At 43.3% G+C, this 288,358-nt stretch overlaps 1 protein-coding gene across 4 annotated transcripts; it reads left to right on the top strand.

Moving 5' to 3' along the window:
• Positions 1–72,259: 72,259 nt before the first annotated feature.
• Positions 72,260–216,364, top strand: LOC126108543 (GA-binding protein subunit beta-1-like). Of its 4 annotated transcripts, none has more exons than XM_049913830.1 (6): positions 72,260–72,302; positions 140,235–140,404; positions 140,522–140,569; positions 169,754–169,829; positions 192,476–192,625; positions 215,846–216,364. In XM_049913830.1, exons 2-6 carry the CDS (start codon positions 140,314–140,316, stop codon positions 216,354–216,356), a joined length of 876 nt encoding a protein of 291 aa, XP_049769787.1. In that variant the 5' UTR covers positions 72,260–72,302; positions 140,235–140,313; the 3' UTR covers positions 216,357–216,364. The 4 variants fall into 4 exon arrangements, with proteins under 4 accessions (XP_049769787.1, XP_049769786.1, XP_049769788.1 ...); XM_049913829.1 differs by lacking the exon at positions 72,260–72,302 and adding an exon at positions 118,161–118,255; XM_049913831.1 differs by lacking the exon at positions 72,260–72,302 and adding an exon at positions 135,817–136,020.
• The last annotated feature ends 71,994 nt before the right edge of the window (positions 216,365–288,358 follow it).

The following is a 288,358-nucleotide window of genomic DNA, read 5'->3' as shown; positions in this document are numbered from 1 at the left end:
AACATCTCCGTAACGCTATCACGGTTACCAAATAACCCTGTGACGAAACGCGCCGCTCTTCTTTGGATCTTCTCTATCTCCTCCGTCAACCCGATCTGGTGCGGATCCCACACTGATGAGCAATACTCAAGTATAGGTCGAACGAGTGTTTTGTAAGCCACCTCCTTTGTTGATGGACTACATTTTCTAAGGACTCTCCCAATGAATCTCAACCTGGTACCCGCCTTACCAACAATTAATTTTATATGATCATTCCACTTCAAATCGTTCCGCACGCATACTCCAAGATATTTTACAGAAGTAACTGCTACCAGTGTTTGTTCCGCTATCATATAATCATACAATAAAGGATCCTTCTTTCTATGTATTCTCAATACATTACATTTGTCTATGTTAAGGGTCAGTTGCCACTCCCTGCACCAAGTGCCTATCCGCTGCAGTTCTTCCTGCATTTCGCTACAATTTTCTAATGCTGCAACTTCTCTGTATACTACAGCATCATCCGCGAAAAGCCGCATGGAACTTCCGACACTATCTACTAGGTCATTTATATATATTGTGAAAAGCAATGGTCCCATAACACTCCCCTGTGGCACGCCAGAGGTTACTTTAACGTCTGTAGACGTCTCTCCGTTGATAACAACATGCTGTGTTCTGTTTGCTAAAAACTCTTCAATCCAGCCACACAGCTGGTCTGATATTCCGTAGGCTCTTACTTTATCAGGCGACAGTGCGGAACTGTATCGAACGCCTTCCGGAAGTCAAGAAAAATAGCATCTACGTGGGAGCCTGTATCTAATATTTTCTGGGTCTCATGAACAAATAGAGCGAGTTGGGTCTCACACGATCGCTGTTTCCGGAATCCATGTTGATTCCTACATAGTAGATTCTGAGTTTCCAAAAACCACATGATACTCGAGCAAAAAACATGTTCTAAAATTCTACAACAGATCGAGGTCAGAGATATAGGTCTATAGTTTTGCGCGTCTGCTCGACGACCCTTCTTGAAGACTGGGACTACCTGTGCTCTTTTCCAATCATTTGGAACCTTCCGTTCCTCTAGAGACTTGCGGTACACGGCTGTTAGAAGGGGGGCAATTTCTTTCGCGTACTCTGTGTAGAATCGAATTGGTATCCCGTCAGGTCCAGTGGACTTTCCTCTGTTGAGTGATTCCAGTTGCTTTTCTATTCCTTGGACACTTATTTCGATGTCAGCCATTTTTTCGTTTGTACGAGGATTTAGAGAAGGAACTGCAGTGTGGTCTCCAAAATGGATATCAACTTCAGCCAAGCTTTGTAGTAACACCATGCCACTTTATTAACTATTCTCTGAGGCAACAAATGTCATGGAATAGCAATTTGCACACACACAGATGGCGGTAGTATCATGTACACGTGGTATCAAACGGCAGTGCATTGCTGGAGCTGTCATTTGTACTCAGGTGATTCCATGACAGGAATCAAGACTTTGAATGTAGAATGGTAGTTAGAACTAGACATACGAAGCACTCCATTTGGAAAATCGATAGGGAATTCAACATTCCGAGTCATGCAGTGTCAAGTGTGTGCCGAGAATACCAAATTTCAGACATTACCGTGTACTACGGATAATGCAGTGGCTGATGACCTTCACATAATGGCCAAGAGCAACGGTGTTTGCGTAGAGTTGCCAATGATAAGAGACAATCAACACTGTACGAAATAACCACAGAAATCAATGTGGGATATACATTCCTGGAAATTGAAATAAGAACACCGTGAATTCATTGTCCCAGGAAGGGAAAACTTTATTGAGACATTCCTGGGGTCAGATACATCACATGATAACACTGACAGAACCACAGGCACATAGACACAGGCAACAGAGCATGCACAATGTCGGCACTAGTACAGTGTATATCCACCTTTCGCAGCAATGCAGGCTGCTATTCTCCCATGGAGACGATCGTAGAGATGCTGGATGTAGTCCTGTGGAACGGCTTGCCATGCCATTTCCACCTGGCGCCTCAGTTGGACCAGCGTTCGTGCTGGACGTGCAGACCACGTGAGATGACGCTTCATCCAGTCCCAAACATGCTCAATGGGGGACAGATCCGGAGATCTCGCTGGCCAGGGTAGTTGACTTACACCTTCTAGAGCACGTTGGGTGGCACGGGATACATGCGGACGTGCATTGTCCTGTTGGAACAGCAAGTTCCCTTGCCGGTCTAGGAATGGTAGAACGATGGGTTCGATGACGGTTTGGATGTACCGTGCACTATTCAGTGTCCCCTCGACGATCACCAGTGGTGTACGGCCAGTGTAGGAGATCGCTCCCCACACCATGATGCCGGGTGTTGGCCCTGTGTGCCTCGGTCGTATGCAGTCTTGATTGTGGCGCTCACCTGCACAGCGCCAAACACGCATACGACCATCATTGGCACCAAGGCAGAAGCGACTCTCATCGCTGAAGACGACACGTCTTCATTCGTCCCTCCATTCACGCCTGTCGCGACACCACTGGAGGCGGGCTGCACGATGTTGGGGCGTGAGCGGAAGACGGCCTAACGGTGTGCGGGACCGCAGCCCAGCTTCATGGAGACGGTTGCGAATGGTCCTCGCCGATACCCCAGGAGCAACAGTGTCCCTAATTTGCTGGGAAGTGGCGGTGCGGTCCCCTACGGCACTGCGTAGGATCCTACGGTCTTGGCGTGCATCCGTGCGTCGCTGCGGTCCGGTCCCAGGTCGACGGGCACGTGCACCTTCCGCCGACCACTGGCGATAACATCGATGTACTGTGGATACCTCACGCCCCACGTGTTGAGCAATTCGGCGGTACGTCCACCCGGCCTCCCGCATGCCCACTATACGCCCTCGCTCAAAGTCCGTCAACTGCACATACGGTTCACGTCCACGCTGTCGCGGCATGCTACCAATGTTAAAGACTGCGATGGAGCTCCGTATGCCACGGCAAACTGGCTGACACTGACGGCGGCGGTGCACAAATGCTGCGCAGCTAGCGCCATTCGACGGCCAACACCGCGGTTCCTGGTGTGTCCGCTGTGCCGTGCGTGTGATCATTGCTTGTACATCCCTCTCGCAGTGTCCGGAGCAAGTATGGTGGGTCTGACACACCGGTGTCAATGTGTTCTTTTTTCCATTTCCAGGAGTGTATGACGAACATATCCATTAGGACAGTGTGGTTAAATGTGGCGTTACGGGCTATGGCAGCAGATGACTGAGGTGAGTGTCTTTGCTAACACCTGCAGCCTTTCTTAGGCTTAGACCATAGTGGTTGTATCCCAGAGGACTGGAAAACCGTGGCCTGGTCAGAGTATACTCGATTTCAGTTCGTAAGAGCTGATGGTAGGGTTCGAGTGTGGTGCAGTCATGGAACAAAGTTCTCAATAAGGCACTGTGCAAGCTGGTGGTGGATCCATAATGGTGTAGGCTGTATTTACGTGGAATGGACTGGGTGCTCTGGTTCAAGTGGACCAATCACTGATTGTAAATTGTTCTGCTCAGCTACTTGGAGACCATTTGCAGCCATTCATGGATTTGATGTTCCCAAACAATGATGACTGACCCTGTATGGATGACAATGCACACACAATTATTTGCAGTTGGTTTGAAGAACATTCTATACAATTTGAGCAAATGATTCTCCCATGCAGACTGGCTAATATGAATCTCATCAAACGTTTATGGGACTTAATTGAGAGGTCATTTCATGCAAAAATTCTGCAATGGCAAGACTCGCAATTACGGATGATTATATAGGCAGCATGCTCAGTATTTCTGCAGAAGACTTACAATGACTTTTTGAGTCCATGCCACATCGAGTCGCTACAATATGCATAGCAAAAGGAGGTCTAGCGAGAGGAAAAGATATCCCAGGACTTTTGTTGCCTTGTGTATCTTGTAGTACAGAACGTTTATGTTCTGCTAATAATGCCAAGCAAGCAAGCATGTGATAGTTGACACAAACGAATAGGTATACAAAATTGAAATAGTATTGACAGTGTAAGTGGCATAACTTGACAGAAGAAGTCAGATACTAGATTAGATTAGATTAGATTAATACTAGTTCCATGGATCATGAATACGATATTTCGTAATGATGTGAAACGAGTCAAATTTTCCAATACATGACATAATTAAGTTATTTTAACAACATACTTAAGTTAATATAACAACTTTTAAATTTTTTGTGTTTTCTTATGTTTAATTTTTTATTTTTTAATATTTTTTTTAAAAATTTATATCTAAAAATTTCTCTATGGAGTAGAAGGAGTTGTCATTCAGAAATTCTTTTAATTTCTTCTTAAATACTTGTTGGTTATCTGTCAGACTTTTGATACTATTTGGTAAGTGCCAGTATAATTCACCCCTTTCTGTGCCAAAGTTAGATTTAATCTTGAATAGTGAAGATCATCCTTTCTCCTAGTATTGTAGTTATGCACACTGCTATTACTTTTGAATTGGGTTTGGTTGTTAATAACAAATTTCATAAGAGAGTATATATACTGAGAAGCTACTGTGAATATTCCTAGATCCTTAAATAAATGTCTGCAGGATGATCTTGGGTGGACTCCAGCTATTATTCTGATTACACGCTTTTGTGCAATAAATACTTTATTCCTCAGTGATGAATTACCCCAAAATATGATGCCATATGAAAGCAACGAGTGAAAATAGGCGTAGTAAGCTAATTTACTAAGATGTTTATCACCAAAATTTGCAATGACCCTTATTGCATAAGTAGCTGAACTCAAACGTTTCAGCAGATCATCAATGTGTTTCTTCCAATGTAATCTCTCATCAATGGACACACCTAAAAATTTGGAATATTCTACCTTAGCTATATGCTTCTGATTAAGGTCTATATTTATTAATGGCGTCATACCATTCACTGTACAGAACTGTATGTACTGTGTCTTATCAAAATTCAGTGAGAGTCCGTTTACAAGGAACCACTTAGTAATTTTCCAAAAGACAGTATTGACAATTTCATCAGTTAATTCTTGTTTGTCAGGTGTGATTACTATACTTGTATCATCAGCAAAGAGAACTAACTTTGCCTCTTCATGAATATAAAATGGCAAGTAATTAATATATATTAAGAACAACAAAGGACCCAAGACTGACCCTTGTGGAACCCCATTCTTGATAGTTCCCCAGTTTGAGGAATGTGCTGATCTTTGCATATTATGAGAATTACTTATTTCAACTTTCTGCACTCTTCCAGTTAGGTACGAATTAAACCATTTGTGCACTGTCCCACTCATGCCACAATACTTGAGCTTGTCTAGCAGAATTTTATGATTTACACAATCAAAAGCCTTTGAGAGATCACAAAAAATCCCAGTGGGTGGTGTTCAGTTATTCAGATCATTCAAAATTTGATTGGTGAAAGCATATATGGCATTTTCTGTTGAAAAACCTTTCTGGAAACCAAACTGACATTTTGTTAGTACTTCATTGTTACAGATATGTGAAGCTACTCTTGAATACATTACTTTCTCAAAAAGTTTGGATACAGCTGTTAGAAGGGAGATTGGACGGTAATTGTTGACATCAGATCTATCCCCCTTTTTATGCAAAGGTATAACAATAGCATATTTCAGTCTATCAGGGAAAATGCCCTGTTCCAGAGAGCTATTACACAGGTGGCTGAGAATCTTACTTATCTGTTGAGAACAAGCTTTTAGTATTTTGCTGGAAATGCCATCAATTCCATGTGAGTTTTTGCTTTTAAGCAAGTTTATTATTTTCCTAATTTCAGAGGGAGAAGTGGGTGAGATTTCAATTGTATCAAATTGCATAGGTTTGGCCTCTTCCATTAACAGCCTAGCATCTTCTAATGAACACCTGGATCCTACTATATCCACAACATTTAGAAAATTATTATTAAAAATATTTTTAACTTCTGACTTTTTGTTCATAAATTTTCATTCAATTTGATGGTAATACTGTCTTCCTGTGCTCTTGGTTGACCCGTTTCTCTTTTAATAATATTCCAAATTGTTTTAATTTTATTATCAGAGTTGCTGATTTCAGACATGATACACATACTTCTGGATTTTTTAATAACTTTTCTTAATATAACACAGTAGTTTTTAAAATGTTTGATAGTTTCTGGGTCACTACTGTTTCTTGCTGTCAGATACATTTCCCTTTTCCGGTTACAAGATATTTTTATACCCTTAGTAAGCCATGGTTTGTTACAAGGTTTCTTACGAGTATATTTAACTATTTTCTTGGGGAAGCAGTTTTCAAATGCATTTACAAAAATGTCATGAAATAAATTATATTTTAAATTGGCATCAGGTTCACAGTACACCTCATCCCAGTCTAAGTGCTGTAGGCTTTCCCTGAAATTTGCAATTGTTAAATTGTTGACTGAACGTACTACTTTGGAGGACTGTTTAGTATTGCTGAATGGAGCTATGTCACATATTGTAACTAGCTGTGCACCATGATCAGAAAGACCATTCTCAACAGGCTGAGCATTTATCTGGTTAAACTTATCTTGGTCTATAAAGAAGTTATCTATCAGTGAGCCGCTATCCTTTACCACCCGAGTAGGAAAATCAATAACGGGTGTCAAATTGAAAGAACTGAGTAATACTTCAAGGTCATTTTTCCTATTATCCTCTTTCAGAGAGTCTGCATTGAAGTCCCCACAAATAATAATTTGCTTCCCCCTGTCTGACAGATAGCACAGCAAGGAGTCCAAATTTTTCAGAAATAGATGAAAATTTCCTGATGGGGACCTATATACAGTTACAATTATAAATGTGCCTTTATTTAATTTAAGCTCACAGGCACATGCTTCTATATGTTTCTCTACACAAAACTTTTTTGTTTCTATACTTTTTGGACAATGATAACTTTTGACATACACTCCTGGAAATTGAAATAAGAACACCGTGAATTCATTGTCCCAGGAAGGGGAAACTTTATTGACACATTCCTGGGGTCAGATACATCACATGATCACACTGACAGAACCACAGGCACATAGACACAGGCAACAGAGCATGCACAATGTCGGCACTAGTACAGTGTATATCCACCTTTTGCAGCAATGCAGGCTGCTATTCTCCCATGGAGACGATCGTAGAGATGCTGGATGTAGTCCTGTGGAACGGCTTGCCATGCCATTTCCACCTGGCGCCTCAGTTGGACCAGCGTTCGTGCTGGACGTGCAGACCGCGTGAGACGACGCTTCATCCAGTCCCAAACATGCTCAATGGGGGACAGATCCGGAGATCTTGCTGGCCAGGGTAGTTGACTTACACCTTCTAGAGCACGTTGGGTGGAACGGGATACATGCGGACGTGCATTGTCCTGTTGGAACAGCAAGTTCCCTTGCCGGTCTAGGAATGGTAGAATGATGGGTTTGATGACGGTTTGGATGTACCGTGCTCTATTCAGTGTCCCCTCGACGATCACCAGTGGTGTACGGCCAGTGTAGGAGATCGCTCCCCACACCATGATGCCGGGTGTTGGCCCTGTGTGCCTCGGTCGTATGCAGTCCTGATTGTGGCGCTCACCTGCACGGCGCCAAACACGCATACGACCATCATTGGCACCAATGCAGAAGCGACTCTCATCGCTGAAGACGACATGTCTCCATTCGTCCCTCCATTCACGCCTGTCGCGACACCACTGGAGGCGGGCTGCACGATGTTGGGGCGTGAGCGGAAGACGGCCTAACGGTGTGCGGGACCGTAGACCAGCTTCATGGAGACGGTTGCGAATGGTCCTCGCCGATACCCCAGGAGCAACAGTGTCCCTAATTTGCTGGGAAGCGGCGGTGCGGTCCCCTACGGCACTGCGTAGGATCCTACGGTCTTGGCGTGCATCCGTACGTCGCTGCGGTCCGGTCCCAGGTCGACGGGCACGTGCACCTTCCGCCGACCACTGGCGACAACATCGATGTACTGTGGATACCTCACGCCCCACGTGTTGAGCAATTCGGCGGTACGTCCACCCGGCCTCCCGCATGCCCACTATACGCCCTCGCTCAAAGTCCGTCAACTGCACATACGGTTCACGTCCACGCTGTCGCGGCATGCTACCAGTGTTAAAGACTGCGATGGAGCTCCGTATGCCACGGCAAACTGGCTGACACTGACGGCGGCGGTGCACAAATGCTGCGCAGCTAGCACCATTCGACGGCCAACACCGCGGTTCCTGGTGTGTCCGCTGTGCCGTGCGTGTGATCATTGCTTGTACAGCCCTCTCGCAGTGTCCGGAGCAAGTATGGTGGGTCTGACACACCGGTGTCAATGTGTTCTTTTTTCCATTTCCAGGAGTGTATATGGCAACTCCTCTTTTCTCCATATTTTCTCTCATTACATGTGCAGAGAGCTTATATCCACTTACATTTACCTTATCCATATCAGTAACAATGTGATGCTCAGACAGGCATAGTATATCTATTTCATCCTCAGCTTCTAAATCTTCTAAACAAACCAGAAGCTCATCTATTTTATTCTTTAAACTCCCAATATTTTGATGAAATATACTTACATTATTTTTAATTATACTTTTATGAGAACCTTTCCTTATTCTAACATTTGCAGTACTCTCCTGTCTGAGTTTCTCATTGTGCTTAGGGGTAGTTGCTCTTAATACTGTTTTTAATCAACAGTAGCTGAGACTGTGTATGGGCACTGGTTGTCAGCTACTGGGGAAATCAGCTTCTGCAGTTTTTCAGCTATTGGGATTGCCTCATCTTTCAACAAATCTGTCACAAAATGCTCTCCATGTTACAGTGATTGTAACAGGTTGTGTGATGTTATGCAGTGTATCCATTTCGCCAGTGTATTTGTTTTACCAGTATATCTTTTTTTCTAGTGTAACCGTTTATTCAATCTAATGGATTTTGCAGTGTAACCATTTTGCCACTGTAATGGTTTTTCAAGTGTGATAGTTTTTCGAGTGTGATAGTTTTTTCGAGTGTGATAGTTTTTCGAGTGTGATAGTTTTTCGAGTGTGATAGTTTTTCGAGTGTGATAGTTTTTCGAGTGTGATAGTTTTTCGAGTGTGATAGTTTTTCGAGTGTGATAGTTTTGCGAGTGTGATAGTTTTTCGAGTGTGATAGTTTTTCGAGTGTGATAGTTTTGCGAGTGTGAAAGTTTAGCGAGTGAGAAAGTTTTTTGAGTGTAACCATTTTAACCGTTTTTCAAGTGTAACAGTTCAGTTGTAACCATTTTCTAGTTTTTCCACATCTACATACACTCTCTGAAAGCTGCAGTACGATGCGTGGCAGAGGGTACCACAGCACCACATACCACTATTAGTCATTCCCTTTCCGGTTCCACATGCAAATAGAATGATAGAATGATGGGAAAACGAGTGTTTATAAACTGTTGTATGAGTCCTATCTTCTGTCACCTTATCTTCATGGACCTTTTGCGAAATTTACATTGAGATCAGTAGAATCTTTGCTAGAATGACACTTCAAACCCGCATCCAGCTATCCTCATTTGGGTTTTCCGCGATTTTCCCACACAGCGTAAGGCAAATGCTAGGATGGTTCCATCAAAAGGGCATAGCTGATTTCCTTATCCATTCTTCCCTAACCTGAGCTTGTGCTCTGTCTCTAATGACCTCATTGTTGATCAGATGTTAAACGCTAATCTCTCCCTAGCAGTAGTGTCTTTCTGCAGTCAGCCTCACATGCTGGTTCTCTAAATTTTCTCAGTGGGCTTGCTAAAAAGGAACATCGCCTTCCCTCCAGGGATTCCTATTTGAGCTCCCAAAGTATCTCTGTAATAGTCGCATGTTGTTCGAACCTAGCAGTAACAAATCTAGCAGCTCAACTCTGAACTCTTCCAAGTCTTTCTTTAATCTGAGCTGGTGTGGATCCCAAACGCCTGAGCAGCAATCAGGTGTGGATCATACTAGTGTTTTATGAGCCCTTTCATTTATTCATGAACTATGCTTTCTCAAAATTCTTCCAGTAAACTGAGGTCTACCACTTACCTTCCTTCTACTTATCTTATGTGGCTGTACTGTGTCACACCGTTTTGCAACGTTAGAGATTGATATTTAATTGACGTAGTTGTGTCAGCAGCATGTTATTGACACTGTACTCCAACTTAACAGGATTGTTTTTTGTACTCATCAGCATTAACTTTCCTCTTTCTTCATTCAGAACAGGCTACACACTAAACATTAATTCTTTCTCAGCCATCCTGTTTCCTCCTAAAGTCTCTCAATGACAACACTTTCTCTTGTTCTTGTTGTTTTGGTCTTCAGTCCTGAGATTGGCTGATGCAGCTCTCCATGCTACTCTATCCTGTGCAAGCTTCTTGATCTCCTACTACTTACTTCAATCTACATCCTTCTGAATCTGCTTAGTGTATTCATCTCTTGGTCTCCCTCTACGATTTTTAAACTCCACACTGCCTCCAATACTAAATTGGTGATCCCATGATGCCTCAGAACATGTCCTACCAACCGGTCCCTTCTTCTTGTCAAATTGTGCCACAAACTCCTCTTCTCCCCAATTCTATTCAATACCTCGTCGTTAGTTATGTGATCCATCCATCCAATCTTCAGCATTCTTCTGTAGCACCGCATTTCGAAAGCTTCTATTCTCTTCTTGTCCAAACTATTTATCGTCCATGTTTCACTTCCGTACATGGCTACACTTCATACAAATACAAACACTTAAATCTATACTCGATGTTATCAAATTTCTCTTCTTCAGAAACTCATTCCTTGCCATTGCCAGTCTACATTTTATATCCTCTCTACTTCGACCATCATCAGTTATTTTGCTCCCCAAATAGCAAAACTCCTTTACTACTTTAAGTGTCTCATTTCCTAATCTAATGCCCTCAGCATCACGCTGTTTAATTCGACTACATTCCATTATCCAAGTTTTGCTTTTGTTGATGTTCATCTTATATCCTCCTTTCAAGACACTGTCCATTCCGTTCAACTGCTCTTCCAAAGCCTTTGCTGTCTGACAGAATTACAAACTGCAAAGCTTTTACTTCTTCTCCATGGATTTTAATACCTACTCCGAATTTTTCTTTTGTTTCCTTTACTGCTTGCTCAATATACAGATCGGGGAGAGGCTACAACCCTGTCTCACTCCCTTCCCAACCACTGCTTCCCTTTCATGCCCCTTGAATCATAACTGCCATCTGGTTTCTGTACAAATTGTAAAGAGTCATTTGCTCCCTGTATTTTATCCCTGCCACCTTAAAAATTTGAAAGACAGTAGTCCAGTCAGCATCGTCAAAAGTTTTCTGTAAGTCTACAAATGCTAGAAACATGGGTTTGCCTTTCTTTAATCTATTTTCTAAGATAAGTCGTAGGGTCAAACTGCCTCACGTGTTCCAACATTTCTACGGAATCCAAACTGATCGTCCGCGAGGTCGGATTCTACCAGTTTTTCCATTCGTCTGTAAAGAATTCACAGTAGTATTTTCTAGTTTGACTTATTAAACTGATAGTTCGATAATTTTCACATCTGTCAACACCTGCTTTCTTTGGGATTCACTATTGCCTCACGTGTTCCAAGGACGTTTTTATGGTCTTTTTTGTTTAGTCTAAGATTGTAGTTTGTGTATGGAAGGGAAATTTCTTTGAAACGAGGTTCTCTGATTTGTGTTTGGTTAGTTTCACTCGAGTTCGCCAGGGGGGGGGGGGGTTGTGGTACCGATGTTTTCTTGGGGGCTATATAGATCCAGTGTAAGTCGCTGTCCCAGTTATTATAGGTTAGTTGGTGGAGGGGAGGGGATTGTCTACATCGCTTCCCTCATTTCAGCTATGTGTATCAGGTGAAATTTCAAATACTGATCATTATGGATTTCCTCCTTTGGTGATGGGCGGAGGGGGGGGGGGTTGGGGCTGAAATCAGTTTCTTCATTTGAACTACATAGGTCTAGAAAAATATTCTATTCCATTTGTGTGGTTCTTGTAGTTTTTGGTTGAGTTTATTCTGGAGGAATTCATGAGAGTTATTTTTCGATTATGTGACTCTCTTGGAATGATGTTGGTCTTATCGTAGTATTTTAAGTTCGCCCCCTATCAGAACTCCCTTATACCCGTGCTTGTCCCACTAGTTTCATTTCATTAAGTGACTGAAATATTTCGCATATTTCTTCTGTTCGTTTGCGGCGGTAATGGTTTTTCTTGTGGTCGTGATCTTCAAGTATGCCATCAGCCTGTTATTAAATCTGAGGTTTTCATAATAAATAGAGTAAAGTACGTTTTATATTCCCGATATAACGTCATAGGTCAAAGTAGACGTGTGGAATCGGAACTTTGGCTACTTCCAAATGTTGTTCTTGTTACCGCGTTCCATCAATTTCGGCGACTTTTGGCCATATGTATTGACATCAATTTTTGGCTTGCTGTATTGGTATCACTTTCTGCTCTTTATCTTAGTCGACTGGTTTTTCAGCTGAGTTATATACGTCGACTGATGTTTCAGGAAAAGTTGAGAAAAGGGCCAGTGGCGTACTTACGTGTTTCGTGCAGGAGTAATACGAGGGCAGTTCAATAAGTAATGCAACACATTTTTTTTCTCGGCCAATTTTGGTTGAAAAAACCTGAAATTTCTTGTGGAATATTTTCAAACATTCCCGCTTCGTCTCGTATAGTTTCATTGACTTCCGACAGGTGGCAGCGCTGTACGGAGCTGTTAAAATGGTGTCTGTAACGGATGTGCGTTGCAAACAACGGGCAGTGATCGAGTTTCTTTTGGCGGAAAACCAGGGCATCTCAGATATTCATAGGCGCTTGCAGAATGTCTACGGTGATCTGGCAGTGGACAAAAGCACGGTGAGTCGTTGGGCAAAGCGTGTGTCATCATCGCCGCAAGGTCAAGCGAGACTGTCTGATCTCCCCCGTGCGGGCCGGCCGTGCACAGCTGTCACTCCTGCAATGGCGGAGCGTGCGAACACACTCGTTCGAGATGATCGACGGATCACCATCAAACAACTCAGTGCTCAACTTGACATCTCTGTTGGTAGTGCTGTCACAATTGTTCACCAGTTGGGATATTCAAAGGTTTGTTCCCGCTGGGTCCCTCGTTGTCTAACCGAACACCATAAAGAGCAAAGGAGAACCATCTGTGCGGAATTGCTTGCTCGTCATGTGGCTGAGGGTGACAATTTATTGTCAAAGATTGTTACAGGCGATGAAACATGGGTTCATCACTTCGAACCTGAAACAAAACGGCAATCAATGGAGTGGCTCCGACATCGACCAGTGGAATGGTACCGTGCAGGCATACAGGCCCTCATTTCAAGGTGGCGTAAGGCCGTAGCATTGAATGGAGATTATGTTGAAAAATAGTGTTGTGTAGCTAAAAGATTGGGGAATAACCTGGTGTATTTCAATGCTGAATAAAACAACCCCTGTTTCAGAAAAAAAAATGTGTTGCATTACTTATTGAACTGCCCTCGTACTTTCGTAAGAAAGGGAGAAACATTGCCGTAAAAGGGGATTATAGATTTATTTGCTCCTTGTTTGAGTCGTAGCTATCTAAACTGTGCTAGTATCTGCAAATCAAGGACAGCGTCCCATCTCATGACGTATAAGAAAATGTACTGAAATATGTCTGTGCTTCGTATTGCTACGCAATCAATATGTGTGAGCACGTTCAGTAAGTGGGTCAATGTTTTTTAATTAAGTCATGGGAGGAACAGTGTGGATAAATGTTTTTGTTTCTTTTCTTTCTTTCTTTTGGGTCATGGAATGAAGTAGGTAGATCAATGTTTTTTTAATTAAAATATCGGAAAAGGTATGTGGGTCAGTGTTAATATATCCAACGTGCAGCACCCTAGTGATTAGCTTTGATCTACTTCTTCACTGAGCTTGCGCAGACCGATTTCGTATTCATTTCCCCACCACATTTGAGACCTGCAGTTTTCCGTGAGACGTGCACCAACTCATTACTTTCTAGGGTAATGGGAAGAAAAAGTAAAAATGAGTCTCCTGCCACAGAAGTTTCTTCTCTGACACTACTACAGCACTCAAAGTGTGAGGTAAAGTATTAGAAATCACAGGGGAAAGGCTATGTAGTAAGAAGCGACGTCCACCCTGTAAGCAGTAATGGTTACACAATCTCTGTAGGTTGTAAGTAGGCTGTTTATATTTTCTTATTGGCAAAGTTACGTAGCGCTCTGTATGAAAATCACTGGCTGTGCTGTGTGCAGCCTGTGGCTAGTTTGCATTGTTGTCTGCCATTGTAGTGTTGGGCAGCGGCAGCTGGATGTGAACAGCGCGTAGCGTTGCGCAGTTGGAGGTGAGCCGCCAGCAGTGGTGGATGTGGGGAGAGAGATGGCGGAAGTTTTGAAATTGAACTGCTATATATATATTATGATTATTAAGGTAAATACAGTGTTTGTTCTCTATTAAAATCTTTCATTTGCTAACTATCCCTATCAGTAGTTAGTGACTTCCGTAGTTTGAATCTTTTATTTAGCTGGCAGTAGTGGCGCTCGCTGTATTGCAGTAGTTCGAGTAATGAAGATTTTTGTGAGGTAAGTTATTTGTGAAAGGTATAGTTTAATGTTACTCAGGGCCATTCTTTTGCAGGGATCTTTGATAGTCAGATTGCGTTGCGCTAAATAATATTGTGTGTCAGGTTAAGCACAGTCGTGTATAAATTCTTCTAAGGCGACGTTTCAAGGTCTTACGGCCGACCCATGCGTTCGTAGCACAAATGCTTCATTTACTTGTTTTTAGTTGCATCACCATGCTAACCAATTATTGTTCGCACGATGGAATACAATGAAATGCAGCATCAGTTAGATTACGCTAAGAGTGCTTTAACTCATGTTTCCAAGTTGAAAATGCTACTTTTATGACTAGTTCCTTAGTGTGTCAACGTACCCTGTATTTCGCACCCATATAGTTTTGCAGGTACGAGTATGGGGTTATTAAGGAAAACAAACTAACTGGGTTCCGGTAACTGTGTTAGAGACGATGTCAAATGTTGATTACGGTTTTGTTTCTGCATAGTTTAGGGTTATATTACATGTGGCGCACTGAATTAATAAGTAACCGTCGGGATGACAGGCACTAAGTTGTTGTCATTAACTACAGTGATCTTTTAGTCACATAACTCTTTTAAGTGTTATCACTAGTTTCAATGAACTTCCAGATGAACTTACTTAGCAAATTTTGAAAGGCAAGTTCTGTGGGTTCTAAATGCGTGTATTGGTGCACCAATATCACAACAGCTTTTTAAATAAAAATATTGCTGAAATGAATTTCTTCCTCAGATTAATAAGAGATGTAGGAATTACTCGAGCACAAAGCCCGTCGAGGGAGCGGTAGTGACAGACGGAGCTCGCATTGGGGAGAAAATAATACGAGTCTTACTACGAAGCAGCCATTCTTGCGGTTGCCTTAATCTACGTAGAGAGACCACTGAATCGCTAGACGTAGATGTACGAGTAGGGGCTTGAAGCACTGTGAATCCAAATGCGAGGCCCGTGTGTTACCGTAATATCCAACATGTGGAGCAATACTGAACATTTGCTATTTCCTGTCATGGCTGCTTTTTACGAAGTGCTACATTTATCAATAATTTTGCTAGTTACATTTATTGACAATATTTATACAGTGATCGATTTTAATATTCAAGAAACATCACTACTCAGTCCATGTCTGACCAACTACTAATACTAAACAAATACTAATGTCCCATCATGTACACGATTTCTGTTTGCGCGATTGGTTACTGACGTACTTCTGGGAGCTAAGCTGAGTTGTTGTTCCCGTTGTTTGCAGAATATTTCAACGACCGAACGATCCGTGTCCTTCAGGTCGTATGACATTCCCTGACTAGATGGAGTCCAGGGATCGAGTGCACGTAACGGTAAAGCTAGCTGCTCTCCAGCCACGGTCATCGAAGCATAGTGCACAAATCCAAACAACTCGGCAAAACATCACAGAGCAGGACAATAACTACTATCACGTTCGTAAGTGAGTGATGATCTGAACAAGAAACGAAACCTACACTTTGAAACCAAACGCAATTATTCCCTATACAGGTGTAATTTACACTCACCCGAGCAGCACGGATTTCTTCTTCTTCTTCTTCTTCTTCTTCCTGCAGCCGTTTCTGCAGCAGCTCGACAGAGAACACGTCAATTGTAAACTGACGCTCCTGTTGGAAAAGAACCTGTTAGTTCTATCATAAAGAACACGTTTATAATTCAGATATAGTGCTACTTCTTAATATGTACAAATGTTACGAAGTGTAACACTTATTAAGAATGTATGGGCCTGTATGTAGATAGCGGTAGTGGGTATACATTGTTTGGCTGTAACAGCTGCCATTATGCTACGGGGAAATGTTAAGCTCGGAACGACAGAGGGCTGCACAGGAATTATTCGCGGTACAGCGTTGCCATGATCTTTCTACTCTCTGTTCCGCTGTGTCCGTTCTCGTGAAAGGAAAGTAAGTGGGACTATGACAATGTTTACTCACAGTTCCAGGTTCTCAATTCTCTGACTCCTCCGAAAAAAACATTAGGCCAGATGGTTTGCAATGTTGCCTTTAGCCAGTCACTTGTCTTGGATGCATATTACGTGAAGCTGTGCTCTTACAAGAATTTTCAGCATACTTTTCTAAAATTTATTAGGGTGTTTTCCATTCTCAAGCACCTCTTTATCAGCACCATAGTCCAGGCACTCCTAACTAATGCCAGACACAACTTCCCGGTTGGTCAGTGTTAATTTCAATGGCCAGTAGAGTTGTTGCAACCATTTAACCGGTTTTCGGCTAGACTGTCAACGTTATTTAATGCCAGAAGTGGGGATATAATGTGCTAGTAAAATGGAGGAGACAAGCAGGAGCCTGTGGGATCTGGGAAAAAGAGCGAGCATATCACGCAGCCAAGGAGGCCTGTGGGCAACCAACCCATCGAGGCAGCGTGTCATTATCCTGCAGCGGAGAAAGACATACGACTGTAGAAAAGGCGTGACTGGCCAATCATCAGGCCAAGTCCGACCTTATATGTATAACTTACACACAATGAAGTTACCCTGACTCCTATCCGAATAGGATACATTTCTACACTCCTGGAAATTGAAATAAGAACACCGTGAATTCATTGTCCCAGGAAGGGGAAACTTTATTGACACATCCCTGGGGTCAGATACATCACATGATCACACTGACAGAACCACAGGCACATAGACACAGGCAACAGAGCATGCACAATGTCGGCACTAGTACAGTGTATATCCACCTTTCGCAGCAATGCAGGCTGCTATTCTCCCATGGAGACGATCGTAGAGATGCAGGAGGTAGTCCTGTGGAACGGCTTGCCATGCCATTTCCACCTGGCGCCTCAGTTGGACCAGCGTTCGTGCTGGACGTGCAGACCGCGTGAGACGACGCTTCATCCAGTCCCAAACATGCTCAATGGGGGACAGATCCGGAGATCTTGCTGGCCAGGGTAGTTGACTTACACCTTCTAGAGCACGTTGGGTGGAACGGGATACATGCGGACGTGCATTGTCCTGTTGGAACAGCAAGTTCCCTTGCCGGTCTAGGAATGGTAGAACGATGGGTTCGATGACGGTTTGGATGTACCGTGCACTATTCAGTGTCCCCTCGACGATCACCAGTGGTGTACGGCCAGTGTAGGAGATCGCTCCCCACACCATGATGCTGGGTGTTGGCCCTGTGTGCCTCGGTCGTATGCAGTCCTGATTGTGGCGCTCACCTGTACGGCGCCAAACACGCATACGACCATCATTGGCACCAAGGCAGAAGCGACTCTCATCGCTGAAGACGACACGTCTCCATTCGTCCCTCCATTCACGCCTGTCGCGACACCACTGGAGGCGGGCTGCACGATGTTGGGGCGTGAGTGGGACCGTAGCCCAGCTTCATGGAGACGGTTGCGAATGGTCCTCGCCGATACCCCAGGAGCAACAGTGTCCCTAATTTGCTGGGAAGTGGCGGTGCGGTCCCCTACAGCACTGCGTAGGATCCTACGGTCTTGGCGTGCATCCGTGCGTCGCTGCGGTCCGGTCCCAGGTCGACGGGCACGTGCACCTTCCGCCGACCACTGGCGACAACATCGATGTACTGTGGAGACCTCACGCCCCACGTGTTGAGCAATTCGGCGGTACGTCCACCCGGCCTCCCGCATGCCCACTATACGCCCTCGCTCAAAGTCCGTCAACTGCACATACGGTTCACGTCCACGCTGTCGCGGCATGCTACCAGTGTTAAAGACTGCGATGGAGCTCCGTATGCCACGGCAAACTGGCTGACACTGACGGCGGCGGTGCACAAATGCTGCGCAGCTAGCGCCATTCGACGGCCAACACCGCGGTTCCTGGTGTGTCCGCTGTGCCGTGCGTGTGATCATTGCTTGTACAGCCCTCTCGCAGTGTCCGGAGCAAGTATGGTGGGTCTGACACACCGGTGTCAATGTGTTCTTTTTTCCATTTCCAGGAGTGTATTTACTGTCTTGATAGTCTGGTGAGAAGACAGTTAAATGTGAAATGGCTGTGGCATAAATATTCTTATACGCCAAATTTTCTGTGCATGTTATCTTTTCACCAGAAGGCAGAAGTGAATTTAAGAGGAGACCAGCCCTTTATTTTACTTGAAATCAAGATATAGTAAGGTTTAAAAATTTTGTGTATGCCTCGCGACGAGGTTGAAGGCTTTAGTGTGCTGGTGAGTGACCAGCAAATTCCTTTTCCCTCCAGTGATCATGAAATCCATCCATTCACCAGTCTCCTTCATCTGCGGCTGTATTTTAGATACTGTCATGAAAACTGACAACGATCCCTCCATATCTGCTGCCGGTGAAGCCTATCTGTTGAGTGTGACGTGGCGGTCGGTCAGTACCGTTGGGCCTTCAGACGCTCGTTATGACGTAATAAGTTTCTTAGTTGGTACTTTAGATGATTCTACTAAACTTGTGAAACACAGTCACTTTTATTTCTATGTATCGAAATGGTATTAAATACAATTTTTGTAATTATGTGTGTGTGTGTGTGTGTGTGTGTGTGTGTGTGTGTGTGTGTGTGTGTGTGCAGTCTCGCGTGCTTGCGTGTGAATGCGTGCGTAAGTATAGTTTTTAGACATTTTTTAAATTTTAATTCTGTGTAGAATTTTTACTGTTTTAGCCAAGTATAATTATTTAAACTTCGCATTTGGACAGACATTACGCCACGATTTTGTTACTACCATCCGTTCGTTCAATATGGAACCGTGAGGCAGGATCGGCAGTTTAATTAGTGTCTATCTAAGGGAACATCTTGTTGGTGATATGAAGTTACTGCCTAATAATCTATGCAGAAGTGTGGTGGTTATATCCCATATCTCTCCGCAGTATGTGACGAGGTTACGAATTTTACAAATACCCGTGGTCTGAGTCAGTGTATTCTCACCGGGCTGCGCCTTTCCTTCTCTGTGACAGAGTAATCAACAACCTAAGTTCAACGATAAACCTAGAATCACTCTTCAGGGCCATGTGAGCTAATCAACAACACTCACGACGTAACAGCCATATTTGCGTTGAAATTTTCACGCCGATATTTGAATGAAGAAAACACAAGTACAGCTCATAAACTCCCAAAGGAATTAACATTTAACGATGCTCCATGGTGTTAATTTCATTATCTTGATTAACAGAAAGAGAACATACTTTTGCTATGGTGCCATGTCATCTCATTATGACTGCACGCAGCTGGAACTATTTTTACGTATTGCCTTCTTCTTCACAGAATAGAATTTAACAGATTTGGTGACAGAGATAGGTGACGCCGTTCTCGTTGTGAAACTAAATAATAAGTTAGAGAATAGACGACTCGAGAAACTAAAATTGTCAAAACCTCAGCAAAGAGATCTGTCCCTATAAGTCATGCTCTCTCGTAACTTTTGTAGCTGCATGACGTATTGAAAGAATGTACTGGAATGTGAATGGAACTTTTTTTTTTCCATTTTACATACCGCGAAATCACATCACACTACGTCGTAGCATTTCAATTTTCCCGTACTTTGCCGCTACACATCCAGTCATTTATAAGCTTATACGATATTAAAACTGCATCTTATTCCATACGGTAAGTAAACAGGAGACGACTAAGCCAGTAGCTCATACCTCTCCCGGATACACTGCACCTCGCTTCTGAAGCTGGGCGTTCGCTTCGTTCAAAGGTTCTAGAAGTCCTCAACAACTTTAAAATGTTTCGTTATTTGAACTCGAAACACAAAGTTTAACAGTACAATAGATGAATCAAATCTGGAGCCTCTGTAATTTCCCGCATCTCGTGGTCGTGCGGTAGCGTTCTCGCTTCCCACGCCAGGGTTCCCGGGTTCGATTCCCGGCGGGGTCAGGGATTTTCTCTGCCTCGTGATGGCTGGGTGTTGTGTGCTGTCCTTAGCTTAGTTCGGTTTAAGTAGTTGTAAGTTCTAGGGGACTGATGACCATAGATGTTAAGTCCCATAGTGCTCAGAGCCATTTGAACCATTTGAACCTCTGTAATTCAGTAAGTCACACGATGCATTCGTATCGTTACTTCAAGTAATCGAGTGAATACCTAAGTAATTGCTAGGCAACGGTCCTCTACGGTTTACGTAACATAGCAGTGGTGTTAGCATACCGTGTGATCAACATTAAACAGCAACGCCAGAAGCTGCTGAGCTCTACAGCGTTTAGCAACGTCGATAGGAATGCGTAAACGAGCAGTGCTGAAAAAGTTTAAATAAATCATTGCATGTACCACAAAATAGTGGTATTTTGCGACTGGCTGGTATCGACCACCATCTAATGAAAAAAACTGAATAGGTAATCACCTCAGAATGGATTTAACAAGTAACTACATTCCAAGATATTAATTCAATTTCCTGAAGCAACAGGAGATGGGTCGACAGAAGCGTCCGATCCCACGCGTCTGCTTTGACCCGTGACTTAAGGGTGTTGTCGTGTGTGACGTCATGACGGCGCGGAGTTTGGTTTGAGTGTGGCTGTCTCCAGTTCTGTTTTATCTTATTTTGTTTACTTTTCTGATCTGTTCGTTCTATCTCGTGAGATTTTTTTTTAAATTTAAAAACGCTTATTACTTATTTTAATTATCTGTTTCCTCCAATTTCTGTTTTAGTTTAGTATATTTATCTTTCTGATCTGTTCGTTCTATCCCGTGAGATTTAAAAAAAAAGACAAAAAACACTAATCAGCTACTGAAGCATCTTTATCTTCTATGGGTTGCAGGGGTTACGACCCCTGGGGAGGTGGGTGGGTATTCATGCATGGCTGTCTTCACTTACACATTGTAGCTACGCAAGGTGTCTAAATTTGTTTATATTTAGTTTGCCCCCCACCTCCCCCCACCCAGAACACCCCATTTCCTGCGCTTGTCCCGTTAGTGTCATTAGGCTTCTTGTGGAAAGTGTGTGTGTTTGTTTTTGTTTCCGCCATATTTGTGACGTCATGGGTCAAAGCAGACGGGCGGGATCGGACGCTTCCGTATTTCCCAGGAGACGAAAACACTTTTCTTACAGGGCCATTTCGACTAAATGTTACTCTACGCAGCTGCCATCAGATTCCAAAGCGCCAAGCATCTTACCTTTTAACCTATATGGAAAATGAATACAAAGTAATCTTTCACAAGTTACACTGTACTAATTACGTGTTCCGAAATCATAAAAAGGTCCGTCGTAAAACTACAACTTGCCAATACTTCTCCACTAAATTCACAGTCATTTAAATGCTTGTACGATATTCTGTCTGCAGATGGCTTTATATGGTAAATAAATAGGTTACAATTACGTGAATGGCTCTCACCTCGTGCGGGTACAATGCACCTCGCCTCTGAGGCTGGGCGTTCGCTTATTTCAAAGTTTCCAAAGCACCGCAAGGACTTTAAAAAGTTTTCTTAGTTGTTCTCTAAACACAAACTTCAACGCTACAATACCTCAATCAAAGCTGAAGATTTTTTTACTGAGTAACTCACAGGACGAATTCGCATACTCACTTCTAGTACTGGAGAGAATACGGAAGCAATTGCTAGGCAACGGTCATCGACGGTTTAGGTGACACAGAATTGTTGTTAGCTTACTCTGTGATCAACATTAAATAGCAACCCCTCTACTATCAATCCAAGAAAATGTAGAGCACATTATTTTGTAGGAATGTCGATTTAAATACGTAAACAAGCACTGCAGTGAAATTTTTTTGTAATTTAAATCTGTGCCAGACGAAATAATCATGCCTTCCTATTGAAAGATATACAGCATCTCTAAAGGATGAAAACGCCCGAATAACTAATAAACTCACAAAGAATTTACTAATTAAAAATAATCCAAGCTCTTAATTCAATTTCTTTAACTAACAACAGAGTTATAATCCTTCTTTACGGTGAAAGGGCAGCTCAGCATGACACCACACAGTTGGCATCAGTATCCAAAATGTGTTCGTTTTCACAGACGGAGGAAGATTCAAGCCGTATGACCCTGTTATGACCACAGACACTGTGTGTGTTTAATCGGAAAGCGAGAAAGATCGCTAACATCGTTGTCGTTGTGAATCTCAGAAATTGAAAGGAGCAGAGCATGCTACAATTCTATCCGCGACAGCAATATAGACCATTACAGTGAAAAACAAACATAAAACATTTTGTGGAGGTGGTGTTGTACAGCTTCAATGAATGTTAAGAACTGCCATATGCAGCACACAGCTGCAACGGCTTATTTTATTACAGACGATCGATTTCGGTCAAGAATCAGAGGAAATGCGAAAGCGTCCTATCGCGGCCGTCTGCTTTGACCCATGACGTCACAAATATGGCGGAAACGACCATAAGCCACGATTCCTATATGGCGCATGTAAAGTCGTTACGTACACATTATGAAGACGATCGAAAAACAAACACACACACGTTCCACAAAAAGCCTAATGACACTAACGGGACAAGCGCGGGAAATGGGGTGTTTTTGGGTGGGGGCAAACTAAATATAAACTAATTTAGACACCCACCCCCATACAAAACCACGCAAAACGACGAAAAAAACCGACATCACTAAACTCCCCAAATACCACTAAACACAATATCATCTGGAATCGGACGCATCCCTTGACCTATATAGCTCAACAGCAGCTCCCGATCCCATAAATTAGGATCAAACACTTCCCTTGACCTATGTAGCTCAAAAACATCTCCTGATACCAATACTAACATTCACAGTCACACGTTTCAATAAAACACTTCTCTCGACCCCAACACACAAACTAGAAACAAAATAATGGAAAATTACCACAAAAAAGTTCTGGCGCTGCAAACTAGGTTGGCCACCACAATCACACACACACACACACACACACACACACACACACACACACACACACACACCAACGAGAAAATACTCAACCAAAAGAAAGACCTGACCCACCCACACCTCAACCTCCCCCCAAACCAACACAATGTCCCCCCTCACCCCAAAATAAAAAACTCATAAGCAAAAACTGAATGCAACATAAAAAAATCTCAATCATACTCTACAACTTAACAAAACAGATCCTCCATAACTAAAACACAAACCAACACACTCCCCCCCTCTCACAAACACTAACTCGAAAGAAACCACCCACCCCACCCTGAGCCACAGCCACCCACCCACCTACCTACCCAAACCACCCTAACCAACCACTTTTGGCCTATGCATTTTACTAACAGCCCTTAAAAAACCCGAAAAACACAATAGCCCTCAGGGACACTCTTCCGCCAACAGAGGTGTAGGCCAACTTCTGCAGGAGGAATTAGGACCAGAATACCAGGTCACAAATTTTTTCAAACCAAGTGCTAGTCTGGATCAGGTGACAGAGGATTTAGGTTCACTCTGTAAAGGATTTACCAGGGAAGACACCGTGGTTATTGTGGGAGGGCCAGGGAACAGCATCGACAGAGATCCTGGGTACAGTATAGAGTGTGAGCTGGTAAAGATTGCGTCGGCATCGAGACACACCAATGTTGAATTTGTATCTGTCCTGAGACGCCATGACCGGCCTCATTTGAACTCTTCTGTTGGGAGAGTTAATTTGGAGTTGGAACGGCTGCTTGGGTCGGATGCGGGGGCTCATATTGGTGTGGTTCCTGTTGATTCTCTCAGTAGGTGGGACTATACCAGGCACGGCCTACATCTCAACAGGAAAGGGAAGGGGAAACTGGCTGGGGTAATAGCAGGAAATTTAAGGGGGGGAGGCACTGCCATGAATGGTAAAATGCCAGTGGTTACAGGTGTTGGAGCAGCACCTTTTTTAGGATAGGTAAGACAGAAAGATGTCAAGTTCTACGAGAGGTCAGGATTGAAACAAATCTTCAGTTTAGGAAAGAAATTAAACAGCACAATTCTAGCACATTGGATCACCAATCACAGCTGTCAATTATAAATTTTCACCAATCACCAGAAATTTTATCTCCACCAAGTTGTATCTCAGTCCTAGGTAATTGCGTTGATGAATTAAAGTCACCCAACCCAGTTGACATAATCTGCCTCTCTGAACACCATGTGACCACTGGTATAGCAACTAGGCCTAAGCACAATGAGAACCTCAGACAGGAGAGTACTGCAAATGTTAGAATAAGGAAAGGTTCTCATAAAAGTATAATTAAAAATAATGTAAGTATATTTCATCAAAATATTGGGAGTTTAAAGAATAAAATAGATGAGCTTCTGGTTTGTTTAGAAGATTTAGAATCTGAGGATGAAATAGATATACTATGCCTGTCTGAGCATCACATTGTTACTGATATGGATAAGGTAAATGTAAGTGGATATAAGCTCTCTGCACATGTAATGAGAGAAAATATGGAGAAAGGAGGAGTTGCCATATATGTCAAAAGTTATCATTGTGCAAAAAGTATAGAAATAAAAAAGTTTTGTGTAGAGAAACATATAGAAGCATGTGCCAGTGAGCTTAAATTAAATAAAGGCACATTTATAATTGTAACTGTATATAGATCCCCATCAGGAAATTTTCATCTATTTCTGAAAAATTTGGACTCCTTGTTGTGCTATCTGTCAGACAGGGGGAAGCAAATTATTATTTGTGGGGACTTCAATGTAGATTCTCTGAAAGAGGGTAATAGGAAAAATGACCTTGAAGTATTACTCGGTTCCTTCAATTTGACACCCGTTATTGATTTTCCTACTCGGGTGGTAAAGGATAGCAGCTCACTGATAGATAACTTCTTTATAGACCAAGATAAATTTAACCAGATAAATGCTCAGCCTGTTGAGAATGGTCTTTCTGATCATGGTGCACAGCTAGTTACAATATATGACATAGCTCCATTCAGCAATACTAAACAGTCCTCCAAAGTAGTACATTCAGTCAATGATTTTACAATTGCAAATTTCAGGGAAAGCCTACAGCAGTTAGACTGGGATGAGGTGTACCGTGAACCTGATGCCAATTTAAAATATAATTTGTTTCATGACATTTTTGTAAATGCATTTGAAAACTGCTTCCCCAAGAAAATAGTTAAATATACTTGTAAGAAACCTTGTAACAAACCATGGCTTACTAAGGGTATAAAAATATCTTGTAACCAGAAAAGAGAAATGTATCTGACAGCAAGAAAGAGTAGTGACCCAGAAACTATCAAACATTATAAAAACTACTGTGTTATATTAAGAAAAGTTATTAAAAAACCCAGAAGTATGTGTATCATGTCTGAAATCAGCAACTCTGATAATAAAATTAAAACAATTTGGAATATTATTAAAAGAGAAACAGGTCAACCAAGAGCACAGGAAGACAGTATTACCATCAAACTGAATGAAAACTTTACGAACAAAAAGTCAGAAGTTGAAAATATTTTTAATAATCATTTTCTAAATGTTGTGGATATAGTAGGATCCAGGTGTTCATTAGAACATGCTAGGCTGTTAATGGAAGAGGCCATACCTATGCAATTTGATACAATTGAAATCTCACCCACTTCTCCCTCTGAAATTAGGAAAATAATAAACTTGCTTAAAAGCAAAAACTCACATGGAATTGATGGCATTTCCAGCAAAATACTAAAAGCTTGTTCTCAACAGATAAGTAAGATTCTCAGCCACCTGTGTAATAGCTCTCTGGAACAGGGCATTTTCCCTGATAGACTGAAATATGCTATTGTTATACCTTTGCATAAAAAGGGGGATAGATCTGATGTCAACAATTACCGTCCAATCTCCCTTCTAACAGCTTTATCCAAACTTTTTGAGAAAGTAATGTATTCAAGAGTAGCTTCACATATCTGTAACAAGGAAGTACTAACAAAATGTCAGTTTGGTTTCCAGAAAGGTTTTTCAACAGAAAATGCCATATATGCTTTCACTAATCAAATTTTGAATGATCTGAATAACCGAACACCACCCATTGTGTTTTTTGTGATCTCTCAAAGGCTTTTGATTGTGTAAATCATGAAATTCTGCTAGACAAGCTCAAGTATTGTGGCATGAGTGGGACAGTGCACAAATGGTTTAATTCGTACCTAACTGGAAGAGTGCAGAAAGTTGAAATAAGTAATTCTCATAATATGCAAAGATCAGCACATTCCTCAAACTGGGGAACTATCAAGAATGGGGTTCCACAAGGATCAGTCTTGGGTCCTTTGTTGTTCTTAATATATATTAATGACTTGCCATTCTATATTCATGAAGAAGCAAAGTTAGTTCTCTTAGCTGATGATACAAGTACAGTAATCACACCTGACAAACAAGAATTAACTGATGAAATTGTCAATACTGTCTTTCAGAAAATTACTAAGTGGTTCCTTGTAAACGGACTCTCACTGAATTTCGATAAGACACAGTACATACAGTTCCGTACAGTGAATGGTATGATGCCATTAATAAATATAGACCGTAATCAGAAGCATATAGCTAAGGTAGAATATTCCAAATTTTTAGGTGTGTCCATTGATGAGAGATTAAATTGGAAGAAACACATTGATGATCTGCTGAAACGTTTGAGTTCAGCTACTTATGCAATAAGGGTCATTGCAAATTTTGGTGATAAACATCTTAGTAAATTAGCTTACTATGCCTATTTTCACTCGTTGCTTTCATATGGCATCGTATTTTGGGGTAATTCATCACTGAGGAATAAAGTATTTATTGCACAAAAGCGTGTAATCAGAATAATAGCTGGAGTCCACCCAAGATCATCCTGCAGACATTTATTTAAGGATCTAGGGATATTCACAGTAGCTTCTCAGTGTATATACTCTCTTATGAAATTTGTTATTAACAACCAAACCCAATTCAAAACTAATAGCAGTGTGCATGACTACAATACTAGGAGAAAGGATGATCTTCACTATTCAAGATTAAATCTAACTTTGGCACAGAAAGGGGTGAATTATACTGGCACTAAAGTCTTCGGTCACTTACCAAATAGTATCAAAAGTCTGACAGATAACCAACAAGTATTTAAGAAGAAATTAAAAGAATTTCTGAATGACAGCTCCTTCTACTCCATAGAGGAATTTTTAGATATAAATTAAAAAAACAAAAAAAATAAAAAAAAAATAAAATAAAAAATAAAAAAACAAAAAATGAAAAAGTTGTTATATTAACCTCAGTATGTTGTTAAATTAACTTAATTATGTCATGTATTGGAAAATTTGACTCATTCCACATCATTACGAAATATCGTATTCATGATCCATGGAACTAGTATTAATCTAATCTAATCTAATCTAAGTACTGAAGGGTGGGAGAGCGCCCCTTCCCCCTCCCAAGAACTGACTTAGCACCCCCCGCCCCCCACACATCCCCTCTATTATATTTGTGCAAGTCCCATCTCATAATTTTTGAACTCTAAACTATGGATAATGACTAAATGATGAAATCCCTTCACACCCAACCCCCTATATGAAGAAAATGCATCTGAAACTACTGTTGACCCCGGTTCTATGCACTTCTCAATTAACCCCACTAATGCCGCCTTAGACCTCCCTTCCACAACCCTAAAAACACATTCAGAACACCCACCCACTGGAACAACAGCACCCCACACCCAGAGACCAACCACAGACTTACCCCTCCCGTAATTCCTTTTCCCAAACTGCGACTCGTCCACCTCCATAATGACCCCATGCCCCCCCCCCATCTTACCCCTGTACTTAATGAACTCGGAACACACTTCATGACAAAAAGAAAACCAATCAAGCACGCTCCTCTCACTCACACCAGTCTCATGCGGGCAAAAACTGTGTGGAGATCTATAACAAAAATAATAAGTCACCAGTACAACCTCGCGCATACCCAACCTAGACTTCTTGAAGCAGGAACCGCACCGTATGTAACGGCAAATGTATTTTCGACAGCGCCACATATAACTGTCCCTGGTCCGAGACTTCGGAACTTCAGCCAACTTCATTTCTTCGCCACAAATAGAGCATTTCACAACCTCGGCAATTAAGCCGAAGAGCTGCAAAAACTCGCGCACTGTTAATTTTATCCGTCATATCCATTCCTGAACAAAAACAACAACCGATTAATTTTACTAAAATTACCACACAATGTACAGCGAACAACACTAAATTAACCTTCACAGAAAACCACAAAATCGTTAACTCACTGAAACGAATTCCACTACAAACACAGCCGACACTCGAACAATTCTGGATAATGAGCAAGAGCAAACAGAGCCCATTACACCACACAAACGAAAACCCTGAACGTACCTCCAGAGGGCACAACAAACCACAACACGGTCACATCTAGAAACACGCCACACGCACAAACCAAACTCAGCGCCGTCATGACGTCACACACCACAACACCCTTACGTCACGGGTCAAGGCCGACGCGTGCGATCGGACGCTTTTGTCGACCCAAGTGGCCAAATATTTGTAAATTAAAAAATTATGAATAACATTAACACTCGTTTCACTCACAACCTTTTGAGCAATGCACTTTGGTTATGACTAACCTCACCCTCGACGAACTTACTGTGGTGTCACCGCCAGACACCACACTTGCTAGGTGGTAGCTTTAAATCGGACACGGTCCGTTAGTATACGTCGGACTCGCGTGTCGCCACTATCAGTGATTGCAGACCGAGCGCCGCCACACGGCAGGTCTAGTCTACACCCTTGCACTCGCCCCAGTTGTACAGCCGACTTTGCTAGCGATGGTTCACTGACTACTTACGCTCTCATTTGCCGAGACGACAATTTAGCATAGCCTTCAGCTACGTCATTTGCTACGACCTAGCAAGGCGCCATATTCAGTTACTATATGTCTTCTGAACAGATAATATTGTGAATCATGTACCGTCAAGAGCGACGTTTATCATAAATGGATTAAAATTAAGTATCAAACTAATTACTTCCGCTTTCTGAATTCTAATTTCTTAACATGTTCCAGACCCCACGTCGGTATAGTTCTTCCCTCCTCATGCCCGCCTGCGTGAGATAAAACGCGTGCATTTCGGCCTCCTCTAGTAACACGGTGTTGGCTCTTCTGCCAACACAACACTTACCACATTAAAAAGACAGCTAAATAACTATAAGAATCAAATGATAATCATTATCAGTAGTCGTTTCATTTAAAAAAATTATCTCGTGCTCTGAAGGTCTCGCCTAGCCTTACCCTGGGAAATCGAATGAAGTCGAGAAAGAAACAGACAAACATTTATCAGGAAACATAATAGAAATGTAACCGTTACTAGTTTCTCCACGGCAGTTTAGTCTGTGGTCTCAAGTTCCACCAATCCCAAACCCTCGCATGTCGCGACGTATTTGGAATAACAGCGTAGTTTACAGGCATCACAGATTACAGTGGTAAGTAACACAACCACAGGCTAACCTTTAATAATAATCCGTTCGCATCCAATTCAACATAAAGTCATAACGTCACATAGGCTGTCACGAGGCAGAGCAAACGGATGGGAAAGGATATTGCGCTTGACACGTTTGCCATTGAGTAACTAAGAAGTTAGTTCGAGAATACAAGATGAAAGCGCATGAACTATGTCAGAAAGAAAGTCTACAAATCGGTCTGAAAAAGCAAGCACTTAAAATTTGAATCTCCATGAAAAATTGAAACAAAATCATGTTTCACGGTATATACTGTTAGGGGCTCCGGAAAGGCTGAAAATCATGAAAAGTTCAATTTTTACTTTTTTGCGTTTTCTGAAACTGCAGACTATTACCTTTTAATAGATATATAATTTATTAAATTCCGAAGACTACAACTATTTTTAATTTTTTTTTGAAATGTGTTCTACATGGGCGTGACCCACTGTGGCGCTGTTAAACTGCTGTCAAATGGTGTTATTATTAACGTCCGTGTTCATCAGGTACATTTTAGTGATGTCAGATAAAGTATGTGTTGTGGCTAAACCTATTTTCAGAGACTTAGCAGCACCTGAACTGTTGAAGAAGTGTATTCACGGAAAAACTCAAAACCCCAATGAAAGTGTAAATAGTGTTATATGGTCGAGAATCCCCAAGACTGTATTTGTTGGAATAGAAACACTTCACTTTGGTGTGTATGATGCTGTTGCGACTTTCAATGATGGCAACATTGTAAGGTGCAAGGTATTTAGAAATATGGGAATGAAGATAGGTTCTAACATGGTACGAGTGATGCTTGCTTTAGACAAGGAACGCCTTCGGGCTGCAGACAGGGCTGTAAGGAGTCTAGAAATACAAGCAAGAGTAAACAGGAGGAGGAACAAGAGGAAGCTGGAGGAGGAGTTTGCAGAGGATGAAGATAATCCATCCTATGGACTTGGAATGCACTAAAAGGTTAATCCAATCTTTGTCGTTCGATTCCCAAAACTTTTATTTTCTCATACTAATTACATGTTTTCTAAGGATCTTCCAAACATATTTGTTTCAAACTTTCAGTAAATGTTACACAGTACCTTCTGCATAATTTAACACAGCCTTTTTCCAAAAAACTGCATATTTTTGAATATATAAATAAAAAATTGCAATAAAATGTTGTGAATTTCCATTACAATTGAAAAAAAAATCATCTTTAATAACTGAACTAAAATTTTGTAAAATCCCTGTGTTAAGTTGTAGCCCATATTCCAATAAATAATCTGTAAAAAGTTCAACTTCCTACCTCAAATACTTTGTGAGGAAAGGTGTAATTTATAAGCGTTATTTTAACATTGCAAGTATAGGGCGTTCTGGAGCCCCTTAATAACTTCAGTTTCTGTAATCACATCACACTCAACCACACGCTTCAATCTGCTAGTATTTCTTCACTAAGTACATAGACCATTAAAAGCTTCTACGATATTCCAACTACAGATGAATCCGCAAGGTAAATAAATAATTTACAGGCACGCGAATGGCTCATACCTCTTGCGGGTACAATGCTCCTCGCTCCTATGAAGCTGGGCGTTTGCTTCGCTGGAAGCTTCTAAAGCTCTCCAAGAACTTCAAAAAGTTTCCTTAGTTGTTCTCCAAACACAAAATTCAACGCTACAACACTTGAATCAAAGCTGAAGCTTCTTCCACTCAATAACTCACACACCCACTTCTACTTCTCGAGAGAATAAGGAAGTAATTGCTAGGTAACGATCTTCGGCGGTTTAGGTGGCATGGCATTGTTGTTAGCATAGCCTGTGACCAATATCAAGCAGCAACCATGGTGACAACAGAGCACAACATTTTATAGGACCGACGACAGCAATGGTTAAATGACCACTGAAAGAAAATTTTAAATAAGTTAAATATATGTTGCAGCTTTTCAGATTATAGCATCGCTTCGAAACAATTTCGCACGCTCGTGTCCTCGATCCGCCATTCACGTAATATGTATAAATTTTTTCACACCCGCAAGAATTGATTCCCTAATTCCATCGAACTTCCACCTTTGTTCTGCGTCCGTTTGTGTAATACTACTAACACATTTTCTGATGTACAATCCTGGAAATAGAAAACAGAACACATTGACACCGGTGTGTCAGACACACCATACTTGCTCCGGACACTGCGAGAGGGCTGTACAAGCAATGATCACACGCACGGCACAGCGGACACACCAGGAACCACGGTGTTGGCCGTCGAATGGCGCTAGCTGCGCAGCATTTGTGCACCGCCGCCGTCAGTGTCAGCCGGTTTGCCGTGGCATACGGAGCTCCATCGCAGTCTTTAACACTGGTAGCATGCCGCGACAGCGTGGACGTGAACGGTATGTGCAGTTGACGGACTTTGAGCGAGGGCGTATAGTGGGCATGCGGGAGGCCGGGTGGACGTACCGCCGAATTGCTCAACACGTGGGGCGTGAGGTCTCCACAGTACATCGATGTTGTCGCCAGTGGTCGGCGGAAGGTGCACGTGCCCGTCGACCTGGGACCGGACCGCAGCGACGCACAGATGCACGCCAAGACCGTAGGATCCTACGCAGTGCCGTAGGGGACCGCACCGCCACTTCCCAGCAAATTAGGGACACTGTTGCTCCTGGGGTATCGGCGAGGACCATTCGCAACCGTCTCCATGAAGCTGGGCTACGGTCCCGCTCACCGTTAGGCCGTCTTCCGCTCACGCCCCAACATCGTGCAGCCCGCCTCCAGTGGTGTCGCGACAGGCGTGAATGGAGGGACGAATGGAGACGTGTCGTCTTCAGCGATGAGAGTCGCTTCTGCCTTGGTGCCAATGATGGTCGTATGCGTGTTTGGCGCCGTGCAGGTGAGCGCCACAATCAGGACTGCATACGACCGAGGCACACAGGGCCAACACCCGGCATCATGGTGTGGGGAGCGATCTCCTACACTGGCCGTACACCACTGGTGATCGTCGAGGGGACACTGAATAGTGCACGGTACATCCAAACCGTCATCGAACCCATCGTTCTACCATTCCTAGACCGGCAAGGGAGCTTGCTGTTCCAACAGGACAATGCACGTCCGCATGTATCCCGTGCCACCCAACGTGCTCTAGAAGGTGTAAGTCAACTACCCTGGCCAGCAGGATCTCCGGATCTGTCCCCATTGAGCATATTTGGGACTGGATGAAGCGTCGTCTCACGCGGTCTGCACGTCCAGCACGAACGCTGGTCCAACTGAGGCGCCAGGTGGAAATGGCATGGCAAGCCGTTCCACAGGACTACATCCAGCATCTCTACGATCGTCTCCATGGGCGAATAGCAGCCTGCATTGCTGCGAAAGGTGGATATACACTGTACTAGTGCCGACATTGTGCATGCTCTGTTGCCTGTGTCTATGTGCCTGTGGTTCTGTCAGTGTGATCATGTGATGTATCTGACCCCATGAATGTGTCAATAAAGTTTCCCCTTCCTGGGACAATGAATTCACGGTGTTCTTATTTCAGTTTCCAGGAGTGTATTAACTTCCTATATCTTTCGCTGAATCTCTCCGTCATGAAAAGGGAAGATTTTTCAATTAGACTGATCACATGGGCAATAAGTTCTTTTATTCCACGTACACTAACGGAAAAACACTCAAACAACCCTGTAGCGCCACAATCAGAATGCAAATACACACTGCAAATTTCGTGAGCGTTAGTTACCTCTGAGACTGAACGAGGAGAGCTGATGCAAGTCAAGAGACATTATCAAATCCACACTGAGTATGAATGAGGCAGTGTAGAAGGGGTACGAGACGCTGGACGTTCCTTCTGCGACACTGCGGTCTGGGGTGCGATTTCGTACGACATCACGAGCGCTCTTGTGGTCATCCCAGGAACCTTGACAGAAAAACTGTTAAGTCAGCCATGAACAGCTTTCCAGGCTGTGTCATCTAACACGATAACGCTCTACCACGCGCCGCTGTTGTACCCCAAAATTCTGTACAGAATGTCGACATGCTGCTTTGTCCTGCTCCCGCCAAGGGGAGAAGAAGACGAGAGAAGTGTCGACACACAGCTAAGGTAATGTTGCCATCCCTTCCAGCTGACGTGACGCAGCACCACTGTCGCAGGAGTCGTAAGCGCTAAACAGGGATGTGTGAAGTAGTGAGGGCATCACGAAAATATCTACGTCGACTGCTGCAGTAAATGCTACACAACTGTTAAATGTAGACAGAATGTACGAGGGCAGTTCAATAAGTAATGCAACACATTTTTTTTTCTGAAACAGGGGTTGTTTTATTCAGCATTGAAATATACCAGGTTATTCCCCAATCTTTTAGCTACACAACACTATTTTTCAACGTAATCTCCATTCAATGCTACGGCCTTACGCCACCTTGAAATGAGGGCCTGTATGCCTGCACGGTACCATTCCACTGGTCGATGTCGGAGCCAACGTCGTACTGCATCAATAACTTCTTCATCATCCACGTAGTGCCTCCCACGGATTGCGTCCTTCATTGGGCCAAACATATGGAAATCCGACGGTGCGAGATCGGGGCTGTAGGGTGCATGAGGAAGAACAGTCTACTGAAGTTTTGTGAGCTCCTCTCGGGTGCGAAGACTTGTGTGAGGTCTTGCGTTGTCATGAAGAAGGAGAAGTTCGTTCAGAATTTTGTGCCTACGAACACGCTGAAGTCGTTTCTTCAATTTCTGAAGAGTAGCACAATACACTTCAGAGTTGTTCGTTTGACCATGGGGAAGGACATCGAACAGAATAACCCCTTCAGCGTCCCAGAAGACTGTAACCGTGACTTTACCGGCTGAGGGTATGGCTTTAAACTTTTTCTCGGTAGGGGAGTGGGTGTGGCGCCACTCCATTGATTGCCGTTTTGTTTCAGGTGATGAACCCATGTTTCATCGCCTGTAACAATCTTTGACAAGAAATTGTCACTCTCAGCCACATGACGAGCAAGCAATTCCGCACAGATGGTTCTCCTTTGCTCTTTATGGTGTTCGGTTAGACAACGAGGGACCCAGCGGGAACAAACCTTTGAATACCCCAACTGGTGAACAATTGTGACAGCACTACCAACAGAGATGTCAAGTTGAGCACTGAGTTGTTTGATGGTGATCCGTCGATCATCTCGAACGAGTGTGTTCGCACGCTCCGCCATTGCAGGAGTCACAGCTGTGCACGGCCGGCCCGCACGCGGGAGATCAGACAGTCTTGCTTGACCTTGCGGCGATGATGACACACGCTTTGCCCAACGACTCACCGTGCTTTTGTCCACTGCCAGATCACCGTAGACATTCTGCAAGCGCCTATGAATATCTGAGATGCCCTGGTTTTCCGCCAAAAGAAACTCGATCACTGCCCGTTGTTTGCAACGCACATCCGTTACAGACGCCATTTTAACAGCTCCGTACAGCGCTGCTACCTGTCGGAAGTCAATGAAACTATACGAGACGAAGCGGGAATGTTTGAAAATATCCCACAAGAAATTTCCGGTTTTTTCAACCAAAATTGGCCGAGAAAAAAAAAGTGTTGCATTACTTATTGAACTGCCCACGTACGTAGACGAGTAGATCTTTTCAGCCGCAATGAGACGCCGTGCAAATACAACGAAACATTCCTGAAAAGTGAACTAAAAAAAAAGGGGACGTGTGTTCATCTGAAACACTCTCTACGGAGATTATTAACTCCAAAGCAAATTCAAGTAAGTAAGGAAAGGTGGAAATAACTTGTTGTAAGACCCCTTTGTAGACAACATCTAAAATGTGAATAAGCGATCATTAGTCGCATTCACCCAATCTCAGTAAAATTATTCCTTCACCATGCAACTACGAATTTCGAACCTTTCCCTAACTCATCCGTGAATGAAGTGGTTTGCAAATCATTATCATTTGCTGTATATCGCTCATCAATATTCGACCATTACCAGTTGGTCGAAAAGAGAAAGAAGATGCAGCGAATAGCGACGCGTTTTGCTGATAAGCGCGTAATTTTACTGAAATACCTAGCAAACTGTAGTGGCAGACATTATGAAAGAGTCGCTGTGTCCCATAGAGAGGTTTGTTGTTGAAATTCTGAGAGCGTACAATCGAAGAAAAGGTGTGCCCCATAATTTTCCGGTAGAAGCGTCACGAAAGGACGAAAAAGTTAGAAGAATTAGGTTTACCAAAATATGTTTAACAGAAATTATATTGGGCGAAAGGTGTTCTTCCCAAGCTCTATTCGGGAATGGAACAAAGAAAGAGAGAAGTGACAGATGTACCACAAGTACCCCCCCCCCCCCCCCCCAACACACGATAACGTGGCTTACAGAGTATAGATGTAGCGGCAGATGGTTCGTTGACGTTACTTTGAATTTCCCGCGATTCACGAAGAGTAGACAAATGGTCAGGTGACTTGGGTTCAGAAGGCCACTGGCACGTAGTTCTGTTTAACGAATATTACGTGGCGATGTCCAAAATTATCTTCCATACTTCAACTGTAGAATAAAATATAAAAAGATACAGTGAATCATCAATGGAACGCGAAATGAAGTAGAGGTTACTAAATAGGATGATGTGGTGCCTCCGAATTTTTAATGTCAAAACTCGTAAAGCTATTTAAACAAAACAAAAGTTATTAACATTCTACGTCTTTATTCTTCATGTATACATATTTGCAACCCTCTGCCATTAGAGGACTCCGTAATGTACGGTAGCTTCTCAAATGGCACTGTGTAACGCGACTACATCAGTGCGTGAGAAACTGCCTGTTGTAATCCAATTTCGAATTCCAAGAATTTGTCCCAACATGAGCAACCTCTCTTTCAGAATGCGATGCCACACCACACGCAAGCGCTGCGATTTCTGCAACAATTTGACGACTTGGTTTCCCTGTCATCGATCACTCCTGCATAGTGTCCCCACTTGGCCCCACCCGATTTTCGTGTTTGCCCAACTTAAAGAAAACTTTCGACATCTCCATTTTCTTACTGACGAAGCGGTGCAAGCAGAGGTGACGTGACTCGGTCAACCAATCAAACACTCTACAGTGACGGTATCAAAGAACTAATATCTCTTTGGGAGAAATGTGTTCGTCAAGAGGGTCACTATGTTGGGTAATAAATGAAGAGACACGAAGAACAAAGATCTGAAATATGAATAAGGTTTTATTTAAAAAGATTTACGAGTATACACATAATAAATCCGCAATCATTGCTTTTCAGCACGATCTCGTAAGAATTAGAAATGTCTTTTATTACTTTTACCTCACTGTAATCTTTCAGTAAATTCTGTCCTATCTCACCACGTTAATTACGAAACTACTGAGCGTCGTACATCGCTGATACACAGGTTGTAGGCATATAACACGTAATTAACGACAGCAGCCCAGAATGGCACGCTTGTCTTTGCAATCCCAGTGGCAGACAGAGTGACACTGAAATCTCGTACATCGACATAGATAAATGAGAAATAAAATTTAAGGAGTGAAATTATATATGGGGGCCTGGTAACTGAAGTGCTTCGAGGATCAATCCCTTGATGCAAATGTATTTACGGGAACAGAAAACAGAGAAATATGATTCACATATTACACACTCCGATGCGGCAAAAATGGGTGTGCGAAGTGAGAAGCCTCTAGAGACGTTTGGAAGTGTTTGCCCGATGACAGGAGCCGGGCCGAGTGGTCGAGCCAGCAGTGATAGCAGCACCAGCAGCATCTGCCTGATACACGGTAATTTAGCTTATTTATGTATTTTTTTGACGTTCTTCTGGAATGTAGTTACACTATACTTGTGCATTTTACTGTTTGGACTAGTGGTTTCTGCCGGCCGATGCGGCCGAGCGGTTCTAGGCGCTTTAGTCCGGAACCGCGCTGCTGCTACGGTCGCGGGTTCGAATCCTGCCTCGGTCATTGATGTGTGTGATGTCCTTAGGTGTTAGTTAGGTTTAAGTAGTTCTAAGTTTCGGGGACTGATGGCCTCAGATGTTAAGTCCCACAGTGCTTAGAGCCAACTAGTGGTTTCCAAATTAATCCAAGTTTTGGTTTTTGCGTAAATCTTGGTGCATATGCCTGTGTAAGGTGGCAAACTGGTGTAAATGGGAAAAAAAATCAAAGGCATCCTGCAATATGCCCTAGACAAGTATGTTTCGAGTAAGGTCTGAACGGATGGGACGGACCGGCCATGATTTAACAGCCATGTTACAAAACAAAGACAGATTCACCTCATCATATTCAAGGGAAGTAAAAACCTAGCTGAAAAAGTTAAGCTGAGTGAAGCGAAAATGAGCGTAAGGAGAGCGAGAAGAGAGGCGCTCAATCACTTTAAAAGTTAAACTTCGTAATCACAGCGGAAAAAACCTAAGATGTTTTGGTCGTATGTAAAATCAATAAGTATTTCAGAAATAACTACTCATTAAGTTAGTAACCATACTGGTACCGAAACGGACGATAACACAGAGAAGGCCGAAATACTTAACTTGGTCTTTTGAAGTTGTCTTACTGCGGAAGGTCGTAACACAGTCCCTCCTTTCAATCATCGTAGGAACTTTGAAATGACACATATTGAGGTAATCGATCGCGAAACAGATTTGTTGGAACTGCGTTGACATGACATATCAGTCACTGGAATTTTCAAACAGTTTCAATGCCACTTCAACGATTGGATAAGTGTCTCAGACCCCTATTTTGAAAAATAAATTCTAAATATCCAAATCAGAAGCTGATTCAGTGCTATTCATCAGCTCATTCCACTGGGATTTCAAATCAGTGGTTTTTTAAATCTTAGGACACTGATATCTATATTGCTGCTGTATTTGGCACAAAAATCTTGTCCAAATTAGTAATGCATCGTTGTCTCAGACAATCACAAACAGGCAAGGTACTTGTGCCAAAGGGTGCTTGTCAACTACGGACATCTGTGGAGGCTGACAACACTTCACATATGTGAGCTGATTATAAAAAATAAAATAAATAAATAAATAAATAAATATTAAATGAAAAACCCTGCCCATGGTCTTTATCGAGCCATCCATCAAGTACCTCAATTACGTCTGATCACGTACCTGACGGCACAGAGAGGCTAATACGTGTACTAACTAGCCACACACCCTACATGCGATAAGCCTCTTACTTACCAGGTTCTATCGACTTAATGTTCGAAGTTTATAAATTTCGATCTTCCATCATAAGTTTTAATGAAATTACTTCAGTCTTAGTTTTCCGCTGAAGTAGAGGATGGTGGTGGTGGAGTGTTCCAAACTCTAATAATGTACACTGAAGCGCCAAAGAAAATAGTATAGCCATGCATCATCGTATACAGACATATGCAAACGCAGAACACAGCACTGCCTTTATAGGACAAAATGGATCTGGCGCAGTTGTTACATCAGTTACTCCTGCTACGATGACAGGTTATCAGGATGGAAGTGAGTCTGAACGTGGTGTTAGAGGCGGCGCACGAGCCATGGGACACAGCATCTCCGAGGTAGCGATGAAGTGGGGATTTTCCCTGACGACCATTTCACGTGTGTACCGTGAGTGTCAGGAAACCTGTAAAAGATCAAATCTCCGACATCGCTGCAATTGGAAAAAGATTTTGCAAGGATGGAACCAACGACAACTGAAGAGAATCGTTCAAAGTGACACAGGTGAAACCTTTCCGAAAAATTGCTGAGATTTCAATGCTGGGCCATCAACCAGTGTCAACATGTGAACCATTCAACGAAACACAATAGATATAGGCTCTTGGAACCGAAGGCCTAGTCGTGTACCTTTGGTGACTGCACCACGCCTCTGCTGGGCCCGTCAACGACATTAGACTGTCAATAACTGAAACATGTTGCCTGGTCGGACGAGTCTCATTTCAAATTGTATCGAGCGTATGGACGTGTAGGGGGTATGGAATGCAGACCACCTCATGAACCCATGGACCCTGCATGTCAGAGGGCAACTGTTCAAGCTAGCAGAGGCTCTGTAATTGTGCGAGGTGTCTGCAGTTGGAATGATATGGGACCTTTGATACATCAAGATAGGAGTCTGACTGGAGTCAACTGTGCATGCCGACGGCCTTGGGCAATTCCAGCACGACAATGCGACACCCCACACGTCCAGTATCGCTATAGAAAGGCTCCAGGAACTGGGAGTGCTAATTGCTGTTTTTGGGTAAATCGCAGTAAACGTAAGAAAAGACTCAGCAGCCAGTGTGGTACTTTTTGTGTAGATAATGATACATTTTTATCCACATTACGTTCGATAGATTTATACTTCTATTATTTTTGAACAGCCTATCGACCATTGTAGGCTTAGTACACGTCTTATCATCAGAAATGTAAAACGTCAGAATTCTTCCAGTGCCTTTTTTGAAATGGCCGCTGCGAGACAGAACATTCCAGCTGTCTCTGGCTGTGAACAACATCGGTCAGGTAGTTGCGACCTTGTCTGTACGAATGGTGTTGCTGAAGTCCTGACTTTGAGGTGAACTCCGTTTGACATGTCACAGCAGAGAGTGGTGCTGACTGACAGAGCAGATCGATCAACTGAAGAGTCGCTCTAGAGGTCTGGAAACTCTTTGGGTCAGCCATTAAATCAGTCTTCCATGTGCTGCTCAGTTACATCGTGTGTTAGGCACTGTGCAGTTTATCAGGCGCTTCAGACGCACAGAAGAAATTATAGTAAGGTTCATGAGAAGTTGGTTTTCAAATTACGTTAGCGATATCAGTGCAAATACTGACGACATGTACAATTTTCGAACACACACGTTGATGCACAGAAGGTACAACTGATATTTTCATAGGACACTCAAAGTCTTTATACCGTGAAGAGCCAAAGGATCGTAAACGTGCTTAATATCATGTAGGGGTCCTGCGAATATGCTGAAGTGCTGCAACGCGACATGGCATGGACTCGACTAATGTCTGAAGCAGTGGTGGAGAGAACTGACAAAGTGAATCCTGCAGGGCTGTCCATAAATCCGCAAGATTACGAGGGGGTGGAAATCTCTTCTCAAGAGCACGTTGCATGGCATCCCAAATATGGTCGATAATGTTCATGTCTGGATAGTTTAGTGGACAGCTGAAGTGTTTAAACTCAGAATAGTTACCGGGATCTCTCATACGTGTAAGCAGCACTGGAAATTAGCATTCTGCACCCATTATGACCAGTGATATCTGCCCAATAAGCAAAAAGACCCGGTTTCGAGCCCCAGACGAGGCACATACTTTAATTAATCCCTTCATGTTCCATCATTAATGTAGATAAAGATGAAACTTAGCTGTCCCGTGGAAAATTTCATTATAGGACCCAATATCAATGTTAGATGGGAACCGAATGTGACTTTTGTGACAGAATTGTGTATAGTGTATACAGATACACTCCTGGAAATTGAAATAAGAACAGCGTGAATCCATTGTCCCAGGAAGGGGAAACTTTATTGACACATTCCTGGGGTCAGATACATCACATGATCACACTGACAGAACCACAGGCACATAGACACAGGCAACAGAGCATGCACAATTTCGGCACTAGTACAGTGTATATCCACCTTTCGCAGCAATGCAGGCTGCTATTCTCCCATGGAGACGATCGTAGAGATGCTGGATGTAGTCCTGTGGAACGGCTTGCCATGCCATTTCCACCTGGCGCCTCAGTTGGACCAGCGTTCGTGCTGGACGTGCAGACCGCGTGAGACGACGCTTCATCCAGTCCCAAACATGCTCAATGGGGGGCAGATCCGGAGATCTTGCTGGCCAGGGTAGTTGACTTACACCTTCTAGAGCACGTTGGGTGGCACGGGATACATGCGGACGTGCATTGTCCTGTTGGAACAGCAAGTTCCCTTGCCGGTCTAGGAATGGTAGAACGATGGATTCGATGACGGTTTGGATGTACCGTGCACTATTCAGTGTCCCCTCGACGATCACCAGTGGTGTACGTCCAGTGTAGGAGATCGCTCCCCACACCATGATGCCGGGTGTTGGCCCTGTGTGCCTCGGTCGTATGCAGTCCTGATTGTGGCGCTCACCTGCACGGCGCCAAACACACAAACGACCATCATTGGTATCAAGGCAGAAGCGACTCTCATCGCTGAAGAAGTCACGTCTCCATTCGTCCCTCCATTCACGCCTGTCGCGACACCACTGGAGGCGGGCTGCACGATGTTGGGGCGTGAGCGGAAGACGGCCTAACGGTGTGCGGGACCGTAGCCCAGCTTCACGGAGACGGTTGCGAATGGTCCTCGCCGATACCCCAGGAGCAACAGTGTCCCTAATTTGCTGGGAAGTGGCGGTGTGGTCCCCTACGGCACTGTGTAGGATCCTACGGTCTTGGCGTGCATCCGTGCGTCGCTGCGGTCCGGTCCCAGGTCGACGGGCACGTGCACCTTCCGCCGACCACTGGCGACAACATCGATGTACTGTGGAGACCTCACGCCCCACGTGTTGAGCAATTCGGCGGTACGTCCACCCGGCCTCCCGCATGCCCACTATACGCCCTCGCTCAAAGTCCGTCAACTGCACATACGGTTCATGTCCACGCTGTTGCGGCATGCTACCAGTGTTAAAGACTGCGATGGAGCTCCGTATGCCACGGCAAACTGACTGACACTGACGGCGGCGGTGCACAAATGCTGCGCAGCTAGCGCCATTCGACGGCCAACACCGCGGTTCCTGGTGTGTCCGCTGTGCCGTGCGTGTGATCATTGGTTGTACAGCCCTCTCGCAGTGTCCGGAGCAAGTATGGTCGGTCTGATACACCGGTGTCAATGTGTTCTTTTTTCCATTTCCAGGAGTGTATTTAGGTTACGTTGAAGTGCAAGATTCTCGTTGTGAGCTGGTAAAGTGAATGAATCTCATTGTGAGGAATACGACTGTGGTATCAGAAGGGCCCATGGAATGCCCCAAGCGCTGCATTAGCATGGAATGCAATTGTTTATGAGTTAGGAAAAGCAACGATTTAACTGCGAAAATCGTGAATCTGGTGACAGTCTGGTCTGTGTTGTAGCTGAAGGTCTAGGTTAGGTTGGAAGAAAAACGTCTCTGCAGAGACAGACTTGACCTTAGTGCTGCCCAAGTTCTAGGTTACACTGAACTGCATCACAATGGAGGGGAATTGATGAAGACAATGAATGTCATTGCGGAAAACATTTCTGTGGTGACAGACTGTTCTGTAGCATAGATCTTGCTAGTGTTCGAATGCCACAGTTTGTTGGTGAGTTGTGAACCCAATGATGTGATTCTGAAAAATGTATTTCTGATGCAGACTGGTCCATAGCGTAGAATGGGGTCTAGGTCAGGCTGGAAGAGGAATGTGTCTCTGGTTGCAGACATTGTCCTTGGAGTAGGCTGAGGGCTAGGTTACTCTAGTTGGATATTAGCAAAGCTAAAGAATGTGATAGCGAAAAGTGTGTCTGTGGTGACAGTGTGGTCTGCAGCACAGCACGCAGTCTAGGTTAGGGTGGACCATGACAATTTGGTTATCAGTTCATGAATCCAAAGTATCTGATACCAAGATTCAAGTCTGTTGCTACAGTGTTCTGTAGCATAGCGCAAGGTCTAGGTAGACTGAATGCAACAGTACGTCATTCCAAGCCCACAACAAGATTGCGAAGAACGTGCCTATGATAACAGACTTGTCTATAGTGCAGCACAATGTCTAGGTTAGAGTGCAATTAAAACGTGTCTATGGTGACAGACTTGAATGTAGCATAGATTAAGGCCTAGGTTACTTTGGATTGCAACAATCGGGTTGTTAGTTGTCGAAGACAACAAATGTGACAGTGTAGACCATATTTGTTACGATGGACTTTTCTGTAACATACATTTAAGTCTAGGTGTGATTGGAAGAAAAAATTATCTGTTGCGATAGAAAGGTCTGTAGCTTAGCTGAAAGGCTAGGTTTGCTTATAAGGCAACGGACTGATTTTGGGTGGGTAAAGCTGAGAAATGTGATAGCGAAACGCGTGTCTATGGTCACAGGCTGGCCTGCAGTGTGGCCAGGCCTCTAGGTTAGTAGGAAATTCACAAGTTTTGTTGTGAGTTGGCGAATCTAACGAAACTTGTAACGTCCCAACAGAAAAATCTCATTCAAGATCCCAGTTAAAAATTCCATTCCAATAATAAATTTTCAAGTTTTAATGTGACCTTCCATTCAAGATTGGCTGCATATCGAGATAAATAAGTTTTGACTTCAGCAGCGCTCCGTCATGGCCCCGTGAAATCATTCTGAATAAACTGAAAAATTCTTACCTCATAATGATGTCGCCTGATGCAGCTGATATCTGCTCCTATAAGAAATGTTTGGCACAGCCCAGTGCAATGCTGGCCAATAGATTTTCATTTGTAGGAAAACAACTGATTTTCTTTTGTTTAATCAACATGAGCATGCAATGGAAAAATTCGTAAAATCTTTAGACTCAAACAAATGACTGGCAAAAGTTTTCTTCAGAACAGAAGTTGTTATTGAAACATTCCTGCAAGGAATTACATGGGACTTTAACATTACAATTGTGATTGAATCAGTTGTGGCAATTAATATATGTGTGCGGCAACAAGAATAATAATTTTTTTATTACCTTATACTACATCGCTCAGGCACTGCCATCATTCTGCATGGCCGGCCCAAGACAAGTCAACAGCTGCCCTATCCGAACTCCATAACTCAAGTGCTCTGTGCAAACTACAAAACACGACTGCTCTCTGCGAGTTACTAAATTCGACTTACTGCCAGCACTGCTCTAGCCTACGATTCTATTGTAGCACAGATATCCCATGTCGCAGGCAGTGCGAAAGCAATCCGTTGAAATTACATGTGCTCAATTGCACTAGCGAATAGTAATGAACCCCTAATGAACCCCTTACATAACCCTCCACTGGAGGGTAAAAATTTGGCAGCAATGGTGAGTCAGTTGGACTTGCCATGAGCAACAAATTTTTCTATTGCAAATAGATATAACATATTGAATTTACTAAGTCAACAGTCATAGAGTATATGTGATATTATTGATAAATAATGTAAGGACAGAACATATTGAGAAATGTCATAAAGTGCACAAGCATCTTTACATGAACTGATCACATTAAGAAGTGAAATAAAGTACACAGGCACTGTATAAGTCTTTAGAATTTTTACAAGAACTAGGAAAGGAATGGGGACAAGAGCATCATGTTTGTAGCACAGTAGGTTGCACATAGCTTCACTAAAAGTCCATATCTTTTTACACAAGCACAACACCAAGAGAGACTATCTGAAGTTCTCTTCTGTGAAGTATTTATCAGTGTAGCCAAGACACTGAAATGTTGTATTCATATTGTATCTTATCATTTTGGTAGTACATTACGTACACCAAACAGTAGGTCCATAATAACATCTCCATCGTTGAAGGTGGTGGGCAGCTTGATATGTCAACACCACATTCTTGTAGAATCCACACTCTTACATCAATGTTGAATTAGTGCAAGAACCAAGCAGAGTGCTCCATGACCATGAGGATGGAGAGGATAATGGGATGCCTCAGTAAATGGCGGTAATTAGGTCAGAAGGTGTAGGATACATTGAGTCTTATACTAATCATCATTCAGAAAGACATATTAGTATATCATCTTAGTTGAATAAGTGCTGCACTCAGTAGTGTGTTGTTTCCTTATGTATTACAAAGCATTCAATGAGCATTACAAAAAATCATTCAGAAATACATATTGGTATATCATCCTAATTAAATAAGTGTTGGCACTCAGTGGCCTGTCATTTCATTATTTATTACAAAGCATTCATTAAGCATTACAAATTGTCATTCAGAAGTACATATTGGTATATCATCTTAATAAGTATTGGTACTCAGTTGCCTGTTGTTCCATTATGTATGACAAATGGTATAGAAGTCATTCTTCAAAAACAGAAGTTATTGCATATAGCAATAAGCTGCTAGTGAGTACTCCCTGATTGGGGTGGCTGACCGGTTCTAGGCGCTACAGTCTGGAACCGCGCGACCGCTACTGTTGCAGGTTCGAATTCTGCCTCGGGGATGGATGTGTGTGATGTCCTTAGGTTACTTATGTTTAAGTAGTTCTAAGTTCTAGGGAACTGATGACTTTAGAAGTTAAGTCCCATAGTGCTCAGAGCCATTTGATATTATGCAAGTGCATAAAATATATTTAAAATGTGAGACATTTGACCTACTACTGAAGGTGCATAGCATAATACATACAGGTAATGTAATCAATACATCAGACAGAATGGAGTGTTGGATTATATTTTGGACTAGAAATAGTTTTTTTTAGATTGGTAACATTATTTATGTGTACTGGTAATAGTTGGGAGTAGTAATAATTTTATGTGTACTAGCAAATCAATGGGTTGGGATCAATATTTTATTGTTGGAGCATGAAATTATTTGCCTTTTATGTACTGATGGAAATAAAGCAATGAAAGTCGTTTGTCATTCGTCATGAGTCAGCTGCAGCAAGGTTAGCTAATAAGTGGAGTATATGTGATCACATTCATGAATCATAGAAACATCTGGGTAAATGGCAAGTACTGGAACAGCTTTAGTAACTATGTGCCTGTAGCATATAACAAAAGGACATATTTCAGAAATGATCTTAATATCATGAAAAGCTTCTCCTGGAAAAAATACAAGGTATATTATTGAGCTGAAAGAAGGTAAGTAATCATATTATGCTGAAAAGTTGTAAACTTCGAATTAACAGGTAATGGAACTTGTACTTAATATGTATGTACTCTAGCTCACATTCCCAAAACATTCAGTAATTGTACTAGGTGACTTACAACATACTGTCAAAAAGAACTGCAAAAAATATGTAAAAAACTATATACCATCTCTTAACTAATAGAAAATATATGAACTTCATCATTATCATCATCTGCAAAGAAAAACTTCATCATTCATATTACCATAATCTTCATATAGCTACTCATCATCATTTATTATCATTGGCAAAAATATAGACACTTTATTATTCATTATTCATATTACCATTTTCTTGATACAACTATTCATCATCATTCATTATTTCATATATTATAGAGTTTGTTACTTCTAGCATATTTCATCACTAAAATTAACATGTGTAATTTTGTCTGACAGTCTGCCACAATCACATCATGTTCTGGAAGGAAAGTAATAAGTCAAGAGTGCTTGTTAATTCCGATCCGTTTACTTTTCATGACAAATTACTGCATCACCCTTCTTTCATTCTGATGGTAAAATATTCACATCATTTTACATTAAATACTGTGGTTGTTTAATTTATTTCTTTTACAGGGCACTGCTTTTTGAAAATGATGAGTATGGATTATTATCTTGCATTTATATCACATACTCATTGAAGGAACTCATGTTTCTAGTGATGTAACTAAGTATACAGCATAGCATGACAGAAAATGTATTAGGTCATATACATAGACAAGAATGTTTTCAACTGCAGAAATGTATACACAATATCATAATGTTGTAGCGTAAAAATGTAGAACAATCAAGATAGTGGGATATCATGGATATCATAAGGCAAAATGTCAAGATCAACTGACGTTTGTTATATCTTAAAGACTACATAGTGCACACAGAGAATATTCTACATTCTTTAGGAAAACTATCATATATACATAATAAAGTGGAAAATGTTTCAGGTCTGTGATTATAGTACGTGGATTGACTTGCTAAGTTCAACTTATTGGGACTTTCGCAAGAGAATTATTTCATTTAGAAAATGTGAACGGTTTGATATATAACGACTCAAAAAGCGACCTGCGAACCTTACCTTCCTGGGCACTTGCTAAGAAAAATACGATCAAGTAAGTGTATCTGGAGAAAATGGCATTACAGTGTGATGAGTGACAAAGTATATTCATTATATACAGGGTTTCATATTTGAAATGTGGTGGTTGCCCTTGGATTTTCTGGTTCTTAAAGTTTCAATATGTACTACACTGGGGTGAGGAATGCTGCGAATTCTATGCGGACCAGAGTATAGAAGCTCAAATTTACTGCACCTGCTCTTTCCTCTTTTGGATAAATAGGGTTTAAATACCTGTTTGATGTCTTCTGTGGCACTGTTAGGCACGCTTGATACTGTTGAGCGCAGTGTAAATTATTTCATGGTGGCGTAGTCGACGAGATGTAGGAAAAGATACCAATTCTTTAATTTTCTTGGGTGGTTCAACGTTTTTCAGGATAACAGTTGGAGAGATAACATAGTAGATTCATTTGGTATAGAGTTAATTACATCCTGGAATGAGAATATGTGTGTGTCCCAATCAATATGTCTTTTATGGCAGTGTATTCTACATAGTTTACCAATTTCTTTCATCAGTCTTTCAGAAGGATTCGAAGAAGCGTGATACTTGGATATGTAATCGGAGAAAGGTTTCTAGCTGGTAAATTTTACATGGCGTTAAAACTCGCCGAATACGTTTCTCCATGTTGGCAAAATAACAACTCTATCGTAGAATAAGAAAAAATTTTCTGGGTCCATAATGTGGGTTACTTAAATGAGTATACCAAATTAATTTGTTGACCAGTTCGTCAAGAATACAAACAGTTGTTGCTGTCAGGGCGAGAATGGCGAAACAGAATGTTGTTGCGTACAGTATAATTGTTTCTAGTGGTGACATTATTCCTATCTTTCCAAAGGTATTTAATTTCTTTCCACACTTTGTCTTTGCTCTCTTCTTTCGCTATGTCTCGTAATGACGACAAAATAAAATTTTCAAATGCAACTTGTTGAATATACATGAGGCTGAAATTTGTTTGGCAGAAGTTGGTTGCGACGTCTTGCTGGTTGTTGCTGAGAGAACGGAATAGTGCGTCTGCTACAATATTTTTTGGACTGGGAATGTGAACAATTGTAAAATTAAATTCCTATAAATAAAGCTTCCATCTGCTTAACCTGTCATGTGTAAATTTTGCGTAAAGTAAAGAACTATATAGCTCTATGATCTGTGTATACGGTAGTATGTCTCCCATAAAGAAAATGTATAAATCTGGTAAATTCCCATACAACACATAATGTTTCACGCTCTGTAACAGAATAATAGCGTTCAGCAGGTGGCAGAAATCGACTTGCAAAAGTGATGTTTTCAATTACTGTAGTACCGTCTTCTTCAATTTTCTGAAAAATATGTACGCCTAGAGCGGTTTTGGAACTGTCAGTGGCAATGGAAAAATTTCTTGTGGGATCTGGGTGTGATAGAAGTGGTGCGTTCTACAAGGCATCTTTCAGATTAACAAATACAAACTGCACTTGGCTATTCCAGGACCAAATAGCGTTTTTTCCAGTTAACTGTCATAATCTAGGGATATCTAAAACAGAGTAACGAATAAATTTACGAAAAAAGTTAATCTATCCTAGAAAGCTCCTTAGTTGTTTCTTGGTCGTTGAAACAGTAATGTCATATAATGCTTGAATGTTTTCCAGGTCATGCACATTGCCTTCTGCAGATATTATATGTCCAAGGAATTTAATGGAGGTTTTGCCGAAGTGCGACTTGATAAGATTAACTGTGAGTCCTTGTGCACGAAAAGTTTGTAACAGCTGTTCCAGAATCTAAGTATGTTGAGACCACTTAGCTTCTGCGATAAGGATGTCGTGTACGTACGTTGTGATTCTATATTTAAGTTCTGTCGGAAGTATTGTATTCAGACCATGAAGAAATGTTTAGACCAAACAGTAATTTGCCAAATTGATAACAAACACCAAACCAGAGAAAAACCATGTACTTTCTGCAATTTGGATGGAGCTGAATCTGCCAAAATCCAGATTTTAAATCTAACGTGGAATAAATAGCAGTACCATGAAATTTCTGTAGAAGTTCCTCTAGTGTCTGTGGGCGATCTGTTTCATTAATAACAATGTCGTTGACATGACGGGAATCAAGTGCGAGCCGGAAAATGTGGATGATCAAATTTTTACTTTGATAACAGGGTGGGAAATGTTTTTTCTTTTTATAAATGTTTTGTACGTGTTTTTCATGTAAAAGCGTGTATCGGATATCGTCAAAAGTAATAACTTTTCGTGAACAAAATCCTGTGTGCCGAAAGTATTGTCTACGTTGCTGGAAGATTTAACCTGTATTGTATCTAGTCACGTTTCTTCTGACCTACTGTAGTTTGCAGGAGGATGCTGTGGCATTTCTACTATTTGCACTGTTCGGTTACTTCGTCCTGACTTATTTGGCTGAGGATAATACCGACTGTCTGGTTCATTCATAATAAACTGTGATTGTGGATGATTCTGCACTGATAAAACCTACTGTTATTAAATGTGCGCTGAAAATTGTGCTCATTGCTTTTACGTCTGTCATGACCGTCGCTACTATACGGCCCGTTGCAATGGAAGTCAATATAATGTGTTCTCTGTACGTACTGGCTTCCTTGTTGCCGAGCGTTATTATTCGGCGGAACCGATGCTGTACGTGCAGGCGGCGAAACATTAAAGCCTGCCTGACCTTGTGAACTACATTGTTAGTTAGGTATGTTAACTGGTTGGTTTTGTTGCTGTTGTGGGGAAAAACCTCGATTGTTGCCAAAATGTGTTTGCGGTTGTTGACAATTATGAAGATACTGCTGATTAAAATTTTGTCTGTTATTAAAATTATGCTGGTAGTTCTTGTCATTTCGGGAGTGTCTAACGAAAACTGTCACATTCAGGTAAAACTTGTCATATCTGGTTTTCTTTGCTCATTCCTAATCCTAGACAGATCGATAGTTGAAGAGTTGATTTGATATATATAAAGGATAGCAAGAGAGAAGGCAGCAGTGCAGAAAACTTCAGAACAAATAGCTCTACTACAGCTCAGGACCCTGTGCACGCTGCAGCACATATTCATCGAAGTGTAATGAATCCCCTGAGGTCAAAAGCTGCAAATAAATTTTAGTTTCTGCGTTACAGCCCAAGCCAGTGGAAATGCAAAAGCAAATTGTTGTATCCAGTCCCAAGGGTTTATTTGTGTTCTGTCATTTTTAAATATCTTCAATTTTCTCGCAGATAGAAAGTGCTTATAATCAGAATTATCGTGTCTAAATGTCTGAGCATGATCAGTGTTGTATAAGAATCTGTCTGTCTCTGTTTGTTCGGAATCTAAGTCACGTACTCTCTGTAATCTGCATAAGTTGTATTGGCTGTGGGAGTGTGACAAATGTTAAGATTGTGGCGTAGGCTGTGACGTGTTAGAGGCTGAGAAATTTCTTATTTCTGTCACTTCATGCTGGGAAGATGACGTTTTTCGACGTGCTATATTATTTGATGTGCCTAGCTCACTGATTGTTTGCTCTATATTTTGGAATTCGGGTGTCTGATTGAAGGAAACTGGTGACGTATCGTCTGATTTATTCTCATTATTGTTTTCGATAACGTCAATTCGACTGGCCAATTCATAAAATTTTTTCAGTCAGTGCTTTTACCTGATCGTCATTTTTGGTGCCACAAGCATCGATTTGCTTTTGCATTTTACGTGTGGTTTTGTTTAATTTCTTAACATCCGCTTTAATGGTATCGGGACCCTGTACAAATTCCAGTTGTTCAAGACTGTTGCTAACGGTCTGAAAGTCTTCTATGTATTTATTTTCCAAGGTCGGAATACTAGTGTCTGTTTTTGTTTTCAGATCGGTAAGTTCATTCTGTAGTGCTGTGTTCGAATGTTTGACTGTGTTAATTTCATCTGATATTGTAGCAATATTTGTGTCTACATATGGTTTTACTTTCGCGAATAATTTACGCTTGTCTTCCTATCTCTGTGTAGTAATTGCTTCCATGATTTGTTTCCTTACTTTATTCTGTTCCTGTATGAATTTGCGGTAATACGTTTCGTTGTTTTGTAGGTGGTAACTGAAACGTTCGGCAATTTGGCTGTTCTGTTGTTCAGATTTCTTGTCAACTTTCGCATCGAAGGTGCATGAAAGTTTTGCTGCTACTGCTTTAAGCTCATCGTGTAACCGTATTGTGTTTTCTGAACATTGTTTAGCGACTGTGCTGATTTCATCTCTAAGTAATTTTGTTGAGGCTTCGTGTGTATTGCGTATCTCTTGTGCAATGGATCTAATTTCCTCACTGCTGTTCCTGGCACAAGCCTTAATGTCCTCACGTAATTGTTCTTTAGTTTCATTACATTGCACTGCAAAGACTGTAATCTGTTCAGTAATCTGTTTGAAGTTTTCATTAGTTTGTTTGATCGACATGTGGTGTTTTTCATTCGAATGTTTGAAATTTTCATTTAGTTGTAGTAATATTGCCATAACTTGATTAACATCACAATTAACCGCTCGGTTTCCTGTGCTGTGTGATAGTGTATCTGCATTTGATACGTGTTCTGTAACCATCTGGTCATTGTATGATTCATGAAAAGGTTTTCTGATTGGTTATGCAGTTATGCACTGTTTGTCACTACACCAGAATTAAATAAACCTCACATATTTTGAGTATATTGTTCATCTTCATTATTAACATTTATCTGCTCACTGTGTAAATTTTGCACATCTGATGCGTCAAACTGGGCAGCGTCAATTGTGGTGGAACGCGTCGTGTCATCAATTGTTGTTAAATTTACAGTGTACATCATTAAATATGTTTGCTCATTATTTACGTTTGGATTATTACTGGTGGTTAGCACACATTTATTGTCTAAAGTTGCGAGATTAAAGTTATGACACTGAGTATCTCTAATATTGCCAGTCAAACTGTTCAGGTTGGTATTTTCATTCATTACACTTGAAGATGTACTGTTTGCAGTTTTGCGCGGCATTTTTCATAAATTAAGGTGGACACAAAATCAAACCAAGACAAAGCGGATGGAATATATTCGATGACAACAAAGAGCAATAATTGTCGATGATCTGTGAAAAAGGAGTGACAAATTAGTAAATGCGTTGCGCCAAATGCAAACTACATTTAACACTAGATAAATAAGAGCAGATATATAGCTGACTACTCCTCAGATAATTCTAAAAATACAATCCTGGCTGGATGTCAACAAGTGTAACCTCCCAACAGAAAAATCTCGTTTAAGTCCCCAATAAAAAATTTCTTTCCAATAATAAAATTTCAACTTTTAATGGGACCTTCCATTAAAGACTCACTGCATATCGAGATAAATAAGTTTTGACGTCAGCAGCGCTGCGTCATGGCCCTGTGAAATCATCCTGAATAAACCGAAAAATTCTTACCTCACAATGATCTCGCCCGACAACGCTATCTATATATCTGCTGCTATAAGAAATTTTTGGCACAGCTCAGTGCAATGCTGGCCACTAGATTTTCATTTGCAGGAAAACAAGTGATTTTCTTTTGCTTAATCAACATGAGTATGTACAGGAAAAAATTGTAAGATCTTTAAACACAGACAAATGACTGGCGAAAGTTTTCTTCAGAACGGAAGTTATTATTGAAACATTTCTGCAAGGAATTACGTGGGACTTTAACATTACAATTGTGCTTAAATCAGTTGTGGCAATTAATATACGGCCAGAAAGAATAATAATTCTTTCTTATTACCTTAGACTACATGGCTCAGTCACTGCCGTCGTTCAGCACGACCGGCCCAGGCCAAGTCAACCGCTGCCCTGTCCGGACTCCATAACTAAAGTGTTCTGTACGAGATACAAAACAAGACTGCTCTCTGCGAGCTGCTAAACTCGACTTACTGCCAGCACTGCTCTGACCTGCGATTCTGTTGTAGCATACATATTCCATATCGCAGGCAGCGCGTGAGCAATCCATCGAAATTACATGTGCTCAAGTGCACTAGCGAATAATAATGAACTCCTAATAAACCCCCTTACAAACTGCTTGCGCAAAACGTGTCAGTGGTGATAGACTGGTCTCTAGCGTAGCCCAAAGCCTTGGTTAGGATCGAAGAGAACATGTGTGTGTTCACAGAATCATGCGTAATCTATTCTGTGGTCTAGGTTAGTTTGAAATGGAATAGTTCGTTTAAGAGTTGCGGAGCTAACTGTGCGATTATGAAAAACGTGTCTGGGCTGACAGACTAGTGCGTAGAATAGCACGAGGTCTAGGTTATGATGGAAGAAAAACGTGTCTGTTGAGATAAGACTTCTATGTAGTGCAGCCGGAGTTGAAAGTTAGATTCAATTGTAACAGACTGGTTGTGAGTTGCCGAAGCAATGAATGTGATTACCCAAAGCGTGTCTGTGTTGACAGACTGTTCTGTAGCGTAGCTATGGGTCTACTTTAGGTTGTAAAGCAGTTGTGTGTTTGTGAATTGCAAAACAATCCATGCGATTTCTAAATAAGTCAGTAGTGACGTACTGGTGCATACTGTAGCACAAGGTATATGTTAGTTTGCAAGAAAAGCGTTTCTGATGTGTCATACTTGTCTATAGCATAGCCTGAGGTCTAGGCTCGTTTCAATTTCACGGAATTCGTTGTGAGATGCAGAAGGCAACAAATATCATTGCCAAATAAGTGTCTCTGATCACAGAAAGTTCTCTAGAGAAGCCATAGGTGTAGGTTAGGTTGGAAGGCACCGGTCTAGGACTCCAAAAGTTTGTTAGTGAGTCGGCGAAGTTAACGAAACTGATTGTGAAAAACGTCTCAGTGGTGATAGACTAGGCTGGAGCAGAGCCCGAAATTTTGGTTGGTTTGGAAGAGAACGTGGGCGTGGTGACAGAATTGTCTGCAGTGTACCCTGAGTTCTAGGTTGTGTTGGAGGGCTGGAATCTTGTCGTGAGTTGGCGAAGCCAACATTTCTTACAGCGAAAAACACATCCAAGGTGACAAAATGATCTGTAGGATAGCCTGAGGTCTAGATTACTTCGGAATAAAAAAGTGTTGTCGTCAGTTGGCGAAGACAAATACACTCCTGGAAATGGAAAAAAGAACACATTGACACCGGTGTGTCAGACCCACCATACTTGCTCCGGACACTGCGAGAGGGCTGTACAAGCAATGATCACACGCACGGCACAGCGGACACACCAGGAACCGCGGTGTTGGCCGTCGAATGGCGCTAGCTGCGCAGCATTTGTGCACCGCCGCCGTCAGTGTCAGCCAGTTTGCCGTGGCATACGGAGCTCCATCGCAGTCTTTAACACTGGTAGCATGCCGCGACAGCGTGGACGTGAACCGTATGTGCAGTTGACGGACTTTGAGCGAGGGCGTATAGTGGCCATGCGGGAGGCCGGGTGGACGTACCGCCGAATTGCTCAACACGTGGGGCGTGAGGTCTCCACAGTACATCGATGTTGTCGCCAGTGGTCGGCGGAAGGTGCACGTGCCCGTCGACCTGGGACCGGACCGCAGCGACGCACGGATGCACGCCAAGACCGTAGGATCCTACGCAGTGCCGTAGGGGACCACACCGCCACTTCCCAGCAAATTAGGGACACTGTTGCTCCTGGGGTATCGGCGAGGACCATTCGCAACCGTCTCCATGAAGCTGGGCTACGGTCCCGCACACCGTTAGGCCGTCTTCCGCTCACGCCCCAACATCGTGCAGCCCGCCTCCAGTGGTGTCGCGACAGGCGTGAATGGAGGGACGAATGGAGACGTGTCGTCTTCAGCGATGAGAGTCGCTTCTGCCTTGGTGCCAATGATGGTCGTATGCGTGTTTGGCGCCGTGCAGGTGAGCGCCACAATCAGGACTGCACACGACCGAGGCACACAGGGCCAACACCCGGCATCATGGTGTGGGGAGCGATCTCCTACACTGGCCGTACACCACTGGTGATCGTCGAGGGGACACTGAACTGTCATCGAACCCATCGTTCTACCATTCCTAGACCGGCAAGGGAACTTGCTGTTCCAACAGGACAATGCACGTCCACATGTATCCCGTGCCACCCAACGTGCTCTAGAAGGTGTAAGTCAACTACCCTGGCCAGCAAGATCTCCGGATCTGTCCCCCATTGAGCATGTTTGGGACTGGATGAAGCGTCGTCTCACGCGGTCTGCACGTCCAGCACGAACGCTGGTCCAACTGAGGCGCCAGGTGGAAATGGCATGGCAAGCCGTTCCACAGGACTACATCCAGCATCTCTACGATCGTCTCCGTGGGAGAATAGCAGCCTGCATTGCTGCGAAAGGTGGATATACACTGTACTAGTGCCGACATTGTGCATGCTGTGTTGCCTGTGTCTATGTGCCTGTGGTTCTGTCAGTGTGATCATGTGATGTATCTGATCCCAGGAATGTGTCAATAAAGTTTCCCCTTCCTGGGACAATGAATTCACGGTGTTCTTATTTCAATTTCCAGGAGTGTAATTTGATAGCGAAAAAAGTGTCTCTGGTGACAGACTGGACTGTAGCATAGCCTTAGGACTAGGTAAAACTAAACTAAACTCCGCTCGAACAGTCCATGAAAGCCCAGTGGTATCGACCGACCGCTGCGACGTCCTCAGGCCCAGGTGTCACTTGATGCAGATATGGAGGGGCATGTGATCAGCACACCGCTCTCCCGCTGTATCTCAGTTTACGAGACTGGAGCCGCTGCTTGTCGTTCAAGTAGCACCTCAGTTTGCGTCACAAGGGCCGAGCGCACCCTGGTGACCAACAGCGCCGTACGACAACAATGAATGAAAATAGCCAAAATAAGCTGCCTTAACAGCGTCAGTATTTGCAGTCGCTGCTGTAATATGTAGAGCATAAGTTGCTGAACTAAGTCTTAAGTCCAGAATAGGGCACAACCAATTTAATTTACCGTCGATGAGGACGCCTAAAAATGTAGAAGAAGATACCTGGTGTACACTCCTGGAAATTGAAATAAGAACACCGTGAATTCATTGTCCCAGGAAGGGGAAACTTTATTGACACATTCCTGGGGTCAGATACATCACATGATCACACTGACAGAACCACAGGCACATAGACACAGGCAACAGAGCATGCACAATGTCGGCACTAGTACAGTGTATATCCACCTTTCGCAGCAATGCAGGCTGCTATTCTCCCATGGAGACGATCGTAGAGATGCTGGATGTAGTCCTGTGGAACGGCTTGCCATGCCATTTCCACCTGGCGCCTCAGTTGGACCAGCGTTCGTGCTGGACGTGCAGACCGCGTGAGACGACGCTTCATCCAGTCCCAAACATGCTCAATGGGGGACAGATCCGGAGATCTTGCTGGCCAGGGTAGTTGACTTACACCTTCTAGAGCACGTTGGGTGGCACGGGATACATGCGGACGTGCATTGTCCTGTTGGAACAGCAAGTTCCCTTGTCGGTCTAGGAATGGTAGAACGATGGGTTCGATGACGGTTTGGATGTACCCTGCACTATTCAGTGTTCCCTCGACGATCACCAGTGGTGTACGGCCAGTGTAGGAGATCGCTCCCCACACCATGATGCCGGGTGTTGGCCCTGTGTGCCTCGGTCGTATGCAGTCCTGATTGTGGCGCTCACCTGCACGGCGCCAAACACGCATACGACCATCATTGGCACCAAGGCAGAAGCGACTCTCATCGCTGAAGACGACACGTCTCCATTCGTCCCTCCATTCACGCCTGTCGCGACACCACTGGAGGCGGGCTGCACGATGTTGGGGCGTGAGCGGAAGACGGCCTAACGGTGTGCGGGACCGTAGCCCAGCTTCATGGAGACGGTTGCGAATGGTCCTCGCCGATACCCCAGGAGCAACAGTGTCCCTAATTTGCTGGGAAGTGGCGGTGCGGTCCCCTACGGCACTGCGTAGGATCCTACGGTCTTGGCGTGCATCCGTGCGTCGCTGCGGTCCGGTCCCAGGTCGACGGGCACGTGCACCTTCCGCCGACCACTGGCGACAACATCGATGTACTGTGGAGACCTCACGCCCCACGTGTTGAGCAATTCGGCGGTACGTCCACCCGGCCTCCCGCATGGCCACTATACGCCCTCGCTCAAAGTCCGTCAACTGCACATACGGTTCACGTCCACGCTGTCGCGGCATGGTACCAGTGTTAAAGACTGCGATGGAGCTCCGTATGCCACGGCAAACTGGCTGACACTGACGGCGGCGGTGCACAAATGCTGCGCAGCTAGCGCCATTCGACGGCCAACACCGCGGTTCCTGGTGTGTCCGCTGTGCCGTGCGTGTGATCATTGCTTGTACAGCCCTCTCGCAGTGTCCGGAGCAAGTATGGTGGGTCTGACACACCGGTGTCAATGTGTTCTTTTTTCCATTTCCAGGAGTGTATATCCTGATCAGTACTGCATAGACGTAGTCCCCCTGCACTTGAGACTCCTAAAAAAAATGGAAATGTCGTGTGGCTAGGGCCTCCCGTCGGGTAGACCGTTCGCCTGGTGCAGGTCTTTCGATTTGACGCCACTTCGGCGACCTGCGCGTCGATGGGGATGAAATGATGATGATTAGGACAACACAACACCCAGTCCCTGAGCGAAGAAAATCTCCGACCCAGCCGGGAATCGAACCCGGGCCCTTAGGATTGACAGTCTGTCACGCTGACCACTCAGCTACCGGGGCGGACCCTCAAACTCGTAGAAATGAATGTACTTTTTTTTAAATTTAAGTTAAAGTCACGCCATTGCAGGTGAACCATTTGTAGAGATCATTGAACACAAAGTTGGCAGATGTGGCAATGTCACCGTCAGGTGTTTTTTCAACTGAAAGAGATGTATCATCTGCAAAGAGAGTGTAACGATCAGAAGGATTTCAGTGACGACCCTACGATGCAGTATAACAACAGACTGAGGCTGTAACATAATGAGTCCGTGGATGTTATGGCCTTCCTTGCTGATACACTTAGGAACTCGTAGATTGTGCAAAACTGATACCAAGCGGCCTTCTGTCCCTCCAGTTTCGACGTCAGTAATGGCACTGAAGTGGTGCGTAAACGTCAGCCGTTTGCATGGACTCATCTTAGTGAGATAAGTCGACGTGGGCTCACGATAAGTTGGAGAAAGGGTGCTATCGTGTCTGGACGTACCTCTGATCATATCCTGACTGAAGTTGCCTGATTTCTGGGTGTATCAACGTGGCCTGTCCAACGTGTGTACAACGAATGCTGTGCCACTGGGAAGCTTATAAGGTGACGTAAGACAAATGGTTTTTAAGTGATTATCACTGCAGGGACCGAAAACGAGAATCACAGCTTACAAATGACGGTCAGTTTCAAACCCGACAGGAATTTCCCCTGACGGAGAATCCTGAGCAATAAGTTTCCGAGCTAATATTTCGGGTACCTCGTGAGAGGCCAATCCTCACAAGAGGGCGTAAACCTGCGGGTCTTCAGCGCGCTAAAACAGCCTCAGAGAGTGGTGAGTAACAGGCTGGAGGCGTTTAGTGTGGGCCGCCGTGTCACGGTCTCGCCTCTCATCAAATGATGCGAGGCGCCTAGTTCAGCGATGGCGCAATGAGGCGTCCAACTCGCAAAGTGTGGAGAAAATGGTTCAAATGGCTCTCAGCACTATGGGACTTAACATCTGAGGTCATCAGCCCCCTAGAACGTAGAACTACTTAAACCTAACTAACCTAAGGACATCACACACATCCATGCCCGAGATAGGATTCGAACCTGCGACCGTAGCAGTAGCGCGGTTCCGTACTGAAGCGCCTAGAACCGCACGGCCACATCGGCCGGCGCGAACTGTGGAGAAAGTAGTACAGGCACGAGGTGTTTTTGTGATGTTTCGGCGGTATTTTTAGTACTACTAGTGTAGCCTGTTCATTCAGGTTACAGTTGGCATAAACCACGATGTTGTGCTAGATTTGCTCATTCTTTTGAAAATTCGTGACGAGTATGTTGTGGGCACTCCCGGTTTCCAAGATGACAACCGTGTTCGCTGGGCTGCTTCGACACGTTTCTTGTTTGATGCTCACTCGGACTCCCGATTGTACATCGACTGTCCCGCTAAATCGTTCGATCGTAATCCCACAATGTCTGGGATAATTTGGGTCAGCGTGTGAAACACAGCAATAAGCAATCTCCCTATTTTGTAGGTATGACGAAAGTCATGGCATACTTTCTAATATCGTGTCGGACCTTCTTTCGAAGACATGGTTCTGCAACTCAACGTGGCAGGTACTCAGCAAAATCGTTGGAAGTCTCCTGCTACAATATTAAGGCATGTTGCCTTTATAGCCGTCTATAAATGGGAAAGTGTTACCGATGCAGGATTTTGTGTACCAACTGAGCTCTCGATTACATCCAATAAAAGTTACGAGGCACTCATGTCGTGAGATCTGGAAGGCCAAATAATTCTCTTGGAATGTGCAAAATGTTCTTCAGATCAGTCGCGAAAAGGTTTGACCCATTAGCGCATTGTCATCCATAAAAATTCTGTACTCGTTTGGGGACAGGAAGTAATGAACAGCTGCAAATGGTCTTCAGATTGTTTCTGAGTCATCAGTCTCCTGACTGGTTTGATGCGACCGACCACGAATTCCTCTGGTTTTTGACATCTACAGCTCCCCCTAGTACCATGTTAATTCATGCCCTGATATCTTAACAAATGTCCTATCATCCTATCCCCTCTCCTTGTCAATGTTTTCCTCATATTCCTTTCCTCTTCTGCGCAGAACCTCCTAATTCCTTACCTTATTAGTACAACAAATTTTTAATATTCGTCTTTCGCACTACATCTGAGATGCTCTGATTCTCTTGTGTTTCGGTTTTCTCACAGTCCATGTTTCACTACCATACAATGCTGTGCACCCAGCATACATTCCCAGAAATTTGATTTTCAAATTAAGACCTATGTTTGATACTAGTAGACCTCTGAAGACCGGGAAGCTCTTTCTTCAGTTCTAGTAGGCTTTTGATGTCTTAACTGCTCCATCCATCATTGGTCATTTTTCTGCCTAGGTAGTAAAATTCATAACTTCATCTACTTTGTAACCATCAGTCCTCATGTTCAGTTTCTCGCTCTTCCCATTTCTGATACTTTTCTTCTTCTTTCGTTTCACCCTCTTTGGGGTACGCTGGATCAATCATTTCTTTGTGTGTTGTTCTTTTCTTAGGGCCCAGTATTTCTTCATTCTTTCTGATCTTCTTCTCCTCTCTTCTACCGAGATGAAGGATTTGGACTTATGTGTGGATTTGTCTTGGAACCTTATGTTTTCATATTTAGTAATTAATTTAGCAGTTCGATCAATAAGTGAATTTTCTGAAATATTTAATTCCACTAGGTCTTTCTCAGTTTCTTTAAACCAGTTGGGCTTCGTTTTTCGGTTACGGAAGAAGTCAAAGATTTTTTTAGTTAATCAGTTGGAATTCATTCTGAGAAGATGACCATAAAAATTTATTCTCCTTTTTCGCATAGAATCTGAAAGTTTTTCAATTTTCTTGTAGAGAGTTTCATTTTTGATGTATATAATCTTATTGTCTTGAAATTTTGGCCCAATGATTTTTCTTAAAATTTTTCTTTCCTTTACCTCAAGTTTCTCCATTTGGCCTTTGAAATTCATGTTAAGTGTTTCTGCTGCATACAGTGCTTCTGGCTTAATCACTGTCTTGTAATGGGTAATTTTTGACCCCCATGAAAGGGATTTTTTGTTGTATGTATTTTTTGTTAGTTGGAAGGCCAATTCAAGTTTATTTTTTCTGGATTCCATTGCTTTGCTTTCCCCAGCATTCCAAGTAATCCATTCCCCGAGATATTTGAATTCTTTTACTATTTCAATCTTCTGTTCTTGAACTTTGAGGTATTTACATGAGTGCTTGATGTTTGTCAATATCTTAGTTTTTTCAGAGGAGATGTGAAGACCCATTTCAGCTGCTTGTTTCTTTAGTTCAAGGATTTGCTCCCGTGCTTCTTCCATTGTTTCAGCAAACAGGGCCATATCATCTGCAAAAGCATTGCAATTTACTTTAAGGTTCTTCTTTTTGCAACCCAGTCTTATACCACTCTTAATATTTGTGTTCCATTCTCTGACTCTGATACTTTTCATTACTCTCGTCTTTCTTGTATTTACTCTCAATTAATATTCTGTACTAATTCATTCCATTCAGCAGATCATCTAATTCTTCTTCACTTTCATTCAGGATAGTTATGTCATCACGGAACAGTATCATCGATACCCTTTCAAATAGAATTCTAATTCCACTCCTGAGCCTTTGTTTTGCTTCCATCATTGCTTCTTCGATGTACTGATTGAAATATAGGGGCGAAAGACTACATCTCTGCCTTGCACCCTTTTTTAATTTGAGCACTTCGTTTTTGGTTCTCATCTGTTATTATTCCCTCTCGACTCTTGTACATGTTGTATATTACCCGTCTCTCACTGTAGCTTACCCCTATAGTATTGAGAATCTCAAACATGTTGCCCAATTTTACACTGTCGAACGCTTTTTCCAGGTCGACACATTTTATGAACTTGTCTTGATTTTCCTTTAGTCTTGTTCCCATTATCAACCGCAACATCAGAACTGTCAATCTGCCTCCTTCACCATTCCTAAGGCCAAACTTGTCTTCATTTAACTCATCTTCAATTTCCTTTTCTATTCTTCAGCACATTATTCTTGTCAGCAAATTGGATGCATGAGCTGTTAAGCTGACTGTGCGACAATTCTTGCCCTTGCCAGCTCCTGCAGTCTTCGGAGTTTTGTCGATGATATTTTTCCAAAACTGAAATGGTATGTCGCCTGACTCGTACATTCTACACACCTACATTAATAGCCGTTTTGTTGACACTTACCCGGTGATTTTAGAATCTCTGATGGAACGTTATGTATCTCTTCTGCATTATTTGATCTTAGCTTCTCCAAACCTCTCTTAAATTATAATTGTGATACTGGATCCCCGTTCTCTTATAAATCGACTCATGTTCCTTTTTCTGTTACATCAGACAAATCCTCCCCCTCATACAGGCCTTGAATGTACTCTTTCCATTTATCCACACTCTCCTCTATATTTAACACTGGAATTTCCTTTGCAGTCTTCATGTTACCATCCTTGCTTTTAATTTCACCCAAGGTTGTTTTGACTTTCCTATATGCTAAGTCAGTCCTTCCGACAATCATTTCTTTTTCGATTTCTTCACATATTTCATGCAGTCTTCCCGTCTTAACTTCCCTGATCTTCCTATTTATTTCATTCCTCAGTCACCTATATTTTTTATTTCTGAATTTCCCTGAAAATTTTTTATTCCCTTGTTTCACCGATCACTGAAGTATTTCTTCTGTTACCCATGATTTGTTCGCAGTTAGCTAATTTGTTCCTACGTTTTTGTTTCCAACATCTGTGATTGCCGTTTTTAGAGATGCCTATTCTTCTTCAACTGTATTGACTGCTGAGTTTCTCCTTATTGCGGTATCTATAGCCTTAGAGAACTTCATGCGTATCTCATCATTCCTTAGTACTTCCATATCCCACTTCTTTCTGTATTGATGCTTCCTGACAAAGCTCCTAAACTTCAGTCTACTCTTTATCACTACTACATTGCGATCTGAGTCTGTATCAGCTCCTGGGCACGTCTTACAATCTAGAGTCTCATTTAGGAATCTCTGTCTGACCATGACGTAATCTGACTGAAGTCTTTCCCTATTTCACGGCGTTTTCCAAGTATACCTCCTCCTCTTGTGATTCTTGTACAGAGTATTCGCTATCACTAGCTGAAATTTATTACAGAACTCAATTAATCTTTCCGCTCTCTCATTCTTTGCCCCAAGCCCAAATTCTCCCATAACCTTTTCTTCTACTCCTTTCCTACAACTGCATTCCAACCCAGTATGGTTTTAGATTTTCATCTCCCTTTACATACTGTATTACCCTTTGCATATCCTCATATACTTTCTCTTCGTCTTCTGTTTACGACGTCGGCATGTATACCTGAACTATTGTTGTTGGTTTACTGTCCATTCTGATAAAACCCTGTCACTGAACTGTTCACAGTAACACATTCTCCGGCCTACCTTCGTATTTGTAATGAATCCTACTCCCATTACACCCCATTCTGCTGCTGTTAACATTACCCTATTCTCATCTGAGCAAAAATCCGTGTCGTCTTTCCATTTCACTTCACTGATCCCTACTACACTAGGGTCGTTTGAGAAGTCCGTGCAAAAATAAAAGCAATTTACGTGTTTGGGGTAAACGTTTTTATTTTTCGACATAGCCTCCTTTTAGACTTATACACTTCATCCAACGCTGTTCTAATTTGTTGATCCCTTTCCGAATAATAGGTATTGCTCAAGTCTGCGAAATAGCTATTAGTTGCTGCAATCACCTCCACATTTGAATAAAATATTTGTCCCGCCTGCCATTTCTTCAAATTGGGGAAGGAATGGTAATCTGAGGGAGCCAAGTCTGGAGACTAGGGGGGGATGTGAAACGAGTTGGAATCCTGTTTCCATTAATTTTGTGACTACAACTTCTGAGGTGTGTGCCGGTGCACTGTCGTAATGGAAAAGGACATTTTTGGGTCCAATCGCTAGCGTTTTTCTTGCAGCTCGTTTTCAAACGGTCCAATAACAATGAATAATAGGCATGTATAATAGTTTTACCCTTTTTCAGAAATTCGATGAGGCTTATCCCTTGCGAATCCCAAAAGACCGTCGCCATAACCTTTCCGCCCAAAGGAATGGTCTTCGCCTTTTTTGGGGCAGATTCTCCCTTGGTAACCCGTTGTTTAGATTGTTCTTCGGTATCAGTAGTAATGTAGCCATGTTTCATCAACAGTGACGAAATGACGCTTAAAGTCCTACGGATTCTTCCTGAACAGCTGCAAACCATCCTTCCAACACTTCACACGATTCCGTTTTTGGAGAAGCGTGAGTAATCACGGAATCCATCTTGCAGATAGCTTTCTCATGGCAAAATGTTTATGCAACATATTATGTACCGATACATTGGAGATGCCCACAGCACTAGCAATCTCACGCACCTTAACTCTTTTGTCATCCATCAACACATCATGGATTTCATCAATGATTTCTGGAGCTGTAACCTCCACAGGGTGTCCAGAACGTTCAGCTTCACTTGTGCCCATATGGCCACTCCGAAAAATTTGTAACCACTTATAAACTGTTCTAATCGAAGCTTCTGTTTATTAAGCTTCTCTTTAGTCTCCCGAGGCGCTTTATCTTTCGTAAAGCAATGTTCAATCACCAGAAAAAATGCTTTTTCGTCCATTTATTAACAATCACTCGACCTCCTTGATTCATACGAATGTCAAACACAAAGAAATAGACCAATAACGCTGAAACTCTGTGTGCATTCTTTCCATAGTTGCTACTAACTAAAAATGGCCTCATTACGCGCTGGTGGTGCCATCTCTCGGACTTTCCACGAACTCTTCAAAAGCCTCTTGTATCTAGATTGAGACTTTGCATTTCCCTTTTCTGATTTTCTAGCTTCCCTACCACGTTCATGCTTCTGACGTTCGACATCCCCTTTCGCAGTCCCCTCCTGAATGGTGGAATATTCTGGAGTCTTTTGCCAATGGAGAGATCGTCATTATACTTTTTCAATTATAGGCCACATGTACTGTGGATACACGTTATGTGTCTTTAAAGAAGTGTTTTCGATTGCCTTTTGCATTCCCATACCGTTGATCATCACTGATTGCCTTTAGGGGCAGTTTCCCACGCCAAGATGTAGAGAGTGCCCTGAACCTCTCCCTCCTCCTCCTCCTCCTTTTTGACAAGGCCGTTGGTAGATTGTGGGTGTCTTCTTATGCCGAACGTCTTCAGGCGTCAATGCAGATTACTCAAAATTTAAGCGATAGTTAATATCGAACCCAGTACCAAACACGTTTTGATTGCTAAGGGCCGAAGCGACCCCCAGAGCACAGGTGCTGAACGTATTTCAGATAGCTGAACATAACAGTGATGGTTCAGTTGGACTAGAGAACCCAGTCCGTTCCATGTAAACATAGCAAACGCGATTATGGAGCTACCACCAACTCACATAGTGCCTTGTTGAGAACTTGTGTGCATGGCTTTGGGGGATAAGCGCCACACTGAAACACTACCATCAGCCCTTACCAACTGAAACCGGAAGTCATCTGACCAGACCACGGTTTCCCAGTCGCCTAGGGTCCAACCGATATGGTCACGAGCCGATGAGAGCCGCTGCAGGAGATGCCGTGCTGTTTGCAAACGCCCCACGTCGGTCGTCTGCTGCCACAGCCCAGTGACTCCCAATGTAGTCGCACTGCACCAAAGGATACATTGGTCATCGTCCCACATTGATTTCTGCGGTTATTTTGAGCAGTGTTGCTTGTCTGTTGGCACTGACAACTCTACGCCAAGACTACTGTTCTCCATCGTTAAGTGAAGGCTGTCAGCCACTATGATGCCAGTGGTGAAAGGCAATTTGTGAATTTTGGTATTGTCAGCACACTCTTTACACTGTGGGCTTTGGGATATTGAATTGCCTAAAGATTTCCGAAATGGAATTTCCAATGCGTCTGGCTCAAACTTCCATTCTGTATTCAAAGTGTGTTAACTCCCACTGTGGAACCATAATTACTTCGGAGACCTTTTCACACGGATCACCAGTGTGCAAACAACAGCTTCACCAATACACTGCCCTTTTATACGTTGTGTACGCATTTGTTCTGCCATCTGTACATGTGCATATTGCCAGTGCACAACTTTTGTCACCTCAAGAGTAACCATCAGTCACAGATTGGCATTTATTGGACATTCTCTAAAAGAAACATAGGTTAGCTACAAACCACGGCGTGCACACACTTTATTCAACATGAAAAAAAAACATTATAGATATTCGGATCTAGGTTTTAATATGGTCGATATGTCTGCCATCATTGGCGGTGATATGGCGTAGACGTATAGCTAAATTATGTATGACCTGCTGAAGAGTCGGAACACTGTGTAATGTTGTTGCTTTAATTTACTATGAAAGCGGTACTGATAGACAATAAAAGCGGTTTAAAAGCTGTGAGCTGTCTGGGGAAGTTAACCTTGCATTACTGAGCAACTGTTTCACCAGGTATCCAGTATAGCTTACCAAATTCCCAACCAGACTAACATTAATGATAAACTTTTAATAGTCATACGACAACCGGTGATATATATATAAAAGAGAATTTAAATAAAAACAAATAAATCAGTTTATATTTGGAAATTTATTTTAACATTAATCATTGAAATTTCAGCATATTAAACTTGAGTCATAACTAAGCTGGTGCCTTATTTAGCATTGTGTAAATGTGAGTTTGTAGTCTTACGGAACACATCAAATAGGAAGCCAAGATTGGGAGACTACATACAACACTGCATTCATAAAATAACACACGAAGAACGTTGAAACATATGCAAGAGGAAATTAACCACAACCAACCGATTCAATTTTCACCCAAAGAAGTTACGCTCGTAGTGCAATCCTGTCCGTCATGTAATTACCACACACTGGTATACTAAATACATACTAATTCTCTGTGAAATCTTTCCAAAAAGAATAGCTGAGGGCCACTTTGATGATTACACCACATGCTTCACGTGGTCAACTTGGTTTACACAAAGAGTGTAACTCCACAATAATTTTGATAATTAAAATTAATTAGATCGAAAAGCAATTTACAAAAGAAAAACCTCGAACTGGTTACTAACGTCTTGCTATTAACCTGATGGGTCAAACAATTGTATAAGCACGTGGTACTGGCCTCACAAAGTGCACCCCACGTGGGTTGAACATAAAGAAAAGTTGCTATATTGAAAAATATTGTCAAGACGAGACGTTATAATCTCACGCACATTCGCATTTAAGATTGATGATCTTAGTTAGAGTTACTGATCAACACATGGTTCCACTTTACTCACAAAGTAGTGACAAAGTAACTACTGGAAGATATTCTGAACTTCACACTCGAAATACACTGCGTTGCAATTTAAGATAACATTAGATATTTTAGAGCTAAACCTGAAATAAAGGTGATTAAATTTTCAGTTAGGCTGAACTTAAGAAATCCATTGTCCTACGGACTTAGCAGACATGCGCTTAGCCGGAGATCTTACCACTTCAGACGCTCGCCACGGACAGACTGACGTGGTCCCTTTCTGAGGGTGGCTCACAAATACAAACGGAAGTGGCCAGAGGGGCAGCTTCCTATACCAACATGACAAGGGACGTACAGGACCATACTAAGGATAGAAACCACTCTGGTTTTAGAAAGCGTAGCTACCTGTTCCGACGTTGGTCCTACTGTTCTCTAGCAGACAGGCTTGTCTGCTACCCTGAGGCATGCAACTAGAAATACAGTTGCTCATTCATCCTCTCACACAGAAGGGAGGGGGGTTGACAGTATCTTATCATATACAGTATATAAAAGAAAGCGGATGTAGGTTCCGTATGAGACTGTGTGACATGAATTACATATAAACTGTGTTTTAAAGTGTAGTAGTGTGACAGATCGTTCTCGTTTATGTGTAAAAGTAACATGTTCCACTACTCAGTCTCCTCCCAGATAGTCAGAAACGCCACAGTAAATTTAGAAGAGGAATTTATGCCGTAAATGACAACAGATTTAAGAAATTAACATGAAAGGAATCCAACAGAGACCTTTCAACTGATGCAGTCGATGACCTCCTGAATGGCTGTTTTCAGCTCAGCAATCGTTTTTAGGGCTGTTGGTGCGCACATTGCCTTTAATGGAGCCCCACGAAATGGAGCCGCATGTGTTCAGATCTGGAAAATATGGCGGCCAAGCGAGGCCCATGCCAGTGGCCTCTGGTTACCCCAGGGCTAGAATGCTGTCGCCAAAGTGCTCCTCCAGGACACCAGACACTCTCCTGCTTCGATGGAGTCGAGCTCCGTCTTACATGAACCGTATCTTGTCGAAATCAGGGTGACTTTCAATAATGGGGATGGAATCATCTTCCAAAAGTTTCATGTACCGTTCGTTACTCAGCGTGTCAGCAAGGATTATCTCACCGATTTTTCCATGACTGGACGTTACACACCACACAATCACCCGTTGAGGGTGGAAAGACTTCTCGATAGCGAAAAAGCGGATTCTCAGTCCCTCAAATGCACCGATTTTGCATATGGATGAACTCATCAAATGTTCAGATGTGTATGAAATCTTATGGGACTTAACTGATAAGGTCATCAGTCCCTAAGCTTACACACTACTTAATCTAAATTATCCTAAGGACAAACACACGCACCCATGTCCGAGGGAGGACTCGAACCTCCGCCGGGACCAGTCGCAGAGTCCATGACTGCAGTGCCCAAGACCGCTCGGCTAATCCCGCGCGGCGAAACCATCCAGATGAAAGTGGCCCATTGGTTCAAATGGCTCTGAGCACTATGGGACTTAACATCTGAGGTCATCAGTCCCCTAGAACTTAGAACTATTTAAACCTAACTAACCTAAGGACATCACACACATCCATGCCCGAGGCAGGATTCGAACCTGCGACCGTAGCGGTCACGCGGTTCCAGATTCTAGCGCCTGGAACCGCTCGGGCACCCAGGCCGGCGAAAGTGGCCCATCATTACCCGCGGCCAACCGCGCAGTTTGAACGTCCTAACGCAAACCGTTCAGAAGTTATGACGATTTTATTTCATATGGTTCAGTGCTTGTCACCCTGCATACAGCATTATTGAAGAACGTTGTTGACTGTATGCTCCTCGGAATAGATGGCATAGACACTAGTAGAATAGGTGTTGATGTTCTAACGACCCTCCCTCGGTGACTAGAAAAATTATTAAGTATTCCTGACAAGGGCAAAAAGAACAGACGGACAGGCAAACTCGAAACTTTCCGCTGCAAAATTGATTGTATCTACTGTTCCCTACTCCTACCAGGTCCTCTTTCCTTTCTAGTATTAAATGATTTAAATAAACCTGTCCTTTGGTATTAATTTTGAATAAGAAAATTGAAATGGTCTTTTTCTTCAAAAATAAAATATTTAGTGCTGTGGATCTCAGTTATTGGCTGTAAAAGAGTAAGCTATTAATTTTGCGGTAATGCGTGGCGTTTCCAGAGTGCAATCGAGCGCAGCCAAGGCTAAAGTTCTTCTTAGCAGCCAGCGTAAGAAACAAACAGCTCGTCAAGATCTGCATCGTAATGTAGCTCTGAAAAATTCTTGACGCTGTCCTTGGAGAGCAGGTCAGACGGATCCGATTCTGAACAGCTGAGACAGTCTGTGTTGGTAGGGCAAGTTCCACGATCTTTCGCTTTCCACTAAAGGAACCTGTTCATCCGAGAAGACCGTGTTACTAAACAGGGATCGCTCAGTACTACCTAGCGTTCAAAGTCCTGAGTCTTCTGTTTGCTTGCACTCTGTATTGTAATTATGAGGAGAGGAAAGATGGGCATAACATTCACTTCAGAAATAAGAAAAATTTTACTTTTTAAGACAACAATTAATATTTACTAAAAACGTTCATCTCAGTGCTCCACTACTGCAATATAAATTCAGTGTCTTACAGGAGCGTATATTGAGACAACTTAATATTTTCTGATATCTCGCACGAATAGCAGCTGTCGTTTCTATTTTTTTAAGATGGAAGTACACCTCATTTGAAAATACGTCCTTCCGAAGTCAAACCTACTATCAGGAAAAGAAATCATTAGTAAAGTCACGATATCTACAAGTATGTCAAAAATCACGGAACGCTAATAAACCAACGATGTTATTTACAATGCTCTCGCAGGCGAAACCGATAATTCAAGTTATTTATAAATGAGAGTTTCTCCATTCATTCTGTTTCGTAAGGTTCCTCATAATAGATAGCGTTGCTCTACAAAGTAGGCCCTTTTTCATTATTTTACTGGCAAAAATCTTAGGAGCCGCTGCAGCACTCAGTATTTTGATTAGTGTGAAAGTTTGCTTTACACGTTGTGAAGTGGTAGTATAATGTAGTGTGCATGACTTCTCCTGTGATAAATGATCTGCCTGGCGTACGTATCTCAGAGGAGATGACTGAAAGTCACTGAGATGGAAAGATGAGCTCGTGGTGGACACATTTGTGGCCATCATAGAGACGAATCGGAAGAGACTGCGGGTTTACAACGCGCAGGAGAACAATCGCAGTAATCACCATTAGAGATGGGGGATCCGCTCCTGAACTGATTCATAGAAATGAATCTTTCAAAGGAGTGAACAATCAGTGATTCAGAAGAAAAGAACGGTAGCTCCAAACGGTTCCCCACAGCAGAGAGAGAGAGAGAGAGAGAGAGAGAGAGAGAGAGACGGAGCATATCAGCGGGGCCTCTGCTGGTCAGAGCACACTAAAAGCCACACAACACAGCCAGTGCCGGCCTCTGCCCTGCTTCTACCATGGCTGCCTGCATTGTGCAGTGCCCCATTGGATTTTGTGTTTCACATATGCCGTGCTGTCTCTGTGCTTCCTCTGCCACGTGCAGTGTCTGGCGCAGCTTAACTTAGCATCGCACTCCGTCAGCGATCGTTTCAGTCACACGTTCTGCCATCTGGGCAGTTGATGCGAGCAACAGGACAGATAGCCTCCTAGCGGAGAACATAAGAACTACTTGCAGCAACCAGCTCACAAGAGAACGGATGATTTGTCTCGGAGCGGGTGACTTGTGGCCGTTCACCGCTCCCCCCACCCTCGGAACTCGCCCGCTCAACGCTCTCCCCACCATTCTCGACTCTAGCCAGAGTGTTGAGCAAAGCAACTCAGGTGTCACTCTGGTCTCTGGGGTCTTAGCTCACGCAGTAATACAGCTCGCAGCTCGACCTGCTTGACTTAGCGCCTCTGCATCGGAGTTCGTCTCTACTGGATATTGTTCTTCGTAGTAATACCGCTATGTATATTACATTATTATGTTATGTACACATCATTTGTTTTTATTGTTTTTTTTTATTTGTTTAAACTGATCAGTTTAGGTTCCTGACGACTCCTCTTACTATAGGATTTTTATTATGGACACTCGAATTTACACTTTAATTACGAGCGAACCGATAAACGTATCGCAAAATGTGATACACCAATATTTTCCTTGTTTTATTCTGCGTAAGGTTATATGCAGCACTTTAATCTTACAGTCAAATTTATATATATTTTTTCTTATTCTGGTACGGATTTTGCGATTTTAGGCGTCTTCGGAAGGAAGATGGCTTGCGATGTATTTGTACGAGGTTAATGAAATTTTAATACATTATAGCCAAATATATTGTTAATGTAAATCTCAAGTTACAACATTTTCCGATCACCCAGAAACCACGATAGTACAAAATAAATCAATAATCAAATAGTTTGTCATATCGTGGAAATTTCAATAAACAATACAAAATTTTTACTCATTATCTGTGTTACTTCAAAATAGGATCAAATAAGGTCAAAATACAGGTATAGTACTGGAATAAGCCAAGTTTAAAGGGCAATGTGCCTTCCATTTATTTTCTATAGTGAATGAGTGGTGAGTCATGAAAAAGAGCTAGTTCATTTCAGGGACTGAACAGTTCTGATCCGATCTCTGAAAAGAACAGTTGTGCCCATCTCTAATCACCAGTGTGGCCTTGGCGTCTGTGGCGTGAGGTATTGCTCAAACGCCAGACGAGTGGGTGGAAGGGGGGGGGGAGGAGGGAGGGCTGCGGCAGAGGGGAGGCGGCGGCCAGCCGCGGCCAGGGCGGGAGGGCGAGAGGCGGAGGCAGCGGCCGACCGCCACTGCGCTGGCTGCTGCACCGCGGGACGCGTCTGGTGAGTGCCTGCGTACCTCTGTCACCACCATGCGCTGTGCCTGGCTCTCACTTCACTCCACTCAGTAATCACCTGTTCTGTGTGTTACACACTCTTAAAAGCAGTGTCTGTGGGAACCTAAAGAAAGAACCGAGATTATTTCTCTTTTTCTTAGCTTCTCTCCACGACCTGTGGCGCAACAGCACTTGTGATGCATTCCCGTATCCTTTCACTTCTGCTCATTCACTTCTTACTGCACAGTTCAAATAATAGCGCTAGTAGCAATATCCATGTGCCGTGTGTTTATCGAACAGGCTTCTAAACGAATGTTATGTTTTATGTAGGCATGTCAGATCTGCAGAGCAGAAGGAACAGCAGGGACAAGATAGAACCATTACATAGAGTGGCAGTACATAGCAGACGTTTTAATAAAATTTTTCCTAAATTTAATAAGAATATGCAGGAAATTTGAAAGTAAAATTACGGTACACAGGGCAATTCAAAAGACTGTGCGTAAAATGAAGGAGCTGATAGAGAAGTCGAAATACAACAACATAAGAATATGAACTTGTGTCGAAGTAAATCTGAAGCAGTGAAAGCTTTCGAGTGTTATGGGCACCAGGACAATGATTCCACACGCCTCTTAGGTTTATCAAATGTCTTCTTTACTCAACAGTTTTGTGCAGGCCTGAAGGTGTTCAAATTGTGGATTAGACAAAGCACAGCATATGAAGAGGTTAGTTCGTTACCATCTGTACTTGGCAGAGTGAACCAGAATTTTCTACAAAGATGTTATTCCTATACTGAATACGGAGTTCGCCATTAGAAACACCTTCCGTAGTGTTTAACGCTTCTGAATAAACAGTGCATTACCTTTTCTGAACTTAAAACGCATGTGCATCGACTGTCGTTGTTGTTCCTGACCTTCCAACGCTCTTCCTGATTCAGTGTTGCTTTGTAGGTTGTCAGATGCTACCCTAAAGCCGTTGCGTTGCGAGTCCTGCATGAGCGCCTTCAATATTTGCGATATCTTTTGAATCTCCCCTAAAATGGAATCCATCACCCACACAACGATGGGCACAGGAGTTCACCTGTGTCCGCTTCCCTTCACCCTTCCCATCGTCACTCGGAAAAAAAATGAACTTTCTCAAATCGACGGCACACTGCCCTGCCGTAAACTTATCAATTCTGTATGATTCTGAAGAAAGCAAGACACGCAATGGATATACCGACTGGTAACAGTAACGGCCAACAGCCATTTTGTTGTGAAATCTCGAAACTCTTTCATCACTCACCGATATTATTTTCGCAACCGAACATGGCTCTACATGCTGAAAGCTTGTCCTAGCGTAGTATCTCCAGTCCACGATGATTTTTTTCCTGTTATCTTTCAAAAACTACAAAAACTAGAATACACATACAATTTCGCATGCTTCCGCGGCCCGAGTCAGTCGACATAAAAGTTTTCTGGGTAATGTACTGCATCATAACGTATCAAACTGCTGCTGCTGGAGAAAAACCAACGTTTCGGCCACGGTTGCAGCCGTCATCGTCTGCGTCTACTGACCAGTAAACACAGAGGAAGGCCGCTGCAACCATGGCCGAAACGTTGGTTTTCCAGAAGCAGTAGTTTGAGACATTATGACCCTGTACCATACCCGCAAAACTCCCACGTCGGTAGAATACACTTGTCTTGTTCTCTGTTTACACAAAAGATTTGGCTGACTGGGTGGGCAGCAATCTGTGTTTGATGCTGATGACGCCGTGGTGTAGGGTAGAAATGTCGAAGTTGAGTAACTGCAAGAAGCTACAGGACGACTTAGACCAATTTCCAGTTGGTGTGATGAATGACAGCTAGCCCCCAATGTCGAAAAATTTAAGTAAATGCGGATGAGTAGGAAGTTCAAATCGGCAATATTCTGATACAGTATTACTATCGTCCGGCTTGACACAGTCAAGGCATTTAAATGTCTGGGCGACTTTCTTTTCGAGAAACACTATTGAGAAAATTTTGAGAACCGTCGTTTTTTCCCTCGCTCTGTTTGCGAGTGGAGAAAGAAAGGAAAGGACAAGTAGTGCTACAGGGTACCCTTCACCACGCATCGTACGGTGGCCTGCGGAGTGTTTACGTAGATGTAGATAGTAGTCAGATGTAGAAAAATGTAACACACCTTATAGAAACATAATGTGAATTATTCTCCATCACTTGAGGATATTCTGGGCAGTAGGTACCTATCTGTCTCAGTGGCTCTAGATCTCTTGCACGTTTACGGCAACCTCTGATGACTCTCAGACTCAGAAAGCGAAACAGATTGAATCTGCGCCTCCACTACGTTCACGTGTTCAGCATTCAGACAGAAGAGGCGCCACCTGATCTCGATCCACAGACATTGTAGACAGACAAAACGCACGCTACTGCTAGACCACGGGCGTACACAGTCTAGAGTTTCTCTAATACGGGACAATCAATTTAAACCATTAACTTTTCCTATTTGTGTGTTCGCGGTACTTAACAGTGATGTTGACTACATCACCTGTCCTACGCTCTGAATCACTACGTTTACATGTGACACATCTTCCGACAGACGATAACCGAATTTCAGAAACCGTTATCCGCTGTCATGTTTACATGTTAAGGTCTGAAGCGGATTTGCTAGCCCACTTAATTACGGCGCCTAGAAAACAGCTGATACAGTCTATGATTTAGTCAACGCCATCGCTATTTCTCTTAAATTCGACGGGTGTTAAACAGCTTCGGTCTAATGTTTCTACTTATCATTGACTATACAAAAAGCCAATCAATATTAGCCGAAATTTTTAGAAAACAGGTCGGAACCTGACAGCGCAAGCACGTTTCTAAACCGGCTGCGTTTACGTGGGAGTGGAACTCGATTGCAGAACTGGAAAATCGGCAACCAGAAGCGGATTTCCACGATCGATTCTGAAGTGTTTACATCACCATCCAAAAGCAGTATTGGGAAATCAGTTTACGAAATCCGCTTTTGGAAGCCCCATGTAAACGCGGTGAGTATGCGCCCTCATCGGCTGGCAAGATCACGTGACTTGAGCTATGATGGGCTTACAATAGCGCATCGCATCCCGATTTCAATACTTCGAAAACTAACGTTCTGTGTTTGGTGGAATTCGACAACGTACTTTCGCAATATGAAAATATATAGCGTACATATTGCTGCAAATCAACGCATTTTTTTCTGGGGTTCGCTTCCTAAAGTTGTGGGAAGCTCTACACCTGTTTATAAAACTTTACCATTCAAAGGATTGAAAAGTTTTACGATTCCGAGGGAAGATACACTGTCACTAAACATGGAAAAGTGTATTTTAATCGAGGAGGAAGTCTATTTTTTAACAAGGAAATACGAGAAATTTTTTTCCTTGTCTACATATCCACGCTGTGGTTATGAACTGTAGATTAAAACTGAAGAAACAGCAAAGAGGTAGGATTTTTAAGGTGATGGAACCTGGATAAACTGAAAGAATATGAGGTTGTAGAGAGTTTCAATGGGAGCATTAGGGAACGATTCACAAGAACAGAGGAAACAAATCAATAGAGGACGAATGGGTAGCTTTGAGAGATGAAATGGTGAAGGTAGCAGAGGATCAAGTAGGTAAAAAGATGAGGGCCAGTAGAAATCCTTGGGTAACACAAAAGATACTGAATTTAACTGATGAAAGAACAAATTAGAAAAATGTAGTAAATGAAGCAGACGACAAGGAATAAAAACGTCTCATTGAGATTGACACGAAGTGCAAAATTGCTAAGCAGGGATGGCTAGAGGACAAATGTACGGATGTAGAAGGATACTGGTTGGTCCATTGATAGTGACCGGTACAAATATCTCACGAAATAAACATCAAACGAAAAAATTACAAAGAACGAAACTTCTCTAGCTTGAAGGGGGAAACCAGATGACGCTATGGTTGGCCCGCTAGATGGCGCTGCCATAGGTCAAAGGGATATCAGCTGCATTTTTTATTACATATTCGTGTAGTACGTAAAGAAATATGAATGTTTTAGTTGGACCACTTTTTTCGCTTTGTGATAGATGGCACTGTAATAGTCACAAACATATGGCTCACAATTTTAGACGAACAGTTGGTAACAGGTAGGTTTTTAAATTTAAATACAGAACGTAGGTACGTTTGAACATTTTATGTCGGTTGTTCCAATGTGATACATGTACCTTTGTGAACTTATCATTTCTGAAAACGCATGCTGTTATAGCGTGATTACCTGTAAATATCACATTAATGCAATAAATGCTCGAAATGATGTCCGTCAACCTCAATACATTTGGAAATACGTGTAACGACATTCCTCTCAACAGCGAGTAGTTCGCCTTCCATAATGTTCGCATATGCATTGACAATGCGCTGGCGTACGTTATCAGGCGTTATCGGTGGATCACGATAGCAAATATCCTTCAACTTTCCCCCCAGAAAGAAATCCAGGGACGTCAGATCCGGCGAACGTGCTCCGACGACCAATCCACGTGTCATGAAATATGGTATTCAATACTGTTTCAACCACACGCGAGCTATGTGCCGGACATCCGTCACGTTGGAAATACATCGCCGTTCTGTCATTCAGTGAAACATCTATCACTAACATGGGTAGTACATTACGCAGGAAATCAGCATACATTCCACCATTTAGATTGCCATCGATAAAATGGGGGACAATTATCCTTCCTCCCATAATGCCGCACCATAAAATAACCCGCCAAGGTCGCTAATGTTCCACTTGTCGCAGACATCGTGGATTTTCCGTTGCCCAATAGCGCATATTATGCCGGTTTACGTTACCGCTGTTGGTGAATGACTCTTCGTCGCCAAATAGAACGCGTGCAAAAAATCTGTCATCGTCGCGTAGCAGAACTGCACACGACGTTCAAAGTCGTCGCCATGCAATTCCTGGTGCCTAGAAATATGGTACGGGTGCAATTGATGTTGATGAAGCATTCTCAACGCCTACAAAACACCTACTTGGGCATCATCATTTGTTGCAGGTCGTTGCTGACGTTTCACATGTGGCTGAACACTTTCTGTTTTCCTTAAATAACGTAACTACCCGGCGAACGGTCCGGACACTTGGATGTTGTCGTCCAGGATACCGAGCAGCATACATAGCACACGCCCCTTGGGCATTTTGATCACAATTGCCATACACCAACACGATATCGACCTTTTCCGCAATTGGTAAACGGTCCATTTTAACACTGGTAATGTATCACGAAGCAAATACCGTAAGCACTGGCGGAATGTTACGTGATACCACGTACTTATGCGTTTGTGACATTACAGCGCCATCTATCACAAAGCGAAAAAAGTGGTCCAACTAAAGCAATCATATTGCTTATCGTACTACACGAATACGTAATAAAAATGGGGGTTTCTATTTAAAAGAACGCAATTGATATCCGTTTGACCTATGGAGGCGCCACCTAGCGGGCCAACCATAGCGCCATCTGGTTTCCCCCTTCAAGCTAGACGAGTTTCGTTCTTTGTAGTTTTTTCGTTTGATGTTTATTTCGTGAGATATTTGTACCGGTCACTATCAATGGACCACCTTGTATATCACTAGGGGTAAGATAGATGCTACCTACAACAAATTTAGAGAGACTGTTGGAGAAAAGAGAACCACCTATATGAATATCAAGAGCTCAAATGGAAAACCAGCCCTAAGCAAAGAGGGGAAAGCAGAAAGTAGGAAGGAGTATACAGAGGGACTATACAAGGCGGTTATGCTTGAGGACAAATTATGGTAATGGAAGAGGACATAGATGAAGGTGAAATGGGAGATATGATACTGCACGAAGAGTCTGACAGAGTACTGGAAGACCTAAGTGGAAACAAGGCCCAGGAGTAGATAACATTCCTTAGAACTAGTGACAGCCCTGGGTGAGCCAGCCATGACAACTCTCTTCCATTTGGTTAGCAAGATGTATCAGACAGGCAAAAAGCCCTCAGACTTTAAGAAGAATATAATAATTCCAATACCAAAGAAAGGAGCTGTTGACAGGTGTGAAAATTGTCGAACTACCGGTTTAATAAGTCTCAGCTGCAAAACACTAACACAAATTCTTTACAGACAAGTAGAAAATCTGATAGAAGCTGACGTCAGGGAAGATCAGTTTGGATTACGTAGAAATGTTGGAACACGCAAGGCTTACTGCCCCTACGACGTACCTTAGAAGATAGGATAAGGAAAGGCAAACCTACATATCTATCATTTGTAGACTTCGAGAAAGCTTTTGACAATGTTGACTGGAATACTCTCTTTCAAATTCTGAAGGCGGCAGGGGTAAAATACAGGGACGAAAAGGCTATTTACTATTTGTACAGAAACCAAATGGCAGTTATAAGAATCGAGGGGTACAAAAGGGAAAGAGTGATTGAGAAAGGAGTGAGACAGGGTTGTAGCCTACCCCTGATCTTATTCAATCTCTATATTGAGCAAGCAGTAAAGGAAACAAAAGACAAATTTGGAGTAGGAATTAAAATCCATGGAGAAAAAATAATAACTTTGAGGTTTGCCGACGACACTGTAATTCTGTCACAGACAGCAAAGGACCTGCAAGAGCAGTTGAGCATAATGGACAGTGTCTCCAAAGGACGATATAAGATGAACATCAGTCTCTGGATTGATGAAGGTTTCTTGGGTCTCCAGCCAGGTGGTAGCGTTGATATCTCGCGACGTTTCAGCAAGTGTCATACTACCCATCTTATGGCGAAGTCTCTGGACTGAAACCCACAACAACAACAACAACAACATCAACAACAATTAGTGCTTATAATAATCCTGTACTAGTCGTAAAGAAAAGTACAGGCTGTGCCCATCTTGTTCTTGATGTGAGGATTTTAAATAAACACATCGAAACAGAAAGAGACAGGCCTGTCACCAGAGATGAGTTATTAGCTAAATTTGTAAAAGCTACTTATTTTACCTTAGTGGATTCAGCATCTGGTTTCTGGCAAATAAAATCAAGTGAATAACCTGAACTATACAGGTATACTACATTTTTGTATGATGGAAGATCATACCATATTTAAGTACTCCCAATTAGAGGGAATATTTCAATATCAGTTGTTATCAGAGCACGAGGTCTAAGTTTACAGAGAGAGTTGCTTCAGGTACACAGTAAACATTTAGATTACCCTTTTGGATTCAAGCAATTGGGAAGAACATGTAAGTTTTTGATGAAAACCCTAAACAAGTTTTGAGGAAAGTGTATCACTATCAAAGTATGTAAGTCACATTTCGGTAGAGAAGAGCTGAATTTCCTAGGACTTCTTCTAAGAGTGAACAGTATTAAACCTGACCCTAAAAGAATTAGAGCGATCAAAGAGTGTTCAGAAGCAAGAAACATAAAACAGCTACATTCGTTTCTAAGTTTTTTTTGGTCATCAGTCTACTGACTGGTTTGATTCGGCCCGCCACGAATTCCTTTCCTGTGCTAACCTCTTCATCTCATAGTAACACTTCCAACCTACGTCCTTAATTATTTGCTTGACGTATTCCAATCTATGTCTTCCTTTACAGTTTTTGTCCTCTACAGCTCCCTCTAGTACCATGGAAGTCATTCCCTCATGTCTTAGGAGATGTCCCTTCTCCCTATCAGTGATTTCCACATATTCCTTTCCTCTCCGATTCTGCGTAGAACCTCCTCATTCCTTACCTTATCAGTCCACCTAATTTTCAACATTCGTCTATAGCACCACATCTCAAATGCTTCGATTCTCTTCTGTTCCGGTTTTCCCACAGTCCATGTTTCACTACTATACAATGGTGTACTCCAGACGTACATCCTCAGAAATTTCTTCCTCAAATTAAGGCCGGTATTTGATATTAGTAGACTTCTCTTGGCCAGAAATGCTATTTTGCCATAGAGAGTCTGCTGTTGATGTCCTCCTTGCTCCGTCCGTCATTGGTTATTTTACTGCCTAGGTAGCAGAATTCGTTGACTTCGTGACCATCAATCCTGATGTTAAGTTTCTCGTTGTTCTCATTTCTACTACTTCTCATTACCTTCGTCTTTCTCCGATTTAATCTCAAACCATACTGTGTACTCATTAGACTGTTCATTCCGTCCAGCAGATCATTTAGTTCTTCTTCACTTTCACTCAGGATAGCAATGTCATCAGCGAATCGTATCAATGATATCCTTTCGCCTTGTATTTTAATTCCACTCCTGAACCTTTCTTTTATTTCCATCATTGCTTCCTCGATGTACAGATTGAAGAGTAGGGGCAAAAGGCTACAGCCTTGTCTTACACCCTTCTTAATACGAGCACTTCGTTCTTGATCGTCCACTCTTATTATTCCCTCTTGGTTGTTGTACATATTGTATATGACCCATCTCTCCCTATAGCTTACCCCTACTTTTTTCAGAATCTCGAACAGCTTGCACCATTTTATATTGTCGAACGCTTTTTCCAGGTCGCAAATCCTATGAAAGTGTCTTGAATTTTTTTTTAGCCTTGCTTCCATTATTAGCCGTAACGTCAGAATTGCCTCTCTCGTCCCTTTACTTTTCCTAAAGCCAAACTGATCGTCACCTAGCGCATTCTCAATTTTCTTTTCCATTCTTCTGTGTATTATTCTTGCAAGCAGCTTCGATGCATGAGCTGTTAAGCTGATTGTGCGATAATTCTCGCACTTGTCAGCTCTTGCCGTCTTAGGAATTGTGTGGATGATGCTTTACCGAAAGTCAGATGGTATGTCGCCAGACTCATATATTCTACACACCAACGTGAATAGTCGTTTTGTTGCCACTTCCCCCAGTGATTTTAGAAATTCTGATGGAATGTTATCTATCCCTTCTGCCTTATTTGACCGTAAGTCCTCCAAAGCTCTTTTAAATTCCGATTCTAATACTGGATCCCCTATCTCTTCTAAATCGACTCATGTTTCTTCCTCTATCACATCAGACAAATCTTCACCGTCATAGAGGCTTTCAATGTATTCTTTCCACCTATCTGCTCTCTCCTCTGCATTTAACAGTGGAATTCCCGTTGCAGGTTAATGTGCTGGGTCCTTTTTTGTCAACAATTTTATATTGAAACCAGATACACTGAAGGATATTATTTTGGTGGGAACATCAAAACACTTCTGGATGGAAACGTAGTGGCACCACCGTTTAAGATAGTAAAAGGTTGGCTTCGGTGCAATATTTCTGAGTCACAAGTTACAGACAGGTGCGGGCCTGTTGACGGTAAGTTGCGCTATAAGTGGTTGTGAAGTAGAATGGAGGCCGCAGGGCCATAGACCGGCTGAAAAGAGTAAACGCAGCGGTTTCCATGGTGCAAGTTACAGGCAGAAAGGGCCCACTGGCCCAACCCAGGTGTTCTGAGTACATGACTCGGAGAGGCGCGTTAGCAAGACAGAGGTGCACAGCCACGTGTCCAGTATATTTACAAGGCATTCAAGTGTGACAGCTCTCCTGGACGGTGCGGCATGTCACAACACTGGTTACATGCAGCAGCAGATGAGAATGAAAGCAACACAATGGCAAAGTCAGCGATGCATGGTGTGTCAGAACCAGAAACGGTACGGATTTTGTTGGAAAAGGTAGTTCAATACCAAGTTGGGAAGTGAATTAACATCTAGAAGTGAGCGGGAAACTGCATCTGATCAGTCGTTTTTGCCTAGGGTGCTGTAGCAGGAGATCGATCCAGCTGCCGCGAGTTTGATTATTCCGTTTTCTGGCAAGGGATCTGAGGATGTGCGTTCGTTTATGGAGGACTTGGAAACTTCAGCTGTGATAAATGGTTGGTCTGATGAACAGTTGTTACATGCAGCCAAGATTAGAGTAATGGGTGAAGTGAAGACATATGTAAGGTGTTCTAGGCTTTAAGGAAAGCAGGACAGTTTAAGCAGTTGAAGGAGGGGCTTTTACACAGGTACAAGAAACAGGAAAGCGCTCAGTACTCTAGGGAGAGGTTGAGTACAATGACAAAGAGACAGGGGGAGAGGGTAGGGAAATTTTCGGACAGAACAAGAGAAATTAACGAGTATACTTACGAGTTGGGTCAGAGTGATGAAGCGAATGGTGTTCTGTTGCAGGAGGCTGAGCAAAAGGCGCTTCATGTATTTTTGAGGGGGATACCTGTGCATATGTCGCGGAAAGTGCGTGAAGGGACTTCAAAAGAGTTGTATTCTTTCAGCTAGCAATTCAGTGTGGAGAAATACACTCCTGGAAATGGAAAAAAGAACACATTGACACCGGTGTGTCAGACCCACCATACTTGCTCCGGACACTGCGAGAGGGCTGTACAAGCAATGATCACACGCACGGCACAGCGGACACACCAGGAACCGCGGTGTTGGCCGTCGAATGGCGCTAGCTGCGCAGCATTTGTGCACCGCCGCCGTCAGTGTCAGCCAGTTTGCCGTGGCATACGGAGCTCCATCGCAGTCTTTAACACTGGTAGCATGCCGCGACAGCGTGGACGAGAACCGTATGTGCAGTTGACGGACTTTGAGCGAGGGCGTATAATGGGCGTGCGGGAGGCCGGGTGGACGTACCGCCGAATTGCTCAACACGTGGGGCGTGAGGTCTCCACAGTACATCGATGTTGTCGCCAGTGGTCGGCGGAAGGTGCACGTGCCCGTCGACCTGGGACCGGACCGCAGCGACCCACGGATGCACGCCAAGACTGTAGGATCCTACGCAGTGCCGTAGGGGACCGCACCGCCACTTCCCAGCAAATTAGGGACACTGTTGCTCCTGGGGTATCGGCGAGGACCATTCGCAACCGTCTCCATGAAGCTGGGCTACGGTCCCGCACACCGTTAGGCCGTCTTCCGCTCACGCCCCAACATCGTGCAGCCCGCCTCCAGTGGTGTTGCGACAGGCGTGAATGGAGGGACGAATGGAGACGTGTCGTCTTCAGCGATGAGAGTCGCTTCTGCCTTGGTGCCAATGATGGTCGTATGCGTGTTTGGCGCCGTGCAGGTGAGCGCCACAATCAGGACTGCATACGACCGAGGCACACAGGGCCAACACCCGGCATCATGGTGTGGGGAGCGATCTCCTACACTGGCCGTACACCACTGGTGATCGTCGAGGGGACACTGAATAGTGCACGGTACATCCAAACCGTCATCGAACCCATCGTTCTACCATTCCTAGACCGGCAAGGGAACTTGCTGTTCCAACAGGACAATGCACGTCCGCATGTATCCCGTGCCACCCAACGTGCTCTAGAAGGTGTAAGTCAACTACCCTGGCCAGCAAGATCTCCGGATCTGTCCCCCATTGAGCATGTTTGGGACTGGATGAAGCGTCGTCTCACGCGGTCTGCACGTCCAGCAAGAACGCTGGTCCAACTGAGGCGCCAGGTGGAAATGGCATGGCAAGCCGTTCCACAGGACTACATCCAGCATCTCTACGATCGTCTCCATGGGAGAATAGCAGCCTGCATTGCTGCGAAAGGTGGATATACACTGTACTAGTGCCGACATTGTGCATGCTCTGTTGCCTGTGTCTACGTGCCTGTGGTTCTGTCAGTGTGATCATGTGATGTATCTGACCCCAGGAATGTGTCAATAAAGTTTCCCCTTCCTGGGACAATGAATTCACGGTGTTCTTATTTCAATTTCCAGGAGTGTAGATGTGGAAGAAGCAAGCAGTGGGCTGCCAGCGAACGGCGCTGAGGCAGGGACGAATACCTTTGAGTCGATTGCCGGCGCATCCTGACTTCGTCACAACTCGCCGGTCGTACAAGGCTGACACACAGCAGTGCGTTGCATGGGTCGCTGAGGCAGCCTTTCCGTGTCAAGCCGTTTCGCGGTTAACAATGTGGTGTCCTCAGAATTGCAGGATCTGGTGATGCAGACTGAGAGGAATGGGGGCACTGTAGCTTGACATAATAAATCACTTGGGAAACTCGGACTAGTTATAATACAGCGCATCCTGACAGTTTCTATCCTCATTCAACATTCCTTTACAGAAACTATATATTCCCCAAAGTACTGAATTACAGTTAATGGCATTCATACACAATGGATATGGACATTTTGGAATTTGTAAATGTATATCAAATATGAATTTTAAAGGTTTGAGAAAAAAAGTCACACAAGTGATACGAACATGCCAGGCTGTCAGAAAATAATAGAATATAATAAGGGCATACATAGATTATACAACGTATCCAACTATACCAAATGATTTGCATGATTTAACAATATTGAATTTTTACTGGCCTTTGCCAACTAGTAGAGGTGAAGTTACATATGTTTATGTACTGGTTAAATGTTTGTCGAAATATGTAACTTTATAGTCAATCAAACAAGCTAAAACAATGCATAATTATGTTGCCAATGTCGGGAAACTGAACAGTCTTTTAATCAATGATGGTCCATAGTTAATAAGCTATAACTTTAAGGAATTCTTAGTATTGAGAGAAATAGATCACATAACCATATCTAAATATAACCCAAAATCCAACCCTTGCAAACATATCATAAAAGAAATTGGTAGGTTATGTAGGACATACTGTTCAAGCAGACATACAATTAGGTCACAGAAAATGCCAGAGTTTCTAGTAATACTTAATGAATTTCCAAATTTGTTTACTGGTTTATCTCCCATCGAAATACTGCAAGATAAATTCATAGATGAGCCACTGTTAAATTGTGTACATGGCCATATGATGGCAATAATGTACATGGACACAACTTAGATGATGAAGTAAAAGAAAATTTACAATGAGCAGCAGACAAACAGCTGCAGAAATATAATTAAAAAGCTATGACACCTAATTTCCTTGTGGATTACTTGGTACTGGTTAAGGAAGTATACCATAGCTCAAATTTGAAGAAAGAAACACCCAAGTATTTCCCTCATTTTAGTGGTCCTTACGAAGTTTTAAATGTTCCATATACCAAAGCAGTTTGCTAGGTCAAGAAAAGGGATCACATAACATTTCTATGTTAAAGTGGTATATGACACCATTAAATTAAACATGAGAAAGAAACCCAGTAACAACAACAATTGTTCTTAATGGTGAAAGTATTTAAACAAATACTGTTAATTGTTATTTAATCAGCTGCTAAGTATTCTTTTAGAGTAAGATTGCTGACCAAGGGGGCAGGTTACTTACCATCACGTGGTAAAACAATGATTGGATTTGTGAAATTTTTTTAGGGGACCTTAATATGGGTAGTGATATCATCTCTATCGAGTTTTGACCGATGGATAGACTGATCACAGAAATTGTACTGATTTTTGATGATGACTTACGTGAATATACTTTCTTATTCCATTGCATTTCATAGGTGTTCGTTAGGATCAAGTTTTGGGGTGTTTGCTATGGTGAAGCTGTGGCAAGTCCATTCTGTAGGGAATTACAAACAATTTCCCCCTCCAGCAGATGAGGTCCATGGCTTGGGAAGTCGTAGGGGAATCCATCCATTGGCTACTTACTGTCTTCTTATCTTCTTTGATCCTGACATACCTGTCTCTCTATTTCCTTTTCTTACTTCTTCATTAGGAGTACCAAATCTATACTTCCTCTGTCTGTATGCAAAGTTCCTATCAAATGATCTCTTCCTTTACTGCCTATATAGTAAAATTTACAACCTACAACAGTAGGAGTCCACTGGCAGGGATTTCATGTATGATGACTAACGGGACTGTCCTCAGAAGAGAAAACAGATGTATGAAACTGTATAACGGGACAGATTCCTACTCTCTTGACGCAAAGGACATGGAATAAAGGATATCAATGAAATAATGAATGACACACTAAATGACCCACATAAATTATGTTAAAAGAACTTGGTGGATTAAATAGGAAGTATTATCGATACACATCAAAAACACTTGTGTGAGAGAAATGCAAAGGAAAACAATTATTGATACTGTGGGGCAAGGATGGTGAGATGTATAAAGAATACACAGAGACATAAGAAAGAAAATGTGGAAATCAGAACAGAGTAAAATTCACCAAAACTATAAACATACCTCTTCATTCCTGGTCAATAAACTTGTTGAAGATGCTGATCAGTACTGTCTGACAAAAATAAAGTTTACAAAGAATGTGGACTTCGGAGGAATTGGATATTATGTGGCTAGGCAGGTCCTGGAGTGACTGAGCTATATCATAGGTTCGGTCCATTCACAATAGAAGTGGTCTGTACAACTTTTACGAAATAATTGAGGGTGGGGAACATGCACATACAAATAAAAGTAAGTTGTGCAGTACTCACCCAAAAGCAGGGTGATTCAACTACGATGCAATAAAAAAGAATTTGAGTAGGAGTTAGTGGGACAAGTGATCACACTAAAGAAGGGTATATCATACATAAATAGAAAATATAATTTATATATCCCCAGGTGTAACTTGAAATTTCGAGATATACTCGGTTGTTGAAACACAAAATAGAACTAAGTAATGTTCTTGTTCTTAAGTATTAAGAACCTTTAAATGTTATATACCAATAAAAGGAAACATAGAGCTTCCCATGAAAGAATAAGTCTGTCAAGTTTTCCTTTAAGGAAAATCTATAAGGCTAATAATCACTCTATTTGTACCTGTGGTATCAACACTTCAAGTCACTTTGTACATTAAAATATTTAACGAATTTCTGTTGATGGTGTAGCAAAACAATACAACTCCTTCGCTACACCATAGTAGGCAGCTTGGCGGTGTCCCGGTGTCAGCTGTAGCCTGGCCAGAGGCACATGTCATGTGAATCCCACTGCAAACAGACATTTCCTAACGGTCCCCAGTGACACAGGAGGTACAACATGTGCCCGGATCACGTTCTTGGATGCTGTAGGATTGGGCACCATGCCTCGCATAAATTGTAACCAACGTGTGCATCAATACGTCGATACAACTGTCCAGCTTCCCGCAGACCCACAATGCGACTCCTTCCTAATTACTGAATTTGTTCAACAAGAGTACGTCCTCGCCAGTGGGGCGTGCTTGTAGCCTACAATGGAAGTTACACACACTATGCATCTCTCAACTCAGCACAGTTACTGACTGCAGATTCGAAATAGAGTGCACACAGACAAGCTGCCTGAGCCACACCTAATGAGCGATAACCGCTGCAAATGAACCACTGACACTACAGTCCCTCAGTACGCACAAGCACTATGTCAACAAAAGTATCCCGGCACCTGGCTGAAAATGACCTATAAGTTCGTGTCGCCCTCCATCGGTAATGCTGGAATTCAATATGGTGTTGTCCCACCCTTAGCCTTGATGACAGCTTCAGTTTCTCACCCATACATTGTCAGGTGCTGGAAGGTTTCTTGGGCAAAGGCAGCCCACTCTTCACGGAGTGCTGCACTGAGGAGAGATACTGGTGTCGGTCGGTCAGGCCTGGCATGAAGTCGGCTTTCCAAAACATCCCAAAGGTGTTCTACAGAGATTAGGTCAGGACTCTGCAAAGGTCAGTCCATCACAGGGATGTTATTGTCGTGTAACCACTCCACCGTAGGCCGTGCATTATGAACAGGTTTTCGATCGCGTTGAAGATGCAATCACCATCCCCAGTTTCTCTTCAACAGTGGGAAGCAATAAGGTGCTTAAAACATCAGTCTAGTCCTGTGCTGTGATAGTGCCAGGCAAAAGAACGAGGAATGGAAGCCCCCTCGATGAAAAATACGACCACACCATAACAGCACCGCCACCGAATTATACTGTTGGCACTACACAGGCTGGCAGATGACTTTGACCGGCCATTCGCCGTACCCACATCCTGCCATCGGATAGCCACATTGTGTACCGTAATTCGCCACTCCACACAACATTTTTCCACTGTTCAATTGTCCGATGTTTACGCTCGTTACACCAAGCGAGGCGTCGTTTGTCATTTACCGCCGTGATGTGTCACTTATGAGCAGCCGCTCAACCAAGTTTTCTCGCCTCCCGCCTAACTGTCATAGTAGTTGCTATGAATCCTGGTGCAGTTTGTAATTCCTGTGTGATGCTCTGGATAGATGTCTGCCTATTACACATTAGAACCCTCTTCAACTGTCGCTGTCTCTGACAGTCAACAGACGAGGTCGGCATGTACGTATTTGAGCTGTACGTGTCCCTTCACGTTTCCACTTTACTATCAAATTGGAAACAGTGAACCTAGGGGTGTTTAAGAGTGTGCCAATCTCGGGTACAGTCGTATGACACAAGTAACACCCAGTCACCTGACCACGTTTGAAGTCTGTGAATTCTGCGGAGCGCCCCATACTGTCCTCTCACGATGTCTAATGACTACTGACGTCGCTAATGTGGAGTATCTGTCAGTAGATGGCAGCACAATGCACCTAATATGAAAGTGTACCGTTCTGCAGGTGTCCGGATACTTTTTGTGACGTAGTGTATTATGTCCGGGTGCCTCTGAGTAAAGTCCTGAAGGAAAATTTGGAAATTAGTGGTAAGTTCGTAAGGGACCAGACTGCTAAGCTCACCGGTCCCTGGGCTTACACACTACTTAATCCCACTTAAACTAACTTATTCTAAGGAGAGGAGATAGAGAAGATCCGGCGAAGAGCTGCGAGTTTTGTCACGTGATCATTTAGCTGGAAAAGAGAGTGTTAAAGGGATGCTAACCAACTCCACTGGCTGACGTTACGAGCGAGGCGTTGTACATCATGGTGAGATTTACTATTGAAATTTCGGGACAGCACTTTGAGGGGAAGTTGGACAACATATTATTTCTCCCTCACGTACATCTTGCTCATTGACCACGAGGAGAAAGTTCGAGAAATTGGAGCAAAAACAGAGGCTTACCGACAATCATTCTTCCCTCGCACTATTCGCGAGTGGAACGGGGTTGGAGGGATGAGAGAGTGGCACCGAAAGTAGCCTCCGCCACACACCATTAGGTGGCTTGCGGAGTACCATGTACAGGGTTATTACAAATGATTGAAGCGATTTCACAACTCTACAATAACTTTATTATTTGAGATATTTTAACATTGCTTTGCACACACATACAAAAACTCAAAAAGTTTTTTTAGGCATTCACAAATGTTCAATATGTGCCCCTTTAGTGATTCGGCAGACATCAAGCCGATAATCAAGTTCCTCCCACACTCGGCGCAGCATGTCCCCATCAATGAGTTCGAAAGCATCGTTGATGCGAGCTCGCAGTTCTGGCACGTTTCTTGGTAGAGGAGGCTTGAACACTGAATCTTTCACATAACCCCACGGAAAAAAATCGCATGGGGTTAAGTCGGGAGAGCGTGGAGGCCATGACACGAATTGCTGATTATGATCTCCACCACGACCGATCCATCGGTTTTCCAATCTCCTGTTTAAGAAATGCCGAGCATCATGATGGAAGTGCGGTGGAGCACCATCCTTTTGAAAGATGAAGTCGGCGCTGTCGGTCTCCAGTTGTGGCGTGAGCCAATTTATTCGTCGACTTCCGCGGGCTACGCGTGAAACTTGCCGGCACGCGTTCAACCGTTTCTTCGCTCACTGCAGGCCGACCCGTTGATTTCCCCTTACAGAGGCATCCAGAAGCTTTAAACTGCGCATACCATCGCCGAATGGAGTTAGCAGTTGGTGAATCTTTGTTGAACTTCGTCCTGAAGTGTCGTTGCACTGTTATGACTGACTCATGTGAGTGCATTTCAAGCACGACATACGCTTTCTCGGCTCCTGTCGCCATTTTGTCTCTGCGCTCTCGAGCGCTCTCGAGCGCTCTGGCGGCAGAAACCTGAAGTGCGGCTTCTGCCGAACAAAACTTTATGAGTTTTTCTACGTATCTGTAGTGTGTCGTGACCATATGTCAATGAGTGGAGCTACAGTGAATTTATGAAATCGCTTCAATCATTTGTAATAGCCCTGTAGATGTAGATTGTAGGTATGCCCCATCTTGATCAGACACCTCGGTCTACACAGCAAGTTCGCACCTGTTTTGCTCATCGCCACGTTCCTTTCACTGTTCTGTGTTGGGGTTCTCTCTCTGTCTCTCTCTGCCCACAGAGCGGTCAGACAGGAGTCATGTGGATCCTCCTCATCACCCCCTCCCCTCCCGGCCCCTACTCGGCCACTCTGCCGTGGCCACCGCGGCTCCGTCCGCTTCCCACGCCGCCACTGGTGTCCAGATGAGTCGTAACGAGCGCCACTTGAGTCGCAGCTGCGGCTCTGAGACGCCCGCCGCTGCCTCGTCAGTAGAGATGGGCAAACTGAAACACTTAACTGTTTCGAAACAAATGAAACAGTACAATGTAATGTTTCGATACGCTGTTTCGAAACAGTGAAACAGTTCGTGTTTTGTAATCTAATAAACGTACACATTTAATCATCTTGAATGTCTGCTGTATAAGTATGTCCATATAAACACAAATGAGGTGCGAGAGCGCTAATCATTTCGCAGAAAGTATGAAACTATCACCTGGGCGTCTTGGCAGTTTCGTATTTCCTGCAGCAAATGCGCTGCTTTCGTGTTGTGTGACTTTCATACTTTTCAATTGGCTGAGGACAGCCATAGCTGAAGACAGAAGAACCACCACGAACGGAACTGGAGGTAGGAGCAAACTGCAGAAACAACGGATATGCTACTGGGATTCCCACATTCCGTTAGTATATACCCATCTTGCTAATTTCCACGCACGCAAAGGGAATCATTGTGGATAATAGGCACAGTGACTATAGACTCACAAATAACGCCAAATAATTCGAATAAATAACAAAATATAACAGAAAAAAATTTTGTCTTTCAAGATGTTTCGAACCTTTACTATAAAGTCACCATGCTTCCCAGCCCGTCCCGTTCACCATTACACTATCAGTGATATGTCAAACAGATTACTTGCAACTATACCTAGATCAAATTTATGTATATGTCTAATAACTGTCACTCTAAGCCTTTTTGTATTCAAAATGTTGTAGGCTTACTTGCGTTTCTTATACGATTACTGTACATGAAAAGAGAAGCGTACGTTATAAAAAAAAGTGTAATTTAATCGAATGATTTTCACATATTTATTATTTTGAATGGGAATAGTATGCGTTGTTTCATTGTTTGGTTAGTGTTTATAAAGCAGATGTTACCCCATTTAGTAATAGGACAGTCAGCTAGAAACGAAGCTTTATTTTCGGATATCTTAAGCTTCATTCTATTGCTTGTCAAATAGAATTCGACATTCTTGAATGTGTTTCATGAAGTGTTATGTTGTGTTTCAGTATCTGTGCCGAGCCCGAGTATCGTACGACACAGAGCGGAACGAAACATCACTGTTTCGATACAATTAGTCCGTTCCAAGCGCAGGTGGACTGAAACAGCCTTATTTTGCAACAACGATACAGTTTCTGTGTCTGGCTCGAGATCTAATCTGGTGCGGTTATCCGAAACAGGGGCGGAATGAAACACCAATGTTTCGATACAGTGAACCACAGCCGTTCCGAAACACTGAAACAGTTCCACGTATCGATACACTGTACCGAAACATAGAAACAGTGGCCAAGTCTACTCGTCAGCCACCTGTGTGCGCGCCGCTGCTCTGCTGGTCGCGCCTCAGTGCCCGGCAGACGCCCCACACAACCACTCTCACACTATCTCTGTACCGCTCCACTCTGTAGCGGCGCGCGGGGAAAAAAAACAACCTTTAGATCTTTCCGTGCGCCTTTTGATTTGTCTTATTTTATTACAATGAGCATTTCTCCCTATGTAGCTTTCCACAAGACATTTTCGCATTTGCAAGAGAGATTTGGAAAGCAAAGATCACGTTGCAACACCGTTACACTCTCCCGCGTTCAGTGAAAACAAAGAAAAGCAGCAGCGATTCTTTTAACTTCCTTTACGTCCTCCTACGTCAATCCTATCGGGTAGGGACACATACTGCACAACAGCACTGCTGCAGAGGATTGACGATGCTATTGTAGGCAGTCTCTTTAGTGCATTTGTTCTACGAGGGTCACTCAATAATTAAAGAGACAAATTGGTCTGAAGAAAAAAGCGTTCATTTTTACAATACAATCATTTTTCTGCTTTCAAACATGATACCCTTGAACATTTATGTACTTGTTCCGACGGGCTACCAGTTTTTTTTTATTTCGGCTGCGAAAAGCTCCTTATCTTCATGTTTGAACCAATTCCCCACTAACTTTTTCATGTCCTCGTTGTCGTAGAACCTCTTCCCTCGTAATGCCTCCTTCAGTGCACCAGACAAATGGAATTCAGTAGGTGCTAAATCAGGACTGTAAAGGAGATGAGGCAGAACTTCCCAGCCCATTTTGTTGGTGGTTTCAGGGATTAGTTGAGCAGTATGAGGATGTCCGTTGTCTTGCTGGAGAATCACACCTCTCCTCTGAGATCCACAGTATCTCTCTCTCTCATGGCTTGCTTCACGTTGTTTAAAAGCGAATCCGAGTAGTATTGGTTGTTCTTAGAGATAATCACAAAAAAACTGAGGCCGGCCGCAGAGGCCGAGCGGTTCTAGGCGCTTCAGTCCGCAACCGCGCTCCTGCTATAGTCGCAGGTTCGAATCCTGCCTCGGGCATGGATGTGTGTGATGTCCTCAGGTTAGTTAGGTTTAAGTAATTAAAAGTCAGATGTTAAGTGCCATAGTGTTTAGAGCCATTTGAACCATTTTTTGAACAAAAAACTGGACCTTCACCATCTCAAAACACCGTCAACAGGCCTTTTCCTGCTGATGCTTGGGTTCTGAATTTTTTCTTGGCAGGTGAGTTGGTGTGCTTCTCCACCATGCTTTGTCTCTCTGATTCTCGCTCATAATAGTGAAACCCACTTTCATCACAAGCTAAATTTTTTTTTTAGGATGTGCTCACCTCCTCTTTCATAATATTCCTTTAGCTCTGTGCACACTGTCAACCTTGTTTCCTTGCATACCCGCGTCAACTCCCTTGGGACCGATCTTGCACATGTTTTTCGGAACTTCAGCTTGTTACAGTTAATGTTATGAACTCTACTTGTACCAACTTGAATCTTATCAACTATTATTTCCACAGTCACACGACGGTCGGCGCGAGTAATGTCATCAATTCGACTTTCAAGTGAGGGAGTTGAAACTGCAACTGGTCGACCAGAATGGTGTTTGTCACTCACTGTATAATGTATTAATGTAAGGAGAATAGATGCAGAATGATGAATGCAAGCAGCTGGCCGCTAACTTTGTGTAATGTCTTGTCTGTATAGACGTGTATCTGTTGCCTTTAAGATCCCTTCACCCTTCACTTTCACACATAAATCTATACAGTAGTAAGGGCCTCCCGTTTTGTCTTTAGGCTGATCCGTGATAAGACAGGCGAAAAATTAGACTAATGGAGTATTATTAGTATTTTCTCTAATTTTCATTCGCTCTCTCTCTCTCTCTCTCTCTCCTTTATCTATGTACAGTTTTTGATATAATATTTCATTACGTGAAATCAGCCCAATAGAATCTCTGGTGGAGCCCTTCGCCTTAGTATTCAGCGGCTGGCTTGCTGTAAGAGATCATTACATTTATTATTATTGTTAAGCGCTGCATTCAGTTGGGAAAATCAATCGTTTGAACAATTCGTTCCTTTTACGAAAGATTTCGAATTCCAGATGTGTACGAAGCCTTTTTGGACAATTTAACAAAGACTCGGTGATTGCAGGCTCTCTTCGACACAGCTGAAACTTCCCCACTAATTACAGGGCCAACGCGATCATCAATAATTCAGACAAAGAACTCATTCGTTCATTCACTCCAGAATAAAAGGGGTCACAAACCTTATTTATGAAGGAAATTGTATATTCAATCCATCTCCATTACATGTCCAGATCTCTGTTGGTCCCAAGTCTTAATTATTTTCCATTACAATTTCTTTCTCTTCAAACAACCCGCTAGTGGCACAAATGTTAATAGCTCGCTTTAGCGAGAAGGAAAGCAAATATGTCTCTTATAGAAACCCGTCAATCTTTCAACAGATACTTCCGAAGCTGTCCTCCTTACCAGTCTAACAACCTTGGAGAATACATACATGTATCTCTCTTATTCCAAAGAATAAACGTACTAGAAAATACTTTGGCGTCGACGAGCTGTCGGCGCATATGTTACTAGAAAATCAGATCAGATACTTTTCCAAAGTAAATAAATGTGGATGATTTGATTGACAATGATTAATTGTTGCGTGGTAGAGGGTATTTTTCTGTGGGGACATTACAACTGAGTTGCGACCATCTTTAAACTGCTGTACCCCTTAAAAAAATTTGCACCTTCATCATAGACTTTAGATATTCTACAGTATATATTCCCTGGTTTCTCGCATTCAGCAAGTAAAAAACCAATAACAGAACGTTGTTTGAGTAATGTGGACGTTTCAAGCGGACTCGCCATCTTGAAATCTATTTTTGAGGTTATAAACAAAACAATGTTGGTACATCAGTTGATCAGGGCTCATCCCAGTAATGCCAACTCAAGGCCATAAAAGTTCCAAACTTGCCCTAATAACTGCTTTTAACCCAGTCGAATTTGTCGCTTTAATTATTGAATGGCCCTCTTACCTTGTAAGTGTTTTGCGTTGTCTATATGACCGTTCCATCTTCAGTTGCACGTAATAGTTAATTCTAGGTATTAAGTTGAACCGTCAGCCTTTAAATTTCTGTGATTTATCGTGTAACAGACATTTAAATGACACCTTTTAGTTTCCATGTGGATAACCTCGCACTTTTCGTTATTTAGGGTGAATCGCCGTTTTTAGGACCATGCAAATATCATGTCTAAATCATTTCGGTGTTTATTTTGACATGCTGATGGCTTTACTAGGCGGTAAATGAAAGCATCGTCTGTAAACAACCTAACATCGCTGTTCAGATTGTCTCCTAAATCATTCATATAGATCACTTCCCCGGGTAAAGCCAGACCACTTGTGTTCCACTCGACGACCTTCCTTCAATCACTACGGACTGTGACCTTTCTGGATGGAAATCGTGTATTCTGTAAGAAACTTCCTGGCAGATTAAAATTGTGTGCCGGACTGAGACTCGAACTCGGGACCTTTGCTCTTCTGTGAAGTTTGGAAGGTAGGAGATGAGGTACTGGCGGAATTAAAGCTGTGGGGACGGGTCGTTAGTCGTGCTTCGGTGGCTCAGATGGAGCCGGCACGGTAGCTCAGCATGATCGGCCAGAGGGATAGCTGCCCTCTGTAACTACAAAAAATCTGAACGAATGGATCATCGATGAATTAGAGCAAGGGTCATGGCACGTCCACCCCGAACAAACAGAACGACCAACAAGGAACAAAATGAGAGAAGGAAAAATAAGGACGGTAGATCACTTGCCCATGATAGGCAAAGCTCCCGAGTTCGAGTCTCGGTCCGACACACAGTTTTAATCTGCCAGGAAGTTTCATATCAGCGCACACTCCGCTACATTTCATTATGTATTGTGTAGTGTAACACACAGACAAAGCGTACTGTGGCCTTAGGAAAACAAAGAGCGTCTTGCAAAATATTTTTACTCTCTATTTAACCGTCGGCCCATACAAGTGTTTAATTTAGTCTTGTTATGAAGCTGTCATCAGATGACGATGCGTGGAGGAAAAAAATCCAGGGGAAGTGGGGAAGCAGGGGAGCAGGGGAGAGGGTGTAATACTGGGAAATTAAATTAGAAATGAAATACATTACTACAGACACTAGAACACGTTGCAAAATGGTAAGTGAGCTCAATAGGCACGGAGAGACGGTTCCAACCCACACGCTGATTGTCGGATCTGACGTAAAAATATGGATGACATGACGTGGACTGGGCTTAAGTGTCTGCGCGCCTGCTGCGCTTAGACTAACCATTGCCTCCGCAGTATCCATGGGAGCGATTAGTGGGTGCATCAAGAATATCCCTAGATTCCACAGTTATTAATGTTGCTTCCTGAAGATTTGCAGGTTGCCTCAGGCGAGACAGTTTGCGTGTAACTAACCTGAAGTGCCTGCCGGTTGGTGATTTCCGGCATCACCTTGTCGCACTCCTCTGGAGCCCTCCTGCGTCTGTTCGTGCTCTCCTTCTTCCCACACGTTCAGTGCCCCCTGTGAGTCTTTTTTGAAATGGCTCAAGCACTCTCCGGCAGCATTCTCCGATGGATCTCATGTGTATGCCAGAGCAGACCTCTTTGTAGACTGACTCTTTTTCACCAGTTTCCTGCCGTCGAAGACTGGCACTGGCTTCACTTACTACTGACCAAATAATTCTATTTCGTATTACCACAACCAAGTATCTCAATTTGCTGATTGTAATAGTGAGTCTTTAGTACAACAGTAATAGAACACCGCGTTTCTGAACTTTTTGTGTTCGAAGTTTTACATTTGTGTAAATTTGAAGCCCGTTCTTAATTTTTGCATTATCTTGAAATCTTACGGCTATCTGTTCGAATCATTGTCGAGTGTTTTTGAGACAGTTCTCCATTATCGATAAACGACAATTGAAGCTTAAAATTTTTACTGATTGTGGGGGAGGGGGTGGGGGTTAGGACGTCAAACGGGCCGACTTGGAGCTGGAGAGGCACCACAGGACATTTTAATTTCCACTGTCTATACTTTTACAAATAAATTCATAAATCTTAGCATGACGAGGAAGAACTTGGGATTCACACTCATAGCAGTGGAAGTTCAATAACGTAACAAATAATTTTTTTACCGTATAAAATTTCATAACTTTTTCACTTTGCATTGCTCCATTTGTTGCTATAGGTACACTTTCCTTCATAAGTAAGAGAGAAACTTCCATGAATTTTGCACAGCATACAAACCCTATTTACAGAGGTATGAAACTCCAGAATTTATTTAATTTATGAAAAAATGAATGAGCTGTTACATTTTAAACGTCATTTTTAGAAAAAATTCTAATTTTATAGTTAATAATCTGAATTTTTACGACAGTTCTTAATGGATTTGCCCCCTACGCTGTGCGACTGAGTGTACTGGTATCTTTTTTTTTTTGTCAAGTTTAATCGCTTCAACTCTTGTTCCTGGACGCCACTGCTGCAGCGGCGCCCTGTCTGGGGCTCTCCTTGCCCCTATATCGCTGGGCCCGGTCATCAGACAGAAACACCGTGTCTTCTGTACTCGGCGACTGAGTGTTCACGTGTTTTGTTTTGAGGGTCCTGTCGCGTTCCTATTCGGTGTGGTACACACCAACGAACAACAAATGTATCATGTGTTGCGCTATGCAAAAACAATCGTGTGTGGAATGTCGCTCGAATTCATGCGAAAATTTCCCAGCGTGCGTGTCCCCGGAGACTCGACGATACGGAGATTAGTGATGAAGCGTGGCTGTATTTGTCAGGGTATGTAAATTCTCAGAATAATCGATGTTGGAGCTCTGAAAATCCTGAAGAATTACATCAGCAACCGCTGCATAATGTGAAAACAGCAGTGTGGTGCGCAATCAGCGCAAGACGAATTACTGGCCCAACCTATTTCCAGGAAACAGTGCATTGTGACAGGTACACTATGTGATCAAAAGTATCCGGACACCCGGCTGAAAATGACTTACAAGTTCATGGTGCCTTCCATCGGTAATGTTGGGATTCAGTGTGGTGTTGGCCCACTCTTAGCCTTTATGCCAGCTTCTGCTCTGGCCGGCATATCTTCAGTCAGGTGCTGGAAGGTTTCTTGGGGAATGGCAGCGCATTCTTCACGGAGTGCTGCACTGAGGAGAGGTATCGATGCTGGCATAAGTTGGCGTTCCAAAACAACCCAAAGGTATTCTATAGTATTCAGGTCAGCACTCTGTGAAGGTCAGTCCATTACAGGGGTGTTATTGTCGTGTAACCACTCCGCCACAGGCCGTGCATTACGTACAGGTGCTCGATCGTGCTGAAAGATGCAGTCGCCATCTCTGAATTGCTCTTCAGCAATGGGAAGCAAGAAGGTGCTTAAAACATCAGTGTAGGCCTGTGCTGTGATAGTGCCACGCAAAACACATGGGGTGCAAGCCCCCTCCATGTATAACATGACCACACCTTAACACCACCGATTCCGAATATTACTGTGGGCGCTACACCACTTTCTCCACTGTTCAATCGTGCAATGTTTATTCTCCTTACACCGAGCGAGGCGTCGTTTGTCATTTATCGGCGTGACGTGTGGCTTAGGCCGGTATTACACTATCAAATTTCTTTGTCCAATATCTTTGTCCAATATCTTTGTCAAAGATATTTGATAGTGTAATAGGGACTTTGTCAAATGTCGTCCAATATTTGATCAAATCTAGGGCCTCGCCGTATATTTGATCAAAGAAACCGCTTGTCTTCTGTTCACTGCAATGTGACATGTTACCACATGGAGCGCTAGCATCGCTGCATCGTACTGTCGTCTGTAGTGTTTTTATAACCATTGCCGGTAAATACAATTGGTGTGTGCCGACAACTACAAAATTAATAGAGATGTCTGAAGCTGATGAGGCGCTTTACAACGTGAGGCACCCTGAATACAAAAATAGATTAAGAAGATTGGAGACCTAACCTGATCTAACCTAACCTAACCTAACATAACCCTCTCCTGTAGCAAGGAGTCGGAGTGTTATAGTGAGCCTGTCTTCTGAAGATGTAGCAGTTCTTAAGTGAATATTGTGCTTTGTGATATGAGGATACACTTCATTGAGCACATACAGAAATGTATGCTCATCCATTCTTAAGTAATTGATGTACGACTTGACGTCTTCCACTGTAAGCTCACGTAACAAGTTTTGTTGAATGCTTTTATCGTGTCGTCGTAAAACCCACGGCTTCACCCAGATTAGATTACTTTTTCGTTCCATAGATCCGTGCTGAGGAGAGCCTCGTGGATATGGAACATGTCGATTGTTTTAAAGCTGAAATGACAATACTAATAGTATGAATAAATACAATACATCATTTGTTTCTATTAAAAATTTCGCCAATGGAGTAGAAGGAGTTAGCCAGTAGTAAGTCTTTCAGGCTCCTTTTAAACTGATCTTTATTTCTAACTAAATTTTTTATGTTTCCTGGCAAATTATTGAAGATGAGTGTTCCTGAGTAGTGGACTCCATTTTGAACTAAAGTAAGTGCTTTTAAGTCCTTGTGCAGATCATTTTTGTTCCTGGTATTGTATGTATGAACTGAGTTGTTTGTTGGAAAAAGAGATATATTATTTACGACAAATTTCATTAAGAAGTAAATATATTGAGAGGCAGTAGTTAGTATACCCAGTTCTTTGAAGAGGTTTCTACAGGAGGTCTGTGAATTTACTCCACAAATAATACGTATTACACGCTTTTGGACCTTTAAAACTTGTTTGACTTCAAGATTTACCCCAAAATATTATCCCATATGACATTATGGAATGAAAGTATGCAAGCGTTTTCATTTTTATGTTACCTATGTCTGCTAACACTCGAATTCCAAATACAGATTTGTTAAGGCCTTTCTGCAGTTTTGTGGTGTGCTCCTCCCAACTGAATTTATTATCAAGTTGTAATCCCAGGACTTTTAAGACTGTCAACCTCGTATGTATGGTTCCATTTTTTCCCCCACTTCTTTTCCGCATGTGCACACAACACAATTGGAGTACGTAGAACTGCTGCGGTTAATAACAAGTTGTTGTCAGCCATCTTGAACTTTGACGAAAAATTTGATGACAATGTAATACCCCCTCTAGCGCTACGTCAAAGATCTTTGTCAAATATATTGGACGGAATATTGGATCACATCTTTGATCAAATCTTTGACAAAGAAATTTGATAGTGTAATACCGGCCTCATGAGCAGCCGCTCGACCGTGAAATCCAAGCTTTCTCACCTCCCGCCTAACTGTCATAGCTGTGAATATTAATGCAGTTTGGAATTCCTGTGTGATAGTCTGGATAGATGTCTGCCTATTTCACATTACGACCCTCTTCAACTGTCGGCAGTCTCTGGCAGTCAACGGACGAGATCAGCCTGTACGCTTTTGTGCTGTACGTGTCCCTTTAGGCGTGTGGAAATCTCGCGTACAGACGTGTGACGCAAGTGACACCCAATTACCTGACCACGTTCATAGTCCTCGAGTTCCGCAGAGCACCCCATTCTCTTCTCGCACGGTGTCTAATGACCACTGAGGTCGCTTACATGGAATATCTGGCAGTAGGTGGCAGCACAATGCACCTAATATGAAAAACGTATGTTTTTGTGGGTGTCCGGATACTTTTGATCACATAGTGTAAATCTCAGCAATTTAGATATGACGTTTTTCAGTATTACTACTGGGTGACACACCCTAGTATGAAGTATCCTTTTAAATTACTCAAGTGCTGATTTATTTGTCAAACATCAAACAAGATGTCCAAAAATTGGCGAAATCGTACTAGCATGCGAAAGTAACGACGGGATTGGGCACGCTACATCTGCTGTCGGCCAGTTTCAAAGCACAGGTGGAGGACTTAAACTGGAACACATCGATATGATCAGCACACTGCGTCCCTCAGAAGAATTCATAGACAACTTAACATGCACCGAAAGGTTCAGTGAACTGGACAGTAGTCATTCCACTGTGTGGTGTCCTAGCAGAAACAGTGGCACTCGTGTATTATAACTTCTGGATCAGCGCATAACTAAACAGTGACTGGCCGAGCAGCACAATTTCAGTCAAAGCTATTCTCTAAAAATTTGTGGTCCTACATTAACGCAAACTACGGCATGTCATCCACAATCAGATGGGGAAATAGAGAAAACTTGTCGAATGCTGAAGGCAGCTATCACAGCAGATGGTAAAAATACATGGAGTGACATCATTCCCACAATTCTTCCAGGGCTGAGTTGCTGTTTGACAGAAGAAAATAACTCAACAGCTGCTGGGATGCTACATGGCACAACTCTAATGTTGCCAGTTGATTTTCATTGTAGGCCGTCCGGTGTCGCCGAGCGGTTCTATGCGCTTCAGTCTGGAACCACGCGACCGCGACGGTATCAGGTTCGAATCCTGCCTTGGGCATGGATGTGTGGATGTCCTTAGGTTAGTTGGGTGTAAGTAGTTCTAAATTCTAGGGGACTGATGACTGATGACCTCCGATATTAAGTCCCATAGTGCTCGGAGCCATTTGATTTTCGTTGTAAGATCGGAAAACAAACACGACGTAGACCTACCACCATACACTACTTAGTTACGCCAAAATATCGATAAACAACGCCCTTCAGAATGTTCATACGAGGTAAAGCAAGCAATATGCGTTAGTAAACATCTACATAATACAAATAATGTATTTGTGAAGAATGACAAAGTTAAAAACAATTTAGGGCCTCCCTACGAAGGCCACTATGAAGTCCTGGAGCGAAAACAAAATACTGAGTTCAAAAAATTAAGTGTATGAAAGGCAACATCTCACCTAATAGAGTAAAATCTGGCTACGTTCTTGTGAAGTCAAACGCCAGTGAAGATGCGCAGCATATCATCTGTGAATGAGTTACACGCACCTCCAAGAGTCTCACTAAAGAAAGTTACCCGATTTGGTCGAATTGTGAAATTCCCCGGAAAGTTCAAGTAATTGACTTACATACTGAAAGTGGATGCTGTAAGGTTATGTTTATGTAATAACCTGCAGAATTGTAAAGTTCTTCTCATCATCATCATCATCATCATCATCATCATCATCATTTAACACTGATTATGCCTTTCAGCGTTCAATCTGGAGCATAGCCCCCCTTATACAGTTCCTCCATGATCCCCTATTCAGTGCTAACATTGGTGCCTCTTCTGATGTTAAACCTATTACTTCAAAATCATTCTTAACCGAATCCAGGTACCTTCTCTTCGGTCTGCCCCGACTCCTCCTACCCTCTACTGCTGAATCCATGAGTCTCTTGGGTAACCTTGCTTCTCCCATGCGTGTAACATGACCCCACCATCTAAGCCTGTTCGCCCTGACTGCTACATCTATAGAGTTCATTCCCAGTTTTTCCTTGATTTCCTCATTGTGGACACCCTCCTGCCATTGTTCCCATCTACTAGTACCTGCAATCATCCTAGCTACTTTCATACCTCAGCCTTGTTGATAAGGTAACCTGAACCCACCCAGCTTTCGCTCCCATACAACAAAGTTGGTCGAAAGATTGAACGGTGCACAGATAACTTAGTCTTGATACTGACTTCCTTCTTGCAGAAGAGAGTAGATCGTAGCTGAGCGCTCACTGCATTAGCTTTGCTACAACTGGCTTCCAGTTCTTTCACTATGTTGCCATCCTGTGAGAATATGCATCCTAAGTACTTGGAACCGTCCACCTGTTCTAACTTTGTTCCTCCTATTTGGCACTCAATCCGTTTATATTTCTTTCCCACTGACATTACTTTCGTTTTGGAGATGCTAATCTTCATACCATAGTCCTTACATTTCTGATCTAGCTCTGAAATATTACTTTGCAAACTTTCAGTCGAATCTGCCATCACAACTAAGTCATCCGCTTATGCAATACTGCTTATTTTGTGTTCACATATCTTAATCTCACCCAGCCAGTCTATTGTTTTCAACATATGATCCATAAATAATATGAACAACAGTGGAGACAGGTTGCAGCCTTGTCTTACCCCTGAAACTACTCTGAACCATGAACTCAATTTTCCGTCAACTCTAACTGCTGCCTGACTATCCATGTAAAGACCTTTAATTTCTTGCAAAAGTTTGCCTCCTATTCCATAATCTTGTAGAACAGACAACAACTTCCTCCTAGGAACCCGGTCATATGCCTTTTCTAGATCTATAAAGCATAGACACAATTCCCTGTTCCACTCGTAACACTTCTCCATTATTTGCCGTAAGCTAAAGATCTGGTCCTGACAACCTCTAAGAGGCCTAAACCCACACTGATTTTCATCCAATTGGTCCTCAACTAATACTCGCACTTTCCTTTCAACAATACCTGAGAAGATTTTACCCACAACGCTGATTAAAGAGATACCTCTGTAGTTGTTACAATCTTTTCTGTTTCGATGTTTAAAGATTGGTGTGATTACTGCTTTTGTCCAGTCTGATGGAACCTGTCCCAACTCCCAGGCCATTTCAGTTATCCTGTGTAGCCATTTAAGACCTGACATTCCACTATATTTGATGAGTTCCGTCTTAATTTCATCCACCCCAGCCGCTTTATTGCACTGCAATCTATTGACCATTTTTTCCACTTCCTCAAATGTGATCCTATTTCCATCATCATTCCTATCCCATTCTACCTCGAAATCTGAAACATTACTGATCGCATTTTCACCTACATTGAGCAACTCTTCAAAATATTCCCTCCATCTGCCCAAGGCATCCACAGGATTCACCAGCAGTTTTCCTGACCTGTCCAAAATACTTGTGATTTCCTTCTTACCTCCCTTTCGAAGACTGCTAATTACACTCCAGAATGATTTTCCAGCAGCTTGACCCATAGTCTCCAACCTGTTTCCAAAGTCTTCCCACGATTTCTTCTTGGATGCTGCAATTATCTGTTTGGCTTTGTTTCTTTCTTCAACATAACTTTCTCTGTTCTTCTTTGTGCTGATTTTATTTTTCTTTGAAAACAAATGACATTCTGAAATTCACAGGGTAAAGGGTCTAGGTGTCAGTTGTTTTCTTTGAGTGTGCAATATTAGCCTCGTAATAAACTGAAGTTTTCAAACAATATTTTCGAATCAAAAATACTGTTATTCTTTGACGTTGTTAATGGGAAGATACATCATCTGCTGTTATACACATGTGTGGATAAAAATGCTACGTTAAGGCCGAAAATTTTTTTTATTTATTACCCGTTTCGGCTCACTGACGAGCCGTCTTCAGACAGTCTAAAATGTACTTCAGTGTGTTACAATCACTACACATCTTCGTATTCTTAAAGCTAAGTCGCCTAAAAATTAAAAATCGTTGTTGGTTATGTAAAATGACATCAAATCACTAATCAAATATTGTTACAGTGCCCATATTGCCTCACATGTTGTGGATATATGTGAGTGGTGTGAAGAAACAAAAAGCGCCAGGAAATGATAATGGTTCAACAGAAATCGCAAAACATTTATGCTAGAGAACGTAAACACACAGTGTCTATGGACTACGTTACCCCCCAAATATTGCTACAATGGTGTAATTGCGTAACTTTAAAAGGATGGATACAGTTGAGACATAAACATTTATTAACGTACCAGCTGACTCTCCACAACATGTTAGATATTCGCAGAAATTATGATCAATGCGTAGAAAAAGGAAAAGGCAACATTAACGAAGCCAAGTAACAAGCTGACTGTAGAAGTGAATGGAGGGCAGTGGAACACTTGCAAGTTGTAGATGTAAATCTGGACTAAGGGAATGACTATGGGCTAACACTTCTTGCCGTTCACACATTTTACGAAAGCATCAGAGTCGGTTTCAACAAAACCTATACTGAGCACCCTTGAGAACGAAGGACAGGATTCAGTCACTGTTAGTATAGTGAGGAATTAAAAAAAAAATATCTGTACGGAGCGAAAATTGGTAATTGACCCTAAATAACGAAAAGTGTGAGGTCATCCACACGAGTGCTAAAAGGAATCGGTTAAACTTCGGTTATATGCTAAATCAATCAAATCTAAAGGCTGTAAATTCAGTAAAACACCTAGGAATTACAATTACGAACAACTTAACCTGGAAGGAACACACAGAAAATATTGTGGGGAAGCCTGACCTGAGACTGCGTTTTATTGGGAGAACACTTAGAAACGATAACGGATCTACTAAGGAGACTCCTACAATACGCTCATCTGCCCTCTTTTAGAGTACTGCTGCGCGGTGTGGGATCTTTACCAGATAGGTGCGACGGAGTACATCGAAAAAGTTCAAAGAAGGGCAGCACGTTTTGTGTTATAGCGAAATAGGGGAGAGAGTGTCACTGAAATGATACAGAATTCATCGTGGACATCATTAAAACAAAGGCATTTTTCGTTGCGACGGAATCTTCTCACGAAATTTCAATCACCAAATTTCTCCTCCGAGTGCGAAAATATTTTGTTGACACCGACCTATACAGGGAGAAACGATCATCATGATAAAATAAAGGAAATCAGAGCTTGTACGGGAGGATATAGGTGTTCGTTCTTTCCGCGCGCTATACGAGACTGGAAAACAGAGAATTGTGAAGGTGGTTCTATGAACCACTGCCAGACACTTAAATGTGCTTTTTGCAGAGTATCCATGTAGATGTGGATGTGGATGTAGATAGGACCATTCTAGCGCCACAGATAGCGCTGCAATTCATCCGGACAGGGGAAAACGCTGAACTACAGAGAGCGAGAACAGCCAGGCAGGGAGGTCCTCAAACCACCACCAGGACTGCCCTCAGCAACCCCAGAGGGAGCTGTCGTGTCCTGACAACGGCAAGACAGACAAATAAGTAATGCATGGAACGGAATATACCAAAACGACCTTCATATTACTGAAGACTTGGTACTGCTTCCTTCTAGGCCAACTAAACGTCAACAACGAATGAAATCACCTTTCGAGCAAAGTAGAGACTTGGTTTTAGAATCGATTGTAGTGGGATATAAATAATGAACAATCACAATATCTAAAAGAAAACGGTGTAAATCAAGAATGATATACTGAAACAGTGGACAGATGCAGGCGGGAAAATAATGGACGGACAGGAAAATAAACAAAAGTATCCGAGAACGGCCGTGAGTGGAAAGTGGAATTACAACGTTACTAACTGTGTAATGGAGGTGGAATGAAGGCGCAACTAGGTGAATAGTTGGCACGTAGTCAAATAAATACAAGGGAAAAATAGTAGAGGAAGTGGCGGAAATAGGATGGGTCGTACGGTACTCCGAGAAGAATTTGACTGAGCACTGAAAGACGTATACGTAAATAAGGCCCCTGAAGTAGACACCATTCCCTCAGAGCCTTTGGGATACTTGTGAGAGCAGACATGACCAAATTGTTCCACATGGTGTAGAAGATCCTGTAAGATCTATGAGAGTGTAATGATTCCAATACCAAAGAAGGCAAGCAAAGGTCTGAGCATTACCAAACTATGTCATGGATGTAAGATACTGACATTAATTGTTTATAAAAGAATGGAAAAAACTGTAGAAGCCGACACTATGGAAGATCAGTTTGGGTTCCAGGGAAATGTAGGAACACATGATCAGTTGAAAGGAATGGATACAGAGTCGAAGAGAGACTGTAAGATGAGCATGAACAAAAGTAAAATAAGAGTAATGGAATATGGTCTAATTAAATCAAACGATGCTTAAGGTATTAGATTAGGAAATGAAACACTAAAGGTTGTAGATGATTTTGTATTTGGGCTGCAAAATAAATGATGACAGCCGAAGTAGAGAAGATGCAAATTCGTAATTGGAATAGCGTGAAAAGTACTTTCGGAAAAGAGAAATTTGTTAAGCGGTTTCTGAAAGGTGCTTCTCTGGAGTGTAGCTTTGTATAGAAGTACACTCCTGGAAATGGAAAAAAGAACACATTGACACCAGTGTGTCAGACCCACCATACTTGCTACGGACACTGCGAGAGGGCTGTACAAGCAGTGATCACACGCACGGCACAGCGGACACACCAGGAACCGCGGTGTTGGCCGTCGAATGGCGCTAGCTGCGCAGCATTTGTGCACCGCCGCCGTCAGTGTCAGCCAGTTTGCCGTGGCATACGGAGCTCCATCGCAGTCTTTAACACTGGTAGCATGCCGCGACAGCGTGGACGTGAACCGTATGTGCAGTTGACGGACTTTGAGCGAGGGCGTATAGTGGGCATGCGGGAGGCCGGGTGGACGTACCGCCGAATTGCTCAACACGTGGGGCGTGAGGTCTCCACAGTACATCGATGTTGTCGCCAGTGGTCGGCGGAAGGTGCACGTGCCCGTCGACCTGGGACCGGACCGCAGCGACGCACGGATGCACGCCAAGACCGTAGGATCCTACGCAGTGCCGTAGGGGACCGCACCGCCACTTCCCAGCAAATTAGGGACACTGTTGCTCCTGGGGTATCGGCGAGGACCATTCGCAACCGTCTCCATGAAGCTGAGCTACGGTCCCGCACACCGTTAGGCCGTCTTCCGCTCACGCCCCAACATCGTGCAGCCCGCCTCCAGTGGTGTCGCGACAGGCGTGAATGGAGGGACGAATGGAGACGTGTCGTCTTCAACGATGAGAGTCGCTTCTGCCTTGGTGCCAATGATGGTCGTATGCGTGTTTGGCGCCGTGCAGGTGAGCGCCACAATCAGGACTGCATACGACCGAGGCACACAGGGCCAACACCCGGCATCATGGTGTGGGGAGCGATCTCCTACACTGGCCGTACACCACTGGTGATCGTCGAGGGGACACTGAATAGTGCACGGTACATCCAAACCGTCATCGAACCCATCGTTCTACCATTCCTAGACCGGCAAGGGAACTTGCTGTTCCAACAGGACAATGCACGTCCGCATGTATCCTGTGCCACCCAACGTGCTCTAGAAGGTGTAAGTCAACTACCCTGGCCAGCAAGATCTCCGGATCTGTCCCCCATTGAGCATGTTTGGGACTGGATGAAGCGTCGTCTCACGCGGTCTGCACGTGCAGCACGAACGCTGGTCCAACTGAGGCGCCAGGTGGAAATGGCATGGCAAGCCGTTCCAAAGGACTACATCCAGCATCTCTACGATCGTCTCCATGGGAGAATAGTAGCCTGCATTGCTGCGAAAGGTGGATATACACTGTACTAGTGCCGACATTGTGCATGCTCTGTTGCCTGTGTCTATGTGCCTGTGGTTCTGTCAGTGTGATCATGTGATGTATCTGACCCCAGGAATGTGTCAATAAAGTTTCCCCTTCCTGGGACAATGAATTCACGGTGTTCTTATTTCAATTTCCAGGAGTGTATATCGCGGGTGATGAGCTGTTCACACAAGAAAACAATGGTGCTATCATGTCTGGACGTGTCTCTAATCTCTGGTCACACCTTGACTGAAGTTACCCGATTTGTAGGTGTATGAACATGTGCTGTCCAGTGTGTCGATAAGAAAGGGCGTACAACTGGTAGGTACGTCTTAAAAGCAGTCTTACCGTTAGGGCCAACGACAGATGCCACAGCCTGTCAACTAGAGTCGGTTTCAAATCCAGGAAAGAAAGCTGCCGTCCCTGAATTCACGGCCATATTGCAACGTTTCCGGGCGACATTTCCTAAGATAAACGTATGCAACGGAGTTGGGACCAAGCACCCGATTAGACTGTACATCTTCAGCAGGCCACACAACACAGGATCTGAGCTGTAGCTGGCTGAAGGTGTGTAAAATGTTCCCACAAGTCACAGTTTCGCATCTTGTCTACTGATGCCGAGGTGTTGAGGGCACAATGAGGCTTTCGTACAACCCACACGTCTCCGTTGACCTCTGTGACGATGGGCTATCAAACTGCGATCTTTCTTTCATTCGCTCGAATTCAAGCCACTACCTATAGATATCAAACTTCTTTGATGGAAGAAGAAAATATGACATTGCAGTAAATGAAGCAGGCGAAAAGAAATGCAAACGTCTCAAAAATGAGATCGACACGAAGTACAAAATGGCTGAGCAGGGATGGCTAGAAGACAAATGTAAGGATGTAGAAGCATATATCACTAGGGGTAAGATAGACACTGCCTACAAAAAAGTTAAAGAGACCTTTGGAGGAAAGAGAACTACTATGAGCTCAGATGGGAACCAGTTCTAAGCAAAGGAAAGGAAACAGAAGGGAAGGTAGGAGACGAGATACTGGCATAAGTAAAGCTGTGAGGACCGGGCGTGCGTCGTGCTTCGGTAGCTCAGATGGTAGAGCACTTGCCCACGAAAGGCAAAGGTCCCGAGTTCGAGTCTCGGTCGGGCACACAGTTTTAATCTGCCAGGAAGTTTCAGGAAACAGGAAGTTGGAAGGAGTATACAGAGGGTCTAATAAAGGGCAATGTACAGGAGGGTAATATTATGGAAATTTAAGAGGACATAGATGAAGATGAAATGGGACATATGATACTGAATGAAGAATTTGACAGCGCAGTGAAAGACCTAAGTAGAAACAAGGCCCTAGGAGTAGACAACATTCTATTAGAACTATTAATAGCCTGGGGAGAGACAGCCATGACAAAACTCTTCCATCTTGAATCCAAAATGGCTGATTTCGTGATGGCGGCCATGAATGACATTCACTCCAAAAGTTGCGGACCCACGTCAAACCTATGTTCCCATCATCACATTTCAATTTTCCCTTTAGTCTTCCAAATTATGAAGGTGTCCAAGGACTTTTGACTCGCCCTATATTAATATGTTGTGATGAACTCGCGTCTCTGTTGTTCAGACAACTCAGAAAAGTTTTCCGCTGCGCATTTATACATTATTATTCTTAGAAATACTTCAATCCTCGAACATTGGGTACCTTACGACTAAGAAGAAGTCGGCTCGCCCTTCTCTTCTTTTGTAGACTTACCTGGCTCTTCGGCTCAGCGTAATCTGAAATTAACTTTCAACTATGACTTAAATCTAAATGTCATTCAGATACGAAGTTTCCCTTAAATTTTCTTACGTACTTGGCGTTTTTCACTTAACAATACGTACGCTTCCTATTTCAACCTTAGTTTACTGTAAAGATCAGTATTTCAGGTGTACTTACTGTACTTGTCATGACTTGTCTCTTGTAAACACGTTATCACAATGAGTTTCTTAATCTTCTTCTTCTGCTAGATATATTCAGTGTATGTTTGTTGTATATATTTTAAGTTGAACAGTGTAAATTTTTGAGGTCGGCATGATGGTAAAGGCCTTTGATGCGTCCGGTAATGGGACCGGCGATGAGATAATACGCTGTATTCGGTTTCCTGAGTATAATGTATGGGCCTTGAAAAAGTTCTCTCCATTTCTTGTTTCGCTCGTGTAAAAGAGACACTTAAAAAGCGATTTTATTAGTATTCATTCACCTTTTTTGTATTCTACTATTTTATTGATCCTAGAATCAAATGCTTTCTTTCGGAGTTGTGCGTGGGTGGTGAGATTGTGTAATGCCCTTCTTACTTTGGCTTGCAAATCAGCTTCTTGATTAAGGATTTTGGGAATTGGTGTTGTCCATTCATTACTTTCCGGTGTTGTGAATTACTCGGGTATCAAACTGTGGTGGTTCATGTACTGGATTAAAAGTCGGAAGATTGTCAACTTGAGTGAAAAATACCGGTGGGTTGTACCGTTTCCTCTGCATTCGGTTATTTTCTGTATTCTGAGGCTCAAATTGCGTCTGAAATTCTCGTTCATGCATTTGTTGTTGGTTTGGTGCCGATGTTTGAAATTGCTGATTATTCGGCTTGAATTTTTCCTGAGTATTATTTGGGTTTGTATGTTGGTAGTATAGGTTCGCGTTCCGCGCGCCAGGATTCCATTCTTGCGCTTGCTGTGGGAATACGCGCTGCCAACTTTTGTTGACGTATTCATTGTCATACGCAGTGTGCGGTGGCTTGCTGCCGCAGTTAAAGTTGTTTGCTGATTCGTCGGGTGATATCACGCTCGGTAGTAGTTCTTATTACCTTTAAATTGCCAATTTCCATTCTTCTTGCCATAATTCTGATCGTGTCCGTTAAAATGCCCTTTTTATCTGAAATATGTGTACCATTGTGGTGACTCGTACTTCAGGAATTCCACCTGTTGTTACGCGTTTTCTGCTTATTCCTTGATCTCTGTTCCTCATGTATAAGATCAAATGAATCTAATTTAGAAAGAAATGTCTCTTCGTCGTCATCATTGACGTTCACTAACTTTTCTTGAATTGATACCGGAAATTTCGACTTCAAGATCATAATCACATCCTTACTTGAGATTGGTGTATCCCAGTATCTAATTTTCCCCAAATACTTTTCGAAATATTTCCTTAAGCCTCCATTTATCGGATAGAAAGGTTCAGCTTGATATACCTCTTTCCTCCGTCTTTTCTGAACTCCTTCGTTCCAAAACTTGGCTAAAAATGCCTGTCCAAAATCACGGTAAGTAAGACATCGATCGACCATTTCGGTTCCCGAAGTAGCATTTTCTCCTGTAATATGTCCGATTACAAACTGTATCTTTTGCCTATCAGACCAACTAGGTGGAAAAATTCCGGAAAATGATCGGAGAAAAACGATCGGGTGAAGGTTTCTCTTTTCGGGATTAAATAACTGAAAGTTTCTGTGTTTCCATAGGCTTTCGTCTTTCATTAACTGCACTAATGAATTAGAGTCATTTACTGGAATTTTTTGTGTTTTGGGTGGTGAATATTCTCTGCTTCGATGTTTTGTGTTTTGCTGTTCAGGACCATCATTGCTTATATCACTGAGTGATAAGACAGAGTGTGGGTAACTGTCACATATTTCTCTGTCTTTGTTTTGAAATTGTTGCTCCAAGCTTTGTATTTTCTGAGTAATCTGTTCTTTCCAAACAGGCAAGTCGGTCGTAAATACTCTTCTGATGACACCTAATTCTGTTAAAACAGTATCTCCAGGGGTACCTGGTGCCGCCAATATATTAAGAGTAGCATCCTTAACAGTGTCCTGTAGCTTGGTTTTAATTTTGTCTTCGATCATTTTAACTTTCTTCGATAACCAGTCTGTACATTGTTCACTAAACTGTTGTATTTGGTCTTTTAACTTTTGTTCCACTTTTTTTTCTCCATTCACAGCCGTTTGAGAGAAGTTGTCAGTCAACTGTTTTACTTTGTCATTCACTGTATGTAAAGTGTCAAAAAATGGGTCAAATGGCTCTGAGCACCATGGGACTCAACTGCTGAGGTCATATAGTCCCCTATAACTTAGAACTGGTTAAACCAAACTAACCTAAGGACATCACAAACATCCATGCCCGAGGCAGGATTCGAACCTGCGACCGTAGCGGTCTCGCGGTGCCAGACTGCAGCGCCTTTAACCGCACGGCCACTTCGGCCGGCATGTAAAGTGTCTTTACAGGTAACAACATGTTTGTAAACTAGGTCGATTTCTGACTTTACTTCATATACGTCCTTCTGATATGGTTTTACGTTATCCTCCGTCTGCTTTGCAAGTTCGTCATACCTTTTCTGAATCCTATCATCAATTTCTTGCTATTTCTTATTACTCTATGTCTCTAACATCTGATGAAGTTCAGTGGTTACCTCTTGTTTTGCACTTTGAACTGTGGTAACTTCTTTAGTCTCAAGGTCACCTTCCATAGCTGTTACAATGCTATCAAGTTCATCCTTAGTTACTAGATTTGCTAACTTTTCGTCGAGGGTTTTCGTTAGCGCTTCTAATTTTGAATCTAACTTTGAATCAAGCCTTTCGTCAACACTTTTGGTTTGCGCTTCGAACTTATCATCTAAACTATGGACAAATTCTTGTATTTCCTGTTCCCTTTGTGTTTGTTCAAATGGCTCTGAGCGCTATGGGACTTAACGTCTGAGGTCATCAGTCCCCTAGAACTTAGAACTACTTAAACCTAACTAACCTAAGGACATCACACACATCCATGCCCGAGGCATGATTCGAACCTGCGACCGTAGCAGTCGCGTGGTTCCAGACTGAAGCGCCTAGAAGCGCTCGGCCACAACGGCCGGCCTTTGTGTTTGTTCCTGCTGTTTCCCTTGTTCCCTTTGTGTCACCAGGCGCGCAAACAAGGCTTCGATTAAATTTGAAACATTATTGTACGTTGAAGTCTGTATTATCTGAGTGGTTTGTAGTTCCTGTACGCTGTAGGGCGACACCTTTACTACAGTACTGTGTGTGGTGTTTATTTCATCTGGCCTATCAGGTGGTAGTTCATTCCTGGTCGGCACGATTCGCGATCTAAGTTGGTATTGTGTGGCAACTATTTCTTCACTGTCATCTACAACGGAATGTTGTCTGCCCTGTGTCATAGTTTGTTGGGTTCGCGCGCTGGGTTATATGAAATTCCTGCCCGAGAAACTTACGTAATAGCTTGCTAATCCTTCTGGGATGCACTGACGTAGTGATGCCGTATACCCAACAATTGCCTACGCTCGCACAAAATGACACGATGCATGCCACTGATCAGAGACAACTGAATGCCAACGCCGTTTATGCAATATAAAGGTGCAGACAAATTATTTTTTAAGCTAATACTGACTATAAAATATCTGAAATTATACAATGCTACTAAATGTCTACCTACAAAATACCTCCATGCACTTTCTATTGGATCTGGATAGGTTAATGGAAAAAAAACACAGAATCTTGTTACATGAGAGGGCATTAATGAAGCTTTTCAACGGAAATAAAAAAGGTACTGACTGGGTGTCTGCAACTGCTGAAGAATTTTTCAACATCCAAAAATGTTCTTTTCACGGCAAAATTTATCATCCATTCAGCAAATCAGTATTGTTTGCGGCATAATTTTGCCGTGGTACGTGAAATTAAGTGACATCGATTGGCAACAAAGAAATAAAAAATCTTTTTACAAGATCTTAAATATTTCAAGTCTAACAAATACAAGATACACTCCTGGAAATTGAAATAAGAACACCGTGAATTCATTGTCCCAGGAAGGGGAGACTTTATTGACACATTCCTGGGGTCAGATACATCACATGATCACACTGACAGAACCACAGGCACATAGACACAGGCAACAGAGCATGCACAATGTCGGCACTAGTACAGTGTATATCCACTTTTCGCAGCAATGCAGGCTGCTATTCTCCCATGGAGACGATCGTAGAGATGCTGGATGTAGTCCTGTGGAACGGCTTGCCATGCCATTTCCACCCGGCGCCTCAGTTGGACCAGCGTTCGTGCTGGACGTGCAGACCGCGTGAGACGACGCCTCATCCAGTCCCGAACATGCTCAATGGGGGACAGATCCGGAGATCTTGCTGGCCAGGGTAGTTGACTTACACCTTCTAGAGCACGTTGGGTGGCACGGGATACATGCGGACGTGCATTGTCCTGTTGGAACAGCAAGTTCCCTTGCCGGTCTAGGAATGGTAGAACGATGGGTTCGATGACAGTTTGGATGTACCGTGCACTATTCAGTGTCCCCTCGACGATCACCAGTGGTGTACGGCCAGTGTAGGAGATCGCTCCCCACACCGTGATGCCGGGTGTTGGCCCTGTGTGCCTCGGTCGTATGCAGTCCTGATTGTGGCGCTCACCTGCACGGCGCCAAACACGCATACGACCATCATTGGCACCAAGGCAGAAGCGACTCTCATCGCTGAAGACGACACGTCTCCATTCGTCCCTCCATTCACGCCTGTCGCGACACCACTGGAGGCGGGCTGCACGATGTTGGGGCGTGAGCAGAAGACGGCCTAACGGTGTGCGGGACCGTAGCCCAGCTTCATGGAGACGGTTGCGAATGGTCCTCGCCGATACCCCAGGAGCAACAGTGTCCCTAATTTGCTGGGAAGTGGCGGTGCGGTCCCCTACGGCACTGCGTAGGATCTTACGGTCTTGGCGTGCATCCGTGCGTCGCTGCGGTCCGGTCGCAGGTCGACGGGCACGTGCACCTTCCGCCGACCACTGGCGACAACATCGATGTACTGTGGAGACCTCACGCCCCACGTGTTGAGCAATTCGGCGGTACGTCCACCCGGCCTCCCGCATGCCCACTATACGCCCTCGCTCAAAGTCCGTCAACTGCACATACGGTTCACGTCCACGCTGTCGCGGCATGCTACCAGTGTTAAAGACTGCGATGGAGCTCCGTATGCCACGGCAAACTGGTTGACACTGACGGCGGCGGTGCACAAATGCTGCGCAGCTAGCGCCATTCGACGGCCAACACCGCGGTTCCTGGTGTGTCCGCTGTGCCGTGCGTGTGATCATTGCTTGTACAGCCCTCTCGCAGTGTCCGGAGCAAGTATGGTGGGTCTGACACACCGGTGTCAATGTGTTCTTTTTTCCATTTCCAGGAGTGTATTTCAAGTCTAACAAATACAAGATAGTTACGAAGGCGTTTCGAACAGCAGCATGAAATATATTTAATTTCGTTTCACGTCCTTGCTCGGGCGCCAATATAAAATGTCTTTTATTTTAATAATATGAATATTTATACATGTGTTTGGAGAGAGAGAGAGAGAGATTGATTTTTGATTGAGACTTTTACTTCAAGTCGTAACTGGTAGCTGAATTTTGGTTGCTGCCTCCTTGAATGAACAGCTTCTGCCCCAGTTGGTGACGTATTACCATTTGGAGGAAGTTATTGTTCTTTAAGGTTTAAAATACGACTCTGTTAATTACTTGGTCGCATTGCGGATAGCTTTGAGCCCAAGTTTTCGTAGCTTTTCATACCTAAGGGAACACTGTTGTAAGTAAATAAGATCAAACAGCAATCTGCTTTTCGTGCTAAAAGGAGATTGCTTGGCACACAAACTTCCTTCAAACTACACGTCCTGCTACATCAAAATTGGTCAGTGGAGTTCAGCACCACACTATTGTACAAGAAGATAATACAATTACTGTAATTAATAAATTATGAGAAAGTGAACTTTGTTCACTTACAATTATGTCGCTTGGTAGATGGCAACGACAATGAAGTTTACCTCCTTTTCCAAAAACAAGATATTTCTATTCTTCATTTCCAGAAAATTTGTATAGATAAACGTTTGGCAACTCTTACACATACCTTACTTGGTTTTATCACTAAAATATCAATACTCATTAAATGTAACAATACGTTCTGAGCGATGGTCTAGCAACACGTCCCCTTTCCACGGGATACAGATTGACAGTCCTCTTTTTTTTTATAAATAAATTTTTTTTTTGAGTCCATACTCAAAGATTCCCAACTACTTTCGTTGCAGGGATTGCTCGCTAAGGAGTTTCTTGCTTTCTTGCTGACCAGCTGCGCTTCACTTCACTTCAAGTACTTTTTGAATGAAATGTACATTTACGGTATTTACATACATTACTGAGGTTCTCAGAATAAAATCAGGCACAAATCAGTTAAAGAAAAAAAGCAGTGAGGCACACATAACATTACAGAGGGAATCGTTGAAATCGTAGAGGGAGACCAAGTAATGAATACACTAAGCAGATTTAGAGATGAAGAGGCTTGCACAGGATAGAGTAGCATGGAGAGCAGCATCAAACCAGCCTGTGGACTGAAGACCACAACAACAACACCTACAGAGGATGCAGTTCAGGGTGGAAGTGGTTCAGTGAAGTTTCAAGGTGCTTTTTACTCTAGCCTACTTAGTGAGGTTGCAGTGGACATTAAGCACGGTGTTTATTTAAACATTTTCGTTGTCGAAGTGACGCCCTTTCTCTGCAGCTTTGATGGTGAGTATGCTTTATACGCTGCCACCTTTGAAGAGGGTAACTGCTGTCTCCATCGGGCTGAACACACACGTTCCTGATTGGACCCTCCTCACAGTTTTGTAGCTCTACAGATCCAATTATCATTTATACGGCACACCTCAGAAACGACGTGGACTCCATTCTTCACGGAAATGGTGGCAATGTCGAAACTGGAGGCACGGTATGTGCGTGACGTCACCTGAGGTTACTAGCTTTTTGTGCGGAGTGCGTATTTGAGAAGGTGAGGAGAGAATGACCGCTGGGATGGAGAGCTCATCGGGTGCAAGCACGCGACCGTCCTGGAGTCGAGTCAAGAGAGGCCGCGAGCTGAGGAAGAGGAGCGGCGCAGTTGTCCCGATTACGAAGGTGCCCTTCATGTCTTCGGTGTGAGGCGCTGCGCAGGAGTAATTCAGACGTCAGACGGCTTCAGATGTTTCGTTGTTGGGGTCGGGCGTGTGTGTGTGTGTGGGGGGGGGGAGGGGGAGGAGGGGGGGGAGGGGGGGCAAGTGCGGATGGGGGCGGAGCAGAGAGGGGAGACGGTGAGCACAGTGGGTGGGGGTGGGTGGGGGCGACAGCCCGGCCCAGCCCAGGCAACACTCAAGTTTCACACGGAATTAGCAGTCTCCCCTCCACAACGGCCACAGGCCGGTCACGTGATTCCAACTCCACACGGACAGGAAGCGGGGTGTGACTGCCAGCGCGCCTGTTTTTACTTGAGTGTACTATGTTCCCTTTCCCGCCAGAAAACAAACACACTCTCGCCTGCTTTGTGTCTGTAAGCAAAACCAGCAAAGTGCACTACAGCCAGATTGCACAGATTCTTTTCAGGTTTTTACTACGAGTCGTTTAAAAACAGCCCAAAAAGAGCCTAGAAGATTAAGTGACTTAACAAAAGTTTGCACTCCTTTTCCGTTTTGTTTCTCAAAATAAATATTTTTCTTATTAACTTTCGTGTGTAGCGAACATGAGTTTCTACTGTGATGTTTTTATTGCTCAAAATATAATGTCTGGACAAAATTGCCGAAGGAGTCGGCTTCAATTTCGTGTACGGCAATTAAAAAAGTCTCAAGTTCGTGAAATTTCCACTTTAACGTGCTGTAACGAGTTGGCTATTTCTTTGTACATAAACATTTAGCAGATGTAAGCAGTTCATTGATCGTTTCGTTTCTTTATTAAAGTTGCTGTCTGCTGGTGTTCTTGTGAGATTTTTTTCCACATACTTCAAGCATTATGTTAATAATATATCCGTGTCTTAGGCTGATATAGCATTTAGTGCATAGTTTGGCAATACATGAGATATGACTTTTCAGAGTTTTACAGTCGGCTGAAGAATGAGTTTCCAACATTTTGTCCATTTGCTGCTCAAATAGGATACAATAATTATTGAACCGTCAATATTTTCCATACAGTCGTCCTCAGCAAACTGCTGATTGGTTTTAAGGCTTTGTACAATAACCACATATATTTGCTGCCATGACAAACCCTGTTGCCATTATTATGAATTACCTTACGTATCTATTGCATATCCAAAATATGTTTGTGTTATTAGCTTCGGAAACTCGTCATTTTGAATAACATAGTACACTCAAGTAAAACCAGTAGCGCTGGCAGTCACGCCCCGCCTCCTGTCCGTGTGGAGGTGGAATCACGTGACCGGCCTGTGGCCGTTGTGGAGGGGAGGCTGCAAATTCCGTGTGAAACTTGAGTGTTGCCCCAGCCCAGCCGCCGCCAGGGCGCGAGGCCAGGAGGCGGTAGCCGCCGCCGCCCGCCACTGCTGCGCCTGCTGCGCCGCTGCACGCCTCCGGTGAGTCTCCGCCGCACTTCTGCCGCCGCCTTGCCGCGTGTCGCGCCCCTCACTTAACTCAGGTTCCTAGTCTCCTGTCATCAGTGCTCCTCAAAAGCCGCCACTGTGAAAATGAGGGGAACTAAACGAAGGACCGAGTCCTTTACTCTGTCTTTCTTAAACTTCGTAATCTTATTCTCCCACTCATTACTATTGAAATCCTCTGCGCGAATTTCGAAAACTTAGACATGCGTAAGATATACTAAAGAATAACTTTCTACTTATCTTCATTATCTCGTTGTTGTTGTCGATGGCTCAAAGTTGTATGTTCGGGTACATTCTTGCAGCTGGGAATTCGATTTTCTTGGGTTCTCGATGACCAAATAACCGATGAAGAATTGCCTGTATTATTCTTGCATTTTATTCTTTGTCACATCTCTCAACATCACACCGTTTTCACATTTTCCACATAACCAAAAAACAATAATTAAATAGTTGGTGACAAACTTAGAAAACATCTACTTCCATCAGAGGCATGCCCACCACTACTTACATTCTGGGCCGTGCGGTTCTAGGCGGTACAGTCTGGGGTCGAGCGGACGCTACAGTCGCGGGTTCGAATCCTGCCTCGGGCTTGGATGTGTGTGATGTCCTTAGGTTAGTTAGGTTTAATTAGTTCTAAGTTCTAGGCGATTGATGACCTCAGAAGTTAAGTCGCACAGTGCTCAGAGTCAAATGGTTCAAATGGCTCTGAGCACTATGGGACTTAACAGCTGCGGTCATCAGTCCCCTAGAACTTAGAATTACTTAAACCTAACTAACCTAAGAACATCACACACATCCACGCCCGAGGCAGGATTCCAACCTGCGACCGTAGTAGTCGCGCGGTTCCGGACTGCGCGCCTAGAACCGCGAGACCACCGCGGCCGGCGCTCAGATTCATTTGAACCTAACATTCTGCAATACTCACATTATTCCAAAGAGTTTAAAAAAGCAAAACAATTTACAAACTTTCTTTACCAAAGAATGGCTACGGCCTTGCCACAGTGGACACAGCGGTTTCCGTGAGATCACCGAAGTTCTATCGGTCGTGGTCGGCACTTGGATGGGTGACCATCCAGGCCGCCACGCGCTGTTGCCATTTTTCGGGGTGCACTCAGCCTCGTGATGCCAGTTGAGGAGCTACTCGACCGAATAGTAGCGGCTTCGGTCAAGAATACCATCATAACGACCGGGAGAGCGGTGTGCTGACCCCACACCCTTCATATCCGTATACTCCACTGGGGATGACACGGCGGTCGGATGGTCCCGGTAGGCCACTCGTGGCCTGACGACAGAGTGTTGTACCAAAGAATAATCCCCGCTAAAATATATCATTATTCTTTAAATCAATCTAGAAATAAGTTTAATATTTAGTATTAGATTGTACATTTAATAATATTTTAAGCATACCACAAATTTCGCAATTTCAGTTATTTTCAAAATAACACTAATTTTAACCGTTACTACATATCAATTGTAACACATTAATTTCTTTCTTATATATTGTAGCCTGACATAGACTACATCGTATACAAAATCATATGAATTCTTTTAATGAAACAGCTGAGATAATTTTAACCTTTTTCTGGGTGTGGTACCGCGTCATCATGGATGAAACTACCACTGCTGCTGGAGAGAAGCCAGCGTTTCGGCCACTGGCACCGCTCTAGCTATGCCGTGTCCCTTATGTTTTGTTGTTACTGTTCACTGCGCATGCCATTACGTTATAATTTTAAAAATATAGTTCGTTTCATTGGTCACTTAAGGAAGAATGAGAAGGAACTTTGCCCGCCACTGTGGCCAAACCGTTCTAGGCGCTTCAGTGTGGAACTGAGCGACCGCTACGGTCGCACGTTAGAATCCTGCCTCGGGCATGGATGTGTGTGATGTCCTTAGGTTAGGTTAGGTTTGGTTTAAGTAGTTCTAAGTTCCAGGGGACTGATGACCTCAGATGTTAAGTCCCTGGTGAAAGCCATTTGAACCATTTAGAAGGAACTTTATCTTTATTGCTTATTGCGATGTTCCATGACCTGGAACGCAACAGCTCGTCTGATGCCTTCCTGTATTGGTTCACACGAGCTATGCACAACAGCAGATTACTCTTACAGCATAATTTTAACAGTGCCATTACTACCAATATTTACTGTCGTCGCATCTTGTATGTTTTCAAAGCTGTTGTCTAAACTAATTTTACCCTAGATTTAAGCATGTCGGAGCAGTATGAGCAATGGATACTTGCAGCAAGCTTCTTCCACAAAGTGGCAGTATATGTAAGCCCTATTTGCCAGTTGACCGACCTCCAGGCACTGAGGACTGATCAATGTTTTTGCTAAAACAAGAAAGAATATTGTGGACAGTTGGACGTAGAATTCATTACGTTATGCACAGTTATTTGAAAGACTGCCCACAACCCGAAGGAGCTGACCGGTTAGCCAAAATGAAACAACGTAACCAGTTGGAACTAAATCTCAGGCTATGAAATTTCAGGAACAACAAGACAGTCAATGAAAATGCCTCTGAACTTCAGCAGTGTACTGTTTAGTCGACAATGTTGTGCATTGCAGAAATGGCCAATAGGAAGAGCATTAGCACATTTTCCTTTGATGTGGAAGACTCTGCAGGAGAGACGCTCAGTAGCTCGGTACGGGCTTTTGTCAAAGTTTCGAGAACATACCTTCACCGAAGAGTCAAGCAGTATATTGCTCCCTCCTACGTATATCTCGCGAAGAGACCATGAGGATAAAATCAGAGAGATTAGAGCCCACACAGAGGCATACCGACAATCCTTCTTTCCACGAACAATACGAGACTGGAATAGAAGGGAGAACCGATAGAGGTACTGAAGGTACCCCCCGCCACACACCGTCAGGTGGCTTGCGGAGTATGGATGTAGATGTAGATGTAGATGTAGATGTACGTGACGCACTCAGTTCCACGTAATTCAGACGCTGGACAGGTAGAGGTGGTCCAGGTGCATGGTCACCTCGCTCTCCACATCTGACGACCCACAAAAATTATTTTTAATTTTGTAGGGGCGTATCAAAAGTTTCGTGTACGTATCACCAATTCCCGACGAAAAAACTGTGGCACCTGTTACAGTTTCTGCGCAGTCTTTTGAATCACCCTGTGCTCTGGTAAAACCGATTGTAATTGTCGGCTGCAATAAACGTATTTGGAAGTAGTGAAACAACTGTAAGAGTTAAGCAAGATTATCTACGTGGCGCAATAATCTTACTGTCGACATCCGCGGAATATACACTTTATCTGCTTTTGGTACACTGCACCAGGAGACATTACCGCAAATCAATGTGACAAGAGGCAAAATGAGTAAAGGTCCCTGCCTGTAGGTCAGTACGGTGCGAGGCGCTTCTGAGAGCGGAAGATGTTCTTGATGAGTTTGTCTCTGTTCGTTGACGACTTTTTAATTTGTTACCCATTCGGACACCAAGGAATTTTACACAAACTGTTTCATTTACGTTGTGGCCGTTAACGACTGATACTGCTGCAAGTAGGTCACTGTTGCTTGTTTGGAAACGCATAATGCGACTCACTGTGTTATTGAGACGCATAAACTGCCAACTGTGAACAGCATCTTCGGCTGTCATCCTTGTTTTATGGGGCTGAGTTTGGATTCTTGATTAGTGTGCTTGGGTTACGATCTACAGTTTTTTAACCGCATGCTAGAGTCTAGAGTGTGCCCAGCACCGGCCTTTGTCGAAACTCTCATGCCGTGTTCCCCCTCAGTCAGAGGTTAGTTTCAGGCCTGTAACACCCTATGACTTACGATGCGAATGTCAAACTCGACATATGGAAGAGGAATTAGACTTACAACACGACTCATTAATAATGAAAAGTGTGAAATGTCACATTAGTACTAAAAGAAATCCACCAAATTTTGATTACATGATAAGTCACACAAATCTCAAGGGTGTAAATTCAACTAAATACTTAGGGATTGCAAATAAAAATAACCTAAATTGTTACGATCACATAGAAAATATTATGGATAGAGCAAACCAAAGACTGTGATTCAATGGAAGAACACTTCAAAGGCTGTAACAGGTCTACTAAAGAGACTGCTTACACCAAGCTTGTCCGCCCTATTCTGGAGTATTGCTGTGCGGTGTGGGATCCGCATCAGGTGGGACTGACGTATGACATCGATAAATTTCAAAGAAGGGCAGCTCGTTTTGTACTATCGCGAAACAGGGGAGATAGCGCCGCAGACATGATACGTGAATTGGAGTAGCAGTCATTAAAAGAAAGGCGTTTTTCGTTGCGACGGGATGTTCTCATGAAATTTCAATCACCAGTTTTCTCCTCCGATTGCAGAAACATTCTGTTGTAACTCACCTACATAGGGAGAAATGATAATCACGATAAAATAAGAGAAATCAGGGCTCGCAGAGAAAAATTTAGGTGCTCGTTTTTCCCACTCGCCGTTCGAGAGTGCAACGATAGAGAGACAGCTTGAAGGTTGTTCATTGAACCCTTTGCCGGGCACTTCATTGTGAATATCAGATTAATTACGTAGATGTAGATGCCAAGTACAACTTTGTGTTCCTCACGATCTGAGATTTTCGCCCGGTCACGAAATACACCAACAAGATAATTTACCATATTAGCTAATGAATCATTTTATGTCCCATTTTCTGTGGAGAAGTCCTCAAAGTGAAGCTGTGAAGGAGTTAAAGAGTCCTGCTCAATTAAAAGCGTCACTACTCTTTCGTAGCCACTTTTTCGTAGAATTCTGAAAAGAGTGGAAGGAGTGAAACAGGCAAATAATTAAAGATGGTCTGGCTATGTTTAATTTTATAGATCGTTATTCCTATAGTACATTTAACTCTGTCAGGAAGTATGCACCAAGTTATTGATTGCATAAATAGCTAAAGGGTGATCCTATCAAATCAGCAGAAACTCCATCATGCCATCATTATTATTAATCTTAAGTGATGTGATGAGAGTATAAACACTCGGTCATAGCCAACAGAATTTCTGATTTTGGTGGTCTGATGACTTTGTTATCTCCTTAGTTTCTCCACATTTGAAACTAAAATCCGTTGGCGGAAAAGCAGTGTCTGCACAAATAAATCTAATGCGTCTGTACGGGGCTCGCTGCCACTGTGACGAAGTAATCACTGTTGGCATATGTCAGAGGATGACGCGGTAGCAGGTAGGCATCTGACGGTAATCTGGTCCTTATTCTAGAGCTATTTATTTTAGTAGGTATCTTATCATAAGTAGTTGGAAGTGGTATATTGATAGTAAATAAACAATTCTTCATAATCTCCATCCACAAAACGAATGGGAATCCCCCCCGCCCGCCCATTCCGTCATCCATCACAGAGAATGGGTACGCTCTTCATAACAGAAGTTATAAACGTAGCGCTATAGCATGATACATACAGACGACGAAAATTGGTTAATTAACTTTCTAGACAACATTGAAAACCGAGCCTCTGAATCTTTATAAAATGAGGGACTGGCTACACGAATATTTGGCGCTGTAGATGGAATATGTAACCACACTGCCATGCTGACATATATAGGCAAATATTTTAATATACACTCCTGGAAATTGAAATACGAACACCGTGAATTCATTCCCCCAGGAAGGGGAAACTTTATTTACACATTCCTGGGGTCAGATACATCACATGATCACACTGACAGAACCACAGGCACATAGACACAGGCAACAGAGCATGCACAATGTCGGCACTAGTACAGTGTATATCCACCTTTCGCAGCAATGCAGGCTGCTATTCTCCCATGGAGACGATCGTAGAGATGCTGGATGTAGTCCTGTGGAACGGATAGCCATGCCATTTCCACCTGGCGCCTCAGTTGGACCAGCGTTCGTGCTGGACGTGCAGACCGCGTGAGACGACGCTTCATCCAGTCCCAAACATGCTCAATGGGGGACAGATCCGGAGATCTTGCTGGCCAGGGTAGTTGACTTACACCTCCTAGAGCACGTTGGGTGGCACGGGATACATGCGGACGTGCATTGTCCTGTTGGAACAGCAAGTTCCCTTGCCGGTCTAGGAATGGTAGAACGATGGGTTCGATGACGGTTTGGATGTACCGTGCACTATTCAGTGTCCCCTCGACGATCACCAGTGGTGTACGGCCAGTGTAGGAGATCGCTCCCCACACCATGATGCCGGGTGTTGGCCCTGTGTGCCTCGGTCGTATGCAGTCCTGATTGTGGCGCTCACCTGCACGGCGCCAAACACGCATACGACCATCATTGGCACCGAGGCAGAAGCGACTCTCATCGCTGAAGACGATACGTCTCCATTCGTCCCTCCATTCACGCCTGTCGCGACACCACTGGAGGCGGGCTGCACGATGTTGGGGCGTGAGCGGAAGACGGCCTAACGGTGTGCGGGATCGTAGCCCAGCTTCATGGAGACGGTTGCGAATGGTCCTCGCCGATTCCCCAGGAGCAACAGTGTCCCTAATTTGCTGGGAAGTGGCGGTGCGGTTCCCTACGGCACTGCGTAGGATCCTACGGTCTTGGCGTGCATCCGTGCGTCGCTGCGGTCCGGTCCCAGGTCGACGGGCACGTGCACCTTCCGCCGACCACTGGCGACAACATCGATGTACTGTGGAGACCTCACGCCCCACGTGTTGAGCAATTCGGCGGTACGTCCACCCGGCCTCCCGCATGCCCACTATACGCCCTCGCTCAAAGTCCGTCAACTGCACATACGGTTCACGTCCACGCTGTCGCGGCATGCTACCAGTGTTAAAGACTGCGATGGAGCTCCGTATGCCACGGCAAACTGGCTGACACTGACGGCGGCGGTGCACAAATGCTGCGCAGCTAGCGCCATTCGACGGCCAACACCGCGGTTCCTGGTGTGTCCGCTGTGCCGTGCGTGTGATCATTGCTTGTACAGCCCTCTCGCGGTGTCCGGAGCAAGTATGGTGGGTCTGACACACTGGTGTCAATGTGTTCTTTTTTCCATTTCCAGGAGTGTATTATTCTACAAGCAAAACTAAAGAAAAAATTTCACATGAACATAGGTCCGGAAATGTTTAGTTACGGAGTTACGGCTAATAAAAGATTTTGCATGAAATTTATCAACTTCGCTAACATGGAGCCATCGCAAAATTGTCCGAGGTTAAAATGAAGCACGATTTCCATTTATTTTGTTGCTATTGGTCTGGTGAATCTAATAAAACGATGCCCCAGACGTGAGCCTGCAGTGGTTTTCCAGAACATCCGGAGAAGACGCAATTTCGTAAAACTTTTAGTTTATTAACTACTTGGCCCAATTTGTTTTTTTAAATTCCAGATAATTGCACAAAGCTTTCAACAGAAGTTTTTAGAAAATATAAATTTGGAAAAATGAAGGTAATAACGTTGAGTGAAACTGTATGAATGTATCAGATAATCTGCTTAATACCGTAGCACACGTGAATTCATGTTAAACCGGAAAAAACAAAAGCTCCGTGTTAACGAAGTTGTACAGTGTGCATACAATTTCACAATAAATCCACAATAAATGTTCAAAAATGTCTACACCGAGTTCAATGCATTTAGCTGCACGGGTATGAACGGATTTTGTTGCTCGTTTCAGAGAAGTAAACAAATTTACTTGTGTAATAGGCTTTGCTTTTCTGAATGTTCTGGAAAACCACTGCAGGCACACGTCTGGGACATGTTTCATTAGATTCACCAGACCACAATAAATCCACAATAAATGTTCAAAAATGTCTACACCGAGTTCAATGCGTTTAGCTGCACGGGTATGAACGGATTTTGTTGCTCGTTTCAGGGAAGTAAACAAATTTACTTGTGTAATAGGCTTTCCTTTTCTGAATGTTCTGGAAAACCACTGCAGGCACACGTCTGGGACATGTTTCATTAGATTCACCAGACCAATAACAACAAAATATATGGAAATCGTGCTTTATTTTAACCTCGCACAGTTTTGCGATGGCTCCATATTAGTGAAGTTGCTAAATTTCAGGCAAAATCTTTTATTAGTCGTAACTCCGTAACTAAACACTTGCGGACCTGTGTTTATATGAACTTTTTTGTTTAGTTTTAGTTGTAGAATAGCATATTTAAGTATTTGCATATCTTCGTGAATCACCCTGTGTATCACTCCTCTGCCTGGGTGCAGCGCCTAAACGTGGCGCGTGCGGAATAACAGAGGCGCCGTGGGCGAACGCACGGCGTCCACTGCCGGCTGGCTCGTCTCTGTACTCACGGGCAAGTAAGCCACGTTATGAGGCAGTGGACGGAAAAGATAAATTCCCGTGTGGCTAACAATGTTGTCTAACACCAAAGGATAACAGTACGAATCTGATAAACGTTTACTGACATTATGCAAGTATCAGTGAAAGCTGCCTCACGTTAGTAAGGATGCAAATGAAAGTTCTTGATATATAATAATAAGTTAAACGCAGGAGTACAGCTTAAAAGTGGAGCATGTACATGCAGACTTCCCATCTCAAAGTATTAACTACGAAAACCCATGTGCACTCTTTTAAAAGTCCTGAAGCACATTTCCTTTAATATGTTCCTGTTGTTGTTGCCCTCAGTCCAGAGACTGGTTTGATGCAGGTCTCCATGCCACTCTATCCTGTCCAAGCTTCTTCATCTCCAAGTAGTTGCTGGAACGTACATCCTCCTGGATCAGTATATTCATCTCTTGGTCTCCCTATACGATTTTTACCGTCCAAGCTGCCATCCAGTACGAAATTTTTGATCCCTTGATACCTCAGAAGATGTCCTACCAACCGAACCCTTCTTCTAGTCAAGTTTTGCCACAAATTACTCTCTTCCCTAATTCTGTTTGCAACGTCCTCATTAGTTACGTGATATACCTGCCTAATCTTCAGCATTCTTCTGTAGCACTACATTTCGAAAGCTTCCATTCTGTGCTTGTCTAAACTACTTATCGTCCGTGTCTTACTTCCATGTACTGCTACACTCCACACAAATACTTTCAGAAAGGACAACCCAACAAATCTGTACTCAGTGTTAGTAAATTTCTCTTCTCCATTAATGCTTTCCCTGCGATTGCCAGTCTACGTTTTATATCCTCTCTACTTCAACTGTCGTTATTTTGCTCCCAAAATAGCGAAACTCATTCATTTCCTAATCTAATTCCCTCAGCATCACCTGATTAAATTCGACTACTTTCCATTATCCTCGTTGTGCTTTTGTTGATGTTCATCTTATATCCTCCTTCTAAGACACTGTCCATCTCGTTCAACTGCTCTTCCAGGTCGTTTGCTGTGTCTGGCAGAATTACAATGTCATGGGCAAACCTCAAAGTTTTTATTCTTTTCCTGAACTTCAATTTCTACTCCAAATTTTTCTTTTGTTTCTTATACTGCTCGCTCAGTACACAGATCGAATAACATCGGGGATAGGCTACAACCCTTTCTCACTCCCTTCTGCACTATTGCTTCCCTTTCATGCCCCTCGACTCTTCCAACTGTCATCTGGTTTCTGTAGAAATTGTAAGTAGCCTTTCGATCCCTGTATTTGACTCCTGCCACCTTCAGAATTGGAAAGTCAACATTGTCAAAAGCTTTCTTTAAAGCTACAAATGCTAGAAACGTATATTTTCCTTTCCTTAATCTATTTTCTAAGATAAAGTCGTACGGTCAGCATTGCCTCACGTGTTCCAACATTTCTACGGAATACAAACTGATCTTCCCCGAGGTTGGCTTCTACCAGTTTCTCCATTCGTCTGTATAGAATTCGTGTTAGTATTTTGGAGGTGACTTATTAAACTAACAGTTCGGTAATTTTCACACCTATCAACACCTGCTTTCTTTGGGATTGATATTATTATATTCTTCTTCAAGTCTGAGGGTATTTCGCTTGTGTCATAACGTTTCTCTCATAGATCTTGCTCACCAGATGGAAGACTTTTGTCATGGCTGGTACTCCCTAAGCTATTAGTAGTTCTAATGGAATGTTGTCTCCTCCTGGGGTCCTGTTTCTACTTAGGTCTTTCACTCCTCTGTCAAATTCTTCACCCAGTATCATATCTCCCATTTAATTTTGATCTACGTCCTCTTCCATTTCCATAATATTCCCCTCCAGTACATCGCCGTTGTATAAAGCTCCTATATATTACTTCCAACTTTCTGCTTTGCTTAGTTTTCCATCTGAGGTCTTCTTTTACCATACATGGTGCAAATATTAATCATTATTGTATGCTAGCGATAAAATAGTCCTGTCGGAGCATAACTAAGATATTATCTTCCTCTTTAGAAGATCGTGTCAGAAAAATGTTGAAGCACCTGCGCCAATCCTCATCCCGCCTTCCTCTTCAAAAACTTTAGCGCATGAACTCATTTCCGCGTTTTTAACGCAGATTCTAAGTCCTCCTAGCCAGTCCTTCTTTGTAGCTAAACCTACATACTAAGCGTCTTCCTGTGACTAGCACTGTCTACGTATGTCACTCAATGGCTCCTCTATTCTCCCATTGATTTACACTGCTTCCCACAGCCAGTGTCTCAATACATCACTTAGGAGACACAATTGTCTTTCGTGCCCACTGCCACAGTCTTCATCACACCTCAGCAGTTAGATAGTTAGTTACTTTCATGTTCCATGCATCATTTAACACGATAAATCGTGATGATGTGGTACGACTCCTTTTACATTCAATCTGCAAATAAATTTGTACATCTCTTCGTACTCTAAACATCACCATATAATTCTTTTTTCCACTAAAATGAAAACAAGGAAATACAGATTGAGTTAGCAATACCTACCATTCACTATTACACATTGCAAACTTAGACAGTGTGGACATTGAAGGGAGAGGCTTGTTTACAGCGATAAAAAGTGCAATAGTATCGAAGGAAATTGATGGAGGTCGGAAATGTGAAATAATTTGGGTGAAGATCACGGTTAAAGCAGGCTCAAACCTGGTAATTGTATGTCTCTATAGACCTCCTGGCTCAGCAGCCCGTTGTGGCAGAAAACCTGAAGGAAAATTTGGAAAATATTTCGAGTAGACTTCCCGACCGTGTTATAGTTTTGGGTGGAGATTTGAATTTACTGGGAGACTCAAGCGTTTATAACGGGTGGCAAGGACAAAGAATCCAGTGAAATTTTTTTTAAGTGCACTATCTGAAAACTACCTTGAGCAGTTAAACAGAGAACCGACTCGTGGCGATAACATGTTAGACCTTCTGGTGACAAACATACTCGAACTGTTTGAAACAGTTAGACAGAACAGGGAATCATCGATCATAAAGCAGTTACGGCATCGATGATTTCAGCCGAAAATACAGATATTAAAAAAGGTAGGAAGATTTTTCTGTTTAGCAAAAGTGATAAAAAGAAGATTTCAGAGTACCTGAAGGCTCAACACAAAAGTTTTGTCTCAAGTACAGACAGTGTTGAGGATCAGTGAACAAATTTCAAAACCATCGTACAATGTGCATTAGATAAGTATGTGCCAAGCAAGATCGTAAGAGAAGTAAAAGAGCCACCGTGGTACAACAACCGAGTTAGAAAACTACTACGAAGCAAAGGGAACTTGACACAAACATAAACATAGCCAAAGCTTTGCAGACAAAAAACAAATTACACGAAGCGAAATGTAGTGTGAGGAAGGCTATGCGAGAGGCGTTCAACGACTTCGAAAGTAAAGTTCTATGTACTGAATTGGTAGAAAATCCTAAGAAATTTTGGTCTTATGTCGAAGTGGTTGGTGGATCAAACAAAATGTCTAGACACTCTGTGACCAAAATGGTACTGAAACAGAGGATGACGGACTAAAGGCCGAAATCGTAAATATCTTTTTCCAAAGTTGTTTCACAGAAGAAGACTGCACTGTAGTTCCTTCTCTAGATTGTCGCACAGATGACAAAATGATAGATATGGAAACAGATAACAGATGGATTAAAAAACAATTATAATTGCTCAAAAGATGAATGGCCGCTGGACCTGATGGGACACCAGTTCGATTTTACACAGAGTACGCGAATGAACTTGACCCCCTTCTTGCAGCGGTGTGCTGTAGAAGAGTGTAGCGTTCCAAAAGATTGGAAAAGGGCACAGGTCATCACCGCTTTCAAAAAGGGACGGCGAAGAGACGTGCAGAACTATAGACCTATATCTCTAACGTCGATCAATTGTAGAATTTTGGAACACGTATCATGTTCGAGTATAATAACTTTTCTGGAGACTACTCTGTAGGAATCAGCATAGGTTTGGAACCAGACGATCGTGTGAAACCCAGCTCGCGCTATTCGTCCACGAGACTCAGAGGGCCATAGACATGGGTTCCCAGGTAGATGCCGTGTTTCTTGACTTCTGCAAAGCGTATGATAGAGTTCCCCACAGTCGTTTAAGAGAATATGGACTATTAGACCAATTGTGTGATTGGAGTGAAGAGTTCCTAGATAACAGAACGGAGCATGTCATTCTCAATGCAGAGAAGTCTTCCGAAGTAAGAGTGATTCCAAGTGTGCCGCAAGGCAGTGTCGTAGGACTATTGCTATTCACAATATATATAAATGACCTTGTGGATAACATAGGAAGTTTACTGGGGCTTTTTGTGGATGATGCTGCAGTATATCGAGAGGTTGTAACAATGGAAAATTGTACTGAAATGCTGGATGATCTGCAGCGAATTGACGCATGGTGCAGGGAATGGCAATTGAATCTCAATGTAGACGAGTGTAATGTGCTGCGAATACATAGAAAGATAGATCGCTTATTATTTAGCTACAAAATAGCAGGTCAGCAACTGGAAGCAGTTGATTCCATAAATTATCTCGGAGTAGGCATTAGGAGTGATTTAAAATGGAATGGTCATATAAACTTGATCGTGGGTAAAGCAGATGCCAGACTGAGATTCATTGGAAGAAGCCTAAGAAAATGCAATCCGAAAACAAAGGAAGTAGGTTACAGTACGCTTGTTCGCCCACTGCTTGAATATTGCTCAGCAGTGTGGGACCCGTACCAGTTAGGGTTGATAGAAGAGAGAGAGAAGATCCAACGGAGAGCAGCGCGCTTCGTTACAGGATCATTTAGTAATAGCGAAAGCATTACGGAGATGATAGATAAAGTCCAGTGGAAGACTCTGCAAGAGAGACGCTCAGTAGCTCGGTACACGATTTTGTTGAAGTTTCGAGGACATACCTTCACTGAAGAGTCAAGTAGTATATTGCTCCCTCCTACGTATATCTTGCATAGAGACCATAAGGATAAAATCAGAGAGATTAGATTGCAGCGTGGTGCCCTCGTTTCACCCCTTATGTATCTCATTATTCCTTTTGAATTGTAGAGGATTATTTACAACAAACTTCATCAGGGAATAAATATACTGTGAAGCAGTAGTCAGAATGCCCAACTTCTTAAACAGATGTCTAGAAGAAAATCACAGGTGAGCGTCACATACGAGGTAATCCAAAATTTTCGGGACTGGTGCTGCCATCTGGAAAGTAGCAGTAGTATATCTTTGCACAACTACGTGGCGAGAGCTGCATATCTGATGAGCCAGTGTGCAGAGTGTCATTTAGCTGGGAGGATGTGGTGCGTGTCCACTAGAGATGAGGGATTCGCTCCTGAACTGATTCATAGAGTTGAATCTTTCAAAGGAGTGAACAATCAGTGATTCAGAAAAACAGAACGGTAGCTCCAAACGTTTCTCACAGCAGAGAGAGAGAGAGAGAGAGAGACAGAGACACAGAGAGAGACGGAGCATATCAGCGGGGCCTCTGCTGGTCAGAGCACACTCTACGCCACACAACACAGCCAGCGCCGGCCTCTACCCTGCTTCTACCTTCACTGCCTGCATTGTGCAGTGCCCCATTGGATTTTGTGTTTTACATATGCCGTGCCGTCTCTGTGCGTCCTCTGCCACGTGCAGTGTCTGGCGCAGCTTAACTTAGCGTCGCACTCCGTCGGCGATCGTTTCAGTTGCACGTCCTGCCCTCTGGGCAGTTGATGCGAGCAACAGGACAGAGAGCATCCTAGCGGAGAACATAAGAACTACTTGCAACAACCTGCTCGCAAGAGAACGGACGATTTGTCTCAGAGCGGGTGACTTGTGGCCGTTCACCGCTCCCCCCACCCTCGGAACTCTCCTGCTCAACACTCATCCCACCGTTCTCGACTCTAGCCAGAGCGTTGAGCAAAGCAACTCAGGTGTCACTCTGGTCTCTGCAGTCTTAGCTCATGCAGTAATACAGCTCGCGGCTCGACCTGCTTGACTCAGCGCCTCTGCATCGGAGTTCGTCTCTACTGGATATTGTTCTTCGTAGTAATACCGCTATGTATATTACATTATTATGTTATGTATACATCATTTGTTTTTATTTTATTTTTATTTGTTTAAACTGATCAGATCAGGTTCCTGACGACTCCTCTTACTATAGGATTTTTATTATGGACACTCGAATTTACGCTTTAATTACGAGCGAACCAATAAATGTATCGCAAAATGTGATACACCAATATTTCCTTGTTTTATTCTGCGTAAGGCTATATGCAGCACTTTAGTCTTACAGTCAAATTTATATATATTTTTTTCTTATTCTGGTACGGATTTCGCGATTTTAGGCGTCTTCAGAAGGAAACGTTTACTTTAAAAATATATGGCTTGTGATGTATTTGTATGAGATTAATGAAATTTTAACACATTATAGCCAAATATATTGTTAATGTAGATCACAAGTTACAACGTTTTCCGATCACCCAAAAAACCACGATAGTGCAAAATAAATCAATAATCAAAAACTTTGTCATATCATGGAAATTTCAATAAACAATACAAAATTCTTACTCATTATTTGTGTTACTTCATAATAGGATCAAATAAGATCAAAATACAGGAATAAACCAAGTTTAAAGGGCAATGTGCCTTCCATTTATTTTCTATTGTGAATGAGTGGTGAGTCATGAAAAAGAGCTAGTTCATTTCAGGGACTGAACAGTTCTGATCTGATCTCTGAAAAGAACGGTTTTGCCCATCTCTAGTGTCCACACTGATTTCCACAATACTCTCTGTTTGGTGTGTGGCGATTTTACGAAGGCACAGCGTTTTGAAGTGTGCACCTTCGTCAGACCGCATCTGATGATCCAACCCTCCTTTCACGGGTTGTCATAGGCGACGAGAGCTGGATTTACGGTTATGACCCAGAGACAAAGCAACAACCGCCCCCGTGGAAGAGCCCGGGCTCTCCAAGACCCAAAAAGGCGAGACAGGTGAAGAGCAAAGTGAAGAGCAGGATCATCGTTTTCTCTGATAACAAGGGAACTGTGCACAAAGAATTCGACCCACCCAACCAAACAGTGAATTATGAGTACTACTGTGGCGTTTTGCGACGGCCCCCTGAAAACGTGCAGCGACGACGGCCCGAACTTTGGCGTCAAGGGAACTGGCTGCTGCATCGCGACAACGCGCCCTGTCGCACGTCCTTGCTCACCAGGACCTTTTTGACAAAACACGAGATGGGGGTTATATTCCACCCACCGTACGCGCCAGATTTGGCATCTTGTGGCTTCGCGCTATTCCCAAAACTGAAACTCAAGTTGAAAGGCCGTCGGTTCGACACTCTTGAGAGGATTCAAGGATGCATTGCTGGCGGTGATAAACACCCTCAAAGAACAGGACTTCCAGAAAACGTTTCACCCGTAGCAGAAGCGCTGGGACCGGTGTGTACGTGCGGATGGGAACTACTTTGAGGGTGATGGTGACCGTTAGTCCAAAGGGAAAGTTTTCAACAGGTGGCAGCACCAGTCCCGAAAATATTAGATAGCACCTTGTATTACTCTTGCACCATATTTCTGGGCAATGAAGATCTTTCTTAAAGATTAGTTACCCCAGAACAGTATTGCATATGACATTACAGAATGAATATAATCGAAATGTGTCCACTTACTGATGCCTCTCTCCGCAAAATTTGCCCTGATTCTAAGTGCAAATGTGCCCAAACTAAGTTGTTTTAGGAGTTCCAAAATGTGTTTTTTTTAATTTAAAATTCTCATCAATACGGGCGCCTAAGAATTTTGAAGTTTCCATCCTACGTATTATTTCTTCAACGTGTGTTGCACTTATCACTCGGTTCTAGGCGCTCAGTCCGGATCTGCGCGACTGCTACGGTCGCAGGTTCGAATGCTGCCTTGGGCTTGGATGTGTGTGATGTCCTTAGGTTAGTTAGGTTTAATTAGTTCTAAGTTCTAGGCGACTGATGACCTCAGAACTTAAGTCCCATAGTACTCAGAGCCATTTGAACCATTTGAACTTATCACTGATGCAGTTGCCCTAGAGGTGGAGAACTGAATATGATGTGTCTTTGTGAAATTCAGGCTGACACCATTCACATATAACAAGTCAATAATACTTCTGAGAACTTTGTTCACCATTTCTTCCATTTCTGTATGAGTACTGTGAGTGATTACAATACTGGTGTCATATGCAAAAAGAGCTAATTCTGCTTGTTTACATTAGTTGGTAGATCATTTATATATATGAGAAATCGTAGTGGACCTAAGATTGAGCCTTGGGGAACTCCATATGTGATTTCTCCCCAATCAGAATTGTGTCCCTTGATTCCGTTCGTTGAATTTCTTCATTCGTTTGGATAGATATGACACGATCCCTTCGTTGGCTATACCGTCAATCCCATAAAACTTCAATTTATCTGGTAAGATACTATGATTCGCACAATCAAATGGCTTGTATAGTTCATAGAAAATACCTGTCTGTGCTATTTTGTTATTTAATGCGTGTAATATCTGGTGTGTGAACATGGAAATGGCATTCTCAGTAGAGCAACCCTTATGGAACATAACTGTGTTTTGTTGGGGATATTATTGTTGCCAATGTGAGATATACGTTTTTAGAATACATCACCTTTTCAAAAATTTTGGAAAACGATGTCAGCAGTGAAATAGGTCGGGATTTACTGACGTTTCTCTTATCAACTTTCTTAAAGAAGGGTTTAAAGATGGCATATTGTAGTCTCTCTTGGAAAATGCACTGAATCAGTGATGTATTACATATTTCAGACAATACCAGACTTATTAAATGGGAACAAATCTTTAGTATTCTATTGCAAACACCATCAAAACCAGAAGAGCTTTTATTCTTGAGAGAATGTATGAACCACTTAATTAAGTTCAAATTTTCTGGACGGTTGAACCGATCTTTTTCATTTCACTCACGTGTTTCAAATTTCAATTCAAAATGTGCCCTTCCCTATACACAACCCTCCCCCCTCCCACCCCTGCCCCTTTCCAACGCTGTGTATGGTCTCCACTCGTCTGTATTTCTCATTTCCACTGTCTCCTCTCTGTTTTGCTTCCACTGTTTCTTTCTACATCCATCTCTCCATCTGTCTTATTGCCGCAGTCTCTCACTGACCATCAATATCTCACTCTCATTCGTCCCCACTGTTTTGCCTTCATAAATCTGTCGTTCTCTTTCCCTGCCATGTTCTGTCTTCCACCATCATTATATTCTTCCTCTTTGTCCCTCACTGGCACTGCCTCCTTCCCTTACGTGCGCAATATCTCTCTGCTACTCTGTTTCAGCGCAAACGCGAGCGTGTTCTCATGCCAAAGCGTTTGGTAAGGAACACAGGTTCATGCAGCTGGCTCCCCACTCCCTGTCAAAGACTTTTAAAGGGGAACATATTCGCCTTTTTTGTGCTCTGACAGGCACTTCCTCCTGCTGGTCTGTAACACGGTGTCCTGCTTGTACAAAAGAGAATTCTGTACGTCAGTACAATCTGGAAAGGTTATGTATGTACTTCCTCTCATTTATATACTTTGATGCATATAAGCTATAAATAAGTACTCTTAATATATGGTTTAAACACAGTCTCTTGTTTTACATTTTTTGGGTGCTTCGCTTGATAACCACTGTTCATCGAAAATGCCCAGCTTATGATGTATTAAAAAAGTAAAAATGTTAGTAGAAATATTTTATCGAATTTGTTAACTTTCCAAATATAAATGATGTTTTAAGTTCTTTTCAGGCTTATTAAAACCCTTTTCAGCCCATTCTCTTGTCGCTGAAGTACCACCTAGGGCATGAAGTGCCCATTGTTTATGGACAGGGCATCATAAAGTCTTATTAGTGAAGAAATAATGACTAAAAATTTAATTTCGTCACCTCACAACCATTGCGATGATTGTAAAACCTCTTTCATTTGTTCACTACGTCAGTTGAAACTACACTTTCGCCTCAGACCTTTTATTAATCTAACTATTGTAACCTTGAACCTCTGGATGATATCGAAAAAAGTGCTCCGAGAATACCGTCTTGGAAAAATATGGTGAAAATTTCGGCATATCTACCATGACCTGAAATGATAGAAGTGGCAATTACCCAATTGATACTTACCGTGCTCAAAAAATCATAGCTTTGCATAGTTTGCTCAGGAACCGCACTTTAAAAATCGTCTTTTTAAAAGCTACCTAAGGTACAGCCTAGTGCACGACCGGCGTAAAAAGAACCAACCGATTTGCTCAGTTTGCCTGGACTGGAGGAAGTGCGTAATGTTTAAATTTGGACCCTGTTGTGTAAGATGCGTACGGCCTTGCCGCGGTTGTAACACCGGATCCCGTCAGATCAGCTAAGTTAAGCGTTGTCAGACAGGGCTAGCACTTGGACGGGTGACCATCCGGTCTATCGAGTGCTGAGGGAAACTGAGAAGCTACTTCATCGACAAGTAGCGGAACCGGTCTCGTAAACTGACATACGGCCAGGAGAGCGGTGTGCTGACTACATGGTCTTCCAAATGGTTCAAATGGCTCTGAGCACTATGGGACTCAACATCTGAGGTCATCAGTCCCCTAGAACTTAGAACTACTTAAACCTAACTAACCTAAGGACATCACACACATCCATGCCCAAGGCAGGATTCGAACCTGCGACCGTAGCGGACACGCGGTTCCAAACTGAAGCGCGTAGACCCGCACGGCCACACCGGCCGGCCATGGTCTTCCAAATCGGCACTCAGTGACGCCTGTGGGCTGAGGGTGATATGGCGGCCGATCGGTACCTTTGGGTATTCATGGACTCTTCGCACGGAGTTTTTTTTTTGTACTGTAATATTGCTACAGTATGCGCGTTCTTCCGACAGGTATGCAAACGCTAGATAGGCCAAGGACTACCTAAAACACTGGATCCTTTGTGATTAACAGAACTCCGAGATACGACCTCCTGAAAGATCGCAGTTTGTCCCACATACTGGGACCAACCATTGTCGCGCCCAGATCACATGCCACCGTGACCATCAGCTGCAGCAAATGATGATCTCTTGAACATCATAAGCAGGAAGTTGCAGTGCTCCAAAATCCATCACAGATACTGCCTTCAGAATGCTCCAAGTCGCTCACAAAGTTAAAGCTTGAGCCTGGGCTCAATTCCCTTCCGCCAAGCCCCACGTTCTGCACCCACAGAATGTTCGTGTTGACTCTCGCGTTTACCTATCCGCCTAGGTGCTAATTTCAGAATTACCTCTCGTGACATCACTGCAACTATTTACTGAGAACGGCTGTTGCTGAAACCGGAAAGACGAAACTCCAAAAAAACGAAAGACGCCAGTGGCAGAAAGAGCGTACAGTATGCAGACAGATTTTGGCGCTGAAATACCATCTGTGACGTCCCACACTACTGATGACCTCAGCAGTTAAGTCCCATAGTGCTCAGAGCCATTTGAACCATTTTTTTTTTTTTTTTTTTTGCATCAGGATCCACTGCACGTACTATCACAGGCGGAAGGTGAGAAAGCTTGTATTTCGTGTCGAGCGGCTGCTCATAAGCCGTACATCACGCCGGTAAATGCCAAACGATGCCTCGCTCGGTGTAAGGAGCGTAAACACTGAACGCTTGAACAATGGTAAAACGTTGTGTGGAGTGCCGAATCAAGGTAGACAATGTGGCGATCGAATGGCAGGGTGTGAGTATGGCGAATGCCCAATGAACGTCATCTGCCAGCGTGTGTAGTGCCAACAGTAAAATTCTAAGGCGGTGATGTTATTGTGTGGTCTTGTCTTTCATGGAGGAGGCCTGCACCCCATCTTGTTTTGCTTGGAACTATTACAGCAGAGTCCTACATTGATGTTTTAAGCACCTTCGTGCATCCCACTGTTGAAGGGCAATGTGGGCATAATGAATGAATTTTTCAACATGATCGAGCTCCTATTCACAATGGACGGCCTAGGGCTAATTGGTTACACAACAATAACATCCCTGTAATGGACTGGCCTGTACAGAGCCCTGACATGAATCCTATGGATTCTTTTTGGGATGTTTTGCAATGCCAACGTCGTGCCAGGACTCACCTCTCCTCAGTGCAGCACTCCGTGAAGAATGGGCTGACATTCCCCAAGAAATCTTCCAGCACCTGATTGAACGTATGCCTACTAGAGTGGAAGCTGCCACCAAGGCTAGTGGTCGGCCAACACCATATTGACTACCAGCATTACCGACGGAGGGCGCCACAAACTTGTTAGTCGTTTTCAGGCAGGTGTCGGGATACTTTTGATTACATAGCGTACAATAGTTTAAAGTAATCGTACATCCATGACGATCATTTTGTGGCCTCTCGAGACATAAACTATGAACGGTTAAGGGGCTCCAGAACGCCCTATACTTGCAATGTTAAAATAACGCTTATAAATTACTTCTTTCCTCACAAAGTATTTGAGGTAGGAAGTTGAACTTTTTACAGATTATTTATTGGAATATGGACTACAACTTAACACAGGGATTTTACAAAATTTTAGTTCAGTTATTAAAGATGATTTTTTTCAATTGTAATGAAAATTCACAACATTTTTTTGCAATTTTTTATTTATATATTCAAAAATATACAGTTTTTTGGAAAAAGGCTGTGTTAAATTATGCAGAAGGTACTGTGTAACATTTACTGAAAGTTTGAAACAAATATGTTTGGAAGATCCGTAGAAAACATGTAATTAGTATGAGAAAATAAAAGTTTTGGGAATCGAGCGACAAAGATTGGATTAACTTTTTAGTGCATCCCACGTCCATAGGATGGATTATCTTCATCCTCTGCAAACTCCTCCTCCAGCTTCCTCTTGTTCCTCCTCCTGTTTACTCTTGCTTGTATTTCTACATTCTTTACAGCCCTGTCTGCAGCCCGAAGGCGTTCCTTGACTAAAGCAAGCATCGCTCGTACCATGTTAGAACCTATCTTCATTCCCATATTTCTAAATACCTTGCACCTTACAATGTTGCCATCATTGAAAGTCGCAACAGCTATTACTTTTACTCATTATTATACTTCAACAAAACAGAGACTCAAGAAACAGAATTAATTACGAATATTTTCGAGATAACGACAGAGTAAATAAACATGAAACAATCGACAATCACACCAGCGATATATATTGAACCATCACAGGTTAGCCACAATACATACTTTATCTCACATCACTAAAATGTACCTGATGAACACGGACGTTAATAATAACACCATTTGACAGCAGTTTAACAGCGCCACAGTGGGTCACGCCCATGTAGAACACATTTCAAAAAAATTTAAAAATAGTTGTAGTCTTCGGAATTGAATAAATTATATATCTATTAAAAGGTAATAGTCTGCAGATTCAGAAAACGCAAAAAAGTAAAAATTGAACTTCTCATGATTTTGAGCCTTTCCGGAGCCCCTTAAATAATAATTCGAGTCAGCCCTCAGTTGCCGCTATGAAGTTCCCCAAGTACTTAGTTTCACCCAGCAACATGTTCAGATGTGCGTGCTGGCATGTCCGTACCCGCCTAAGGCTCGTTTAGCTGCCTAAAGCCGCTGCTATACTCAAGACACCCTCCCACCCCATCTCTCTGCATCAGTGTATTATAAGTGATATGTCTTGTAAAGTGATAAGGATCCTAGTCGCACTGAAACATTAATTTACACAAGTTAAAGTGTATTATACCATGTAGAAAGAAAATTAACTCATTTATTCATAAAATTACAGGTTCTTCAGCAGTCTGAAAATCTTATGAAGATATTTTGAGGGAGTTCTTTATTTGACGTAGCAACTTTATTCCAGCATTATGTTCTACAGAACCAGTATTTGGCTAATCTGCATTTTAATGGCGGTAGTCAGAGCCACCGACTTCAGTGAGCCAGAGTCCAACACAACAGGTAACGTTTTATTGCAGTTGACGGAAGTCTCGGTATAGCAATGACCAATAATTTTATAGTAGCTGATTAAATACATGTTCTATTTTTCCGCTGAGATCTTATCAATTTATTTTTCAGAATACGTTCCAGAGGCCACAGTCGATCGTTTAAGAACTGACGATCCACGTAAGTACCGGTACTAATTTTCCATTATTCGTAGATACGTCAAAAGGTGGACATATTAATTTCACGACGAACTCCGCTCTGTCTTTTCATTTACAAAACCTTAGGGAGCCGCAGCAGGAAATGGGGTTGTACTTTACTACACCGAGTGGGGTTCCATTGGTCCTCTCTCGCCTCGTGGGTGGATAAATTGTTCACTGCATGTTGTAATCTCACTATCCCACGTATCTATATTAAATTTTTCTTAGTGTTCTCAGTAGTTTCAAAACTTCGAAAGACTTAAGATATACAAAATAAAAACTTTTTACTTACCTTAATTTTCTCTTGTTGATGACTCCAGTTTTTGCGTCTAGGGTACATTCTTGAGGCTGAAATTTTGCTTTTGCTTTGTTGGTTCGTGATGACTAAATAAAAGATGAAGATATCTTGAATTTTATTCTTTGTCGCATTTTTCAATATTACACTGTCTTTACAATTTCCACTTAATAATCCAAATTACGTTGTTAGTGCCGATCATAAAAGAAATACGTGTGCCTCCATCACACACATACCCACTACCTCCGAAATTCCGCAGTACTCATAATATTCCAAAGAGTTTACAAATCAAAAGCGTCTACATACTTTCTTGTCAAAGGAATAATCATCAGTAAGTTATAACATTATTTTATAAATAAATCCAGAAATAAATTTAATAATTAGCGTTAGATTGTACAATAAATAATATGAATTTTAGGTATGCCACATATTTCGTAATTTCAAATGTTTCTAAAAGAAAGGATAATTTTAACCGTACATGCAGAGTGTAACAAGTTAATATCTTTTTATGCATTTTTGCCTGACATCATATGAAATTCATTTAGTTAAACAGCTGAGATACTGTTCAACTGTACAAGTTACTTGGTATCGACTATTTCTATAAAAAAAGATTATGTTAGGAACGGGTGTCCCATTACCATAGACAAGTGGCATACGGGATCGCGATTTATTGAAGCAACAAATCAACTAAGTGATCGAACCCAAAGAAACAAAAACTACCAAGCAAACGCAAGAGATACGCGAAGATACGGCCGACCTTGTAGCGACGTATTATTTACTCAGATTCACTTGGCATTACCTTTGATAGCTTCCAGGATAATCAAACACTCTGTGAGTCAAAGGGGAGGAGACAATTTTAAAAGGAAAGGTGACTGCGTTTATCAAACTATTTATCTATTAGAAAGCTTTGTAACGGATTCGCCGTACACAAAACATGTTGTTGTTGTGGTGGTCTTCAGTCCTGAGACTGGTTTGATGCAGCTCTCCATTCCACTCTATCCTGTGCAAGCTTCTTCTTCTCCTAGTACGTACTGCAGCCTACATCCTTCTGAATCTGCTTAGTGTATTCATCTCTTGGTCTCCCTCTACGATTTTTACCCTCCACACTGCCCTCCAATACTAAATTGGTGATCCCTTGATGGCTCAGAACATGTCCTACCAACCGATCCCTTCTTCTAGTCAAGTTGTGCTACAAACTCCTCTTCTCCCCAATCCTATTCAGTACCACCTCATTAGTTATGTGATCTACCCATCTAATCTTTAGCAATCTTCTGTAGCACCACATTTCGAAAGCTTCTATTCTCTTCTTGTCCAAACTATTTATCGTCCATGTTTCACTTCCATGCATTTTAGCCTGACATCATATGAAATTCATTTAATTAAACAGCTGAGATACTGTTCACCTATACAAGTTACTTGGCATCGACTATTTCTATACAAAAAGGTTATGTTAGGAACGGGTGTATTCCATTTTATTTCCTTGCATACATTAAAACAGGGATAGACCACGTGAATTTAGCACTGGAGCTGTGGACAGATAGCCTCTTCGTTCGTCTGGGAGAAAGATCTACATTAGAGTAAACCTACGATTATCCACTCACATGGAGATCACAGAGACACGGAAATTAACAACGCCTGTCCTCAATCGCCAGTAAATGCCAGGGATTATTGATTTGTTGAGGGTATTTTTGTTCTGTCGTTGCCATTACAAAGATGCGTGCGTATAAATGGGTAGCGAAAACCATAAGAAATGTATGGTGCTGTAGAACATCTAAAAATAAGACCAAAATTATCAATGTCTAACGCATAGAAACAACCATGTGTTAGCATACGGCATTTCCCGATGTAAGAGAGAAATCAACGGAAAATCACCGTAAGTACAAATCAATGTGTTCTTAACGAACTGTTTTTCAATGTAAAGGCAAATCAAGATGTAAATAGCTTAATTACAGACCACAGATGATGCTTTACCTCAATAAAGTGAAAAGTGCCTAGTGAAAAAAATCACGCATTTTTGTAGTTGCAACAACAGAACAAAAATACTCTCAAGAGTTATAATGCAACTATGGACACTATGGCCACGGAAATGAAGAATTATAGATATGGTATGTGCCTAGCGGGATTCGATAGACATGTGGGCCTGAGGTCCTTCCAGTAACGGCAATTACAGTCAGCGTTGGAATGGCCAGTGACTGCGTGGCATCCGAAACCACGCAAGGGGAAAAAACCCTTCAGCCCTGAATTTTGCACAAACGAAACAGGAACTACGGCTGGCCAGCTGCACTTGAAAGATAAATGGCGCGCAATTAATAACCAGTTTCATAGCGTCCACGCCACTAATTACAAGATTACGCAACAAAGCGAATACATAATTCTAACCTCCACAAAAAACAATTAAACTTCACGTGCAAAAGAGAAAACAAGTAAAATTAATCACTCTCCCTACACCTTAGAGTCCTCATACCACCCTGTGCAAATACGACCTAACTTACAAAATCTTAACCTGACTTCGTGTCTAAGACCACGCTCCATTGGAAATGAGTGTACCATCCGGCTGCCTGTGTCTGAGTGTCTCCCGCCAGATATTTCGCAGACCCTCCCCACACGCAGTGTCCAGCGTCAGTTCTCTGAGGAGGGGCGACACCTCACCAGACCGAAGCGCGTGTTCAGAAAGCGGGTCGCCCTTAGCCAGCTAGGTCGGCCGGACAGCGCGAACGGCCGTCGCCCCTGGGCTCCCTCTGAGCAGCGAGGAGTCCCACACAGCTGTGCAAAGCTCTGCAGGGGGTTCTGCAGGGCCAATCAGAGGACTCGGTTTTAAGTACTGAAGGGAGGCTGGCTTCTGGAGTTGAGACTTGTTCACGCCAGCTATTCATGCGGAAGACTTACGAACTTTCCCCCGGCTCCCTGAGGAAAAAAGGGACCTTCTCTAACTTTACACTACGTCAACATGTCCTGAACTGTTGTAGGTAATTACACTGGAACATATTGTCTGGAATGGACTGAGGCTGCTGATTACTGAAGCAAAATAGTAAAATTGGAATAAAATTAAATTTATAGCTGCAGTAAACATCGTCACGCGCCAGACCAAATTCGACATCAGAAACGTTGAATAGCAGTAGTAAGTCAAGGGAAGATAAAAATACACTCCTGGAAATTGAAATAAGAACACCGTGAATTCACTGTCCCAGGAAGGGGAAACTTTATTGACGCATTCCTGGGGTCAGATACATCACATGATCACACTGACAGAACCACAGGCAACAGAGCATGCACAATGTCGGCACTAGTACAGTGTATATCCACCTTTCGCAGCAATGCAGGCTGCTATTCTCCCATGGAGACGATCGTAGAGATGCTGGATGTAGTCCTGTGGAACGGCTTGCCATGCCATTTCCACCTGGCGCCTCAGTTGGACCAGCGTTCGTGCTGGACGTGCAGACCGCGTGAGACGACGCTTCATCCAGTCCCAAACATGCTCAATGGGGGTCAGATCCGGAGATCTTGCTGGCCAGGGTAGTTGACTTACACCTTCTAGAGCACGTTGGGTGGCACGGGATACATGCGGACGTGCATTGTCCTGTTGGAACAGCAAGTTCCCTTGCCGGTCTAGGAATGGTAGAACGATGGGTTCGATGACGGTTTGGATGTACCGTGCACTATTCAGTGTCCCCTCGACGATCACCAGTGGTGTACGGCCAGTGTAGGAGATCGCTCCCCACACCATGATGCCGGGCGTTGGCCCTGTGTGCCTCGGTCGTATGCAGTCCCGATTGTGGCGCTCACCTGCACGGCGCCAAACACGCATACGACCATCATTGGCACCAAGGCAGAAGCGACTCTCATCGCTGAAGACGACACGTCTCCATTCGTCCCTCCATTCACGCCTGTCGCGACACCACTGGAGGCGGGCTGCACGATGTTGGGGCGTGAGCGGAAGACGGCCTAACGGTGTGCGGGACCGTAGCCCAGCTTCATGGAGACGGTTGCGAATGGTCCTCGCCGATACCCCAGGAGCAACAGTGTCCCTAATTTGCTGGGAAGTGGCGGTGCGGTCCCCTACGGCACTGCGTAGGATCCTACGGTCTTGGCGTGCATCCGTGCGTCGCTGCGGTCCGGTCCCAGGTCGACGGGCACGTGCACCTTCCGCCGACCACTGGCGACAACATCGATGTACTGTGGAGACCTCACGCCCCACGTGTTGAGCAATTCGGCGGTACGTCCACCCGGCCTCCCGCATGCCCACTATACGCCCTCGCTCAAAGTCCGTCAACTGCACATACGGTTCACGTCCACGCTGTCGCGGCATGCTACCAGTGTTAAAGACTGCGATGGAGCTCCGTATGCCACGGCAAACTGGCTGACACTGACGGCGGCGGTGCACAAATGCTGCGCAGCTAGCGCCATTCGACGGCCAACACCGCGGTTCCTGGTGTGTCCGCTGTGCCGTGCGTGTGATCATTGCTTGTACAGCCCTCTCGCAGTGTCCGGAGCAAGTATGGTGGGTCTGACACACCGGGGTGTCAATGTGTTCTTTTTTCCATTTCCAGGAGTGTATTTTAAAGAGGTGCGAGAATAATGGATCTCTTCTAACATTTGTCATAAGAAACTCATTTGGTGGTCATTGCCGCTCGTGGTCGTGCAGTAGCGTTCTCGCTTCCCGCGCCCGGGTTCCCGGGTTCGATTCCTGTTGGGGTCAGGGATTTTCTCTGCCTCGTGATGACTGGGTCTTGTGTGATGTCCTGAGGTTAGTTAGGTTTAAGTAGTTCTAAGTTCTAGGGGACTGACACCATAGATGTTAAGTCCCATAGTGCCATTTGAACCATTTTTGCTCAATGCCGTTGACAGACTGCGTGGTGCAGTAACTGCCTTGAGTCACTGTGTAACCAAAGCAGTTAGCATCGTTGTGACAAAGTAGTGTTCCTTTGCATAATCCTCTTGAGAAATGCTGTGAACTGTGAATCAGCGGTAAGTATTCCCAACTTTACAATAAACTATTTCGAGCATGAGGTCCTTGGCTATATTTTACAAATCACTTGTCCTTGAGAACAAAGATTACTCGAGAAAGAGAAGAGTCTGATTAAAATTACTTACATAACACATACGGCAGCTGCAGAAGCAAAAGAGACAGCTTTACGAATGTCTGTTCAATAACGACAGGAACACAAAAGTCATCAAGTTCCTTCGTTATAGTGTGAAGATTACTTTGTAATCTGAGTCATTACTATACCTAACTTTATTTCGTCTACGTTTTTATCGCTACAGAGAAACTGAAAGTTCAAATGGCTCTGAGCACTATGCGACTTAACTTCTGAGGTCATCAGTCGCCTAGAACTTAGAACTAGTTAAACCTAGCTAACCTAAGGACATCACACACATCCATGCCCGAGGCAGGATTCGAACTTGCGACCGTAGCGGTCGCTCGGTTCCAGACTGGGGCTCCTAGAACCGCACGACCACACCGGCCGACAAAAAACTGAAAGTAGTTTGATCTTACATGTGTCTACCGAAAGGACGCTAATGGCAAAGCAGTTAGCAAACAGGAAAGAAAGTTACTGGGGACCGTAACTGATCAATTTGCGTTGACCCTATTGGTGTCATCTGTAAGCATTAACGTTATTTACACGTAGCACCTGTCAGCAGGTTGTTGTCATAAATCGGTAACAAAAGGTGACACACAACGCAACCCATAAATATGCAAGAGCCTAATCTGACGGCACAGACACTCTCTTTCAGTGGGAGAAGTTTTCAAGTCGCTGGCTGATGATACACTAACGGTACAGTGCTGGGCGTTTACTGACAGAAGATTGGGACCGACAGAATTGTATTACTGGAACCTCAGATCGTTCTTGCGGACAAATTCACTATGTGATCAATAGGATAAGGATACCCCAAAAACATACGTTTTTCATATTAGGTGCATTGTGCTGCCACCTACTGCCAGGAACGCCATATCAGCGACCTCAGTAGTCACTAGACATCGTGAGAGAGCAGAATGGAGCGTTCCGCGGAACTCGCGGACTTCGAAAGTGGTCAGGTGATTGGGTGTCACTTGTGTCAGACGTCTGCACGTGAGATTTCCACACTCCTAAACATAACTAGGTCCACTGTTTCCGATGTCATAGTGAAGTGGAAACGTGAAGGGACACGTACAGCACAAAAGCGTACAGGCCGACGTCGTCTGTGGACTGACAGAGACCGCCTACAGTTGAAGAGGGTCGTAATGTGTAGTAGGCAGACATTTAATCAGACCATCACAGGAATTCCTAACTTCATTAGGATCTACTGCAGATACTATGTCAGTTAGGTATGAGCTGTTAAGCTGATTGTGTGATAATTCTCACACTTTCCAGCTACTGCAGTCTTCTGAATAATGTCGATATTTTTCCGGAAGGCAGATGGTATGTGGCCAAATTCATACATTCTACACACCAACGTGAACAGTCATTTTGCTGCCACTTTCCCCAGTGATTTTAGAAATTCTGATGGAATGTTATCTGTCCCCCTGCCTTATTTGATTGTAGGTCCTCCAAAGCACTTGGATTCTAATTCTGGATCCTCTATCTCTTCTAAATCGATTCCTGCTTCTTCTTCTATCACATCAGACAGATCTCTTCCCTCACAGAGGCCTTCGATGGACCGTTTCCACTTATCAGCTCTCTCCTCTGCATTTAACAGTGGAATTCCCGTTGCACTCTTAATGTTACCATCCTTACTTTTAATTTCACCGGATGTTGTTTTGACTTTCCTTCCGACAACCATTTCTTTTACGATTTCTTCACATTTTTCATGCAAGCGTTTCATCTTTCCTTCTCTGAACTTTCTATTTATTTCATTCCTCAGCGACTTGCATTTCTGTAGTCATGAATATTTTCGTACTTCCTTTTTTCATCGATTAGCTAAAGTATTTCTTCTGTTAGCCAGGGTTTGTTTACAGTGAAGTTCTTTGTGACTATGTTGTTCTTTCCAGCTTCTGTGATTGCATTTTTTGGAGGTGGCCATTGCTGTTCAACTTTACTGCTTACTTAGCTATTCCATATTGCTGTACCTATAGCCTTAGAGAACTTCAAGGGTGTCTCTTCATTCCTTAGTACTTCTCTATCCCACTTCTTTCAGTATTGTTTCTTCGTGACTAGGCTCTTAAGCTTCAGATTATTCTTCATCACTACTACATTCTGATATCTGCTCCTGGGTACTCCAGCATCTGTTTTCGGAGTCTCTGACTGACCATGATGTAATCTAACTGAAATCTTCCCGTATTACCCGACGTTTTCCAAGTAAAGTTCCTTCTCTTGCTATTCTTGAACAGAGTATTCGTTATTGATAGCTGAAATTTATCACAGAACTCAATTAGTCTTTCTCCTCTCACATTCCTGGTCCCAAGCTCATATTTCCCTGGAACCTTTCCTTGTGTTCCTTCTCCTACAACTGCATTACAATTCCCCATGACTATTAGATATTCATCTCCGTTTACGCACTGTATTACTCTTTCAATATTCTCATATCCTTCTCTATCTGCAGCTCACGACGTCGGCGTGTATACCTGAACTATCGTCGCAATTGCTGGTCTGCTGTCGGTTCTTATGAGAGGAACTCCGTCACTGAAATGTCAAGGGTAACACACCCCTTGCCGTACATTCCTATTCATAACGCATTCTACTCCCGTTATACCATCTCCTGAAGATGTTGATATTATCCTGTGCTCACCTAATCAGAAATCCTTGTCTTCTTTACATTTCAATTCACTGATCCCTACTACATCTAGATTGAGCTGTGGTATTTCCGTTTTCAGATTTTCTAGCCTCCCTGCCACGTCAAGCTTTTGACATTTCATGCCCCGATTCGTAGATCATTATCATTTAGTTGGTTGTTTAGTCTTTATGTTGTGGTCACCTCCCGCTTGGCGGTCCCCTCCCGGAGATCCGAGTAGGGAACCATTCCGGAATATTTTGCCAGTGGGGAGACCATCGTGACACTTTTTCAGTTACAGGCCACGTGTCCTGTGGACACATGATATGTGTCCTTAATGCTGTGGATTCCATTTCTTCCTGTAATTTCATGCCGTTGATCATTGCGGATTCTTCCGCCTTTAGGGGTAGTTTCCCAAGGCAAGGACAAGAGAGTACTTTGATCCTCTGTCTGCTCGTCCGCCATCTTTAACAAGGCCGTCAGCAGAATGAGGGTGACTTCTTATGCCGGAAGTTTTTGGCCTCCAATGCTGGCGAGTTACACTTTACAAATTCCCCCGAGAGTATCATTCATTCTGTCTGTACAATTACAATTCCCACGCTAGCTTTTACTTAGGCAATAGATTAAAAGACATTCATTTATCAAATTATTTCCCATTCACATCTTCGTTCAGACGTATAGCTAAACACATTAGATGAGCAGTACTTAATGAAAGAAGATAAAGTTTCATTTCCAAAATACGCTGTTTATACTACATTATATTTCATAGACTATATTATGCTGACACCATTCGTCTACAGCCGTTTCTACTTGTAAAAACAGATTTGCTCTATCGTAAGCGTACACCTGTCGTGGTAGAACCGTGACTCGCCGTCTGTATGAACCTGTCTGCTCTCGTCTGACTACTGCGGCCGCCGTGCAAATGTGCTCAGTACGTTCTTCTTTTCTTCAAGCTCAGCACGTATTGTGTACTTATTCGACTCTTCATTCTATTCAACAATCACTGCAATTCTTCCTCACTTTCACTGATAAGAACGTCATCAGCGAACTTTGATAGCGTGAATTTTAATCCTGCCCATCGACCCGTTTTTCATTTCCGTGATTGCTTCTCCGATGTACAGATTAAACAGTAGCGAAGACATACTGCATCCTAGCTGTACACTCTCCGCCCTTTTCCCTTTGTCTTCTGTTCGTATAGCACCTGCTTAGTTCTTGTAAATATTGTATATACATCTTTCACTATAGCTCAGACATAGTTTTACGAGTATTTGTAATATGTAGCTACACTTCATAATGTCGAAAGCTTTTTCTAGGTTGTAGAATCCTATGAAAGTGCCCTGATTTTTTATAGCTCTGGCTTCCAACTCCGATATTACACCTGCCTCGTTGGTCCCTTCATGTTTCCTGGCCAAACTGATAGTCATCGTGCACAGCCTCAGTATCCTTTTCCATTTTTATATATGCTATCCTTGTCAGAAGCTTGGATGCGTTTAATGTTAAAGGGATTACCCGACAGTTCTTGTATTTATCTGATCTTTCTGCCGTCAGGATTGTGGTGACTGTTCAATGGCATGACTACAGTGTTACAGACTGTGTACACACACACACACACACACACACACACACACACAAACTGGATCAGTCCGCAGCTAGTGGTCTAGTGGCTAGCATTGTTGCCTCATGGTGTCCTGGGTTTGATTCCCGGCCGGGTTGGGGATTTTCTCTGCCTGGGGACTGAATGTTTGTGTTGTCCTCATCATTTCCTTATCATCACCACCATTCGTGACAGTGACTACATTGGATTGTGTAAAAACTGCACTGTGTAAAAATTGGGACTTTGTACGGGCGCTGATTGTTGTGCAGTTGAGTGCCCCGCAAACCAATCACCATCACACACACTGTATGAGAGACGTGCTATGCATTCATACGTCTCCAGGAGAACAGGACGCCGGGTGTGGCTCAGGTGAAGCATCCCCTCGTTGACTGGCGTGCCGTATGGCGATCGGTATGCGCTCCTCATCTAGCCACTGGTGTAACATCTTCCTGGAACCTTACACACAAGTATGCCAATGAGGCCTTCAAACGATTCACCTTGCAGACACCCCCTTGTTTGTGGCCTGTGATTTTCTTTTTTTTATGTGGACGAGCACCACCTGGTGTCCATATCAGTGATAGGTTTCTGGTTCTTGGTGCGAGAGGTGTTGTCCCTTGTTGCCTGTATGACTCCTAATCATCTGTCCCTAAAACCCCTCCGCTCTCAGGGCTTTGGATACTTCCCACAAACGAAGACGAATTCCGTGACGTGGATTTGTGGAGCCGCAATTTACTACTTGTTTCCTGATGGCACGAAAAAGGTCCTCGATTTTTGAAATTAGCATGTGCAGTTGTCTGCAATCCCAAGTACAGACGACTTTTTTCTAATTATTGTTTGTAGTGCTTTTACTAACGCATCTCGGAGTTGGCGAGTTAGTGCAATGAGAAGTTCATCCATACGCTCTCCACTCATAGTAACTGTTATTCTCTGATCATTATAATGCTTTCGTCCGAGCTAGTACACACAGATCATCCCAACGAGTGTGACGAATTGATGCTCTCTCCCCCTCGCGTTTTTGTTTTCCTACTACACTTGGTCCTGCTTGACGTGTCTCGTACCCCTATTCCTCGTTCTCTATGCCTATTTGATCACTGGGAACAGGACATGGCGCCCATTCCATGTGTTGCAAACCCCTTACCACTTTGCCCCAAGCCCTCCCTTTACAAGCTACATAGGTTCCACTGGGGAAAGAGGTAGGGTTGCATCTTTGACTAGTAGTTAAAATGTCCTAGAATCTGGGTTCGAGCGTCGCCACTGCTTAAATTATGAATGAACTCATCACAACTGAGGGCTGAAGACTTCTGGTATGGGAAGTCACCCTGCCTGCCACCAGCATTGTCTAAGTAGGTGGAGGGGCGCATAAAAGTGGTTCAGAGCACCCTCTGCCACTGGGGTGGAAAACTGCTCCTAAAAGGCGGAGGAATCAGGAATTATCAACGGTATGAGGAGGCAAAAGACAGCGGGACCCATCACATTAAAGACACATAATTTGTATCCACATGACATGTGGACTGTAACTGTAAAAGTGTCATGATGATCTCTCCTCAACCAAAAGATTCCAGACTAGCCCCTCTATTCGAATCTTGATGAGGGGACTGCCAATGGGGAGGTGACCATGAGAAAAAGGTTGAATTACCCACTAAAGGTTAACATTCCACGATTAGGGGCGTGGAGTGTCAGATGTCTGAACCTTGTAGGGAAGCTAGAATATCTGAAAAAGAAATTCAAAGGCTCGGTTTAGATATTGTGAGGGTCAGTGAAGTGAAATAGAAAGACAACAGGGATTTATGGTGTTACGAGTGTACCGTAATATTAACAGCAGCTGTAAAAGCAATAACAGAGTGTACCGTAATATCAACAGCAGCAGCAAAAGCAGTAACGGGAGTTGGATCGTTATGAATAGGATGGTACATCAGCGAGCGAGTCATTGTGAACAGTTGAGTGATGCAGTTGTTGTCATTAGAATCGACAACAAACCAGCACCAATATTTCTGATACACATCCCGACGTCGCAAACAGAAGAAGAAAAGACGGAAGAAGCGTATGATAATAATAATTAAATTCATAAAGGGAGATAATGTGTAATAGTTAATGGGGGATTGGAGTGCGGTTGTGGGGGACTAGTAGAAGAAGTGGTTACGGGAGAATATGGGCTTGATAATAAAAATGAGAGAGAAGAAGGACTAACTGAGTTTGGCAATAAATTTCAGCTAGTAACTGTGAATACTCTTTTCAAGAATCACAAGAGGAAGAGATGTACTTGGAGAAGGTTAGGAAACACGGGAAGATGCCAGTTAGATTACATCATGGTCAGGCAGACATGTCCGAAACCAGATATCGGCTTGTAAAGCATAGCCAGGTCGCAATTTAGCTATCATGAAGAATAGGATGAAGTTTATAATACTACTCAGGAAGAATAAATGGGCAAAGAAGTGGGATACGAAAGTACTAAGGAATGAAGACATACGCTTAACATTCTCTGAGGCAATTGATACTGTGACCATGAATAGCTCAGCCATCAGTTCAGTTGAAGAGGAATGGATATCCCTAAGAAGGATAATCATAGAAGCTGGAAAGAAAAATTTGACCAGGAAGGGAACTGTGAAGAAAGTATGTCTAACAGAAGAAATAATTCAGTTTATCGATCAAAGAAGGAATTACAAAAATGATAAGAGAAATTTAGAAATACAGAAATTTGAATCACTTAGGAATGCAATAAGTAGGAATTGCTAGCAAGCTAAGGCGAAATGGCTCCACGAAAAATGTGAAGAAATCGAGAAAGAAATGATTACCAGAAAGATTAACTCATATTATTCAAAAATCAACACAATCTTCGATTAAATTTAAAACATTAAGAGTGCAATATGAACTGCACTGTTTAGTGCAGAGGAGAAAGCGAATAGATGGAAAGGGTGCACTGAAGGCCTCTATGAGGGGGAGGAGTTTTCTGATGAAATGACAGAAGAAGAAAGCTGAGGCAATAGGGAAGAGGTGGGGTATCAATCGGATTTTCACAGAGCTCTGGACGACTTAAGGTCAAATAAGGCGGACTGTCAGTTTGGAGTTAGGAAAGTTAAAGACACCACAGAGGCAGTTCTGACACTGCGGTTGATAACGGAAGCAAGAGTGAAGGAAAATCGTAACATGTCGGTAGGATTTGTCGACCTGCAAAAGTATTCTATAGAGTACAATGGTGTAAAATGTTCGAAATTCTAAAAAAAAAACGCAGGGATACGTTGTAGGGAAAGACGGGTAATATTCAATATGTACATAAACCAAGAGTGAGTATTAAGAACAGAATACCAAGAACGAAGCGATCTTATTAAGAAGGGTGTAAACCCAGGGACTTACACTTTCGTCCCTATTATTCAATATTATCGTCGAAGAAACATTGAGGGAAATAAAAAAAAATCATGAACGGGATTAAAATTCAGGGCGAAAGGGTATCTGATAATATTCGCTGATGACGTTTCTATACACCGTGAAAGTGAAGAGGCATTACAGGAGTGTTTGAATGGAATGAATGTCTAGCGAGTACAAAATGAAGGACAAAATATGGGTTGAGAGAAAATCGAAGAAAGAGGAAAGTAATGAGAAATAGCAGAAATGAGAATACCGAGAAATCTAACATCAGAATTTGGGATCAAGAGGTTACGGAATTATGCTACTGGGCAACAACATAACGTATGATGGACAAAGCAAAGAGGATAAACGCGACATTCTGGCTAAGAGAAGTCTACTAGTATGAAAGAGAGGCCTTAGTTTGAGGAGAAATTTCTAAGAATGTGTGTTACGAGCACAGCATGTTATGATAGTGGAAGGTGGAGTGTGAGGAAACCGGAACAGAGGAGAATCGAAGCATTTGAGGTGTGGTGCTGCAGAAAAATGTCGAATATTAGGAGGACTGATGAGGGAAGGAATGAGGAGGCTCCCTGCAGAATCGGCCCGTAAAGGAATACGTGGAAAACATTGACGAGAAGAAGTGGCAGGAGGATGGGAAACGTTTTAAGACATCAGGGAATAACTTCCATGGTACTAGAGCAAACTGTAGATCGTAAAAATTGTAGAGGAAGACAGAGGTTGGAATACATCCAACAGATAATTGAGCTTGTAGGAGGAATTCGTCGTCTGTCATATTTAATCAGACAGAAGACTGGTGACGAAAAAAATGAAAAAAATGTTTCTTTTGCTTAAGACTTAGATACTATGGCTTGCTAGTAAACGAGTGTAAATGAAGCTATCCGAAGCGGAATTTCAGGTAATCAGATTTCAAATCCATTTAAGCCAGTTATGTTGTCTGCAAGCACCAGTCAAGAGAACTATCATTAAGTTCAACAAATAATTTCTCACAAAGTTAAGAGTGCAGAAAGGTTTAATTCTTATCATGGCATTAGAATACTATTAAAGAAGGTTTCGGACAATTTTACCAGTCTAAAATTAAATGTATAAATTAAAGTAATTGGTGAATAGATGTTGAGAAATTTCTGGAGAGATTTCGGCAGCTAGGCCAGCAGGCTGTACGTTGATGATTTACTTAATATTGGCTCAAATGGCTCTGAGTGCTATGGGACTTAACATCTATGGTCATCAGTCCCCTAGAACTACTTAAACCTAACTAAGGACAGCACACAACACCCAGCCATCACGAGGCAGTGAAAATCCCTGACCCCGCCGGGAATCGAACCCGGGAACCCGGGTGTGGGAAGCGAGAACGCTACCGCACGACCACGAGATTTACTTAATATTCGGCACCTGCACAGCGACGATAGACTAGTGGGTGCAACGTCTAATGTCGTAGCAATCGTAAAATGCGTTTTAGACAGGTACGTGCCGAGCAAAACTGTGAGGGACGGGAAAAACCCACCGTGGTACAACAACAAAGTTAGGAAACTACTGCGAAAGCAAAGAGAGCTTCACTCCAAGTTTAAACGCAGCCAAAACCTCTCAGACAAACAGAAGCTAAACGATGTCAAAGTTAGCGTAAGGAGGGCTATGCGTGAAGCGTTCAGTGAATTCGAAAGTAAAATACTAGGTACCGACTTGACAGAAAATCCTAGGAAGTTCTGGTCTTACGTTAAATCAGTAAGTGGCTCGAAACATCATGTCCAGACACTCCGGGATGATGATGGCATTGAAACAGAGGATGACAAGCGTAAAGCTGAAATACTAAACACCTTTTTCCAAAGCTGTTTCACAGAGGAAGACCGCACTGCAGTTCCTTCTCTAAATCCTCGCACCAACGAAAAAATGGCTGACATCGAAATAAGTGTCCAAGGAATAGAAAAGCAACTGGAATCACTCAATAGAGGAAAGTCCACTGGACCTGACGGGATACCAATTCGATTCTACACAGAGTACGCGAAAGAACTTGCCCCCCTTCTAACAGCCATGTACCGCAAGTCTCTAGAGGAACAGAAGGTTCCAAATGATTGGAAAAGAGCACAGGTAGTCCCAGTCTTCAAGAAGGGTCGTCGAGCAGATGCGCAAAACTATAGACCTATCTCTCTGACGTCGATCTGTTGTAGAATTTTAGAACATGTCTTTTGCTCGAGTATCATGTCGTTTTTGGAAACTCAGAATCTACTATGTAGGAATCAACATGGATTCCGGAAACAGCGATCGTGTGAAACCCAACTCGCTTTATTTGTTCATGAGACCCAGAAAATATTAGATACAGGCTCCCAGGTAGATGCCATTTTCCTTGACTTCCGGAAGGCATTCGATACAGTTCCGCACTGTCGCCTGATAAACAAAGTAAGAGCCTACGGAATATCAGACCAGCTGTGTGGCTGGATTGAAGAGTTTTTAGCAAACAGAACACAGCATGTTGTTCTCAATGGAGAGACATCTACAGACGTTAAAGTAACCTCTGGCGTGCCACAGGGGAGTGTTATGGGACCATTGCTTTTCACAATATATATAAATGACCTAGTAGATAGTGTCGGAAGTTCCATGCGGCTTTTCGCGGATGATGCTGTAGTATACAGAGAAGTTGCAGCATTAGAAAATTGTAGCGAAATGAAGGAAGATCTGCAGCGGATAGGCACTTGGTGCAGGGAGTGGCAACTGACCCTTAACATAGACAAATGTAATGTATTGCGAATACATAGAAAGAAGGATCCTTTATTGTATGATTATATGATAGCGGAACAAACACTGGTAGCAGTTACTTCTGTAAAATATCTGGGAGTATGCGTGCGGAACGATTTGAAGTGGAATGATCATATAAAATTAATTGTTGGTAAGGCGGGTACCAGGTTGAGATTCATTGGGAGAGTCCTTAGAAAATGTAGTCCATCAACAAAGGAGGTGGCTTACAAAACACTCGTTCGACCTATACTTGAGTATTGCTCATCAGTGTGGGATCCGTACCAGATCGGGTTGACTGAGGAGATAGAGAAGATCCAAAGAAGAGCGGCGCGTTTCGTCACAGGGTTATTTGGTAACCGTGATAGCGTTACTGAGATGTTTAACAAACTCAAGTGGCAGACTCTGCAAGAGAGACCGCTCTGCATCGCGGTGTAGCTTGCTCGCCAGGTTTCGAGAGGGTGCGTTTCTGGATGAGGTATCGAATATATTGCTTCCCCCTACTTATACCTCCTGAGGAGATCACGAATGTAAAATTAGAGAGATTAGAGCGCGCACAGAGGCTTTCAGACAGTCGTTCTTCCCGCGAACCATACGCGACTGGAATAGGAAAGGGAGATAATGACAGTGGCACGTAAAGTGCCCTCCGCCATACACCGTTGGGTGGCTTGCGGAGTATAAATGTAGAATGTAGATGTAGATGTCCTTCATGCAGCGTGCCCTGCAGAACTGGGCACGTACGAGCCTCTCGCTACACGGTGACGTCAGTCCTGCTACTCCCAAAGGAAGCAGGCTGTCCTAGATGCAAAGGGATGGTGCGCACTGGCGGCGGTAGTGGTTAATGAAACGGGAATGACAGAACGTAGCGTTGTTTTTCTTGCTTTGTGGCTATTCTTTCACTCGGTTCTTATCAATGACTTATTGTTTGAATGCCAACAGTCGCATACTTACTTATCGGTAAAATGTCCCTCTCCTTTCTGTGTATAACTTAAGTCATTTTGCTATAGTTAATCTGCATTAATAAACATTCCCACATTGAAAGAAAGCTAATTTACATTGGATTCTAGCTGTAGCTGGCACGCTTCCGTTTCTGAAGTATATTTCAGCGCCAAAATTTCGTCGCTGATTGCCTCATTATCTATCGGCTGGTTCGGTCAGTATCACTACTGCTCGCCGTAAAGTGGAAAGTTCTTGTAATACTCCAGTCGCCACAGAGAATAGCATGCAGAGGGACAAAATACAGGGTGTTTCCGTAAGAGCGTGCAAAAATGTAACAGGACATAGAGAATGCTTCACTGTACAGTTTGAGGTAGGGAGCATGGAGCTGAATAAACCAGCTAAAGGGGATATGGAAGTAAACTTGTCTATCGCTTTTTCTAGTTTTCAGCATTATTCACAGCTAACATGAGTACAGATTTACATATACTGCGTTGTTTATTTACATGTACGTTTATTATTTCCTCCAAGAAAACGAGGATGATCCTGATTACTAGAAAGTCATGATGCAGGGTTTATTTACTTTACTTATCGGTAAGGTGGCTCTGTTGTATGGTATTTACATTGCCCCCTTGGCTGTTCTTGAGGGCATGTGGGTACAACATAATGGTGCACTGCCTCGCTTCGGTGTGGATGTCCGCAGCCCTCTCAGTTGGTCACTGGACTGGAAGGTGAGGTCCTGTTTCATGGCCTGCGAGGTCACCTGACCTGAATCCCCCTGATTATTTCCAATTGGGACATCTAAAGCCACTTGCATATGAGACCTCAGCGAATATGGAGGTGGAGTATTGCCAGAATTGCAGCTGCCTGTGATGTGATTCGAGACACACCAGAGATATTTGTGAGCGTGCAATAGAATCTTGTTCGTCGATGTCATCCATGCACTAAGGTTGATGGCCATCAGTTTCAGCCCATTCAGTAAGAGACAGTACAAATGGTACGTTCATCGTGTGGTAGTATTTGCTGTTAACTGTAACAAGAGTGAATGAAAAAGAAGACAGTAATGTGATTTTATTCCTGTTACCTCATTAAGCTGGCTTCTCCAAGCCCCGGTTCGCTATCTGAAATTGCTCAGCGGAGCGTCCTGTTCGTCCTGTCAAACTTTTGCACACTCCTACAGAAACATCCTAGATAATGAGGCCAAATGTCGATATCTAACATCAATGTGTATAACGTCATTTGAGGTCTCATTCAGTCATTGCACGAGAAGAGAATTACGAAAAACGTAAATAAATGATAACATTGTTGTATGTCAAAACTAGACATAGTTGTCTCACTGGGAATTCCGCGATCGTTCAATAAGTAAAATATGGAGTTTCAGTCTTCGATCGCTATTCTTTATTTTCAATTACCGGTTTCGGGCTAGCTGCCCATCTTCAGATCATATGTTGTAGTTACAGAGTAACTTGTCCGTACAGAACACACTGTTCACTGTCATAAGTAAATTTACTTTACTTATGACAGTGAACAGTGTGTTCTGTACGGACAAGTTACTCTGTAACTACAACATATGATCTGAAGATGGGCAGCTAGCCCGAAACCGGTAATTGAAAATAAAGAATAGCGATCGAAGACTGAAACTCCATATTTTACTAATTGTTGTATGTGCCACAGTTCTGTACACTTAGCTGTATGCTGGATTTTACAATGGAGACATGGTCTCTGTTTCCAAACTACTGTGATTTATCAGCATAAAAGACTGCGATGCTAACGATTGCACTTTTCTCAAATTTTCCTGGTAGATATCGTACAACCTAGCGCCCATTCCTAATTTTAGTTTGGCTACACTCAGCAGTTGCTCATTATTCCAATTCCCATTTTAGCGGCTGTGTCTGAACTATCGAAAAATAACGAAGACGTCTTCCAAGCATTTTCCGAAAAACGAAGTGACCAATGCTGCAATGATAGTGTCCAGGATGGCTGTTCACTCCTTTCCTCTCTTAATTCCCCTGCAACCGAACTCCTATGTTTGTAAGCTGCCGAATAGCATTGTGAGATAAAACTTACTTCTACATATGGTCTTCCTTGCTATAAACCCAAGTATCAAAATACTCTCATCAAATGTACAAATGTGAGTGAATTCCCAAGCGACCAAACTGCTGAGGTCATCCGTCCCTAGACTTACCCACTAATTAAACTAAAGTAAACTAACTTATGTAAGAACAACACTCAGACCCATGCCCGATGGAGGACTGAAACCTACGGTGGCAGAAGCCGCGCGATCCATGACATGGCGCCTCAAATCGCGCGTTCCTTCAACTGACAGTTTAACTACGGCCCCATCCTTCAGATTGTGTCCTATCAACATGTCCCTTCTTTCAGTTGTACCCAAAAGATCCTCTTTGATTCCATTCTGCACTTCTTGCTTAATTATTCTATCTTCCAATTTAATTTTCACCGTCCTTCTGTACCATTAATTTGGAAACCATCTGTTCTATTCGCGCATGTACTGTTTACCATCCATATCTGACTTCCACTCTATTGAAAATACATTCTGAAAAGAATACGCATTAAGGTCGACGACCGTTCACATCTCCGTCCAGCTATCCAGATTTAGGTTTCTGTGATTAACCGAAATCTCTCCTGACAAATGCCAGGATGGTTCCATGAAAGGGCACAGCCAGTTTCCTTCCCTGTCCTTCAAACAATTCGAGTTTTTGTTCCATCCGTAATGACCTCACTGTCGACGAAATGTGGAACCATAATCTTCCTTTCTTCTCCCGGAAAGGAATTCCTAACAGCTATATTTTCTACTTCTTGCGATTAGAATTCACAGTCGTGTGGGATTTTTTGAAATACAACATAGTCGTCTTTGGGTGTAAAAGTTATTTAAGGTTGAACAACAAGTACGCTGATTTTGTTCTACCAAAGTTATTTATTTACACCACTCAAATTTAGACCTTACCTTCTAACATGTCGTATCAGTGTGATGATGATGATGATGATGTTTGGTTTTTGGGGCGCTCAACAGCGTGGTTATTAGCGCCCATACAATTTCCCAACCTTTGATCAGTCCAATTTCGCTACTTTCCTGGATGATGATGAAATGATGAGGACAACACAGACACCCAGTCATCTCGAGGCAGGTGAAAATCCCTGACCCCGCCGGGAATCGAACCCGGGACCCCGTGCTCGGGAAGCGAGAACGCTACCGCGAGACCACGAGCGGCGGACCAGTCGTCGTATCAGTGTGTTAGGTCTTTTGATGTTGTTAACAACATCAACATGAATCCCACGAAGTCATTACTTCAACGTGAAACTCAAACATCGAGAAAAATGGCCACACTACCAGCCACATCTACACGGCACTGCTGGCCAGGTGGCCACATCCGGGGAAGTTCGGCCGCCCAGTGCGAGTCACTGTTCAGTCGACGCTACACGGGACGACTCACGTGCCGGTGGTGGGGATAACACAACACCCAGTCCACGAGCGGAGAAAATCTCCAACCCAGCCGGGAATCGAACCTGACCCCGCTGCACGGGAGGCGAGCACATTACCACTCAGCTAAGCAGGCGGGCATCTACGTGGAGTCAACTGCAAATGAATGAGAACGGACAACATGCAATGACACGTGTTCGCGCATATAGCACTCCAGTTTTTTCTTTCTAATCACATTCAATCCTACTTTTAATCAATTGAAAGAACTTCCGTTAAGTGGCCAGTCATCATTTAATCGTCATGGTATTTCAGCATGTGTGTTCAAAGTAACATTGAAATCTTTAATGGATCTCATTACAAAGGATCGTGTTTTTGGAAAGACGCTGTTCGATGCATTCTATTGAGTGGCGTGAGAGAGGGTTTCCATTAGCATACACTTTGACTTGGTTGATCGGAAAACCCACACACCAGATAATATTGGTCAAATCGTCTCAGCAGAAGTACCATTTGTCGACACTTATCCAGAATTAGGTTATTTTATGTAATAGAATGGGAGACCTGTGGCCGTCCTTATGATGTCATTTATTATGTGGCTACTAGTTTCGGTGCTTCAATACATAATCTTCAGGCCTTAACTGACGCTGAGGGGTTTAACACCATTTGTATACCAGAGTCATCAATGGGCAACATCTATGAACTAGTCCCCACAAACTACCTGTAACAACAATGCTGTGTCTATATGTTTTTTTTTTTTTTTTTTTTTGTCATCAGTCTACTGACTGGTTTGATGAGGCCCGCCACGAATTCCTTTCCTGTGCTAACCTCTTCATCTCAGAGTAGCACTTGCAACCTACGTCCTCAATTATTTGCTTGACGTATTCCAATCTCTGTCTTCCTCTACAGTTTTTGCCCTCTACAGCTCCCTCTAGTACCATGGAAGTCATTCCCTCATGTCTTAGCAGATGTCCTATCATCCTGTCCCTTCTCCTTATCAGTGTTTTCCACATATTCCTTTCCTCTCCGATTCTGCATAGAACCTCCTCATTCCTTACCTTATCAGTCCACCTAATTTTCAACATTCGTCTATAGCACCACATCTCAAATGCTTCGATTCTCTTCTGTTCCGGTTTTCCCACAGTCCATGTTTCACTATGCTGTACTTCAGACGTACATCCTCAGAAATTTCTTCCTCAAATTAAGGCCGGTGTTTGATATTAGTAGACTTCTCTTGGCCAGAAATGCCTTTTTTTCCATAGCGAGTCTGCTTTTGATGTCCTCCTTGCTCCGTCCTTCATTGGTTATTTTACTGCCTAGGTAGCAGAATTCCTTAACTTCATTGACTTCGTGACCATCAATCCTCATGGTAAGTTTCTCGCTGTTCTCATTTCTACTACTTCTCATTACCTTCGTCTTTCTCCGATTTACTCTCAAACCATATTGTGTACTCATTACACTGTTCATTCCGTTCAGCAGATCATTTAATTCTTCTTCACTTTCACTCAGGATACTCTCAAACCATACTGTGTACTCATTAGACTGTTCATTCCGTTCAGCAGATCATTTAATTCTTCTTCACTTTCACTCAGGATAGCAATGTCATCAGCGAATCCTATCATTGATATCCTTTCACCTTGTATTTTAATTCCACTCCTGAACCTTACTTTTATTTCCATCATTGCTTCCTCGATGTACACATTGAAGAGTAGGGGCGAAAGGCTACAGCCTTGTCTTACACCCTTCTTAATACGAGCACTTCGTTCTTGATCGTCCACTCTTATTATTCCCTCTTGGTTGTTGTACATATTGTATAGGACCCGTCTCTCCCTATAGCTTACCCCTACTTTTTTCAGAATCTCCAACAGCTTGCACCATTTTATATTGTCGAACGCTTTTTCCAGGACGACAAATCCTATGAAAGTGACTTGATTTTTCTTTAGCCTTGCTTCCATTATTAGCCGTAACGTCAGAATTGCCTCTCTCGTCCCTTTACTTTTCCTAAAGCCAAACTGATCGTCACCTAGCGCATTCTCAATTTTCTTTTCCATTCTTCTGTATATTATTCTTGTAAGCAACTTCGATGCATGAGCTGTTAAGCTGATTGTGCGATAATTCTCGCACTTGTCAGCTCTTGCCGTCTTCGGAATTGTGTGGATGATGCTTTTCTGAAAGTCAGATGGTATATCGCCAGACTCATATATTCTACACACCAACGTGAATAGTCGTTTTGTTGCCACTTCCCCCAATGATTTTAGAAATTCTGATGGAATGTTATCTATCCCTTCTGCCTTATTTGACCGTAAGTCCTCCAAAGCTCTTTTAAATTCCGATTCTAATACTGGATCCCCTATCTCTTCTAAATCGACTCCTGTTTCTTCTTGTATCACATCAGACAAATCTTCATCCTCGTAGAGGCTTTCAATGTATTCTTTCCACCTATCTGCTCTCTCGTCTGCATTTAACAGTGGAATTCCCGTTGCACTCTTAATGTTACCAAAGGTTGTTTTGACTTTCCTGTATGCTGAGTCTGTCCTTCCGACAATCATATCTTTTTCGATGTCTTCACATTTTTCCTGCAGCCATTTCGTCTTAGCTTCCCTGCACTTCCTATTTATTTCATTCCTCAGCGACTTGTATTTCTGTATTCCTGATTTTCCTGGAACATGTTTGTACTTCCTCCTTTCATCAATTAACTGAAGTATTTCTTCTGTTACCCATGGTTTCTTCGCAGCTACCTTCTTTGTACCTATGTTTTCCTTCCCCACTTCTGTGATGGCCCTTTCTAGAGATGTCCATTCCTCTTCAACTGTACTGCCTACTGCGCTATTCCGTATTGCTGTATCTATAGCGTTAGACGACTTCAAACGCATCTCGTCATTCCTTAGTACTTCCGTAACATGACGATTGGAGACAAAACATCGTTGTTACAGGTAGTTGATAGATGTTGCTCACTGATGAATCGTATGTGCCATTGGAGTTAACTCGCTCATCGTCAGTTAAGACCTGGAGACGATGTACTGAAGCACCGAAAGTGGTAGCCATATAATAAATAACATCGTAAGGACAGCTGTAGGTGTTCCATTTTATTATATAAGTGAATGGCCTAAGTCTATAAAGCCTCCAATCAAAAGGACAGACATACATAAAATAGGTTAATCTAGGTCGTCACCAATCCATGATACGTGTTCCATGTGACTCACTCAGCAAATAATTCACCAAGCATGTTTGATGAGATATGCACGAAATGAAACCCAACACACTTAACTGCTGAAATGTCAGAAGCAATGTCGTATCTACTCTGACGTCGACGATCAGCTAAAGATGACGGAAAAGCCATTACTCTAAAACTAGGAAACAATGATGTTGAATTTCATAATAACAGAGATGTATCGTATTTGCCATTCATCATGTGTATTTTGTATGTGTTTGTGATACATCCAAAATACACATCAATATTGAATAATGCTATTCAGTGAAGTGGCTAAAGTGCATGTGCAGACGAATCAGGAAAGGTGGCGATATAGCAGTATTTGGGATGGGAAATGCAACAGTATCCATCAGCGAAATTGGCCAATATCAGTGGGGACTTGCGTTAGTAGCAATGAGACAGAATGGCGTATTTTATTATTTAAAATCCATGAACGACATCAAACAGTTGTTCATTCGGAAGCGGACCTTGAAAACGAAGACCACAAGTACTTCACTAACAGAAAATTCATGTTAACTGCATTTTTCTCGTTATGCAGAGCCGGTATGTTTCATAAGACGCTACTTTTCTCTAAATTGCCAACATAATGCACTTTGAATGCATCAGTGAACAAGTTACAAAGTCGCAAATTAGGTAATGCAGTTTCAGGACACCCCAATTTACACTGAATCAACGCATTAGGTCATCTCTAAGAATGTTGTTAACTGCGATTATTGTTAAACAGCGTACATGTATGGATATCTTTGCAAGAGGTGGGGACATGAGACAGTGAACAGTCAAGTATGTGTCACTTATTGTGAAGCTTGCCAAAAGTTAAATAATCTTAGCCGGCTGCGGTGGTCTAGCGGTTCTGGCGCTGCAGTCCGGAACCGCGGGACTGCTACGGTCGCAGGTTCGAATCCTGCCTCGGGCATGGGTGTGTGTGATGTCCTTAGGTTAGTTAGGTTTAAGTAGTTCTAAGTTCCAGGGGACTTATGACCTAAGTGCTCAGAACCATTTTTTTTTTGAAATAATCTTAAAGTCAAGGCACTAGGCACTTTGCACTGGACACTGGCATCAGGATACTGGGTACTGGGGACTGAGGAACGGGTTCTGGGACTGAGGATTGGGGACTGGGCTCAGGGTACTGGAGACTGGAGATGGGATTGGGCACTGGGGCTGAGGACTGGGTACTGGGGACTGGTACTGGGCAGTGGGCACTGGTGGCTGGGCACTGGGCACAGGGCACTGGAGATGGGACTGGGCACATGGTTCTTGGGCACTGGGGTTTGGAGGCTGGGTCCGGGGACTGGGAGCTGGGGACAGGGGCCGGGGACTGGGCAGTGGGCACTGGGGGCTGGGCAGTGGGCACAGTTGACTGGAGATGGGACTGGGCACATTGTTGTTGGACACTGGGGTTTGGGTACTGGTTACTGGGGACTAGGGACTAGTCACTGTGAAAAGACACTGGGGTCTGGGGCCTGGGTACTGGGAACTGAGGACAGGGGGCTGAGCTCGGGGGACTGGAGACTGGGGATGGGATTGGGCACTGTGGATTGAGCCCTGACTGGGAGATAGGGGATGGGAACACAGGCTGGGGACTGGGCAATAGGTACTGAGGACTGGCCACTGGGCACAGGGAACTGGACAATGGGGACTGGGCACATGGGTGTTGGGCACTGGGGTTTGGAGGCTGGTGACTCGGGACTGGGGGTTGATGACTGGGGCTACGCACTGGGAGTTGGGGATTGGATACTGGGGACAGGGACTGGGGACAGGGGCTGGGGACTGGGCAGTGGGCACTGGGGACTGGGGACTGAGAACTGGGTTCTGGCAACTGGGGTCTGGGCTCTGGGGACTGGGGATGAGATTGAGCGCTGGGGATTTAGCACTGGGGGCTGAGGACTGGCCCCCCACTGTGGCAGCAGTAGCAGGAGTCAGTGATTAACTCTTATGAAGCATGTGCGTCCAGTCTACATTGGAGCAACATTGAAGCAAAGTGGCTTTCTCGCTTGTAAAAAATTGGCAGCATCACAATGATTCTTGCCTGTACATACTATGGCCATGTGCTTAATTACCAGCCTTAAAGTCATTAATCCGGGTTTCTTGTGCACCTTCTTGACAGTTATGATTTGAAACTACTGTCTGATATTGTTGAGAGCTGGTTTTTCAGGTTGGCCCTGGATAAGGTTACGATTGTGGATGGGGCCGTAATCAGTTACTCTCAGTTGCACAAGAAATATGTAAAATTTATTTAAAGAAATTAAAATTTTAAAACAATCTCTTAAAAAAACACAATTGACTGCATGATGGCTGAAGGCCTCATCACAGGAAAAAAAATCCACAATTTTAGGGCTGAAGGGCACCAACAATAACCTCTAACAACAAACAACTGAAGGCCCGAATGATGTCAGAAGAACAATTGCAAATAGCACATATTAAGATAAATACTTCGTTTTAAAGCAAACTGTAACATGGCTGAAGTACTTATTATAAAAGAAGTGAAATTATTACTTGGTTGAAGACGACAAACAATTTCCAATAACAAATGGCTGAAGGCCTGAATTAGAAGTCAGGAAAACAATTCCAAATAGCACTTTTAAAATAAATCTCTTGCTTTTAAAACAAGTTTGCTTAAAAAAAACTTACTGTGACATGGCTGAAGGCCTTATCACTAAAGAAGTGAAATTATTGCTCGGCTGAAGGTCACTTCAACAATAATTAGAAAATTACCTGTATCCTATAAACAAAGATCACAATTGAAGGAATCAAGACAAGTGGTTCTCGGCAAGTGTCCCAAGGTTCGGTCTGGGAAAGTAGCTCAAACATAAGGTAAGGTGGGACAGGCAGCCAAGAATTGTACTCATGTAAGAGGATGGCAAGTCAAACTAGGGGCAGCTTAGGCGCCGACCGACTAACTAACCAATCCGCCTAACATCCGATCATCGGTATAATGATGGAAAATTTTTAGGCAAGGTTGAAGAGACTGACAGCATTAACTCTTTAGAAAACACCTAAGGCCAAAGGAAACACTTGAACCATGATAGACCTCCCAAAAAAATATGCACATTACAAGAGGCTGTCGAACTACACGCCATGTCGGACAGCATCAACACGACGAGGAAAGGTACACTACCGGATAAGTACGCTAACCTCCAGGGCAAGTAAATGGGGCGTTTGCGACCACAAGGCAGAACATGCCGCTAGTAGCACTTCACTAATAAGAATAATACTAAATTCAATGATGAATAACAAATAGAGAAAGATGGCTGCAATATTTCACTGTCTTGAAACACTTCACTTGTTGCCACCAGGCTCAGTGGCCCTGGGAGCAACAACCCGCCGATCACAGGCGAGATCTCAGAATAGTTGAGGTTGCATAAGTAGTTAACTCTTCACTCAACTTAAACGTCCAGGGTTCGGTGAGCAACGAAATCGTCGCTCTCGCAGCTACCCCTCCTCGATCCGGCAGCGGCAGCACGCCGCCAGTTGCCCCGGCTTGCCCTCGCACTGCAACTCCCCATTCTACACAACGCGACCTGGAAATACTAGCGGTCACTCCACCCATAGTACCACGGTACTCATATCGATAAGCAATGCTGCTGCCACTCACGGGCAAGCAAACCAGCAACTTAGCGACGCCAGTAAATCGAATAAGAAACGAAATGCCATAGCCACAATGACAAGGCGCCAAGCAATAAACAGCATTAACACGAGCTGTGCACAACTCTGGCCAACAATATAGGCTAGAGATGTGTTCACAACGAAGCATGTATCTGCAGTGCGTGCAGTCATGCATTGAGGCTGTAAACCTGTGATCAATTGGGCACCGTGGAAGCCTTGTATTGAGTGCAAAAAGGTAATTTCCTGTTACATGCTTTAGTGCATTACTGGTTCTGTTTTCTTCCTCATGTTGGTAGTGTATGGAGGCATTTACAGTTTGTTCAAACAGTGCTTTTGGCACCTACTTTTAAGTTCACTTATACTTGCCAATCACCGATATTATCCAGTGTCCTGCTTTTTATGCAGCTGATGTTACATAATTTCTTAGGTTGATTCCTTGCTTGTTAAACTCATCTTACATATTGGATTTGAGTACTTTACGGTTAATTTTCACGTATATCATGCAGGACATATATTCCTTTGCTACAGAATTATTGTGCAGGGTCTCAATGCATACCTTTGGTAGTACTGTGACGGATGTCAAATAGAATTAGTAATATGTTCTTTTACTGTGATACGTTTTTGTAGAAAAGCTGGGCAGCTGGGAAATTTGGATCTGTATTAGCTTGCCATTAGTTATTCTTCAAATAGTTTTATGTATTATCTTTTAGTTGTTTATTTGACCATGCCAACTGTACCTCCCCAGTCTGTCTGTAGTTTCAACAGCTTTTCCTACTATCAAACTCCAGACACCCATGTCTATTAAATTTTCGTCTCCCTTCACTATGTGAATAATTTCTTTTATCTCATCATACATTTCATCAATCTCTTCGTCATCTGCGGAGCTAGTTGGCATATAAACTTGTACTACTGTGGTAGGCATGGGCTTCATGTCTATCTTGGCCAGAATAATGCGTTTACTATGCTGTTTGTAGTAGTTTCCCCACACTTCTATTTTTTATTCATTATTATACCTACTCCTGCATTACCCCTATTTGATTTTTTATTTATAGCCCTGTATTCACCTGACCAGAAGTCTTGTTCCTCCTGCCACCGAACTTCGCTAATTCCCACTATATCTATCTTTAACCTATCCATTTCCCTTTTACAATTTTCTAACCTACCTGCCCGATTAAGGGATCTGACATTCCATGCTCCGATCTGTAGAACGCCAGTTTTCTTTCTCCTGATAACGATGTCCTCCTGAGTAGTTCCCGCCAAGAGATCCGAATGGGTGACTATTTTACCTCCGGAATATTTTAGCCAAGAGGACGCCATCATCATTTAACCAAACAGTTCAGGAACCACACGTTTGTCTGGCCTCTCATCAGATACCTTTCCATTGTGGTTGCACCTAGGGTACGGCTGTCCGATCCCTAAGGCACGCAAGCCTCCCCACCAATGACAAGGTCCATGGTTCATGGGGGGGAGGGGGAGACAAAACGATAGGAAATATGTTATTTGAAAGGAAGACGTATTCACTATTACAAGCTCTAACATGCCGCCCTGTTCCTGGTTGAGCGTTGTTATTTTGGACTACCTCAGATGTGTATAGAATGAGTTGCATCCCAAAAATATCTGTTACCTGGAGTTAACGTTTTCTGGAAAGGTATTCCAGATTTTTGTAGCAGATGATTGATACCCTATGTGAACCATTCCCTTCATGAAAACATTCAGTATTAGCAATCATGGCAGAATAATACCGACTCAGCAGGCCGGAGTGGCCGTGTGGTTCTAGGTGCTACAGTCTGGAACTGAGCGACCGCTACGGTCGCAGGTTCAAATCCTGCCTCCGGTATGGATAATTTGTGATATCTTTACGTTAGTTAGGTTTAATTAGTTCTAAGTTCTAGGCGATTGATGACCTCAGAAATTAAGTCCCATAGTGTTCAGAGCCATTTGAACCATTTTTAATACCAACTCGAATCATAAAATTTTGTTTTTTTCTTAAGTAATTATTGACTTCAGGAGGATAACTCAGTAAAATACGATAACAGTTCGATCTGGTGCTTTTAGAATTACGCTACACCTCAATTCAGAAAGACTTCCTGAGCAAGCAAACATTAGAAAGAAAGTCAGGGAATAAGGTCTCCGCCAATTCTCGGATTTTTTGTGTAAACAAATAGAAAATTCTTTAAGTGATATTATCACAGATTTGCAGCTGTTATAATTGGATGGACATCATTTACCAACAGTTGCTTGCTACAGATCTGCCTGTAGCTCACACAAGTGTGGACAGATATGTGTACAGACAAAGAACTGCCCAGTGACGCCGTTTTTCAGAATCGCCCCCGACGGCGCCACCTCAGGAGGTTACGGACACCGCGGCTGTGGACCTGGAGCCAGCAACAGAAACCAGGTAGGCACGTGAGAGGGCACTCGCCTGTGTTGCCCAGTTCTAGGCGTGTGCGCTGTTCTGAAACCTACAGTGTAAGACACTCAGTTGCCTTAGATTCGTCTGTGCTGTAAAATACACTATCACTCATGGCCATTTTTTGACAGCTCATAATGCTTTAAGTGACTTCTCATAATAGGCTCATCGAATCTCGGAATTGAAGTTTGTACATTATCAAATAAGTTAGCTAAGGAATGTCACATAAGAGCCGAGTTTTTCGTAGCTTCATAAATTGTTTCGACCCTACTTGCTGTCATGATTTCTGTTAAATTGCATAAATGCAACAAGGTGTTATTTTGGTTCTCACAGGAAGCCTGTGACGGAAGGTGCACTGGCCGTGGTCACACGAGGAGCCATTCCGGAAGTGGAACCAAAGATGTGCCGCTCAAAACAGAAACAGAGCAGACACAGTAACGTGTACAGTTAGCAGCCAGGGCTCACGAATGTGTAGGCTCTACCCTCTGTGGCCCGTGTAGGGCACTGTAGACCATTTGTATAAAGACTAGCGTTTATTGTTGTTTGCTGTCTCTGATACCGGTGACAGTTAGATGCCTATCAATGGCATGATGTTGTGCAGGGAGAGGATGAAGGTGAGGAGCAGGTCCCTCAACCAGTATCAGTGCCAGCAACTCAGCAGTGTGCTCTGTCACGCTGAACAGAGGCCAGTAACGTACTTAAAATATCCTGCCATGCTGTAAACCCTTATGTACGGAAGTCTTATTGTCTGGTAAACTGGACAGTCAGAATAATCACTATTTCCCTATCATAACTACATTTCTAGTGTGTTGCTTATTTCTCTTTCACTCAGTAGGTGCATTTGTGCAATTTCCACAGCAAAATTCGATGGTATTCTCCTACCAGTGTAGGGAGTTTAGGTATAGCTTTTTAGAAGTATACTAGGCTCCAGTTGGAAGCAGTGGTTGGGAAGGGAGCGAGACAGGGTTGTAGCCTATCCCCAATGTTATTCAGTATGTATATTTAGCAAGCAGTGAAGGAAATAAAAGAAAAATTTGGAGTAGGAATTAAAATCCATGGAGAAGAAATAAATCTTTGAGATTTCCCGATTACATTGTAATTCTTTCAGAGACAGCACAGGACCTGAAAGACAGTTGAATGGAATGGACAGTGTCTTGAAAGGAGAATGTAATATAAACATCAACAGAAGCGAAACGATGATAATGGAGTGTAGTTTACTTACATTAGATGATGCAGAGCAAAGTAGAATAGAAATGAGACACTTTAAGTGGTAGATGAGTGGGGAGCAAAATAACAGATGATGGTCGAAGTAGAGAGGATATAAAATGTAGACTGGCAATAGCAAGGAAAACGTTTCTAAAGAAGATAAATTTACTAATATTGAGTGTAGAATTAAGTGTCAGGAAGTCTTTTCTGAAAGTATTTGTGAGGAGTGTAGCAGTATATGAAAGTGAAACATGGACGATAAATAATTTAGAAAAGCAGGATATAGAAGCTTTCGAAATGTAGTGATACAGAAGACTGCTAAAGATTAGATAGGTGTATCACTTAACTAATGAGGAGGTACTAAATTGAATTAGGGAGAAGTGGAATGTGTGGCACAGCTTGACTGGAAGAAGGGATCGGTTGGTAGGACATGTCATGAAGTATCAAGTTATCACCAATTTCGTATTGGACGGACGTGTGGAGGGTAAAAATCGTATAAGGAGACCAAGAGATGAATACAACAACCAGATGCAGAAGGATGACAGTTGCAGCAGTTAGTTGGTGATGAAGAAGCTTGTACAGGATAGAGTAGCACGGAGGGAGCTACATCCAACCAATCTCTGGACTAAAGACCATGACAACAACTACTAGGCTCCAAGGTGAAGGATATGGTTCACAATTAGAGCATGCATGGAGGTACTGCATTAATGGAGATTTCTCCTGCACATGTCCTGGAGGAGTAGCTGCATACGACTGACATACTCTGTGACCTCGACCAAAAACAATAGATGAGACCCCACGACAACACATCAGCCACGAGCTCTTCCACAAGATGATGCCCCTTTCCTTCTCGTGTTCTTCCATTTTCTATTCAGCTGTTCCTCAGGATATATGCCGAATCTTACTATACTACAGTCAATAACACACACAGGGAGAGGCTTTCATGACACTGTACTTTCTTCTTGGAGGACCCCCCTTCAACTCTGTGTCCATCCAGTTGCGAGCAGTTCTTTATCGAGTTACTGAAGGCCATCCACTGAATTCCGTGGTGTTCCCAGCTAACAGGGCCCTTTCTCTCCGATGAAAATGAAATGAGCGTATGGCATCATTGGCCGGGAGGTCCCTATGCAGGGAAGTTCGGCTGCCAAGTGTAAGTCCTATTTCGTTCACCCAACATTGGGCGACCAGCGAGCCGGTGACAAGGATAAAATGATGATGAGGACCAAACAACAGCCAGTTCCCAATCGGAGAAAAATGTCCATCCCAGCCAGGAAAGGAACCTGGGCCCACTTGAATGGGTGGCGAGCACGTTACCACCCAGCTAAGCAAGCGGGCTCAATGTACTGTAGTTACTGACCAGCCCTTAAGAGCGTCAGTATTTAGTATTTTATTAATTTTCAGCAAGTGCGACTGTATATATAGAAATAATCAGGTGCCACTTGCATAAAAGAAATTTAATTTCCTTAACTGCTTTCAGGCACTTAGTGCCCTTATTCAGAAGGTTATAACATGGAGTAATTTGCAAGTATCAACAATTTGAGAGACGCAGTATATTGCTGTAGTCTGGTGGTTCATAGTGCCTGTACGCAAACGGTATCAACAATACGCTTGTATGGAGCAGTACGCTGTATGTATCTCATTGCTGACACTCGTAAATACTGCGACGGGTATAAAGTTCTGATGAAGGGCACTAAGTGTCTCAAAAAAAGTCAAATATCCTTTATGCAACTGGTTGCTGATTATTTCTATGACGGCAATATTGATGAGACATGTAGATACAGCTATCCTTTAATATACACTGTATCAGAGTACAATAGTCCCTGCAAGTCCAGTGTCTAGTAATTTTCAAAAATTTCCCTTATTTTTCAAATAAGTTTAAGTATTTATGCAGTGATTAATGAACTACATAACAATTCCAATGCTTGTCTTTGAAATAGTAGTGCCTGCACAGCATGATCTGTTTCTCATTTTGTTGTATCTGGGCAGAAATGCATTTCCGTAATTGTGTGTGAAAATCAATGTTGGAAATAAAACATATACTACCACAGCTGGCCCTTCAAAATACCCTATTACAAATCAGAACATAATAAGTGAGTGGAAAGGACAGATCGAGGTGAGTGTGATACTTTCCTTCAATATGCGTTGGAGCCAAGTAACAGCAAAAACTCTCATTATAAAAACTATCAGGTTCACAAACTCTCATCCATTCAAAATTTAGGAAAATACATAATTTTAAAAAATGAAATGGGTATACGGCCACAACTTTCTCAGCTAAGAGAAAATGCAACTGCAATAATTTGGGAAAGGGCACTATAATGAAACAAATTTTAACATTGGCAATCAAACTCCCACATTTACAAAGACTTAATATTATGTACAATATTATGTATGACTTGTCTCTGATTAAATATAGCAAACCAGCAAGCGTAGAGCCACTGTGCTCATAAACTCTTAAGAGTCTGCATCTCGTGGTCTGCCTCTGGATCACAAGGTTTCCAGGTTCGATTCGCAGCTGGGTTTGGGATTTTCTCTGGCTGTGGACTGTGAGTCTGTGTTGTCCTCATCATTTCATCCTCATCATTATCGTTGTTGACAGAAGCTAGATTGCACTGTGTAAAAATTGGACTGTGACAAAATTGGGACTTTGTACAGGCGCTCATGACCTTGTAGTTGAGTGCCCCACAAACCAAATATCACCATCATCGTCAAACACTTAAGAGAACCAACTGCCCTAAGGCTAGCGACACCCAGCCGGTTTCTAGATCATAACTAGAGCCTCTCCAGGTAGTCAAGGGTAACCATCACTTTCTGTATGTGCCAAGAGGTGCGCAAGGGCCCACAACCTACAGCAGACTGCCTTAACGCTGTAGATCACTCGATGGCAGCCACTGCCACTGACAATACAAAGGCAGGAAAGCAAGCACGTCCAGAGCGTGGGGACAGTGTGCTATGGCTGGGTGTGCTCCTACAACAGTCAGCACACGTTGAAAAGTGGTGACGCGGGCGGGGGGGGGGGGGGGGAGCAGACCCCAGTGTTGCCGCTATGTGGGAGGCAGCTTCGTCCAGCAGGCGCTGCAGCACCGCTCAGCATAACGACCGGTGGAGGGGCGCTCTGGTGTTAAAAAGCATTGCAATGTTGATTAACCTGAGTCAACATAGTCTCCCCTGCCGAAACTGACAGCTAGTGGGGTGATGATGCAGCTGAAAGGACTCTGACTTTTGCATCAGTACTCTATGACAGCTGCTGCTATCACAATTGGAATCATAAAAAGACCAATAATCCCCATACTTATACATCTACATCATACACAGCAATCCACCTAATGGTGTGTGGTGGAGGGTACTTTTGGTACCACTATCAGATCCCTCCAACCCTGGTCCACTCGCGAATAGAGCGTGCGAAGAATGTTTGTCGGCCAGCATATGTATGGCTCTAATTTCTCGAATTTCCTCCTCGTAGTCAGTATGTGAGATGTATGTGGGAGGAAGTAATACATTGCCCAACTCCTCCTGAAATGTGCTGTCCCGAAATTGCAATAGTAAATGTCTCTGTGATGCACAACGCCTCTCCTCTTGTAACGTCTCACAGTGGAGTTTGTTTAGCATCTCCGTAATGCTCTCTTGCCCTCTAAACCATCCCGTAACGAAACGCGGCGTTCTTCGTTGGATCATGCCTCCCTTCTCTATCAAATCTACCTTACAGGGATGCCAGATATATGAACAATACTCAAGAAGAGGGCGAACAAGCGCCTTATAAGCCACTTCTTTCGTGGAAGGGTTACATTTTCTTAAGATTCTCCCTATGAATCTGAGTCTGGTATTTGCTTTTCCCACTACCTGTTTTATGTGGTCATCCACTTATGGTCGTTGGGGATAGTTACTCCTAGATATTTTACGGCAGAGGCTGTAAAATAAGGTATACCAAAATTTTAGAATAATCATGCAGTCACTATTTTGGCATGACCATATACTCTCCAGCTACTAAAGGCGTGGAAGGAATGACATCAAATAATTGTCTACACCTATTCACATACTCCGCAAGCCACCGAATGGTACGTGGCGGAGGGTACCCTGTACCATTACCAGTCGGGTTCTCTTCCGCTCCACTCGCAAACAAAGCGAGGGAGAAACGACTGTGTATGTGCCTCTGTATGAGCCCTGCTTTCTCTGTTTTTGTCTTCACGGTTATTACGCGAAATGTGCGTTGGCAGCTATAGAATAACTCTGCAATCAGCATCAAGTATCGGTTCTCTTAATTTTTCACGCTAGTGCTCCTCGGAAAGAACTTCACATTACCTCACAGTGACTCCCATTTGCAACACCGTAACACTTGCGTGTTGTTTGAGCCTACCAGTAAAAGATCTAGCAGAGCGTTTTGGAATTGCTTCGACGTCCTCTTTTAATCTGACCTCGTGTGGATCCGAAAAACTCGAACAGTATTCAACAATGGGTCGCACTCGACTCCTCCTTTACACATGGACCATATTTTCCTAGAATTCGCCAAATAAACCAAAGTCAACCATCCACCTTCCATACTACACTCTTTACATGCTCATTCGACTTCATATTGCTTTGCAACGTTACCCCAAGATATTTAATCGACGTAACCATGCCAATCAGAACACTGCTAGTACTATATTCGAACATTATGGGTTTGGTTTTCCTACTCATCTACGAGGGCAGTTCAATAAGTAATGCAACACATTTTTTTTCTCGGCCAATTTTGGTTGAAAAAACCGGAAATTTCTTGTGGAATATTTTCAGACATTCCCGCTTCGTCTCGTATAGTTTCATTGACTTCCGACAGGTGGCAGCGCTGTACGGAGCTGTTAAAATGGCGTCTGTAACGGATGTGCGTTGCAAACAACGGGCAGTGATCGAGTTTCTTTTGGCGGAAAACCAGGGCATCTCAGATATTCATAGGCGCTTGCAGAATGTCTACGGTGATCTGGCAGTGGACAAAAGCACGGTGAGTCGTTGGGCAAAGCGTGTGTCATCATCGCCGCAAGGTCAAGCAAGACTGTCTGATCTCCCGCGCGCGGGCCGGTCGTGCACAGCTGTGACTCCTGCAATGGCGGAGCGTGCGAACACATTCGTTCGAGATGATCGACGGATCACCATCAAACAACTCAGTGCTCAACTTGACATCTCTGTTGGTAGTGCTGTCACAATTGTTCACCAGCTGGGATATTCAAAGGTTTGTTCCCGCTGGGTCCCTCGTTGTCTAACCGAACACCATAAAGAGCAAAGGAGAACCATCTGTGCGGAATTGCTTGCTCGTCATGTGGCTGAGGGTGACAATTTCTTGTCAAAGATTGTTACAGGCGATGAAACATGGGTTCATCACTTCGAACCTGAAACAAAACGGCAATCAATGGAGTGGCGCCACACCCACTCCCCTACCAAGAAAAAGTTTAAAGCAATACCCTCAGCCGGTAAAGTCACGGTTACAGTCTTCTGCGACGCTGAAGGGGTTATACTGTTCGATGTCCTTCCCCGTGGTCAAACGATCAACTCTGAAGTGTATTGTGCTACTCTTCAGAAATTGAAGAAACGACTTCAGCGTGTTCGTAGGCACAAAAATCTGAACGAACTTCTCCTTCTTCGTGACAACGCAAGACCTCACACAAGTCTTCGCACCCGAGAGGAGCTCACAAAACTTCAGTGGACTGTTCTTCCTCATGCACCCTACAGCCCCGATCTCGCACCGTCGGATTTCCATATGTTTGGCCCAATGAAGGACGCAATCCGTGGGAGGCACTACGCGGATGATGAAGAAGTTATTGATGCAGTACGACGTTGGCTCCGACATCGACCAGTGGAATGGTACCGTGCAGGCATACAGGCCCTCATTTCAAGGTGGCGTAAGGCCGTAGCATTGAATGGAGATTACGTTGAAAAATAGTGTTGTGTAGCTAAAAGATTGGGGAATAACCTGGTGTATTTCAATGCTGAATGAAACAACCCCTGTTTCAGAAAAAAAATGTGTTGCATTACTTATTGAACTGCCCTCGTACATTAACTTACGTGTTTTTACATTTAGAGCCAGCTGCTATTGATCACACCGACTAGAAATTTTGTCTAAGTCATCCTGTCTCCTCCTACAGTCACTCGAAGTCGGTGCCTTCCCGTACGCCACAGCATCATCAGGAAACAGCCGCGGACTGCAGCTTGCCCTGTCCGCCAGACCTTTTATGTACACAGAAAGTAACAGCGGCCTCATTGCGCTTCTCTGGGACACTCCTAACAATATCACCGTCTCAAACTCGCCGTCGGGGACGACGTACTGGGTTCCTTTCTTAAGAAGTCTTCAAGTGACTCAAATACGTGGGAACCCATCCCTCACGCTTGTACTTTCGTTAACAGTCGCTAGTGTGACACTGCGTCAGATGCTTCACGGAAATATGTAACTATGGAATCCGTACGTTTCACGCATTCTTCAGCCAACTGATGTCAGAGTTAATCATCTGTAATTTTCAGGGTCCGTTCTTTTACACTTACGGTATGTGATCAAAAGTATCCAGACCCCTTGCAGAAAATGACTTACAAGTTCGGGGCACCCTCCATCGGTAATGCTGGAATTCAGTATGATGCTGTCCCACCCTTAGCCTTGATTACAGTTTCCACTCTCGGAGGCATACTTTCAATCAGGAGCTGGAAGGTTTCTTGAGGAATGGCAGCCCATTCTTAACGCACTGCTGCACTGAGGAGAGGTATCGATGTCGTTCGGCGAAGCCTGACACCAATTCGGCGTTCCAAAACATCGCAAAGGTGTTCTAAAGGAGGAGGACTCTGTGCAGGCCACTCCATTACAGGGATGTTATTGTAGTGTAACCACTCCGCCACAGGCTGTGCATTAAGAACAGTTGCTCGATCGTGTTGAAACATGCAATCGCCACCCCTGAATTGGTCTTCAACAGTGGGAAGCAAGAGGGTGCTCAAAACATCAGTGTAGGTCTGTGCCGAGTTAGTCGCAGGTGAAACAACAAGGGGTGCAAGCCCCTACATGAAAAGCATGACCGGAACATAAGAGAATTGCCTCCGAATTTTACTGTTGGCACTACACACGCTAGCAGATCACGTTCACCTGTCATTTGCCGGACCCACACCCTGCCATCGGATCGCCACATTGTGTACCGTGATTCGACGTTCCACACAACATTTTTCCGCTGTTCAGTCGTGCAATGTTTACGCTGCTTACAGCAAGCGAGGCGTCGTTTGGCATTTACAGTCGTGATGTTTGGCTTAGGAGCAGCCGCTCGGCAATGAAGTCCTAGTGTCCTCAGCTCCCACCTAACTATCATAGTACTTGCAGTGGATCCTGATGCAGTCTGGAATGTCTGTGTTATGGTCTGGATGGACGTCTGCCTATTACACAGTACGATCCTCTTCAACTATCGGTGGTCTCTGACAGTCAGCAGACGAGATCGGCCTGTACGCTTTTGTGCTGTACGTGTCCCTTCACGTTTCCACTTCACTATCACATCGGAAACAGTGCACCTAGATATGTCGAGGAGTGTGTAAATCTCGCGTCCAGACATATGGCACAAGTGTCACCCAATCACCTGACCACATTCGATGTCCGTGCGGTCCGTGGAGTGTCCCATTCTGCTCTCTCACGATGTCTGATGACTATTGAGAACGCTGATATGGCAGCACAATGCACCTAATATGAAAAAACGTATTTTTTTTAGGTGTGTCCGGACACTTTTGATCACATAGTGTAGTTTACATTTCTCGAGAGCGTGAATAGAACTGCCAGTGTCTCCAGCTCATATACAGAATAGTTGGCTTACCACTGGAGAGAGCTACATGAAGCATATGCCTCAGATTGTTTCCTGACTACCTCTCCTGACTACCCATTCCTACAAACCGACGGCCACAGCTCCTGACGTGGTGGATTCGGTTTGAACAAAATTCTAGGAAAGTTTGGAACATCTTTAAAGAAGACCACATGTAGGACGCTGGTGCCATCTATTCTGGAGTACTGCTCGAGTGATTGTGATCCGAACCAGGTCAGATTAAAGATAGACATCAGAGCAGTTCAGAGGTGGGCTGCTAGGTTCGTTACTGGTAGTTTTAAGCAACATGCAAATGGTAGGGAGGTGCTTGGGGAACTCAACTGGTTGTTCTTTACGTGGAACACTATTGAGAAAATTTAGAGGAACAAATTTATGGAAGTAATTTATCACCCCAACAAAACGGGCCACTGCTTCTTACATTTTAAGCTCTGGTTTAAGAATAAACTGCCTTTCTTCGACTCTGTAATACCTTGATCACAAACAATATGAACTATGAATGAGGTTTCTAGCTGAGCAAAGTAACTTTGGAAGGTTTAACCATAAACGCAGTCCTACGCAACAGCTGAAGCACCTCCATGATGTGGCCTACTTGTCTCTGAAACGTCTCATTGAAGATCACCAAATAATGAAAATGATGATAGGCAGAGCAGAAGTTAAGGTCAGAAAAATCTTATCCAATACATCAAGCAGCGCCCGCTACTGTAGACAACCCAGATCAGACTCTATTAAAATCGAACAGTGAGTAAACCGTTGTACAGGCTGTGGCAGGCTTAGATTCCTCAGCCAGTGACATTTGATAATAGGCTTCGTGTAGGTCAAAGGTAGTGACGACCTTTGCCCCTTATAACTATGAGAACCATGACTGAAAATAAGGAAGGGTTCAAGATTGAAGAACTACTTTCTCATGCAGGGCCCAATAGTAAACATCTGGTATCACCCTGCCATGTGGCTTAGGCATCATAAACATACAGGTTTGGGGGGGGGGGGGGGAAATTGGATTGCTTCCTAACACGCTTCCATAGCATCTCATCTGAACGCGCCTTAGGTGGGGGGCAGTCTGTTTGGGAATGCTTTGCGAGAATATTGCCTGTAAATTCAGTAATGTTCTTTGCTCCTCTAACCAAATCTAGTCTGTCAATAAGCACATCCCTAAATCCTACACATAAACCCACAATCTGTTTATTCAGCAGGAGTGTTACAAGTAATAATTTGGAAAATCGGTGTTGACTGAACTGGTAAATTGTATTTGACGCCCTGCTCTTCGATTCACCATATGCTTACAAAACTAAAGAATTTCAGGTCTGGAGACTCAAAATAAAACTTTCCTTGATTCCACTGAGGAACTAATCCAGATTTACGGATTGACAACATTTGATAGCTGACACAGAGAAATTATATTCTATCTTAACTTTGAATTTCAACATAAAAACACCAATACGGATCTCAACATTAGTAGTTCCCAAAACCCACAGTTCCGTAGAATTGGCCAGCTTACAGGACTCCACCAGATCCGAAAGTCCTGGAAAATGCGGGGAGTTTACACCGTTCACAATAAGCGGAAAACCAAACTGCGCTGATAAAAGAAACAGAACTTTCAATACCGAGAGAGCCACAAGCAGGCTCTTCTTTCATAGCCAAGGACTCGGACATTAGGCCTTCTGCATGATTCTTCTTTAATTCTTTCTTCGAATTCATCAACAATATTTTCCTTACAAAATAATTTTTATATAGACTCACACACGTACTGGCTTTATTTACAAAGTACTATTTTTGATGACTTTTGACTGTCACCTGCATTAATGATAGAACCTGGTTACTACATTTCCCATATAAGCACTACATTCAATATATCAAGCATTTCTTTTAGTATATTTACATTTCAATGAATCAGCTCTTTCTGTGTACAATATATACAGTTCTTTCAATATATTTGGCATTTCGTTAATGGTTTCTGTTCTGTTTACGCTGTATACAGGGGAAACATGGACAAGCACCAGCTGGTGAAGAAACATTGAAACAAGACACTGTGCTCTTCATGAATATTTGTGGAATATTCCAGCTCTACCCTTAGACCATATCCCTCACCACAATCCTCAGTTTCATGGATCTCATACTTCAAACTGTCGATTTTCTTCTTGGACAGCCACTAGAACCCTTCAAAAGGTATACTTCATTACATGGACTGTTTATATGGATGCTTGACAACCAGGTAAAGGTTGTAATTGAAATTGCCAGATGGCCTGTACTCCTCCTCACTTATTTATGAGTTATTCACCCTGGCGTATCTTGCCATGAACTGGCAAATCCCCAGTGATTCTCACATTTTAAGAAGAGCAACATATCAGTATTGGTCAGCAGAACAATGTTGACAAACATCTTCCTGAACATTGCATCCCACGAAAGCCCAGGTGCCATCAAGTGGAAGGCAGTATCCAAAAAGCATATGCCCATGTGTACACTCCAGAACTTCTTGAATATTTCTGTGAGCAGGTGTATGTCAGCGTTCCACATCATCTGGCATATTCTTTAAATCAGTGATGCCAAACTCCAGACAAATATTAACCTTGTACTCATACTCTACATCCGTTATGATAATGCTTATTATTTCACTGGAGAATGCGGCTGAGCTGGCAATGTGGTTTCATTGATTCTCTCCATTGGTGATGTCATGTATCAGTACCACATCATGGGCATCACAGCAATTGAATTGCAAGTTTCTGTCTGACTCCGATAGTGATCCCATGGAATTTGGAGGACCAAGCCATAGCGGCCACTGAACTATGTGTTCAGCAGGTGTACTTCGAGTGCTCTCTGCGGCTGCAATACGGGATGGCTAGTGACAGTGGCTCAGCCTGCTCGCACTTGGAGCCTCTACGTTATGGATGCCATTCCGATTCGGCCAAGTCACGGCTCCCACGTCATAGTTGTTGCTATTGTATGAGCTGAGCTCTATATCTTATTGCATCATTTGTAATAAGTCTTTGCATATTTGGTGAAATACAAGTGAAGTAAATCTTCTGTTTGCTGTGTTACTTGTTCACTTATCACTTCTGCTCCCGTCCAGCTTACTTATGACAATGGCTGCCGCCTGCCTCTGTAGCCCACCTTTCTACATCTACATCTACATCCACACTCCGCAAGCCACCTGACGGTGTGTGGCGGAGGGTACCTTCAGTACCTCTATCGGTTCTCCCTTCTATTCCAGTCTCGTATTGTTCGTGGAAAGAAGGATTGTCGGTATGCCTCTGTGTGGGCTCTAATCTCTCTGATTTTATCCTCATGGTCTTTTCGCGAGATACACGTAGGAGGGAGCAACATACTGCTTGACTCTTCGGTGAAGGTATGTTCTCGAAACTTTGACAAAAGCCCGTACCGAGCTACTGAGCGTCTCTCCTGCAGAGTCTTCCACTGGAGTTTATCTATCATCTCCGTAACGCTTTCGCGATTACTAAATGATCCTGTAACGAAGCGCGCTGCTCTCCGTTGGATCTTCTCTATGTCTTGTATCAACCCTATCTGGTACGGATCCCACACTGCTGAGCAGTATTCAAGCGCTTCCTTGCCACTTTGGATGAAGGCATATAGAACACCATAGAATCCAAGTATTTATAAGGAAACCCACTCTTCTTCGTCACAAGGTGAAACTTCGATCATCTGGAACTGTGGCTCTGGTGATTTGCATATCCTCAAAATGCATTGTCTCAGTATGTATCTAAAGAGACACAAGCATTAAGTGAAGCGAATCCATGAAGGAAAGCATTATTCTTGGCATGATTCTCTTTGAAAATGAGAAGTACCTTTCAGCAGTGCTAGGAATGACACAGACCTTATCAGCTTTCAACGAGAAGTCACCCAAGTACTGAACCAAAAAGTGATTATCATACCCAATCAAATGGTGTAAAAAGATGGGTATTTGCCATGGCAGCTGGTACTTCCAAATGCATGTGTTGTGAGGTGCTCCAATGAATTTCCCTGTTAGAGATTCCTCATCTCTATCAAACAGCAGCCCACAAATACATCAATCAAATGCAATCTCATACAACAGATCATTCTACTCTGAGTTGGTCATCGGGACGTTGTCAGTATGTGCATAATCAGCTTACCACACAAGTTCTTAGAAGTCAGCGAGCAACCATCTCTCGCAGGATTTTCCCCAACATAGATTTGAGTTTGTTGAGACTAGAGTCATACATGCATGCAATGTATTATGCAGCTGCATATGGTACAAGCCATTCTATGAAGATATTATGGAAGGTAGGGGGATCGCCTTCAGAATGTGTCACAGGAACTATGAGGCACTCGAGAACGGTGTACATAACTAAGGAACATCGCTTTTGGTGGTGGTCGTACTTACGTTTTAAGAACTTTTTCTGTTCGGTAGGTTTTTCCACATGTACCAGTTCATGGATTGGGCAGTCAATGAAGTGTCTTTCAAGACACTCCCTCTTGGTGAATGAATTGAGACATCTATTTCAGAAATTTCGTGTACCACAATGTTTGAAAATGTGGGCAAAAACAAGCGTGGCATGTGTTTTATCCAAAATGCACTCAGAGATTACAGACCTGTAAACTTGATGAAGTAGCGGGGTCCCATTGCTTTAGGCTTCACTTAATTGTTGTTCAAGAGCTGCTCATGGTCGTGTTCATTGTCTGGGTTATTATCTCCAAGCGTGCACACATGAATCGCATAACTGAAATTGTGCATCTCAAATTTTGGAATGTCCTACAGATTTACAGAAAATGCTGAGGACACTACGAGGGCGGGGGACATGAGATGTTTTGTATGTATTCGAATGATATACATGACTAGGGCAATTTCTATTGCTGACCATAAGGACAATGTAAAGCAATATACATCCTTCAAAATGGTTCAAATGGCTCTGAGCACTATGGGACTCAACTGCTGTGGTCATAAGTCCCCTAGAACTTAGAACTACTTAAACCTAACTAACCTAAGGAGAGCACACAACACCCAGCCATCACGAGGCAGAGAAAATCCCTGACCCCGCCGGGAATCGAACCCGGGTACCCGGGCGTGGGAAGCGAGAACGCTACAGCACGACCACGAGATGCAGGCCAATATACATCCTCTTTGGCAGTATTCCAGACATAAAAGCACGCATGTTTAGCAGCGACATCTTCTGGAAGAGAGTTGTAACTGGACCTCTAATACTCGGATCACAGCCATGTGAGTAAAAGTCATGGTGGAGTACGTTTCTGAGTGCCTCACCAGATCCTCTTCCTTCAGAAAAAAGGCCCAACATAAAACTCTTAATAGAAGTTCTGAACTACTCTGCGACCAACTCACCTCGTGATACCATGACAGTTCACCTCCATATTTTGACGACGCTGCTCTCCTCAAAACTATTTAATGATTCAGGGAGTGCGTCAGCTTACAGTACAGAACTGCTTTGCACTTAGTGGCGGGATACTGTCGACGTATCCAGGGAACTCCCTTTCCAAAACTACTTCACAAGCATGAAGGAAAGTGGCAGGATCTCGGTAGCACACATTCAGATTGTCAGTCTGAGCAGATGAGATAATTTCCGAAATGCACTAGTGATCACTGAGTAGTGCAGTACCGCAGAAGTACTTACTCTCTAATCCTCAATAGCACAGATGTGAGTACTGCAGCTACTAGACACGACTCGGTATCAAGGCGATCTCTGGTGGTGATGCTTGCGAGATGGGCAAGGTCGCTGAGAGCACTTTCAAGATAATGGAAAACAGGCTGGAACTGAACTGCTGTGCCACAGGCAGGTCTGAAACTTTGAGGGCCAGTGCTGCACCACAGATGTCACTAGGCCTGGAATCCCTCTGCCTCGTGGTCAGCCATAAGTACATCACCACAGCCATCATTGGGGCAGCCTGCTGCTGCAAAGACCAGATGCTACTGACGCTGCTCCTCTTGCTGGTGCTGTGGGTACATCGTGGGCGGCTGTGGAGCATGCTGGATCATCATGGGTCGACCAGCTGCTGTTTGACAAACATGTCCACCACATTACCTCTCCCACATATCACATACAAAGACAGAAGGAGGAACCAATGTTAATTATCATACATAATTTCAAAAAACAGAGTATATAGGGGTCTATCCTGTTTCTACGTACATTCAAAATTAGCAGTGTCTCTCAACCGGCCAGGCTGCATCATAGACGGCGGGAGAACTGCTGGTTGGCAGGGCTGCTGCACAGCCAGATGCAGCTGCACCATAGTCAGTGGGCCTGCTGCTGCTACATGTGCAAGTCTACCACCCAGCACCTACTCCATATAATCTGCACAAAGAGAAGGAGGAAAAGTATATAGGATCATGTATAATTTTTATAAAAGGAAGATATATGTTGATGTCTATAGTGTTTCTAATAACGTTCAGAGTTAAGTGCCTCTGAATAAGTCAAAGGGAATTTATTGGTCGCTACCTCCAACAAAAGTTGGTCAACCTGGATACGTGCATCGAGTGCACAAGCAAACACAGAATAGAACACATAACATTAGTAATCAATGCATGCAGTTGTGTTTGTTGCCGGCCGCGGTGGTCTAGCGGTTCTGGCGCTGCAGTCCGGAACCGTGGGACTGCTATGGTCGCAGGTTCGAATCCTGCTTTGGGAATGGGTGTGTGTGATGTCCTTAGGTTACTTAGGTTTAAGTAGTTCTAAGTTCTAGGGGACTTATGACATAAGATGTTGAGTTCCATAGTGCTCAGAGCCATTTGAACCATTTTTTGTGTTTGTTGATGGAAGAATAATGAGGACAACTACTTGATATATTTTCTATTTGATAGCCAACATCATGCTCCATGAAGAAATGTTGAAGAAAAGGGTCAAGAAATTCACCTGGTACTCATTGATGAGTGCACTTACAAGCAGACAAGGACACATACCATTAGCAGCACTAGAACGCAATTTTTTGTCTTGGGTGGTAGGAGAACTACTGCTCTTATCTGTGGTATTCGACGTTTGGTGTTGTCCGCCATGGGGTGGGCTCGGGAGGTATCTCCGGCCTAGTGTTCTCATCAGTAATGAGAATGGTACACTGAGTTGGAGTCAAGCCAGTTATTACTGGACTCAGCTGTGGCACTGGATACATCCCCAGTTCCTTGATCTGACTGAAGATTTCTGCAAAAGACAGAAATAAAAAGGGTATTGTTAGACATCTGTGCACATGCACATATGGAGAGTGAGAGAGGGGAGAGAAACTCGCAGTCACTTTCACATGAATCAGAATTTAATCAGAAGCCTTCCTCAGGAGTACAAAGCTGCCTAACCATATCCTGAACTGCACTGGCGCTCAATATAGGCGACAGGATGCTCAGAACTGCAATGGGTGGAGGAGAAGGAAACTTGCCTGACAGGAAGTTATAAAAGAAGGAAACACACACATACACAGAGAAGAGAGCTGAAATTACTTCTGTATACCTATGTTGAAAGCAGCAACACAGCGCTTCATAATGCTGAAAGGGTCTAGGGTTGAAGAAGAACGGTTGTAACAGCAGTGGGAAAGAATGGAAGGACAGCAACTGTTGAGAAGCACAAACTAACCAGTTTGCTCAATACATAATGAGGGAGAGGAATGGTGGGATAGCAAGTTGAGAACCACCAGTGAGTAGCTCTGAGGAGATGACACCTGTCAAGTAGGTGAGTGCCACCCATTCCAGGAACACATCACTGCCTGGTCGAATCGACTCCTGTATTCATAGGTATGGGTGACTCAGAACTTGTCTGCAGTATCCCATGATCAACATAATAATTTATTTTCCCACAACATTGTGGCAGCACTATCAAGCTTGTGTCATGGGCGTAGCCTCCACACAGCACTGGTGGTTGTATGTTTCAGTGTGGGTGCACAGTATACCGCACTATGTGGGCTACCGAGCACCCGGTGGTGAATAAAATACTCCAGAGGTTGTAGAAGCAATGAGCAGTGGTCACAACCTGGCAACAGCATAGCGGCCACCACTAGGTGGAGAGTCTTACGCATGCAAGCAGCTAACATAGGTTAGTTTCGACCTGTTCTGGGCTCTGGCCAAGTGCTGGCTACTACCTGAAGAGTACTGCCCACACACTACCATGATACTCCTGGAGGCCACCATGATCCTGGCAGCCAGTCGCGTGACAGTGCCCTCACCCATCTGAGGCGCTGAATGCTTATATACAACATAGCTATGATGCCTAGGAAGAACATACGTTTTCCAGAAGAGGTGTGTACCTCAGTTCATTTATTAGATGATTGGCCACTTACCTTGTACAGAGAGGCTCATGTAGGTCCTTGGATGCAGGCAGCTGTCATTAATCGCTTTTCCACCATCAGCCAGATGCTTTCTCGGTATCATTCCAGGTTCACTGAAATTGTATCCAACAGGATGAAGCTCGACTGGCAGTTTATCGAGAATGCCACCACCACCTCCACTGATTACCGTACTAGCACTCATGGAAAGTTACTGCGTTATCTGTGGTTTGCACACCCTGTAGTACCGCAGTTTTGAGCATTCACTCAGCTGATTAGTAATTATTAAAACCAAAGACATTTCACTAACGTGCTGTTCGCTCTGTCCTTAGATTCTACGAGAAACACATTTAACCCGGAACTTTTGTGCCATTCCTCTGTGTAAAAACTTCCTGCAATTTCTTCACCAGCGCCTTTCTTTACGGTGTGTTGTTCCCTGTGCTGTGGACACTATAAAGGTCTCCATTGAGCAGCTAGGAAAGTAAGACTTCTGAGACAAAATTTTGTATTTTGAAATAAGCACTAAATCACCTACTATGACTTTCTGACTGCGTGGATTCACCATCTTAATCCTCTTGTATGCTATATTCAGAACTCCATTATCACGTGCATGGACAGCTGTCGTCAGTTGGATTATACGCTCCAATAATTTGTTGGAGAATGTCTCGACATGTGTGCAAGCCATCCACATATGGTTCTTAATGGTTAACTCCTGCCAAACAGCCCATAAAGGCCCAATAATACCGACTGGCCAACGTGTCATCCTCAGCCCACATGCGTCACTGGATTTGGATACAGATGGGCATGTGGTCAGCACACCAATCTCCCAGCCGTTATCAGGTTATAAGACCGGAGCAACTACTTCTCAGTCAAGTGGCTCCTCAGTCAAGTAGCTGCTCAGCAGACCAGATGGTCACCCATCCAAGAGATAGCCCAACCTGACAGCGCTTTACGTCGTTGATCTTATGGGAACTACAGTTGCCACTGAGGCAAGGCCTTTGTTTCTGCTCATACGCTCTCCAATACTCGCTTTCATGTGGGAGAATGTTGAATAGTGGTTTATCCCTTATTGCTCCATTACCAGCTTGATGTCCTTGTTGTAATATTCACCTGTGATCATTCTGCAGTTTGTCTGGTCACCAATTCCTACAGTTCTGAAGCAATTATTCGAACGCCTGCACCACATTACTCCCTGTCTTTGCCTTCAGAGGAGCTGCCCAGGAAAATTTGGAACACATATCTGTGATCATTAAGATATATTTCAACCTGCCTTCATTCATGAGTTTTCTGTTGCATCCACGAGATCGGCCTGTCATAGATCATCAAAATAATGTATTATAGCTCTTCTGCCCTGAAAGATTCTGCGATAGCACTCGTGAAGTTTACAGATCACTGTCTCCACTATTATTGTTCAGCAATGAGACTTTGTCGTAGCTCTGAGATGATTGATATTCCATTCGTGTGCACTGTATTCACTGCTGCTGATGCCGTCAGTAGTCGGAGCCGATACATGTTTTCGTTAGGATCATTGTAATACATATACTCCACAGGTAATTTATGCATTTTATGCTGAATGTCAAAGGTATGCTGCTTAACAATGGTCTAATAATGTTAGTGTACATCCTACTGTTTATGATTTTTAATGGTCTTTTTGGGGTATTCCCTTTTGTACGGTAGTCATACGTAATATGTCAGCAATATTTTTCTTTCAGCAAATACTTTTAAAGGTTTGATGGTTTTAGGTCCACTAAACCAGATGTCCATTCACACACCCTTGTCTTTAAGGTGTTCTTCGTTAAGCTTATATGTAGCTTTCCCTAAATACAGGGATGATTTCGACTGCCCACTCCTTCTTCTGCTTCCTCTTCTTCTTCTTCTTCTTCTTCTTCTTCTTCTTCTAATTCTCTTTCTTCTTCTACTACTACCACTACCACCATTCGCCACCACCACCAAGAAGTGTTAAATACTTCCGGTTTCGGGTCTAAACGTTTCAGAGAGACACTTTTCACTATCCAGCTATCCCCAGAGACGCAATTTATGGCGAGTAGCTTTCAACACCTGTAGGACAATGTGTTTTGTTGGTATCCTGCTGCCTACTGATCAAACTTCGAGACAGAATGCAACTTACTTACTGTGGGGTTCTGCCATTGAACTCAACTGTTGTAGCCGCTGCCTTGATAATGCCCTCCAATACCGCTAACCTTTTGCTGAGTGTTTGCTCACTTGAGTGGAGTCTGTCATTCGGCTGGGATTCCCCTTTCAGAGCTGCTGCCTCTACGCAGTTATCCTAATCTGACACTGAAGGTCTCGATTTTTCTGTTGATGAGCCCACTGCAGCCATGCAAACTTGAACATAGCCTACAGTATACCGACACGATTACAGTTTGGTACACTGCCTTTTATACAGAATCTCGTCGAAGTTTTGCCTATATCGCCACTCGTTCAGTTTCTTCATTTTATCAATAATCATAAAATCATATTGCCAGTTATCTCATCAATCCCAACATTTCAGCAAGTGACATGTCGGTTCCTTCATGAGTTTGGTAAACGTACTTGAAATTCAGATTGTCCTACCTGAAAGGTTTGCAGTATCCCGGATCAAATGTTTTTGGACCCATGAGTATGTCTGGCTGAAATTCAGTATATCAACTAGCGTCTATGAGCAAAGAATAAATACTTTCTGATTTCATTCTGATTCCTCACTGCAATATAGTCAAATTCGAACACACTATTTGACTTCACTTTTTCAGGGGGTGGACTATCGACTCTTTCGCTGAACGTTTCGTACATAGATTCCACCTTAAGCGATTCAACTGGTCATAGGTAGGCCACACCACACGTTTTCTGAACCATAACCAGAGCCTTTCTGATGATCAGGGCCACTGAGCATTTCCTGTGCATGCAAAGAGATAAACCAGGATTCACAACCCCCGAACAGGGTACACGCTGCTGTTGACGATGCAGACATGGAAAATCAATGTAATCCGGCGGCGTAGACGCCGTCGATGGTAGCTTTTGGTTGAAAGCTGATGGAGTGAGTACCTCATGTGGTCACTCAACAGCAGAAAGCTTCGTTTCAGAGGCGCAACAGTCATACTGGCCAAACTGCCACCCAATATGACATGCAGCAGATGTGTGTGTGGGTGTTCTGAAACTTGGTGACGACTCTGAGTTGGTACACCAACACATTACCTGTAGACGTTATTATACTTGCAGTATTCAGAAGTGTTGGTCAGAGAAGCACTTAATAAATTAAATAGAATCTGTGTTGGTGTTCCTAACCATCAACTTCACCACCGCCTCATGCTTCACACACTAATGCACGGTAGGAGTCCATCTGCTTATCATAACATCAATGTCTCGTATAACGTTCGATTATCATATCCTCCACTTCGTGTCAATGATAAATTCATAGCCCAATTTTTCTACATGATGTGTCCGCCTCAATAGCTGAGGAGTCAGCGCGTCAGAATGACATGCTAAGGGGCCTGGGTTCGATTCCTGGCATCGTCAGAGATTTCCTCCGCTGAAGGACTGGGTATTGTGTTGTTTTTATCATCAATATCATCATCTGATCCCCATCGACGCTCAAGTCGCCGAAGTGGTGTCAACTAAGAAGACTTACACCAGGCGACTGGTCCACACAATGGGAGGCCCTAGCCACACGACATTTCACTACATTAACTAATGAAAAAAAAACACACACACACACATACAAACTTTCTTCAGTGGTTATACTTCACATCCCAGACATTAGCGTCTATCTCCACTGCCAAAATTCACAGATTGCTTTAAGGATTTCTTATGTGCAATCGCTGTTTCATGTGTCCTTACTGAAATGTGCTTTGATAGTTGTATTGGATAACCTCTTTCTCATTAATTTCTTCCATATTAACTCCTTCCTCCTCCAGGAAATCCCCCAATCACAGTCTGATAGTGAGAGTACACTGAATACAGTAATGAAACAGAATTTTTAATTTCAGCAGAGTGACACCCTCTTGTCAGTTACCAGGCATCCACAGTCTCAGCTTTCCTTACTGAAGTTCCTCAAATACTCATTAGACTTTACAGTCATTTGATGCTCAATGTTCACCTGCTTAGTGAGAGTTCTCATTGGCCAGCGTAAATTAAATCTGTTTCTTTCTTTTTCGTAAGAATAGCTTCATACAAGAAGTTCTCTGCCTTGTTTAACATCCGTGTCTCTAACAGCCAGGTGTCTAACGCAGAACCGACATAGACCATCTGATGATCACAATATCACATTAACATTATCATGAGAAGGAAAGTAGCTACTCACCACATAGCAGCGATGCTGAGTCACAGATACGCACTACAGAAAGACTCTCAAAATTAAGGCTTTTGGCCATTGGCTTTCGTCAACAATAGATACACATACGCATACACACACAGTCACGCAAACGCAACTCACAAACACGACCGCAGTCTCACGCATCTGAGGCCACACTGGGAGCAGCAGCACCAGTGCATGATGGGAGTGGCGACTGGGTGGGGGAAAGGAGGAGGCCATGGGCAGGGAGACTTCCTGACGCTGCAGTCGTGTTTGTGAGTTGTGTTTGCATGACTGTGTGTGTATCCGTACGTGTGTCTATTGTTGACAAAAGCCAATGGCCGAAAGCTTTAATTGTGAGCGTCTTTTTGTAGTGCGTATCTGTGACTCAGCATCTCTGCTATATGGTGAGTAGCTACTTTCCTTCTCACGGAAGTGTTACATTCCATCCTAGATTTTCCATTGTTTGATAGTATCACATGAATGATATTTAAAGGCTACAGCCATTGTAATATTACTCATGTTGTAGATATGCATTCAAACTTTGCTGCCCAGTAGTTGCTATATCAGTGCAGCATAAGTATAGGCCTTTGCGTATACCGTTTATCTGTGGTTTATTTCCTACATACTGTGGTCTGATACGCTAAGCTGGTGATATGGGAAATTCAGGAGGAAAAATGTGTGAATTGATTACCTCAGTGGTGTCCAACTGCTTAGCTCAGTGGTACCTTGCATGCCTCCAATGCAGTGGGCCCAGGTTTAATTCCCGGCAGGGATGGACATTTTCCCCACTCGTCGGATTGGATGTTGTGTTGTCCGAATCATCATCCTCATCACCAGCACGCAAGTCGCCCAATGTGGCGTCGACTGAAATAAGACTTGCACTCGGCGGCTGAACTTCCCCAGATGGGGCCTCCCAGCCAACAATGCCATATGATCATTTTCTTGTACTTCAGTGGCAAGCCATTCATCTTAGTAGAGCGACTGCTGTCGTTGGCACCGTGTGTTGTATTATTTGTGTTTGGACAAGCCCTCAGCAGCACTGTCTATGGCCGGCTGGGTGCTACCTATCCACCATGTCAAAACTCCTTCACACACTGCTTGTCTCTGTACAGTGTTCCAGCCACCCCAGAGAGCACACTGGCAGCCAGCACTCTGCCGCACAGCGACTACGGCGACCACAGCAGGACTCCTGTCGCAACGGCGCCGACGACAACCGCCCACACCACACCTGCAGCTGGTGACACCACCGTCTCTCGCCTGCAGTGAGTTCAGTCTCTATACGAGCACATTTTACACCTTCAGAGTGGAACTTGTCCAGTTTCAAGTCTGAGTGTCATACATTTGATTCTCCATTTTCTCTTGATTGAGCACGTGGGTTATGACCAGTTATGAACATGGATACTTCATTAGACTCAGTGAAATGTGGGTGTTGAAATTTCCTGGCAGATTAAAACTGTGTGCCAGGTCGAGGCTCGAACTCAGAAACTTTGTCTGGCGCGCGGGATTAGCCGTGCTGTCTAAGGCGCTGCAGTCTTGGACTGTGCAGCTGGTCCTGGCAGAGGTTCGAGTCCTCCCTCGGGCATGGGTGTGTGTTTGTCCTAAGGATAATTTAGGTTAAGTAGTGTGTAAGCTAGGGGACTGATGACCTTAGCAGTTAAGTCCCATAAGATTTCACCAAAAAAAACTTTGTCTTTTGCTGACAAGAGCTCTATGGTCTGAGGTACCTGAGCGTGACTCACAACCCGTCTTCATAGCTTTACTTGCACCAGTACCTCGTCTCCTGTCTTCCAAACTTCACAGACGCTCTCCAGCATAAGTTGCAAGACCAGCACCACTCTGTAGTGGATTGCCCGCTGACATGAAACATCCAGGCAGATTAAAACTGTGTTCATTCAGCGATGCTGCCTCCTTGTGGTCTGACATCGTCGATTTGATCCATGATGACGGGAATGCCAGCTCTGACGCCCCCATGCAGATTGACATGGGGCCAACATAGGACGCTGTTTACGTCAAGTTTCTACCTTATAAGGCCTGGGAACAATGCTAAAAATTGAACAACAGTACTACACACTCCCCAGCCATTCTGCCACTCACAGAGAACTGCACTTCCAGCTAATTACATACCTGTTGATGATGTGTATGTGTATGAAGTTATATTGAAATCGCACCAAGTCTTCTTGATGCATCACTTTCTCTTTCATTTTATTTGTGATTGTGATTTTCAGCAAGTGTAGTATTATTTTTTCAGGATAAAATTCAGCCATCAGTTGCTAATAAGTTTTATTACACTTTACCGGTCTCGACAAATCAATTTGTCATCTTCAGAAGCTTACAAAATTACTGTTATTATAAATCTTTAGACCTTGACTCTACATTTATGTGAAGCATGAAAAGTATATTACAGAAAAATACAACTTCAAAGATTTTGTGACTACAGCTACATCGCTTCATATTTATTTTATATGTGACATGTAAGTATTGTTTCTTTCTTGTACTGTTAGTCAGTACTTAACATATACCAAAAAAATGTCGCATAATTTTTGTACTTATGTTATAGGCCAGTTTGAATGTTTGCCAAAACTAGGTCAAAAGACTTAATATTTGCGAACGAGGGGTTTTATTGCTTTAATTTTACTTTGAAAACAGTCGCTGACCACGCAGCCATGTTTAAATCTTTAATATTACAGAAACTTACTTAATGTGTGTTTAGCAGATGTCAATATCTCTTTCATAGAAGCATACTGCCATGGTATGTCTAGAAATGACATATTATGCGTGATTATTTTAAACACATTTTATGCTTCACATAAATGTATAGCCAAGGTCTATGGTATGCATAAATTTGTACACATCTAAAGATGACAAATTAATTTATCGAAACCTGTACAGCACCACAAAATATATTTGCAACTGATGACTGAATTTCGCCCTGGAAGTAAGTCAAATTTTTGTCTGGCAGTGCATTACGAATTTTGAAATGGGAGCCTGGTAACAATTTACTTACCAGTTTTTTTTGTTTCTACCTCCCTCTTTGGACTCATAGAGTGAACAGCGTTCAGTTTCGACACTCAGTGCCATACCTTTCCTTCAAAATTGAGTAACTGCTATTTATTCTTACTGTAAGACAAATTATTGCCTAGTTTGTTTTATATTATGCGAAATCTGTGCATAATGATTTGAAGAGATCCTGTTTATTTGCTGCCTACTCACTTTGTCATGCAATATTAAAGTACTATGATAAAGACATAACGCGATGTGCAGTTGTCACTTTAAAGTGGCCCAATTAGCCCCAGTCCCCTTGTGTTCTCAGAGCACTCGGATGTTCTTTACCACTTTCTACGCAACCTGTAGTCCCAAAGAAATGACGTCATACATGGTAACGTCCTCTCATAATATATCACTGTTATAATACACTGCGGGAAAAAATAGTGCACCACTTAAGAAGTTTCCATTTAGTTCAAGCTTTACTGTTGCAACAGTGCATATGGAGTACATGAAATGATTACACTTGATAGCACAGACAGTTCTGTGGTACCAGGTATCGACCACGGTGAAACACCCACATTTGTACATGGTTTAGCCTCCACTGCACCAATGTAGGTGCTGACTCTTGCGTCCAGTCAACTGAACAGATGGCGAATACCGTCCTGGGGTATGTTATGCCACATCAGCTCGACCTGTTCGTGTAATTGTGTAAGAGTTGTTAGTTGACGAGTCTCGTAATTCACTTCGTGTCCCATCATATCGCATACTTGCTCCATAGGAGGTTTGTCCGGGTATTATGCCGGGAGGGAAGTTGCTCCGTTTCTTACAGAGCGTTTCGGCGTAATATGAAGCGCCGCCACATCGGCCAGGAACATTACGGCAGAGAGGGCTGTGAGGCGGCGTCAGCCAATAGCACGCTGACGGACGTACAGCACTGATACAAGAGCGCCCTCTACACGAGGAGAATACAAGCGCTGCTCTGCCTGGCTGTGGCCTGTGTTGAACTCGAGCCGACCTACAAACGCTACAGCAGTGACGTAAAAACTGTATTCGTTCACTTGTATTACGAATTGTGTGTGCTGAAGAGCTTGCTTATGTTCATCTATCGCCCCTTGCTTGCGCTACGTCAAAATCTAGTTAAATTTTATAATGAACTCCATTAATACGATTTGGTTGAATTATTGTCTAGCGATCCGAGGAAGCAGCTTTCCTAGGCACCCTATGTTAGATGAGTGGGCAGAATACAGAACTGAGCATATTGAGATTTACAGGCAAGATGCTGGTGTGCATTGTCCTGTTGGAATAACACATCATATTTATGATGCAAGAATGGAAAAAGAAAATGTCTAACAACATTCTGCTAATACTGAGTGCTGAGTAGCGTTCCTTTCAGAAACGCCTAAGGTGAACGAGAACTGCAGCTTGTCACAACCTAGACCATAACATCTGGGGTAGGATCAGAGTGTCTTGCACGAATACACTCTACAATGTAGCACTCACAAGATCTATATTGTATGCACAACCAACACTTCCATGCTGGCATAATCCACTTTCATCGCTGGAGAACACAATGCGCCATTCCCTGCTCCAAACGATCCTCTGACAGCACCACTCGAGTCATGCATATGCATGTCGATCGTGTTCACAAATGGAAGATGGGCTAAAGGTGTCCATGCCTGCAGCCCCACTGCAAATAACCACAACAGTACATGTTGACACATATGGGCTCACAAGATCTCTTGTCTGTAGTGTGGTTGCTGTACGATCCACCACTGCTGCCCATACAATACTACGATCCAGATGGGCGTCTGTGCTGCATGGCCATCCAAGACTTCATCTATGAGTGTGAGAATACTCAGCTGACTACCGATATCTGCATTGAAAGCAATTGCTGCCGTACGTCCAACATATGTGGCAGTTCTCTAAAAGGACAATCCCACCACTCAAAAGCCCACAATTTGACCCCTTCCAAATTCGCTCAGTTGGCTGCAGGAAGAACAAGTGTGTCTCTGTGACATCATTGTCTGCTTGCTTAAAACGTTTGTACCACTCTGAACCTTCTGGCTGTGAGTATTCATTGTTATGGGGTACAGTCAGATGGCACCCTATTAGCTATGGCGCTAAGCTATATATTGCCCGATGACACTGAAACCATTATCAGTACATCCACTATCCACCATTTGGTACATGCCATCGCTGGTCAAAACCGACGTTGTCTTTCTAGGTGTCTGGCAGAGTATGTCCTCTTCTGTTTTTATTTTTAGTTTCTTCATACTTTAGATTTATTTTTTTGTTTCCTTTAGATACCAGGCATGGAAAAACACAAAGTGATATGTAGCAACTAAGATCTGACCATCTGTGTGTCCTACAGAAGCATCGATGACACACAAGCTAAAACCATCAGCTGATGAAAATAGTGCTACATTCAGTACATATGCTACACGATGTTGTCAAACATATCCAGACACCACGAAACACATACGTTTGTACTTCCACCTACAACCAGGTGCTGCATGACGCTCCATGGAACTCACAGACTTCGAAAGTGCTCAGGTGACTGGGTGTAACTAGTGTCATACGTCTGTACGCAAGATTTCCACACTTCTGAACATCCCTAGGTCCACTGTTTCCGATATGATAGTGAAGGTGATTTTGTCGAAATTCTGAAGGGGCGCCGTCTTTGACGAAGTGCTGGAAAGGAGCTGTGAAGTCCCTTAAGTCTGATGAAAAATATTTGCACATTATCTTTTTTTAAGAATGGAGCGGCTCTAAGTGAAATGAGATTCAACTGGTGATTATAGCAATGAATGTTGCATGGGGGCGTAATTAAATAAAAAATGAAAATGCAAATAATTTTAGTAGCTGTAAGTGCGATTACGCAAGTCTCGTAAACGGCTGGCCCTGACTAGTATTATTACGCAATCTGACTGCATAGAATAACAACAAAGAATGAAAGAAAATTTTCGTTAACACAGTTAATTAATTAAGTCCCCAGCAACTATAAAATCTACAAAGCCAACAAAGCACAAGTGTAGCTGTTCTGTATGTGGTAGTATGACTCAACGCACATCTGGCACGGTTCTTCTTCAACAAGACAAGAATTTTTAAATACCAATTATACTGACGTGAGAAAAGAAAATTAGAAATACTATAATTGCGCAAGAAAACCAGAATTACACTCTAATACAAGAACACAAGCCAGATGCTTTGTTGACTGAACCTGTAATGATACATTATTTGAGATACAGAAATATTAAAAAGAAAAAACAGGGAATTTGTTACCTTCATATATATTGACGAAAAGCACTCAGATCATTACAATATCTCCATTGGAACAACATCTGCTATCTCTCCCATCAAACCACTGCATAAAACATGGAACAACACTCTCCACTACCACATCTCACTCCGACTTCACGACCAGCAGTGTCCACCACAACTTCTCGGCAAGCACTGCCTGCACCACTTCTCAATAATCACTGCCAGTGGAAGCGGCGGAACAATACTCTCTGGCGCGATCTCTGGCGCTGTGGCTCAGTGTAGCCACCTTTCAATGTTTGAAGCACAAGGGATTTTGCAGCTCCATCCAGTCATACTCGCTGTGTGACAAGTAGGTCACGTTCGTGCACATGTTGGGAGCCAATGCTGCTCTGCATACTCCCAGCCTTACCTTCAACTACTAGGTGGCTTGAGTACGGTGTTGCCAAGAATTGCCTCCGTTCTCCGCACTCCAACCCCCATCAACCCCTCCGAAACGCCAAGGTCCACTTTTGCAGGCCTGGTGCAGTCCAAGTCGCCGTCAGCACTTTTCGTCTCACTCCGCCCTTAAGTCTGATGAAAAATATTCGCCCATTTTATTTTTTAATTCAAAGTAGCTTTAAGTGTAATCAGACTGAACTGCTGATCATAGCAATGAATGTTTAAAGGACAGGTGATTTTGCAGCTTGTGTCTGCTCATCCAGTCGAACTTGCAGTGTGACGAGTAGGTCATGTTCGTCCACATGTTGGGAGCGAATGCTGCTCTGCATACTCCTGGCTTCACCTTCAACTATCAGGTGGCTCCAGTACAGTGTTGTCAAGAATTGCCTCCACACTCCGCACTCCCCGCTCGACCACTCTGGAACGCCCAGGTCCGCGTTTGCAATCCCAGCGCAACCCAAGTCACTGTCAGCATATTTTAGTCCTCCTACACTGCTTTCGGTGCTCAGTGCAAATGTTCCCTGAAAACTGTCTTCAGCGACTAGTTCAACAACCCACAAGCAATGAAAATATTTTAGATGTCGAAACTAAAGTTGGGTGTGATCTTACAGATAGTATCATTAGGGAATGATACTTGAGATCATTAAGTCATTGCAGCGCCAATGATAACTGAAGTTCATCAAGAAGATATGGAGAGTATTTAACCTGGACAGCTCATTAAGTAGTACAATTGTTAGCATCCTACTCAGATAATTAATAGACATTATTTAGTTCCGATTGAAATGACATAGAGGAATTTTGAGTAAAGTGTAGACTGACTGTAAATCGTCCAAGGGAGGTGTTGTTCTTGTTGTGGTCTTCAGTCCCAAGACTGGTTTGATGCAGTTTTCCATGCTACTCGATCCTATGCAAGCTTCTTCATTTTCGTGTAACTACTACAACCTACATCCTTCTGAATATGCTTAGTGTATTTATCTCTTGGTCTCCCTCTACCATTTTTACCCTCCACGCTTCCCTCCGGTACTAAATTGCTGATCCCTTGATGCCTCAGAACATGTCCTAACAACGAACCCTTCTTCTACTCAAGTTGCGCCACAAATTACTCTTCTCAGCATTAGTCACATGATCTACGCATCTAATCTTCAGCATTCTTCTGTACCACCTCATTTTAAAAACTACTACTATCTTCTTGTATAAAATATTTATCGTCTATCTTCCACTTCCATACACTCCACACGAAAGACTTCCTGACGCTTAAATCTCTACTCGACGTTCACGAAGTTTTATTCTTCAGAATCCCTTTCCTTGCCATTGCCACGTCTACATTTTATATCTTCTCTACTTCGACCATCATTCATTTTGCGCCCCAAATATCAAAACTCATCTACTACTTTAAGTGTCTCATTTCCTAGTCTAATTTCCTCACCACCCCCTGATTTAATTCGACTACTTTCCGTTATTCTCGTTTTGCTTTTGTTCATGTTCCTCTTATATCCTCCTTTCAAGACACTGTCCATTCCATTTAATGGACCTTCTTCGGTCCTTTGCTGTCTCTGACGGAATTACAATGTCATCGGCAATCTTCCAAGTTTTTATTTTTGCTCCATGGATTTTAATTCCTATTTCAAATTGTTCTTTTGTTTCCTTTACTGCTTGCTCAGTACACAGATTGATTACCGTCGGGGATAGGCTACTACCCTGTCTCACTCCCTTACCAACGACTGTTTCCCTTCCATGCCCCTCGACTCTTATAACTACCATTTGGTTTCTGTACAAATCGTAAATGTGCCTATAAATGCATTAAGCATGTAAAAGACCAACCATGGTTGAATAATAAAACTGGGAAAATGCCGAGGGAGGGTAGAGTGATCGAAAAAGAGCGCAGAAATTTCCACAACCCAAATTTAGTAGCAATTCATGTGTCTATCAGAACACTGACGTACGATGCACACAACAATCTCCACAGCCAGGTCTTTGCGTAAAATCTAACACAGTACATGATTTAAGTTGGGACTAAGTGTATTAATTAAATGGGTCGAGGGTTTCAATCGAGTCACTCATTGACAGGTACGATGTGCCAATAAATGAGAGGAAAATGAAAGCCGAAGTTTTAAATTTCACGTACAGGATATCAACCACACAGGAAGATTATATTGACATATTGTCGTTTGAAGGCACTCAGATGCCCGTATGGAGGTCGTAGTAATAGCCAGCCCCGTTGTACTGAATCAGCTGAAAGAGTTGAAAACAAGTAAGTCGCCAGGTCTGGATGGAATTTTTTGTTGTCCCTTTAATTAACTCGCATTTATCACCAATCGCTCTTCCACATCGAAGTCACGAGGGACTGGAATAAAGCACCGGTGACTCTTGTGTAGAAGAAGGGTAAAAAGAGCCGACCAGTTGTGTTGACCTCGACTGCTAGTTTTCAGCAGAGACGAGGCTACAGTTAGGAGAGCCTCAGGGAAGTGTGATGGGACCGCTTTTGTATTCCTTATACGTAAGTGATCTGACAGCAGCATTAGTTAATTGCCATTTTGGTCATAGACCTAGCTGGTAATTAGATGTCGTGTGACGAGGGCCCCCCGTCGGGTAGACCGTTCGCCAGGTGCAAGTCTTTCGATTTGTCGCCACTTCGGCGAGTTGCGCGCCGATGGGGATGGAATGATGATGATTAGGACAACACAACACCCAGTCCCCGAGCGGAAAAAAAAATTTCCTACCCAGCCGGGAATCGAACCTGGGCCCTTAGGATTGACAGTCTGTCGCGCTGACCACTTTTTTTTTTTTTTAATGAGTTATGAAACTGAATTGCATCTTGAAGACAATGTTAGAAAATTGTAATTCGAATTGATTACGGTGAAAATAACTCTCCTTATAATACTATTGACTGCATTAACAGAACGCAAAATATTGTTCCTTTAGAATTTAAACTAAAATGAGAGAGAAGCAAAAGTAAAAATTAAGAGAGGAAATTAAAATTCCTCAGCGATGCACGTCTTATGAATGAGAATAGTTTTCCCCTACTACTCTTGTGCTGTGGCATGACTCTTTTACTTTTTGGAAAAACATGCTTTTTCGGGGTTCTGCTGAGGCCTTCACGGCTACCGTATCGGTCCCGGGGCACACGAAGTCCCCACCGTACTTCACCCTCAACAGCAATCCCCTACTTTGGCAGTCTATCTTGTTCGGTCGATTTCATATTATTTAGGTATTAACCGATGCCTTGTTTCTGTAACAAAATTTGCATAATATTCCCGAACTTCTTTTTATGGTCTTTGTTCCGGTATATTTTGAAGTATTCGTCTTTCATATATTCTCGATATTCTTGTAGATTGTCATTGCCTTTGTTGTTAACAACATAATTGACAAAATTTCCGAATAGCCACAAGATGACATTGTTCTTTTGTGGTGGAAAGGAAATTTCTTCTGGGAAGAATATATCGTTTAGTGTGATTTCTCTTCCATCGGTCCGTTTGAGAAAAGCGACTTGCAATACAATGTCATTCCAAATATTCTTGTATCCATTACAGGTGAAGCGATGCTTTAAGGAGTCCAAATTGTGACATTTTTGGCACACATTGGTTGCATGTAGTCCTATTGAATACAGTTTATCATTGGTACTAATAATGTTGTTGACAACTCTGTACCATGACGCTTGCACTTCCGTAGTCAGTGTTTTGTTGTTTATATTAGTCCATATTTTTTCCCAGTTTTTGTTGGGAGACTTCAGCTCCATTTTATTTTGGTTTTCGCGTGATTGTAACTCCTCTACTATATATTTACTTGTCCTCTTATTTTTGTCTGTTAAAATGCATGTCAGGTAGCTTAATTCTACATAAAAATCCTTAATATGCCTTAGGTTGTAATTTATGTTGTGAACATCTACTGGCGGCTGCATGATTCCGGGTTTAAAAAGGTCAAATAGAGCAGCAGTTATGCTGTTCGGCTGCGTCTCTATAAGTTTTAGCGTTCTTTTAATGAAGAGGGCAGTGTTTTCCCTCCGAAGGTCTGTCAGCCCTAGGCCTCCGTTTTCGGGTCTCGATGTAGTCGTTCCTACTGCTACTCTAAAAATATGGCCTTTCCATAAGTATCTACAAATTGTACTCATCATAGATTTCACTATGTCTGGAGGTGTTGGTAAAATCTGAGCGACATATGCAGCTTTCGAAAGAACGGCACAGTTTATTAGTTTAATTCTTTGCTTTACATTTAAGTCTCTCGTTTCGTGCAGTATTAAGCTGCCTCTGATTTTTCCTAATAGCTGTTTCCAATAAGCAGCCGTTGTTCTTAATGGGCAATTGTAAAACGTTATGCCCAAAGCAGTGTGACGGTCCACCCCGTTTGCCCACGGTAGCTGCACATTGTCAAGACCCTGTAAATTTAAAAAGGAACGTCTCTTTTCATTTATCCTCGCACCAGTTGCCCTGCTATAAAGCAATAACTTGCCTGTTAGCTGGGCACAGTCATCATCGCTCCTTACTACAACTCCTACATTGTCAGCGTATGCATTTGTAACCGTCTTCAGCCCAGCTATTGTTATGCCTTCTAAGGTTGTGTTCAAAAGCCGTAAAAGGGGTTCCAGAGAAACCACATAAAACAACATGGACGGGGGACTTGCCTGAGGAACTCCACTAGATATCAATACTTCATTAGTATAATGCCAATTAATCGAGATTTTGGTTCGTATGCCTCTGACGATGTTCATTAAAACCGCTAAGTTGTCATAATTGAAACCCATGTGTTTCAAGGTTCTGAACAGATATCCGTAGTTGACTCTGTCAAACGCTTTAGCAAAATCAATGAAGGCAATGCCTCCATTCGCTGACGATGATGAGAAAATAGAAATAATGTCTCGATATTCACATACGGTCTTAAAAATGGTACGTCGAGGGAGACACGTCTGGTGGCATCCAATGACTTTTTCTAAAATCGGTCCCATTCGTTCTTTAATTACACGTGCAACTACCTTGTAATCTGAGTTTATTAGACTGATCGGTCTCATTTTAGTAATATCTTTCGTGTCCGTACTCCTTCCCTTGGGAAGTAGTACAGTTACACTTTCCTTGAAAGCAGCAGGAATTTCCTCTCCTCTCAAGACGTCATTAACTACTTCCGTGAATTGGGAACCTGTGAGGTGCCAAAAGGTCCTATAAAACTACACAGGCAGGCCGTCTGGCCCTGGAGACTTCCGTGAAGGTGAAGATTTGAGTATATCAAAAACCTCATCATTCGTAATTTCTAACGTTAAACCTCTGTTCTCCTCCTCTGTAACAACTGCCTCTATTCCGGAGTTCTGTAAAAACTCTTGTACTGAGTTGTCGTCAGTAGCATTTCCAGACTATAATTGCTGAAAAAATCTATGTGCTTCATTTAAGATATCCCTTTCTTCTGTCAGGACTCTGTTATCTTCCGTTCTGAGGCGGGCAATAAAATTTCTTCTTCTGTTTTTTGTGTGTTGTATCAAGTGGTAGATGGAGGTGTTTGCTGCCTCCATCGTCGTCCTAGTGTGTGATTTGATTTGTAATCCCTCCAAATGTACCCTCTTGATAGTTATCATTTTGGCTTTAACGTTTTTAATATTGATGAAGACGTCTTGAGACATTGGTTGGTCGTAACTCCATTGTGTGTCTTGACCACATTGCCTTTTCTTTGGCGTAAGATATCAGCGCTGCTCTTATCTTTTTCTTAGCGGCCATAGTCCACCATTCAATAATAGTTCCATATTTAGTACGCATCCTTAAAACAGACTGCCAAGTTTCTCGCACCATTAAAGCTAGAGCGTTTTCAGAGAGGGTATTGATATTTAATTTCCAGAGTGGGCGACCCCAATACGTCTCTTGCCTGCTTAATTTGATGCTGCACCTCACTCCGAGGTGGTCAGAGAAGGCAGCTGGTATCACCTCGATACTACTGACTTTAGTGTCTGAAGTGGGGGTGACATATTGTAACGGCTCCATGTAAGCCGCTACATGGCTCGACCCCACAACTAAAGACACCTGAGTGCCCTTCCGACACTCAGGGAAGAGCCTGATGATAATTAGTAAGATAGGGTTATTTAAATATAGACGATCATTTTAATATTAGATATGGTAATTGTCTGCAAAGTGTGAATGCGAACGTATGATGAGGTATGCGTGAGATGTCGGCTGTGGGTGTGCTGTAGGCATAGTGGAAGTGTAGCCAACCTCGAATCTAGTAGAGCGCGACTGCACTGGACCAGAGAGGCATAAGCTCCACGCGCGTGATTAGCGCTCGTTAGGTTGGCAAATAACCGTGTGCGGTATCTCTGAGTCCTTGCGGCCACGATGTGTGGACCCGGACGAGGGAGACCGTATCGGGGTTGTTGCTGGGAAGACCTGGGTGAGTAAGCACGCTCTGCTCTATCGCTCCGATAGTTAGCGAAGATTTAGAATTCCATGTTCACTTTGAACTTGGAGGCAGCTTCCCTGATGAGGAAAGCCACTATGGTATTTCCTAGAATCATCTCGGTTAGGAGAGATAGGGAGATGATTTCTTTTGCCAAGTAATTTCATGGGAATTTGTGTTCACTGCACTTGGGAGTGAACAGGCACTCATTGCCGAGTAATACTCAGAAATGCTCAATTTGCATTTCAGTGTGAGTGTGAAGTATATATGCAAAGTATATTTTATTTAAATGTGTTTACTGACTACTGATTGTGGAGAGATTGGTAACACGTGGTCCGCAGACCCCGTGCATTTCTTGGTGAGAAGCTTCAGCTCGACGTAATCACATTTCATGATCGAACTGGATCTTCTACGTAAATTCACGCGTGTGATTTAATTGTTCCTTCATAATATCCAGTAAAACTCGCGGAGTTAGTTAAACGTGAAGACGGGACTTGCCCGAATTAAAGTTACAGTTGGAACCATGTGCTCTATTCCAATGTTGTCCCACTTGGTGTATGGGAACCTTCCTCTTTTATCTGTTAGATAAAATGAATAGAGTAAATGTTAGTGTGTGTGTGTGTGTGTGTGTGTGTGTGTGTGTGTGTGTGTGTGGCTAAATGGTGATAGAAATGTGCAGGCGGTAGTCATTGTCGATTCACGGCACATGTTAGCCGGATGTTTAACTAAGTTTACTTAGATATGATACTATTTGTATCACGCCATTCCGTGATAAGAGAGAGGGAATATTTGAGATGGTAATGTTTATTGAATAAATGTGATTGTGTTACTATATAAATATGTTACAGTGACTTCTCCCAGCCACACCATATTCCCTTATAATATTTGGTACGCGTATTTCAGTTAATCACCTGTCTATGTCCCACTCATGGGCATATTTCATTTAATAAACTCTGTAAGGTGGTATTAAAACTTCATTATAATAATATTCTAATTCTAACTTGATCAAAACCACCGAATAAAGCCTTAGTTTGAGTATTGATGCTTGTTGCTGCAAATGGCCGCCGGCGTCTTCTATAGTACAGGACCCATTTATAAAATTGAGGATGCCAGCCGAGGGTGCGGAAAGCAAGTATCATGCAATATATTCTGTCGATTCTGCTCTGTGTAGCACCAGTGATATATGTGAAGCGAACGAGCGTCGGATATTTTATTTCCCACTTCATGCTGGTGACCAACGCCTGCAGTTCTTGGGAGAAGTTAAAATTAGGTCGCTGATCCTTTTTATTTAAAACGCAATTAAAATCTCCACCAATGACAATTTCTGCAGGGTTTTCTTGGAGTAGAAATAAAATGTCACTTTTAAAAAAGGCTGACCTCTCTCGTCTCGCATTGTTGCAGGAAGGTCCGTATAGGTTTATAAAAGTGGTGTTAAAAATTTTGCATCTAATTCCCCTCCCCGACTCTAAAAGGCACACGTTTGTCATCTCGATCCCTTCTTTAGCAAGGATGGCTGCTTCACACGCGTTTTCTGGAGCCGCATTCAACACCTCTTTGTAGCCTGAAACATACAATTGTTTGAAATTGACTTCCTGCAGGAAGGCGATATCTGTATATGACTGATACAGAAAGTCCTTCAGTGCAGCTACCTTTGCTTGACTCTGAAATTTGTTTATGTTTAAGGTGGTCACGTTATATGTATGTTCCACTGTGAGACGCTACAAGACAGTAAATAGAGGACATTGCATTGGAGCCACGTACAATAACTTATTTTACTTTTATTCCATTGACGGTTTTCCTCCTTCTTTCTCTTTTTTGTTTCTTCTTACAGTTCGGTGTGACAACTTTTAATAAAAAAATTCTTCCTCAAAAGCCCCTTCCACCCCCATTGCATCAGTCTGATCCTCCTTTTCGTCCGCCCAGTTAAATCGTGGCTCGGTGATGTCGTGTCCATGTCCTTGTCCAAGTCGGGTTTCATTGTCCATATCCAATGTCGTATTGTGATACAAGGGTTCATATGTTCCGTGTGGCGTGTCAGCCCGTTCTTGTCCCTTGTTCCGATCCGAAGACTCGCCGACCGCTTCCTTTTGTGAATCTTCGTCTCCTGTATCTTCCTCAGCCGGTCTCTTAAAGGAGGGGCCAAGTTCTGTGCAGCTTGATGTACTCTTCGTCTCTTTTTATTTTTTGATGATTTCGGTGAAATCGTCGGTGAAACCTTTGGTGAACTTCCTGGCGACTCCGTTGAAGGTCGAGGATAAGTCATCTGACTCGCATTCGTGGCGGAAGATTTTTGAGCTCCGTTAATTTCGGAGTCGGCCGTTGCTGCTGTTTCTACGTCACGTGAGACGGGTGGTGCCATTGGTTCGTCTTCTTGCGCCCCCCCCCCCCTCCCTTTTCCTTTGACGTTTCCTGAACCTGTCTGTGATGTCCTGTCATCTACATCTACATCTACATCTACATTTATACTCCGCAAGCCACCCAACGGTGTGTGGCGGAGGGCACTTTACGTGCCACTGTCATTATCTCCCTTTCCTGTTCCAGTCGCGTATGGTTCGCGGGAAGAACGACTGTCTGAAAGCCTCTGTGCGCGCTCTAATCTCTCTAATTTTACATTCGTGATCTCCTCGGGAGGTATAAGTAGGGGGAAGCAATATATTCGATACCTCATCCAGAAACGCACCCTCTCGAAACCTGGCGAGCAAGCTACACCGCGATGCAGAGCGCCTCTCTTGCAGAGTCTGCCACTCGAGTTTGATAAATATCTCCGTAACGCTATCACGGTTACCAAATAACCCTGTGACGAAACGCGCCGCTCTTCTTTGGATCTTCTCTATCTCCTCCGTCAACCCGATCTGGTACGGATCCCACACTGATGAGCAACACTCAAGTATAGGTCGAACGAGCGTCCTGTAAGCCACCTCCCTTGTTGATGGACTACATGTTCTAAGGACTCTCCCAATGAATCTCAACCTGGTACCCGCCTTACCAACAATTAATTTTATATGATCATTCCACTTCAAATCGTTCCGCACGCATACTCCCAGATATTTTACAGAAGTAACTGCTACCAGTGTTTGTTCCGCTATCATATAATCATACAATAAAGGATCCTTCTTTCTATGTATTCGCAATACATTACAGTCAGTTTTTTGTTGTATCACTTCCTCTTTATGTCCATCCACTGTAGTGCCCTCTGGGATGTTGGCCCTTTCGTGTGTAACTACCGCTTTGTACTCTACCATGTGTACATCGGGTATTATCGATGAAGCTTGTCGCTCGTTGGAAGAGTTGTCAGACTTAGAGGGCAAGCGTGGTGCGTCCTCAGTGACGTCATTACTGGCCAGATTCTGATTGTCATCGTCAGTCAACTCCGCGTTGCTGCCCGTTTCCGTGCGCGCGTCAGAAGGTCCCGCCTGCTCGGCCATGTTCTGTTGATAGGGGGCCCGGCTAGCTGCCGCGGCAGCGTACGTCACTTGCATGCTAACAACTTGTCCTGGGACCGCCGCCTCGTTAGTCGGTAACTGAGGAACCCGCCTTCTACTGCACTCACTGCTGACGTGCCCTGTGGCGTTACATAACGCACAAGTCCGTGGCTGCCCATCATAAATTATGAGAGTGCGATGGCCACAGATATTCAAGTAAGATGGGATGTGTCGTAAGAGCTCAATCTTAATCTGTCTCACTCCATTCAAAACCGGAAACATGTATTGCTCCGACCATTTTTTTGCAATATTACATATAACCCTACCATAGGGTTGAAGAGCAGCATTGATTGCTCCGGCAGGGACCTCGAATGGCAGTTCGAAAACTCTCACTGTTCTAATGCCTAGCCCAGCATGGGAAACAAGAGCGTCACTAACGGTTCCGTCTGCATGATTAAAGTTTATTTTGCCACCGCACTTGTCAACTATCGAGGAGCACAAATCAGAGGAAATCAATTTCAAAAAGACAGAATTGGAAACAAAAGAAAGATGAACGCCAATAATTTCGTCTCCTGTGATCTTAACTGTTTCTGAAAGCCACCTTTTGATCTCAAAAGCCTTTGGCCTTTTACAGGTCCAATCAAAAGTGAATCTAACCGTATCTCTTCTTTCACAGCTAATTTCGTTCATTTTGTCATTTTAAATCACTGAAAGATGCAAAGTAAACAAAGCGCTCTACTGACCTTCGTAACAGCCACACAGCCGCTGTTTACGCCAGCCCTCCTAGCGCTGCCGCCACACGTCCGTCCGGCTCGGCGGCCGAGCAGCGAAAATATCACTCAGCTACTGGGGGCAGACAGCAGGTAATTGATACGCATGAAATGTGTTTGCAGTTCCGAATATGGACAACCATTAGTTGTATGATGGAATGACGACAACGAAACTTTGTAGCAGACCGCGACTCAAACCCGGATTTCCCCCTTATCGCGAGTGGTTGCCATTATGCTACCTAAGCATGACTCAAAGGTTCACATGTCATCAACCATGTGTCAACAGCCTGCACTCCCACGTCCGTTATGTACTGGGTAGTTATAATTACACTTTCCCTATTCAACACGTTATAATACAGAAACTAATTAACGAACGAGGACCAAACTTGGTTGGACACGGAGCAGAGAAATAACGCAAAATCACCTTTAATTCAAACACTTTTAATGTTTCCAGAATGAGATTTTCACTCTGCAGCGGAGTGTGCGCTGATATGAAACTTCCTGGCAGATTAAAACTGTGCGCCCGACCGAGACTCGAACTCGGGATCTTTGCCTTTCGCGGGCAAGTGCTCTACCATCTGAGCTACCGAAGCACGACTCAAGCCCGGTACTCACAGCTTTACTTCTGCCAGTACCTCGTCTCCTACCTTCCAAACTTTACAGAAGCTCTTCTGCGAACCTTGCAGAACTAGCACTCCTGAAAGAAAGGATATTGCGGAGACATGGCCAGGAAGTTTCATATCAGCGCACACTCCGCTGCAGAGTGAAAATCTCATTCTGGAAACATCCCCCAGGCGGTGGCTAAGCCATGTCTCCGCAATATCCTTCCTTTCAGGAGTGCTAGGTTCGCAGAAGAGCTTCTGTTAAGTTTGGAAGGTAGGAGACGAGGTACTGGCAGAAGTAAAACTGTGAGTACCGGACTTGAGTCGTGCTTCGGTAGCTCAGATGGTAGAGCACTTGCCCGCGAAAGGCAAAGATCCCGAGTTCCTTACCTGATGTGGGAGGTATTTTTCTAACTAAATCATAAGTTTAACCAGTGTCCTATTAATAATTGTACGTACAGCAATTCAAAATGTGGCACATTAGCAAGTAACATGTAGAGGCAGATAGTATTCTGGAGTGTATCACTGCCATTAGTGAAGTTCATATACAGGGTGGTCCATTGATCGTGACTGAGCCAAACATCTCACGAAATAAGCGTCAAACGAAAAAACTACAAAGAACGAAACTTGTCTAGCTTGAAGGGGGAAACCAGATGGCGCTATGCTTGGCCCATTAGATGGCGCTGCCATAGGTCAAACGGATATAAACTGAGTTTTTTAAGTAGGAACCCCCATTTTTATTGCATATTCGTGTACTACGTAAAGAAATATGAATGTTTTAGTTCGACCACTTTTTTCACTTTGTGATAGATGGCTCTGTAATAGTCACAAACATATGGCTCACAATTTCAGACGAACAGTTGATAATAGGTAGGTTTTTTTAAATTAAAAATTGAACATTTTATGTCGGTTGTTCCAATGTGATACATGTACCTTTGTGAACTTATCATTTCTGAGAACTCATGCTGTTACAGCATGGTTACCTGTAAATATCACATTAATGCAATAAATGCTCGAAATGATGTCCGTCAACCTCAATACATTTGGAAATACGTCTAATGACATTCCTCTCAACAGCGAGTAGTTCGCCTTCCATAATGTTAGCATATGCATTGAGAATGCGCTGACGAATGTTGTCAGGCGTTGTCAGTGGATTGCGATAGCAAACATCCTTGAACTTTCCCCACAGAAAGAGATCCGGGAACGTCAGATCCGGTGAACGCGCGTGCTTCGACGACCAGTCCACCTGTCATGAAATATGCTATTCAATACCGCTTTAACCACACTCGAGCTATGTGCTGGACAGCCATCATGTTGGAAGTACGTCGCCATTCTGTCATGCAGTGAAACATCTTGTAGTAACATCGGTAGGACGATACGTAGGAAATCAGCATCTATTGCACTATTTAGATTGCCATCGACAAAATGGGGGCCAATTATCCTTCCTCCCATAATACCGCACCATACATTAACCCGCCAAGGTCGCTGATGTTCCACTTGTCGCAGCCATAGTGGATTTTCCGTTGCCCAATAGTGCATATTATGCCGGTTTACGTTACCGCTGTTGGTGAGTGACGCTTCGTCGCTTCGTCGCTAAATAGAACGCGTGCAAAAAATCTGTCATCGTCCCGTAATTTCTCTTGAGCCCAGTGGCAGCACTGTACACGACGTTCAGAGTCGTCGCTATGCAATTCCTGGTGCCTAGAAATATGGTACGGGTGCAACCGATGTTGATGTAGCATTGTCAACACCGACGTTTTTGAGATTCCCCATTCTCGCGCAATTTGTCTGCTACTGATGTGCGGATTAACCGCGACAGCAGCTAAGACACCTACTTGGGCATCATCATTTGTTGCAGGTCGTGGTTGACGTTTCACATGTGGCTGAACACTTCCTGTTTCCTTAAATAACGTTAACTATCCGGCGAACGGTCCGGACACTTGGATGATGTCGTCCAGGATACCGAGCAGCATACATAGCAGACGCCTGTTGGGCATTTTGATCACAAAAGCCATACATCAACACGATATCGACCTTTTCCGCAATTGGTAAACGGTCCATTTTAATACAGGTAATGTATCACGAAGCAAATACCGTCCACACTGGCGGAATGTTACGTGATACCACGTACTTATAAATTTGTGACTATTACAGCGCCATCTGTCACAAAGCGAAAAAAGTAGTCCAACTAAAACATTCATATTTCTTTACGCACTACACGAATATGTAATAAAAATGGAGGTTCCTATTTAAAAAACGCAGTTGATATCCGTTCGACCTGTGGCAGCGCCATCTAGCGGGCCAAGAATGGCGCCATCTGGTTTCCCCCTTCAAACTAGACAAGTTTCGTTCTTTGCAGTTTTTTCGTTTGACGCTTATTTCGTGAGATATTTGGCCCGGTCACGATCAATGGACCAACCTGTATATGTTGTGTTAGAGGAAAATTGAAGAGTAGTTTCTGAGAAACTGACAGATTTCCATGTGGAGAGCGTAATATTTCGTGAGGACCACAAGTCGTTCATTATACCTACTAACGTCAGTGCCAGGAACGCCATTGACCAGACTGACTGGCACACCGTGTTCTGTCGCAGATCACTTGGATGTAGAAGGATGTTGTCCTCAGTTTGCACCTCAGGGACACCTTTACAGGTTGACGTCACTGTTGGAACCAGCAACCACACATACACAACGCAGAATCTCCTCCCACTGAAGACGACATGTGTTTCCCACGTTTAAATGGCCAAAAACACTGAGGCACAGATGTGCATATATAACTGCCCTAGGAGAATACAGGCTTCCAGTAGCTCTGCCATCCACAGCATATGTTGTACAGCAGCAGGGAAGTTCTTGCACTGGAGGCAGCCAGCTGATAATAAAGCAATAGTTCCATAAAATGTGCATTGATAGAAAGAATAGGGAATGAAGTGGCTCTTACAATGTCAGTTATCCGAATCAGCTTGCAACAGGTTCCTTATAATAGGAACAGTGACAGCCAAATGTCTGAATGTGGATAACCTTGGTTGCTGTGTAGTAAAGTGTACAAGTGCACTCCCTTCCCTTTTGTTGGATTGTTTGAATCTCTAGACATGACTTTGGCCTCTGTCAGAGCTCCATGTGGTTTAAAACCAAGTGGCATCTTCCGAGAATTCCACATGAAACTGTGGGTATGTGTGAACCGATGCACAAACCAAAAGCTGGCAAAGGGAAGCACCTCGACCAAGTCCAAGCCTAGAGTAGCACTGTGTGTGTCAAAATCATATGCTGCTGGCTGTTAGCGATTTTATGGTAATTCAGAATTCTCATTTGGTGTTTCTTCATTCCATAGGAGAGACCAAGGAGGGTCTCACACATCTGTCAGAGTATTAAGGTTTATTTTGAGTATATGAACTGGATTACGTTTGTAGAAAAAGAGGGTTAGTGCAGGATCGACTGTTGGAAATTGTTTTTATCTGCCGTAACGTCTTACTTGACAGAATGAGAGAATCTACTTGTTATTAATTTTCTTTAACATATAAAAAATTTTTTGCGTTTTACTCCTGTGTGCATGCAACACACTGTCTTCAACATCAGAATATGGGCGTTGTCCCTTAGCCACATTATAGTGATGCTGTCACATGCAAATGAAATGGTGTGCAAGCATACATCAGCGTTGTGAGGTGGACAGTGTGTCCAGGAAACTGGGGTTTATTTAGATCAATATTTCGGACTGTAACGTACATCAACATATACATTTATATATATACTCCGCCAACCACCAAGCGGTGTGTGCAGAGTGCACAATTCGCGGGAAAGTCATATTTCCTCCCTCTATTCCACACACCAATCGCGCGAGGGAAAAACGATTGTCTGAACGCCTCTGTACGACCCCTAATTTCCTTTATCTTTGAATGGTGATCATTGAGGGATAAAGTGGGTGGTAATAATATAACCTCTACGTCCTCGGCGAGGATCGGTTTTCGGAATTTAGTGAGCAGCCCCTTCCGTTTAGCTCGTCGTCTGTTCCCCTTCAAACTTTCTATGAGATTTGTAACGCTCTAGCGGTGGCTAAATGTACCAGTCACGAATCTTGCCGCTCTTATTTGGACCTTCTCAATCTCTTGAATCAGACCCAACTCGTAAAGGTCCCATACAGAAGAACAATACTGGACGAACTAACGTACTGTAAGCCACTTCTCCTGTTGAAGGGTTGCACCGTTGCAGGATTCTACCAATAAATTGCAATCTAGAGACCGTCTTGACCGTTCCTTGTGTAATCTGATAATTCCATTTGAGATCATTTCGAACAGTCACACCAAGATACTTGATGGATATTACCACTTCCAAAGACTGGACATTTATTTTGTACTCATACATTAATGGGGATTTTCGCCTTGTTATACACAGTAGGTTACACTTACTAATATTGAGAGATAACTGCTAGTCATTACACCGTGCATTTATTTTCTGCAAATCCTCATTGATTTATTCACAACTTTCGTGTGATACTACATTGCTGTAGACTACAGTATCATCGGCAAACAGTCTAAGGCCACTGTCAATACCATCAAACAGATCGTTTATGTAAATCATAAAAAGCAGAGAACCTATTACGCTGCCTTGGGGCACACCTGAAATTACTCTTCTTTCTGTTGAAGTTACCCCATTCAGGATGACATACTGCTCCCTGTCTGTTAGAAAACTTTCTATCCAACTGTATGTCACTGGATAGACTGTAAGTGCACACTTTTTGTAGCAAGCAACAGTGTGGAACTGAGTCAAACGCTTTTCGAAAGTCGCGAAATATGGCATCAACCTGGGAGCCTGCTGTATATAATGAACAAAGAGGTCCAACTGTGTCTTGCATGACCGATGTTTCCTAAAACCGTGCTGGTTTCTGCAGACGAGCTTCGCAGAGTCTAGAAAGTTCATTATGTCTGAACATAAAATATGTTCCTTGATTCTACAACAAATAGATGTCAGTGAAATTGGCCGGTAATTATGTGCATCAAATTTTCTACCCTTTTTGTAGATCGCTACGACCTGGGCCTTCTTCCAGACCTGTGGAATGTTCCTCTATTTTGATTATCTCTGATAGATTATGGATAAGAATGGTGCTATATTTGGAGCATAGTCAACATATAATCTTACGGGGATACCTTCTGGTCCAGTGCCTTCCTGGCGTCTAAGGATCTTAACTGTTTTACAATCCCATCTACATTAAACACTATGTCAGTCAACCTTGCGTTTGTTGGATAATTGAAAGGGGGAATGATGCTGTAGTCGTCTACCATAAACGAGTATTTGGAAGCTAGGTTTAGAATTTCGGCCTTCTGTTAACCATCATGCGTTACATTACTTTTACTGTTAGCAAGAGAAGATATTGAATTATTTGTAGCGTTCATATATTTTACATATGACCAAAATCTTTTGGTGTTATTTTTAGAATCTGCAGATAAAATATTGCTTTCAAATTCATTAAAAGAATCTCTCATTGACCTTTTGACAACTACTTTCATTTCACATAATTTCTGTTTGTCAGCGGGGCAGTGACTAAGTTTAAAACCACTATGCAAAATTCTCTGCTTTTTCAGCAGCTTCCTAATTTGTTTGTTGTACCTAGGTGCATCCTTTCCCTCCCGTATATATTTCCTAGGAACATACTTCTCGGCACGTGGTGGACAATACCTTTAAATTCTGACCAAAGATGATCAATATATTTGTGTCCTGCAGTCAATGCTTGGAGCTGACTACGAAGATATTCATTAATGGCACTTTTATTTGCTTTCCCAAACAATAAAACTCTACTCTGTTTCTTTGGTATTTTTGCAACTTCCACTGACATAAGCCACAACGACATTATGGTCGCTAATACCTTCTTCTAGATTAACTTCACATCTGTAGATGTAGTGTGTGTGTGTGTGTGTGTGTGTGTGCGTGTGTGTGTGTGTGTGTGAGTGACTGCATTTGTGCATGTGTACTTGAGTGTCTGCTGATTGCATGTGTGATTGCTTGTTAACTGTGCAGTCATCTTTATCTGTATATGTGAACCCCCTCATGTGCATGTGCCACCAAATGTGTTTGTGTGTAGGGGCAGGGGAATCGAATTAGTGTCATAGCTATACATGAAATATATTGTCTAAAAGGTTTACTGATAAATTTTAGCTTTCTCTGTTTGAAGTGGCTGTGCCAGTAAATTTTCTAGTAAACAGACTCAAAATTTTATTTAAATAGAGAAATAAGTTATTTTTTCATTGCATTTGCTAGTATTAAGGTGATATGCTCAGTATAGAGGAAAAGTAGAGTCTGCATGAATCTTCAGTGAAGTGCAATCACTGATTAACAATAGCATCCTGAGCTCATAGGAATTCACAATCAGGAATCAATGTGGCAAAATGTATTGTCTGAATTTGTGATGGAATGTAAGACTTACTTATTGGTGAGTGAGGAAGCTTTATGAGGATGATGCAATTGTGTATCTGTACTTCAATGGAGAGACACTTTTCCACTGTTCTGTAATATATGGTAGAGGGGGGAAAATTTGAAGATTAATTAGTTTTCAGTTTTCTGACATGTTTTTAGAGCTGGTCGTTATACAGTAGTTTACCTCATAAACAGCGTATATGTGCAGAAAAATACGAGAACTTCTCCGTTTCTTGCAGGACCCTTTCTGCAGAGATGAACAGCAAGGTGCTGCTCCAGGCAGCTACACGGGGGTCAGAGGAGGAAGTGCAGGTGCCGCTTTGGGCTTGTGCTAATGTGGGGCAGAGACCATGGTCCACGTGGACCGCTCTGCACTATGCAGCGATGCAGGGGCACACGGGTATGGTGAGGTGTCTGATCGGGAATGAGGTAGAAGTGGATGCCAGGAGCGACGCGGGGCACACGCCTCTACATTTGGCTGCCTGGAAAGGCCATGCAGCAGTGGTGCGGCTGCTGGCGGCGGCCTCCGCCGACGTCGATGCCAAGGACCAGTGGGGTAGGACGCCGCTGCACTGGGCGGCACCCTACGGCCACACAGAGGCGGCGAAGGCGCTGCTGGAGGCAGGGGCCGATAGGGACGCCACGGAGGACGCAGGGAATACCGCGCTGGACTTAGCAAGAGTGAACAACCGACGATGGATGGTAGAAATCCTATCTAGCTTTCCAACAAACGATTGTGATGTATACTAAATAAAGCAAGCGTTAATACATGATTTGTCCTTCTCTTTAAAATAAACCATACGAAATGTTACATCAGCGGTCATTCTTTGTAACTGTATTTTCGATCTACACCTAACTACTCCACTAACATCATAACAAGAGACTGAGGGAGGTGGTGCAGTGGTTAGCACACTGGACTCGCATTCAGGAGGACGATGGTTCAATCCCACATCCGGCCATCCTGATTTAGATTTTCTGTGATTTCCCTAAACCACTTCAGGCAAATTCTGGGATGGTTCCTTTGACAGGGCACGGCCGACTACTTTCCTCATAGATTTGACAAGACCAATGACCTCGCTGGTTGGTCTCTTCCCCCAAATGAACCCAACCCAATTCAGACAAGACTAACAATGTAAGATATTTACAAAGTAATGCAAGTCGTCAGAAGAAAGAGTCCATTCTCGAAGAAACAAGAGAATCCGAAAAATACACCAGGTCAATACAATACATAATTACTGAAAAGTACTTGGTAGGAGCAACATAGGTGCTATGTGAAACTGCTGTAAATTTCACAATATACTGCACATAATACTGCCATGTAAGGAGTATGCTTAGAAAGGAATTTTCCTGTTTCTCTACTGGGCAGATAGTCCAATAATTAGTGCCCATAGTTACAATGTCATATTATTAGAAGTACTCACACTACATTAATTCAGATGCCAGACGTAATTTATTGGTGTGTCTGCAGTACAAATAAACACATCAAAAAATTTATGCATCATTTCCAAGAGTTCCAGAACTTGTAAAACAATTGGAATAGAGATCAAAATAAACATCATTTCCGCCCATTTTGTTGCTCATGAAAACGACACATTGCATGTTGTACCACCATAGAGCGAGACCTTCGGAGGCGGTGGTTCACACTGCTGTAATTCCCGGTACCTCTAATACCCAGTCACAAGTCCCCTCTTCCATTGATGCATGCATATATTTGTCGTGTCAAACTATTCACAAGTTCATCAAGGCACTGTTGGTCCTGATGTCCCACTCCTCAAAGGCGATTCACTGTAGATCTCTTAGAGTGGTTGGTGGGTTACGTCGTCCGTCCATAAACAGCCCTTTCCAATCTGTCCCAGGCATGTTCGCTGAGATTCATGACTGAAGACCATTGCTGGCCACTCTAGTGTCGTTATCCTGAAGGAAGTTGTTCACAAGACGTGCACGATGGGGGCGCAAATTTTCGTCCATGAAGACGAATGACTCGCCAACATCCTGCGAATATGAATGATGAATGCACTACGGGTTGGGGATGGGATTCACATATCATACTGCTGTTACAGCGCCTTCCATGGCCACCTGTGGCTTGTATCGCGGCCCCACATAATGCCACCCCAAAACTGCAGGGAACCTCCACCTTGCTGCACTTTACTGGACAGAATGCCTAAAGCGCTCAGCCTGGACAGGTTGCTTCCATACACGTCTCTGACGATTGTCTGGTTGATGGCATATGCGACACTCTTCGGTGAAAAGAACCTACATCTACATATGCATCCATACTCTGCAGGCCACCTGTAGATGTGTGGCGGAGGGTACCTTGAGTACCTCTATCGGTTCTCCCTACTGTTCCATTCTCATATTGTTCGTGGAAAGGAAGACGATCCTGTAACGAAGCACACTGCTCTCTGATGGATCTTCTCTATCTCTTCTATCAAGCAGTATTCAAGCAGTGGGCGAACAAGTGTACTGATACCTACGTCCTTTGTTTTCGGACTACATTTTTTTAGGATTCTTCCAATGAATCTCAGTGTGGCATCTGCTTTACCGAAGATTAATTTTATATGGCCATTCCATTTTAAATCACTCATAATGCCTACTCCCGGATAATTTATGGAATTAACTGCTTCCAGTTGCTGACCTGCTATATTGTAGCTAAATGATAAAGGATCTTTCTTTCTATGTATTCACAGCAAATTACACTTGTCTACATTGATATTCAATTGCCATTCCCTGTACCATCCCTCAATTCGTTGCAGATCATCCTGCATTTCAGTACAATTTTCCATTGTTACAACCTCTTGATATACTACAGCACCATCTGCAAAAAGCCTCAGTGAACTTCCGATGTTATCCTCACGTTCATTTATATACATTGTGAATAACAATGGTGCTACGACACTCCTCCGCGGCACACCTGAAATAACTCTTACTTCAGAAGACTTCTCTCCATTGAGAATCACATGATGCATTCTGTTATCTAGGAACTCTTCAATACTATCACACAATTGGTCTGATAGTCCATATGCTCTTACTTCGTTCATTAAACGACTGTGGGGAACTGTATCAAACGCCTTGCTGAAGTCAAGAAACACGGCATCTACCTGGGAACCCGTTTTTATGGCCCTCTGAGTCTCGTCGACGAATAGCGCGAGCTGTGTTTCACACGATCGTTTCTTTCGAAACACTTGCTGATTCCTACAGAGTAGATTTCTATTCTCCGGAAAAGTCATTATAATCAAACATAGTAGTGTTCCAAAATTCTACAACTTATCGACGTTAGAGATATAGGTCTATAGTTCTGCACATCTGTTCGACGTCCATTCTTGAAAACGGGGATGATCTGTGCCCTTTTCCAATCTTTAGGAACGCTACGCTCTTCTAGAGGCCTACGGTACACCACTGTAAGGAGGGGGGCAAGTTCCTTCGGATACTCTGTGTAAAATCGAACTGGTATCCCATCAGGTCCAGCGGCCATTCATCTTTTGAGCAATTATAATTGTTTTTTAATCCCTCTGTTATCTGTTTCGATATCTACCATTTTGTCATCTGTGCGACAATTTAGAGAAGGAACTACAGTGCAATCTTCCTCTGTGGAACAGCTTTGGAAAAAGACATTTAGTACTTCGGCCTTTAGTCTGTCATCCTCTGTTTCAGTACCATTTTGGTCACAAAGTGTTTGGACATTTTGTTTTGATCCACCTACCGCTTTGACATAAGGCCAAAATTTCTTAGGATTTTCTGCCAAGTCAGTACATAGAACTTTATTTTCGAATTCATTGAACGCCTCTCGCACAGCCCTCCTCACACTACATTTCGATTTGCGTAATTTTTGTTTACCTGCATGGCTTTGGCAATGTTTATGTTTGCTGTGAAGTTCCCGTTGCTTCCGTAGCAGTTTTCTAACTTGGTTGTTGTACTACGGTGGCTCTTTTCCATGTCTTACTATCTTTCTTGACACATACTCATCTTATGTATATTGTACGATGGTTTTGAACTTTCTCCACTGATCCCCAACACTATCTGTACTTGAGATAAATCTACTTTTTGTCACTTTTGTTGAACACAAAAATTTTCCTACCTTTTTCAATATTAATAAATGAAAAGCGCCAGTTTGCTTTTCTAATATTTCTATTTACCGCTGAAATCATCGATGCAGCAACCGCTTTATGATCGCTGATTCCCTGTTCTGCATTAACTGTGTCAAATAGTTCTCATCTGTTTGACACCAGAAGGTCTAATACGTTATCGCCACGAGTCAGTTCTCTGTTTAACAGTTCAAGGTAGTTTTCAGATAATGCACTTAAAAAAATTTCACTGGATTCTTTGTCCTACCACCCGTTATAAACGTTTGAGTCTCCCAGTCTATATCTGGTAAATTAAAGTCTCCACCCAGAACTATAACATGTTCGGGAAATCTACTCGAAATATTTTCCAAATTTTCCTTCAGCTGCTCTACCACAACAGCTGCTGAGCCAGGGGACCTATAAAGAAATCCAATTACCATGTTTGAGCCTGCTTTAATCGTGACCTTCACCCAAATTATTTCACATTTCGGATCTCCATCAATATCCTCCGATACCTGACGCCAATCCAGAGTGGTCTATTTGGCATGTTGTTGGGCCCATCTGTATCGAGCTGTGTGGTGTTGTGGTTGCAGAGATGGAACCTGTCATCGATGTCGGGAGTGAAGTTGCGCATCATGCAGCCTATCGTGCACACCATGTGGCTACATGAAAAGCATTGTTCAACATGGAAGTGTTGCTGTCAGGGTTTCTCCGAGCCATAATCCGTAGGTAGCGGTCATCCACTGCAGTATGTTGTATATCCGCAATTTCTTTTCTATCATTAATTTCCAAACAAAGTTTATCGTTAACATCTGTAACGTTCTGAATGGTGCTGTGCGTCTCCAATCCAATCAGTGCAATACTCCACATCCTGTAAAACAGACGATCGTTATTTTAAAGTCAGACTATATGATATTGTCACTGAACCTCAACTGACGAATGGATGTTTAACACAGATCCTTATGTATCCTTCTTGGTGAACGGTAGCAGGGACATGATTCACAGATGCCCACACAGGTGAGTATTAATGTCTTGGTGTCGATGGATATTGTAAAGCAAACGTCTTCTGTCTGTGAAGTATCGTTGTAATTCTTCTGAGGGCTGCACCTCTCCAAAGTAGTATAAGTAGACATTATTTCTAATTTCTTAGCATACGCCACCCAGTTGCTTCCTGGTCCCTGGTAATATCTACATTCACATTTCCACATTATCTTAAATTTCACATAGTCTTTGGTAAAGTATACCGCATAAACTCACCACAGAATCTAGGAATCCTGAAGTTTTTCTTAACAAACGGCAGAAGAAATGAATTTGTGATTCTGGTAGGGTAGCTAATGAGCCTTATCTCAATTTATGAAGAGAACTAATGCTTCCTTATATGGTTCCCAGTTTAGTCCATTTCTGATGGCTGCCACTTCCATCATGCAGTTACGTCTCATGGAGGTTCTGTGCGCTCTGGCAATATCTGCAGCACAATCAGCCAGTGAACGTAGCGCTGGGAGACCTGTGAGGACAGAAATGCAGGAATGAGGAAGGGGATAACACCTACTGATGTCTTAGGTAACGGTAGAACCCTTGGTGCTCTAACCAGTCCTTTATGGTTCAGGGCGCTTTTCACTGCACACATTGCTGGCAGGATACAGTTCTTGAAAACATCTGCCCTAGCCTCCTTCATCATAGTCTTCTTCTTCTTATTGTTCAGAGCATGATGTGCAGCGTTCATAACTTGCTTGAAATTCACATCCATGCCCAACTTGCTTTTACTGTGCATCGTTTTAGCCACTAAAAATTCTGTACTATGGTGTCCTAGAACAATATCTTTTCTCACACATATTACCTTGGCTTGATCACCTAAAATAAGGTCTGCAGCATGACGTCTTGGAAGACCTTTATTTGTTCAGTAATTAAAACTTCCGGGCTAAGAGGCCGTGGTCCAATAATTGAAATACTTCTCCCTGACGTTTCGTTGCCAGCTGCGGGCAACATCATCTGAGGTGAGTCTACGACTGAAGAGGGTAATTTGCTTATGCTTATGCAGCGTCATGTTTTAAACATGCCTCAGAAGTGTGGGTAATCCCCTTATCACGATGAGGAAAACGTTTTTGAGACTTTGTATCAGCTCTGTTGTAGTTATACCACAGAACGTGTAATTCGACAGGTAATTTGTCGAGAACACCACCACCTCCTATAATAAATATCCTTTTGTGCATATTAAGCTGCTGTGCTGGTTGTCCTCTGTGCACCCCATTATACAGAAAATCGTCATCGTCAGTCCATTTGTTTTCTGTTGCAGTAAATCTAAGGTATTTAACTAGTGCTCATTTCCTCAACTATTTGTGATGTGCACTATGAGGAATACTTGTGGTTCTGAGCTCAGTTCTTCTGTGTAAAAGCATCCTGCAATTTCAATGCTACTGCTATCCTTTAAGATGTAAGTCCTGGTATCTGTTCTTTCCACTTTTTGGAATATCTCACTCGACCAGTTTGGGAGTTAAGACTTCCCATTTCCTGTCTTGTGTTTCGAGATACACACCAAATCACCTCAAACAGCAGGTGCAGGTGTTAGAATAGGCTCGAGATATTCCTGATTGTCATAAGAGATGACTAAAAGGAGTCTCACACATTTCGGCCATATGTTCAGGTCCCATTCAATGGTTTGACCTGCTAATTTCCAAATTCCACACAAGTGCATACCATATGGGGCAGGGCGTCTTACATGGTGCGCGAGTTATCTATAGTGCCCTTAGATTCTATCTCTTGAATCTCTTGTCATCATGGCTTCGCATCTCTATCTGCAGTTGGGTGAGGGCATTTGTGGGGTACGTATTCTATTTCTGTCGTCTCCAGTCCTCTTTCGCCCCCATGACACTATTGGATTCATCTGCGCCTAATATCCGGCACAGAAGCCAGTCCGTTGGGTTGGGGCCATCATATACCCATTTGGTGGTAGCCCCATGACAACACAGGGTTTGCACTGCTGATGCCTAAGCTGTAAACTCCCCACGTAGGCCATGGAGTATATGCCCGTCTTTCTGGGACATCAGGACTCCCACCAACAGCCGTCATGCCAGGCGGCCTTTGCTGTGGCTGGGTGGCGCCCGTGGGGAGAGCCCCTGATCGGTGTGGTGGTCATCACGATGGATGACCTGCAATGAGGCAGACTAAGTCATCTTTTGCTGGGGACCAAATGACTCCATCAGTCTCTAAACAAGGAAAGGTTGATCACAACACCGACGAGTATAACCCTAAGTCGTTCCCCTTATGTTTGAGGAAAGAAGGAAGCTCAAAAATAATGAAACGGAAGAAGGGAAAACGGCATACCGAGTGCTTAGGAACAAAATCAACAGGAAGTTGAAGCAAGTAAAAGAAAGATTCCTTGAAGACAGATGCAAAGAAGTTGAAGACCTTCTGAAGAAAGGGAACCTTGAATTAGCATACAAAACAGTGAAACGCTTCTTCTCAGGAGGACAAAGGATTAGATGTAATGCCCTAATAAGAGAGGGTAATAAGATGGTGTATAATCATGAAGATATAGCACTTACGTGGAAGGAATACCTAGAGAAATTATATGGAGGCAACGTACAAGATGACATGATTGAAAGTGAGGACGAAGTAGATAAAGATGAACTAGGAGACAGCATACTAAGGTCTGAATTTGATCAGGCACTACAGGCACTTAAGCACGGAAAAGCACCAGGAATTGACTCATTGCCTGCAGAAATCATCAAAGCAGCTGGAACAGAAATAAAAGATAAATTGTATAAATTAATCTGCCAAATATATGATACTGGAGAGCTGCCTGAGGACTTCAAAAAGTGTATTATTGTTCCATTACCAAAGGAAATGCCAGCAAATGCTTAATACAGAACCCTCAGCCTAACATCACATGCATCAAAAATTTTGACGACCATCCTCCTCAGAAGAATTGAAGGGAACGTGGAATGCATGCTCACAGAAGACCAGTTTGGCTTTAGAAGAGGGAGAGGTACGCGAGAAGCCATTATGGCCCTAAGGCTCATAATAGAAAAAAGTATGGAAAAAGGAAAGGACACCTACATAGCATTTATTGACCTCGAAAAAGCCTTTGATAAGGTTGAATGGAAAAAGCTATTCCAGATATTGAGGGAAACTGGAGCTAAGTATAAGGACAGGAGAACGATATGGAACATACACAAAGAAGAGGTGGCAATAGTGAGATGTGGGGAACATCAACAACAAGCAAAAATTAAACAGGGTGTGAGACAGGGATGTGCACTCTCCCCTGTCCTCTTTAATATGCACATACAGAAAGCAATGGACGAGGTCAGAGAAAAGTTAGGACAAGCTAATGGAATCAGGATCCAGGGAAAAATAGTTGATATGCTGCGTTTTGCGGATGACATTGCTGTCCTAGCGGAAAATGAAGAAGAATTACAAGTAGTGTTGGAGGAAATGGAAAACACTCTTGCTACACGGTACAACATGAAAATTAATAAGTCAAAAACAAAAATCTTAGTTGCAAGCAAACAAAATAATCAAGCAATTACGAATATAGGGCTGAATGGAGAGAAGCTGAAAGAAATACAAGACTTTGTCTACTTGGGAAGCAGAATAACATCAGATGGTCGTAGTAGGAAAGATGTAATAATTAGAATAAATCAGGCAAAGATTGCATTCTATAAAAGGAAAGGACTCCTCACATCAAATATGATAAGTCTGTCGTTAAGGAAGCGGTTAATAAAGACCTTTGTTGGGAGTGTGCTTCTCTACGGCAGCGAAACCTGGACACTTGGAGAGGACGAAAGAAGAAGGATTGAAGGATTCGAAATGTGGTGTCTGCGAAGGATGTTAAAAATTCCATGGACGGCCAGGATGACAAATGAAGAAGTCCTGCAGAGAGCAGAGGAAGTTCCAGTTCTTTGGAAGACGGTCAAGAAGAGGAGAGATATATAGATGGGACACATTCTGAGACATGAAAGTCTTCTCCACACTATAACGGAAGGCCTTGTGGAGGGCAAAAGGGCAAGAGGCAGACCTAGAAGAAAGTACATAAGCCAGATAATGCAGGACCTAGGATGCTGAAGTTTCACGGAATTGAAGAGGCTGGCCGACAATCGCACTGAATGGAGAGCTGCTGCAAATCAATCTTAGGATTGGCAACTGAAGAAGAGAAGAAGAAGAAGTTCCCCTCCCTAGCAACACCTTGGGAGGAACAAAGGGCTTGAGAGTGACAGAATCCCTATTCACCAAGTTACTTAGACAGCAAAACTGATGGGTACTCCTTTCTGGAAATGGAACCTCTGTTTTTATAGAGCACTTAGAGGATAAGTTTGTGAAAGTGCCAGCAGTGTCCAAAATGCACAATGGGTCGATTTTGTTCAGACAGCATCCACAACCCAGTCTGAGACGTTACTCACCTGTGACAAGCTGGATGATATTCCTGTTTCCGTCACACCCCACACAAGCCTCAATGTGGTCCAGGGAAATAATTTTCATTGTGACTGCCTGTTACAGTCCAATGAAAAGCTACGTGGCAATTTAGAACGGCGTGGTGTCCATTTCGTCTGGCACGTTTACAAAGGGCCAAAGACAATAGTGAGACGCCCTGCTAATCCCACAGGACAGGACAAACAGTATAAATTGTGGAAAGGGGCCAAATAAGGGCTGTCAGTTACACTCGGACATACAACATTGTTATTTGATCAAACATTACAAGATCCCAAGACAATAAAAAAAACACACAGCCTTAATCCTTGGGACTTAATTACCGGCAGAAAGCCACTTTAACTTAAAAATGTCCGAAGGCCTTTAACTTAAAACACAAGCATTATCAGAAATTTAACAGGCAAGCCTTATCTTATAACAGTTCTTTAGTTGGGCTGAAGTAAACAAATTAAATTCAAGTTGGCCTAATGCCTAACACTTAAAACTCCATAACATTAATTTTTTAAAAAAATACCAAAGTCCTTACGTGAAACAGTTCTTTAATTTAGGCTTATAGCCTTAACAGCGAAAGAACTCAAACTCAAAATGAGATAAAGGCCCAAGACTTAAAATTCAACAACATTAAAAGTTTAAAAAAGTCAAAGCGCTTGCGCGAAACAGTACTTTAAACCAGGCTGAAGGCCTTAAAAGCACAACAACTCAAACTCAAAATCGGCTGAAGACCCAAGACTTAAAATTCAACAACACTAAAAGTTTTAAAATTCCAAAGGGCTTATGCGAAACAATACTCTAAACTCAGCTGAAAGCCTTAAGAGCAAAGCGACTCTAATTTTTAAAAAAAGCGGCTAGAAGCCATACAAGTACAAACAACAAGAACAAATTTAAAAATAAATAGGGCAGTACACTCAAAGGCGCTCAGATGTTCGAAGGTCAGCCTGTAATTCAAGCAGTAACGCTCGCTTAGACGTGCAGTCAGACCAACCATTCACGATCCGACGACAACCCAACTGACTGACAGTCAACAGTCCAACTGACAAGATAACTTCCACTTCACCTGACCAGGGCACAACAGGGAGTTCAACGGAGCAATGTAGGAGGTATTTGAGCCCAAAACCTATCATACATGGAGAAGTCAATCTACACACTGTGCTGGACTGCAACGACACGATGAGGAAACTGTACTGCCTGAAATTTACGTCAACGGCCAGGGCAGGTAACCGGAATGGTAAAGGCCACAAGGCAGAAGATTCCGCTGGTAGAGTTCAATTCAAATAACCAAATACAGTCAAACTCCACCAGAGGGTGGCTAGAATTTTCTAACTTGAAAACCATGTTGTTACTTACGGGTATACCCCAACAGCCCACATCGAACTCCAAATGACACAACATGAACAGTCTTCACTTGCTGGTAGGTTAAATCAAACCTCAACTTTCGTGTCCAGGGTCGGTGAGCCATGGACCTTGTAGCAATGGGAACAGCGCCACACACTCCGACACTGCATGGAGACCGCCAGCAGCCCTGGCCAAAATACACCCTGCCGAGAATTCCTCGCAGCTCCACGCCAACCGACCGACTGGTCGCACACCGACCAGCTGGAAACTATAAGCGCCACTTCAAAGATGGTCCAAGGTGTGAATATTGATACACAATGTTGCTGACACCCGCAGAAGGAGAGGACAACAGCATAACAGCAATAACCGCAGGGGACTAAACACAGAATCGCAACGAAGGTTTAATCCAATGCATAGCATGAGCCAGCCACGGCTCAACCTGCCCCTCATCAAACTTAACAAAGGAAGGGGGTAATTCCACCCTCTGAGCTACCTGAAATTAACTTGGCTAAGGTGAACCTGATACTGCTTGCCTGAACCGTTCTCCATGACCAACAGATTTACCTCGCCTAAAATACAAGCAGTAAATTTACTAAGATTCCCGCCACGCATCTGCCTCTCTGGGAAATTGCAGGCATAAACTTGATCACCTAGGTTTTTCGATTGCGATTATAATGCTCAGATTGTTTATTGTGGGCTCTGAGTATATGGCACCTGGCCCAGTTCCAGTTTTCCTTGATAAGACGAGCACTAATATCAGCTGAATAAGATCTTGAATTCTCCATGAGTTAGAAAGAGGAGAATTAACCATAGGCGGGTGTAGCTACCAGGGCTTCATGACTGGCGGTTTTACAGGCAAAACTAAGCCAGGGAAGAGTGGAGTTCCATCTACTAGGGGTTTTCAGATGATAATCAATGTGGACTTATGATTTCGGTTGCCTCTCTCCACGAAAGACCCCTGGGGATAATATGGGGTGTTAGTGATATGCCTGATCATGAAAACAGAAAGCCTTGAAAGGAGCTGACAGAAAAGCAGCATTATCACTAACAAGCTGCTTGGGTGGGCGAAATATGTTGAAAATATTAGTAAAATGATAAATAGTGGTGGCAATGCTAACGTTACAAGTCGGGAAGAGCCAAGTAAATCTGGAGAATGCATCGATAGTAACTTGTGCATATCGATGACCCTCCTTAGTATGAGGTAAAGGTACTAAATAATCAATAATGACTTTGTGCATAGGACACGACTCTCGTTCAGAACTCAACAAACCCTTGGGTTTGGCTACATTACACAAGCGGCATTGGGATATCATCTCTCACATCCCGGTCCATGGAGGGCCAAGTTAAATGCTCCTTGATTTTTTGGAGAGTCTTGTAAGTACCCAAATTGCCACTGACCAACGAATCACCAAAATAACAAAAAACTGGGCACACCAAAGTTACAGGAAAACATATCCTGCACTGCTTAGCCTCGCCCACCCTCTTACAGAGAATACAACAACTTACTCATCCGTGAGCCCTTCTGGGCTTAATGGGGGCCCCAACAGGGTCCTGATACTGATGCTGAGCCATATCTTCAAACAAGAAAGTAATTTCACCCAACACCATACAATTAAGATCGTCTCATTTTACCTGCTGGTTTTTATCGCTAGGTGTAGTTCTGGTGAACATCCAGCTGAGAACATGCACAAGGATATTCAGAGCCTCTCACATGTTTAACTTTAAACTGAAATGCCGAAATGCATACTGCCCACCAGGTATTAAAGCCAGTTTTACGCAGCCTAGCCAACACTCAGCTCAAAGCCTGATTGTCCGCTTCTAATTGGAAAACTCGATGTTCAAGGTAGAAATGGTACTTCTCTAATTCTAATAAAATGGCCAAAGCCTCCCACTCATAGACAGAGTACTTGAGTTCGGCCTCAGTTAACCGATGAGACGCATAGTCTAATGGCTGTCTCTGCCCCTCAAACTCCTGGAGGAGAACAGCTGTAACCACAGCATTAGAAGCGTCAGTTTGAACAATAAACCTTTTATTAATTTCGGGACCCTAAGGACCAGAGAATTGGCTATCGCTGCCTTAATATCCTCAAAGGCAGCCTCCTGTGTGGGTCCTCATTCATAACGAGCCCCCTTTCCGGCTTAACTGGTTTAAGGGTGCAGCCAACTGAGCGAATTTGGGAACGAAACGCCTGAAATAATTTGCAATACCTATGAATTTAGCAATCCCCCGCTTATCACTAGGTGGAGGCAAGGCCTGTAAGGCTTTAGTTCACTCTTGGTCAATGCATATACTCTGTCCCGACACTATATGACCTAAGAGAGATACCTGTTGTTTGGCAAGCGTGATCTTACTAGGCTTAACGGTCAGTGCGGCTCCCTGTAATCTCAAAAGAACTTGCTGAATGTGCTCCGAATGATCCTCAAACGAACGACTATAGATAACCAAGTCGTCCGCTTAATTATTATCGCAGACTAACTTCAAGTCGCCAAGGATATTATCCAACAAACGAGTAAGCACAGCCGCTCCTGTTGCTAGACCAAAAGGGACTATGTTGAACTCGGACAAGTTCCAATCAGTACAAAAGGCAGTAACATGATTACACTCTTCAGCCAATGGAGTCTGATAATGGGCCTGATTCAAGTCAAGAAGTGTAAACCAATTAGCGCCGGCGAACCCAGTAAAAGAATTATGCAGATCAGGTAGGGGTACTGATTGAAGGACAACCTTAGCGTTTAAACAGCGTTAGTCAACCACAGGTGTGAAATCACTCCCCTGATCTTTAGGTAAAAGAAATATTGGGGAGGCATAAGCAGGTGTAGGAGGCTTAATTACTCCTTGTTGGAGCATCTGAGATATCTTACCTTAAGTATCTTCACCTTAGCGGGTGAAAGGCGGTATGGGGACTGCCTGACTGGAATACTGTCAGACAGACATATATGACAATGAAGACCATTAGTAACACCCAGGTTATCAATAACTGGCTGGGGAAACTGTGCAACAAATTGCGTAACTGGGAAGCCTGATGTTGCAAGAGGTCGGCCAGATCAAACTCGTTAGCTATGGCCTCAACGACCAATACCCTACAGTTTGATGGACAACAGGCTTAGCACAATCGCAAAGGCCAAACTTATCTCGAGGAGAGAATTTAAAGAGAAAGGTGTGTCCAGAATAATCCAAGACAAAGCCAGTTTTATTGATGAAATCACACCCCAAAATTAGATTAACAGACAGTTCCTTAAGCAAGGCTGCAGACATAGGCCAGGAAAATTCGCCAGCCGATATACTCTCTCAGACCCAACCGTACAGAGGCAACACCTGGCCATTGGCCACTCCACATCTCTGCACCGACAAAGGGACCAACCGAAGTTTCATGAGATGCCCAAATTCCAAAGACCACTTGAAGCAAAATAATGAAAAGGAACTACCAGGATCCAAAATAGCACAAACAAGCTCGCCACCTATCCGAGAAAAAAATGTAAGGCAAGGGGGGTGATGACAGGGCGACCACCCGAGTACACCAGTGTGTGGAAGCTCGAACCCGACTTTGCGGCCCAACCCAGCGTCATCTATTGGCTCTGGGTGTACGAAGCTGAGCACATGAGTGGACCAAATGAGCCATACTGCCGCACCTGAAACAACTCCAGGGTTCCCATTTCATAACTTCATCAGATGTAGACACCCTGGCATCAGCACTGACGTCCCACTCCTTAAACTCATGACGTACACGGTTCTCAAGTGGTAATGCAGTTACTGCTATGACCACGTCATGGAGCTCTTTCCAGGTTGATGGCAGCTAACGGAACACAAAATGCTACTTATCTGCCACACACATTCCCCTGAGAATGATAGAGACCAATTCTTGTTCAGGTAAATCAATCAGCAAGTCCAACGAGGCTGCCTGAACTCTATCGACATACTGATGTAACTGCTCCTCAACTCACTGCACTTTCCAACTGTAACGACACTCAAGCTGTTTACAAACCTCGGTGATCAACCTTTGGCTAATTACGAGTTCTCTTAATTGCTGCAAGGAAAACTCCACAGCTCATGAGATGAGGTTCGGTAACTCCCCTCTAGCTAACAGGTACAACAAAGACAAAATTACTTGGTATGGAACGCGTGTTGTTCTAAGCGAACCAATAACCACAATAATTCCTCTGCCTGGTCAAGTTACTCCACAACCAATTCAGTAATATCTCGAAACAAACAGACCAGAGGATTCGGCAAATTAGCAAACACAGCATCTAACTTGACAGAGGCTGTCACAGTACCATTCCCGTGCTGGCTCTCACTCTCTCCCTGAGAGTGCAAGTCTCTATCTTCAACCTTCCTCCCATCCAACTCCTAACATATAAACTGCAATGCGCCCACCAACGTTCCCAACTCAACGGTTAATTTTTTGTGATGATTTTCCAAATCTAGCATGCTCAAATCCACTACCCGATTAGTTAAATGCATTGTACCCCAGCTGCCCGTCACAAGGTTGAGTTCCCTCCAAAAGACAAATGGTGGCCTCAAGGCCTCTAATAGCCTCAAACAAGAACTCCGTTGCCACTCCTATCTCACCCACCACCGCTGGCGAAACGTCAACCAGCTGAAGAACGGCAGTCTGCAAACAGGTTACCAATTCCAGACCACTGCCCTCAATTGCTTCGCGCCTTAACGCCAACTCATATGCAAGATGGTCTTTTCTGAGCAGGCCGATCTCCAGACACTCTCTGACTGCCATTACGGTAAGCACCTGAACAAGTAACACAAACAAAACAAGAGTGAAACTGACAGCAACTAGAATGGCAAGCACAAGCGCAAACGACATTCTGCTACCAGTGAGACTCCCCACTAATCCCGCAGGACAGGACAGATAATATAAATTGTGGAAAGAAGCCAAAATAAGGGCTGTCAGTTACACTCGAATATACAACTTTATTATTTGATCAAACATTACAAGACGGCAATTTAAAAAAAAAAAAAAAAAAACATTAACCCTTGGGACTTAATTACCGACTGAAAGCCGCTTTAATTAAAAACGGCTGAAAGCTATAGGTTAAAATGCCAGCATAATAATAAATTTAACATGCAAGCCTTATCTTAAACATTTCTTTAGTTAGGCTAAAGTAAACAAATTAAATTTAATCGGCTGAAGATCCAACACTTAAAACTCCATATCATTAATTTTTTTTAAAATATTACAGGCCTTACGTGAAACAGTTCCTTAATTAGACTGAAGGCTTTAAGAGCAGAAGAACTCAAACTCAAAATCGGCTGAAGGCCCAAAATTCAACATTAAAATTTAAGTGAAACAGTACTTTCAACTAGGCTGAAGGCCTTAATAGCAAAACAACTCTAATTTTTTTAAAAATCGTCTAGAAGCCATACAAGTACAAACAACAAGAACAAATTTTTAAAAAATAATAGGGCAATACACCCAAGGGCGCTCAGATGTTCGAGGGTCAGCCTGTAATTCAAGCAGTTATGCTCGCTTAGGTGAGACAGGCAGCCAGGCCAACCATACACGATCCGATGAAAGCCGAAACGACCGACAGTCAATTGACCCACTGACAACTCCACTTCATACAACCAGGGCACAACAGGGAGTTCAACAGAACAGTGTAGAAGATATTGGCGCCCACAACCAATCATACATGGAGCTGTCAAACTACACACCACGCTGCACAGCAACAACATGATGAGGAAACTACACTGCCTGAAATTTACGTCAATGAACAGGGTAGGTAACCGGAATGTTAATGACCACAAGGCAGAAGATTCCGCAGGTGCAGTTCAATTCAAATACCCAAATATAGTGAAACTCCACTGGAGGGTAGCTAGAATTTTCCAACTTGAAAACTGCGTTGTTGCTCGCTGTAATACCCCAACAGTGACTACGAACTCCAAACGATACAATGTGAACAGTCTTGACATGCTGGTAGGTTAAATCAAAACTCAACTTTCATGTCCAGGGTCGGTGAGCCACGGACCTTGTAGCAATGGGAACAGCACAACCACGTAGAGATCACCAGCAGGCCCGCCCAAACCACACCCTGCCGAGAATTCCTCGCTGCTCCACGCCAACCAACCAACTGGTCGCGCACCAGCCATCCAGAAAATATAAGCGCGAGGTCAAAGATAGTCCAAGGTGTGAATATCAATACACACCACTGCTGCCATCGCAGAAGGAGAGGATAACAACATAACCATGATAACTCTATTAGACTAAACACAGAATCGCAAAGAAGGTTTAAGCCAGCACTTAGCATGTGCTAGCCACATCTCAAATAGGGTTGCCACTGGTGCCTTCATCTTGGCCTTTGTGGGTGATTCATTACCTGATAAGGTCAAGGTCATAGTGTGCCAATGTGACGTCAAACGCTGTCCCTCTCTCTATGCGGGGCTTCAAGTGTTGGAAATTCAGGCACATGTCCTCCTGGTTCCCTTCTTCCTCCACATACAGAGACTGCAGACGATTGCTGCATCCAAATACTCAATGTGCGCCGCCTTCCACCTGTATGAACTGTGGACAGCATCATTCCCCCTGCTTGGCATACTGCCCAGTACTCTAAAAGGAGCGCAAAATTATGGGGTACAAGACCGTGGACAGGATATCCTATCATGAGTCTAAACTCAAATATGAAAGACTAAACCCTGTCCCCATGCTATTTTTTTATGCTGCCGCCGCGAAGGCGTCGCCATAGATGATACTGTTATGCCTATTCTCTGAAGTTGCTGTAGTGGGCGCTCAGGGCCGCCCATCTCCCTCTGCTGTCAAGTTGTGTGGGGCATGGCTTCTACTGTTGAAGCTTCTACCTTGGGACCATAAACCCTCAAAATGCCGGGATCGTTGGTCCCCTCCCCACAGCTGGAGAAGCAATAGCCTCCTCTGGCTCATATTATGCCGAATGGGTCCCTAGGGACTCCACCTTCCATGGTTCTCCCAGAGAACACCAACCAATTGTTGAAAGAGCTACTGGCTGCTGGTCGAAGGGCTTTGTGGTCTTCCTCTGTTCCTGAAGCTACTTCTCAGAAGTCCTCCCAACAAGCCCCTAAGGAGTGGCAAGAATGGAAAAATTCAAAGAAATAGTCCGCTAAGAAATGGGAGCCCCCAATGCCCTCTACACCAGCACTCCCCCATGGCTATGTGTCCCAGGACGAGCTGGAGATTGTGGCATCCCCTGAGGATCTAGCACTCATAGAAGCCTTGGATGACATGGTACCGGATGCGAACACTTAAACAGTGGCGACAGGTGATTCTGTGGCCTAATTTGCCTCCTTGGTCAGTCCATGCCGCCCCAGGCGACAGAAAGCTTCTTTCTCCAGTGGAACTGCGGCAGTTATTTATCCCACCGGGCTGAGTTACATCAACCTTTAAGCAGTACACCTGCTTTTTGCATTGTCCTTCAGGAGACTCGGTTTCCCACCATGTGGGCTCTTTGTGGCTACCGAAGATAGTACAAAAATCGTCCTTCCTGTGACAGACTCTAAGGTGGCGTACGTATTTTCATCCTTACCTATGTTTGTAGTGAACCTGTGCCCCTTCAAACACCTTTAGTAGCTGCGGCTGTCAGGATGAGGACAACACAGAAAATTACCATCTGTAGCATTTGCCTCCCACCAAATGGTGAAGCACCACCTCACGTTTTGGCTGCACTCATTTTGCAACTCCCCCCAACTTCTCTCCTCCTGGGTAATTTTAATGCCTGTAACTGTTTGTGGGATGGAGCCAAGGTTAACAGCCATGGAAAAGACGTTGAGGACCCAACACAGTTCAGTGTGGCACATGGCACATATTCAGCCATTGATCTCTCAGCTGGCAGTCCTGGCCTTCTCCCATCTATCCACTGGAGAGCACATGACGACTTGTATGGTGGTGACCACTTTCCACTCCTCCTGTCCCTACTGCAGCATCCCTCGTCTCTACACTTGCCCATGTAGGTTCTTCCCAAGGCTGACTGCAATACTTTCACATATGCTACCAACATTATCTCTTGCATGTCGCCATCAGTGAAGTGATTCATGTCATCACTAATAGCATTGTTGCGTCAGCCCAGACAGTAGTCACTCATTCCTCTGGTTGCCCCCAGTGGAAGTCAGTGCCTTGGTGGTAGCCGGAAATCGCTGCAGCCATTACAGACTGTAGGCAGGCCCTTCGATGCCATAAGCACCACCACTCTCTGGAGAACCTTGTTGCCCTCAAACGGCTCTGAGCACAGGTTCGCCTACTCATCAAATGAAGGAAGCAGGAGTGTTGGGAACGCTATGTCTCCACCATTGGCACGTGAACCTTCCCCTCCTAGGTTTGGACCAAGCTCCACGGGCTTTACAGCAGTTTACTTGGAATTTACCAAAATAGAGTTGCATCTGCCAAGCCAGACGTAATAGCAGAGCATCTTGCTGAGCATTATGCTAACGCCTCTGCATCAGAGAATTATCATCCCACCTTTTGTCTCATCAAACTGAGGATGGAGTGACCTTTCCAAGCCGCCCTGACCCTTATAAACATCCCTTCAGTGAGTGGGGATTTCTCAGTGCCCTTGCCGACTGTCCTGACGCATCCTCTGGCCCAGATCACATCCATTTGCAAATGCTAAAACATCTGCCAACAGATTCCCAACGCCACCTCCTTGATGTCTTCAACTGAATTTGGGGCGATGGCGAATTCCCATTGCAGTGACAGAAAAGTGTAATCATTCCAGTCCTAAAGCCTGGGAAGAACCCACTAGATTCTGACATCTATCGTCCCATCAGCCTCACCAGCGTTCTGTGCAAGCCACTTGAACATATGATGAACTGGCGGTTGTGTTGGCTCCTTCAGGACTTTCTGGCTCCATCCCAAAGTGGTTTTCGCCAAGGACGCTCCGCCATCGACAACTTGGTGTACCTGGAGTCTGCCATTCGATCAGCCTTTTCCCAGCGACAACACCTCATTGGTGCGTTTTTCGATCTCACAGAGGCATACCCCATGGCGACGCCACATCCTCGTTCCTCTGCATAAATGGGGTCATCGTGGCCTACTCCCTATTTTAATACAGAACATTTTGTCACACCGCACTTTCAGAGTTTGCATTGATGCTTCCCATAGTGCACCCCATATACAAGAGAATGGGGTACTGCAGGCCTCTGTCCTGAGTGTCCCACTCATTTTAATTGCCATCTATGGTCTCTCATTAGCAGTAGGATCGTCCTTATCTCGCCTTGTATACGCTGATGGTTTCTCTCCTACTGTTGTGGCTGAACCCAATCTGCAGGTAGCTATATGGAAAGCACAGTCATGGGCCCTCACTCACGGCTTTCAGTTTTCGGCCCCTAAAACTTGTGTGACGCACTTCTATCATCATCGTACCATCCACCCCCATCCAGAACTTTACCTTGATGACCAACTACTAGATGTAGTGGAGACTTACCGCTTTCTGGGACTCGTCTTCGACGCCCGCTTAAGTTGGCTTCCCCATCTTCATCAGATTAAGGACAAGTGCTGGAGGCAACTTATTCGATGCCTGAGCCACACAGACTGGGGTGCTGATCGTTGTACACTGCTACAGTTGTGCCAAGCCCTCATACAGTCTGGTATTGATTACGTGAGTATGGTATATGGTTCGGCAGCCCCCTCTACACTGAATCTACTAGATTCCATCCACGACTGTGGAGTTCGCCTCTTGACGGGTGCCTTCTGATCTAGCCTCGTGAACAGCCTACTTTTGGAGGCTGATGTCCCTCCATTGCTGCTCCAGCAGCAGCTATTGCTCTCAAATTATACCATCCACATACATAGTTCGCCTCACTGTTCAAATTACCGCCTTCTTTTCCCCAACATGGCAGTCCATCTCCCACAACAGCAGGTGCTTCCCTTCATATCCAGTCACTTCACTCGGCGCTCCCGCCTTACCACGTTTCCTGCAGGCCCACTTCCGTACACCTCCATGGTCCGTACCTCAGCTATGGCCTACCGGAGAAGAATGCTCCTGGCAAATCAAAGTTTTCGCGATCTGGGATACTGAATGGCGCACTCTGAGTCCACCAAATAAACTCCATGCTATCAAGAAGACGATGAATGTGTGACAATAATCCATGTGAGCCACTCACAGGGAATCCGTTGTCAACTACCTTCGGAGTTGGGCGCCAATGCCTCAATGGTAGACTATTTTACGTTTTATTCATTAGGTTTTTTTTATCATACCATCTAAGGGCGGGCGTTTGGCCTTCTCTGTGGGGCCTCCATCCTGCCTTCATTTTAACTCATTGTCACACTTTCTTTGCGTTTGTTTGTCTTGGTGTTTGTCTTTTCCATTCATGTGTTCATCTCGCTTTGTCTTTTTGGGCTGGTCATTTTAATGTGTTGCAGAGTGGCTGGCTCATCCTCTTTTATTATTGTGATCAGCCAGCCCAGACCATTCGCTGTATGGTTTTAATACAGTCTTCTACTTTTCCTTATGGCGTTTGTTTTCCCCGTTTTTTGTTTGTACCATTCATTTTTTTTTAGGTATGGTTCGACATTCATTTTTCCCCCTTTCACTTTCCCAAACGTACTTTGGGAGTTGTTTTACCCTGAGCCTTGTTTGCATCTGGAACAAGGGACTGATGACCATATGACCATGTAGTTTGGTCCTTTTATCCCTCAAACCAACCAACTAATCAAAGCACCCACCTGAAATTTTTACGTTGATCTAACGTTTTAATAGGACAGTAAATTGTATCCATGAGTATACTATCATCGACATCAATTGGCCTCATTTATATTCTGATACGTTTGGATTGATTATACTATGCGGTTATTTCTGGGAGAATATCCATTCATTTGTATGAATTGTGAAGATTAAAATCCATACGCATTTGAGAATTTTTTGTTCTGTTCAAAATTTCCACAGTACGAGCCAGTGAATGCTGACTAGCGATGTTTTCCATACTGCTGAAATACCTATTTTAAAACTCCGCTGTGAACCGATTTTGAGGTTGTCCAGACATATATTCATCCTTTTCTTGTTTAATGGGTAATGCTGAGGTGAATTTAGTGTATGTATCAATGCCCCATTAAAATACACTTGAATCCATTATTTGAAAGTAAATATACCCACATATCTACAAGATCAGCCTACCATAAGCTATCCAACCTTTAATCATAACATGGCCACAATGGTGCTTTGCATGCTGGTATGTACATTTCTTGAACTATTATTTGATTATACCTCAATTGTCAATGCTCATTTGAATGAGCAGTTTTACCAGCAGTAGCTTATACCATGAGCAGTCATAGTCGATCTGTCACGTTACTGCTATCTTTGCACGTCATATAACATATGAGTCGATAGCTGACTCTTTTATGCTGAATGTCAATACCATTGCCAATGCTGTATCGAGAATCCCATACACGTTTTATAATAGTTCTGTGTTTCGCATTGTGCTGGTTTCCCACTTCCCAATGTACACTTGTCAATTCCCATATTTCACAATACATCTCCAAATATTTTGGTGAATAATTTTCGGTTTTTTGTGGGATACAGAAAAGTCAGATTCGTTAGACCATATGTTCTTTTAAATTCCCTATTACCTACCTGTACTGTTTTTATTTTTAAGCCTGCAGGCTGCTTGTCCAAAATATATGGTTTTTCTACACTGACATGAAATGTTATGTCTATTCTAGCACCACTGTGGCAGTTAATGAAACCAGCAACTCTTAACTTCCTTGTCTAGTTTTGCTGAGAGTTCATCAGTAAGTGCAGCAAATGGTTTAAAAATTTCTTTCCATGTTGGCTCTTGATCCAAATATCCTAATTTTAGCTTTCATAACATCTTTTGAGCAGACTTATACACACTGATGACCTTGGTATTGGAGCAACAGGGTTATGGCCCCAAAGCACCTTTATCCAAGATGGCGACGATTACATCATCCAGGATGTTGACGATGACGTCATCCAAGATGGCCATGACATCAGCTGATGACACAAGTACCATTATCCAAGATGGTGGATTTGGGCGGCAAGTTTGAATTTTGGCGGGAAGTAGGTCAACTGGGCTAGCTCCACTAACCTAGTCCCCTCCCCTCCCCCAGAAAAATGGCACCAAGTTTGAATTCCAACAGGATAATGCATCACAATCCGGTTTCGCTACTAAGAAAAAATCGTCGGAAGGTAGATCACTTGGCCTACCTCCGCTACCCTAAGTCACCCGACCGCCAATTTCTCCTATCAGCTGGTGCCAAGTTTGGCAATAAGAAAGATCAGTTGGGGTTTCGCTGCTAATCTAAGAACATTGTGGGAATATAGATCACTTGTACTAACCTCAGTCGCCCCACTGCCACCTCCTCCTAAGGATTCGTGGGAAAAGGGTGAAAGGTCTCTGTTGGATTCCTTTCATGTTAATTTCTGAAATATGTTGCCATTTACGGCATAAATTCCTCTTCTAAATTTACTGTGGCGTTTCTGACTATCTGGGAGGAGACTGAGTAGTGGAACATGTTAATTTTACACATAAACAAGAACGATCTGTCACACTACTACACTTTAAAACACAGTTTATAAGTAATTCATGTCACACAGTCTCATACGGAACCTACATCCACTTTCTTTTATATACCGCACATGATAAGATACTGTCATCCCCATTCCCTTCTGTGTGAGAGGATGAATGAGCAAATGTATTTCTAGTTGCATGCGTGAGGGTAGCAGACAAGCCTGTCTGCTAGAGAACAGTAGAACCAACGTCGGAACAGGTAGCTACGCTTTCTAAAAGCAAAGAGGTTTCTATCCTTAGTATGGTCCTGTCCGTCCCTTGTCATGTTGGTATAGGAAGCTGCCCCTCTGGCCACTTCCGTTTGTATTTGTGAGCCACCCTCAGGAAGGGACCAGGTCAGTCTGTCCGTGGCGAGCTTCTGAAGTGGTAAGATCTCCGGCTAAGTGCGTCTCTGCCCAAGTCCGCAGAACAATGGATTTCTTAAGTTCAGCCTAACTGAAAATTTAATCACCTTTATTTCAGGTTTAGCTCTAAAATATCTAATGTCCCCCCCCATGAACCATGGACCTTGCCGTTGGTGGGGAGGCTTGCGTGCCTCACCGATACAGATGGCCATACCGTACGTGCAACCACAACGGAGGGGTATCTGTTGAGAGGCCAGACAAACATGTGGTTCCTGAAGAGGGGCAGCAGCCTTTTCAGTAGTTGCAGGGGCAACAGTCTGGATGATTGACTGATCTGGCCTTGTAACATTAACCAAAACGGCCTTGCTGTGCTGGTACTGCGAACGGCTGAAAGCAAGGGGAAACTACGGCCGTAATTTTTCCCGAGGACATGCAGCTCTACTGTATGATTAAATGATGATGACGTCCTCTTGGGTAAAATATTCCGGAGGTAAAATAGTCCCCCATTCGGATCTCCGGGCGGGGACTACTCAGGAGGACGTCGTTATCAGGAGAAAGAAAACTGACGTTCTACGGATCGGAGCATGGAATGTCAGATCCCTTAATCCGGCAGGTAGGTTAGAAAATTTAAAAAGGGAAATGGATAGGTTAAAGTTAGATATAGTGGGAATTAGCGAAGTTCGGTGGCAGGAGGAACAAGACTTTTGGTCAGGTGATTACAGGGTTATAAATACAAAATCAAATAGGGGTGATGCAGGAGTAGGTTTAATAATGAATAAAAAAATAGGAGTGCGGGTTAGCTACTACAAACAGCATAGTGAACGCATTATTGTGGCCAAGATAGACACAAAGCCCATGCCTACTACGGTAGTACAAGTTTATATGCCAACTACCTCTGCAGATGATGAAGAAATAGATGAAATGTATGACGAGATAAAAGAAATTATTCAGGTAGTGAAGGGAGACGAAAATTTAATGGTCATGGGTGACTGGAATTCGTCAGTAGGAAAAGGGAGAGAAGGAAACATAGTAGGTGAATATGGATTGGGGGAAAGGAATGAAAGAGGAAGCCGCCTGGTAGAATTTTGCACAGAGCATAACTTAATCATAGCCAACACTTGGTTCAAGAATCATAAAAGAAGGTTGTATACCTGGAAGAATCCTGGAGATACTAAAAGGTATCAGATAGATTATATAATGGTAAGACAGAGATTTAGGAACCAGGTTTTAAATTGTAAGACATTTCCTGGGGCAGATGTGGATTCTGACCACAATCTATTGGTTATGAACTGCAGATTGAAACTGAAGAAACTGCAAAAAGGTGGGAATTTAAGGAGATGGGACCTGGATAAACTGAAAGAACCAGAGGTTGTAGAGAGTTTCAGGGAGAGCATAAGGGAACAATTGACAGGAATGGGGGAAAGAAATACAGTAGAAGAAGAATGGGTAGCTCTGAGGGATGAAGTAGTGAAGGCAGCAGAGGATCAAGTACGTAAAAAGACGAGGGCTAATTGAAATCCTTGGGTAACAGAAGAAATATTGAATTTAATTGATGAAAGGAGAAAATATAAAAATGCAGTAAATGAAGCAAGCAAAAAGGAATACAAACGTCTCAAAAATGAGTTCGACAGGAAGTGCAAAATGGCTAAGCAGGGATGGCTAGAGGACAAATGTAAGGACGTAGAGGCTTGTCTTACTAGAGGTAAGATAGATACTGCCTACAGGAAAATTAAAGAGACCTCTGGAGAGAAGAGAACCATTTGTATGAATATCAAGAGTTCAGATGGCAACCCAGTTCTAAGCAAAGAAGGGAAGGCAGAAAGGTGGAAGGAGTATATAGAGGGTTTATACAAGGGCGATGTACTTGAGGACAATATTATGGAAATGGAAGAGGATGTAGATGAAGACGAAATGGGAGATAAGATACTGCGTGAAGAGTTTGACAGAGCACTGAAAGACCTGAGTCAAAACAAGACCCTGGGAGTAGACAACATTCCATTTGAACTACCGATGGCCTCGGGAGAGCCAGTCATGACAAAACTCTACCATCTGGTGAGCACGATGTATGAGACAGGCGAAATACCCTCAGACTTCAAGAAGAATATAATAATTCCAATCCCAAAGAAAGCAGGTGTTGACAGATGTGAAAATTACCGAACTATCAGTTTAATAAGTCACAGCTGCAAAATAGTAACGCGAATTCTTTACAGACGAATGGAAAAACTGGTAGAAGCCGACCTCGGGGAAGATCAGTTTGGATTCCGTAGACATGTTGGAACACGTGAGGCAATACTGACCTTACGACTTATCTTAGAAGAAAGATTAAGAAAAGGCAAACCTACGTTTCTAGCATTTGTAGACTTAGAGAAAGCTTTTGACAATGTGAACTGGAATACTCTCTTTCAAATTCTGAAGGTGGCAGGGGTAAAATACAGGGAGCAAAAGGCTATTTACAGTTTGTACAGAAACCAGATGGCAGTTATAAGAGTCGAGGGGCATGAAAGGGAAGGAGTGGTTGGGAAAGGAGTAAGACAGGGTTGTAGCCTCTCCCCGATGTTATTCAATCTGTATATTGAGCAAGCAGTAAAGGAAACAAAAGAAAAATTCGGAATAGGTATTAAAATTCATGGAGAAGAAGTAAAACCTTTGAGGTTCGCCGATGACATTGTAATTCTGTCAGAGACAGCAAAGGACTTTGAAGAGCAGTTGAACGGAATGGACAGTGTCTTGAAAGGAGGATGTAAGATGAACATCAACAAAAGCAAAACGAGGATAATGGAATGTAGTCAAATTAAGTCGGGTGATGCTGAGGGAATTAGATTAGGAAATGAGACACTTAAAGTAGTAAAGGAGTTTTGCTATTTAGGGAGTAAAATAACCGATGATGGTCGAAGTAGAGAGGATATAAAATGTAGACTGGCAATGGCAAGGAAGGCGTGTCTCAAGAAGAGGAATTTGTTAACATCGAGTATAGATTTGGGTGTCAGGAAGTCGTTTCTGAAAGTATTTGTATGGAGTGTAGCCATGTATGGAAGTGAAACATGGACGATAACTAGTTTGGACAAGAAGAGAATAGAAGCTTTCGAAATGTGGTGCTACAGAAGAATGCTGAAGATAAGGTGGGTAGATCACGTAACTAATGAGGACGTATTGAATAGGATTGGGGAGAAGAGAAGTTTGTGACACAACTTGACTAGCAGAAGGGATCGGTTGGTAGGACATGTTTTGAGGCATCAAGGGATCACAAATTTAGCATTGGGGGGGCAGTGTGGAGGGTAAAAATCGTAGAGGGAGACCAAGAGATGAATACACTAAGCAGATTCAGAAGGATGTAGGTTGCAGTAGGTACTGGGAGATGAAGAAGCTTGCACAGGATAGAGTAGCATGGAGAGCTGCATCAAACCAGTCTCAGGACTGAAGACCACAACAACAACAAACCACAACAACATATCTAATGTTATCTTAAATTGCAACGCAGTTTGATTCGAGTGTACAGTTCAGAATATATTCCGGTAGTTGCTTTGTCACTACTTTGTGAGTAAAGTGGAACCACGTGTTGATCAGTAACTCTAACTAGCATCATCAATCTTCAATGCGAATGTGCGTGAGATTATAACGTCTCGTCTTGACAATATTTTTCAATATAGCAACTTTTCTTTATGTTCAACCCACGTGGGATGTACTTTGTGAGATCAGTACCACGTGCTTATACAATTGTTTGACCCATCAGGTTAATACTAAGACGATAGTAACCAATTTGAGGTTTTTCTTTTGTAAATTGCTTTTCGATCTAATTTATTTTAATTATCAAAATTGTTGTGGAGTTTACTCTCTTTGTGTAAACCAACTTGACCACGTGAAGCATGTGGTGTAATCATCAAAGTAGCCCTCAGCTATTCTTTTCGAAAGATTTCACAGGGAGTTAGTATGAATTTAGTATACCAGTGTGTGGTAATTACATGACGGACAGGATTGCACTACGAACGTAACTTCTTTGGGGAAAATTGAATCGGTTGGTTGTGGTTAATTGCCTCTTGCATATGTTTCAACATTATTCGTGTGTTATTTTTTGAATGCAGCGTTGTATGCAGTCTCCCAATCTTGGCTCCATATTTGATGTGTTCTGTAAGATTACAATCTCACATTTTCACAATCCTAAATAAGGCACCAGCTTAGTTAGGACTCAAGTTTAATATGCTGAAATTTCAGTGATCAATGTTGAAATAAATTTCCAAATATAAACTGATTTATTTCTTTTTATTTAAATTCTCTTATATATATATATATATATATATATATATATATATATATATATATATATATATCACCAGTTGTCGTATGACTATTAAAAGATTATAATTAATGTTAGTCTGGTTGGGAATTTGGTAAGCTAGACTGGATACCTGGTGAAACAGTTGCACAGTAATGCAAGGTTAACTTCCCCAGACAGCTCACAGCTTTTAACCCGCTTTTATTGTCTATCAGCACCGCTTACACGACAAATTAAAGTAACAACGTTACAAGGGCTTGGAGAGATGTCTTTATTATTCAAGCAGGGGTGTTCACCACGAGGTCCGGAGCCCAACTGACTTAGTACACATCGCTGCCACCAGAGGGCGCTCTCATTTCCAATATGGCGGCATCCAGTGTGTTCACCATTAATTCCTGACTCCGACTGTCATAGTACGTATCGCCACCGCCAGGGGGCGTTACTGTGATGTCAGGCGATGACGCAAGTACCGTAATCCAAGATCGCTACATATAGTGTGTTCACCACGAGTCCTAGTACTCAGTACCACCAGCAGAGGGCGCTGTCGTCCGTTTCGTGACATAATCCAAGATGGTGGGGGGAAAAGACGGAAAAACGACTCTGGACACAAGTTTTTAATTTGCAAGCAGTCTCTCCGCCACTAGATCTAGAGTCCATCTGACATAGTGCACAACACTGCCACCAGATGGTGCTGTCTTCCATCATGTGACATAACACAAGATGGTGGTCTGGAGGGGGAAAATGGAGCTAAATGTATCAGCCTGCTCTTGGTTGCTGTATAGAGTAAGGAAGGACTCCACTCTATTTATTTTGAAACAATTTAGGTAGGGATGGAGTATGTTTATCACACTGACACAAAACACACGCTCTGACATGCTTGGGGCCAACTCACACAGCCCACAGACCTGTAAACTACTTCTAAATAGCGCTCTCCAGACACGCAAACATCTCCTTATTTACCGAAATTATTTATTATACACTTGCAGACTCCTCCTAAGTAATGCAGGACAGGGATATGTAGACACGCTCAGTACTCATAAACGGTGCAAGTAACTCGTAGCACAGCCTACAGACCTGCTCGCAAAATAATGAAATCAACAGGTGCAAGCACCCTCCGCCACCCTCTGTCCAGTAGAGCACACAGGCAACTCCAACGAAATGGCGCGGCCGTCAGCTTTAAAGCCACGCACAGAACATCTTATTCCTACTTGATTTCTGAGTAATTCCTTTCTAAATACGTGTTCACGTAGACACACGCGCTGACGTAATCGGGCGGGAGCGCACAAGCGAGCCGCCGCCGAACGCAGGTGGAAGTTTCATCTAGACGCCATTGATGATGCGAACGGACGGGAACGAAGACTTATTTACATAGCGATCGCCCCAAGTAGCGCCGCGCGCGTGGGTTCGTCGCTATCCCCGCTTTAACTGCAGTCCGATGAACACATTGCAGGAATCCATTCCAGAATAGCACATGCTCCTTTCACCTTAGCGTTTCTAGCGGACCATGAGTGACGTTTCACTCACGCTTCGCCGCACATTGCTACTTACCATTGCAAGCGCATCTCGAAACGTTCGCAATGTTATACTCAAGCGACATTGCTATCTCAAATAATAACCAAATCGAACTTCAGTAAATTGTATAGCACCCAACAAATGCTTAAAGTTCGCTTTTGTAGGAGTTTTCTTGTTGTCTCAGCTTGATGCAGGGAAATTCTTGTTCTAAACAGAACCTCTTTACGAAAATAGCGCAGAATAACATCGAATGCAGTCTTCCTTGAGGACCTAACGTGATACCCACTCCATCACGTGCTACCCTTCCTGCTTTCAATATACACGAATGTTCTCACAGCTATGTAGCGGCTTCCATACCCCAACACAAAGGATGTGAATGAATCGGGTATTATGATTGGCTCTTATCGAATTTACTCGCCGAGTTACTGATGCCGCCGGTATCCGAGCCCCATCCACCTCTTCTTTCAGGGACTTTCAGCTATAAGATTATTTAGCACAGATCGCTGAAGCGCATTGACAGTTAAACCCGTAAACGTGTCCATACATCATCAAATACATTCCAGACTCACAAGAATATTGATGCCAGGAACATATCTACCAGTCTAGCTACAATTAAATATTACCATTGCTGCTACAGTGTGACAGCGATCCATGTCCTTTTGACGGCTGTCCTTGATCCAACCCCATTATTTGTAGTGCATGTAATTTTCCACATCAAAAATCTCTTCCTTTTATCTATGTGCTGCGTCTATACGACACTCGCGATAGTACACACGATCATCCCCTCTGGTCATGCCACAACATAAACCACATGAACTTCACAATACAATATATAAACATTTTACACAACGTAAGCCACAGCAAGTTTACAGTGCAATATATACACAGTTTATACAAACAGTGCAGTTATCCTTTATATCTGTATATCTGCACAACACCCGAGAAAATTATAGTATGCCTACACTCATACAGACTGTACGTCACCATGCTCCCCGGTCCTAGGAAACCATCGTCCACCTTTTCTTTCTTTCTACAGACGAGACATTGAGCCGCAGTAAACTATTTTACACTGATCGCCACATTGCACCGATAACTAAACCTTGCAAAGTGTCGTACGTATCGTCAAATACGTAAAGACACCTACTAATTTACACTGTCGTCCTACTGATGCCACGAGCTTGAATATTAGTGCACGAAACCCATCTCCAACTTAGAAATATAACAATGCGTACCGTGTCGATGTAGTAAACATACAATTTGTATCCTACGCCAACGAAATCACTCATTTTACATCAGAAGAACTTCACTGAATCGAAGTCACTCTCAGAACTGATGTGGTGAGACAGGCTACTTTCCGCCCTCGGTACAAACTTGCTACTGTTTCTGGTCTGGACCTGCCTGCTTGCTTGCGATTCTACATCCCTCTTCAGACTGTGGGATTACACGAACACAAGTATTTCCGCAACGTCTGCCATAATATTATATCACCTCCGCGCTAATTCTAGATACCAAGCACACAGTAGTAGCCTCCCGATCGCTCACGCAACGTAATTCCGAAGATATAGACTGGAAATTATTTCTCTACACAGCTGAGAATTTAGCTAGTTGGAGCGTGCTCTAGACCACTGAGCAACTAGAAACAAACAGAAGAAAAATAATATTTCTACCCGTGAATATCGATCTCGCTAATTTAACACATTCCAAATCATCCCTATAATTTATAAGCCAACTAAGGTCTTTCCCATGTCTAGAGAACAGGCTAAAGTGTCTTCCACATGCCAGATGCACAAGCCACAATCCATCTTCCCTCAACTGAGTAAAGGCTCGAAATGTGTAGAAGCAGTCAACCGAACAATTTACATAGGAGGGATAACGGTCCAGCCCAATCGAACCATCTTCTCAAATTTCCACTTTATCATGAAAGCCGCCGAACACATACTAAGTATTAGTTCGCTATTTGGACGCCTAACATAGTTTTTCGGTGAGAAAGTTGGAAGGAGGATGTATGTCATTTACTTGAAATATATTACCGACAAAGGAATATTAAGAAGGCTACATTCCCAAAAGTCTATAGGTTGGAAACGGACCTGATCTAACAATATAGGCCCGTTTTGAGTGCAGAACGTTGTAGCCTTAGGAGTGCGTGTGTTTATGTTCTCTCTTACCGATATCTTCCATATACCGACCCTATACTGTGGAACAGTACTTTAGAGTTGATAGCTTGGTTGATTTACGTAAAAATGCGTCGAACGCCGTCCGTATGGAGCTCCATCGCCTATAAAAATCATTCGTCTCTCGTTCTTCTTAGCTGTCTGCTATTACATGACGGCACCTTGAAATCTATTACTATACATCGATAAGGAGTGCTAAGCTCTTCAGCAAGGTCTCATCTCCAGCAATCTCGGGTACTTGGACAGGTTAGGAATCGAAGAGCTCAATTCATTCACGAGACGTGGACTGTAGTGGTCTTCTTCTGGTCGGTTGCAGATTAAGTCGCTAACAGTGCTGCAGGGCTGATTGGTCAATGAAAGTTTCACTCTCTAATTTTATCCTAGACAGCGAGAATGCTCTGTGACTCCCATACGCATAGAGATAGAAATATGTGGAGCGCTGTCTGGTATATATTGATGATTTATGTCATCGAGAATAAACACTGAATGTACGTACTGCACAGTCATGTATCCATGTTCGCAATGATGCTCGCATAGTGGAGGGGGGATGGATTAGCTATGATACTCAAATTTGGGAAACATGCTGTCACATCATTGGCCGGTGTAGAAGCTAGTGTAAAATTCTTCGTGCTATCAAGTGTGATGTCTATTACTAGAGTACATGGATGGTGTCTTTTCCATCGCATCCGTACATTGATTACCACATAATGATTGATGGATATCGCTTGTGTGAGTTGGGGAAAAAGTTTTGGTGGATACACAGCAACTTCTGGGGTTGCTAGCAACGGAACAGTGATCGCGTGCAATATTAGGAATCAGTGGAAAGGGAACGCAGAGTAATCAGCTATTCCTTCATCGTGAGAGGCGAGTCTAAATGTAGAGCTCATGAATTAACTTTGGACTGTAGATTGGAGACCTATGCTAACGCCATAAAAGTGTTCCAGTTTGCTTTTATTTAAAATCATCCAGTTTTATGCTATCTGCCGTTGATTTACACAGTGCGACGTCTAGTTTCCTGTGAAAGGGTGTGGATCAGAACTTCTTAATGCCAGTTTAGAACCTGGCACAGGCGTCGAAATCGTGGCAGAAAAACGACATCTTTGGCTTTGTAGAAAATCGTGTTAGAAAACAGTGTCTGAAACAACTAAACAGAACCAGAGGGATTTGGTTTAGTCTGCTGGAAAAGATCATTTGCCTAGAGTACAGCTGGTCAAACTTTAAAGTGGTCTCTGCAGCTCCTTTATATTTAATAGGCGGCAGTAGCAGTAGCAGTTTGGGGTGTAAATTCGCTGAGGGACTTGGTATTCCGTTAGGAATGCTTGGATGGCTGCACGCTGCGGTATTCAGGGAAGTATTGTGAGATCTCTTTCCCAGCGCTGGACTGTGCCGCAGCTATACGTCATAGCGCCCGTATCGGTGCCTAGATGACTTCTAAATCGGATGAGCTTTTATAGTTCGTAATTTTTCTATGTTGGGGTAGAGAATAACGATGATAGCAAGTTGAGCTGATTTATTTGAATGGACTCGGGTCTGTAGTACTTGTATCTAATTTGGGGACGTACGACGTAGAGTGCATTTCCGCCGAATGGTCAAAACACAGCCCTGTTGCACTAACTCTGGTTGTAAAGGTGGTGGATATGTCTTTCTCGGACTTCTGCTCAGTTCCGACTTATATTGGAACAATCAAATGCGGAAATCTGTAGAAATGGGAGCAGTTGCAAGACGCGTAGGGAGTGACTAATACCACGTTGGAATTTTACTCTAGCAGCTAGACTTGGTAAAAGTGACTCGTTTCGAAATATGGGAGTGTCAGAAATATGATTGAGTAGTGGTTGTAATCATTAAATGAATTGTCAATAGGATCCATCGCATGTATGTGCTTGAATGGAAAGTGCCCTTTCCAAATCATGGACATCATTTCTAGCGGATAGCGTAACACTAGAGATCTGAGAAGCTAGTGTACATTTCCTTACGTCCTCAATCGGCACATCTTCTACTACTACTTTTTGAGCTCTTTCTCAGTCATCGCCTATAACTCAGTGGATGTATCGCGCAACTTCTGATATGCTCTCGAGACATAATGCGCTACAAATACTAAAGAATTATCTAGCTGGGGCGGCGTGATGGAGTCGCAAATACCGCTTACATACCACGCTCCTTAGGGGAATCACTTTCGACGTTCAGTGATTTTATAGCGAGGCTGCATGGGGGGCTGATAATACACATTCCTACGATCACCGTCACGGTATTTGTCCGGGGAAAAAAAATTACATCATTCAGAGGTAATGTCGTACCTCGATTTGTAAAGCGGGCATAACTTTTAACATGGATACTTGTGTGCACCCGTAGGGCCAAGACCGCTTGTGACAGTAACATGCCGTAGTTGTTGCGATCGAGTTTTTTTAACATCTGGTCGATTACATCTCTCTTTCAAGGACACGGTGGTAGTATTGGCAGAAGTAAAACTTATAAGGCATGTGCACCCATAGCCAATTTTCGGTCAGTATTATTTCGTAATACAGCGAATCAGTTAATGACGAAGAATTATACGTAGTAGTGGCGATGTGTGCGCGATATGTTCGCATTTGCGCATCAGGTTTATAAAGTATGTATTCGTGGAAAGGAAATGACTATGTCCACTGGTAAGGGGGCTATGGATCTGACTTGTAGTACTGTGATAGCAAACCTAGTAACTCCAGTCGTAAGGAAGGTAGAGATATTTCCATTTCCAGAGGAACAGCGTTCAGCAGTGTGTATTCCGTATAATTCGCTCATTGTCGAATGCCATTCAATTGAGCTTGCGGTCGTAAGATTTAATTGTAAGTATAGTGATAAAGAATATATGTGACCGGTTTTTCAGAATGATTCCGTGTATGGATGGCCTGTGGTGGTACAGATTCACGTTTGCTGTTAACAGTAGCAGATGTCCGAATGCAGATGTCTGTTGGAGTGTAGGAATGTATGTTAATTAATGTTACCCTCGTCTAGACGACCGAACGGCGAAGTAATACTTAGTATGTGTTGGCGGCTTTCGTGATCAAGTGAAAATTTGAGAAGATGGTGGGCTTGCGCTGGACCGTTACTACCTCCCATGTAAATTGTTCGATTGACTTCTGCACATTCCGAGCCTTAATTTAGATGAGGGAAGATGGATTGGGGTGTGTGCATCTGGCATGTGGAAGACACGTTTCCCTGTTCTCTAGACATGAGAAAGACCTTAGTTGGCTTGTAGATTATAGGGATGATTTGGAATGTGTTAAATTAGTGAGATCGGTATTCACGGGTGGAAATATCATTTTTCTTCTGTTCGATTCTAGTTACTCAGTGGTCTAGAGTACGCTTAAACTAGCTAAGGTTTCGGGAGGCTATTGCTGTGTGCTTGGTATCGAGAAGTACAGCGAAAATGATATAATATTATGGCAGACGATGCGGAAATACTTGTATTCGTGTAATCCCAGAGTCAGGAGATGGATGTGGAATCGCAAGTAAGCAGGCAGGTTCGGACGAGAAACAGTAGCGCGTTTGTGCGAGCCTGCCTTTTCGCATCAGTTCTGAGAATGAATTCGATTCACTGAGGTTCTTCTGATGTAAAAGGGGTGATTTTATTGGTGTAGGATATAGATATCAGTGTAAAATAGTTTATTGCGGCTGAATGTCACGTCTGTAGAAAGAAAGAAAAGGTGGACGATGCTTTCCTAGGACTGGGGAGCATCGTGACATATCGCCTGTGTGAGTGTGGGCATACGATAATTTTTCGGGTGCTGTGCAGGTATGAAAGATAACTGCACTGTTTGCGCTAAATGTGTATATATTGCATTGTAAAGTAGCTGTGGCTTATGTCGTGTAAAATGTGTAAGTATTGTATTGTAAAGTTAACGTGGTTTATGGTGTGGCATTACTAGAGAGGATGACTATGTGTCCTATCGTGAGGGACGTATAGATTCAGCACATAGATAAAAGGGAGAAATTTTTTATGTGTGAAATTACGGACATTATAGATAATGAAGTTGGTTCAAGAAGGACAGTTGTCGAGAGGAGACATTACCTGTACGTAGCTTGGTGTCAGACTGTAGCTGCAATGGTAATATTGAATTGTAGTTAGACTGGTAGATATGTTCCTGGCTTCCAATATTCTTGTGAGTCTCGTATGTATTTGATGATGTATAGACAAGTTTATAGGTTTAACTGGCAATGCACTTTAGCGATCTGTGCAATATAATTTTACTGCTGAAAGTCCCAGATAGAATGAGTGGATGGGGCTTAAATACCGGCGGCATCAGTAATTCGGCGAGTAAATTCGATAACAGTCAATCATAATGCTCGACTCATTCACATCCTTTGTGTTGGCGTATGGAAGCCTCTACATAGCTGTGAGAACATTCGTGTATATTGACAGCAGGAAAGGTAGCACGTAATGGAGTGGATATCACGTTAGGTCCGCAAGGAAGACTGCATTCGATGTTATTCTGCGCTATTTTCGTAAAGAGGTTCTGTTAGGGCAATAATTTCTCTGCATACAAGCTGAGACAACACGACAACTTCTACAAATGCGCACATTAAGTATTTCTTGGGGACTATGCAGTTTACTGAAGATCAACATTGTTATTATTTTGATGACAAAGTGACGTAAGTAAAACACTGAGAACGTTTCTATAGGCGCTTGCGATGGTATGTAGCTATGCGCGGCGTAGCGTGAGTGAAACGTCACGAGTGGTCCGTTAGAAGCGCTAAGGAGAAAGCTTGTGCTACTGTGGAATGGATTTCTGCAACGTCTTCACCGGACCGCAGTTAGAGCGGGGGTAGCGACTAACCCAAGCGGGCGGCCCTGCTTGGAGCGATCGCTATGTAAATAAGTCTTAGCTCCCGTCCGCTCGCGTCATCATTGGCGTCTACGTGAAACTTTCAACTGCGTTCGGCGGCAGCTCGCTTCTGTGCTCCCGCCCGATCACGTCAGCAGGTGTATCTACGTGAACATGTATTTAGATAGGAATTACTCAGAAATCAAGTACGAATGAGATGACGCTGCCTCATGTTTGCGGGACCCGGGCGGGGGTCTGTGCGTGGTTTGAGAACTGACGGCCGCGCCACTTCATTGGGGTTGCCTGGTTGCTCTATTGGACAGAGGGTGGCGGAGGGTGCTTGCACGTGTTCATTGCTTTATTTTGCGAGCAGGTCTGTAGACTGCGCTATGTGTTATTTGGACAGTTTACGAGTTCTGTCGACACATCCCTGTGCTGCATTATTTAGGAGGAGTTAGCAAGTGCGTAATAAATTATTTCGGTAAATTAGGATTTGTTTGGGTGTCTGGAGAGCATTATTTAGAAGTGTTTTACAGATCTCTGGGCTATGTGAGTTGGCCCTAAGCATGTCACAGCATGTGTTTTGTGTCAGTGTGATAAATATACTTCATCCCTAAATAAATTGCTTCAAAATAATTAGAGTGCAGTCCTTCCTTACTCTGTACAGCAATCCAGAGCAGGCTGAGATAGTTTCGCTCCATTCTCCCCCTCCACACCACCATCTTGGGTTACGTCACATGAGGTAAGACAGCACCATCTGGTGGCAGTGTTGTGCACTAGGTCAGTTTGACTGTATATCTAGTGATGAAGAGGCTGCTTCCAAACAAAAAATTGTGTCCAGAGTCGTTTTCACGCCATTTCTCTCCAACATCTTGGATTACATCATGAAACGGACGACAGCACCCTCTGCTGGTGGTACTACTAGGACTCGTGGTGAACACACTGTATGCATCGATCTTGGATTATAGTACTTGCATCACCACCTGACATCATGGTAGCACCCTCTGGTGGTGGCGATATGTACTAAGTGTTTTGGAGTCCAGGGTCTCGTGCTGAACACAATGGATTATCTTAGTTACGTCAGAGATGAGAGCGCCTTCTGGTGGTAGCGATGTGTACTATGTCAGTTGGCCTCTGGACCTTGTGGTGAACACACATGCTTGAAACTGTTTAAATAGTAAGGACATATCTCCAAGTCCCTTTTCCCACAAATCATTAGGAGGAGGTGGCGGTCGGGTGATGGAGGTTAGTACAAGTGATCTATGTTACCACAATTTTCTTAGATTAGCAGCGAAACCCCAAGTGACCTTTCTAACTGCCATAATCAAAACTTGGCGCCAGTTCGTAGGAGGAATTGGCGGTCGGGTGACTTAGGTTAGTGGAGGTAGGCCTCCCACAATTTTGTTTGCTTAGTAGCGAAACCGGGTTGTTATGCATTATCCTGTTGGAATTCAAACTTGTCGTAATTTTATTGGGGTAGGGGAGGTGGTGAGGTTAGTTGAGGGAGCCCAATTCACCTTCTTCCCTTGAAAATCCAAACTTGCTGCCAAAATCCGCCTTCTTGGATAACAGTACTTGCTGAAGTCATCGCTAGCATATTGAATGACGTCATCGCCGCCATCTTGGATGACGTCATCGCCGCCATGTTCTATAAACTTACATTGGGGCCATAACCCTGTTGCTCCATTACTGTCCTTATGCTTAGTCGTCTTCTTGTTTCATACTAAGCAGATCCCTTCACAGGGTGCGACTTACACACATTCTCCAATTATATCAACCTTTTCTGTCAAATCATCCATGTTCTTATAAGGACAGCAATCCTAGCATCCAATTCGTTGATCAGTCTCAGAAGGGTGTGGATTTACGTCTCTAGATCTTTAATATTATGTTTGGTGACTAAAACGTTCCATCTGTGTATAGAAGAACTCAGTCCACATTAACCCATACTCTTGGGTGGACTGTCTGTGAAGCAAGCAAACTTGTTCACGATGTGATGTGTACTAATGTAAGCACCTCCTTCATAGCTGTATATAAGGAAACCTGAAAGTTGCGTCTATACCTGCAATCAGTTAGTTTTCTTGTTTTATCAATAACAAAAATCCTGTATTGTGTGTGATTCCAATAATCCTCACATTTCTTTACATATTAACTTATTGACATGTCAGTTCCTACATGTGCCCACAAATCATGAGCGAAATTTAAATTGACTTGTTTGAAGGGTATGGTGATGTTTGTCTTGTCGCTCAACAAGTGTTTCAGGACCTGGAATATGTTTCACTCAAATAAAACACATGAGCACCTCTATGGCCACCAAAACAGAAATATTGTAGAATTCGATCCTGGTTTCCCACGGTGCGACCATCTGATATCAACACTATGTTTGGCTTTACTTTCTCTGGTGGGGGAATTTCACTGTTATTACTGAATGTTGTGAAAGTTACACCATTGGCACCTTGCTGTATCTTTTACAGTAGCTGCTCCTTGGGCTGAAACTGCATTTTTGAAAATCCATATACATTGTCAAAGTGGACTCCATCTGAGTGTGTTACCAGTGACATCAGAAATTTGTCTTTCTGCAGCTGGCTGGACGTATAATTATCGCCACATATTATCAGGTAGGAATATCCCATTCTTTTCCTTCTTCTTGGTGTTCTTCTGCACCATCACAGGTGCAGTAGCTCACAACAATATCTTTGTGTCAAGGATGCTTCATCCTTCCCACCATGGTACTGACTACAATAGGCTTTGGTGCACAATGTGCTTTTATGCTATATATCCAACTGAGCTGATGCTCTAAGGGTATATATATATATATATATATATATATATATATATATATATATATATATATATATAGACTTACATACTACTTAAACTATGCTAAGACAACGCACACACCCATGCTGAAGGGAGGACTCGAACCTCTGGCAGGAGGAGACTACAGCAAAAAGCATGTTTACATTTGTACAGAATTGAAGAAATAAAGCTTTCTTCTATGCTCAGATATTTCTTTCAAAGTGATACCTTCTTCTTTTCACATTGTATTGGTGCAGTATTCTAAATTGTCTTCATGCATCCTATACATATGGAGATAATTCACAATGTCTTTATATACAGTTTGAACACAAGACAACCCACCGTTCAGTCTTTCCAACTCAAGGAACAACTCCATCCTTAGCCGAAGTAATTTGGTAGCAGTGGCTAGACCTCAAGATCTCACCATGAGTGCTGTGCCACTATACAGTGATGTTAGAGACAGCAGCATGTTGGCACAGTAAATGTCTGACAGTGAATGAGATGGTCAGTACTTGGAGGTTTTCTGTTGATTGATGTAGGGTTCTGAAGGACATAGTTCATTCTCTTCCAACTCTACAAACAGCACTTTAATACTTTGTGATGCTTTTTGAATCCTGAACCATGAATTCCTTTTCAGAGAATAGATGTAAGAATTTATTCTACTCACTAGCGATTCATCAACAACATTAACACATTTAATCACACTATGTGAGCGTGGAAGTAGTTGCCAGGGAGTAACTGATGAAATCATAAGCAAATTCCTTTTTAACAAATGGTAATTTATTTACTTTAATGGTGCATAAAGCAGTTTTTTTTAAAGAAACAGATTTAAAATTATAATCAGAAAGCACCCTCTAAATATCAAGTTACAATTTATTCAGAGTCAGAAAGAAGGAAATTTTTGAGTGTATGATCTTTCGGGCTAAGAACCTTGCCACTCCCTTTTGGCACGACCGTAGTTACGACCGCTCACAACAACCTCTGAAAGCCTACACTTGTGCAAATTTGCAACACACCAGATTACTTTAAACTAAACGTTTTAACAATTCACACAAGCACACAAGCTATGCACCCCGTAGGAGGGATGGAAATGGTGCAAAACACAATTAAAATATTAACTTTGCCACCGAAGGAGCAACTTGATTTTAACTTCTGAGAAAAGTCTTATGGTGGAAGGGTGGCAACATTATATACTAAAATGATCATTTAAATAAAAGCCCATGAAATGCTATCTTATATAAAATTATGCAAGGTTGGCCAAACAAGTTAACATGCTCTACAGTACACAGATACCGCCTCTCAAGATGATAGGCAAGATCAAAACATATTTCAGGAATTAAGCCGTTACACTCAAAGCAATAAATTCGTTAACACACCGAATCCGACAAACATGACAGAGGCAGCTACCAACGTAGGGAAGATTGATAGGGAGATTACCGAACAACCTGCCACTACTCCACAAGGGAACAATGGACCACCCAGTTCATAAATAACCAACTTCCTGTAGGTGAGCAAATGGAGAAGAATGGTGGAACGACCCCAAAACATATCGGCTGGTGACCTCACCAAGAAAACAAGTAGCATTTAACAAGTAAATAAAACAACATATCACCAATCACTTAACTTCTAATAAACTGCGATTTCTAGAGAAGCCTGGCGCGGCACCCTCAAATTGCTCTTCCGAACCTTCCGCTGCCAGCCGATTCAACGGACACAGGAAGGCACGCCGATCTCCCATCTCATGGCGTTGCAGCTCGCACTGGCCAGACCGATGTCGTGGGTTGACTCCTGTTGCTCTCGTGTCGACCGCGAAGCCACTACCCCTGGCTATACGGCGCGGCCAACTGGACTCCCGTGGCGACCTCACATGCGCTGACGCTCATGACGGTCAAGTCATCTCGTGTCTCAGTGCGCGACCGACCAACCGATCGATCCAACCGCCAATGACCATTGCCTGAGCAAACTAGAGCAGACTGGCGGCCTAACGCGCAGACTCAGATGCAGGAACTAAACCCCGAACGGGCGACCACTCGCTGAGTTCTCTTACTGGCGAAGTGGAAAGACTCTCATTTTGCTGGCCTTAAAGGTTGATCCGAACGAAAGACATACTAGCACTCCGGATGACAGAAAGGCACTAACTGCCTCACAAATTCGGACGAGAGACAGATTAGCAAGCAGGGGACGAGAGACTGACCCAGGCTGACTCCAGACTGACCCAGACTGACCCCAGACTCACCGACTGGCGAGCTCATAGCGCCCCTTAAATGCATGTGAACAGGCAACCTTTCTCCTTTCCCACCAGAGGGAGACACCAAAGCTGGCGCCACTGCCAGAAACGGAGGGCGACTGCTTCACACTATGCACTGTGGCGTGCTCTTCAAAACAAGAATTTTTACCACGGCTCAAATCCATATCACAACACAGCACTGCCCACTTGTACTTTTGTACCAATATTTAAGTGCTTTGAACTAATAGCTGTTAAATTATAAATTGAAGTGAAAAGCAGTAGAGCATGGGAGGAATCGACACATCCTTATCGACCATATCAACACCATGTCCTTGCTGTGACACCAGAATGTTCTGGGATGGTACATACATTGGAGACCAGCACTGGCCTTGACTGTGGAACCCAAGTACAATTCTCCTGAGAGTCAGGATCAGGCTGGTTGTCCTTATTACAAACATTGATGAACAGGATTGATAATAGCAGCTCTTTGTCCTGCTCCAACATGCTGGCCATGGGCGCCAAGATGCTGCTACTGCTGCTGCTCCTGCCAGGTTGGAGGTCGCAGCAGATCATAATGGGCCAGTGATGGCTGTGGCTGACACAGACATGCCAGAGGTCACTGCTGGTCCTCATAAGCTGCAGGCTGCCGCCGGTCTGGGCGTGCTGGAGATCGATGGAAAAAAAGAAAGAATAAGCATCCGCAAGACAAATAAACACATGGGACGAGACCAAATATACCTACATTCATCTATGAGGCAGAGGTGGATGACATCTTGGGTGGTGTTGACACTTTGCGGTACTCCCACTAACTGACTCAGGCTGATAATCTGCTGTGCTCATCTTATATCCCCAACATCATGCCCATGTGACTGGGTGAGGCGTTGCCATTGGTTCTCAACAATTTTTACCTACGAGGTCACAATTTCGAGCATCCCCTGCTGGCAGAATTGTCAACTAGGCTAGTTGGTCTGGGCCTGTGGAAGAGGACAGACCTCTGCAGACATACCTGTTTGGCTGCAGAGAGAACCATTATTAATTCGGTATATTACTATTATAGTACCCTTGGTCTAGGGGTAGCGTCTTTGATTCATAATCAAACACGTCTTCGGTCCCAGGTTCGATCCCCGCCGCTGCTTAAATTTTGATAAATAATCAGCATTGGCGGCCGAAGACTTCCGGCATAAGAAGTCAGCCTCATTCTGCCAACCGCCTTGTCGAAGAGGGCGGAGGAGCGGATAGAGGTTCAGGGCACTCTCTTGTCCTAGGGGTGGGAAATTGCTCATAAAGGCGGAAGAATCAGCAATGATCAACGACATGAGGATGCAGAAGGCAATCGAAACCACTGCATTAGAGACACGTAACGTGTATGCGCAGGACATGTGGCCTGTAATTGAAGAAGTGTCATGATGATCTCTCCATTGCCAAAAGATTCCGGAATAGTCCCCCATTCGGATCTCCGGGAGGGGACTGCCAAGTGGGAGGTTACCATGAGAAAAAGATTGAATAATCAACGAAAGGATAATGTTCTACGTGTCGGGGCGTGGAATGTCAGAAGCTTGAACGTGGTAGGGAAACTAGAAAATCTGAAAAGGGAAATGCAAAGGCTCAATCTAGATATAGTAGGGGTCAGTGAAGTGAAGTGGAAAGAAGACAAGGATTTCTGGTCAGATGAGTATCGGGTAATATCAACAGTAGCAGAAAATGATATAACAGGTGTAGGATTCGTTATGAATAGGAAGGTAGGGCAGAGGGTGTGTTACTGTGAACAGTTCAGTGACCAGGTTGTTCTAATCAGAATCGACAGCAGACCAACACCGACAACGATAGTTCAGGTATACATGCCGACGTCGCAAGCTGAGGATGAACAGATAGAGAAAGTGTATGAGGATATTTAAAGGGTAATGCAGTATGTACAGGGGGACGGAAATCTAATAGTCATGGGCGGCTGGAATGCAGTTGTAGGGGAAGGAGTAGAAGAAAAGGTTACAGGAGAATATGGGTTTGGGACAAGGAATGAAAGAGTAGAAAGACTAATTGAGTTCTGTAACAAGTTTCAGCTAGTAATAGCGAATACCCTGTTCAAGAATCAGAAGAGGAGGAGGTATACTTGGAAAAGGCCTTGAGATACGGGAAGATTTCAATTAGATTACATCATGGTCAGACAGAGATTCCGAAATCAGATACTGGATTGTAAGGCGTACCAAGGAGCAGATATAGACTCAGATCACAATATAGTAGTGATGAAGAGTAGGCTGAAGTTCAAGACAATAGTCAGGAAGAATCAATACGCAAAGAAGTGGGATACGGAAGTACTAAGGAATGACGAGATACATTTGAAGTTCTCTAACGCTATAGATACAGCAATAAGGAATAGCGCAGTAGGCAGTACAGTTGAAGAGGAATGGACATCTCTAAAAAGGGCCATCACAGAATTTGGGAAGGAAAACATAGGTACAAAGAAGGTAGCTGTGAAGAAACCATGGGTAACAGAAGAAATACTTCAGTTGATTGATGAAAGGAGGAAGTACAAACATGTTCCGGGAAAATCAGGAATACAGAAATACAAGTCGCTGAGGAATGAAATAAATAGGAAGTGCAGGGAAGCCAAGACGAAATGGCTGCAGGAAAAATGTGAAGACATCGAAAAAGATATGATTGTCGGAAGGACAGACTCAGCATACAGGAAAGTCAAAACAACTTTAGGTGACATTAAAAGCAACGGTGGTAAGATTAAGAGTGCAATGGGAATTCCACTGTTAAATGCAGAGGAGAGAGCAGATGGGTGGAAAGTATACATTGAAAGCCTCTATGAGGGTGAAGATTTGTCTGATGTGATAGAAGAAGAAACAGGAGTCGATTTAGAAGAGATAGGGGATCCAGTATTAGAATCGGAATTTAAAAGAGCTTTGGAGGACTTACGGTCAAATAAGGCAGAAGGGATAGATAACATTCCATCAGAATTTCTAAAATCATTAGAGGAAGTGGCAACAAAACGACTATTCACGTTGGTGTGTAGAATATATGAGTCTGGCGATATACCATCTGACTTTCGGAAAAGCATCATCCACACAATTCCGAAGATGGCAAGAGCTGACAAGTGCGAGAATTATCGCACAATCAGCTTAACAGCTCATGCATCGAAGCTGCTTACAAGAATAATATACAGAAGAATGGAAAAGAAAATAGAGAATGCGCTAGGTGACGATCAGTTTGGCTTTAGGAGAAGAAAAGGGACGAGAGAGGTAATTCTGACGTTACGGCTAACAACGGAAGCAAGGCTAAAGAAAATTCAAGACACTTTCATAAGATTTGTCGATCTGGAAAAAGCGTTCGACAATATAAAATGGTGCAAGCTGTTCGAGATTCTGAAGAAAGTAGGGTTAAGCTATAGGGAGAGACGGGTCATATACAACAACCAAGAGGGAATAATAAGAGTGGACGATCAAGAACGAAGTGCTCGTGTTAAGAAGGGTGTAAGACAAGGCTGTAGCCTTTCGCCCCTACTCTTCAATGTGTACATCGAGGAAGCAATGATGGAAATAAAAGAAAGGTTCAGGACTGAAATTAAAATACAAAGTGAAAGGATATCAATGATACGATTCGCTGATGACATTGCTATCCTGAGTGAAAGTGAAGAAGAATTAAATGATCTGCTGAACGGAATGAACAGTCTAATGAGTACACAGTATGGTTTGAGATTATCCTGAGTGAAAGTGAAGAAGAATTAAATGATCTGCTGAACGGAATGAACAGTGTAATGAGTACACAGTATGGTTTGAGAGTAAATCGGAGAAAGACGAAGGTAATGAGATGTAGTAGAAATGAGAACAGCGAGAAACTTAACATCAGGATTGATGGTCACGAAGTCAATGAAGTTAAGGAATTCTGCTACCTAGGCAGTAAGATAACCAATGACAGACGGAGCAAGGAGGACATCAAAAGCAGACTCGCTATGGCAAAAAAGGCATTTGTGGCCAAGAGAAGTCTACTAATATCAAAGACCGGCCTTAATTTGAGGAAGAAATTTCCGAGGATGTACGTCTGAAGTACAGCATTGTATGGTAGTGAAACATGGACTGTGGGAAAACCGGAACAGAAGAGAATCGAAGCATTGGAGATGTGGTGCTATAGACGAATGTTGAAAATTAGGTGGTCTGATAAGGTAAGGAATGAGGAGGTTCTACGCAGAATCGGAGAGGAAAGGAATATTTGGAATACACTGATAAGGAGAAGGGACAGGATGATAGGACATCTGCTAAGACATGAGGGAATGACTTCCATGGTACTAGAGGGAGCTGTAGAGGGCAAAAACTGTAGAGGAAGACAGAGATTGGAATACGTCAAGCAAATAATTGAGGACGTAGGTTGCAAGTGCTACTCTGAGATGAAGAGGTTAGCACAGGAAAGGAATTCGTGGCGGGCCGCATCAAACCAGTCAGTAGACAGATGACAAAAAAAAAAAAAAAAAAAAAATACTATTGTTGTTTCGCTGCCCACTGCTAGAAGTGTAGCACGTAGGAATAATATTACAAACCTGCTGGATGGGAGGCAATCGTCTGTTGCACATTCCAAAGGAGGCCAGCAGTTTGAGAACTGGCAACCATTTGTATGAACTGTGAAATACCTCTTCACCCCATCACACTGCATCACCATTATTGAGTGAAAACTTTTGTTTTTACTCTCCTCTATTATCTCATCTTTCCAATCATCAAGTACGAGGCCATGGTTACAGTCCGTAGCTCCATGTTTATTGGTAATATGATTATTAAAGTGCTCTTTGCTCGATATCTATATCTCATCAATTGTACACAGTGTGCACACATACACATTCCTCACGAATAGCTCAATGCAGACTGAGCTTTTCCCAGCACTTCACAAGTGGAGGAGGGAAAGTAACTGATCATAATCCACATTTAAATAAATACAGTGCCTTAAATCCTTTCCAGCAGCTCAACATAGATCGGGTGTTTTTCCCGCGAACTCCCAAGTGGGTGAAGGGAGGGGAAATGGGGGAGGGGGAGTAATGGTGGTGATGATGTCATTGGTGTGATTTTGCCACGTCTACTCCGCATGGAGAGGAGGTGAGGAGACCACTTTGGACAACTGCCATCTTGAGTAAATTTGACAACAATGCTGACTGTGCCAGCTTCAGCTTTCGTCTCCTACTCATTGAAATCTAAGCAAAGAACAAGGCAATATCAAGCAAGCGAAAAATAATGACAAAATAATTCCACTACACAAATAATTTCCTAAAGCACGTATTAATTCTGTCTACACTTCTCTTATTATAAATTGAGCAACATGAAAAAGTGCTACACTTTACTGTACAGCACTGACAAAAAAGAAAAAAAAATCCTACACTAAAGAGGGGAAGGGTTTTTCAGAGAATAGAAATTGTAATTCTGGAAGAACAATTCAAAAACTGTACATGCTTACTTTTTGTCTGTGAAGATACAAAGGCGAATCAGAGCCTATTACGGTTTCTAAATCACAGAACATCAGAAAATCACAGATGTACACCAGGTTCTTACAAGGGAATGGTCAGACTTGTCATGCCGAAACATGTATTGCTTTTTTAGCACTGTTATTTAAGTGTGCAAAAGGTCCGTATGCAAAATTGTAGCTGTTGACATGAACTGGAAATCACCTAAAAAAAAAAAAATCACGAACATGGCTGTGTTTCCTGCTTGGCGCTTGCAGTGACGGCTGGCCACCCCTGGAAATGGCGAGTCGCGAGCGTTGTGCGTATTGTCGGCAAGTGCGGCCGTCTTACCGCGGCGTTCACTAAAGAGGAATATCGCTGCAAGGTTTTGGTGGAAAGGGGGAACGAATATTCGTTTCTGTGGTATGCACGTCCTTTTAATTTCTGGTACGTATTTCGAAACATACCGTCCTGAAACTGGTGAGAGATGTGAAAGATGTTCTGTACATGTTCATTTATACTCCGCAAGCCACTTTACGGTGAACATTCAATCTCCCCTCACAGTGATGGAGAACCCTGTAAATGTTTTCCTGCTTTCCATGGAGATATACCGCAGACGCCAAATGAAGCAATCAACAGAAAACACGCGTGAAGACTATGTGTTGTGTGACATGGTTGTTAAACTTCTAGACGAGCATGTAAATGGTGCAGACATGTGACTAGAAACGACTGAAACACTCGATGTTGCAGACTGTGAATCCACAGACGGCGAAGACACCGACGAAAGTTACACTCCTGAAGACTCATCGAGTGATAGTGCCACGTACCATCATCAATTATCTCCGAAAGTAACACCAGCAACTACAATTAACTTACCAGACAAACAAAAAGCGGTGACATATTGGTTGAACGAAAGTGGTAAGAAACGCCTACGTGTTATTGCTATTCAAAATACACTCCTGGAAATTGAAATAAGAACACCGTGAATTCATTGTCCCAGGAAGGGGAAACTTTATTGACACATTCCTGGGGTCAGATACATCACATGATCACACGGACAGAACCACAGGCACATAGACACAGGCAACAGAGCATGCACAATGTCGGCACTAGTACAGTGTATATCCACATTTCGCAGCAATGCAGGCTGCTATTCTCCCATGGAGACGATCGTAGAGATGCTGGATGTAGTCCTGTGGAACGGCTTGCCATGCCATTTCCACCTGGCGCCTCAGTTGGACCAGCGTTCGTGCTGGACGTGCAGACCGCGTGAGACGACGCTTCATCCAGTCCCAAACATGCTCAATGGGGGACAGATCCGGAGATCTTGCTGGCCAGGGTAGTTGACTTACACCTTCTAGAGCACGTTGGGTGGCACGGGATACGTGCGGACGTGCATTGTCCTGTTGGAACAGCAAGTTCCCTTGCCGGTCTAGGAATGGTAGAACGATGGGTTCGATGACGGTTTGGATGTACCGTGCACTATTCAGTGTCCCCTCGACGATCACCAGTGGTGTACGGCCAGTGTAGGAGATCGCTCCCCACACCATGATGCCGGGTGTTGGGCCTGTGTGCCTCGGTCGTATGTAGTCCTGATTGTGGCGCTCACCTGCACGGCGCCAAACACGCATACGACCATCATTGGCACCAAGGCAGAAGCGACTCTCATCGCTGAAGACGACACGTCTCCATTCGTCCCTCCATTCACGCCTGTCGCGACACCACTGGAGGCGGGCTGCACGATGTTGGGGCGTGAACGGAAGACGGCCTAACGGTGTGCGGGACCGTAGCCCAGCTTCATGGAGACGGTTGCGAATGGTCCTCGCCGATACCCCAGGAGCAACAGTGTCCCTAATTTGCTGGGAAGTGGCGGTGCGGTCCCCTACGGCACTGCGTCTTGGCGTGCATCCGTGCGTCGCTGCGGTCCGGTCCCAGGTCGACGGGCACGTGCACCTTCCGCCGACCACTGGCGACAACATCGATGTACTGAGGAGACCTCACGCCCCACGTGTTGAGCAATTCGGCGGTACGTCCACCCGGCCTCCCGCATGCCCACTATACGCCCTCGCTCAAAGTCCGTCAACTGCACATACGGTTCACGTCCACGCTGTCGCGGCATGCTACCAGTGTTAAAGACTGCGATGGAGCTCCGTATGCCACAGCAAACTGGCTGACACTGACGGCGGCGGTGCACAAATGCTGCGCAGCTAGCGCCATTCGACGGCCAACACCGCGGTTCCTGGTGTGTCCGCTGTGCCGTGCGTGTGATCATTGCTTGTACAGCCCTCTCGCAGTGTCCGGAGCAAGTATGGTGGGTCTGACACACCGGTGTCAATGTGTTCTTTTTTCCATTTCCAGGAGTGTAATTGTCGCTTTGCCCGTTCTGAACGTGAATTGTGTAGATGGAGAAAGGAAGTCGCTGGACGACGTAAGAGTCGACTGGAAATTGCGACGGAGATAAATGGGCGACTTTTTGAGCTATTTACCGATGCCAGACAACAGTCATTTAGTGTCAGCGATACAAATTTGGGTGATTGGGCGTTAGAGATTGCCAACGCGGTAGGCGCTAAAGAATTTACAGCTTCTCAAAGTAGATTAGTCGCTTCAAAAGATCACATAAAATTGTGGCAAGAAAAATAACAATATTTGTATCGAGAAACAGGTCGGAAAATGAAGTGACACAAATCGAAGTGATAGTAGCTTTTCATACGAATGCAAAAAATAAGATCGCTAGTTTTAGTGAATCGTACGTGTACAGTGCAGATCAGTCAGGTTTCCAAAAAGAAATGCGTGCTAAAAGAACACTGTCATTCAAAGGGGAAAAACATATTGAGGCGATTGCGCAGTCCACGACTGCACTCACCCATTCGTACACTATAATGCCCATAATTAGTCTGGATGGTTCATTGCTGCCTAAACTATATGTGTGTCTTCAAGAACCAATTGGACGTTTTGGACCACGTGTCAAAAGAACAATGTTCTACGCAAACAATCTTGTGGTAGACGCATCGAAGTCTGGAAAAATGGGAAATGAAAACGTTACACTTTTCATGCGTCATGCTTTTCTTCCGTTCTGCGGGAACAAATCTCTTCTCCTTCTAGGTTCGTGGTCAGGTCATAAAAGGTCTGATTCATTAAAAACTGTATTTCGAGCCCACCCTGACAAAGAAGTAGAGATACTTCAGATTCCACCCGGCACGACGAACGTAATTCAACCTTTGGACAGAGAATTTTTCCGTCAGTGGAAGGCATTTTACAGAAAACTAACAGAGAAAATTATTGTGTGCAGATCACTGCAATTTCCTGTACATCACCGTGACAATATTCTCAAGCTGCAATCAGTAGTACATTATCAATTTTCCTCCCCACGGTTTCAGAATTTGATTAAATATGCGTGGCACTCCTCGAAATATACTGATACTAGGCCTGATTCATTCCTAACACCAGCCCAGTTTTGTCTACGGACATCTAACAACGTCTGTGATTCGCAGGGCTGTCATATGTTGTCTTTGCTTGTATGTTCTTGGTGCACAAAAAACCTACGTTTTGAATATTGTATCAGTATTTCGCATTTTAGCGGTAATTACAAGAAGTAAAATTTGGACGTGTTCTAAACCGTATATTTATTTGTGTCTATTTCATAGCTATTTGGAAAGAATGTTGTAGATAACATATCAGCCATATTTGTGAACGAATGTTTAATTATCATACGATCGCTTTCACTGGGGGAATCAGCTCTCTCACTGCTGTGGCAAGAGAGCGGCGCGTAGCTAACGCCACCTTGTCCCTAGAAGGCGTCGGTATAACGTAGCGAGAGAGGTCAAGGTTGTACAAGAGGCAGTTATAAGCGCGGAAACCATGCGACAATAATGCCTTACTTCATAAAATTGTTTACAGACTTCCAGGTCATGTCAGCAGCTAAAATTCTGCATACAGACTTCTTGCAATGTTAACTCACAGTGGTAAAAAGAAGCAACACAGGTTTCGACATGACAAGTCTGACCATTCCCTTATTAGACTACACTAACAAAAAGAAAAAAGAATGTGTGTCTCTAACACGAGATAAATCGTGTCATGGTAAATAAATATAAGTGACGTTCACGTCTTAATGTGCACGGTTCACCAGATCATACAGTAAGTGCACTGACTTGAAAGAAGAGCAGCAGAAGGGTAATAATGTCAATCGCATTGTCTTACTTCTGAATATAAAGGCCTACTGTTATTTAAATGAATGTAGAACCTATGAATCTCGTTGTAGGCATGAAATTTAGGTTGTTTCCAATAGATATTGTACTGGTATGCAATATACGCGATATGTGGTGAACACGTGTGCACATATCTAAACATAAACTGAGTCATCCAGTTAATCGTAGTGTAATCAATAAATTTTGCTGTTGTTTGTGACATATCAACCATGTCTGCAGCTCGCTCCTTCATGTTAAAACAGACATTCTAATGCAAATTTCAATGATTAGTTACTATCAAAGGAGAATCAGAGTTTTAACTGAGATTCTCATGAGAAAATAAGAGAATCCTTAGTTTCAGAGATACAAAAAAATCATAGAATTCACCGGATCAGGACCAAATTACTCCGTCTCAAGATTCCTTGTTACAGGAACAGAACAGCACCGCTTTTCTCAACTTACTGTAGCAGTGTAAAACAGTGAAAGAGGAACATTAGAGATTTTACAGGTTAGTTCCTAACTGTCCACTGGCCTCCAAAGATCTCTCAGTTCATTTCATATGTCCCGTCCGAATCATAGTGCGATAAGCACTTGTGGTTAAACTATGGCAGTAATTTTATTGAGAATTATAATTTTCTCTTTCGGTGTGCTTTTAACGGGTGTTACCGATTAATCTTGCGGTACACGAAATTATTATATTCCTTTGCACTTAAATATTTTGACGTTGCATGTGACTCAGTTTCAAATGTTAAGCGCAACGGATCATAATTTCATTTACCAAAAGATTAATCCTTAGTGTCCAGTAAAAGCACTGAAAAGAGAAAACTATGACTTGCAACGCAATTGATTCACCATCGTTTTGTATGTATATTGCTCAACCAGGTATCAGGTAACAAAATGGTTTGAGTCTCCACTTGCACACTTCAGAGACCCATGTCCAACGTTTTGTCAGCTTTTTCTCATCTGATGTGGAGTAAAACTCCCTGCACGTTGATATGAAACATTACCCGACACTGCATTGTGTTCTCGCTCGAAAATCACCCCGTGTCAGCCACTATGTGCTGCGGCATTACGGAGATCATCAACATATACTGCTTTGCTGGAGTCGCTAAGTGTCCAAAGTGTATTCCACCTTCAGCGTCGTTCCTGGGAGTACACGCAGTGCAAAGTCCCTTGGATTTGACGTGGTTCAGTTTTCATCTTTAGGAATGAACAATCCTTGAAACTAAAATGTTTAATAACAGTGCGAAATTTTTTTGCTCATTTACCCAAGCAACAGATACAGTAGCAGCTTCAGGTTACAGTCATCAATTAACTGCCTGACGTATCCAGTTACAAATTCGTTACGACTGCCACAAGAATCACGTTTACCATCTGAAAAATTCTACAATATTTCAGAAAAATTTACCTCGCCTATTAAACGAACGCAGTAATTTTTGTACGAATGACTGTCGATGGTGTAAACTGTGCCTCGTAGCATAAATCTGTTACTTGTGCGTCATTATTGGGGACTGGAGGATTTTGCAGCCCTGCACATTACGGAATTTCTGCTCTACAGCCTGCGCACGGAATTACGAGGTTCGTTTATTTTTCAACCTCCGATAGGCAGCACATAAAATACAATTTCATAGAAAACAATTATTTTATTATCAAAAGCTTTGTACTTTTATGGTTACTTTTCAACATAATCACCGAAAAGTTTGAGACATTTATCGTACCTGTGAACATACTTCGCAACACCGTCTTCAAAAAATGTTGCCGCCAATGATTTCAAATGAGCATTGACGTTATTTTAAAGATCTTCGTTGGTTTGAAATTGCTGCCCTCCTAGCCACATCTTCAGCCCAGGGAAAAGGTGAAAGTGGCTAGGTCTCAGGTCAGGACTGTACGGTGCATGATCGAAAATGTCACATTGAAATTGTTCAAGGAGTCGTTGGGTTGTGTCAGCAATGTTTGGACGAGCGTTGTCATGGACCAACACAATTCCAGAAGTCAGCATTCCTCTTTGAAACTGCCTGCAGATTAAAACTGTGTGCTGGACCGAACTCTAATTCGCCGTGAGGACGGAACGTGAGTCGTGCTTGGGTAGCTCAGATGGTAGAGAACTTGCCCGCGAATGGTATAGGTCCCGAGTTCGAGTCTCGGTCTGGCACACCGTTTTAATGTTTAAACTTTAAACTTTCATATGCGTGCACACTCCGCTGCAGAGTGAGGATCTCATTCTAGCATTCGTCTTTGTTTGTTTTCAATGGCTCTCCACAAACGTCATAAAGTTTCACATTAAGCAGCTGCATTGATAGTGGTTCCAGGCTACATAAGCTCTACAACCAACAGGTCTTTTTGGTTCCAAAACATGGTAGCTATAACCTTCATGTTGTTGAATGTTTGTTTGAATTTTTTTCGTTTGTTTGGTGAATTTGGATGCATCCATTGTTATGACTGTCGTTTTGGTTCTGGTGTGTCGTGTTGGATCCAAGTTCTATCTCCACTAACAATTCAGCCGGCCGCGGTGGTCTTGCGGTTCTAGGCGCGCAGTCCGGAACCACGTGACTGCTACGGTCGCAGGTTCGAATCCTGCCTCGGGCATGGATGTGTGTGATGTCCTTAGGTTAGTTAGGTTTAAGTAGTTATAAGTTCTAGGGGACTGATGACCACAGCTGTTAAGTCCCATAGTGCTCAGAGCCATTTGAACCATTTGAACCACTAACAACTCATTTCAAAATCGTGTCTCCTTCACCGTGATAACAGTCAAGGAAATTCAAAGCTGACGCCATTCGGTGACTTTTGTGGGCGTCCATGAACATTTTTCGAATCCAACGAGCACAAAGTTTTTTGTAGCCTAAATGTCCAGTAACGATAGAGTGTACGACAGATCTTCAAACTTCCGCAATTTCCATAGACAGAGAAGTTATGGTGAACTTTCTTTTTTCTCTAACCATTCTGTCAACTCGTTCAGCAATGTCGGCTGTAACGACAGACTTGCGTCCTTGGCCCCCTTCATCATGCACATCGTTTCGGCCATCTTTAAACTTGCGGTACCATTCACGCACAACACAATCAGTCATGAAGTTATCACCAAACACTCTGCTAATTCTCCGATGAATTTCTGCTGCACTCTTCCATTCTGCTTGCAGAAACCGAATTCCACTTCGTATTTCACGCTTGGCGGGAGCAACAATGGCGGCAGCCATGTTTACGTGGCTGTAGTGCAACGCAGTCTGAGGCCCTTGAGGTCGGCAGTGGCTGAGTTTGTAGTGCGAGAGTTGCGCAGTAGCCTACAGCGCATGTCCACTTTCTGCCGCTAGCGTAGCTTCTGTACCAAGCGGTTGGAGGGTGAAAAAAAAAGAGCCCTTGTAGATAGAGTTCACTCTTACTGGCGCAAGACTCTTTAGCTCTAGGTTTTATCAGCATCTTGTTCCCGCTTCAGTGTGCTGCCCACTAAAACGTAAACACTTCGGAGAATGGCAGTTAACAACATATTGCTTTTTCTCCGTATACAGAATGGTACTAAACATAAATGATCAAATCTGTAGGTTATATGGACCGTGGACTTCTCAAGGTGGAATGTCTTGCCTGCATCTACCATAACCATACTGTACGTGGAACCACATTGTGGTAGTATATGTGAAGAGGTCAGACTAATATGTAGCCTGTAATTAGGGTTCAAATGGTTCAAATGGCTCTGAGCACTATGGGACTTAACTACTGAGGTCATCAGTCCCCTAGAACTTAGAACTACTTAAACCTAACTAACCTAAGGACATCACACACATCCATGCCCGAGGCAGGATTCGAACCTGCGACCGGAGCGGTCACGCGGTTCCAAACTGACGCGCTTAGAACCGCACGGCCACACCGGCCGGGAGATTGTAATTAGGGCAGAAGGCTTTTCAGTAGCTGCAGAGGCAACAGTCTGGATGATTGACTGGTCTTGCCTTGTAACATCAGCCAACATGGCCTCGCTGTGTTGCTACTGCGAATGTCCCAAAACGAGAAGAAACTACAACCGCCGTTGTTTCCAAGAAAATGTACCTCTACTGCATGCTTAAATGTTGATGGTACAGTCTTATTTAAAATATTACAGAGGTAAAATAATCACTCATACCAATCTCCAGACTGCGACTACTGAAAAGTGTGACGTAATCAGAAGAACGAAACTTGCATTTTACAGGTTGGAGTGCGAAGTGTTAGTGCCCTTAAGTCGGTAGATATGTTAGAGAAATTGAAAAGAGAGATGGATATGTTCAAGCAGGATGTAGTGACAGAAGTGAAGATCAAGACTTCTAGTCAGGTCAGTATTGGATTAGCAGCACTACATTAAACGGAGGTAATGAAGGAAAAGGTCTAATAATTAATAAGAAAATTAGAATGTGGGTAAGCTACTGCAAGCAGCACAGCGAATGAATCATAGCTGACAAGTTATGTACGAATGTAACCAAAGGAGAAAAACTTTGTAAGCCTGCTAGCTCAGCAGTTGGTGGAGAGACTTGGACAGTATATGTTGAGATTAATTATTCCAGAGTTTAATGTTGATGAAAATTTAGTTGTGATGCAGGATGGAATTCTGTTAGACGAAGAGAAAGAAAAATGGTAGGAGAACATGGACTGTCCTGGTGGGTTTTTGCTGTATGCATAACTTCATCTTGTTGCAAGACTTACTAATACTGAAGAAATTCCGGGAAGGTGTGGACTTTCGCATATGGGTCTTTGATAAATTTAAGTACCATTGGTCATGGACATTTTTAAATGGAGCATTAGGTAACTGTTGACTGAAACGTGAAAAAATGAACCTTGTCAGGCTACACATATTTTGCTTTTATTTTTTGAAAGTAATAATCAGGGGCAAGACTTTTTGATGATTTATGTGGATTATTGAAAGGGTAAATCTCGTTTCACGAAATTCCCGCAAACGTGATGTCATTTTGATGTCACTCGCAATATCGACTAACATATGATCGGCTATTGATTTTGTAACAAGGAAGGATATGAATGTTATTGCACCTTGATTCACTCGCAGCAGTTTAAGCTGCCCTCTTAGCCGAACATCACACTCGAAGGACGACAATTAATCGAAATAGAGAGACAAATATTTATGAGAAGGAAGAATATGGATGTTATTGTTACATGTTTTAGTCGCGGCAATTTAAGCTGTCCTCGTAAGTTCCTGCCTAGCCATGCACTTAGAAATTGGTATTTATTTCATACTCTCCGTTCTCAAATCAGACAGAATGTAAAAAAAATTGTTCAAATGGCTCTGAGCACTATGGGACTTAACATCTGTGGTCATCAGTCCCCTCGAACTTAGAACTACTTAAACCTAACTAACCTAAGGACATCACACACATCCATGCCCGAGGCGGGATTCGAACCTGCGACCGTAGCAGTCACGCGGTTCCGGACTGAGCGCCTAGAGCCGCACGGCCACCGCGGCCGGCTACAGAATGTAAATAACATCTTTTATTGCGCAGGATACTTGTATTACATTGATAAGAGAGTCGCAGAACGTGCTACCAATGATAACATGAAAAACATTATTTGCATGTCATGGGAAATCACAACTTCCGACTCCACAAACCCCGCTGTTGTCTATTACTCTCATAGTTAATCATGTGAAGTTTGTCTCAAGTCATCTCATTTTCTCGTGAATGTATACATCGTTGATGAGTTCTTAAGTTCTATTAAATGGTAATGATGACTTGTTTGTAATACATTTTCAGTGGTGCGATAGCTTGAAACGGATTACTACAAATTATAAAACAAATATGTTTCGCGATTAATTTGCAAATTATTAACGATAATATCCCACTTCTGAGACAGCACAATTATATGAAGGTATTAACCATCGATAAACATTTTATTATTTCAGTAATTACACATATAAGAAAAAGTGTCACATCACCCCAGTTCCTAGAACTGCTGAAGATAGACATTGACTGTGGGTATTGTATTGAAAGTTTGGAGATGTCACTAAACCAACCCAAAGATGTTGTAAGACGTCGTGGTGTCCTGACCTTCATTGCTTACATATTCCGCCCTCACAATCATATTCAGCACATTAAGACGCTTCATTCGAACCCAAACTCGATAAGATAAAGTCAATGTTGTATAAATTCATTTAAACGATATGCAAATAACTAGTAAATCGCAAATGCGCTCCAAGATTGAAATACTCGAGGCTGGCGTACACACATACATTCAAGACATAACGGTCACGGGGGCTTTTAGTTCGGGAGACGTAAACCACATGCCGGGGGGCCGGTCCCTTCAGAGGAAGACTCAGCCTATCTATGTCGGCCGGTGACCGCCCATAGAGCAGACAGCGTTTGCCCGAGTGGAAGGAAGAACGACCCCATGTTTGGCTTAGAAGCAAATTCCGCTACATTGTGTGGGAGTGCCCAGCCTACGCATTCTTTACAACCAGAGCACGCAGTTTCAGAGATTTTCGCAGGGAGACAGCAAACGCCAAACGCCGATGCTACAGATTTCCGGATTGGTCGCCTTAAACGAAACGCCATTCTCCCGTTTTAGAAGAGCAATGCTGATTGGCAGACGATATTTCGGATGCCTTGAGCTGAAGGAGTAATGGAAGAGACTGAAAGATATACCCCTTCATGTCTGGCGTGGAGAGGGGCCGTTCCGTTGTCAATATTGGAGCAAGAACACGTATCGAAAGCGTGCGCGCTCGTATCTGTACACAAAGAGCGAGGAACAAGTCTCTACTCAATACTTCACTGGGAGAGCACCTCTGTTGAGAGCGAATCGGAGTGCGACTCTGTATTGAGTCCTTGCGATTAAGCATTGTTCACTGTGTTGGCCGCCACACTTATTGTGTGGTGTGAACGGTCAGAGTTATAGTTAAACGCCTGCGAGCGAATTTTTGAGCGGCATCGCGGTGGACTGGTTATCTGACCGGTGTACCACGCTAATAGTAACACTAGGGGCAAATAGGAGTCCTTGACTTCATCAAGGCGTAGGGAGAGTTTAATTGGCGAAGGTCAATCCAGATAGAACGAGAGTTGTCTTATTTGTCAGCAGCGAGTGGCGCAGACAGCAGTCATCGCAGCTGACGGTATTGTACACTACAGCTACTGCGTGCCCCATATATCCTCCACAACAGTACACTGCACTGCATTTCACACGCAACACCCTCGAGCGTACCTAGCAACATTCTAACGGATAATTATTCAAGTTGAGTACGTGCGGCTCCCAGCCATTCTGCCAAGTCAACAACAATCTTAAATTTTGTATAAAAATTTCATTAGCGAATCCTATCCTTGAGAGATAACTTCACATTCCGCAAAGAACCCGGAAATAATTTGTTCAGTTCATAACTAAGGGTACAATTGTGATTTCTCAGAATTTTTGCAATATAAATAATAATTTTCGTTAGTTTCATGTTCGTCTTACACTAACTAGCAGCCGTCTGCGGTGGTCTCGCGGTTCTAGGCGCTCAGTTCGGAACCGCGCGACTGCTATGGTCGCAGGTTCGAATCCTGCCTCGGGCATGGATGTGTGTGATGTCCTTAGGTTAGTTAGGTTTAAGTAGTTCTAAGTTCTAGGGGACTGATGACGACAGATGTTAAGTCCCATAGTGCCCAGAGCCATTTGAACCATTTTTTGAACTAACTAGCACTACTCCAGTACCCAAGTATCCCACTAGTTACGTAAGAAATTTTGTAAATTTTTGTGTCATTTCCTTTCAGCGGACGACTGCAGAAGATATTTATTGCTGAAAGTTTTTCAGGCATTTCTCTTTAGAACTTTAGGAGCGTCTGTCTGACTTCTGTAGTAGTGTGGGGGTAGAAATTGCCTTTTGCAGGAGCCACAGGGTACAGGGTACATCTGAGATCAATCCGTTGCGCAGAATGACTGAATAGCACTCACACATTCACCAAAGAATGTAAACAACCATGCATTAGCCACCATGTTGAATAATGCTTTTCTTTTAGCCACAGGAAGTCGTGTCACGACTCAAACTGTACGGAATATGCTGTATGATGCGCAACTTTACACCCAACGACCATGGCGAGGACCATCTTAGCAACCACGACAGCATGCAGTGCGGTACAGATGGGCCCAACAACGTGCCGAATGGACCGCTCAGGATTGGCGTCAAGTTCTCTTCACCGATGAGTCTCGCATATGCCATCAACCAGACAATCGTCGAAGAAGTGTTTGGAGGCAACCAGGTCAGGCTGAACGCCTTAGACACACTGTCCAGCAAGTAAAGCAAGCGTACGCCGCTGGTGGTCATGGAAGGCGCCGTAACGGCTCTACGATACGTGACTGCCATCTTCCGACCGACCGATAGTGCAACCATATTTTCAGCATATTGGCCAGGCTTTCGTCTTCATGGACGACAATTCGCACCCCCATCGTGCACATCTTGTGAATGACTTCCTTCAGGATAACGACATCGCTCGACTAGAGTGGGCAGCATGTTCTCCAGACATAAACCCTATTCAACGTGCCTGGGATAGATTGAAAGCGGTTGTTTATGGACGACGCGACCCACCAACCACTCTGAGAGATCTAAGCCGAATTCAGGAGTGGGACAGTCTGGATCAACAGTGCTTTGATGAACTTGTGGATAGGATGCCAGAACGAATATAGGCATGCATCAATGCAGGAGGACGTGCTACTGGGTATTAGATGTTCTAGTGTGTACAGCAATCTGGACCACCACCTCTGAAGGTCTCGGTGTATGGTGGTACAACATGTGTGGTTTTCACGAGTAATAAAAAGGGCAGAAGTGATGTATATGTTGATCTCTATTCCAGTTGCCTGTGCAGGTTCCGGCACTCACGGAAACGAGGTGATGGAAAAAATTTTGATGTGTGTATAATAAATCATTCGAAGAATGACCTGTTTTTGTAGATATTCTGTGCGTGCACATTAAGCCTTGTCAGTGGTCTGTATAGGAGGCTGACGAAAGTCGATAGCCGATCATGCAGTCGTCGATGTTGCGTATGACGTCAAGATGGAGTCACGTTTTCGGAAAGTGTTTTGAAACGACCTTACCCTGTTTGGAAACGTAGCATGGAGTAAATGAGTTTTCGTATCCTCAGTGCTGTGCTACTGAAAATTCGAATGGCAGTCAGCAAAACTGCTCTAACAGCATTCCTAAACCTTGTCACTGACGAAGCCTTTTAAAAAATAGTTGAGAAATAAGAATGGCTTGGTAAAATTAGTTTTATTCGGTCTTCTAATGTGAAAAATTACAGACACAATATTACATCCAACTGAGGAAAACAGGACATCTAAAATTAAAGTAAGAAGGATATCAGTACAAGACGCACAGGGCCTCTTTTTTTCGTGGAAGGCAGCCACCTGTCGTTGAACGCTCCCACTGTGCTCGCTATGTCCCTCCTCTGCGGGCTGAGACTGCCTCCCAGATCCATCGCTTACTCCACGTGACGCTGTACTTCAAAACACGCCGCTTCAGTGTAGGCGAATCCCGTCTTATCACTGGCGGCCCAGGGTCCCGGAAAATCAGCGACTTTATTTTTGCCTCAGAAGAAAGCACTCACCTACGAAAGGAAAGAAGCTGTGAACGAGGATAAAATCGTAAAAAAACCACTACTCCTGCATATGTATTACATGGGTATCAATTCTCACCGCTTTCATTCTATTAAGTTCCATTCATTTCGTAAAAATTAAATTTATATTACTTACATCTGGTACCTTACAGTGATTTTTTATATTTTCTCTGGAATTGTCTCCATATATTGAAATGTTCAGATTTTCATGCCACTAAATACACACGTTTGTGCTGCAAAATTATGATAATCTTAATCTCTACAAATATAATTTCATACAAACAAATTATAAACTACAAGTTAAGAGTGACTGGAAACTGAAGATTACACGGATGTAAGCTACAACAGGCACAATTTTTTTAAAATAACGATTATACTAACATATACGAAACTGAGAACTGCCTAACTAACGTACATAGGCAAAGAGTAGGATATGTAGTGTTGAGTCATGCTTAGTTGTCGAATATGGGATATCTAAGAAACTAGCTTCCTCGTATCGCTAGACAACAATTCGAGCAAATTGTGTTAATGAATTTTATTACAAAAGGAAAAAATATAATAATTAACTTTATGTTACACAGATGTGTCGCAAGGAAAGGGCGACATGCAAAATAGGCAATATTCTTCAGTATAGCAATTTCAAGATCCGTGTTCCATACATTATGTGATCAAAATATCTGGACACCTCACTGAAAACGACTTACAAGTTCGGTGCGCAATCTATCAGTAATGCTGGTATTCCATCGTGTTAGCGCACCCTTAACCTTGATGACAGCTTCCACTTTCGCAGGCATACGTGCAATCAGGTGCTGGAAACTTTTCTGGGGAATGGCAGATTTTTCTTGACGGAGCGCTGCACTGAGCAGAGATATCAGTGTCGGTCGGTGGGGCCTACGACGAAATCGGCGTTCCAATACATTCCTAATGTATTTTGTAGGATTCAGATCAGTACTTTGTGCATGCTAGTCCATTACAGGGATGCTATTGTCGTGTAACTACTCCACAAAAGGCCGTGCTCGATCGAGTTCCAAGATGCAGTCACAATCCCCTAATTGCACATCAACAGTGGGAAGCAAGAAGGTGTTTAAAACATCAATGCAGGCCTATGCTGTGGTAGTGTCACGCAAAACAACAAGGAGTGCAAGCCTCCTCCATGCGAAACACGACCACACCACAACACCACGACCTCCGAATTCTACTGTTCCACTGCACACGCTGACAGATGGCGTTCACAGGGCATTCGTCATACCCACACCCTGCCAAAGCATCGCCACATTGTGTACCGTGATTTGTCACACAACACGTTTTCAATCGTCCAATTTTTACGCTCCTTATACCATGCGAGGCGTCGTTTTTCATTTACCAGTGTGAAGTGTGGCTTCTGAGCAGCTACTCGACCATCAAATCCAAGTTTTCTCACCTCCCGACTTGCTGTCATAGTACTTGCAGTATATCCTGATGCAGTTTGGTAATCCTGTGTGGTGGTCTGGATAGATGTCTGCCTATTACACATTACGGCTGAGCAGTGTGCGGTTCGTGTTTGTGCCGTTATTGCTTGGCATCGTGTCGTCTCATTTCTTATTCGATTTACTGGCTACACTAAGTTGCTGGCTTGTCTGCCCATGAGTGGCAGCAGTAGCGCTTATCGATAAGAGCACTGTCATACTATCTTTGGAGAGACCGCTAGTGTGTTGTTCAGTTGGGACGGAGCAATAGTGAGGCCCAGACAGCCATGACTCGTCTGACCATTGCCGACACACATGACTTGAGTCGGGAGGACCATGGTTGGTTATTCGGTCGGTCGTCTCATCGGACGACGTGTATTTGGTTGACAACCGCTTCTGGGTTCTTCGTGTGTGTCGACTTGTGATTCGCCTTTGTTGTTCCACAGTCACTGATTTTAGTATTGTTCGAGTTGTTTGTGGAAGTGTTTTCATGGAACCATGTGTAGCTTGTGCGGTTTTGACTGAGCAGCTATTGTAATGCTGTCTGCGTGCTGCAGGTGGTCAGTCAGTTGGGACGGAGGAGCGAAGAAATCTCCATGGTGTGAGGCCAGGCCGGCACTTGCTTCAAATGGCTCTGAGCACTATGGGACTTAACTGCTGTGGTCATCAGTCCCCTAGACTTAGAACTACTTAAACCTAACTAACCTAAGGACATCACACACATCCATGGCCGAGGCAGGATTCGAACTTGCGACTGTAGCAGCCGCGCGGTTCCGGACTGCGCGCCTAGAACCGCTCGACCACCGCGGCCGGCAGGCCGGCACTGCTGGAGGCGTGTGTGTGCTGTCTGATAGTCAAGTGCTAGCTGCGAGAGCGACAAAATGCGTTGCCCGCCGAACCTGGATGCTGAAGCTCACTGATCAGTTAAACTGTTATGAACCTCAACTCTTGTGACATCTCTTCGTGCATTTGCGGGTTGTTGCTCCCTGGACCATTCAGGCTATCAGCAACGTATGATGTGTTGAAGTCAGTGGAACCTTGCAGCCATCTTCTTATATTGTGATTAATTATTAAATTGACTGTTACTTGCCAGTGAAGTGCACCAGCGGTATTTTCTGCCCTGTGGTCGTTACCACCACAGTTACCTGGCCTGGTCGTTAGCGTAGTTTTCCGGCAGTGTGCCTTTCCTCGTCATGTTGATGATGTCTGGCACAGCGTGTAGTTTGACAGCCCTTAAGTTGTTTGGTTCATATTTAGCTTATAGTGGTATTTGTTCCCTTGGCTGTTTGAGACGCCAATTTCTGAAGACATAGTACTGTTCCTATCCTCATCCTCAGCTAATATTTTCCATCGTTGTGCCATTGGTCAGATGGAAGGGAATTGGTTAAACAGTTGGTCAGTCCTTGGGCCATGTCTAGTTTGGATTGCCATCCGATTATTTAACTTCAACTCTTGGCTACCTGTCTCACCTCACTTTACGTTTGAGTTATCTTCTCAGGCCAACCCTTGGAACACTTCTGAGCACCACTTGTTCTGTTTGTTTTAAATTGTGATTTTAATTTTAGTTTGAAGTATTGTGGGAGGCCTTAAGCCCTGTATTAATTCAGTTCTTTAAATTTTACATAAATGTCTCCAACTGTGTTAAATTACAATTTCGAAGACTGATGTTATTTAAAAAAAATTTCTTTGCTAAAATTTGTTCTATCTCAAATTGTTTGTAATCCAGGCTCGAAGCTGTTAGTTGTTTGATGTGTTATGTGTGACCTTCAGCCGATAATTTACGTGAACCCCTTTTAATGAGCCCTTCAGCCATGTGCATTCTTTAAAGGAAAGTTATTTTATAGGAAGGAAATGGTTTCTCTTAACTTGTTTGTCTGACTTATTGTTCAGCCCCTCAGCCATTGTTTCAAATTTCTTTGTTGCCTTCATCTGTGAAATAAGTTAATATTTCTTTAACTAGGCTTCAGCTGTTCTGTAGGAAGTTTAAAAAGAAATTTTTTGGTTAGAAAAATTTATTAATGTGCTTTAATTATAGTTGTCCTTCAGACGTATAGTGTAGGCCTTCAGGCGCAAATTGTTTCCAATTGCATGTTTTTTTTTTAAATTACCTTCTGTTTTTAATTGTTTCGATTTCTAAGCCTGGCCTTCAGCTGTCCTTCAGCTTGGTGTGGTTTTGGGTCTTCAGCCCAGAAAGAATCTCCAAGTTTTCTGTAACTAAACCTTCACCTATATTGTTTAGTTGTGTTCTTTTAGAGCAATGTGTAAATAAGTAGTTCTTAGGAAAATAAAGTCGTTTGTTTGATTGTGCCAGTCACTGTAACTGTTGACTGCCCCATCCACAATCTTAACCTTATCCTGTGCGCTCTCTGAGTACCTACCAACCTGGTTTCAACGACCCTCTTCAACTGTTGGCAGTCTCTGTCAGTCAACAGACGAGGTCGGCCTGTACACTTTTAACTGTACGAGCCCCTTCACGTTTCACTCCACTATCACATCCAAAACAACGGGCCTAGGGATGTTTAGTAGTGTGGAAATCTCGTGTACCGACGTATGAACACAAGTGACCCCCAATCACCTGATCACATTCGAACTCTGTGAGTTCTCTGGAGAGCCCCATTCTGCTCTCTCACGCCAGCCAGAGTGGCCGTGAGGCTCTAGGCGCTACAGTCTGGAGCCGAGCGACCGCTACGGTCGCAGGTTCGAATCCTGCCTCGGGCATGGCTGTGTGTGATGTCGTTAGGTTAGTTAGGTTTAATTAGTTCTAAGTTCTAGGCGACTGATGACCTCAGAAGTTACGTCGCATAGTCCTCAGAGAAATATTTTGTTCTCTCACTATATGTAATGACTACTTAGGTCACTGATATGACCTAATGTGAAAAAATATGTTTTTGGGGGTGTCCAGATACTTTTCATCACATAGTGTAGATTGTACAAGCGAAGTAACTAGTGTCAATGTTTCTATACAACCTGCTAATCCTGAAGCTAATCTTCAACTGGACCACGACGAGTCGCGCGTGGCGCTTATGTCCTCATTGCATAGGGGCCATACTGTCACGTTGTCGTCCTGCAGAGGGGTAAGCCAGCGTGCATTTGGCTGACGTCTAGTCACAGCCCTCTCTGCTCTATAGTTCCCGACTGGCGTGCCAGCGCTTGACCTTGGCCATAACTTTGCTACCCCACCGCCTCCCCCCCCACCCCCCCGTGGCAAAGTGACGGACCTTCGTCGTATAAGGCGTGCTATAACGGGAAGGAGGTAGGAGAGTGTGATGGACTGGAAGCTATGGCTGAAGGGAACATAGCCCTTCATCTGGCTTGTGCTGTCGTCGAACGTCTTATGGAAAACTATCAGAAGGGTATGCATCCACCTCCTGATTCACATAACCAGACGTAGAAGGCGCCAGCTGCTACGGCGTTGGCGGTTTTAGCTCCATCGGTAGGACGAGAAAAGGCACGGGAGGTGAAGGCTTCGTCTCCATGGAGTCGTCCTGCAGTGTCGTGATGACGCCCTCTGGCAGTTGCTGTGGCCATGATATCCTTGGGATATGTGAATCTGGGAGAAGAGATACAGAAGGGTCATGCACATGAGAGTGGCGAATGTGATTAGGGTCTCGGCGCCGCAATCCGTTTGGGCCTGAAATGAGACACATGAAAGCTCCATGTCCACAAAGGATCCCGCCTCGCACCAATCTGCTGCCATCGGAAGACTCGGAAATGCGACCGCATTATCATGTTGAGCTGTCGGACGAGAAATAATCTCGTACCGATATTGAGACAACAACAAAGCTCATCTTTGCAGTATTTGGGCAGTTTTTACAGGAACTGGCTTAAGCTAGTGGTATTTGAAGATATGCACCAGACAAGTCAATTTTTTGAGAGGTATCAACCAGCACATAATCTGTCCTTGATAGCCTCTGACTGTGGCTATGGATAAGTATCAATCACAGTTTGTGGATTGACTGTTGAATTAAAGTCAACAAAGAGGTGAATGCAACCTGAAGGTTTGGGGAGCACAACCAGTGGACTTGCCCATTGACTAGCTTGTATGGGCGCAGTACCTCTGCTGTCTTGTAATTCTTAAGGGGACATGCTCGTGAAAATGACATAAAATTTGAAAAAAAAGTCCTGAGTCTATAGAAAAGAGCATTTCATGCTGATTTCAAAAATGTATGGTTTATGGGCATTATCATTTTCACTTCGTTCTAAAATTGAGGTTGAACGTAATGTTGCAGAGGGCCACACCCATCTGTTAGTTACAAGAGCGTCAGAATACGTGATTCATTATTTTGTTCTTCCGTTTATTCCTCCGTTAGTTACAGATCATTAACACAGGTGTATTCTAGAAGGCGCTGACTCCCAGAATCAAAGTACAGGGATATCTAGAAGGCTATGGTTCCAATGTAAACAAAGATCTGAAAATATATCATTTTGGAATTTCATAAGTGTGTGGTTTTGTAGCTATTGAGTGTTGTTTTGTTTCTGTGTGTGTGTTTCATGTGCTACAAATGCCGAAAGTAAGAGAGTTTAGCCCCAAACGAAAGTTTCGCGGCAACCAGTTGCCAACACAGCCGAATAATACACATCAGCTGCTTCAAAAGTCGCCTGCAGAAACTGTGTCTACAGGCAGTGCTTCTAGACGTAAACTTTCGCTTTCTGAATGTAATAAGAACAGGCCTAGTAGTATTGTGAGCAGCAGTAACGACAGAAATGTTATTTTTAAGCGAAATATGCTGTCAAGACTTTTGACGAGTGCTGTACAATGTAACTACTGCAATCGTGAAGATAGTATTGACGTTTCTGAAGACATTTCGGCAAGGAAGGGTCTTTCATGTCGTTTAGTCATTGCCTATAACTCGTGTAAGATGAACAGTGATACTATGACATGGTCAGTAACTGATAATCTTCATTAAAGTGTAAATATTCAGCTTGCTTATGCAATGCAACATATTGGAAGATGAAGGAAACCTGCCCATACTTTTTGGGCAGTGATGGGTTTGCCTCCACTTCCACTGAGGTTTGACAGATACAATAATTTAACACATAATGCTTTATGTGGTGAATGTGAACATTGAATGAAAAGAGCAGCAGAAGAAGCAGTAGCCTTGTCTAAGAATATAGATATTGTAGCAGCATTTAATTGCTCTTGGCAAAAGAGAGGTCATACTTCTTTGAATGGGGTTGTAACTGCCGCATTTATTGAAACAGGTAAGATAGTAGTTTCTGAATATCTAACAAAGCACTGCCAGTGCTGCTCAACTAAATTTGTTGGCAGTCCTGTTTGTGTAAAGAACTTTGATGGCCCAAGTGGAAAAATGGAAACGAAAGGACTTCAGGCAATTTTTAGAAGGTCAGAGGTCAGTCGTGGTGTGAGGTATGTAGGCCACCTTGGAAATGGAGACTAAAGGACACACTACTGTTGTTAATGACAGACCACATGGGGACACTCTGATAGAAAAGCTTGAATGTGTTGGGTATGTAGAAAAACGAATGGGAGCTCGGTTGAGAAAATTATGTAAAGATTTCAGTGGAAAAAACTCTCAGACGGAAAACATATAGGTGGTCCAGGTCCTTACAAAAAGTGAAATTCATTCTTTGACTCAATATTATGACTAGCAATGAGGAGAAATGTAGGAGATTTGAAGAACATGAGACGAGCTGTTTGGGCAACATGATTTCACAGAGTGCCAACAGATGAAACCCTGCAGCATGATTTGTGTTGAAAAGGGGAAGATTCGTGGTGCAACTACTGATTGAGCAATGCTGCAGGCGTACAATATACCTACAAGCAATCCTTACCACTTGCTGTGATGGAGGCAATTAGGCCTATATAAAGGGATGTGGCAAATAAAAATCAACTTCGGAAATGCATGCATGGTCTCTCTCAGAATACAAATAAAAGCTGCAATGGAGGAGAATACCTTAAATAATAATTGTTTGGCTGACCGTGCTGAAGACTGGCGTAATGGACGCAATAATAACATTCAGTGATGGTACAATTTCAAGGTTCAACGTTATGAAGAAATTGAACATCCAGTAGGGAAGGAATATCGCTTCAGCTCTAATTACTGTTGATAAGCGATGGGTAAATGAAGCAGAGACAGCTGCAGAAGCTGCTACCAAGGCGTCGAGGATAAAGAAAAGAATGAAGAGTAAGAGTATAGAGGATAAGGAAACAGGAGGACAACTGGAGTATCCAGCAGCAATGTTGTAAACGAGCATAGTGGTAAGTCAATAAATCTGTAAATCTTCTTTTACCATTTACCGAAAACTTGAATTTTCATAATTCAGGTACACTTTTTTCCTAAACGACTGAATTTAAAGTCACAAAAACTGGTACAGATATTTAGAATGACCTCCTCTACATCCCTTGCCTACTATTTCCTGAAAATTTGATAACATGATGATGATGTCATTGATACGTGAGCTCCATTTTGAAATATTTTACTTGAAGTAAAACAAATTATTTGTCTGATCATACAATGTAAGCTTTCACGGCCGGTATTGTCTTCAATTAAAACTTCCGGGCTGATAGGCCGTGGTTGAAGTATAAAACACTCTCCTGACGTTTCGTCTCCTACTGCGGGAGACATCCTCGGAGGCAGTTCGCCGCTTTACCTCCGAGGATGTCTCCCGCAGTAGGAGACGAAACGTCAGGAGAGTGTTTTATACTTCGACCACGGCCTACCAGCCCGGAAGTTTTAAGTGAAGAAATTACTTGTCTTTTTCACAGATCAGCATCAGGGAAGGAAATTGGAGGCATAAAGCACTTATGTGATTGTTGTCTGTATTCTGACACTTTTTCCAAACTGTGCAGTCAGTGGTTCCAAAGGAAATGCTACTGCGTGAAATATTGTTCAGTTTTTTATACTATTATAAATATTGTTGTCAGTACCAAAATATAATAAGTATCAGAATGAGTTTTTAGGAAATGCTTTGACCAGTGACCCTTATCTCCCATTTATAGATCAGTTGCCTTATGAACGAGAAGATAATGCTAAAAACGCAGCCCATTCAGGGGTGTGTTTCCCTTAAGGAGATATGGAAGTTAACTTGTCTACCGGTTTCTCTAGCATTACAGTTTTAGAGTTTATTTACAACTAACACGTGTACAGGTTTACAGATACTGTGTTGTTTATTTACATGTACATTCTGTATTTTCTGCAGAGAAACAAGGAAGACGAATCGGATTACTAGGAAGTCATGATGTATGTTTTGTTTACTTGTTCATAAGGTGGCTCTGTTGTATCGTATTTACATTGTCCCAAGACAGAACTTGCCATGAACCCACGACAGACCTATTCATTACTCAGTGCTGTTCAGAGATGTACAGCACAAAACGATGGAGCAGTACCGGTACAGTTTCGCGGAGCTCACTGACATGCACCTTGTGTATAGGGAAGTACGTTGCAATGCTCTCGCTGCTGAAAGGCTGTACTGGTAACGATTTCCTAGCGGGCATCATCCGTCGCGATTAACGTTTATTTCACTCGAACGACGAATGCGGGAGACTGGTTTATTGGAAAGAGGAAACGAGGGACCTGACAACATGAGGACCACTCGCACGTCCTATTTTGAAGAGGAGATGCTGGAGCGTGTTGCAGCGCATCCCACTGCGAGTACTCATCGTGTTGCACGTGAAATGGCCACTGAACATACCGGCGTGTGGCGAGTACTCCACGAACAACAAGTACGCCCATGTCACCCACAACGAGTCCATGCAGCGCCCGAGACTCACTTTGCACGAAGGGTCGCATTGTGCCAGTGATTTCTCCAACAATGGATTGATCGATCAAATTTTCCCCAGATCGTGCCCTATACTGACGAGGCCTCATCTGATCATGGAATAGTCATGTGTGGGACAATGAAAACCCTTATGCTGTAGTAGGGTCACACCATCAAGTACGTTTTGCTGTGAAAACCTGGGCCGACATTGTAGGTGACAGTCTCATTGGGCCATATCTTCTACCTGGTCGTCTGAATGGTCACCTGTACTTGAAGTTCGTGCAGAAAGTTCTACCTGAGTTGTTGGAGAACGTGCCCTTGGCTGTTCGAGAGAGGGTGCGGATACAACTGCCTCACTTCAGTTTGAATGTCGACAACATTCTCACCAATGTATTTCCTGGTCGCTGGATTCGAAGCGTAGGTGCTATTCCATGGACATTGAGGTCACCTAACCTGAATCCCTTCGATAATTTCTTATGAGGATTACAAAAGTCACTTGTGTTTCAGACCCAAGTGGATAAGGAGATGGAATTAGTTGTCTGTGATGTGATCAGAAACACACCAGCGATATTTGTCAGGGTGCGTCAGAATCTTGTTCGCCAATGTTATGCCTGCAGTGAGGTTGATGGCCCTCGGCTTCAGCACATTTTGCAGTTAACTGTAACTAATATAAATAAAAAAGTGCGCAGTAATGTGATTTTATTCCAATTATTCCTTTAAGCTGGTTACTCTGACCCTATGTTCCTTACCTGAAATAATGTAGTGGAACATCTTTTCTGTTCTGTTAAATTTTTGCACCCTCTTACGGAAACACCCTGTACAAAACACGACCGAATGAAAGAATGCGAGGTTTTGCCACCAGAGCGACACTCTGCGGTTAGTGCATATCCACTTCCCACGTAGCCCCGGGTTCGATTCCCGGCGGGGTCAGGGATTTTGTCTGCCTCGTGATGACAGGGTGTTGTGTGATGTCCTTAGGTTAGTTAGGTTTAAGTAGTTCTAAGTTCTAGGGGACTGATGACCATAGATGTTACGTCCCATAGTACTCAGAGCCATTTGAACCATTTGATCCCACGTAGCTGGCAAAAGATGGGAGCACAAGGAATGGTATGATTACAGAATATACTATACGGATGGAAAATCAAACAGAAAATCCAGAAGAGAGACTGCAGAGAGTATAAAAGGAAAGGGAAAAGGAACATAAATAAGGTAAAGAAAAGAGAAAGAAATTCGACGGAGACCTAAAAGGGAATCCGTCTGTACTCACGGAAGAGAGTAACAGAAGGGAAGCAGTAGGCAGTAGACGCAAAGGGTGGTGCTGGGCTAGCGTGTATCCAAGTTATAGGAGCCAGAAAAAAAAGCTCTAGTAGTCATGTAACGCATCAGACGAGCGACGAATGTGGTTAGCCAAATGACAAATTTGGTTACTGTGCTACAAAAACACTGGAAGGCATTGATAAAAAGAAACAAGCAAAAAGGCACCACAAATTTCATGTAAGGTGATTCACCTGGAGCAGCAGCAGGCAGAAATAAATGAAGTACTGAGGAATCTTTCTCAGATTAGCACACAGCAAAAAGAAATGGTCAAAGATATGAAGGAACTATAGGGTTGCGTGAAGCTTGCAGGAAAACTTCGGGATACTGCGAAAACAGGAGAATGTGTAACAAGATGAATGAAGAGAAAGGTCACCATCACACGGGACGACATCAGTGCAGACCGTTGAAACAGCTACGTTTTGCACGGCTGCCGCGCGCTCCTCGCCGACATAAGCACCGCGAGTTTGGAGCTGTGATGCAGAGTCCGAAAGGCAACACAGTGTGTACCATTCTGGAGGTGAGGTGCGCCGAACCTCAGCTAAGGAAACAATACTGGAACTTGGAGTAGACATTCATGCAATGACCATGAAGAGATTCGAGGTCCAGAGATAAGGGAAACAGTAATCGAAAATATCGATACATATTTAATCAAAAGCGTTTCCGGTCAGTGCACAACTTCCAGAATTATCGTTACGCCAATCATTCACTGCACCCACAAAGCTATGGATAGCACGATTCGATAATGGGGATATCCCCATGTTGTCCTCTACCATATAGACTTCATTTTATTTGGAGACACTTGGAAGGGTCGGTTGTGGAAATAATGCGCGGCATTGCTGACATCTGCCAATTTAGGAATGCGTTCGTAGCCAGTTATTGGTCACAGAAGAAGCATTGGGGGGAAAAAACGAGATACTACCTACCATGCGCAGAGATACGGAGTCATCATGTTTCAAGGGAACAGTCAACAATTTTGAAACTCTGATAAAGAAAAATCTGTTTTTGGAGGCGCCACGTAGCAATAACGGGGTCATAAGATTCTGTTAATAAAACTGACATTCAGCTGTCAACAAGTAGTGTTAGGAAGGTGTGGAGATAACATCGATTAACTGAAAAGCACTCTCCCAGATATGGCGTAAGAGTTAAATCACGGGCAAGACACGAGACAGAAACAGGACGACAATATATGAAGGTAGTATCTGTTCCCGAAAGAGCAGATACCATTCATGACCGTGCAGCTTCACTAGAATGAAAATATAATTAAATCGACACCCTAGCTGAAAACAGTCATTGACATACATCTTTGGGGACATATTCCCAATGACAGGACGACAACTTCTGTGAGTCTAATAGTAGTAGTAGTAGTAGTAGTAGAAGTAGTAGTAATAACAACAATAATCTAAATGACAAGAGAAGTAGTAACAACAGTAAAACGGACAGAGCGGCAGGTGGACGTGGTTATGGACTAGATCAGGCAGCGGGTCCTACCCCAGTGAGACCGAATAATTGGCATAATTTTTCTGGAAGGAATGTGAACCGGTATTTCGATAGGAACTGTCGACAATCTAATAGAAGGCAACGAACAGTACAAATCGTCGAATTGAGAACGCCTAGCCCGACTTACGACCAATCAGATAACTATCTGAACGGGTGGGATAGGCAAAATACATACTAGCAGAAGCCTTCAG

Source organism: Schistocerca cancellata, chromosome 11, assembly GCF_023864275.1.
Source record: "Schistocerca cancellata isolate TAMUIC-IGC-003103 chromosome 11, iqSchCanc2.1, whole genome shotgun sequence".
NCBI classification, from domain to species: domain Eukaryota; kingdom Metazoa; phylum Arthropoda; class Insecta; order Orthoptera; family Acrididae; genus Schistocerca; species Schistocerca cancellata.
Note: the sequence above shows the minus strand (reverse complement) of the source record. Positions and strands in the feature narration are given on the sequence as shown.

What these genes read in the sequence shown, in the direction of transcription:
- LOC126108543 (XM_049913830.1), top strand. Translation starts at nt 140,314, where the DNA reads ATGTTCTACAGAACCAGTATTTGGCTAATCTGCATTTTAATGGCGGTA. An exon ending in TTTAAGAACTGACGATCCAC is followed by an intron (nt 140,570 to 169,753) that starts GTAAGTACCGGT and finishes GCCGTTTTTCAG; the next exon opens with AATCGCCCCCGACGGCGCCA. An exon ending in GAGCCAGCAACAGAAACCAG is followed by an intron (nt 169,830 to 192,475) that starts GTAGGCACGTGA and finishes GTCTCTGTACAG; the next exon opens with TGTTCCAGCCACCCCAGAGA.